This window comes from Larimichthys crocea, chromosome XIX (assembly GCF_000972845.2).
Source record: "Larimichthys crocea isolate SSNF chromosome XIX, L_crocea_2.0, whole genome shotgun sequence".
NCBI lineage: Eukaryota > Metazoa > Chordata > Actinopteri > Sciaenidae > Larimichthys > Larimichthys crocea.
The window spans coordinates 7,240,741-7,529,098 of record NC_040029.1 but is presented as its reverse complement, the minus strand read 5'-3'; the positions used below and the strand labels follow the sequence as shown (position 1 = coordinate 7,529,098).

General features: G+C 43.2%; 1 protein-coding gene and 2 long non-coding RNA genes across 4 annotated transcripts in view; 1 reads left to right on the top strand and 2 right to left on the bottom strand.

The window, feature by feature from the left end:
* The window catches only part of LOC113748305 (uncharacterized), a 160,487-nt gene extending 90,909 nt beyond the window's left edge, over positions 1 to 69,578 (bottom strand). For both annotated transcript variants that reach the window (XR_003464253.1, XR_003464254.1), the window contains exons 1-3: positions 69,468 to 69,578; positions 69,201 to 69,253; positions 68,986 to 69,053 (exon numbers count right to left, since the gene is read on the bottom strand). This is a non-coding gene — a long non-coding RNA (uncharacterized LOC113748305). The remainder of the gene's footprint in view (positions 1 to 68,985; positions 69,054 to 69,200; positions 69,254 to 69,467) is intronic.
* A 17,856-nt stretch (positions 69,579 to 87,434) lies between these two features.
* On the bottom strand, positions 87,435 to 198,618 carry zeb2b (zinc finger E-box binding homeobox 2b). Its single transcript, XM_027291511.1, is given in 13 exon segments — positions 87,435 to 89,094; positions 90,931 to 91,033; positions 93,183 to 95,188; positions 95,804 to 95,912; positions 98,822 to 99,036; positions 100,063 to 100,251; positions 102,701 to 102,769; positions 108,141 to 108,392; positions 169,755 to 169,836; positions 169,839 to 169,893; positions 178,416 to 178,490; positions 187,335 to 187,408; positions 198,496 to 198,618. Coding segments are annotated over 13 exon segments (3,909 nt in total). The 5' UTR covers positions 198,604 to 198,618; the 3' UTR covers positions 87,435 to 88,522.
* Positions 171,158 to 178,409, top strand: LOC113748297 (uncharacterized). Its single transcript, XR_003464242.1, has 3 exons — positions 171,158 to 171,842; positions 175,974 to 176,088; positions 177,815 to 178,409. It is a non-coding gene; the product is annotated as an uncharacterized LOC113748297 (long non-coding RNA).
* Positions 198,619 to 288,358: the final 89,740 nt, after the last annotated feature.

The window sequence follows — 288,358 nt, the reverse complement described above, 5'->3', positions numbered from 1 at the left end:
ACACTAAAAACAAGTAAATTAAGAATATTTTGACCAATCTGTGCCGAAAATTGGCTAAAATAAAAGGGAATATATTAATAATATATCTTTGTTTATACTTGAAATGATGTAGAACTATATGTTAGTTGTAGGTGTTTTCTTAAAGTTTGATAAAATGCATCAGTTGTATTGGATTCCCATGTGACATGAGCTAAATATTTGGTATGACTACAAGCATATAGGATAAACAAAAGATTTATATCTCAATATTTAGTTTCAAATTAACTGGATGAGTTAGTTATAAGATAACGAACAGTATATCGAACAGGAACAGCTTCAAACTTGGGGTTTATTTCACAATAATGACCGTCTAGCTGTACATTATCCCTCATGTCATGTTACGTTACATTACAATTTGTTTCTAAACCTACCCGAGTAGTTTTTGTACCTCAACTTCAAACTGAGACTGTTTAAGCTCTTAAAATGTGAAATGTTCCTCAGCAAGCTTTATTTTGAAAGGCTAACTGGACATAATTGCTGCAAACTTAGTCCATATTTGTCCTACATTTCCCAGAATGCCACACAAGAAACCCCGTTGTATGTATGTGCCACATTCAGCATGCACGGGTGATGTATTTCTGTCATTGCAGTGACATTTATTCGATGTTTGCGTAAACATTTTTCATGCGTCTTGAATTATCCAATGCGCCAAACCCAAACATGCTCTGAATATTAACGGTCTTATTTTGAAAAGGTTGTCTGTTTTTTGTTTTTTGTTTTTTTTGGTTGGGTGTTGTCAGTAATGTGAGGAAGGAGGAGGTGGTGGTGGAGTGGCGTGCAGCAGCGAGAGCGGCAGAGTTTTTGCTCGGTGGAGGAACAGATGGGAGAAACTCGCCAGGGGAGGATGAATTCCGGTCAAAAAGAAGGTGATAGCAGAGCGTGACCGCCAACATGTCCGCCACATACTTCTCCCTCTGTCTCTGTGTCCTCCTCGCTCCCTCATGTCTCTCTCACTGCAGCCTTTCCTATTCCCTAATTTGCCTACCCATCCATTTCACCATCTTCCCGTCTCTTTTAACATTTCCCTTCCTCTTTTTGTGGCGGTTTCAGTCATTAAATCACATACATCCGGGTTCAGAGCCTTCACCCGTTCATATGTGATGGGAGGGAGCGATGGAGGCTGCCAACCCCCCCATGTTAACCACTGAGATCTTGATAAGTAACAGGGGAATGGTAAATATATTTATAAATGTGCCTGTGAGGGATATTTGGCTCAGGGATGCTTTCAATATTTGCACAGGCCTTTTATGAAAGTGTGCAGTTCACCAGTTCCATATGAAACTATCTTTTTTTTTTTGTTCATTTCTGATTAAGCTGGCCAGTTTCCAAACTCCTGAAAGTGAGATTTGCAAGGCTTTTTTTTTTTGGTTTTGTTTTGTTTCCTCATTTTGCTTATGAGCCTTTTTAACGGCTCCTGGCCAAAAAAAAAAGAAAAAAGAAAACACACTGAAATACCCTCCTGAAAGCGGCTGTAACTCTGGGCGTTTAGGAGCCCAGGCAGACCCAAAACGTGACTTCTTCACCCGGCGAGTTTGTGGAAGGGAGATCATTAAGAGTGAAAGACTGGCAAAGCAAACTTTAAAGCGGTCCAACATTTAAATGACGGCAGAAACAAAATTCTGCACGATGAAAGAAAAAAGTTCAACTGACTCTTCCATCTGACTTCTTTCTTTTTTTAAAAAAAATCATTTGAGTCCAAAAAAGTGTTTTCATCGTTTAAAATGAGTGACAGCGGCGTCCAGTGACGTGATTATCAGCATGAAGTGAAACATTTTCCTTAAAGCACATCAGGTAACAAAGTGACAGACCGGATTCTTCTGTCTCGGAGAAGAATGAGTACATTGAACAAATTGTTTCGTGTGTCGAGTGGGCGTGTGCAAAAACACAAAAGCGCGACTCAAGATGTGTTTGAAGGCTTTTCAAGTCCTGTCGACAGGTGTAGCCGTCCCAACAAGTGTGCATCAATCAATCCGTGGTGTTTTTTTTTTTGTTTGTTTAGTGGTTCGGTTTTACCCACTTTCCATAAACGTTTGAAAAGATGTTGTGTACACAGAAGATACTGTATGTGGAGACCTTTTTAATCACTTTTTAATACACTACATATAAAGAACTAAATGGTTACATAGCTCCACGTACAGCTTTGAGACTCAAAACTACCTAACTGCTAAATCGGCATTGAAAAAAGGTCTAAATTTTTATTTGTTTGCTTGATCGATTCTGTACGAAGCACAACACAACATCCCGTATTTCTACTTGTTTTTGAACATTTATAGTCGTACTTTATTGTGATTCCGATCTGCTATTCTGACTCGGTAATTGTTTGAGTCCTTGGTGTTTGTAACATGTCACATCTAAGTCGAAAACCGGCATTGAAAAAATGCCGAAAAATGCATTGTTAAAAAAATTGGGGTGTGTGTTGTTTAGTTTTTTATAAATATCCCGTAATTCTTTGTGTTTTCTATCAGGAGTTGATAAATTATCAGCCAATACAGGACTTTTATATTATTATGTATTATTATTGACCAATATTTGATCATTTATTTTGAATTATTATGGTTTTAAAGTTTATTTAATAACGGAATATTATAAAAATATCTTAACCTCAGGTGTGGATAAATTACAGGTTATGAAGTTATTTTTAAAATACAGAAATGTGAAATGTAGTTGAAGTGTTTTACCTTTAACATGTTATCTTTTGGATTTTTATTTGCGTGTCAATGTCAATGACACCCCCCACACAAACAGTATTAAAACACAATTAACAGATGAGATGAAAATACTGCTACAGTTCACCAACAACAACAACAGCGCTCCCCTTCAGTCTCTGCATGTCATACCCAGTGACATATTATGAAGAGACAGTGAAAGCAGCCTCGCAGTAATGCAACCGTGCTTCACATGTGAATACCCAGCATGCATTAGGTGGCTGTGAGTAGGTGAGCCTCGGGCTAAATTACTGGGCTCTACGCTCAATTGTGTAGGAGGACAGTTTTTACCAGACACCCAAGGGCCCACATAACCTCAGCTAAGGCTATTAATACAAGAGTAAAACCATAAACCCTGTCCTGCAGGGACACATACATAAACACCCATATTGGATATGAGTGTGCACTACAGACAATAACACACTTAAATATATGAGAACACACATATTTTTAAATCTGTCTGTGTATTATAATTCACATACACTCATTTTATTTCTTCTTGGATATGTGTGATTTTATTTTAGGCGTAATCTTGTTTAATTCACCTCCGATTTGTTGCATATTTTTATGATTTAATTGTATATTTTATAAATATTTCCCTTCCATTAGGGAAGAACTTGACCCAAAATTACTTGAAAGAGAATTCTTGATCAGATCGCACATATATTATTAATACTTATGATTAATTGGAGGACATTATTTTGGCATTATTATCATTGGAGTTGTTTCAGTCAGGAGCTGACGCGTGCCGTCGAGTTTAAGATATTAAAAATGTTTTATGAGGCAGATAAGATTTAAAACTGTCAGATTTAAAGATTTTGAAAACTATAAGACAAAAATTAGGCACTTGTGCATCTATGCACAAAGAAAATATTTAATAAAAGTTGTTTTTAACCTAATAAAACATGAAAACAAGGCAAAAGTTTGATTTAAATCTGGAACTTTGATATCAAAATTATGAATATGACCTGATACACACTTATTTGACAGTCCTGAGGTTTGACAAAATCCATATACCTGCATGCACTCACACCTAGTGTGTTTAAATCTACGTGTACATTCACAAATGTGTGCCATCTTGCTCCACACACACGTTATTATACACACCCATACTCCCACCACCCTCCTCGCTCCCCTGAGCTTTAAACAGGCAAACTGAACACACGGACTCAGAGCCAAGAAAACAGATGCTGCTACGCACCAACACATGCAGAGCTGGATATCGGCTCTTTAGCATCGCGTTCGTCACATGTGCTCTTTCTGCGTCACGTGCCACACAAACACACACTCCAAGTATCTAAAAAAAAAAACTCTGTATGCACACATTTTTTATAAGCAAACATGGTACACACACACACACACACAAAATATGTGCTTGTTGTGGAGGAGAAACTAATCTGATTGGTTGAGATCAAGTGGGTGGAGCCAAAGATGGATTTAAGAGGGAGGTCTGCAAAAAAAGGGTGAAGTTTGGGTGGAGCAAAGGTAGAACTAAAAAAGTAAATCCGATCCCCAAAAAACTGAATTCTCTGTAAGCTGGAAAGCTGAACTTTGAGCAGTACCTGTAAATAAAAAAAGGCCAAATTCAAAGCCTGTGTTCAGTTTGTCCATTGTGGGCTACTGTAGAAACATTCCTCTTTTCAGGTGATTATAAACTAATGAAAACATAGTTATGAATATTATATTCCATTACTGACATACTGGACCTTTAACTGGACCTTTAACGATGCAAGACAAGTACTTTTCACTAAGAGACCAAAGCTATACGCGACCATTTCAGTTTTAAACCCGACCCAGAAGTGGGGCCTCCGCTCGGCTCCGCCAAGGGAATAAGCGGCTGTTCTATTTTTGACGGACACCGCGAGCAACCCGGTGGAATTCGAAGTCGCGCGGAGGATGGACCAAAACAGCATCACAGCGCCCACGACGTGACAGAGACATGTCGGTGGAGTTCTGGGGTTAGACAATCCCTCTCGGACCAAAGAAGCATTTCCATAATGGTGAATGGAACGTGCTCTTTCTACTGGAGCTTTTACACTACATGTCTCACTCACCCGTTCACACACTGCTCATCAGTTTCAGGAGCAATTTGGAGGTTCGATCCAAGAAGAGCAAACTTTTCACGTGTGATGCATCTGGGGAAAATATCTTCATGTTACCGGCCGTGAGAAAACTTTTGCGTGTGTGCGCTCAAACGAATGATTCGGCCATGAGTTGAGCAGACAAAGAGAAGCGCATCACCTGCAGGCACGACTCGAAAGATGAAGACGTCGATGTTTGACTGACAGGTGATGTGTCTCTCTCTCTCTCTTTGCTCAGACTCTTTGTTTCTCCGGCCTTATGTCACCAGCAGCGGATTTATTTTTTATTGCTTGGACGGGGGGAAGGGAGGAGGTACATAGACCCACGAGAAAAAACACAGCCGCAAGCTAAAAGGAAAATAAGACACATTTTTGAAATTAGTGGTGTGTGTGTGTGTGTGTGTGTGTGTGTGTGTGTGTGTGTGTTGAAGCAATGCCACTAATGATACTGCTGACTCTCCGTCTCTTTACTCGCCATCTCTCCACACACACACACAAATTTTACATATTTATACGCACACATGTTGGCAATCTGAACAACTAATGATAAGACTGTCGATCTCTCCCTCTCTTTTCAACTTTCTCCGTCACACACACACACACACATGTAGACACACACACACACACACACAATGCTTGAGGCTTTTTGGCGCAGCACCGTCACTCTGCCATACTGAGGAGGCAGGTGTTAATTACCGAGTGAAGCGGGAGCTAAAAAGGTGGACGGCTCGGAGAAAAAAAAAAGAAAAAACAAGAAATTGGACACCCTCCCCTCTCCTTGCACACACACACACACACACACACACACACACACACACCATCACCACCTCACACTACAACAACACACCTTTGTTCCCCAATTAGAGGCCCCACAACTCGCGACTTCTCATTTGTCGCCGCGGTGACGGCAGCTTAATCAACGCGACGTAGGAGTCTCAAAGTGCACCGCGGAGGAAACTTTCATCAACTCTGTTCACACTGAACCCAGAGCTGATTCTTCCCCCGTCATCAATCGCTTATATACAGTTTAAGTGCCCTTAATCGAGGCATATGCAACTACAGGGAGGGGGGTTTGAATAATTTCTATCACATTACTTAAAAGTGAATATTATTCATTTATTACCTGCCAGAGGCCGAGAGAGACGAGTATGACAAAGAGGACTTTTTTCCCGTGTTCAGTATAAGTTTGATGTTGTTCAATAAAACCATTCTGGAGAAAATATAATCATCTAAAGTTTGAGCTCAGCTCTTTGTTGGAGAGTTTAACAGTGCTGCAAACTTTTTACAGGCCTTTAACATCATAATCCTTATGATTGGATTGTTTGTTCTCTTTTTTTTAAAGGTTTCTTTTACATGCTCTTGTTATTTTTTTTATTTTGTATTGTTGTCTGCTGTTTAATCTCTTTATTTATTTATTTATTTTTCTTCATGGGACTTTGTATAAACCCTTTGGCTTCCCTTCCTCCTCTGCAGGAATCCATTTATTCTTTTTGTCTTTCACTGTGATGATTTATTCTTTCAAACAAATTAACAACTGACTCTTCATGAGGAGTCGTGCACTTTTTTTTTTTTTTTGCTCCATGCTCCAATCACAGTTGAGCAAACCTCAATCACCTTTCTACTTTCCTGTATGCTACATGCTAGCGCATCTATTGTTCAAAGATATATAATTTTCCGGACTATAAGCCGCTACTGTTTTCCCACGCTTTGAACCATGCGGCTTATTTATAGATTTTTACGGGCCAACGGGGGGCACTCTCTAGCAGTAAATGCAAAAGTGAGGCAGACATGTGGGGAAAGATTATGCGCCGAAGAAGACACTAGTTTTGATTTTGAACTGTCATTTTGCGCATCATGAACACACCCTCATGGAAAAAACACGAAGAAATGCATATGATGCAGCTTTTAAGTTATGGAAAAAACACGAAGAAATGCATATGATGCAGCTTTTAAGTTAAAGGCAATAGATCTGGCCATCAAAGATGGAAATAGAGCTACCGCACGTGATCTTAGCATCCCGGGTTGATGCCGGACTGCTGATATTCAGGCACAGTTTGAAAAAAACGTAGAAAATCTCCCGTGTACCGTCTTTCTGTGTAAATTCCTCATGTCACAACATGCGGCTTATATTCAAGTGCGGCCTATAGTCTGGAAAATAATTTACATCAATGTCAATTGAAAAGACAACCAAATTTTGAGGCTGCTTAAAAGACTGAGCTAGTTAGCTCATGTTTTGTTGTTATTTGGTCTTTTCAACATAAACAAGCAATCGCGTAACAAATAAATACAAACTGTAATTGAACTGTGATTGGAGCACAGAGCAAAAAAAAGGGGGGCTGGGGCCGGCTACAAACAAGAACAACAATCTGTTTACAGCGCAGCCGAACAGACTGGTAACTGGTGAGATGCTTTATCACGTCACATTGTTTAAATAAAGCAGAGAGTCAACACGTCGTCCAACACTGAGCCGATGATCGAATGTCTCCTGCATAGCATCACGAATCCTGGCAGGAAAGGCAGCAACAATGAAAACAGCAATGACAGAAGACAAATACGTTCAAATGGCTGAGGAACTGCGGGCGGTTCCAAGAAGAAGAACTTCATGTTCTTGTGGGAACAGTGAAGGAACCTCCAACATGTGGGTGGGCTTGGAGGAAAACTCTCTTTTATCTTATAATAAGAAACCCCAAAATATGGTTGGGAGCCAACGGAGCTCGGCTTTGAAAGGAATGTCCTCGTCTGGGAGCCGTGCAAGATCAGAGACTGGTCATCGCCGTGTTGTTCAAGAAGAAGGAGCAGGAATCCCAGCAGCATCGTGTCATCTGCTCAGATGAGGGTGGGTTGGGGGGGGGTGTAGACAATGTCGACCGGAAATTCAATGTGGCATCACATATGGGACACGTAAGCTGTGTTCTGTTTGTGAATTTCAAAGTAAGAGCCTTGCTGCATATGAAGGTATGCAAAGCTGGCGACATGTGTAGCCATCATAAGGTCGGTGTCTATCTGTGTTTCATTTTCAGGGGAGGAGGGAGGGAGGTGGGGGTGGCAAGGAGAAGGACGGGGGCGCCACAGGTTTGAGGCAGATGGGCTCTGTGTCAGCCATGACAGGCGGCCAGGCTTCCTCGACTTCCTCTGCACATTCTTGGATCCCAGCTCACACACACACATAAACACACATGAACACACACACCCCTCCCAACACATCTCTCTGATCAGGTAAATCTGGGCACCCTGTGGAAAGTTCTGGGGGATGAATTTCGCCCGAGGCTGTGAGTTTTGTGACTCGGCCCCATCTGTCACAGATCTTCACCGGCCTCAGCTGCCAGGAGCGACTGCACCTCCTCCTCCACCACCACCACCTCCTGCTCCTCCTCTTCTTCCTCTCTCAAAGAGAGAGAGAGATAGAGCAGGGAGACAAAAAAAACAAAGTGTTGTCGCAGAGGGGGTGCGTTGCGTAAAGATTACAGTCTGTTATTTGTCGAGCGGTATTTACCTGCGCTGCTCTGCTGCACAGACGACAATCAAGGTGAGGATCAAAAAATATCAGCACATGATGAAAGACACATTGATTCATACAGTAACAGCTCAGCTTCTAGGAGCTTTTTGAGGTTGAGTATGAGGAGTCAAAGTGCCTGGAGCGCCACATAAAAACACCTCGAGGAGAATAAAAGAAAGAAAATCAATGAGTGTCTGATTCTTCCTGTCTGAGAATAAAAGAAAGAAAATCAATGAGTGTCTGATTCTTCCTGTCTAACGAGGAAACATGTATTTATATCTACTGTTGTCTGTGTAAAGTAAGAACGAATATGTGTTTTGAGTTTGTCAGACAGAGGAAGAAAGTGTTATTAACCACCCAGCCAAATTTGAATGATTAAAAATATCAACAAGTTTATGAAATTAGGTGTCAAAATCAGGTAAAAAAACTATGAGTGAGATGAATTCATCTCTATCTCTCTGCACAAGGTGGCCTCAGCGTGTCATCGAGCCACCCTTTAAGGACCGCCCACAAAAATCCTGAGACTGAAAAACTGTTTTAAACTCAACATTTCAAATCACAAAGACTTCTTACATGTTTTCAGCAACTATTGTCCAACATGTTTAATGTATTTTGAAAAGAAAGCTCAGAATTGCCTTCACGCGGACTTTAAATATAGTTGGGGAAAATGTCTATGCCAGCTCGACTTCCCATGGAAAGTTTCTGGAAATTTACCGGAGATGTTCCACCCCTTTGCAACCCTATAATCCAGATTATTTATATTTTATCGACTTAGAAGTGAAAAGTAAAAAGTTTTCTGCAATACAAAAACAATGACTTGTCTTCTAAATGAAGGAGCAGGTATATAGCACAGAACATGCTGAAATATGTATATAAATGTGTGACCTGCTAATTCATATAAAGAAACGACCATGTTTAGCTTCAACTTCAGGAAACTACCGCTGGATTGAAATGCTAAGACAACGAGCTGAAAGGTGAAGTCCAAGACTGTCAGCGTTTGTACATGTTTCATCGTGAATCGAGGTTTGGGCTCTGCTCTGTGAAAACATACTTTAAAAAAACCCCAAAACACCCCAGATGTCGCCAAACCGACACAAGAAATTGACAGTCTTGGCGTTTGAAACCCGAGGAAGAACATGAAGTCATAACGTGAGCGAGCGCTGCCGCACACGCAAACGCTAAACGCTGCAACAAAAACATGACAACATCAAGATAAAGGATTGCATTGTGAGCTCATCCAGTTGCACACGTTTGTATCATGACAAAGCCCTCCAGCAGCACGGCGAGGGTTAACAGCGGCCCAGAGGAAATGCCTAATTCATCCTCTTTGGTTTGGTTCCTCTCTGAGCTATTTCCTGTTGGACGAGTCCTACAAAGCGCTGCCAGATCAACGAGCATGAATCATCTCGATATAGACGCCGTGTTTTTTTCTTCTTCTTCTTCTTCCTACAGTTACACTTAGCTGTTCAGCTGATTCTTACAGCCAGAACAAAAAAAAAAGAGATCAAACGTGCACAGACGAGGAAGGAGGTGAAATTCCACAAACGTCAGGATTACGAGGGGCCGGCGGTGAGGAGGTCAAAGGTCAGAGTCACTGTGGTTATAAAACACATGCACGGGGCATTTCTAGTATGTTATAAATGATAGAGTGTGACGGAGAATGAGCTATTGGAGAGAAGATTGGGTGCAGGGAGAGGAAGAATGGGCAAAATGAGTGTCTGCAATCTAAAAAGTTGAGATTCAACTTTTAAAATTTTAAAAAAATATCAAAAATCTAGTTTGCAAATGCATTATTTTGAAAATCTAAGCTGCACGTATCAATATTTTTACAGTAGCAATGGGTCAACGGGTTGCCAAACAGGCATGTAGCAGCTAAAGAGCCATGTATCTCCTAAACTGAGTTGAAAAGGAGAGGTAATATTGGACTTGGAAACATCAGCCAGCAAAACAAATAAGAAACAACAACAAAAAAATCTACTTTAAATAAGTAAAATATGAAAAAGTATTTCAAAATAAAACGAGGGCCAGGGAGGAACTGAAAAGAAGTTGTAAACTTTTAATTTGAAAGTTTGGAGGTGAGAGTGCAGGTAGCTTATCTGGACTTTTATTTTGGCGCTTTACTTGTTCTGCTATTCCACATTTAGTTGTCAAGCTGTCACTTCAGCTTCCATTCAGCATCTTAATGTTTGCTGGATTTGCGTTGCTTCCTTTTCTCCAAATTTCTGCTGCTGAGTAAAAATAAATAAATAAACAAAAATCTTGCATCTCTGTGTTAACTTTTCAGGAACGAGGAAAACGCTGACGAGCGCCACATTTTGCTTTACTTAAACTGGATTTGAGTTTTCCCGTGAGCCAGACAGTTGTGGACATTTCTCATCTCTTGTGTTGTCTTCACACGTTACGTTAGGAATGACCAGAATTGTGAGGTTTTCAAAAAGGATGGCAAAAAAACAACGGTGGATCTCGTTTATCTTTTTTTTTTTTTTTTTTTTTGGAAGAAAACTCTGCAAACGTTCCTTGGAGTGGATGGGATGAGGAGATAACGAAACAGACGGGAGGTTTTACAAGCGACCGAAATCTGCTTACAGGAGCCAAGCAAAAGCAGAAACTACAGCAGAGGCCAGAAGAGAAGAAGAAAACATGGGCCTCTTTCAAATCATAAAAAAAAAATCAAACAATTAAAAAAATAATTGGAGAAAGGCGGAGGAGTAGAAAAGCTTTTTTTTTCCCTCCTTTCTTTTCTAACAAACTAACTAATGAAGAAAGTCTGAGGTTGCTGAGGACAAATCGCACTAAGAATAATAATAAAAAAAGTGCACCTTATGAAACATATGGACACTTGGCACATTTTTTGGCACCCGCTTAATAGTTCCACTCCCAAAGTCAGATTCTGTGGTTTTGAGGCGCTGCCGCTGCATATGGAAGTGTTAAAGTTTTTGTCACCTTTAATTGACATCACATTGCGTCGATTGAACTCTGAAAAGTCGTGGTAAACACTTTCCCCCCGCCGGTACGGCTCGACCCGAGAGGGGAAAAGCCCGCCTGTCGCTGCTGCTGCTGCTGCTGCGTTCTGGTTCTTGGGCCTGACACTTTTGCAGACAGAGAGAGTTTCAGGAAGGTTTTTTTTTTTTGTCTTCTTTATTCTTTGTCTTCCTCCTCTGTGAAGAAAGTAGCTCGCGGTGATGCAGGGGAGTTTATGTGAAAAGAAAGGAGAAGCTAAGTGCACTGAAACGGCATACAACATCAAAATTAGGACTGTGTGCTGTGTGAAATGGAATAAGTTATCAAAAATCGCTCAAATTAGGTAGGTTGACTCTCCCTTCTGGGCTAGATCTTTGTAAAAAAACGACGCTGGGAAACAGAAGATGTGGGATGTAAAACTCTGGTTAGCAGCCGGCTCTCCCTTGGACATTGGTTTTTAAAACGGAGGGTGTGGGAGGAGTGACGAGACACATGATTGATTAATGACTTACTGTTCCACTTAAAGGCCACAGCTACTTTTTGCTCGGCTCCAAGTCGCGTTCATTTAACTTTAATTTATGAGGGAACGCTAAGGTAAGGCTGGATCGGCGCTCGTCAGCTCACTCAGGAGACAAGGTTGGTGTCAGGAGAGCCTTGGTTGTGAAAATATAGTGTGTGTGTGTGTGTGTGTGTGTGTGTGTGTGTGTGTGTGTGTGTGTGCCTGAGTCATAAATAATGCACTCCATCTAAAAAGGGAAGGCTCTCCAATTAATGCACAGACAAATGGAAAAAAAAAGACAACTTTGCACAAGGCAAAATTCTCTTTTTTGTCCCTTCTCACCCCCTGTTGTGCAAAAGTACTTTGCATCACCTCATGAAAGTCCAAGAAAAAGCAGAAATCTGTTCAGTTTGGAGCTAAATTCTGCTCAGTTATGTGTTTTAAATCCAGTTTAATTCGAAAAAGTTTGGCATTGCTACTTTTGATACCTATAAGAAGTCTTATTCTTTTGAATATAAACATGTTTCTGTTCCTCGTTTCGATCACGTTCGGCTTTTACACGTTACCATGTGTTGTTTTACATTTCATGATGGCACTCTCTCTCTCTGCACCCTGACATGCTTGAAAAAAAATGAGATTTTCCAAATGTCAGAAGAACTATTTGGTTAATTAAAGGTTAAAGACATAAAAAAGAAAGTAGTTTTTTTGGGTTTCTATTCTCATATCCAAAAAAAGGGGAAATATCATTACGTTTTTTTTTTTGCTTGTGTTCATACGATTATAAAATGTGTTTACTATCTTTTTGTACAAAACCACATGTGTAGCCGTTGCGTAAGGTGTTTAAAATTAGATTCTGGGCATCAAGAGGACAAAAAAACATTTTTAAGAAGACAAAATGAGCCACATTTCCTGGTTTAGGACGCTGGATTTGATTAATTTGATCCAGAAACAGAAAGGACGTGAGGTGAAGTGCAGAGTTCACTTTGAGCGAGGCTGTTATTAGGACTTGTTCCTAACAACCTGACAGTTATTTAGGTATGCATGACTTACTTTTCCCCTTCATAAAATTCACATATTCACTTATTTGCATGTAGTACCTGAACATATGTTATTAAACTTCCTCCTCGGCGCTAAAAGCCCGCAGCTCTGCTCAGGTGTGTATATCGCACTCAGCTGCAGGGAACAAAATACAAATGCATATTTTATGGAACAAAAACCTCAAAGCCAAACCTAGATATTAGTCACTTTAGTAATTAAAAATGTATATTGCTCTGTGCCATCTCACATTGTGCATTATTAAAGACAGAATTTTCTCTTTTTTCCCCCCTCCTCTTCTTCTCAAACTTACATCGGCTCAAAAGGATTTTTAATGCAAAACACTCCCTCGGAGTGGCTGTGTGCACTTCACTCGACTCCTCTGGGTGAATTAGCAGACTTGTAGCAGATGAGGAAAACACGGTGAATTTGTATTGGCAGGAGCTGCAGCACAGGTGTACTGTAATCGCGTGTTTGTTGGAGGGGAGAAGCTGCACGTCGTGAAGTGACATACCTGCGCTGCGACGTTATAAAGATCATTACAGCTTTATCGTGAAAGCGTAAAAATCATTAAAATGGAGCAGAGTCTGCTTCGAGTTAAGCGGCATCGACTTCGTCTGTCGATTTTTGACAAACAGGTTCATGAAAACGTCTTGACAACTAACAATTTTTTAAATAAAATGAAGTAGAAGCGACTGTCTTACATTAAAAGGGACACTGTTTTCATTTACATGAAAGTCGGCCATCTGTGCTGAGAAATCTGTGTAGAAAGTGACACAGCAAATTATCTGTCATGACGATGCAGAAAGAGATGACAGTTCAAATTATACACTATGACCATGTCTAAAATCTTTAACGACTCATCTCTTTTACTTTGACAATGTCGTACCAAAAATGACAATCTTTATCTTCGGGTCCGTTAAATCACGTCAGTAATAGCAGTTAGACATGAAGGAGTGAGATATTTCAAAAAATATGTCGCACAAATGTGGAGTCTGTGAAAGTAGGTCTACGGAAGCTCTGAGAGGCAAGATAGAAAAATGAGATGGTGATTCATCCCATTTATTTTATTTTCTTTATCTGATCTGATCTTGTGTTTATGACTTAAGAACGGGTGAAAAAATGTTGCCAGGATCATTTTTTAAAAATTCTTTTCATCGTGAATTTTTTTTTATCAGGACAATTCTTTAAAAAATAGTTTCTTTTTTTTCCATGAATTAAAACAGGTGTTTTTTTTTCCTTGTAGGATAATTTTTTGTTTATATATGTTAATTTTGCTCCGGTCTATAGTTTTAAATGTTAGTGAGGAGGCTGTTTTTAATTTAGCTAAAGTTTCATACATTAATAATGTAAATAAATAAAAAACACATTTAACATTTAGAAAACTTGTCCTGACAAAGAAATTATAATATTAATAATTTATCTGCTTCCACAGATTAAAAATAACCAATTTTTTTATGTCATAAACAAGAAAACAATCTAGCTCGGAGAAAAAAAAAATTAATCTAACTTGCCTTTCACGGCTTCCGTATAGGTTTTAACAAAAAGTAACAACACCAAAAAAGTTAAAAAACACAGAAAAATTAATTATTATTCCCAACTTTCCATTTTCCATTTTTTTGAGGCAGTCATGAGCTTCCATATGAAACTTACAGATCAGTGAAAAATTCTGTATTTTCTTTTTCCATTTCCCTAAATAATTCACACATGTAGAGTTAACATCACAAATAGCCGTTAAATCAATCTGTGCGTCCAAATTCAAACAATAACTGAGTCAGAAGCAGAAGAAAACTCGCCAAAACTGTGCTCGTGCTAACATTTGAAGCAGTCAGCTGTAATATATTACCACACATTTAACACTACAATTAAACGCCGCCATAGAAAATCTAATTATTTCATAACCGCGGCATGCATTGGGTCCTACATATCTTTACTGAGGGTATTCAAATTAAAGTATAGAATTACAAGCTGCTAATTCCTTCAAAAGACGACCAATTATGAATCAAAGTGAGTTGAGCGGCACAGATGCTGACGGTGATTTCGCTCACTTAACAAAGACGGGGGGGTGACAGCACTCACATGCACGCACACACACTTACACAACAATACAATTACACACATGCTTAGGCAAAAACACCTACAGAACTGAATGATATACATGTACTCCAAGTGAATGCACGTGCATGGAAACACACACACACACACAGCAGCAGAGCTTTCATAGCGCCACATATTAGTCACGAGGCGTCTTCCACATAAAGTTTACACTGCCTAATCTATTACCCTCTAAATGGGATTTTAATTGAATTGGCGTCAAAACGACAAACAATGACGCCTCTGTTGCAATTAATAAAATCACAGTGCAGAATCTATGAGGCTTGATATGAACCTCCATTCAAATCAAGTTCATTAATGTAAATGCAAGCCATTCAAAGAGGCTCCCAATTTTTCAATCACACCCACCCCGACACACTCCCCTCCACCCTCCACCACCACCACCTCCTCCTGCTTGATAGTTTTGATTTTTTTGAAAAGGAGGCCCGACAACAGAGAAAGAGAGCAGGGTGGTGTTGGTGGTGGAGAAAAGAGGGCGATCAGATGTGTTGGTTTTGTTCCGATAAAGATGAAAAGAGGATGATGGCACCTTTTTTTCCCATCGGCAGTATGGAAACAGTTAAGTCAATGCGAGATACTTGAAGATGGCGGAGGCGCAAAAGGCGGCAGAAACATATAAAAACAGGAAATTAAGCGAACTTCTTAGGAAATACTTTTTATTAATCTTGACATTTGCTTAGTGTTTAGAAATGCTTACTCTTTCTACAAAGTGTTTTTTGTTTTCTGTTTTAATCGAGAGCCCTCCTGCTACCAGTGGCTGGGTAAATACAATGAGGTGATTAAAAGGGGGGAATGCTTTAAGCGTGGCGCTAATTAAATGGGTATGCTAATGCTGTCATACTTAGCAGATGGAAGAAGAATTACTTAAATGTAATGCACATGTTATGGTATTTTCGACATGACATGGGAACCCCTCGTGGGATCGCTCGCTGCCGCCGCGTCGTGTTTCACAACCCCTCAAAACAGCGCACACACCTTCGGTGACACTACCCAGCCTGCAAACTTGTGAGTGTGTGACTGGAGCTGCCCATATGCAACGCAGTGACACCCACACACATGCGCTGTACAGATTTACATCAGATGTGTCATTACAGAAAGCTCTCTGTTATTTTGGCGAAGGGGGAAGCCACACCGCACTGTAGGAAAAGGGAAAAGAGAGACATTTGTCCCGCCGTCCTTTCGGGGCATATTTCATCACAGATTGGAGTTTTAGTTGTGCAAACATCTCTGAAACCAGAGCCGCCGACGAGATAGGACTGAGCCGATTGGCTGAACGGAAACTCGCGTGGGTGGGGCCCAAAAAAAATTATTTGCAAGATCAAATCACACAACTCTTCTTCAGTTACAGCTTTAGATAGTTTATGCTTTGAGTTTAGATGTTTTATTCAGCAAACATGACTGGGAAAAAGCGACATGCTCCACTTTTGACCTTCCTTGAAAGCAAACAATCGTTATGTCATGTACTCAATCCTGATTAGGAGATTTCTACAGCATGATTAAGTCTCTAAGTAAATAAAATACCTGTATGTGGTGTTACCAAGAGGTAACCTCTGGATAAAGTGTATCGGGACCTTTAACTACTTTTGAAATATGGCAGGGCCAATGATGGATCTTCAGCAGGATGTATGCTCTTTCCTGATTGGCCATATTCAGTTTAATTATGTGTGCCCGTCTACAGAATAAGAATATTTTGTTCAGCGATATTGTAGAGGACAGATAACGGCTCGATCGCACCGGGCACAGCGAAGCTCTGGCTACACACCGCATTATTACAAAGGGTTAAGTGTTCTACACCTCTACTGTTTGATATTATTTGTAGAGACTGTCCGGTCATCTACATGGAAAAAGAAGCAACGTTTCTAAAATTATAACCTCAGTAAAGGGTTCTGGCTGCAGATCAGACATCGTTTTATTAAAAGCAGGTGTCAGTGTTGCAGTCCCTGTCTAATACCACACACACACAAACACACAAAGTCAAATGTGTTGGAGAACAAGGCCACAGGGTGGAGAAAAAAAAAAGTTTCAAATCTCCCAAATGGGCGTGGAGAGCCGAGGCCCATCAGTTCACTTTCAGTCCAAATTCAAAACGCCTTCATTATCTCCGTTTTCTGCCCAGAGACCAGTCCAGACAGTCCACAACCATCACTGCTCATCTACTATATCTGCATGTTTCCCTAATTATGGTCCGTGTTTATTCCCTGGAAGACCAACTTCCAACAGAGATGGCAGGTTGTGTAATCAAAAGTCGTCCTCTCGGGGCTCCCAAAATGTAACCGCCTGTAAATAAAAATTGAATATTTTGGAACTTCATCTGGGGAGACACCATTAGCCTCAAAGTGCTCTGACACATTTGTTTATTCCTGGAGCTTCTGGAGCGTCAGATGTGAAACCACGGAGATCTGCAAAAAAGGTATGATCCTTTTTAAAAGTAAAAAGAAGAAAAGGAAAAAATAACTCACATCTGCTGTCGTTAGGACACGTGGGGTAAAGAAAGACAGTCTGCCGTGTTAGCTTCAAAGAGGAGCGAGGAAAAGGAAACAGTACAAGAGCCTGGAACGGCACCTCTGCCATCACATTTCACACAGGAAATACACAGATGTAGCGTTTTTACTGCTGAACTATAGAAAGCTCGCACATTCCTTTGGGATAGATACACATGTAAGCCTTTTCTCTCTACATATAACCTGTGATTTTCCACTGAACAATCAGGCTCGTGCTCCTAGGAAGCACAAAATTAAGGTGACCTGTTTTTCTGAAGATTTGGGCAATGAAGAAATCACGTTGATACTAAGTGAATTCAGCATTCAAGAGCTTCACGAACAACCTTTTACCATCATTGCAAACTGTTTCTAGCTTTGCCTCTTCGCTATGAGATGGAATGAAAATGGAAATGGCAAAAAAGTGCCATGTCAGTCTACAGTAGAGGTCTTCAAAGGTCCGAAATGTTTGACAACTTCTAAGATAGACCTGTTGGTAACGGGCCAAATATATTTAGACCCAATCCAGTGTAAATGTACACTTTGTCTCGACTTGAAAAACAACTTTTTGCAACCTTGGTCAGAGCTGATATTGTCCTGATAAGTCACAAAGACCCGAGTGCTGAGGTAACAGAACTGGACCCCAGTACAATTAACCTTCCTCCAAGTTTTATAAAAGTAAGTGCCGGCTGTTGCTGAACAACATCTGCGTGTTTATTAGTGTGCAAAGAACCACCCAAGACGTTGACACATAATCAACGCAGCTATTTTTTGCTCTATTCTAATAGTTATTATTCTTCCCACAAATAACTGGTCAAATACAGACAATATGAGCGATTCGCTCGCAACAACACTTTGCCATCAAACAGAACATCAGACTGATGAGATCAAACAGTGGATGACAATCTGAGGGTGGATCTTTTCTTTAAACTGTCAAACTCTGGGTGTGCACTTGTGTCACGGCGTTCTCTCCCACACGATGCGAAATAAAAGGAAACAACATGAATCAGAGACGGGCAGCCTCTAGCGCTGTGTTGTTTTTTTTTGTGGGTTATTATTCTTACATTGCAAGTACAACCTGGAACAGAGGCTTAACACGGTCAGATCAGCAGTCTGCCCGTGTCGGGGATCAAACGGGCGCACAAGGTGAGGGAACTCCAATCAGTCTGGATTTCCCCTGAAGAATAGCCCGAGGCAAAAAAAAAAAAAAGAGAGAGGCAGAGAGAGAAAGGAAAAAACCCTCACAAATCGAGGGGGCGACATAAGACTGCAAGGCACATTAAAAAAATGTCACGTTTTTCAACCATTTGGTAGGGGAAGTTAACCAAATATGAGTGCGGCGTAATGTTCCTTTAAGCTGTCATTTAAACTCATACCTATCATCACTCGTGGCCTTAGCGTGCACGGGGGTACTGATGATCCAACGAGGAGCGCACAGTTGATTAACTGCGCCCCATCCAAGCGTTGCTTTCTCTATTTCTGTCAGGCCTAATGGCATTAGATCAGTAATTATAAGATTATTCACAGTTCACGCGGGCCTCACTGTTAACTTTTGAGATATGAGACCATTATCTTCTTCTAATCTCTTTTTCTCTGAATTACAGCGCAGATTCATATCGCCGTTTTGACGGGCTCGTATGTCGAGGCCGTCCTCAAACTGGCACTCTATGTGTCTTTGTTCAGGTTCCTTTCACAGGCGACTTCTCTTTTCTGAAGCGGCGTTGAAAAGACAAGGTGCTTGAGGGAGTTTCTACCTACGGACACACCGGCTGTGTTTGATCACACTGTTAACTGTGTGCATGAAGTTATGGCGACACGACTTACCTCTGATGTACTGCTAAGGTTCAGATTTGTTCGTGATACTGTACATACTGTAACTTCGGATCAGTGAGATCTTGAAGGCTCAAGGGAATCGTGAAAACCAGCAGGAGTGATACTCCCCCCTCCTTTCACTAGTGTTGCCTAGAGGCCTTTAAGCAAAGCACAGAACTTTTGCTTGCTCTGTGGCACCAGTTAAAGCTCCCTAATGAGGATTTTCTGTCCTAACACGTGGCTCAGATCTCAATTCCCGTGAAACGGAAAGCAGAGTGCTATTTTCTGTAAAAACAGGCAGCTAAGGAGGGTACTGATTGCCGTTGTGTGTCTTACAACTCCACCACTATATAGCCAACAGCTATGAGCTGATTTCAGCGTCCACCTTCCAGTGAATGCGTCCAGAACCAGGACCAACACAAGGGAATACAGCACCGAGGTGGTTTTCTTACCCGGTTTGGTTCCTGGCATCCCAGAGTTGAGCCAGTTGGGATAACCGCATGGCTGACCGAGCTAATGGCAGTTGGTGGTCCGCTACCTAGCAACCTTTTCCATCAGGAAAGTCTGTAAATGACGGTCTCAGAGGCTGTGTTCGATCCTGGTCCAGTCCGTCCATTGAGCCTAGTTCTGTCGGCATTATAACCCAGAAAGCATGTGATTGGACGCCAAATTAGTATAAGACCCTGAGCCATTAACAACTTTTTAGCTAGGAGATGACAAACCATAAAACACTTGAAAACGCCTACAAACTTATTTTTTTTGTCAGAGTTGGGGCAGATACTAGGTTACAAAAGGTTACAAATAGCGCAATACTTCCAAATGTCTGCCCTAGGGGCTGCAATTATTCCAAATGGACACAGACATTTGGGCGTCTGCATACACAAATTTGCTTTCAGCACATACTGTATTGAGGGGTCATAAATTTTGGGTTTTATGCCAAGGGTCCATGTGAGCTTGAGGGTGTGGGCCTTACGTCATACATAGCCGCACCGCCCAGCGGTTGTTGACTATTTTGCTGATGATAATGATCTGATAAGACGATTTTCTGCAGTTGAAAGAAGTATAGACGCAAGCCGCCTGGAAACCAATACTGAACATTAAGTAACGTCTGAGTGTGAACTACAAATCTACTTTAGTTAGCAATATTTCAGTTTTTTGTTGTTCTTGCGACTAGACAAAGATCTTACTGGGACTGAAGTGTCTTTTTAAATAAATGTATGGTTTGGCCTTTTTTCTTTCGTGCAAACACTTTTCAACCACACAGTTGAAACCCAAGGTCAATATGGAGGACAAAGAGGCAGCTGAAATGAGGTCTTTGCAGATGTTTGGAGAAACGGTTCATTTGAACCAAATGCCATAACAGAAAGTACAAAAAGGGAGTTGATGACAAACCATTGGCAAAAAACAAAGGTTTTAAAAATAGCCTTTCATCCACCTCCAGCTCCGTTCGTACCAATCAGAAGTCACGCTCATGCATTAGAGGTCAATTCCTTTAAGCCAAGCCTCCACTGCTGAGCCCCCTGCCTCTCATCCATCGACTCATCAGAGGAGAGGCAGACTTCTCAGCCTCCCCTGTAATTAAACACCGAAGAGGAGCCGTCACAGCAGGGAAGCGGCGGCTTGTTGCTCCCTGGGGTGAAGCAGAGCCACCACCAAAGATGAGGAGGAGGAGATGAAGGAGGAAGCTTCGGCTGAAGGTAGCCTGAAGGTTAAAGGAAATGCATAAGGCTTGTAGACTGAGGTTGTCAATTCAGGTCCTCCATATTATCCGGCCTCTACCTTCACAAACAAGAGATGTCCAAGAATCACTGAGGAAGGTTCTCTGTTTTCTGTTTTGAAAAAGATGCTATGAGCATGAGAGATTATAGTTTTTTTCCAGTCCAAAGAGGAAACCCAAAGACATTTACAGCTCACAGAACGTCAATGGACTTCCTGGTTAATATATATTTTGCATATATCCTTTGAATAACCAATCTTTCTGACAACAAGCGTTGATTCTGTTTTTGGCTACTACCAAGAGTTTTAATGTATAAGCTTCCTGGCTTTTGCTGGCAAAAGTGTGGCTTGACATGTCGTTTTACAGATTGTTGTTTTTCAAACTACTTGTACTTTTCTACCATCAGACTCCATGGACAGTCGGATTTGTGAGAGGGGTGGTGATACACTGTATTTAGTGAGATGGTTAGGGCAGGTTCACCGAATCTGATGCATCAATAACGACGAGCCAAAACCAAGCACCACCCAACTCACAATACGTCACCCACCACAGGCCTTCTCTCTGGCCATGTCGCACCAATAGACAGCCCAGTTTGAAATAACCCTTTAATCTGCAGTTTAGTTTATTGGGAGGGGAAAGGTAGCGCTGACAGATCTTAAGAAAGATTCTTGATCTCAGAGGTTTGTTTGGAAAGGGTCCTACATGTTTCATATTCTTTTTTGGTACATATTGTCTTGAATCAAAGTTGTTGTGCAAATAAATGAATTTGATGTGTAATCAAGTTCTTGGCAGAAACCTAAACCTTGCATTTGTCTGTTGTATGGATCAGATTCATGCCTCCGCCCAGTAATCCCTCCAGAGTGGCCTCATCATTGGACATCGAGCAATAAAAAGGGATCAGCAACCATAAGAAGATATGAGTATTAAAATAAATATGTCCAGAACGTTCTCTGCGGACCGAGTGAACACGTCTCATCTGTATACTGATAGAGCAATTAAGCAAATTACATTAACAAAGGGCTGGAGGGCCGTTTCGCTAATGGTGTATCTCACAACCTCTGGGCAGACACGAGACTGATTCACATGTAATTTATGGCGCCACGTCACGGCCTGTAGTGTAACAGGATCAGCGCGTTGTTTAACAGCGTTATGAGGAGATAGATAGATACACAGATAAATAGACAGATCGACAGAATTCCTCGGGGAGATTCGACGGCGCCGGCAGCATATTAAAGCACAACATAATGAAAGCAGGAAGTAAACACCTCTTTGGCCTTGTAAGGCTACTCTACCTTGAAGTAAAGTGTTTACAACCCAAATGGCAGCAGCTGACTCTCTGTGAGGTTAAATGCCCTCGGAGACAAATCAGCAAAGAGGCTCTTGCGAGGGAGCGAAGGAGGTAAAAGACGAGTGAAGGTAAATCTTTAACAGCTCAATCAGCTCCGAACACATGCGGGATGACAGCGCTGGTTTGTCTAAGGGGCTCGGCTTAATTAGCCTGTGCTTTATTGTTAATGAACTTCATGCAGTTGTTTGCTTGTATAATCAAGGCGAAGAAGCAGAACTGCTAGCTAAGGTGCCAAAAATAAGCTGACAAAAGCACCAGGGCCCTCCTCGATTACCCCTCCTCCCACCGCCCCGCTCACCCCCCGCCCCGCCTTGCCCGCTCTCAAATGGAAAAGCCAACTGCCTGCTTCATAAAACTCGCTTAGCAAGACACTGAGACAAAATGGACTGTAAAGTTCGTTAGATGGAAATATTAAAAAAGAATTAAGCTAATGGAGATAAAATTAAAAGAAATGAGGCAACAAACACTCCGCACCAAAAATGGCATCGCCATGACAGCTAGGATTTCTAATGACGGACTGCATTTGGGAAGGGAAAAAAAATTAAATGGCATCCCGCGCTTAAATTTCTTTGAGGAGTAATGATCCGAGAACGATGCTCACTCCTGGCAATCGTGGGGAGGAGGTGGCGGGGGGAGAAAAGGGATCTGAAAATAACAAAGGAGCATGTCCTGCAGTGAGGTTTAGGTAGCACGTGTATTACTACGTCGTGATAAAAGACACGTCTCTCCTCTGTGATTTAGTCTGATAGAAAACACCGGTCACATCGGCTGAAAGCTGTCACCTCACCTGCAGAGCAAGCGTTTATGAATCAGCGGCCGACGGAGAAGATATAAAAACATGGAGGGTGAAGACACATCCTATTAGAAGTGGTTCTCTACATGGGGTCTAAGGTCCCCCACAAGGCCTTGAGAGGCTCTCCTAGGGTTCCCGAACAACATGAGGAAGAGTTTAGTCACTCTAGAAATTATCCCAGCTGGAGACTGTATAAAAACAGCTATTATTGTTTTACACTCCATTATAATCTTTATTATAAATGTCACCATCTTTTCTACCATTATCAGCCTGTGTATTATACATAAAAGTAAAAGCAAAGGTTTGACTCTTAAAGTTCTGCTACATTGAAAGATATTACGAAGTATTATATTTGGTCTGCAATGTGAGGTTGTACAGTATGTGGGTGAATGTAGGTCATCAAGTTTGACTTCAGATCTAGGAGGGAACGAGCTAAAATCGAAAGGGAAGTGCCAAAAACTGCAGTTCCTCAAACGTCCACTTGAGGCTGGCTCCAGACGTGAGTCAGTCTCCATGAGTCCCCATGGTAAAATGTCACAACTTCACAGCAGAAATAAACATGTTTACAGCCTGGTACAAAAAACAGTTTCTGCATATGTAATATGTATAATTATGATTGATTGACAGGTGGGCGCCGTCAGCTCCACCCACACCCACCTTCGCACATTTTTGGATTAGCAGGGGGGACGGTGGAGCCAAGATGGGGACGGCAAGAGCCCCCACTGAGCTTGACACAACAGGCTCTTCAGAAACCTGTGGATGACGTCCAAGCGGCAACCTGCGGTGCTGGGAAATGAAGCCAATGAGGAAGTGCTAAAAACTGTAATTCCACGAGCGTTGTCATTGGTGACGTCATCGATAAAAGTCCATATTTTATACCATCTATGATTTCAACTTACAGTATTTGGGAACTTTCTGTAGAGCTCTACAAGATGCTCATATTACAGGCAAAGGTTGTATTTGAGGCTGGAATATGCATATTAGGTTCAAATACTGCCAAAGCAAATCTGTCCTGATATTAAAATCACATCCACGCACCACTGATAATGATGTATTTGTCTTTGGATCAAGTTCAAGATGGAGAAAATGATTGCAGACCAGTACAGACGAGCTATGATTTCAGTTTAATGTGAGATAATGTGAGACCAGTTCAGGTATTTAGACGAACCAGGACTTCCATACTAATAACTGAACATCTCTGAACACAGACACGAAAAATGTCCTGTAGATTTAAGTTAAAATTACCTCGCAATGTAATAAGTCACATCTCCAAATTAAGCTCCACTTTATTATACATTATTAGCAGAGCATGAATAATGCTGCTTTGTGAAAGCAGACGAAATATGTGGGTGCAAAAGTTGCACACACACACAGTCACTTACACAGAGCCTCTAGCATTCAGGGGACAGTCACGGAAACGGAGAAGAGAAGAACACAAGAAAACGAGGGATTTCTCTGCTTTCTTCCCTCCACAACTTCTTCCAACTTTCTGCAAGTTGCCTCGACTGTCTCCTCTCATGAATTTGCATACGAGGAAACAGAGGAGCTTCCCAGGGAGGCCGTCCTTCTGCCGTCACAGTGCTACTTTCCCAGTCTCTATTAAAACAGGCCAAATTTATTACCAAAGTTTCTGAAACAGGATTTCTGCAGTACAGCAGAGGATTAGGCCACTCCTGCTTTAGGATCAAATTGCAATAATTAGGTAGAACATGAAGCCAAAATACGTGAAACACGTTGGAACTTGACACGCACACAGACGTACAGCACACACACACACACACACACACAAATCAAGAAAAATATTCCATTTCAGGCAGATTCTCGGAATGAGCGAAATCCCGGATACTGCGAGGCCTTTTCAGCGTTGCCAGTTAATCTCCTCAAGGAGAAATGCAAGATGACAATGGCAAAGCACCTCCAATAATTGGTTCCAACAGGCTTACCGTATTAAAACCTGAAATGAGTTCTTCCCCTTTTAAGTATGATCCATTATTTCAATCCGGGGGAGAAAATTCTGTCTTTGAGAATATTAATAACTCCCAACCACGCACTAACATGAAAAAACAGCCCCCACCTCCCCTCCTAAAAGCTGTGTACCTGGCATCGCGGCAAAGGTCCCACCAAGGACGGGCACTTGAAAGCCTCGGTCCTCCCTCTTTCCCCTTTTTTTTTCTCGTCTCAGGCTTCAGAGCCATCTTGAAGAAGACCTTGAGGCCCCCTTTGTCGTCTTCCCTTGAAACAAAACAAATAGAATTCAGGTCTTTTGATTGGCTTTAGCGAGCAGATCTCGCCACGTCTGCCTCCCCCATCATGTGAGCCAGAAGTTGTGACTTCAGAGGCGAGCCCCGACGCTCCTATCTCTGCATTGAAATGAGACCGGCAGGTCTTGAGAGGATGTCTGATAACTTTCTTCCCACATCCAACCTTGTTACAAAATACAGAGAGTGTTAAAAACTTAATGCCGTTGTCGCTTTTACTTTGCGGCGGCAGGAGTGGCGGTCGGCTTATTATATCGTCCTAGAAAATACACCTTTTCAGCAGGATTGTTGTCATTCCCCAACAGACTTGAAGAATATTTGAATATTTTTGATTACGTCTTGCATAGAACATACTGCAATCCCCTTTACTGTCCCGAGGGAAATTTGAGCTTGCAAGACCAGGACAGAAGCAGCAGATGACACGTTTCTCGCAGTTTTCTTTTGTGCATTCATTTATGACTGTCCTTTTTCTTTGCACCTCCGCAGGAGCAAACAAGAAGTTACCCCTGTGTTTAGATCCAAAAACAGAGACGATATGAATAAAAGCTGATGAAAAGACGAAGAGAAAACATTAATAAAAACATCAAGCGCCGGGCATTTGTTGTTTGACTGCTGTGTACATCTTTACACAAGCTTGCATCATTATGGTTTGTTTAGTCTGCAGATCAAGCCAAAAATTGTTCAGATCACCAGGCGTCTGAAAAGCTTTTAAGCACTTTATTCGGATAAGCCCTCTTTGATATAAGATCCATGCATGAGCGAAGGAAAACCGCCGAGATAAACACAACAACTGACATCTGCTAACCAACTTTTTTTTTTCTCCTTTTTGAGGCAATGTTGCCAACAGAAATTGTCTGGTTTGTTTGTGCTGGGGGACCGGGAGCACCGGTACCGACGACGGTGCACACCGTTCATTTTACTTCTCTGACATGAAAGATTAGCGTGTTTTACCATTTGATCTGATCTCATGTATTGTAGAGCATCTATAGGGGGTAGTATGACTGGAATGACTAATTATTGGCTGCAGAGCAAAGCTGAATTTGGCAGCAGCTAAAGAAGAATGTGGACTATAAAGCTGCTAATGATGGTACTTGATATGTGCTGATATATTGTTGGTACACGTGTCAATAACAAGGCTTTAACGGAGCCAGAACATTTTATGTGATATCGGATCGATTTTATAACATTAAAGTGAGTAACTGACCGTCTATTAATACTATTAGACATTTATGTCGTCAACAAAATGGCAACAAATATTTCAGGTCATGCTCTAAAGAATATTAATATGTTTCATTAGTGTATAATCACCTAAAAATAAGAATATTGTGTTTTTCTTTCAACAGTAGCTCAGAATGGACAAATTAAAGGCTGGCTCCATATAGGGTCGTTGTGATGTCACTAAGTCCTACACACTGGACCTTTAACTAACAAAACTTTCTCTTTAGCTACTTTTTTTTTGCTATTCGAGTAGTTTAGTGTTGATTAAATTATTGCAAACTACTAAATATACCACTTTATGTTTATATTAATGGCTTTATTTGGAAAAGTCACAATCATGGGGTTATCAATAACTTTTTCTTTTAAAAAATGTCTCACACAGTGGACATCCTGGTGGTCTAAGATGTATATTGTGGAATCACACCCACGTTTTCTGTCACTACAGTCACAAAGGGAACCATTCGGTGCATTAACTTTTGACTTTACTGTAGGAAATAATTCAGCTACAAGGCATTTCTTTTCCCCTTTCTTTTTGGTGCTACTCTGTGGCGGCAAATGAATAATTGAATGTCGTTTATGGGTTTCACAGTCCAGGATGTTGTATGTGTTGAAGTCATTGTCACTGAATTAATTTTCAGTTGTTCTTTTTCTGCATATACGATACGACACTTTGGAAAAATACGTATGTGCTAATAAGTGTGCAACACATGACATCGATCCATCTCTAAATATTACACGCAAGGAATACTAAAGTATGTAAATTGTATGTAATAAGCATGCTTTAATGAGGTTGTACTGACCAATCGTCTCACATTTGGCAGCAGGGGAGGTGCTGGGGCTTCTAAAAATAGTAATGTCAGCCAATCAGTACAGTGATCTGCTGGAGAGGCCCTTTAAAGATCATGTAAACACAAATAAACCAGGTGTATTTGTAAACTGCCATTTTAAAACACAATGGTATCTCCCACCAGCTCCTCCACAGCTTGCTTACTTTATAGCAGCAGCTTGCTGGTTAACACACCGCTAAATGTAAACAGGTAATTTCATCTGTGCTCATATAGAAAAAAGCAGCAGGATCTCTCTTCCTGCTCCAGCGAGTTGCAGGTTTGCACTCAGATTTTATCCAACTGTTAAAAACTGGCAGCCGGCGATCCGCTTATCATTACACCAGGCGGGCGAAAATGAAACACTCCGAACACAAGTGCATATTAACACCCAGAGAGCAATTAAACACAATGTGGTTGCGTGCGCTATTCCCTGCCTTGCACCAGGTAGGGGTCGTAACAGACAGAGCTCGGTGGCTGCACACTCCAGAGGGTAATCGGCCATGTTATCTGCAAAAAAAACCAGGGACTCCAATATGCACAGGTGCTGTCCTCAGCTGTGCTATATTGGTTAATTGAGCAAATCTCTTATTTCTTACCCTCCTATAGCTGCAATTATCCCCTGGCACAAAAGCACAGTCGGCTGCTTATGGCCTACGCGGGAGATATGACATCCGAGGTGAGTGCAGCTCAGGTTGAGTGATTTTTTGTGTGTTAACAGCAGCAACACCTGCCAGTTCAGTGGATTATTACAGCTGCGCCACGACAAGGCACCAGTTTTAAAAGTGGTTTCATTTCAGGGAACAAATCCTCAAAGGTGAAGTGTACGTAGCCTCACCTGATATGATATGAGTTTCTAAGGTGAGCCTTTGGTGGAATATTTGGACGAAATGGAGCAAGAAAGTGTCTTTAAGTGCTTCAAAATGTCCAAGAAGTTCACGGTGATGACCTCAAATGTCCACAACCTCAAAAATATTCAGCTTACTGTCATAAAAGATGAAAGAAACCGGAAAACATTCACATTTGGGAAGCTAAAAGTCAAAAGATTGACTTTGTATCCCAAAAAATTACTCAAAATGATGGCTTGATGATTGAAATAGTTGGCAACTATCTTCCTAGATGGCGTCCCAGTTGGTTCATAATGTCAAATCCCATTTGTACTGGATCTAGAGGCTGAAGAATAATTTCTTAATGTGTATGTATGTATGTATAGGCTTGGCCAAAAGACCGTCACTAGTAGTTCCGACTGGCCAGAAATCACCCTACAGGCAACTGTTGGTTCTTGGGGTTTTGATCCCATTAGGTCTTAGATACAGATGGTGAGAGATGCTTGCATATAGGGCCTGGCAGCTCCCTAGAATGGTTTGATGAAAATTATGTAAATCATCTGCTACGGCTTCACAGTCACCAGATCTCAACTAAACACCTGCGGGGATTTTGGACCAAGATAAGGGAATATCTTTTGGAAGAATGGTTTCATCCCTCCAAGTAGAGTTTTCACAGACTTGGAGAAAAGGAGGACACTGAAGGGACCGTGAGGTCAGTAAGACGAGACGAGATCTAACGTCACAGACGAGAGAGTAAGATCTTCAGGAAGCTTGGAAGTCTCAAAAACTGAAACATTTCTTACAAAAAACAGATCAGAAGAACAATGGGTTCTTTCGAGAACCACCATGTTGCGCTGGTCCACACATCACAAAAGAAAACTCAAAGTATTTTAGAAAGCAGAAAATAGCCCCACAATGCGAGCACCAAAGCAGTTTGGCATTCTGGGAAATGTAGGAAGTTAAGTGAGGTTGATGCACACACGAAGAAAAAGTCAACGATCATGAGAATCTGATCGTAAGAGTAATTTTGTGATTTACTCAGATATGATACACGTCTATCCAAAGAATATTTTATTCATTCTTCCACTTTGAGCTGCTGTACTGCACCAGCATGTAAAACTCTATAAAACCTGATTTCCATCAGCAGATCTCTGCTTTTTGCCACCAAGACGACAAACCCACTTGGCGTCTAAAGTGCCACTGATTGCGGAGAGCGAATTCTCCACCACCTTCCCTTTTAACGACGCGCTCTCCAAACTGCGCCGCCGTGCCTCCTCTCCTTCCTGGCAGCACGGCGGTGGTGGCGGCAGCGGCCGGGCTGTCATATCATATCAGGACGTCGCAGGAGCAAGATAATATGTCAGATTAAATATGTATGGGTGAATTAGGGCTATCTCAAGTATTATATCATTTAAATTCAAATCGCTCCATCGCTCGGCACCGTCTCATTATGACGCTTGAGAAATTAGCAGATAAAAACACTGTCATACGGGTCTGATATTAAGGCTAATTTACCCCCCCTTGAATTTTTCTTTTTTCCCCCCGCACTCTTAACACTTTATTGTAAGAAATAAAAGAAGAGCTACCTATCAAAGCCTGTGGATATTAATACTTCTGTTCCACATTGAGACGTCCACCTTTTGAACGATCACGACACCTGCTTCTCCCCAAATTAAACTTCAAAAGTGAAAAACCCTTTACAGAATATTACTGAAGACCTTTGTGTCGCACGCTGAAAGAGTCCTACGCCGCACATCTCTTGGCTTTTGTTGATTGAACGGCTGCACACTTACCGAATCAAGATAAAGGAAGAAAGATATGGAAACCTCTTCAAACCCACAGATTCTTTGGCAGCAGGTTCATCTCACACGACAAGAAAGGTACAAGAGGTTTAGACTGTTCTTCTCCATGAATTAGATCTAAAAGTACATTTAAAGCACATAATGCCTGCGTAAAATGCAGTGGACAGGTGAAGTGCAAGTCTATGTGCTTGAATCTTTGCTTGCCTGTGCAAAACAGAAATTAACACCCATTAATAAACAATTAGTCTTGCTCATTCATCACGCGTTTTGTGCAGAAAAGGCAAAGAAAGACATGAAACAGGCTAATGTGGGTGAAATGGTGGATGGTTGATTGGCGTCACACGCTGTAAACTCTGCAGACAACGCTGGAAGGTAGCGAACCGAACCGCAACACCCTCCCCCCCGACCCAAAGCCTGATGCTTTATCAGGACCGGGTCGGGCACATGCCACTTTGTTGTTGAGCTTTGGAGCTAGGTTTAGTAGATTCTCATGAAATTCCTCTCTCGGTTTGTGGCAATCATCTGCATTCATGTGTCATGTGGTGCGAGCAGATATGCAATGCCCGGTGGGAAGAGGGAAACAAACAGTGTAGCCAATGTGCTGCTTTAGCCTGGCGAATCAACACTCATTAGTTGATTAAATAAAGCAAAAATATTGCTTTGGGTTTCGGTTGCACGGATATGAACATGTAATTTATGGTTTCATAGATTAGAGTCATCTTTTTGCTCATTTTCAAAAGAAACGCGGCGAATATAATGCAAGTACAATGCAGAGCAATTGAATAAAACCTTAAAAATATTGTCTCGCTGCCTTCTTACGGTTCAAAAATGTCATAAACTTTTGTCTTACAGACATTTGCAACATAACAAATGTGAGTTAACTCCACCGTCTTATTTCTCCTCGACCTTTTTGAATCGTTTCGGCAGCTTAAACACGGAAAAAACGACGCCACGAACGGAAACCGCTGCATTTTCCCGGTAGGTCACGTGACATTACAGGAGTCTTTTACCGTCTTTTTAACATGGAGAACGTTCGTTTGAACACACACCCCTCCCCTCTTAAACCAGCAGCTCTCCTTACTGAAGGTCAAACAGCCTGTGTAACAGCTTAATAATGAAGTCCGCAAACAAATTACAGGCAAACAGCCGCGGTTCAGCTGGGTACAGCTCCGGCTCCTTAAGGTGAGGTATTAGCAAAGCTTATTTATTTTCATTTCCGTGGCTTTTATTTGCTCCTTTCCCCTGTGGTAAAGCAAAGGCTGATTTCTGCCATGATTCCCTCCTTAATTTTAATACCCTTTTTACTCATCATACAGACATTAGACACCCCCAACCCCTCCCACCCTTCATCTCTCTGAAATAATGTAACTTGGGCTCACACAGGAACACAGGGCGACCACAGGGAGGACTGTAAACTAGCTTTCTTTCTCTTTTTTTCTCCTCCTTGCAATTAATTGGTGTACAGCCATGTGCATATATGATAACAGAGGATTTTTTTCCTGAAACCCCCCCCTCCCTTTCCGCGTACACACACACACACAGACACACACACCTCCCCAACAAGGAAAAAGGGAGGTTAATTAATGTAAGGGGCTGCGTGTTCACCGAGATGCAGAGTTTACTACGCCGCTGCCACCGCCAACCCCTCCTCTTCCTCCTCCTCCTGCTCCTCTCCATCACCCCCCCTTCCCCTTCCCGATACTCCCCTCCACCCCACATCCCCTGCCGCCTTAAGAGCCTTGATTCTTCGCTAATGACCTAGTTCTTTTAATGAGCGGTATTAACCCCTGGCTACAGTCGCCCAGGTCTTAATTGTCAAGCCAGGCTGAAACACAGGGAGACGAGTCCCTCGCCCATCAGCAGGTAGAGGCGGCGCGGGCGGCGCACTACATTAGCACGCTTCATCACGGGGGCCCCAGGAATAAATAATGAAAAAATAAATAAAATTTAAAAAAAGGTTGCCCAGGCAACTGGCTGCCACCATCATCAACTATATAACCCCCCTTCTCTCTCTCTCTCTCTCACCAGCATCCCTCTTTTTCACCCCTTGTGATGATGACGATGATGATCACCTACCCCTCCAGCCTCACCCCCTTTCACCCATCTCTCATTTTGGACTCCTGTCTCCCGCTGTGACCACAATGGGGAGGAGAAACGTGTATGTGTGTGTGTGTGTGCGCTAAAAGAACAAAAATATATATAAAAATATAATCAGAGAGTGTATCTGCTTAAGAAACCTGCAAACTCATTAAGACACATTCGGAAAAATTGAGAAAAAAAAAATAAAAGCAGACCGGGTCCTTTCATTTACAGAAAATGTGATTAAAAATTCTCCTTTATGTTGCACCCAAGAGGTGTGTTTTAAAATTCAAACACTATTTACTATTAAGCACAATATAAAATAAATCCAATAACGAGATATAGAAATATAGACACCTAATTAGCACGAGGACGCTGCGGCAGCTCATGAAACGCTAATGCCTTTAATGAAGAAAAGTCCAAAATAGCACAAGATCCGTTCAAGATGCAGAATCATGTCAGCGGCAACGACGCAGCTGCAGCGAGGAGGCTTCGGTTTTGTCCCAACATAAGCAGAAAACCTAAAACAAACGTAACAGAAACACTTTTTTAAAGGGCCACAGAAAAGTGAAGTTCTCCTGTGTCTTCAACATGAAAAATGTGTTGTGTTTGGGACATTTTTTGGTCCTAAATGCGCTGAAATTAAGTGTTTACATGAATTTAAAGGTCCGGTATGTAAAATTTTGTGGCATCTAGCGGTAAAGACCCCTCACCTCACCCCCCACTCATCTATCTAAAGCTTGCGTTTGGTTTGTCCATTCTGGGCTACTGTAGAAGCAGGCTCCGTTAAAGAGGACCTGCCCCCTCTGTAGATATAAAAGTCTCATCTTAAGGTAGCAAAAACACAACAATTCTTATTTTCAGGTGATTATACACAAATAAAAACATACTCATGACTAGTATATTCCCTATTTAGCCAGCAAATGCCCCTAAATCTTACACACTGGACCTTTAAAGTCCTAAATATTGTTGTTTTTACGCAAAATTTGGTGGAAAGTGAAGTTCTTAAACAAAAATGATTGATTCTTTTGTGTCTTTAACATAAAAAGAATTTGTTTTGGGGACATTTTTTGCTCCTAAATGTACTGAAATTAATTGTTTATATGTACTTAAAGGTCCAGTCTGTAAGATTTTGTGGCATCTAGCGGTCAACACCCCTCACCTCACCCCCCACTCATGACAGGCCCTATCTAGAGCTTGTGTTTTGGTTTGTTCATTCTGGGCTACTGTAGAAACATTCTTACACACTGGACCTTTAAAGTCCTAAATGTTGTTGTTTTGTAGTTGTAGTTTGTGCTCGATGTTCATCTCTCAGTCAATCTTCGGACTTCCTGTTAAAGTCCTTTCTCCGGGTGGCGCTCTCTTCCTCTTTCATCTTCTATTTCCCCCAAATTAACTCGAAATATGATCACTTCCTGCGCAGCAGAGAAGAAGAAGAGGAAGAAGAAAAACTTGGGCGCTCCGGTCCAACAGGGAGGAGGTCCGACAGATTAACCGCCCCCACGTTGACCAAATATGGGCGTGTGCCGCACCCTTGTACTCATCGCGTTAGGAAATGAGTCCATTTCCCATTCGGATGCTGCTGCTCTGCCTTTACAGCTGGGAGTATTAGCAGCAATAAACCTTACTGTCAATCTACAGAAGGGCGGCAGCCACGGTGTGTGTGCGTGTGTGTGTGTGTGTGTGTGTGTGTGTGTGTGTGTGTGTGTTCGCGCATAGACACCATGTACCGTCAGTTAATCTGTGCGTGCATTTCAGACAGTGCGTACAAGCGAGTCATTGTTTAACTGAGTGTGTGTTAGCTTGTCGTCGGGCTAAAAAAGTATGTGTGTGCGCATGTGAGGACGAGCCTGCAGACTCGACCAGTGTTCGGGCTGTTGAAGTGACAGCGTCGGTCAGATCAGGGGAGGGGAGACCTTGACCCGAGCTGTCCAACCAGCAACGAGCCCTGCAGCACTGGGACCAGTATGACAAGGGCAGTGGGAAGGGCAGCTGAGCACACACAGACACAAGACACGCATTCATTCCTGTATACTTGCAGACAGGCACGCTGTTGTACGCACTGGGGTTAGAGACAGAAATGCCTCAAAATACAAAGTGTCAGCCCTCCACGAAGAGGAATAAATCCCCGATAACAGGCGAAAACAACCCGAAAACACCAGGAATTATGGGTAGAAGGAGAGGCCTAACTCTCTGAGATACAATACGGCCGTGTACGTGAAGCAGATTCAGAGATGGCGATCTGGATATTTAGCGTCTGAAAACACCTCACAAATCCAGACCTGGAAGGCCTGCCTCGTTCGAGGTGATGTTCCTGTTTGTTCCTCATGAGTGCGTTCTGCTTCCCTGGGCTGGGGGGGACAGGTCTGACACACCCCTGTAGCCACAGGACTTACAGGATGCATCATCCTTGTGGGTGCTGGTGGTCGCATTCTGCCCTGGTTGGCCTCTTCTGGTTTTTTCTCCATGTGGGTTTGAGTTTATGTGTAAAAAGATGGAGGCAAACTTCCCAAATTGTTACAAACTCCCCCAAAAAAGATGTGGTGAGTTTCATCAGCAGCTAATTACGAGTCAGACCCGCCCCCTCATAAGTAAGACTAATATAATAAAGACTAAATTAGGACAGTGTAGTAGGACAGTGATTCATTCAGACAATCAGTTTTTTAAAGCGCCCAACAGCAACCTAGTCTCAGCTGACCAGGTCAGTCAACTGACCTCAATCCAACCAATCGTTGAAGATGTCGACACTTTAGGAGTACAAAGAAGTTATACACATCTATTGGTGTAATACAGAAAAGTTATTTTGCTGTCAAACACTGTCCAAAATTAATTTAATGTTCTTATTTTTTACACTGAATTCTTTTTTTCTATGATGATTACTCATTTAAGCTTCATCCTCCCAAACATGTCACTAGCAGAGATCATCATTCAAGATATATGGATCCAAACTTCTGGAACATCTGGGAAGTCGCTGTTGGAGACTGTTGGGAAAAGGGCAGGAACTCGATAGGTGGTTGGTTAAACCATCTGTCTCTAAACATCTATCATGAGTGAATTTTAACCAACCACAGCAATGAACCAGGTAACGCAATCAAGCTCTTACCGAAGACAGTCGGAAGAAGAGTCGAAATATCTTTCCAACAAGCAAGGCCTTCCGCTCTTTGCCCTTCTTTCAACAAAGATATATCTAAAGCTTGCAGCCACCATTGTTGTTTTCAAGCATTTCTCACAAGCTCGTGACGTAGCAGTTCGTCATAGGACACTGATTCATCTGTAACTACAGTGGTTTGGACGCAAGCGCATAGTTTGAAGCCTGGCAGGTTGGATTCTTGCGTCATCTCCTGATCTTCGGAGTCAGAACCATGACAAAAACGCGCCACAAATGTTTTTTTTTGAAGCCTCAAAATCGACAGTAGAGTTCAAAACCCAGTGAGCGCCACCGAAAAATGGTGAGCGTTCTCTTTTATTTTGTCCGCCTCCTCTATATTCTACATGGACCGAGCGCAACCAGCTGCTGCTTTAGGGTGCAATTTAATTAGCAAGAAAAGCTTTCCTGTTAAAGAACATTATATTTTGCTCTCTTGCGTCATGCTCTGTACCTAAATTCTCAGACTCTAAAGCACCTTAAGAAGCCTCCACTGCTTTCTGTGTCATATCGTACATAATAGTTCAAGGGAGGTATAAAAAATAAAAAAAGGCCTTTTCCGGTGGCACAGTATTCTTTCAGGGCTCTGCTCTCCAGAAGCAATGACACTGTGCTTTTGTGAGGTTTGTCTTCTAAAAGCAATAAACGAGAATATCCTGCCTGAATAGGGAGTCTAAGAACCTTCACGGTAAATTTAAGGAGGGGAGATCCGCGGATGCCTCAGGAGCCACCAAATGCCTTTCCTTAAGCCCTTGGCATTCAGGGAGAAGGAGGGAGCGAGGGGTGAGGCGAGGAGGAGGAGGAGGTGGGGGGGAGAAGAAGAAGAAGAAGACACTATTTCCTTTCAACCACCCCACACCACCTCCCCTCTCCTTCCTTCCTTCCTCCCTACCCACTGCCTTTTCATTTTTGTTTGAAGTAACGCAAGATGAAACCGTGCGAGTGCTGTCATTACCGCCATCATCACCGCTACTACTATCATCATCATCATCATCATCATCACCGCCGCCATCAACATCATCATCGAGACCTCTCCAAGTCTCGCTGTAATATTGCCCGTCACCCCCCCTTCGTTGTCAGCGCAGGTTAGAATCTGTAATCCATGACTGCCTCAGAATTAGAATGTCCCCGGTGAGTTTTATTTTTCGGCTCGTTTCTCTTCTTACACCCCCTCCACCTTCTTCTTCTCCTTCTTCTTCTTGTGTTTTTTTTTTCCTCCCTGTTTTTGTTGTTGTTGCCCTGAAGGCTTTACCGATGCTCTACGGCCCCGGCGTTTATTCCTCCTAATCTCAGTCTCATCTCCAGGCTAGCTGTGACAGATGGTTATAGGCACACAATAGTATTAAGAGTTTGATTTTTTTTTTCTCCTTTTCCTCACCCCTCTGCCTCCGCTTACTCCCCCCGTACTGCTTTTTTTCCCCCCTCTTCTGTACAACAAATAGCGATCAGACACCCAGGCCTGACTCCTGTGTAGGTAAACTCTACTTTAAACGTCTCTCTGTGCGCAGTCTGTCTCCCCCCCTGTCAAATAACCCCCCTCTTCCTCACCTCCTCCTCTTCCTGCTGCTGCTGTCGGCACTCCAAGGTAAGCTGCATTAACCTCACTGACTGTTATTAAAAAGATGTATTTCCCCAGGTTTTCCCTGCGCCTCCTCTCTTTCTCTCTCTTCTTCTTCTCTGATGTATTCACTAGACACACACACACAAACACACACACACTTTCGCTCGCACACACACACACATCGAACAAACAAATACCGGGGCGGCATCATAAATTCTCAACGCCAGCCACAGTCGGTCTAATTTCAATCCCACCATCACTCCTGTCAGATGAGAGCCGCCGGATGATACATAGGGGTAAATAAGGCGGGTAAAATTAGCCCCTCCTGTCGTTCCCTACCTTTTACCCCCCCGAGGCATCCTGGGAAATTGACTGCACGCTAGATTTTGAAAATTAGCCCCTTAATGTTAGCCAGACAAACGGGGTTGGGCACGCCTGGGTAATGCCTTGCCGGAGTCACCCACAGCGGATTAATTACCAATTTTTCACCTCATTTTGCATTTATATCATCCGGCGTCCATAAAGAAGAAGGTGAAATGATTGAATGGTAAAATATGCAGGTAATGCATGCACCTTTAACCCCTTTTAGCCTTCAGTGGTTTACCAATTCAGCTTCACCTGCATGGAAACCTAAAAACAACCCCATAAAGCTCACATTTCCACGATAAATCACTAATATTAACTTAAGCATCGGCCGTGAATTTGAAATGTATTAGTTTATTGTCGGAAAACTGCAGATTCATTCATGTACGGCAGTTAAGTCAAATTTCTCATTCAGTTTATTTCGTGTGATCATTTTCAGATTGCAGCATCGAGCCACGCTGTAGTTGTAAACAGAGTTCCTGAAAGTGGGTTTGGTGGAGGTAAGGAGCTGATTCAGCTCGTAAGTAAAGGAAAGTTCATTCTTTAACCACATCATTACAGCTGAATGGCCTCCAGGTTTCAGTTTGGGTGCTGTTCAGGGTTCAGTGCTGGCCGAGGCAGAGCTTTGTTTAGGCTCTGAGCAGAGACGAATGACTGGAACAGTCAGAAGTTTCAAAAACAGGCGAGACGCAGACACACTGGAGTCATCAATCTATTCAGCATAACCAACGCTAAGGAGGTTGTTCTAAATATGGGCTATGCTCATTTCAAGTTAACAGGATTTTTTTTTTTATGCTGGTGGCCAATAGAGGCGGCTGTTTGAACTCCTGTATCCAAAAATCATGTAAGGTGATGACAGTAAACTGCACACAGAGGGAAACATCTTGAGTTGGCACAGTCCAATATTCTCTGGACTCACCTCAACAGTTTGGATGTCACGCCTAAAGGACTATAACTGATAGATTTTAATGTTATAGCCCAGTGAATGCTAACCGCATATACTCACCAATACTACTGATCGTTTTCCAGAGCTTACAATTAATGAGACTCATTTTCCACCTTCCAGGAACACGTTGTTTAGAACATTTCAGTACCTCTGTTCAAACAGAAGCAAAGGGAACAAGTAGCGCGATCTTGTGTCGGGGTTACAAAACCTCTTTGGAAGGACGTCAGGACGTATGGTTTGGTAACCAAAGTCGAAGTTTGGATGATGGACAACCGTTGAAAACAGCAACTGAAAGTATTTTCACAACACGCTGATTGGAAAACCATGATCTCGTGGCGCGAACAAGCTCGGCAAACGATCAGAGACTGAGGTATTCTTTGAAGGGAAAGGTTAAAAATTGTAAAACCACAGCTGCTTTCAACACAAGCCATGACACCACAATATAATCGGGTTTAACGCAGTCTCATTTAGTGGGGGCGGGACGCTCAATGTTCACCATATTCTACGGAAAAGCGCACTTTGCGTTATCATGCGAAGGCCCGATCTCCTCTGTGACTGACTCACCCACCCAGTGGAAGCAAAGAGAGTGGTTAGGAGGATGGGGAGGGTGCAGAGGTCGCAGAGTCGGATGTGGGCCTGCCGGGACCCGCCAAGGATTAACACAAGCGCTGTGCTCAGGACATATGGCATTTGTCATCTCCCACTGGGAAAGAGACTCTCCCTTGGCTCTGCCGCCGCCGCCGCCCCCCCTTTCCCCATCACATCTCTCTCTATCCGACTTTCCCTCCCTGTCTCTCTCCTCCTGTCGGGATTTAAAGGCTTGAAGTACTTTAGTTGTTTACTGTGCATTAAATGCCCCCCTCGTTCACCCCTCCACCCGCCCTAAACTTCACAGCGTTAAGAGAAAAATGGCTCAGCGGAGGAGAGGCTGCTGACGCTGTGAAGCCCTCTCAGACGAGGGTTGGAGTCATCATAGTAAGGTGGTCGCTTTTAATTCCATGTGAGGAAGTCAACAGGGCAGGCGTGGCAGAGAAAGTGATACCTGCCCTCAGAAAGCAGCATTTATTGTACAGTTTTGTTTGGATTATTATACTGTTTGGTGCAAAAACATTCATACTGTGGTTTATTATTCTATGTTTTGTCATTTTTTTGTGTTTTGTAGATTCATAAGTGCTTCTTCATGCTTGGATTTTGGTCAATTTGTAGAGCAATTAGCCACAAACTGAGTTCGTCTTTCTTTAATTGTAATTTGGAATCCATCCTGTGGCCTTTGATAGGACTTCTCATGCTTTGCATGCTTTCAACTGGAGGGGAGCTGAGCCTGAAGGCAAGGCTCTCGATTTCCCAGTCCACCTACGTTCCAACCCTCACCTATGGACATGAGCTTTGGGTAATGACCGAAAGAATAAGATCGTGGATACAAGCGGCCGAATTGAGTTTCCTGGGCTCAGCCTTACAAAGCTCGGACATCTGAAAGGGAGCTCGGAGTAGAGCCACTGCTCCTTCACGTCAAAAGGAGCCAGCAGAGGTGCTTTGGGCACCTTCCTTTGGAGGTTTTCTGGGCACCTCCAACTGGGAGGAGGAGACCCCAGGGCAGACTCAGAAGCCACTGGCCTTGCAGGGGAAAACACCCTACTAAACTTGCTGCCACTGCGACCCGACCTTTAATGAATAGGGTAGGTAAATCTGCCAGGATGTGTATCTGCATTGCAGTTTGCTACAACAGCTACAGGGATTTGCAGGGGGCTACTCTCTGTGTTCACCATCAATAGAACTAAAATGGACAAGATTGCCTTTGACAGGATTTGCTGTTAAATCGAAAGATTTTTGGATGATTCATGATTTTTGCTGCGATTAACATCATTCAAGTCCACGTTTTCCAACTCGTAATGATACACATGGTCAAAAGTAAAATGGTTTTATGACAAGTAGTAATAGTGGACAAAAATATGAGAACAAGGCTGACCAGAATTTTCCTTCAACAAACCAACAAAACCAAACGCAGTATTCCTTTTTCAACAGGAAAGACTCACTAAGCACTTCTAATCTGTAAATTACAGCAGCAAAACTGACATATTTAAATTCAAATGCATGAGTGACTGCTTCTTAAATAAGCAGTTTATTGTACTTCTTCTCCTCTCATTTCTTTTTCCATCTATTTCACCCTAGAGTCACTGAAATGTTTGTCACATTAAGGTTCTGTGACCTCTGACCTCCTATTTATTACTTCCTTACAAGCTGACAAAATAGGAATTGGAGCTTATTTCTATCGCCGCTATGGACATACACATCTGCTAAATGCTTGAAAAGTTGCACGCTTTTTGTGAGCTGGACAGTTTAAAAATTGAACTACAGTTCTCCCACATAAGGCAGCTAATTAGCTGAGTGACGTTTATGTTGCACAACCTCGTGTCCCTTCCCGGAGCATAAATATTATCACTCAGCTTCATGCTCGCAGGCAGGTATGCTCTTGTCATCCTCCATCTTCATAAACAGGCATGTTATTATAGCATGATGGAGTGCTGTGCTTTTCTCCCAGTACCTTTATTTATGGGACACCGTAATATGCCGGAAATCAAAGCTTGTAATTCGACGGTTGATGTTTATTGTGCGCCTCCCGTGTCTAGAGACATTTGATAAACAGCGTGTTGCAACAGCAGAAAAAAGGTGTTGGAGGATCTTGTGGGAGCTTGCCAAAATAATACCCCATTCAGCGCAGCTACCGTGTGAAAATGCCTCCCCGCACTGACTCATATTTCACCGCCAGAACGAGCAGTTTGCCGTATGGGCCCGGTGATGAATTACACCAAAGCACATTCCTTATGGGAAATCTGGATGGTGCAGGAGAGAAGGGGGAGCAAGCTCCAGCGACAAATTGCCTTCACTGCCAGTTAGTCCGTGTTCCTTTCTTCTCTCTGTGTTGTTGTTGTTGTTGGAGGAAGAGGGTTGGGGGTTTTATTTTGTTAGGTGGAGGTTATTTCGTCTTCTGCGAGACATTTGGAAATCCCCCCAGGTAGTGGAGTCTCTGGATCGGAGGCCGCCAGAACAGGAATTTCCGAGCGCCATGGGAGTGAAAGCAAGCAACGCAACAAAAAAATCTCTCAGATGATGATTTGCCCCATCAGCTCCGTCGATACCTGTTAGCAGCAGTGAACAAGCAGCAGTGGGCTGGAGGCCAGACAAGCTGCCCAGTCGGTTGGTTGGACGGTTGCCAGTTTGAATCCCTGGGATGTTTCTAACAGGAAGCAGTGCTCACCCACTCTAGTCCCGCAGGCTGGAGCGCCAGGGCCGAGGGCCACGAGGATAACCCGCAATCTGGAGGATGAACTCCGCCTCTGAGCTGGGCTCAAGAGGAGATAATACAAGAGGGGAAAGAAGGGTTCAATCCACTCCACAGCCTGCTGAATTGTCCTTGTGCAAGGCACTAATCCTCCATCAGCTCAGAACCCTGACCTTTGACCTCCATGTTCGACGGGAAAAAAATGAAGACAACCTTCATTTGTGTGTCAGAAATCATGTTAGCAGCCTAAAGCTTGACAACGATATGGCAGTAAATCATTTAAAGACAAAAATAGGATAAGGGTTAGGGAAGAATGAAAACTGGAAGCGTCTGAAAATCTTCTTAAAGGTCTAGTGTGTAAGATTTTGAGTCTATTTCTATGCAGGAACGGAATATAATAATAGTTTTTTTTTTTTGCATGCTTGTAAGAAGAAGAAGGTGGGAGAGTACTCATTTGGTTGCAATCTGCAACTTCACCGCTAGATGCCACTAAATCCCACACACTGGACCTTTAATTGAATGAACAATCTGTTTGGATGGATCTGTCTTTAGTGGCAAGTGCAAGGCCCCTTAGCTCCTAATGAAATAAAAATCTTAATGTAACAGTATACAATGATATTCTACTATGATATCCGACTTTGTGGTGTTTCAATGTTCAGAATCCTGCACTAGATTGTTGCTTTCTTTACATTTCTCACATTTGGCAAAGAGCCTGGTGTCCTTTCTCGTGTTTAAACTTAAAAACTGATCAGAAATAAGTCAAAGGAAGGCAGCTTTTGAAAACAGGTGGGAATGGATGCCCATATGCCTCGAGTCAATTCTCACTGCAAGTGATTTTTTAAAATGATTCTGCTGATTTTTTAAATTCCATACAGTTTTCAGCCTTGTTTTGTCTTTCTTTCAGATGAGCAACATTCTCCTATTTGGTTGTTTACCACACACACACACATAGAGACACACACAGACAACAGCAAGCTTACAGGCCCTGCTTCAATGTGGAGGGATTACCAGGCAACAGCGCTTCTTCCTTCAATCTCAATTTACCTCTGAATAAATCCCAAATTTATGAGCATGTTAGCAGGCGTAATCCAGCCTTGATTTGCTCGTTTCAGGCGCGAGGGAAGAACAGTGACAGAGAGAGAGATTACCAACTGGGTAGTTGTTGTCACCAGCACCGGAGTAGGTGGCCAACAAAAGCCACCGAAACATAAAAACATGCAACGGCGCCTGTGACGGCATCTCGAACGAGGCTCGTGTAGAAGGCGAAATAGGTGGTCTCCGCTCTTGTTGGTTTGTCTGATTTATTGATATCCCTCACTGGGGAGCTTTGTCTTTCGTCAGACTGTCAGGGCGCACAGTGGCGACGAAAGGAGGGGGGGGGCGCGTTGGGAGACAGAGAGAAAAAAAGAGTGGTTATTTCTGCTGATAGGGCATATTTTCTGTCAACAGTCTCTGGCAGATGAGTGTATGTGATAATACCGCTGCCAAGGAAAGTCTCTCAGCTCTTCAGCCTCCGGAAGAATATTTCTGTCTCAGCTCAGGGCCGTGGCTCCTCTCTCCCCTCCTTCCAGCTTTTATAATTCAGTAAACTGAAGTAATTACCACAGAGGCATGCTCAATAATTACAAAACACTCTGTCACGGTCATGTAGGTAATGGCATATCTTGCTCTGCTGGCAGCGATAACACAGGTGAGACGAATCGTAGAAAACAGATCTGATAGCATTGTTATGGTAAAGAAATGGCATTATGATCAAGGCTAGCCCCGCTGCTGGGGAGGAATTTTGACTCGTGTGTTCTTGCATGTGCTTTCTCTTCTCCACGCAGGTATGAAAAGAAGCCGAGTGACCGCATTGATGTGCCGTCCATTCCTGAAGACACACAGACCTCCGGCTTTCGTGTTTATCCTGCAGATGTCTCATCTCTCCTTCGGCAAATCAGCGCGAAATTTGCTTAATTATCAACTCAAATCGACAAAATATTAGGTGTTGTTTACTGTAATCCCATTTTGCTTAGTTTAATTTCCTCGACTCTTCTCCTGGTGGCGTGTTTACTCAGGATTGGACATGGTGGCGTCCTGTAGATCCCGGCTATCCAGTGCAGCTTGCGCGAGACGGCGGCGAGAGCGTGCCACGTAATTAGCAAAATGCGGCCCTAATGCTCGTCTCCTTGAGAGTTTGACCCTATTTGTTTGTGCCGAGGTAATTTCATTACTCCCGTGCGATTCCCAGGAGCTGCCGCGAGTTAACGCTAAATGCTCACCAGAGAGGGGATAAGTATTTGGCAAGGCATCAGCAAAGAGAAGAGAGGGAGCGGCGAAGCTCAATAACACTTCTTTTATGTTGACAAATTCCATTAGTGCGCAAAGGCTGGTGTTTGTACTCTATTTTATTTATGATAATGCTCAGGCATTGGAGGGAAGCGGTATTCATCACCCGTGCCACCTATGTGGCCTGACAATGTGCGACAGACGTCTGTGATTTGTACAGAACACTCAGCATCACTCTCACACTACGGGGCTGTGGGAAGGCGAAGGTGGCATCCTGTATCAGCGTTTCACCCTTCTTCTTCAGCTCTGAAGTGATGCACTCTGACATTTATACCTTTCACAGGCATAAACGTGCAAAATGATGAAGTTCTGACGCCAAATTGGAGTTGATTTTTTTTTGTATTATTTACAACAAAAGTCGTGTTGGGGTATTAGTTCTGGAAAGAAGGGGAGTTGGATTTATTTGACACCACGAGTGAAAATGCATGATTTCATCAGCCTTTGCTGCAAAGTTCAATGTCTTTCTTCAGTTATGCTGACACACCTGAACACCTATCAACCTAAAGTGTGTGTGACAGCACTCCGAGAAACCCGGTGTATCTTCTTGTGGGTAAAGGTGCGATCATCTGCATTCCCCAACGAGACTCCAGAGGTAACAATGTCGTCTTACTCCCTGCTGCTGAACATTTTAGTTAATTCTTTGTGCTCAACAAATGTTCTTTAAACCCTCATGCGTCAGTTTAATTTACTACCCTCAGAAGTCATTAAGGACAACTTTTTAAAAACTGCTACAAGAACTTTACAAATTAAGCATAAATCTCCTAAACAACTTCAGCCCTGCTAAAAACTACCAAACATTCAATCATTTTGATGTCACTATTGTTATTTATGAAAAAGTTATTTTCCCTTTTTCCCTGGCATTTAAAGGGTTAAAATCCCCCAAATGATTGAATGTTTGGTAGTTTTAAGGACGGCTGAAGTTGTTTAAGAGATTTATGCAGAAAAAAGCAGTAGAAATATTAATTTGTTAAGTTTTTATAGCAGTTTTGTTTTTGTTTAGTAGTTTTTGTTTTTTGGTCCTTAATGACTTAAGAGGGCTTTCACAGTTTTCTATTGATCTATTAAACAAATTCAAATTTGAGAGCGACTTTGTTACAAAAAAACAAACTGTGCCACATGCACAGCAGCCCTAAATGATGGCTGAATAAAGAGAAAAAATATGCCCAAATGGACAAAAATGTTCAAAGCGACGCATGAGGGTTAAAAACAAAACAAAAAAAGCACCGTGCAACATGTGTGGTTTTATGACACGAAGCACAAAATCACCTGGCAATCAATGGCTGCTTATCCTTTGTGACAAATAAATATGTCAGCATCCACAGAGAGTGTTGGCACGCTCATTAGGGTCCTATAAACCAGCTCCAGGACCTGTGGGATCTGGTGGCCTCCACACTGTCTGCTGGCAACATGTAAAGTTTCTGTTTCAATAAAATATCATGATCGCCCTGCCTGCATGTGTTTCTGCATGCATGTGGCTTTATTTGACTGTGACTGTAAGCGTGTTTGCAGATGCCTGTGTGCACGTATTTGTGTGTAATTATGTAAGTGTCCCATGCATGTGTATGTGTATGTGTGTGTGTGTGTGTGTTTTGGATGTTTCAGGGGGGTACGTGCACAAACAAAACACTGAGGTTGGAAACATTCTGATGTCAACAGCGAAGCAAGAAATAGGAAACACATTTAAATCTCTGGCGCTGAGGACGGTGTTCAGGAGCCAGGCGAAATCACCGCGCGAGCCCGGCATCGCGTGTGACAGGGTGCATCGTGGGATAGCTCTTTATCCTCTGCGCGCAAGACAGCAATCGGGAGAGGTACATCCCATCCCATCTGAGGACAGGGAGTCGGCGCAGGTTGTACCTATTAAGGCAGCTTAGTAACTCAAGAAGCGGCAATTTAAGAGCGAGAGAAGGGAAGGGAGGAGGGAGGATTGGGGAAGAAAGCAAAACTAATGCCATAACTCTGAGGGCTCCCAAAAGACAGCTTTGAGGATTGGACTGGATGACAGAAAGGCTCGTCATCACAGAGGTGGGTATGAGCGCTGGTAATGAGAGGACTTGCTCCATGCCAGGCATTATTACGGACAGATTGCACCCAGGGAAGAAGAGGCCTCCTTTTGTCTGCTGAAAGCTACATGGGCTCAGAGTTCCTCCATCCCGAAACATGCAGGGCAGGGAGCGAAATGTGATATTTGGAAATACGGAGCTCCGGTTTTCTATAAATTTCAAAGCATTGTTGATTCTTGTGGGGGGAAAAAAATAGGGATTTTCTGTTGCCTTAAGACAGAGAAGGGGCATAATAGATGACAGGGGAAAATGTACCAACCTACTGCACTTTTTTCCTCCCTCAGTTTTCAATCTCTTGTGGTTGGCAGCAAGGATAGAACCAAGGAAACAGTATCCTATCACTTAAATGGTTAAGTATTTTATGAGTAAAATGCTTCCAAATGTCTCTCAAAAACCTTCCAGACCACACCAAAGACAAAATGAGGTAATATTACGTTTCTGAAAAGTCCCCAGTATGATACCCCAACTCTGCTGTAATTGCATCAGAAAAATGGTGCGCGAGTCTCTCTCTGTTACATGTCAAGCCATTTGACTTGGCAAAAGCTGCGCTCATTAAGAGTGTGGGAGAGAAAACTTCTCAAATTTTTCCCAGCTGAAGGCTTGTATGCAACACAACATGCAGAATGTACAGTATCGCCAAAATCATCTGTGTGCCCCCCCCCCTCCCCTTCGGCACAAGGCTGGCTCCGGAGTTTCAACACTTTAGCTTCAGGTTTTAGCCTCTGTGCTAATACTCACGCAAAGTAAAGTGAAGTGACAGGCCGCGTTCGTGTCATGTGAGGGTTGCAATTACAGTAAGTAGCTGTCAACATGGAAATCAATGTCAAAATAAAAGCACAGCTAGGTTTCCAAAAGCTCTCAAATATCAGACTTGGAAGTAAATAAGGCAAACAAAGATATATTACAATGTCAAAATTCATTAGAAACTAAATAAATTATAACCACATGAATACTATTTTGACAAAGCGCTTTTTTTTGACCACCACATGACCCATTCTAGCTACTAAACAACTATCTATTGTCCAACCAACCCTCGTTTTTTCAAACAATCGCGAATTTAAGTTGAAACGGCGAAACATGGACGCTTAGATAGCTTCGTAAACGCGACCTTGCATCCCGCATAACAACATGAATATATCTCGGAACTCACCAGCTATCGTCCGATGTCGATGTAGCCTCTTGGGGTAAAAGCCAACGTTTCCGGTTCTGGTTTAGCCAGCAGATATCAAATATCCGGGCCGAGAAGCATGAACCAAAATGCTTTCCATACCAACAAATGACGTATTTATATACAGGCTCCATACTAACGCTTTAGCATGTGCATGTATAAAGCAATACCACCAAAGATTGTTGCATACTGGTGGTGGCAGCTATAGATGGATTCAGTGTTTTTAAAATAATCCTGCAGCATACAAAAGTCTACTCAATCCACAGCCACAGCTACTCTTTACAATAAGCCTGAAGTATTGCCCAACCCTTCCCACAACTATTGTGGGAAGGGTTGGGTAATACTTCAGGCTTATTGTTTGTACTTTGAATGGCGCAGTTTTTATAAAATTCTGCAGTCCAAATCAATTAATTGTAATCAAATATTAAACAAGTCGTAAATGCAGACATCTATCACGGTTAGTTTACATGTGGTTTAATGTATTGGGATATACACCCATGTCTCCCTGTTAATATCATGATATTCTGAAGATGAATGCTCGCAGGTTTCACACCTTTAATACATTACACTGAGTGACAGTAAGCTGCATGAAACCGCCGAGGCATCGTCAAAAATCCTGGGCAGAAAAAAAAATATAAAGCTATCATCTTCACTTTCCGACAAAGACAGCCCCCTTGGGGGATTTCATGGGCCCGTTCCAGCTGCGGGCCCCTGGAACAATCATCACCTTTTACCATACGTGCGGTGATTATTGCAACTTGTGTAACTGACACTAAAAAGATGTACTGGGACCACATTTCAGCTGCAGTGTGAACACTAATTCACGAGTCACTTAGAGGGGCCTCTTCGCCGACTACTGCCACTGCTAAAAACACACTATCTTACGATATATGAATCTTTAAATATCCTCAATGATCCCGGGGCCCCGCCCCCACCACTCTCGGTCTCCATGGCAGCGTAATCTACTGCAGATTTAAAAAATGGCGATCATGAAACAGGCTTTCCCTGTAAGTAATCCCCTCCTCTCTGAAAGGAGAAGCTGGGAGAGAGATATTGGGGAGGGGAGGGAGTCTGCAGCAAAGAGCCTTTTTTTTTGCGTCTAGTTATGTCAGGCTGTATTTTAAACAGTGCTAATCATATACCTTTGTGGACACTTAATTAAAATTACAAAACCAATTTTAATCGGTGGTCCAATTAATATGTAAATATATGCAAATGTAGTAAAACAAGGTGGTGATTAAGTTAAGGACACTCTATTTCATGTCTTCCTTAAGTGTGAAAACAAACCGTCTTTTTTTTCCCCTGCCGCCACCCCCACCTCTTACCCCCTCCCCAAAGCATCCAAGACTGATGGATTGTGATGTTTACCGGCCACATGCTGAGTTAGGAAAATACCCTCCGTGGTATCATTTTTTTTAAAAAAAGGGGAGTACAGGAGAGACAATGTTCTTCAGAGCTTGTACTCCTAATCCGCATTTTTAATAATTTACTCACCGAACACATCCAGAAACTCACATGCATCAGTGTTCGTTCACCTAAGGACAGCTCAAAGTTACGTACTGTACAGGATCTTGCACCATAGGGCACGTCTGGAATTCAAGGCGAAGTTTTTCCAGGCTCGAGGTGAGAGTTGACAATTCTAAAGCGCGCTTTCAATTCCTAATTAGGCCTCGGAGATACGGTGGTCTTTCAAAGTCGTGTCTGGAGGGTGGTGGAGGGTGAGCAGGTAATAATGAATCTGAATCTGAGTGGATATTAAATAACTTTGGGCAGAGAGAGAGAGAGAAAGAGACGGAGAGGAGAAAATTAATTTACCCCGTGAGCGAGGCCTGCAGTGCCGGCCAGATCGAGGTGAGCACAGGTCATTAAATTTTGTTGCTTCTGGATTTATGCACTCGGATAGTTTTATAAATACAGTAAAATAATCCTAAATGTATCCTAATCAAATGTTATGCGTTATTAAAACTACAGAGACCATGCTTCTTCATGTGTTCTGCACATGCTCATACATGAAGAGACCTGCCAGCCAATCAGAAACAAGTATTTTCTGTCGGCTGCTTGTAATTTAGCACTGCAGAATGAAGGTGTAGACAGGTACAAGCTGGAGAATAAGTGTCAGAAAAATAATTTAAAAAACTGATGATGTTTGTGGACGTGTTGCCAGACTGTGACTGAATGTCGGCGCTGTGTTCTGGCCGATGTAAGGCCGTCAGATGTGGTTAGATATCAGTTTTTTTGTCAGATTTTTAGGCTGTGGACTCTCAGATCCAACCTAACCTACAGGCTAGTTTTGGGCTAGAACTCAAGCAGACCTGATTTTGATTCTGGTGTTTTTATTAATGAGTCCGGCAACAAGGCACACCAGACTTGCATGTCAATTTCAGCACGGATGGCATCTCTTTCAATACTATTTCCTATTGTAGAAAAACAAAATAAAGGCTTTTAAACAACAAAAGATGGTGCCAGAAGGCAAAAACAGGATAAAAAAATATATACTTGCTGCCTTTAGGTATTTTGGTGGATTCTTCACACCAGTAATGTTGGATTAAAAGGTTTGCCGTCTTGTATTTAAACTCTGTAGCTGTTAATATTACAATTTAGCTCAAGCTGGGACACTACAGCTCCGTTTGGCACACTAAAACTATTGTTTCTGTAAAGGTTTTGCTCCAGTTAGCGTGTTTGACAGTTCAAATAAAAAAGGTCCCTCTTCCTGTAATCTAAATCAAACTTTCCCACAGTAACGTACATCATCTGAAACCCAGTCAGACAACGAAAGGGTCAATTAAAAACACCGCTCCTGCCATGACCAATGATACAGCGGTGGGTATTAGTGTAACATCGCACATTGATTCCATTAGTGAGATGAGCTGTACCGCTATCCAGATTGTGTATGACGTGTGTGTGTGTGTGTGCATGCGGGGGAATTGTGCATGCATGCTTGGCTTCTTACACTCATGCGTGTAAACACAGCTACAATTTTAAGTACATGATTGTGTTGCCTCCGTGTGTGTGTGTGACGGTTAGGTTGCACTTGTTCACTCATGCTCGCCGGCTTGTTTTCTTCCATCCAACACAAATACAATTTTATGTACGAGTCTGTCTATTCGCTCTCCAGGATTCAAGGGATTTTCACGTACGAGTATGTACAGTGAAAAAGTCTCTGAAGGCTCTGTGGTGGTGGTCCTTTATTATCCTCTTTGTATGGGCTGTGCAGGGAGGGGAGCGTGGTACCCATAGTACTCAGCCTGACCATACAACCCTCTGCAGGGCCGAACTGTCCCTGTGAGGAGCTGCTGTCATACCTGTACACTCTGTGTGTGTCCATGCATGCATGCACACACACAACTTCAATTTTACGAGCGAGTTAACACGTGCGCGGGTTCGGTGCACGTGAACGGCGGCTTACGCGGGCGTGTGTGTTCAGCACACAAGGTGGGCGAGATGTTGGAAACAGCTTGTGTCATCAAGTGTTAGCAACCTGTAATCCCATCTGAGCCGCGAGGATGTGCAGCCTCCGCCCCCCCGCGCCTCAATCGCAACACTCCGGCTCCCCGGGGCTCTGAGAGCAACCTGCGCCCTGCTGATACCTCCGCTACACGAGGTTTCCAGGTGACTTACACACATAAACACCGGGGGGGGTGAGGGCCTCAGCTGTTAGCGAGGTGAAGCTAGTCCCTGTGCGGAGGGAGATGATACTGACAGTCACAGAGCAGGAGCAGGTAGCTGCACCGGTGGTGATTTTTTCTGCCTCATAAGGCTGAGAGGAGGCAGCTGCCTGAGCTAGAAAAGTCTGTTGCATGATCTACACAATTAAATCCAAGTTTCAAAGAAGAGAAACCACAATGTAAGAACTCACTCAAGCTTTATTTGGACTGGTACGACCAGTAGCCTATGGTGGCACACGTTTGGCGCTTTGATTGACAGGTAGGTGCCGTTACAGACCCACCTCAGGTCCGACGCCGCGGATCTTTACCGATCTTTTGATTAGCTCGGAGGCAGAAGAAGCAGCACTTCGAAAAACCTGTGGGTGACGTCAATGTTTCAAACACCATGTGTCTTCAACGGACCGACTAAACAGTGGCTCCTTTCACTGTCATTCCTCCTTCAGACTAGGAAGGTATGGGCGAGGTGAGGAGATTGCAATGCCGCAATTGTACCACTAGATGCAACTAAATCCTACACACTGGTCCTTTAATTGTAAAGAACTTCCGCCTGAACAAACTTTCCAGAAAGAAGTACCAGGGTCATGACCTCCGTGTCATTAATGAGGACAAACGAGCAATAACGGACAACATGAATACACAAAAGTGAGTTATTCTTATTCTTTTATTCTTTGGATTGGGAATCCATCAGATTAAGCAATCCAAAGCAAATAGATTTTTTTTTTTGTCCTGCAGTAAAATGAACTGAAATCATTTCATTTCAGTGCCAAGAAGGTCTAATCAGGAAATCTTTGTGGAAATGGTTTACAGTGATATAAAACGTATTTTGTATGTGGGCTGAAACATACAGTAAATGTCGGTATGGGCCAGACGTTTAATAGAAGCATTGTTAAATGTGATTGTGTTTGAGAGGGACAATTGAATGTTTGCTTTCTCTCCAGGCAGTATTCTGACAAAATCCAAGATATGCATCACAGCTGGACTTGGTCCTGATTGGCTCCAGTCACTAAAAAAAAAAATGACTGAAATCCGTCCAATCGGGCCAGTTTGCAGCAGCTGAACTGGAAAGCCTCCACTCAGCAAGGTTACCTCATTTAAATTAGAGCTGCTGCTGATGGACAATCTGGGTTTAGTTGTGTGAGGACTTGATTTAGTTAGAATATTGGAATTTAACCTTGTGTCCTGTGAAAAGCATTGCTGGTATGTGCATGGACTGTATGTGATTCAGCATTGGTACTACTTTATGTGAAAACCCAATCTTTGACATGACTTTTGGCATAGTTCAGTGCAAAAACAAATGAACTACCCAACAAAGAAAGCACAAAAGATGAATAAAGATTTATGCAGGATCTCTTTCATTTCTTTCTTCTTTTTTTTTTGGCAGATGCCACCTAGAAATCTGTAATGAGATAATATACTTTGAGAGAGAGGGGGGAAAAAAAAGCTATTGAAAAATCTGAGGTGATGTTTCATTCAACACTGACATCAAATGCACGACTCAGAGACAAATTATCACCTGCAAAGAGCCGTGGTGAGAAGAAATGCCGCGGTACGAATCACAAACAGCAGAATTGTTGCTTTTTTCGAGTGACAAGTGTTGAAAGGTATTTTTCTGCCTTTGGAAATTAAATGTAAAAAAATGACAACACTTTTGAAAATCAGACAGCAGTGAAGTTGTTTTTTTTCTTTTTTTCTTTTTTCTTACCAGGAGGGAAAGCACCTGATGAAAACCAGATTTATCATAACTGACAGCGTGTGTTACAAATCTTTAATTTGAGGTGTCGCAGGTTTGATCCCCACAGGAAAATGCTGAAGCGCTAGCTGCTTTTTTTTAATACCTTTGTAATAAATCCTAATTTTTCCTGAAATTCATAAAACAAGCCTTTGTTTAGATGTGCTGAGATGTATTTATGACATGTTATCATGGGCTTTGAATGGATTTTATGTGCCTCGGGGTAATGAAACTGTGTCTGTACGTAAACATGGCCATGATTTGTATCATCTGACAATTAAATTACAGGGGGATGCTTGCCACGCAGAGTAAATACCTTAAACATTTCCGTACCGGAGAAAAGAAACTGCATGAAGGTGATACTAATGGTAGGCTGGCAAGTCCGCAGAGATATCCACTCAATAGGCAATTTAAAAATGGAAGGAGGAGGTTTGACTAAGCAATAAAAGTGTTGGACTGCCAGCGAGAGCAGAAACACAGAGCAGAGTGAGGTGGTGGTGGTGGGGGGTACCAATTATCTTATTTATAAATCAACAGCAATCCCACTGATGACTTGATCTTAAATTTGATCAAGCTGCAGGTTTTGAAGTCTCCTCAAAAAAAAGAAAAGAAAGAAAATCATTGATCTAATTCCCTTTATTGGTAATAATCACGAGGGTCCCTTTGGCCTGCACTAATCAGAATCCCATTGATCCGGTCTCAGCTGACTGGCTTCAGTAGTCACAGTGTTAAAGGAGAAGGATGGCGTTGTATAGCCCCAAGCTTAATTGTTCGTTATGAAGAAAGAAAGAAACTCTTTTTTAATTTTTTTTAGAAGCTTTAATGTTTACTGGGATCAAGGTATCACCAAAGTTCACGAAGATGGTGAAGGTCTGCCCCAAAATCAGAATTCAAGATGTACTATGTTTACTGTGTCATCAAACTCAGGTTGAATTCACGTACTGTGACATTTTCATCATCGTATCACACAAGGACATGAGACTGTTATAAGATGTTGGCCGGCCTCCATGATTCAAATAGCGCTTTAATAACGAAATTATTTCACGCAATCATATTAAGGTTTTTTTAGTTGGCAACTGGAAAAACGATGTCATGTCTGCATTTCAATGAATCGTGGGTAATTAAATCAGTAAAGCTTGGTGAAGTCTGGTCTCTGAATGTCAAAAAAAAGGTCCGCTTGAGACCCTTTTGTGGCCTGTATGAACTGTGGGTATGACAGAATACCCGTGACTGCGCCCACAAATTACACAAGTCTGCAGGAACAGTTATGTCTGGAGATTTCGAGACAGTCTGATTCATCTTCCGGGCACCATGAATGGTTGAAAGAAATTTAATGGCAATCCATCGAGTAGTTGTTGAGCTATTTCACAAAAAAACCTGAAATGTTAACCTCATGATAGTCAAAAAGGATAGCCAAATTCATAAGAATTCATCTTCTGGGTACCATGAAAGGTTGTAACATTACTGTGGCAATCCATCCAATAGTTGTTCAGTTATGTGATTTAGTTTATGGAGTATTAAGTTTATGGTAGCCTTAAAGTATCACCAAAATCATAAGGATTCAGCTTTAAGTTTCATGGCAATCCATCCAATAGTTGTTGAGTCATTTCACCAAAAAAAAACAGCAATTTTAATCTCATGGTGGCCCTAAAAGATGGCTGAAGTCATAAGGATTTATCCTCATGGCACCATGAATATCCACTGCAGAGCTTTCTTTCTTTAATGCTTTGTTTTTATCCATTATACAGCTCAAATCAGTTGGGAGCCAAGCAACTCACTCATTCCTTCTCCAAAGTGTGATGATAAATTGATATAGGTCAATAAACCTATCAACCAGTACAGATGTGGTACAATAAAATTGCTGCCACTTTAAGTACTGCATGTTATCTCCATATAATCACGCTCTATATGATCATGCATTACCGCTGATATAACCAACCCCACCCGAGTTGATAAATGAGGTTACCAGGTTAGTGAGGGCATTATTATGCATCGTCTTGTCACTATGACACATCATCAGCACCATCACCATCCTCATTAGCGTATCACATTTACAGGTGATGCCGCTGCAAGACGACGCCTCGACTGATACGAGCCGGAATGGAAGCATCCAAGACAAACAAAAGATCATTAAAGCGCATTAAAATCCACATTACAGCTTTTACTGCCTCCTCAGGAGGAAATGCGCTGGGTGAGTCATCCGCGGGCCAGATAACTTGCCACACTGTGGCCTAATGGCAGCTCATGTGGACGCCTGCCCACTGATTGCAATTTGGCAGCAACGCGATCAGAAGCTCACAGAGGTATGTGAGGTTACTGTATGTGGGCAAACACGCATAGGCTCGACAAAACTGAGCGTTTAAGCCAAACGAGGGTGAAGCGTACATCCTGAAATGACCCTGGCTTGCCAATAAAGACGTGAAAACGCAGTCATACTTGTAGATATAACCTCCTCTCATTCTGGATGTCCTCTGGAGATCAACATGCTTTTCATGCAAAGAAAGGTTGCAACATGTGGGGGAAGAGCTCTTTCTTGGCTTGGACAAAGTTAACATTAAAATGAGGATGTTCTCAAAAGTTTTTTAAGTGAGTCAGGAAAAAAATTCTACCTTTTGAACTAGTTTTTGTGACTGTTTTCTTTAACCATTTTAACCATTTTACATAACATTTCCTGACACAGGACTTCATGTAATACATTCTTTGACTGTGAAGTGGTAAAATGTGACTAAATGTTCAATTGTTTTATTAATCATAATGGGTGAAAGAGCCCAACGACTACACCCTATGGGAGCAAGAACTAGACCATCTCACAATGCAGAGGTAGAGCCGTCAGGACCAACACCAAGATGTATTAAAATGTGTGTATTTCTTCTTCAAAATGACATAACAAGAACGTTCCATGGATACAAAACAACGCCTAAGACATGCAGAATATTTCCATCTGAGGTAATGGTGCAGCTTTACTAACCATGGAATCTTTGGTTTGAACTTTTCACTCAATATAAGCATCATATAGCTGTGATTAAAGGTTGACTTGCACTGTGGGTTTCAACTACCTTTAAATCCACTTGAACAGAAATTAAAGGTGAAACCCGGGGGTTAAAATTTCACATCGACTTCCAATCATAAATACTGTAACCCCAGACAGTTTCGAAGACTCGCTGCGGCTTTTCTCACCGCATCCATATTATCCGGCTGTACTTAAATGTATTATCTCTGAGCTGAGCTTCATGTGTCCTAACCCCCCTCGGTGTTTCGCCGAGGGTGACTCCTGCAGCAACAATCACAGGATCAGAGAGAGAGGATCCACAGCAGCACAGCTCGGTTGCTCCCCCATGATAAATGAGTTTGTATTGTCTGTCAGGCCGGCTTCCTGCCAGCCCAGGTCACTGGTTATTAAATTACCACTTGCCAATGTCCTAAATACTGATTGATGGATGAGCATGGCAAATGAAGGACTCCTATGACTTTTGTTTCCCCCTCCCAGGTTTTTCAGTAAGAAGGGAAACATATACCAGATTGCTATTGACATGTATTGAATGCTGGCTGGTGGCCTTCTTCATGAATAGTTCTTGGTGGTTTTGTTACGGTTTCCTTTATGTTTCTTCCCCCGAGTGTTTCTTACAGTAAGAAGCCTATGTTCGAACCATTTCTGCAGATGTACGTCAAATGGTTCCTCAAAAGCCTTTTCTTTGTCTCTCAGCCCAGAGGGTCCCTTTTTACCTCCCACAAGAACCGGTACCTGTCAGTACCTTTTCAAAGAATTTAGGCGCCTTTTGTCACTTGAGAAACTCAATTGTTCCTTTAAAAGTACAAGCAACAGGATAGAAATATAAAAAACATGCTAAACAGTACAACAGTTGTACTCTAGTATCTTACAGCAGCTTTCCAAAATCTTAAATTTGGTGAAGGTTGGGGAAAAGTCAACACTTTTGCAGCTGGAGTGGAACGAAAAATGTTCAGGTGTTTTATAGTCACAGCATCTATGTATCTAATTTTGACAAAATCGGAGGAAAACAGATGCAGATACAGTAATAATTCACCTTTTCTGACAGCTAAAATTGGCACCTTTGTCACTTTAAAGCAAAGGTTGCACTGCACTGCTTGAGAAGTACTCGTTTTACAAAGTGCCTCTATATCGCGCAAAGAATTTAATTGTTCTTTCAGAGAAATGTGCAACAAGGGACCAATTCTACCGTGCAAGAGTAGCACTCCAGTATCTTCCTGCCACAGAGGCTAGCATCAGGAAACAGCTTTATAAAACTTCGACCACCAAATTTGACTGTTCAGGTCTCGTAATTATGTTGACTGCTATGTGTGTCTATCTTTGTAGAGTCATGCGAGGCTTGATGTCGGGCTGGTGTGTAGTCATGTGGGCTGTGTGTGAGTGTATGTGTGTCTCAGGGGTGTGCTCAGGGTTAGGGGCATTGATGAGTCTGTGGCTGACATTTGAGTGTGATTGAGGGGGAGTGCGGATACTAAATCACTGCATTGTTCTGCTGTCGGTGCGTCCTGTCGTTACTGCACTTTACAGACCAACATGATGCTTCTAATGGGATAATAAGCAATTAAACAAGAGCACAGAAGCTGGGCGCCTTAATAAAAAACCCAAAGCCTGAGGTGCTCAAACCAAAGACTGAAGAAAGTTGTAGGAAAAAGTGCAAAAGTAGCTGTTGAAAATGATTAACAGTGTCTTTTTCCAGCAGTCACAAAGAAGATTTTTTTAAGGCTGCAAAGCCTTCATCAGCCTTATGAAGAAGACGAACACTGGCTGTGTTTTCTCACTCACTGTTAACTATGCCACATTTCTGTCTAATGATAAGGTAAATGAAAGGATATTTCAAAGAGAACTGGCCGTCCCTGAGTAGTTTTTTTTCAAAGACTGGACAAACTGGAGCAGTTTGGAAAAAGACCGCAGGCGTGCCGAATGATTGTCAGCCATGCAAATAATCACTTACTTACACTCAGTGAGTTTGCTTCGGATAAGGCAAATTACCATTTGAAAATGAGCTCAAAAACACTCTGGGCGAAAAGCTTGCATCATGATTCTCGGTTATATTACTGTGGATACGTAACTACGCGTATACACACACACACAAATGCTGACAAACACGCACAAGCGCGGCGCTCTGTGCAGCCTCTGAACTGGCTGCAGGGATATCATATGAATGCTCTGATCTGATGGAGGGTTTGACTTATTGCTGCATCCAGTTGAAATTGGTTTTCAGACAGTCAGATGATGCTTCGGCTTTATTTTCCGGGTTGCTGATGTTGTGATTGTTTGAAGGCATTTCTGCAACATTATATACATGTAGAAAATGTGGATGTTGACAAGGCAAACTGGATAGAGTGACGGTGACATGCTGGAAAGTCAGCAGACTCAAACCTACGCTATTGTGTTACACAATTGCCCATTTCCCACTACAGGAACTAGATGAAACCTAACATAGCTGTCAGGCATGCTGAGGTGATAATAAATACATGATCAAGGTACTTTTAGGCCATGCTGATCATGACTGGTCAAGGAGAAGTGTCACAAACACGTCACAACAAAGATTATTAGAACATGTCGCCTGCTATTTAGTCAACAAACGTTGCAAAGTGCGATTAGACGTTGATGGAAAAGGAGCAGGGATGAGCAGATAGTATATCACAGCTTGGGATGGCCAGGTCCATCGGTGTTGGCTGATATTCGGTAAAAATACGCGGTCTAGATCAATAAACACTGATCATGAAACCGATCAGTGCGGCACATTGTATTTACGTCGGGTACGGAGTTAATCTGCAGTTGCTCCAGTTCAAGACCAAACATTTCTATGGATGTCATTTTTTTTATCAATGTCTAAATAATAATTTTAATGACTACAGATTCAGTGCAGCTACTAACACAGAGCATCACATGTGTAAATTGATGCCTGTAGCACACGTCGAACCAACAAGTATAGTAGCCAGAATCTATGGTGTAAATGTAATAAATCAGCTGATTTGCCGAAGAGTTAAATAGAAAACAATACATTTTTACGTATGTGTTGCATTGTACAAATATTTTTTACCTTCTTTTGACTGACTAAAACATTCAGGAAGCCTTTTCAGTCACCTGACAAGCGAGATTGAGGTGAGAAATTAGATTAACAGTCAATAAATCTGCATGTTAATTACTTTGAAATGTCTCCTTTGTCATGGCTGGAAGCTTCCTGGACTCTCAGACAGGTGTTGCAGTCAGTGTATCCTTTAGACTGACAGTGTATCAGGATGAATAGCCAGGTTATAAAAAGCCCTTTAAGCTCATCTTATCCTTTTAGTTGCTGAGTCTATGGTTGAATTCGGAGCTACTGTCAACGATATGAAGTTCCCAGCCGGGATTGGGAGGTAAGCAAAGTTTTAGCTACAGTGCTGAACTAATGCCAGTTTGATTAAATGCTCTGGATACAAACAGCAGGGGTTTCTGATCCCTTCGCCATTATAGTTTTCAGAGCTTACAGAGCTTCCCTCATTGTGCTGCTCTCTTTCTGACCTTCTTCAGCTGAGGCCAATCTATCATATCATCGGAAAATGACCGCAGTGTGTTGCTCTAATCTAATACAAAAATACAGCGGGCGTGAATGCGTCATCAGAACGGGTGTCATTTTGGTTGAAAGTCTAAAGCTGGGCTTTATTTCCAGCAGATGCATGGCAGAGAATGAACATTTGTTTACATCCCCGGATACATTAAGTGTTTATTTGATAGCAAACACAATCCAAATTGTCACTTAGCGATGCAAGCTCCAAGTCCAATAAGCTACGGGTCTTTAAAAGTCACAAAGTGCTGCCATGTTTAACAGGGTTAAATACACAAACAAAGATGGATTGAATGTGTAATTTGGAGCATTCAAATTTGGTGGAAGAGGAAAAAAAAACAACAATATTTCTCGGGGAGCACGCCTTGCTGCATATTAATTCTTATCGTGGTGATGAATAATCATGCTTCTTATGAGGAAGAGTCAGTAGAATACAGCAGCACTTTGAGCTGTCATAATTAACAGACTCACTCAACAATGGGCACATTCTCAAAGAGACTTCTTATTAACACAGACATAATGGGTAAAGTGCATATTAAAATGGGTATTTAGAGTGGAAGGGATCAAAACTACCAATGAAAACCCAGTTTTATGGTCGACGTGTTTCATTGTTTCAGCGTCAAATGAATGCCAGCCGACAGCCGAGGCCTGGGCCATACTGTACGGCTGCCCCGAGGTGTCAAAAAGCTTCGGCGTGACACTGCCATTACCCATGGGGCTCGTGCACACCTCATTAGCGACAGAGTATCCTTTGGCCACCCATGGGCGAGATTCAGTCCCTTGGTGGCTTAACAAGATCACATTTAAATCCGCGGCGAGATGGGGAATCGCTTCCTGATGAACATTCATCAGCGGGACGCAATTATTTCCAGGCTGCTTCCATTTCTGATCTAGTTTTGTGAGGAGTTCATAAAGATCGTGTTGATATCCCGGTGAAAATATGCACACAAAAAAAAGGTGTAAGGGTCAGTTCAACCGAATTACAAATATGCATTTTCTCACCCACCTTTAGTGGCACTAAGGCAGGCAATTAAGTTGGGGGTTTCATTCGCCCAGGTTTAGCGATACCGGTCTCTGCATTCAATTGAGGTGGATGAAATTTCATTTTTGGTTCATGCAGCATTGAAAATGAGCAATTACAAAATTCAATAGAAGTGTGTCTTTCCAGAAATAGTGGACGGAACACAACTCAATCCCAAAACTTTGGGCAAATCAAACCAAAACTATCTGCATCTGTTTCAAAAAAATATGTTTTCTTCTACGTTTGGTGAAGTAAAAGAGTTGTTGAGAGTTTGTTGGACAGGTCTAGGAAAGTGAATGAATAATCCTTTGTCTTCCCCCAAAGGTGCCCTTGAGCCGAACATCAACATTATCTCTTTTTCTCTGGGAAACATCATGTTGACTCAACCAAAAGACAATCACAACTAACTCAGATAACTAACACAGGCAACTGGGCTTCGTCAGCAAAATAAAGAAAGAACAAAGAACTTCCATCTTCTAAATGTTCCCGTACATCATGAGACGGATGGTTAGGGTCCGTAATTCAACGATGAGCCCTGAATTCCAACTGAATAGCCTGTTCCACAGTGTGCCTGTCAAGGGTGATTACAAGCTTAGCAAGAAAAATGAGATACCGGTTGACCTATTTCTGAACACTTTGTTTCACGCCGTCCCCCCACAATCTCCCCTTCCTCCATTCCGATCCTTTCTTCCAACCAACTTTGCCAGTTCCTTTCATTTTTTTTATTCCAGCCTCTCTGCCCACCGGTTCCCTCAGAGTAGAGGTCAGGTCAGAGGCCACCTGGCTCAACCACGTTGCCGAGCGTGAGCAACCTGGCAACAAAGGCCTCTGCTGTTGGGAGATCTGTCGCTCGGTGCCAAACTTTCACCTTCACCCCCCTCGCCTCTAGCCCCTCTGTGAAGAAAACCCCTGCAGGGATGCTTCAATGGGGGGTTGTGAGCGCTCAGCCCTCTGAGGCAGCAAAGTTTGGATGCTGTCACGAGGAGAGTCACACTGGGAACTCATCAGCGAGAAAAAGGTGGGAAATAAAAGGAGGTGACGCACCTCAGCCTCGGCTCGCGGACAAAGCGCGCTCAGAGACGCCGCAGCAACCTTCATGGTCGCCATTTCTCGCCATCGGACGATGAGCGGCCTCATTTGGCTGTCAGGATATATTTTCTAAATGTGTCGAAATGCAGCTTGAGGAGCCTTTTTATTGGTTCCAACTAATAAAAAAAATGCTTAATTGAAACAATACGCTATGAAATTGATGAAAGAGTATGAGTTTCTCAGTGCCACTGATGTCCTGAAAATCCTGCGTGTTGAGTTTTGCAGATAAGAGTTAAAGAAACTGGCAGCGGGCCCTTCTTCTCATATCCTCAGCAAAGCAACATGGGAGACCAGGGGTTTGGTCTTAAGAAGAAGTAAGTAGAGTTTGTTATTTCACCGCCTTTGACTAAGGTCATACCAAATTAACAGACGACTGACTGAATAAAAATAGCATACCATTAATTCTTTTTTTCTCCTCTCTGCTCATAAATCTTAAAGGTTGACCTGATTTTTAATGTTAAACTATGTGGAGAAATTAAAAAGGCGGAGGAAGGGGGGAAAAACATTCAAATAAGCAGCACGGACTAATTTCAACCATGTCGCCAGCTCAGGTTTCATGTGGGATCTGCGGGGACTAAAAATACTTTTGGTCTTTTGTGGGGAAACAATTTTTTTAAAAAGCCGCACGAAAACAATGCTCGGTCGCGGCGTGAGAACGAGAGCATTTTCAATTATGCTGGCAGAGATTTTGAAACTTTATGGTCAAGCGACGCTGAGAATTATAATCAATTTTCAGGTGATAAAAAAAACAAACAGTACGGTGGGCGGGGAGGGGGGGCGGGTTGGGTGAGCCATTTAATTGCCACCACATTCGTTAACAAGCTTAGCTCTTGTCTCAGCACTGTGCACCACACTCAGCATTCAAATAGATCCTAATTATTTCTAGTGAAGGTCTTAAGATTGTCAACTCTTGTGTTGGCCGATGATAAAACATGGCTCTTTCAAACTTAATCATTACAAGTACGTTCAACGAGCATAAATGGCTCAGAGGTTAGAGCTGCATTAACTCGCGTGTCCATTTTGGTTGGATGGCCTGGCACACACAAAAAAAGCAGATTACATCCTCAAATCAAACCCTAACTGATGATCGCGCTCCTAAACAGTCAATTATGGAATGTTTACTGTGGTGTTTTGTGGCGTTATTTGTTTCTGTTCGCTTGATAACATGCTAGGCCGACTTTGGATTGACAAGGATTTATGGGAAAGCAGCGAACGGAGTAAAAGCCAATCACGTAAACACCAATTACAAGCCCGCTGAGGAGAATTAAAGCGGCTGAATCAAGATTTTTTTTTCCTGTTCTTTTTTCTAAAAACAGACGAAAAGAAGGCGAGATACCGGATGTTTAATGAGGAGAAGGGATGATGGGCAGTGCTCGCATCATAATATGCAAATCAGCTCTGAAATAGTGTCTGATGCACTTCTGTACAGCAGTGGCTGTGAATGAAGACCACTGCTGCTAAATTATTATGATAATTAAGGAGTTTTTGGAGGCAGAACTTGTGTCAGTATAGGAAAAATAAAGTAACACCCGAACCTTCTACCCCAATTTTTACTATCCGTGGATCTCCGCAGTGATCCTCGCATCCCGACAAAGAGTATTTTGTTTTATTTAGGCTGATAGGATGCAGGAGGATAACTGGAAATCACTCAAAATGTCATGGTGACATTGATGCAGACAGTTTATCAGAACATGCTGATCACATTTCAGGGACAACAAGACCTCAGAGCTGCTAGATTAACTCTGCACTGTTTTTATTAGATTGACAAAATGCATTACAAACTCTCCTGGCTGCCTGTCAAGACTCAAAAATCTCAAGTACACCTGGCTCCTTTATAGACCAGCTCCATCTATTACGTCTATTTATCCAAAAGACATAATTGAAATGTCGTCTATTGGCAGTGATTTCAAACATTTTCGCCTTGTGACACAATGACACTCCTCAGACTGTTTCATGTGAATAAAGAAGAGCTCAAACTCTCTGGCGTGCATGCAGACATTTTTTTAGATATAGACAAATAAAAACTACACAATAATACAAATCTGCATAGCAGAACTTTTCGTTCTTCTTTCCTTTCACATTAATCATCTTGTGGTCCTTTTGAAGAGACACACGATTGAGAGCCAGTGGCTTAGGTCAATCCATCATTGGGTCTTTGTTTCAGGTTTTTTCTTGCCTTATTTTTGCCGCAGTTCATATCCCTCTTAGCTTTCTTAATTTAAACTATTCCAACTATGACCATCCGGATTTCGTTGAGGTTATTTTGTATTCATGGACGCCAGGAAGACTAGCAAGAATCCTATCAAACCAGTGTTTCTCAAACTTTTTACACCTCGTACCACCTCAGAAAATATCCAGATCTCCAAGTAGCACCATTATGAGAGATAAAAATTTAATTACAGTCGACCCCGACTGTTCCCGAACCAGAGCTACTTGTGTGCACTTGTGTGTGTAAATTACATCCTATGATTTCATAGTTTTAGCATTTTCATTCACAATTTTGTAGTATTTTGTTTCTAAATTCAAAAATATACCACTCCAACCAACAATATATTGTACATGTGTATGAATCACGACGAGGCCTCGCAGTAAGGACAACTTGAAAGTCATTAAATGTACATATAAAGCGCTTCTTGGTGGTAAAGGGCCTAAAACGTGTCAAACAATCACAAACAGTCAATCCTTTAACTGCCTCCTTCACGTGTAATCAAGGTGTAATTTGCTCTGCAGCTGTGAAACAACTCCTTTCATTCAGTCCCCACATTGCGGTGATTGTAGAACAATGGAACAAGTTGAGAGCAGAAACGAGAAACTCTGGTGAATGCTATTAATAAAAGACACATCTCGTCACTCTCAATATGGCAGGCGAACCTAGCAGGCTTTGAAGTCCTCTCCTCTCGCTTAACTTAACCCAGTCTCCACTCATCTCTCGCTCAAACTCTCCCTTTAATGTGGCGAGCCGGCCAGCCTCCATGTACCGTCCCAACAATCACGTCACTGGACGTCTTCAGAACTGGGATTATTTGCATTTCCTGGTCTGTTTGAGCTTCAATCACACAAAAGGGCCCAGGACCGCTGAACAAAAAGAGCAGGGAAAAAAAAAAAAAAAAAAAAAAATCACCCCTAAAGTAATGTGGTGCCACAGAACTCAAACCAGATGAATCTTCTCTATTTTTACCTTTTCCTTTGCCAAGGAAACATCAGGCACATCCTGTATGCTTCAGTGAAGACGGGCCGGCTAAAGCTTTCTAAAGAGGAGAGGGAACAAAGATGTTTCACCCCCGCCCCCCCCGCACACATCTCTCCTTCCAATGTTTGCTTGATTCTGTTGTGTATGATCTTAGAGATGTGGATATTGAAAATGATATGACACAAACACGCACTAGCATATGTATACACATCTGTGGCGAGTGCAGGACGCCCCGGACTCCTTTCTTGTGGCGTGAAAGCTATGCGGCATAGGTGAAAAGACGAAAAGGCGGAAACCTGAGCGCTTTGCACAGATGCAACGCGACGGCGGGCGACGGAGCACTCCGAGGCGGCAAAAACACATACACGCTGTAAATTTGTTGCTAAACACCAGATTCCAGATGCTGCTTTGGTCTTGGAGAGAGAGATAATCTCACTGGACTTGTTCAACATTAGTGGCAGGCTAGCAACAACAGTAAACATACAAAAACACAAGACTGGGTGAGTCCATAACATCGTTTCACACATATTTTTAAAAAGTTTAGCTAAAATGACTGTAGAGAAAACAGCTGTCAAGAGAATTGTTTTGCCAATTGAGTCATTTACTGAACTGGTTGTCATTTAACAAGCAGAAACATAATTATGATGTCACTTTGGGGACATTTCTGACTGACAAATTCATTTATTTATTCATAATAAATGTAAATAATTGCTGCGCCACAAGTGGTCCAAAAACTCCACTAGATATCTTTCAGCTGCAGCACCGAGAACAGGACTTGCTCTTTGCCTTTGCCCCTTGTGCTTTAAGCCAATGAGACTATTGCTGCCACTGTAAAATATTTGTGTAACTAAAACTCCAATTTGCTAATGGCCACATAAAACAGCATTTCATTCTGAATGGACTTTTGTGTGCGCTCCCTTCCTGCACGCTGAAAAAAAATAAAAAAATAATGAAAATCACTTCAGCTATTTGCTGAGCGAGTCTGCTTGATTCGAACAACATGGCACCTGTGACTATTCAACAAGGGCACTTTCAAATTGCCTGTCATCAGTAAAAGCTGCAATTTCTGCCGTGAAAAAGAGAGAGAGAAAAAAAAAAGGGAATAAAGACGAACAGCCGGTGAAAACAGATATGAGCCTCCATCGTTGTAATCAGGTGGAAATTGCGAGGCCCGCGCTCACATTCCTGCTTCTGCTGGGAGTGCTGATATATACGGCGGGGCATCCTCAGAGTATATTATGTTCCAAATAATTATTGATTTTCATCTTTGCCTTATCATATTTAGATTAAGCCGATAGCATGGACAAACCTCCGTCCACAGAAACACTGATTTAAAAATTTGCCTTTTCATATTTTCAAGTCAGGATATCAGTGGACACTTCTCCCTGCACACACTCATTTCTGTAATTGCTTTTTCATATTTTGGTTAATGGCGGCGGGTGTTTCTGTCCAGCAAACACACACACACACACATATGCGGGGAGAGAAACACACACGGGGGGAAACACACACACACAGTTACTCAGATCCATAAATGTGCAAACGAGAAGCAGAGATTAATGTGTTGTGTTTAAACCTAACCTTTTCTGTAAGTCAAGCGTTCTGCGGGGTTATTTCTAATTTAAAACTGGAGCTATACCAGCCCCTTAACATCCTCATCCTTATTAAAGACATTTCAGGACACGCTGTAGCCAGGAGGAACGGTTCAAATATATATGATTCAGTGTCATTTGCAGAGGAAATCTGGGTTTTAGAGGAAGTTAATTCTGCCTTTTGCGACTGCAGCGATGACAGATGTAATGTGTGGTCCAAGGTTTTTCTTTAACAGTACAGTGAGGGCTGCTGTTGAGCCTGCAAAGTGCCACTGATTACTGTGTAACTGCACTTAATTCAGATTATTCCTTTGACTTACTTTGCTTTAATCCTAACAAAACTAAACCGCTGCAGGTTACCTTCATCATCAGCTTCATCGAACAAACGCCATTGTCCTGCCAATAGGGGCGTTTAGATGAGAAACCGCTGGAAGGCAAAGAGCGATTTTTTCATTTAATTTTGAAGGACTTGTTGACTCTCGCGCTGGCATATTTTGTTTACCCCGCAGCGAAACCGCCGTGCAGATTTATGTCCCATGTTCCTCACAAACAAATGGCACAAAATCCACCCGTGACCAACAAAAAAAAAAGTCAGAATTTAAACGTCTTGTGTGGAACGTCGCGGCTGCAAACAAACAAACAAAAAAAAAAGGTGTTTAACGTGCGGATTCAGGTGTTGGGAGACGTGTTGAAAACCAAAACAATCGGCTGAAAAACACTAAACTGCTTCACACAAGATGAGGAGCTGCTTCTCTGGATGTTCTTCCATCTCTGGTATGCGACCTTTCCTGCGACTTACCTGACAGTCCAAGAAACAGCACTGACACACACCCATCTGGCAACCGGCGTGGTTTAAAACAAATGCTATGAATTATTTGCAGCTCCTATTTGTCCCCGCTTTGGTATACATACCGAGTGTGTTTATTTGGAATCAAAGGGTGTGGCAAAAGCCGGGTAATGAAACCCAGCTGCGGGCCGCAAAGACACTGGATGGCTTCCCTCACAACACAGGCCGGAGAGAGAGGGGCCGACTCGGAGCGTAACACAACAAGAAAATCGAAAAAATACAAACAAAACGAGTGATTTGCACACAAAAGAAAACTGAATCAGGCACAGCCCGTCCACTGGAGAGAGGTTCTTGTAAACAAGTGGCCGTGCTAAAACAATACAGCTGGATTTCCTCTCGGTAAGCGACGATAATCATCGCTCACTGTTTACCACAGTGTAGAGGGGTTCCAGCCCCAAAAGCCTCTGGTCGCTCGCCCCCCCCGCTCCACCCCTCCACCCCTCAATAACACAAATGAAGCTGGATCTCGGTGATGGTGCGCTCCTGCACCGAGATTTGGCACCGTGCCTCTCGCTACTGTCCAAACAGATGAGGAAAAAATGTGATTCCTCTCTGTGCAAAGTCAGAAAGTTTAGCTTTTGTGTGTTTTCTGTCAGAAAAAAAACTGAGCTTAAACCATGATTTTGGCATAACTTACCTCCTAACTACGACATTTTTTTATTTATTTTTTTTAATGTATTCTAAACGTCCTTAATATCCGAGAGCCTGGAACACTTTTTTCCCCGGCAACATTTCCTAACCATTCCAAAACTAATCATTTCTCTTTATGGAAAAAGAGCTTATCATATGCAAAGTGCTCGACATCAATGTCTTCATATTCTCGTTTGAGAAATTCATTGCGCTGTGAATTCCCTCGGGAACGCTGCAGCCAAGTTTCTGCCTCGCAAAAGTTTTTTTTTTTTCTTCCTCTTCTTTTTTTTTTTATTCTCTCACTTTAATTCAACTTGGCACGTTATTTCTCAGAAATACCGTCGGGGCTCGGGGGAGAAACGTAGACGTGGTCTCACTTGTTAGTGCGGGTTTTAGTGCTGAATAAGGATCAGACAATGGCTGAGGGGAGAGGGGCTTGCAGTCTTGCGAGGTATTGACACAGGAGATATTGCCTGAACAAAGTGGAGCCGTGAGAAAAGGGAGGGAGCGAGCGTGAAGGAAGAAGAAGAAGAAAAAAAGAAAGATTATCTTAATTATCATTCAGGAGCTGCTTAGTGCAGCACCTGTGCATGAATAATGTCATTTATAGGCACATTGAGATGTGCATAATTCCCCCTTAAATCATACACATTAGCGGAATAACAAGGGATGAACAAGTCGGCCTCTCGCAGGCTCAACTAGGAGCGAGGGGGTTCATTGTCAGCTCCTCACCTCCCCAATAAGAATGTATTTCTCTATTCAAAGACTCCACTCCTCTCTCATTTAACACTTGCTATTCGGTCCAGAAGAGCTGTGAGGTTACATATCCTGCTTCATATTACCACGCCGGGTTTCATTTGCGCACCGCGTGACTTCAAAATAGAGGATATTTTACTGCTTAGCGGCGGAGAGGTTGTGTGATCGCGCTTGTTTTGAAGTAAAAAGCAGTAAGGGAGCGCTCGCTAATACACGTGAATCGATGTAAATGTCCTCTGGGTCGGCGCCCGTGTACAAACGGAGCTCGGATTTTGAAACAAAGCTGGATATTAAAAGATGTTCAGTTGAATCGGGGCCTCCGTAACAGACTCGAGAAGAGCTGCTTCCTCTCATTTAGAGAAAAGGTGTATCAGGATCTGAAGTCGTAGAAGAAGTCTCTGTCACAACTCCACAACGCCGTTTCAGCCAACACAACTTCAAAAGCGTTCTGCCCATCAGACTTTACTAACTTGCTCATATTTGGTCATTTTTCCTGGTTCATGTGCTTCTAAATATGTAAATAAGTTACGTAGTTTCACTGTTTTTACGACTGGGGTGTTTTATTTTGAAAACCGTCCAGATTCTCTATGCCGTTTCTGTGTCTGACTTCCGGCCAGCTCGAGCCGGGCCGACCATACCGCCAAAATACATCATCGTTTTAGATTTTGTAGGAATAATCTGAATCCACAAAGAAACTAGTAACTAAAACTGTGAACAGTGCAGTAAAAAGTTCAGTGTTTCCCTTGAATCGTTGCCAAGTAGAAGTATTACTACAGAAAACTACCTCAAAATTGTAGTTCAGTACTTGAGTAAATGCACTTTGCACCACTGATTAGTCAGTACCAATGTACTAGTACTATTGCAGAAGTAGTAGCAGTGGTATATTAACAGTATTAGATATGTTATTAAACGAAACAAGCACATTCAAACATTTTAGAGCGAGCTTTGTTGGTCAGTGCTTCATCTTACCTCACGCGGCACTTCATATTGCTTCGGTCTTGTGTCAGCTTGAAGTACACGAGGACCACTGCTCTCTTCTGGAAAATAATAAGAAATAAAAATAAATCACAGTTACGCGTCTAGACTGAATAATTCAACAACAAACCGCCTTAGGACTCTATTTTAGTATTTTTTTAACATGTAAAATGAAGTTTCAACATTGGACAGGAACATAATTCACATACCAGGATGAAATTGGTTTAAATCAGTGGCTTCATGAGGGTTTCTATTAGCACACCTTGACAGGAGAGAAGGAAATAACACAGCACAATTAGCATTTTCAATTAGCACTGCTGTATTTGACTAAAAAAAACGTTTCCGCGATTAATTAGTCGACACAACAACACTGGACAGAGCCTGAGTAGTCTTTACATTAAAGTTTATGAGGCCGTTTTGTGTTTTTTCCGCAGGTTTTAACACTTTTATCGACAGGAGCGCTAGTAAAGACTCACCTCTCCTCAGCACGCACCTGGGCTAATCAGCACAGGCAGTGACATCACACTCGGAGTCAAAGTTCACATCAAGAAAATAAAATACACAAAATAAAAGCTCACTAAAAACGTGACTATACTGAGAAATACATATAAGGACATTAAAAAATTCAATATATAAAATATATGATACATAATGTGGTCCTGGAAGCTAGCTGTTGCCCCGGCAACCGCTAAGGTATTAGCCACTTGCATAGCTTCTTTCTATTTTATCTGTATTGTGCCATTTACAAGGCAATTAGCTCTCAGGTTTACACATTAACTTATTCAATAAACGTGTTTATTGAAGAAAATAAGCTTTCCAAGCTTTTACACTTCATTTAGGATCACTTAAAATGGTCTCAAATGTGGTTCTGGAAGCTAGCTGTTTCCCCGCTAACCGCTAACATATTAGCCACTCGCATTGCTATTTTATCTGTTTTGTGCTATTTACAAGGCAGTTAGCTCTAAGGTTTGCACATTAACTCATTAAATAAATGTCTTTATTAAACTTTTACACTTCATCTGAGGTAATTTCAAAGGTTTCAAATAATGAAAACTGGAGTGGGGAATTCGTACGACAACAGTGAAATAAAAGGGTTGTGCATGACATTAATTCTCTGAGGTCATGTTCCTGCACCACTTGTGTACACTAGAAAAGAGCTTCTGATACTTCATGGTAACTATGTTCAATGTGTCCCTGAAGAATACATTCACGCCCAGCGTGTGTCAAACAGTCGTTGAAAATAACCGCTCGGGCCTCAATTTGAGTACAAGCTGGGTGGAGTTTGCCAAAACAGTCCACACTCCAGAGCCGGAAAGTATTTGTCATCCAAATCAGATTTTGTGTTGCCACGGGAGACGTGGGTCCACACAGAGAGGATGCATACAGTACGAAACGAGAGTAGTAACAAGGCTGTCATCACGGAGAAATGTCAAATATTCCGCCCCGCTGCCGACTCCTCAGTGCAGCTCGCCACTGGTGAGGCCCGGCCCACGCAGTCAAAAGTTCACAACAACAATAGAGGGCATTGTGGGTTTTCTCTAATCAGAAGGGCCTTCCAGTTAGAGCCGAGCACTTCTGAATTCTAACTATGCCAACAGAGATATGGAGTAGGATTAAACTCGGAGTGTGTGGACCTCCTCTATGCTGGGGTCAAACTGCAATTTTAAAACACTTTGAGCGCTCGCTTTTAGCTTGGGTGGAGGGCCGGGTGGGCAGGCTTCGTCATTTTGGAAAAATGTCAGTCGATCACAGAAAGCGATTTGATTGGATCTCGGGGTGAACTCGATGGGAAGAACAAGCACATATTTCTTCTTTATTGAAGATGAACAACTATCTCCTCGAGCCAAAACCCACAGAAAGTTGCATAAAAGGTGCGTTACGCATCATTTTGACACCGATAAATCATCAGATTCATTTTCCGACATGAGTGCAAACAGATAAAACCGCTGTGGAAGGAAAGGGAAGTGGAAAAAGGGAGGAGTTTTTTTGTTTTTTAAATGTCAAACGGTGATGCAACTTTTCCAGCAACATCTCAGTCTGCAAAAATAGAATCATAATCATGAATTTTTTAAAAACTGAGTCAGAAGTGATTGCATTTTGAAAGTTTTCAAAGTTGAAGTCACGGGACAATTTGGTAAGTGTCTTTCCTGACTTTTTTAAAAAACATCATCACATGTTTACCACTTTTGAAAATATACATGCTTTATACAAACACAGATTCATAATACATTCAGTAACATTGTATATTCTCATATCCTTGAACAATAAGTCAAGAATAGCACACATGCGATTAATATGTTGTATAGTCAATAAAATTTGTATTTGGGAGGATTTGTAAGGATAATATTAACAAATGTGTTTTTTACACTTTTATTTACCCTTTTAATCTGATTTTGAATATTTTATCATCAGTCTTAGTTGATAAAAAATAGAAACATTGTAATTTCCACAATTTTATAGATTAATAAACTGAGATTTAACCTTTGTTGCTAGTCCCAAACATAAAAAGGTAAAGGATTAGCTGACTGAAAATGTATTCAAAGTTTCTTTTTTCACTATTTATAAAATATATTAAAGGCCATTTTTCAAGTAAAATTAGCAAACTGATGTGATAATCTTTGTGTTTTGGAGCATTTGCTGATCAAATCAAGTTATTTGGTGCATGATCTGTAGCTTTAGAAAAAAGCCTAGACTACATTTTATAGACCAAACTCTAAATCAAAAGAACGTCCAACCAGTGAATCAATAAAGAAAGGTCCTAAAAAAAGATTAAAAAACAGAAGTAAAGAAGATTTTCTATTAGCTAGAGGACCTCCTGTTGTGCGTCTGATGTTGACCTTTGACCTTTATAACTCAGGCTGGAATCTAAAAATACAAACTTTCAAAATATAATCCTGTTATCTGAGAGTTGTTTTTAAAAAAAAGACAACAAAGTCAAAGAAAAGGTCCATCACTGTGTCAGGCGTCCATTCTCTACCTAACAGACTGCATACCTGCTGACATACAACCTCATCACTCCGCGGATGTCTTCCCCCCCCCTGAAAAACTCAAACGCAGGAGCAACATAATGATTCATATTCAAATCATTATTCTTAACACCCCAGAGTATTCTGGTAATATTTGATAATTGCAGTGGAGTGACCTTAGGACAAATGCCATTATGAGTTTAAAAGATGACGACTAATCTAAAAGAAGTAATTCCCTCTGAATATTCGGAAGGCTTCGTCGATGCTTCATATCATGTTTGAACTCAAGTTTTATTTATCCACCGCTATCTGATATCTTTAAGATACTGCAATACAAATAAATTATTCATGTCAATTAGCTTTTCATCTTCCAAGATACGAACTTGTGTGATCCCTTTAACAACTATTTATTTCATACTAAAACAGAGCTCTCCCTGGAAGCCCACTGCTATCGCCCGAGGACATGTCTTTTAAATAAAAGCATCAGAGCTTTGCATACCTACAATTTGCATATTAAAGGCACTGAGAGACAGATGATAGAAGAATTGGGTGAAGCAATCTAATCATCGCTCAAGTCTGACTGGAATCCCAAAGTATTTTGGGTTTGGCCTTCAGAGACGCAACGGCGATGGATACGTTCACAAATTAGCAGAAATCTTTTCAAGTTGTTGTTGTTGGGTTTTGTCGGAGGTTGGTTGGTTCTTCCTGGGAGCCGGTCTTTGTGTTTGACGGCATTTCTGACAGCTCAATTTCTATCATAGTTTTGGTCATCATTTCTTGGCTGAACTTTGGGAACATTCTTCTAAAAGAAATCAAGGTTGTAAATAGATAGTTAGATTAGTTAGATCATGATTTTTGGAGGTAAAAGCTACACCAACATGAGGAGGAAATGGACCAGAACACATTGACTTTCAGACTTCCACAGCAGACGTTTTGACTTGTTGTAACCAGAAGATAGTAGATGAAGATGAAGAAGAATATATAAGCCCGAAATACAACCACACACACACACAAAGGGCTCATAGACATGCAAATGTGGAGGGATGGGGAACTACCTGGGAGCAGTTGGGGGTTCAGTAACTTGCTCAAGGGAGTGAACTTGTACTTCTCCAGATACCAGTCCATGCTTCATGCTGTGGTCCATGCTGGACCAAGCCAAGTCCCTACAGACTGAGCTACTGCCACCCCCAAAGATGATAAAGATTCTGTTAAGTTGCTCAAAAAAAGGTCAAACGAGTGAAAAATACATAAAACTTGACAACTGTGTGGACAAATTGCATTCACGGATAGGTGCAAGTTGTAAAAGACTGCAAGGCAGGTTGACTGACGTGCTAATCTAAGGAGTAAATTAGATCATGTCATTATGTGACAGACTGATGAGCTCCAACTGTAAAAATCCGACTGACGAAGGTGAAATTTCACCCGATTTATGTTCTAACGAGCCGACATATAAACATATAAAGTATTTATTCTCAGCATGTGTTTATATTAGACATTACACCGAAGTGTTTTCACCGTTTCCTCAGGTTATGCATATTTTGAAGGATTTAACAGGATCTGACTCCAACCCTGCAACAAACACAAAGTGGAGCTACGAGTGTGTACGTGTGTCCTCTCAGCCCGCATCATGCTGATCACCTCTGATATGCTGCTGCCCCGTGGCTACAAATGCCCTGTTTAGGCAGAGGCAAGAAGACACCAGCTAATATCATGGTCAGAGACTCCCAGCCCTGTAGTTCTGCACTGAATCCAGCACGCAATTTGTCCGGATTCAGGATAAATTGATCCTGAACTGACACAGATGAGTTTAAAATTTTGTTATGTTGCTTTTCATGAATGTAAAGGTAGGTGAGGTGGTGTTAGACGGAGGCTGGTGCTGCAAAATAAAATAAACACATGTTCGAATAAAGGAACTCAAATCTACTGATTATATGAAAAGGAATAAAAAAACAAACAGCAAGACAGGAAGGAAGGAAACAGGAAAGGAAGGAAGAAATAAAAAGGAAGGGAAAAAAGAGAAAGGGTGAAAGAAATAATATTAAAGAAGGAAGGAAGAAAGAATGAGCAAACCTTAATTAAAGAATCTTAAAAGAAAGAAAGAGGAAGGAAGGTACAAATAAATAAACAAATGAATTAATAAGAAAAATAACTTTAAAGGAAGAAATAAAGTATATTGAAGAAAAAGAATATAAGAAAGAAAGAAAGAACGAAATAAAAAAGAAATGAATGAAGAATCTCACAGAGAAAGAAAGAAAGAAAGAAAGAAAGAAAGAAAGAAAGAAAGAAAGAAAGAAAGAAAGAAAGAAAGAAAGAAAGAAAGAAAGAAAGAAAGAAAGAAAGAAAGAAAAAGGAAGGAAGAAATGAATGAAGAATATTAGAGAAAGAAAGAACCTTGAAGGGAAGAAAGAAGTGATCTTAAAGAAAGGCAGAAAGGAAAGAAGGAAAGGAAAAATGAAATAATCTTAAATAAAGAAATTCTAAAGGACGTCATGAACTTTAAAAGAGAAAGAAATCTTTAAATAAAGTGGATAAACAACAATAAAGAAACTTTAAACCAACATGTGTGTAATATGCTGATAAAGATAAAATAAATAAATCAGATCAGGTGATCAAATCATCTCATCTGAGAAAGAAACTAGTGGAACTCTGAAGAATGTGAGCGGAGCTGCAGCTCAGAGTGGACGTGGAGTGAAGTAAACTTCTCAGCCAGCGTCACTCTGACTCCCTCTGATTTGTTTGCCCCGTGGCTACCAGCGTCCTGTATCGGCCGAGACAGAAAGGACGAGAACTGCCCCGAGTCCATCCACCCCACCGCTAACGGGTCACGTCACACGCCGGTGTCACTCTCATGTCCGCTCACTTCGGACCTGACCCACTTCACCCAGTCCGACCACCATCACCACCACCATCATCATCATCATCTCTCTCTGTGCCTGCCTCAGCCAATAGGCCCTGACACCGTGCAATCTGAGCCACGCGGCTATTTAAAGCCTTCATACCCGATCAGAGGCAGCGGCCCTTTGCACCGACATCGTCACCGACAGCAGATTGATGCTCAGCGAGATCACGCAAATGAGGGCGGCGGGGTGTTTGTAAGGAGCAGATCAGCAAACTTCTCTGACAAACTTCTCGTACGAGGATGCGTTCTAGGCAAGACGGTCAGCAGCGGGCGTCGGCTGTGATTACATGTCAGTTTTTGTGTGACGTTTGATTGACGATCACAGAAAGAAAGAAGGTAAACTAAAGGAGAGGAATCCATCTTCCATCCCACCGTCATGTCTCGTGCGACACCTTGGCCAGACATCCTGGCTGTCTCAAGCAGGGTCCGACTTCCTCAGCACACATGGCAGTGAGGGGGGCCTGTGCAGCTTCGCACCCATTGCCATCGCCACCGCCGCCGCCCTCCGCAGATCCATTTAGAGCCTGTTTCCTGGAAGGTTCCACCTCGCTTCGCCCAGGGGACAAATGTGAATCGTTACAGTCAGACCGGCTTTGTTACAAACACTACAGTCTCACTGCTAGCACGCCGGCTGGGCCCTGCTGATAGCTAGTGCCACTGCCAAGGTGGGCCCAAACACACACACACTAACACACACATACACTTACACAGAGTGCCACAAGCTCCTCCAAGCTGCCCGAGAGCAACACGAGGACTGAATGGAGATGTGCAGGAGGAAGCCAAGTACATGTCGGCCCTAACAAGAACACGGCTTTTAAAAATCTGACGTGATGACATGCTTAAATGTAATATTTGAATAAAAAAAATCGGACATGATGGTCGTATTTCACAAAAAGCACGCAGGTACAGAAGCAGCTCTGGCACATGAATTCACTTCGGTGCCAAATTTCAATTATAAGCTCAGGTCTAATAAGCTTTACAGGCATGGATATAAAAGAACAAATACAGCTAAAGCAACTCAATACAAGGTAATTAAACTTTTAGAAAGAACATAACAATGTAATTGGTCCACGGAGATGAGATGTGGACCAGGAGACGGAGATAAAACACAGTTAAAGTGGTGCAAAATGAAACTACAGCACGAATTGATCTCACCAAGCACTTAAATATCACAAATGTTGAATGTTTGATTCATGCACCTTCATGTGTTGAATCACAAAAACAGCTGCTACCGGATTCTTCCTTGAGCTTTTTGTGCCACCACAACTTTCTGCGAGTTGTCCCACTTGTTGTTTACCAATTACCTTCAAGGCCTCCTAGCAGCGAGGACTTCTCTCTGCATTCTTTACGTTTATTATTTTATGTACTTGTTACTTGGCGGATACAGCGTCTCTTCTACCCCGAGCCAAACTTCACTTTTAGTTGAAAAAGGGACAGAGAGGAAAAAATGTTTTCGAGCTCGGCGTTTGAAAGGCTTCAGAAGGTGATTTGGATCTCGGGTGTTGGAGATCGGCGGTAATCATAAGCGGGTTTTTAGCAAGAAGAAGAAGAAGAAGAAAAAAAAAACAGAAAACACCCACACAAGTTCACATGGCTCTCCCCTTCCCCCTGCCTTCCTGTGCAAATTTGGACATGATTACAAGTGAGAAAAGCCGAGGGGGGTCTGGCTTCACAGCGGAGATGGAAGACACCGCGAGTGTGTGTGTTTTTTGTGCATGCATAGTTTTGCATGCGGGTGTGTGTGAGAGAGAAAAAGAACCCCCTTACAACACACACGTACACACATACATGCAATTCAACCACACAGAACATACAGTCCTAGTAACATGAAATTCCAAGTAGATTTAATATGCACAGTTGCACAAATGGCATGACTCGGAAAGCTTCCATCCCTCCCTTTCTGAGGTGAAAAACCTCCTGTAAGTACTTTCACAATGGCATTTTGCTGGTTTAACATACCAGTTATGATTGAATAATACTTTCTCGTGAGTCTTTGATCTCAAAAAAGCAAGGCAAACCTAAATTTTGTACAGATTAAGGGTTGTTCAAAGCCGCAGAATGACGGCAGTTTCTTTCTTTTTTTTTCCATCCCCCTTTTCCCCTCCAACTTTTAAGTCGCCTGAGAGGAGAATCATTACACTTCAAAAGTACTGGCCCTCGCTGTAAGAGCCAATCATTAAATAAAAACTCAGGGAAGAAATACACCTAATTACGGGCAGACAAATGCACATAATTCTCCTGTTTTTTTCCCCCCTTCTATTCCTGTAGAGCTCAGAAATGCTTAAAAAAAAAAAAAAAAGCATGCCGTCAACCGTTTGGAGGATTAAAACGCGCAACAGCTCGAGCACTTTTCACTTCACGTGTCGAGGTTTCACCGGCTCGAAGAGGAGAGAGGGGAAGAAGAAAAAAAAAAGTGACGAAAACTAATTCCACGAAGGACAGGAGTTGTAGTCGAGCGCGTGGAGGCGTTTGGAAAAGTGGCACAAGTCGAGTCTTTGCGACACAGACGGTGAGAGAATGTGGTACGGTCGACTCATCTCCTCATGAATTTATGAATTTACTACTGGCGTGTCATTATGGGTGCATGCTGTCACGGAAAGCTCCCAAGAGAGTAGGAAGGGAGACGGGTCCATGGGCACGAGGTAGTCCCCAGATCTGATATTTTACATTTTTGTGTTTTTCTGGCCTTTCTGTTTTGGCTCCACGCTCACCAGTGTCATATTTGGCCACAGCCAATAACCATTTATCAGGGAAAAACTTCAACCAATCACACGAACGAACCTTGTAACGTAGTCAAACTCGGAAGTTGGAAGAAGAGCGACAACAACACAACTCATTGAGAAAACCCTTTGGTGTCATTCTCTGCTTTTCTTTCAGTGAAGAAATACACGCCAGTTGTGACATAACATCTACACTAACCTACTTAGCATTAAATCACATCTATAGTTCGAGGTGTAGGTGCCAGAAGTTCATTGGATGCTAATTAGTCCCAACCACTGTGGTTCAGACACATGTTTTAAACCTGCCGAGATGGATTCTTGTGTCATCTTGCGATCATTAGTTTTCAGTTAGAAGCTCTGAAAAGCCATCTGTGTGCTACTCAGATAGATGGCAACTTGTTGTAGCTGGTATTAAACTACTAAACAGACAAATATTTCCCTCAATGGTTGGTGGAGACCAAAATAGAGCTAAACAGAGAGTGAATACTCAACCTACATCCATCAACCGGCCATAAACATGAATTCAGATGAATGATAATGTTGCTCCAAAACCTCTGGGTGTTTAAATATGTAGCTAGTTGCAAACAGGTTTGAGTTTAAAGGTGATAACATGTCAATGTTGTATTCACAGCTTAAAAGTTTAAAGTTAAACCTTTAGTTTAAAGATTATTTTTGTAGTGGGTTGGGTGTTAAGGTAAAACTAGACCTACTAAGTTGCCTAAATAAATACCTGCTGGACATGAAATGACAAAATGAAAACAATAATTTGACTATTTTGCCTTGTAGAATTCAAATATTACACTTTCTGTGTGCCTTTAAACTGAATTTTATTTCACTTATCTTTTTTTTTTTAATTCATAGAGATGTTACAATACTCTCTACCTTTGCTTTAATGCATCTTTAAAAGAAAAAATACAAACCTGGGGCTCTACTTTCCCATCTGTTGGCTCGCCTCAGGTCCGCAGAGATACCCTGGATTAGGCTAAATTGCTTCTTCATTGAAACACCTGTGTGACTTTCAATTAAATTATGGTCAAACAAAACCACCACCACCAAAAAAAAAAACAAAAAAACATCTCAATATGACATTACTGATTTCATCCACGGACCATTAACCGCTGAACTCCTAAAAGTTCCCTTAACCCATCACTCCTGTCCCACATGTTCATTTTCTTAAGATATTAGGCAATTTAATTACAGTTAAGAGCATTAAGGAGCAATTTTAAGTATAATTTGCAGTTCATGAACTGTTTTTGAAAATTACTCTTAATATAATTAACTTCTGTCATTAGGCCTAATCCCTGCAGGCTACAGAGGCATTGCTTCCTTTAAGAAATTACATACATGTAACGCTACATTCATTCCTTTTCAACAGGAAGGTTGGACTGCAAAGGTTCGCCTCCTCAATGGAGTAATTATCTATTTCCAGTGAGGGAGTACAAAACAGTGCTAAGTCCATTAACGGCTGGGAGTCTCTCTAGCATGAATAATCATAAACCAACCAAAAAAAAGTAATTGGCCTGTTCAGAAGACAAAAATACGCAGAGAGAAAGGACACATTTGAAGTTCATTTACTTGAGAATTTAGAGGAAAAATGCCAAAAAAAGGAGGGCAAAGGGCAAGAAATCATGGATTTTTTATGACCACATTAACCCTGCATTGAATTGCACTGTCTGTTCGTTCTCTGGTGAAGTATACCGCTTAATTAGAGCAGATATTTCCTTGTCGAAAATAGTGGGGGCCAACGTCTAATTAAATCAAGAGGACAGTGGCGTATTAGGGATGGGAACGCCCAGGCAGCCATCCACCATCGGCCATGATGCCTTCATAAAAAATGCATGCCGCTCCCCGAGAAGAAAGCTCTAATTTACAAAAAAGAGGAGGAAGACGTTGAAAATTCATACAGGGCTGAGGGTCTCGGCGGGGTGAACCTCGCACCTTGACGGGTAAGTGATGGTTTGCTTAACGTCTCCTCTGATGAGGTTAAGGACGTGTCACTTTGTCTTTGGCCGAGCTTTAATCAGGCTCCAGCCGGCCCTCTGGCACGAGCCGAGGCTTCGCCGGCGTGTAACTGACCGGTGATTTAGAATGATATGATTACACCTACGCCGGCATGCTGCGCTGCGGTGTGAATTAGCCCCCTCCTCCCCTCTAGAAAATGTGTAATGAGCGATGTTCCCTGCACCCAGCTGGGGCCCCGTGGACTCAACCATGAGCCGGCATCCTAATCAGCCGTCAGCCAAAAAGGCCGCAGTTGCCGGCGCATTAGAATCTGTGTTTGTGCATATCAAAAGACTTCCACAAACACATTGGCAAAACACATAATCACTTACCCCTCAGAGGGAGAGAAGGGGGAGGCTGGATGAACGACGGACAGACTGACAGAAATCATTTCCTTTGAGTGTCGAAGGAAATCACTCTCGTCACGTGACGAGCTTGCAACTATCGGTGCTGTTTAATTGAAGGGCTCAGTGCTCGTCTGCCAGGAGAAGTCAGACCTAAATGATCAAAATAATATCGAAAAGTTTCAGGCCGTGTCGTTTCTTTACCTCTTGGCTGAGAAAACAAGTTTACAGCAAGTTTGGGTATTTCAAAAGCAGTCATTAATCAGCGCAGAGCTGCACTGTGTTCAGTCTTTGTTCCTGGAAATAGGAGCAGAGATAGTTTTCACCTGATATTAGCAAAGTGCAACAAGAAGAACGCTTCCCCATAGATTCACCACATTCCTTATGTTTGCTTCTATAGATTGCAGCATTTCATACACTGCAAAACAAAATGTTGCAGTCTTCATGCTATTAGAGAGATGTGGCTACTGCTCCCAGAACGAACAGGTGAAACAATAAAAAACAGGTAGAGCCTCAAGTGGTGTTTTATGGGCTGCAGACACAGTTTCAAACAGTGTTTTCTGAGCTATGGTTCATCTTTGGCAGGGTCCGCCATCCTCCACAGTAGCCCAGCACAGAGAAACTAAACACTCTAAATTTGGCCTTTTGTGTTATTAACTTATTTCTCAGCAGCACCAGGAAGGAGAGGAGGAGGTGAGAAGGTCCTTTAATGTTTTAAAGTTGCCGTTTTTACTTTGGTGCAGTATGGGTTTTGTAGTTTTAGTGGTTGTTTTCATCAAACCTCCTTTCAGAAGCAGTTTGCATATAGGTTTTTGTCACCTACCTGTATTTTTTGGTGTGGGACGGCTGGGAGAAATAAAGACGATCACAGCAGAGGAGGAATCTGTGAAACACTGAGAGAAGTACAAAGATTAAACTTCATAACATGCAGCAAGTTTCTAAAGAAATCTGATTGTTCAGCTGTGTACGAGGCAGTTTTTGATAACAGAGCTTCACATTCAGTTTTACTCTTTCACAAAAATCATTTCCTGGCCTTCGACGGTTGTATTATACCCTACAAAAACAGAAGGGGTTCTTCTAAATGAGCTTCTTTCTTTCATGAGACGTGTATTATGATACTGTGATGAAAATAACAGGATGACCACAGAGGCCACAATATAAACACTCAAACTCGCCTCCTGGACAATGCTAACCTCTTCTTGTCAGTGATTTGGTGCTCTTTAAACTCACAGCGGTCGACTTTTTCCACTTGCTTCCACAACAAGGATGTCGACGGATGTGATTCCCAGTGACCATGTTGGCAAACTGGGCTGGAATACATTTTGAAAAAAAAAAAAAAAAACTTTATTGAGATGATCAATTGGGAGAAAGTGTCAGCCAGCAGGGGGCTCCAAGTATGTGAGTGGCTTCAAAACAATAAAAGTATCTCTTGAACTTGCTAAATTTATATTAAAATTGAATTAACGCCTATCTCTGCTTTGTCACTTTTATGTTTTTTACTTTTTAAAACCAACATTTACTTCCTCCAGAGTATCTCTTTCTCCATTTATGTCCAGATCTCAGCAGGAGTCCGGTTTACCATCGCCATACCATGACTGCGCTGTGCCAAACGTGGTGTTTCGGTGGGAGCGAGAGCATAAAAACCATAAATGCAAATTAATAAAAATCCACGCGGGGGTCTTTGCAGAGCTGTCCAACATCACCACGGTGCACCAAACCCCCTCTGATGGTGAGAGCATTGTTGTCTTTGTGACGCTCCGCAGCTGCTGTATTCACTGGAAGAGGCGGCGATGGCACTCTGTCCCCAAAGACTCACACTGTCACCTCCAGGTTCACACGCCAGCCTGCAGAAAATATATGTCGAACAGGTCAGAAGCACAGACATGTATGTTTAAAAAGTTTCTGAATGCAGAGAGCGCCGTTGTCTAGGTATTCTGAGAAATGTAGGACTAATAGACTGAGAGGAAACATCAGACAAAGTCATAAAATGAGTATTTTAGGATGAAATGCTGCTTTAAAACTCATTTTTTCCGCCTCCATTTTGATAATTAGCCTTCTTTGTGTGATCCCTGCCTGGCTTTTACCTTTCCTACCTCCGCTTAATTGCTTTTTCGTTTCTGCTTTGTGGAGCATTTTGGATCTGTTTCGGAAAAAAATGGCACATAAATAAAGACTGAGCCTTTTTCTTTCAAGACACAGATATTCTCGTGTCCCTGGAATATTTATGCATAATAACGCCGGGCAACGCAATAAGTGCCAGGCAGGGAAAAAAAACAAAAAACAAGATGTCCAAAAGTAATGCAGTAACATCGACACATTAGGCGAGTTTCTTTCATCGTCATCTTCTTCTTCTTCTTCTTCTTCCTCTCCTTTTTTTCCCCTCCTCTGTAGCACCGCTGGCACCGGGCTGCACCACCTGCTCCGGGGCTCTTTTCGCTCCGGCCAGAATGAACAGCTGGCTTCTCTTCTGACGCTCTGATTGGCTAATCCCTGCTGGTCACTTGCGCTTTTCCTCCCTGCATGTCATTGAACTTTCTCTCGCCGAATGCCAGGTCCGAGGAGTGCTCTCCCTCTCCCCCTCTCTCGTCTTTGCCCAGGCCCGTCCTTCATGTGCCCTGCGAATGGTCCGGGTGGCATATGGGGATATGTAAATAATTTAATGAGGTCAAAAGTGTGAGAGTCTCCTCTATTTTCCCCTCATTCAAACACTCCTTCGGATAATAAAAAAATGTTTACGCTAGCAATATATGGCACCAACATTGACCTTTACTGCCCCGTGTCGTCCACCTGTGATACGAGTAATACGGAATAGTTCAGCATCGACTGTAACCAGGAGCGACGTGAGGAAGTCAAGCTGGAGGCAGGTTGGTATTAGCGTAGCTTAGCATAATGACTGGAAACAAGGGGAAACAGCTAGCCTGCCTCGATACACAGCGCCTTGCAACACAGCAAAAGCTGAAGTATCTCACATGAAGAGGTTGGCCAGGACGGACTACAGCTCCCAGAAAGTTTCCATCGCAGTGCGGTTGCCAGGTTTGGTACCCCAGAGAGCGTTTCAGACAACCAGAAAGCGAACTGCTTTATATCAAATCGATTGACTTGGAGTTTTGTTTGTCATTTTTAGTTTCAAAAGACAAAATACATCCACAGTTGTGTAACAAATGGCTGAAATCTGTCTTAAAATGCCACATGAATTGGTGAAAACGACTCTCTGGGGTTCTATCAGTGTCTCTGTCAACTGCTTCAACCATCTTCACCCGTTCACGTGGCATTTTAATACATACTTCATCCAGATGTTGGGTATACAAACAAAATGGGGACCCAGATGTAAAAACATTACTGCGTACTGCTTCTCAAGAAGGGTACCTTTAATTCGCCTTGGGTGTTCATGGAAGTTTTTGACCTGAACTCACAAATATCCAAAGAAATAGTATAAAATGTTTGAAGGAGTCCTCGTGCACGCTCAGAAAGACGAAAGGCAGAAGCTTGTCGGACAAAAACCTCCAACACAAAGTCACAAATAACATTTGGCAACTAATAAAACTCAACACGCCGTTGTAGTGGGGAGAACTGAGTTGTCATCACATGACCTGACGGTCTCATATGTTTCCATGACAACTGAGCAAACCCCATCTGTTCAGAAAGACGATGTCAACGACAAACAAAGTGAGCCTAATGACGACGAGGACTCTGGACAGCTCTGGGATCAGCACACTGGACAGCGGTTATGGCTTACACAGAGCGTCTATCATCTTACATTTTGGATTTTGTTTTGAGCTGCAAGAGTTGATTTGTAAGCGAGACGGACAGAAAAAAACCCAGCGCGCCTGTAGGCGTTACCTGCCCCGCCGTGTTTAACCGACTTGTTTTGGTTGTAAATATTCTTCAATCGACAGCAGAGGTAAAACCACTGAATCACTCGCTTCTTTTTATTCATTCCAGGGACTGATCTGTTCTCCAGTGCGGCTCCGACTGACTTCAACATGGAAAAAATACACTCGAAATCCTCAGTTGCAACCAAACCTCAGACCCAATTTCATTCACTGGCCTCCGACGTGTTCTGTCATGCTCTATCGCTCTTATTTTGTGCATTAAAGCGTGATCTTTTTTTCCCTTACATCTTCATTTTGCTGCTGATGTTCCATGCTCTGCATCCCTTTTTCCATAGTGTAAGCCTCCTGTTCCTTAAAGCACATCTACATGCTGCTTTTTGTGTTGTTGTTCTTTAATGAAGCTGAGCTCGGAGAGAGTGACAAATGGCCTTTTTTGCCTCTAGAAAGATGAGAAGCGCAGGTGAAGGAGTGAGACTGAAGGAGAAGATGAAGGCAGGGGAGTGTTTTCAATGCAAACGAGTCGATTTTACTACTAACTGTATCTGTGGAGGCAGCAGAGTAGCCTGAGGCAAAATGTACACTTAGCTTTGGTCTATACAAGGCCCAGCAGTGAATCATTAGAGCTCAGCTGTCCAAAATACACCACCAATCTGGCCCAGGCATATGGCTGCATGACACTCGTATGAATTACTACTACACGCTCGTGTTGTTGTTTTTCCTCCCTTTTAAATGTTCTATGAGCCGGGCAACACTCCCAACACCGCTTTACATCAGAGCAGATCAAAATCACGGCACTGGCGCCTGAGAGCGGGAACGAAACAGGTCTGCGGTTTGAGCGTTTTCACATGGGAACGAGGTACGATGAGGTTTAAAGGTGTTCAAAGCGAATATTCTAACCTTAAAATGGGATTTTAAGACATGAAATCAGACAAATCTATTGTGTTTAAACGACAAAATGAGGAGTAGAAAGTTCACAAACCGGCGCTAGAATCTGTTTTTTTCACAAAGTTGTCTGCATGTTAAAATCCAAATTATTAAGTACACAAAAAATCAATTCAGGGCGCCATCACGCGGCCTGATTGCAATTAAAAGCCGTCCTCCTTTGAGCCCCGGCTAATAGTCTGAGACAGTATTGATCAACAAATGTAAGACTAGATTGGATCAACATCAGTATCGGCCAATACTCCAAGAGTGACAACTGGAATTCATACAGGCAACAGCAGAGAGGCGAAATGAGTCTACAGTCCATCCTCTGAGGTAAATAACATTTTATCTGAGTTAGTTTTCACATTTATTAAGCTTTTTCTTCTTTTCATACACCTTTTTTCTCCCAGTTTTTCCCTCTACATGATCTAATAAATGTTATTTTTCCCCTCTGTTTCCTACTTCAGCAATTCCCCCTCGGCCTCTATCTGCTCTAGGTTGCAGGAATATTTCATCACACCCATCTCGACCTTTGACCTTCCTGTGAAGTCAGAGAATTTAGCTTTTATGCAAGTCTAATAGATGTAAAATGTAAAAGAAGGACGGTAGAAATTCCTCTCTTCGTGATAGCGACTTCCTCCAGAGGATTCCCCTCCTCGCTCGCCTCGGCACGCGCGCTCATTTTTCGCATGTGTAATTGTTGAGACGGTTCTCAGCACATTATCAAATTCATCAGCTAATCATTTAAGACCCAGTCTTTTATCCGCGAGATGCTCGGCGAATGATCCGATGGCACGCCGATCGATAGGAAAATCGGAATATGCAAAGCGTGTTCTGATGTTTGGCATCGCTCAACCTTTAAGCGCTTTCATCTCGGCCTTTTGATGTTACTTTTAATCTGCATAACGCAGCGCTAGTGGCTGATGGAGTCGAGCGTCTCCTTCAGTGGTGAGGACTCCGCCGCTGGAGTCCACCTGTCAGAGGCCGAGTAAAGTTTCAAAATGAGATTTGGAAAAGGAGAAGTGTTCACGGCTGGAGGAATGAAAAGGTTTCAAAGTACGGATACTCTTAGGAGTTCATTGTTCATTAATCTGTTTGGTGTCTGATTCTTCTTTTAGTCTGTAAAATGCCGAATGATGCATTCAAATGTCTTGTTTTGTCTGAGAAAACCCCAAAATAATCAGTTCAGAGTGATATAAAACAAAGAAAGAGCAGCAATCCTCATATTTGAGAAGCTGGAGTTTGTTAAAATTTGGTATGTCTGTGCCCTAAATGATGAAATCGATTATTAAAATTGTTGACAATTCATCTATCAGTCGGAAACACCAACTCTCACTTTGATGCACATATATGAACTCACGGTGCCTCAACAGAAAACCATACGGTATAGTTCAGGTCAAAAAAAGTTATGACATATTTTAGTGCTGAAACCCTTCGGACATCTCTCCTCATTTTTTATTATATTTCCAGTAAGTATGTATTTTTTCTTATTGTCAACAAATCCCATAAAAATACTCAGACATAACTCTTTAAAAATGGGTCACAAAGATATATCTTCAATTTTAAAAACAGGCAGGAGGAGATGGTGCATTTGTTTGGGGACTATTTTCAGCGGTGGATTAACACACATTTGGAGCTGTAGTTTGTAGAGATTGACTCCAGGGTTCCCACACATTGTTAAACATCAAATTTAAGGAGTTTTCAAGGACTTTCCATGCTCAATTCCCTCAAATTTAAGGTAATAGTTTGACAAACGTTAATGATCTTCAAACTTCCCACGACTATTTTGTCTAGTTTCAAAACCTTTAAAGGACTTGACTCCCCTCAAATTCACAAACATTCAAGGATTTCAAGGACCCATGGGAACCAAATGTTGACAAATATACTTATTAATTGTGTCACAGGTTGAAAAGTGTCGGAGAAATCCAGGTGAAATGGCGTGAAATGTGTGTTTGGTTTTACTCTATCATCTAAATGAGACATAATAAGCAGCAGGGCCGGGGTCAACTCACTTTGATCCGCTTGAAAATGTGAATTGAAACTGTATGTCATTAACATAATAATGAGCGGCAGGCAGAGACTTTGCATCTATGAGGAAAGAGAGATTTCCAGGTTTTCTCGCTTTGCAGAGAATTTAAAGTGACTCGAGCCGGCCGCTGCCAAGCAAAGCTCACAGTTTGTTCTCTGTGAATAAACATGAAGCGCTGAGGGTTTGGTACTCTGTAATTTGGCTACTTTTATTCGAGCAGGGTCATTTTCAAGAGAAATTACAAATTAAGAATTCAATAATACTTTTACAAAGACATTTCAGGAAAGATTCTTCTTCAGTCATGATATCATACATAGTATTTAACAGTCCCTCTTCATTTTTTTTAGCTTAAAAAAAGAAACAAAGATGAAGAAAGTGGAATTTTTTCAGTCGAAAATACAGTGTTTTCACAATTGTATAAAAGTTCCCAAATTTGGAATTTTCCAGTAACTGGAAAATAAAAGGAAATAAAATAAAATAAGATTAAACTTCGCATTTCACAATGTTTCAAAACACAATAAATGCTCTCTTTACGTAAAATTTGCCCCTATGATCGACACCATGTTCCTTTTTACTAAAATATATCTATATATTGAAGAACTATAGTACTGTACACAACAGTATGAAATAAATAAAATTAGGAAATATAAAATGGGCCACATAAATAATGTTTTTTTGTTTTTTTTTTCAACCTACAAATAAAATGAATGCAATTTGTTGTTTCCAAAAAAAAAAAAAAAAAATGGTTTGGTGTAATACTGACAAAAGTTGAAAGAAAAAAGAAACTGAGAAAACATTGCACAACATAATGTAAACTAAGGAACTGTTGCCTATAAGTCTTAATACTGACACGGATGCTTCAAAGAACAACGGTGAACCATTTCATAATACTGAAGCTGGTGAAAAAAATTAACCTTCCTTTTACACAATACAAGGGTGGCACTTGCAGAAAACACACAGGTTAAAAGGTTTGCATATAAGGCTTCTTTTTTCTTATCAAAAAACACCTTACAAAGGCTTCGTCCTTCATTTTTTTTCCCCCCATACCATCTCTTCATAAACTGTATTTTCCCTTAAAATGAAGGTCTCTTTAAAACTTCATCCTCTTAAAAAATCCTCTAAGTTCCTTCATACAGTCTTTTTTTTTGTTTTTTTTGTTCTTTTTGTTTAAATTCCTTCATTTGAAGTTGATTCAAGAGGCCTAAAATAGTGTGGCTGGAGATGTTTGTGGCCGGGCGACATGGCAAAACTAAAGACGACACCGTAGGTAGGTAGGTGATAACAAAGGTAATATCGAAGGACTGTAGTGCAGACACTACTGCTCTTTTTCCAACACTGTATAAATATATACATAGGCAATACTTTTTATTATTTTTGTTCATGATTATAGTAGCGGAGTGCAATTTGTACAAGTCACTAGTTGTGCTATAAATACTATGGAACACAGGGGGTTTATTTGAGGAGGTTAGCACCACACATATTTTTAGGCCTTAGTACTGTACATTTTTTGAAATGTATTCATTTATTCATTGTTCGGTTTGCATAATGCAGCTTATTTCACAAACCCATGCCTCCCTTCCCTCAACGCCTCCTCCAGATTGATTTTTGAGTCCGTGTCTTGTTCGGCAGACATCTTTCCCCCCCGAGGAGTCTGTCAAAGAAAGCTTCCCGGAAGCTTCAGGCACGTGCACGTACAGCTTAAAACACGGTGTTTTAAACCGAGCAGGTAAGAATACTGAACCAAAAGAGAGAAACTTAAAACTCTTTAAGATGGGAAGCTTTTCAAACGCCGTCGCCGCCGTCGCTCGTCGCCGATTACATGCCGTCCTCCATCGTGTCCTCGTGATCCGATTTGGTTTCCGTTTTGCCGTCCAGCGAGCTATCGTCCATCGAGTGCTCTCCGTTCTCCTCCTCGTCCCTCAACGTGTCTGGGTCCGTGTCCATGCTCTTGCTTTCCTCTTCCTCCTCCTCAAACTCGTCTTCCCTCCGTCCGATCTTCGCATACGTTCCGTCCACTTCCTTCCGTCCCTCTCTGATCCCTCCGTTCACGGCGTCGTGCCTCAGGATGGCCTCGCGCTCCGCCAGCTCCGGGTAACCCTGAGGAGTCATGCCCTGCAAGTACGCCCGGCTCATCAGCAGCTCCGTGGGCTCCAGGTGGCCCTTCTCACGGGCCTCCCTTTCGGCCGCCTCTCGCTCCTCGGCCTCCCGCTTGCAGTAGGAGTAGCGGTGGTTCATGTGCTGCGAGTAGGAGCCCGAGTGGGAGAACCTCTTTCCACACTTGTCGCACTGGTAAGGCTTCTCCCCCGAGTGCAGTCTGGAGTGCTCGATGAGATGGTGTTTGTGTTTGAAGGCTTTCTTGCAGATCTGGCACTGGTGTGGTCTCTTGCCTGCGGAGACACAAAACACAGAACAGGGGACGTGAGTCGCCTGCCTCGCTTGTCCTGCTGCTATAACAAATCACACAAGTCAGAAGAAAGCAAAACGTTGAGGAAAAACTCTGATGAATTGGATGGCATGGAGTAAAATGACATCACGGAGCATTAAATCCAACTTTGACATACGACTTAGGGCTATTTGTTTATTCAAATTGCGAGCACGATGAGAAAGTGCGCTCGCATTCGTAGACCTACTTTATGGAAATTCCCTCCCGTGGTTAAAGCATGGAGAAACTCAACCACAACTACTTATTTTAGGCCTGCGTGCCACACTGATGAATGCAACATAAATAAACTACTGTGAAGCAAACAAACAGAGAAGGCGCGACAAAGGAGTAAACAAATCCAAGATGGGCTGGTGGGGGTAAGGGGAGGCTCCGAGGGGTTACTCTGCTTATCTCCGAACACAATTCAAGTTCATGGTAACGCCTGGCCCTACATTAGGTTTTTTGGGCTGGGGCTCCTCCGTCTACCAAATGTGACGGGACGCTTCGGATGCCAAGGCAGAAATGAGAAACCCAAGCTGGCCACAAGGGCAGGGTGAGATAGTTTTATGACACGGGGCCATAAACTGTCTGGCTAAATAAATGTCCTCCGGCTTGTAATGTGGCCACACGGCTGCTGTTACACTTAGAGTTTATTCCAGAACACTTACTGCTCACCGACCTAAACTTCTTTACTCCGGATTACCTCTAAGACCCAAAGTTACCTTCATCCTTTTAAAAGCTAATAACTTTCCAAACATCTAATTTTGGCTTGAAACGCTCTTTTTTTTTTTTTTTTTTGGGTTTCCTCATTGACTGCTGCTCAGCACGTGTGGAAATATGGCTGCCTGCCTCACACAAATCACATGACTCCCCTCTGACACTCCAGGCTTTTTCGAACTGCACTCCTGCCCAACATCTGGCCCGGTTCGGCTGCACTTTATTGCACTTCTGAGCCTCGTAATAACGCTAAAAACAACACGCGGCGACACGGACATGAAAGCGTCGCGTCCTGAGCGTTCTGAGCGATAACGCACTAAGAGTTCAGCGCGCTGTTCTGACGGTGCGCACCCTCCCTCCCTTTTATGTCCGACCAGATAACATGAAGGCTGCATAAAGCACCGGGCGCTCTGCTACAGATAGCGGATAAAATAAATGATGCAACCTAGTGAAAGAGGATCTCTGTATAATAACTATAATGAAAGACTTGTTATCAGCGCTCTGAAGCTTCTGAGCACTACTCCGCTGATGTGATCTATCGCCAATAATGGGGCTGATAAAGGCATTAGGGGCCCTTTTGCTGGCTTTATATATCTAGGTGAATTGATGTGTGTCTTTTAAGATAGCAAAATGGTTAATATGGCAGGATATGATTGGAAAATAAAGAGCACAGTAACTTGAAAAAGATAGCTGAAGTCTCCCTTTGCTTGCCTACCTGCATTAATTACACACATTGTTTTAAAATCTCCAATGAGAACACACAAAGCTTTAAACACGTCACACAAAGTCAAACTTTTCTTATTCGTTGGCATCTCGTCCCTGTCAATGAAGAAGCAAGTTAGGTGTTGGTTTACATATACAACTTAAGGGTTAAACAGAGAAGGAAAGAAAGAGAAAAAGGGGTAACATAAAATATATATATTCATACTGATAGGATTTGGAAACACAAACATTTAAAACATAAAAAAGCATGGGGTTTAAAATAAGGGTCTAGAACAGTATATACCTGTGTGTTCATATTTGTGTCTTAGAAGGGAACTGCTCTTCTGGAATGTTTTGTCGCACAAGTCACACGCGTACATACCACTTTCGGTCTTCTTTATCTTCTTCCGTGACAGACAGGAGTCGGGGTCTGTCATGTCGTCCAGCCCTGACATGTAATCTGGTGTACCGTCGAGCAGGTCCCCCTTAAAACACAAAAGAAAAAGAAACAAAACAAAACAAAAAAAAGAGAGAGAGGAGACACAGAATAAATAATTTGGGGTGTGATGAAAGGTTGCAGTATTTATTTATTTATTGTTAGTCAGTCGGCTTGGTCGTTTTGTTTGGAGAGGAAATAAGGTGCAAAAACACGGCATCTAAAAATTGTCCATTTGGTTTAATTTTAGCTTCTACATCCTGACGTAGAAGCTAATATTTGTTGTTGTAATTTCTTTAAAGTAAAGTTGTTCGTTTATTTTGTGCAAAAACTCTGCAGCTATGTCAACATTTATTCAAAAGGTGTGTCGGAGTCGTAGCTTCTACATCACTGTCATTCTCAGTGTCATCTCTTCTGTCTAGAAAGCTGCATTACCTCTTTATATAAGTAAAGGAATTAAATATAACAGGAATAAAAGTCATACTGGTGTCTTTTTATTGAAATAAAAGCTACTTATTGTTGGAAGAAACGCCTTTCTGTGTGATATCCCAAACAATCACGCTATGCTACACGTTCTCATGCATTTTTAATTACCGGCACATACCAGCGTTGATGTCTTCTAACATTTTCATCTCTGGAGTAATATCGCCCATCTATAACTGACACGCTCCCCATTATGAAACTCAGCTTTAATGGTGTATTCGGTGTGGTCTAATTTTGTACAGGAGTGTTAAGTCTGCACATTCCTTAAAAAATTCTCTTTTATGATGAAGATTAGTCTTAAACATGAATTGATGAGAACAATATTACAACATTAGAGGAGGCGCAGTGAACCATTCGTGAAATTGCAAACTCACATAATGATTAAAATCAGAAGGTGCACCTTTAATGGCCAATATTGAGCCACCAAAGCTTCCTTTAATGAATATGTGCGTGACAATGTGAGGACAGCTCTGCACTGTGTTTTAAGAAGGGACCACTATCACTCTGCAATCAATTTGAACTAAACGCCTGTAGCTGTATTTTTAAAATCTAATTTAATAACTTAGAATAGGAAACATTATTAATACTTTTTTTCATCAAAATGGTTCCCTCTATGTTAAACAGCCTTCAGCATTCAGTGGTAATGAACATGGAGACTGTGCATTATTAATCCACATGTAGAGCTCATTTTGGCTGTGGCTCTCTTTAAAATGCAGCAAAGTTGCGATGGGAAATTTCAGAGAAGTGCACAGCTCCGGGGCTCACCTTTGTCATTTTTACAAAGGCCTTTCACCCATATTTAATAACAAAATATCTGAGTTCAGGCCAGTGCTGGAAGAGGACTGGAGTCAGGAGCGTTAATGTATTCCACTCACAGCGGAGGGAAAAATTTACAGTGGAGAGTGGTAACAATTAGGGCGTCACTGCGATGAGATTTTAGGGCCAATATCGTTCCTGTTATTTATTTGAACCTGATGCTATTTGATGTTTTTTTAATGCTTAAATTGGACCTTTTTGAGGGTAAAAATTAAAGCATTCAAAAGCTGCAGATACTCACAGTTAAGAGTTTAAAGTGTGAAGATCCCTGAAGCAGATTTTAAACCATTATTGGACAATTATAAAAATATACAAAATAAACTCCAGGGTTAAAGGGAGGCAGAGGCGGGTTTTATTCAAGGTTTCACAGTCTGGCAGCTTTAATGATTAGTTTCATCCTTGATTAATAAATAGATTTATTTTTGTGGTCAATAAAATGTCAGAAAACTGCTTCTCGAGTCAAATGTTGCATTTTCTTTTTTTTTACGACCAACAGGCCAAAATCCAGAGATATTTTATTGACAATGGTGTAAATCAGAAAAGCGGCAAATCCTCAAATTTTAGAAGCTGGAACTCGTAAAAAAATCCAATTAAAGCCTCAGTTATAGATTTATAGGCTATTAGTTTAATTATCAGTACCAATGTAAACATCCAGACCTCTAAAACGCACTTCCTTCCATGTCACCACTAACTATGCCTCGCTTTTTTCCATCCCGGGGTCATGTCACAGCTGTGTACCGCCGCCGCCGCCTTTACCAGTTCAGTCTACCTCAGGTGAGCGCTTGTCTCTCCTGAGTCTGAAGTCGTTTTTTTTTAATTAGTACAGAAATGAGTTCAGATCATTTTAGAGAATCGGAGTGAGCCTTGGGCTTTTACAAAACCACAGGTGGCTTATTTACCTGGAAACCTGGTTTCCGCTGGTACTTTCTCCTCTGCTGCATCTCTGCAAAGGTAGCTGCCCCTGCTGCGTAAGTGTAGGCCATGTGTGGTAGGAAGCCCATTTGATCCATGCCTGGATAGGGCCTAAGACCTGGTATGCTGGCCTGCATCGGGGGCATGAATGTGGCAGGTGGGAAAGCGCTCTGAGGTGGAAGTGATGTGTACAGGGGTTTGGCAGCAAACGGGTTAATGCCGAAGATGGGGCTAGTGCTTTTTTCAAGGTTCCCGTTGTTGGTAGAGCCTGAGAACTCTTTCTTGAGATAGGCCAAGTTCAAAGGCTCTTCGAAGTGCTCTCGAGGAGAGGGGACGCTGTTATGGTCGATGGTAATGCTGTTGACTTTAGGTCTGCTTTTGACAGTCAGTGCATGCTTGGGTTCCTTCATTAGTCTCGGCAGAGAGAGGTCCAGCGGCTCAGCCTGCAGGTCTTCTGAAGTCAAGCTGTTTGGAGTGTAGGAGCTGCTGTGAGAGTTTTTGGAAGATGTGGAGGACAGATTTAGCGGGGAGGGGGTGTTGCTGCGGGAGTGGTCCAACTTTTCACCTGTGGGCTTGGCGCTGCCGCTGAACTGGTGGTTTTTCAGATGTCTGAGCGAGTTGTCACAGTTGTTAACGTTGTTATGGAGCTCTGCTATGGAGGGGGACGTGATGCGGTCAGTAGGTTTGAGTAGAGACACAGGTGACCTAGCTGCCATAGAGTCTTTTGGTGGAGTGTGGTGGTTATTTGTTCCGAGAACCATATCCGAGTTGTTCCTGTGCTCTAGTGGTGGGGTTCTAGTAGTGCCGTACTGGTACATCTTCCGCTGCTCGAACCACTCCTTGACAAATTCCTGAGGAAGGCCGACCGCTATGGAAATCTTGAGCAGCTCCTCCGAGTTGGGCTCCATGTTCATGGCGAAATACGCCTTCAGCACAGACATGTGGTCCCTGTAAGGGTTAAGGGGCCCAGTGAGTCCCTTCTCAGACAACATGGAGGAGGATAAGTGGGTGTTCTTCTCCATGAATATCCCTGGTTTGTTGGGCATCAGATTCTCACTGGGCTGCAGCACGGCTTTGATCTCCTCGTTCATTTTACACAGGTAGCGTTCATGCTGATGCAAAGGTATTGGCCCGGTGAAGGTTTCTTTGCAATATTGGCAAGCGTAAGGTGTAAACATGGTATTTTCCTGCACCTTCTCATCCACACCTCCTTCAAGCATGTGGTTGGATTTCTCTCGTTTGATATTGCTAATCTGTCTCTTTGAGTCTGTAGTCAAGCTCTGGAGGCAGGCTTTGGCTTCGTTCACTTTTTCTAACGTGTAGTCGATGATGCTTTTGGTGGCGCCGTTGTGATTGACAAGTGGAAGACCGATCTGACCTCCCGCCGCCAACACCTGTTTCTGTTCTTCAACCTGGGACCCCAGCTCCTTCATGTAGGCCTTAAGCTTGGAGAGCTCCTCCGGCTTGCAGTCCATTTTCTGCCTGCACACAGTGTTGTCCACGATCTGGAGAACCTTCTGCACCTCGCTCAGGTTGTTCCCCAGTTGCCCTGGGTAGCACAGGAGCTGCGACTCAAGCCCGGCCATCCCAAGGTGCTGCAAGGGGCTCTGGGCCGAGTTGTGGTGGACGCCCAGTGGGCTGTTCCCTCCCATGCCTCCGTTCATGAACGGTCCGGGAGCACCAAATCCGTGAGACGCCATCATCAGCTTGTAGTCATTGAAGTCGAGCGGCTCCGTCTTGATGTTCAAGTGGTTGTTGTGTTCGGGGAGGCCGAGCGGCTTGCCGTTCTCCAGCTTCTGCCGCAGCTGGGTGATGGCAGTGTTGGTGGGCGAGGAGGAGGCGGAGGTTGGGGAGGAGCCCGTCTTCATGTTGCTGCGCATCCTGCCGTTGACAGCGATCAGACCAATGCACTTTTTGCTGCTTATGTGGGAACTGTAGGAACCCGAGTGGGAGAAGCGCTTCTTGCAGTTGGGGCACTCGTACGGTTTTTCACCTGAAACAAAAAACATACATCATAAGATGATTTACACGAGAACGACAGGCTGATATGAATAATTATCATCAAATTAGGAGCCTGTTGTTTTACTGTATATTTGGAGGGCGCGCTGCACATTAATCAACATTGACATTTTCAATAAAAATGTAGGGTGGGTAAGCTTTATCTAATTAGCTCATAGAGCTACACCAGTGCAGCAGGTAAAGGAAGTAAAAAATAACATATAAGGAAGTAAAAATTGCCCCAAACAGTAAATGAATGTTTGGTTGAGTAAAACAAAACCATAAATCAAGTGTATTCCTAAAAGAAATGTATATGAGCTCACTTCATAACTGAAGTTGTCTATTAACAGATGAAAATGAGCCTTTTGTGCTTAATTTGATATATTTTCTGTTGTTAAATAAACTAATAAATGAAATTTTCTGACACATTTCTAATCAAATATTGGACTTGGCGAGTGGACCGATTCTTAACACAGCAGAGCTCAGTGTCCATCAACAGCAGGTGAGGTCCAAAATAAACCGAGAGAAGAATTTCTGCAGATTAACGGCGTTCTTAAATCACGGCTATGAATATTCAAAGAGCAGGGGCAGCATTCCTCCGGCAACTCACCGCTATGAATCCGGAGGTGTTCCTTCAGATGGTGCTTGTATTTGAAGGCCTTGCCACACTCGGTGCATTTGAACTTGCGGTTGCCGGCCGCTTGGTTGAGCAGTTGGTGCTGTGAGGCAGGGAGAAGGAAAAAAAAAAATTATAAATAAAAAATGCATCGTGGGGGTGAGAGTTCAGTAAATAATCACAATTGGTCGGCATGACAACAAGCAACAAGCCAAACTGCTCTTGTTGCCAACGAAGCATCTTGGCTTTCTACTCCCACCTCCGTTGAACGACTACAGGCAGCGGCAGCGATAACAGAGAGAATCACATACCTTTTAATTTCCTGGCTCGTCAGCCAAAGGAGGCATGCCTTTAGAATTTGGCAGCCCAGAAAATAGAATAAATGAAAAGAGTCTTTTTTAGAGCGTTTCTCCTTCATTAGAGCCGCCGATCTGATCTACTTTTCATTAATTTAGGCCTAATCAGTGTGAAAGGTATTCAGAGTCATCTGTGAGCTCGTTCACCCCACATACCTGTATTCACGCCATTTGAATCACACTTTGTACTCTGTCAGAGCAATTTCAAATGTCTTACAGTAATTGGGTCCTTTTTCCTTTTTTAAAAACCTCTTTAATAATCTCAGGATACAGAACAGAGCGTATAGGCGCAGCCTTGATTCGCTGTTCAAAAGGTAAACATCAGTCGCAATCCATCAAAATTTGCAATTCAAACAAGGCCTGTTGTCTAAAAAAAAAAAAAAAAAATCAAAATATAATACCCAGCGACAACAACAACACTGGCTGTGTGAACCTGGCTCATCACTCATGAAACAATTAATTCAAAGTGGGAGTTTAGGACGTTAAACGGTTAGTAAATATATATATATATATAAAAAAGGACACATTTTGTGTGAGCACGCTAGGGGGAAACAAAAAAAACAAAAAAACACAGCGACTCCCTCCTCCTCCCAGTTCAGCCTTGACAAATGCTGGGGTGTGTGCTGACTCTACCCACATTCCTGGGGAGACAGATGGTGGCGCGCAGGACACTGGGAGGACTGGGAGGAATTGTTCAAACAGCCCCAACCTTCAAAGATCAAGCAGGGAGAGTCGGGGGGCCCCGCCAAGCGCCGGAGAGGGACCCCACCGCTCGTATGTTGCTGAGTTGCATAAACAAACAGCAACAGCTGCTTCGGTGCCTCCGCCTCCCCCCCCTCTACCACCATCCCCTTACTTCCCCCTTGAGGACCCCCGCCCGGTAAAGTTTAGTCTCGCCACCACTGCTAATAAGGCACAATCGCTGTGCGCTCTTAATTGTGAATGGCACCGGCAAAATGCTCCGTCTCTCCTTCATGGCTCGTTGTCGGCGCGAACGCCACCACTGCTGGTTGTGGGCGGGGACCCAACTGGATGTTTGCATATGTATAACCTCTAATTAGTCATATTTTGGCTAATTGGTTAAGAGGAGGAGGAGTATTAAGGCTTGTAAACATACGAGACAGAGCAGCGGAGCACATGTTTACCTATCAGGACATTATTCTTTATGTTAATCTGATTGCTCCTGAGTCGGCTGTTAATTGCCACATGTACATTTTTACACGAGGACATGTTCAGTTTGATTTCTTAGAGCGACAGAAAGTCTGACTGCAACCGCAAAAACATCAAACGAGTGAGACATCACCTCCATCTCATCTCGGGGATTACCACTTAAACAATTCAGCTAATTTACAAATCACGATAACCGGCTTTGTGGAGGGACCTGAAGTGCCTGAATAGGAGTCTTTGGCCGTTGACTCAGACTCTGGAGGGGAGCAGCAACAGCATTGTAATATGAGGATTGGGACAGCGGCTCACTCGGCCGGCCCATCTGCTCACGTTTACACCCAGCTGGTAGATCAGGTGAAAGTGCTGGCTGCTGACATCTGATCAAATCAGCCACAGTCTGAGCCTGTCATTCTCGCTTCAGAGAGCACAACACAACACCCACGACCTGAGACTGAACACCGCAAAGCATCAGGGTACATGATATCATCTGTTATTGAAGGTGTTTTTTGTTTTTTTTTTGTAACTCCTGCACGTTAGAAGGGACCTGAATCATCTTTTCTGCTTTTTCGATCACTTTCTGACTGTTTTGAATTCTTTATTTTCACATTTCTGAACCTAAATAGCAGAAAGTTGCTAAAAAGAGCAATCAGTGTGTACATTTTTGAGGTCTTGAGGCCGTTTTTTAAAAACAAATTCCTCATTCATAATCATCCTTCGAAGCACAAATACAGACTTTCAAATTTACTGCTCCAATCTTTCGTTCGCTGAGAAGTTGTAATTATCTCCCAATGTGCAAAAACTCTGAAAGCGTGCAATTTTTTCTCTCTCTCTCTCTCTCCTCATCCGCAATCTATCTCACCCCACATCTTCAACTTGAAGCTGACAAGCGAGTTAAACGCCCGTGACTGCTGGATGTGTTTTCACCTCGCAGGACTTTAAGGTGATTCATGCTAACTGCCAGCAAATTCACATTATATTTCAGGACGTATAGCATATAAATCGCTTGAGAAAATTCAAGTATACACAGATGTTTATGCAGTGCATGAAATTAGAAGCGGTGTGTGCGAGCGGGGCGGTAGGGGAGGGAGGAGGAGGAGGAGGAGGGTGGGGCTTTGATGGAGTGCTACGACTGCAGGCTGCACCAGAAGAACATTAAAGGCCAGGAGTGAAGTGAAGTTAAGGAGCTGATAAAAATTTCCAAATTGGAAATTCACACAATCATTCGATCGTGAACACGAGACTGGAAAATCATATCAGGGAGGGCCATCAAAAAACCATTTAGGGCCTCAATTAAAGTTATTACCATTAAAGGATCTGCATCTTCAAAATGCCATGAAAAATTAATAATGATTGCCAATCAGAAAAAATGATCTCTCTTCTCCGAGGGATCAGAGCACATTAGAAATGAGATAGGGGACAGAGAGGGAGGAAAAACAGATAGAGAAGGGAAGGAAGCGAGAGCAAGAAGAAAAATTAAAATCCCTCTAACCTGATCCCTCGCAGGCTTGTGTGTGGCCATATGCCGGTCAAGCTGAGTGCGGTAAGCAAACGTGTAGTTGCACAGGGGGCAGGCGAAGTTCTCCTCGTTCTTCTCATGGCGGTACTTGATGTGCTCCTTCAGCGATGTCAAACGCTTGTAGCCCCGGTCGCAGTAGGGGCAGGTCAACAGTTGGGCGAAGGCATCTGGCGTTCCAGGTGGCAGGTCTGCACGGGAGACAGCGGGGTGGAGGAGGAGGGGGAGGGGAGGAGGAAGGGGAAGGGAAAGCGGGCCAAAAGGTCAGCGAATCAATGGCAGCTAACGGGCGGGCTGCCCAGGAGTGGTATGGGAGTTATCTCTGCAATCTGCTCCACATGAGAGCCACAGTGTCAGGCTGGCATCCGCTGCACTACGACCTCCTCCCGACTCCTCACACACACACACACACACTTGTACTGTTTTACACTCCTTGACACTGTAACAGACACAGGACACTGTATGTACAGGAACACGTATATATAAAATCATAACCTGGCAAACTCGCTGACCCGCACGCACACATTTAATTCCCTCATACCTCCTTAATTGCTATAAACAGCCCTCACTTTTTAATGCCATCATGTCTGCAGCATGAATCATGAGCTCATTGCAATTCAACCCCCCCCCCCTCCCCTGTTTTTCCCCCTCCGGGGAGCTTCAGAGGTGCACTATCTGATTTCAAGCCCCTGCCCAGCTGTTGCTTAAGACTGTAGGTAAACACCAAGGCATCCGGTGAATCTGTGGGACCAACAGCTGCCCGGTCGTGTCAGCGAGAAGAGCTGCTGCTCTGTCCAGACTCCCTTCCTTTCTCTTTTTTTAACCTCTGCTGGTACGAGGGAGGTTAGCTGAGCAAGCATGCTTCCCTGCTGCAGCAGTCGTGCCACAAGGTTTGACGGAAATGAGAGCTCGAGTAATGTTCTGAGCGCTTTAAAGCAAAACTGTGCAACTCATCAGAGAGGAAATAACACAATTTTACTGTTGGAAATTAGAAGTTTAATTAATAAGTCATAAAATTTGACACTTTTGAAGTCTGGAGTGATTTAGCTAGTGGCTTATGAATCAGTTTGCTGAATTTTCTACTTATTTTGGTGTCACTTTAATCTTAGGTTCAGTTTTTAGCCTAAACCTTTGGTCTCAGCAGCAAGTTTAGCATGTTTAGTGCCTTGTTCTTGGGCATCTCAACACCTCCCCATCATCTTTGAGAGGATCCATACCATTCTCCTCTGGACCGGTGGCCTCTGGCGTGCCCAAGCGGGACAGCTCCTCTGGCGCTTCTGGGTAGATGATGGCGGTGTCGCCCCGCTGGAGGTACTCGGCGATGCTCACCACGTGACTGTCGCCGTCGTCCAGCTTCCGCTTGGCAAAGAAGTCCTCAAACTCTGAAGTGCAATCGACGCTCTTGACTGAAGGAGAGGAAGAGAGAGGGAGAGGAAGAGGCATGGTGAAGGAGGAGACCAACAGAGAAAGAGGGGGAGGAATAAATTGGATTCATTTCTTCCCCTGAGAAATGTCTTACAGGAGGATATTGGGAACATCTTGGTGGAAATGCGATGAGGACAGCCACCCTAAAACATTACAGCCGTGCTTTGGGGAGAATACATCTAAATTACTGGGTTTGCTTGTCACGCCATGCCGGCTAAAATAAGAATTGTAACTTAATCCGGCCAAAAGTCAGCGATAAACGCGCTACCATGAGCTGCTGTGGAGCAACGTGTAAGAAAGACTTCACTGAGTGAATTTGCTCATGACATAAAATCTGATTTTCAGTTTAGGACTGTGAAATTAAAAAAAAAGGGAGACACACTCGTACACGTACACATGCATACATACACAAGCCCGGCTTAATCAGCAACAGAGCCACGTTTCTTTGTATCGACTTTCACATATAAGGTCAATCAAGAGACTGTGGCTTTTGTTGATTCTGTGTTGAACAGATTACCGGGGCCAAACCACAAACCAGCTCGCACACACACACACACACACACACACACACACACACACAAAGAAAGAAATAAAAAAGAAGAGAGAGGAAAAAAAATAAAAAAGAAAGAGAGACATGCTTTGCCATAGCTGAGCAGAATGTATCTTAAGCCAGCCAAAGTGCTGAGGCCACACAATGCGTTTTCTCAAATTATTTCCCAGTCCCTTCTCTTCAGGGAAACTCTTAAGCTGCAGCGTGGAGATAGCTGCCTCCAAAAACAAACCGGAGCTAAAAGAAATCAGCAGCCTTCATTAGTCAAGGGGATGGCCGACTTTCAAAACACACGTACACACACTCATACACATTCACACACGCCGTTTACAACCTGAAGAAATTCTAGTTTGGCTACGTCGAACCGAAAAGGCGAGTGACGTCTCATCAGACTTCATCCACCCTGTTAATTAGGCTTTTAGCCTGTGAGCCAAGGTGAGGGTTTAAAGAGCGATTTGTCCGGCCGTGATGACTTTGCGGTCCAATTTGCGAAAGGTCAAGGTAGTAGATGTTCAGTTGTCAAAAATGGCACCGAAATGTCATCGGTGCCAATGGATCACTTTTGATAAGCGTGATGGAATAATATACAGCGTTCTCATTAGATGCTTCTTTGAAGGAGCTAATTGTGAGTGTTGTGATAATGGGGTGTTTTAAGGACTGACCAGGGTGCGGCTTGGTGCAGTCACTGTCTGGACCTGAACCTAAAACCCTTCAGGGTGTTTTACTTTCAGCCTACCAAGCTTCTCCATCACTCAGCGGATTAAAATAAGAACTTATTCATGTTTCATCGCTCTGGATGAAAAATATAAATATAAAATGTTTCTTCGGGGAGAAATGAGCAAGTTTCCTTCGAGTGAAGGAGGAAATCACCTGGATCAAAGTGTGCTTTGGCACCGGGACGTGATCAAACTGCTCATGGCTTTAAACGAAATCACATGTGATCTAGTGGCGGTGGAGCTTCCACAGTGGTGCCACAGTATTGTTTCCAAAAACTCCTTTAAGCAGTCAAAATGGAAAACATTTGCTGTGCTCGGGTTTTCAGAACAGAACAGAGAGAGAAAAGAAGAAGTGAAGAAGAAAACACCACGAGCAGCAGAAAGTAAGCGTAATTAAAGCTGAAGGGAGGGTTTTGAGGCAGGGCTGCGTGGCGTTCTGTGGGGTGCGTTTGGTTTACCATAACAGCATCGAGGGCCAATTGTCCGGGTGGCCAGGATGATATCATGGAAGGGAGGGGTGTGTGGCTGCAAATCAGTTTGGGCGGCTTAATGAAATATGGCAGGTAGGGTTCGGTTCCACCAGGAGTCGGCAACGGGACACAAACACACACTAAGACTCGGCTAACCAGGCAGGCTGGAAATGGCCAACGTGTAATCAAAGGTTCTAAAAATTAGAAACACTTTAAACATACAGGGATTTGTCTGAGTCAACAGGACGAGATCTCCCCTTTAATTAAAGCTCACAGTTTGCGGATGTAATTGTTTTGTTGTTGTTATTTTGGAGAGGTGGTTGCCAACTTGAGGCCGCAAGATAAATCTAATCAGGGGATGATTAATAGGACGAGAACACAGCGAGACTGTATTTGTGCTGCATGAACTCTGGTGAAACCCACCTGCAAAAGGACCCTAACATTATATTATATATATAAATTTAAAGACCATCCATTGTGTAACAGCAGCAATCCCTGAAGGAAAAATCATTCTTGGATCGGTTGTGGCCTTAAGCAACCTGTGGTGAGAGGTTGCCAGGAGACGTTTCTTCATTGTAAGGAGGTCATGAGTCAAAACTATTGGGACAGACTGTTTTATAGCATGCTGCAATGTAGGTAACAGGGACAAACAGTCACAGCACAGTGTAAGGAAAAACATCTTTAGTCAACTCACCTGTACCGTTTCCAACTGCCTGCAGAGTGGCGTCAGGCCCCAAGGTGTCGAAATCATCTTTTATTTCATCTGCACAGAAACAGAAAAGAAGGAGAAGAAGAAGAAGAAGGAGAAGGAGAAAAGAGACGGAGGGTGAGTACCTCAATGCACCATCCAAACCAACAAATGCTAACAATGAGGCCTTTAAGAAGAAGAAGGTATGGAGAAAGCAATAAAGGCACCGCTGTGCATCGCAGCGCGGCGCGGGCTTTGTTCGGCATGCTTAATGAATGCTATCATCCGGGCCAGACAGTGACTTATTTACCTTTAACATGACAACAAGCGGCGGGGGAGGCGAAGAAAGCTTCAATCGCCAAACAGAGCGATTAAATACAACACGGAGCACATCCACCTGAGCAATCATAGAGCTCCAGCCAACACGCAGGCTGAGCTTATTACTCCCTGGCTGTGACGCTGCTGCAATCCTCTGCATGCAGGATCACGCTTGTTTTATCACATGTCATTTGGTGGATGCTTTTATCCCAAGCTGCTTGGAGTATTTCTTTTTTTTTTTTTTTTTGGCTGTTGTTTTTGATTTGCCAACAACCTCTAGCAGAGAGTTAGTGCCTGCCGACTATCTAAAAAAAAAAAATACAGCCCTTAACCACAAATAAAGAGTTTTTAGTTTGCACAAACATTTCTCATGGGCAGGAATAACCTCATTGGTTGAGGTAAACCTCAGGTGGGTGGAGACAAAGAATTAATGTGTTCTTGGTAAAGTATGGACAACATTTAAACCGGGAGGCAGCTATTCTTTCAAAGCGTGACACTTGAGGGAAAATCTTTTAAAATCAACAAATCAATACTTGGAGTTTTACGTCAACCAATCAGGGTGAAACCCTGAACGATTTGAATAACTAACCCCGTCCAGGAGTTCAAGCAGAGCAGGTTCTTACTGCCCATCAGGATAATGGCACAGACGGGCAGATATTGTCCTGGCACAGGTGAGGCGACTGTAAATAACCGGTGGATTGACAGGCTCGTAAACAAACCCCCTTCTGACAAATTAATCCCCCCACGGTCGACGGGAGGACACTGACTGGACAATCAGCTTAAGGAGTCCCCGGTCCCTCCTTCCTGCCTCGTCGGTAAAAATTAAATCAAGGTGCTTCCGAGAACACACAGGGGCTTTGTGTTTTTTTTTTTGCCGAACAAAAAAACTGCATTGTGTGTCTTACACGCATCTGTTCTTGCTCTGCTGCTCCTGCAAGGACGTTTACAAGTGTTGCATTGTGAAGATTTCTTTTTCTTTTTTTTGTCCACACAGCAGGATCTGATGTATCTGACTCTCCCTTGGCTATTAAACCAGGATGAGCGCCTACATTAGAGAAACCTGGCGGAGATATTACAGGAAAGGTGGTGGGTGTATTGTCGGTAATAATGTGAATCCTGGTTGCATTACACTACACAAAAAGCTAGGAGCAATTTTTATTTTTAGTTGAAAACAATGGGCTTAATAGTTGTGGAATGCTTTGTAAAGGCAGGGTTTTCTTGAAATTAAAGATTTGGCTTCTGCGGTGAAATGATAAATACGCCTGTCAATGGCTTCAGAGAATAATGACAGACTCACTCTGGATGGGTATGTCCTAGTTTAACTTTCCCCTTGCTAGGATTTTTTCTTCCCTCTTCTTTTTTTTTTTCCTGTACATTTGATTGCATGTCTGCCAAACAGCATCGAAACCACAGTCGCTGTATGAGAAAATAAATGGGTTTTAAACAACATAAATTAAGCTATGACAAGACAAAACAGATAAAAAAAAAACAAAAAAAAACCTTCCACCACAGATTAAAATATACCCACAAGGATCAGATATCAGCGCGTATGAAAGCCTCCCCCCCTTTCGCTCTGAACACGGTCAAAACTCCCTCACATTTCTGTGTCCTCGTAGGCACTGTGTTTGCTTTGGGTAATCAAATTTGGCCGCATACTTTTGGTCTGACGCAAGGGGGATGACCGATGGGATTTACTGGCCCTCCGCTCTCCCCTATTTACCTTGGAAAAGTTTTGTTATCTGTGGTCTGAAGGGAGGGACGGCTGCTTCCAGTAGGAGGTAGGCTAATACCACAAACACCTCACTGCTACGGCCTCTGGCACACATACGTGCATAAAACCATGCCAGTCCTGAGCTACATTCAAATGGGACAAAGTGTCATTGTGGTTACCCGGGGCGCCTGCTTGTTATATAGTAAGAAAACATCGCCGCTGCTCCCTTTGCACACACATTTAATAAGACATGACCAATTTCATTGCTTTATCTGCTCTGAGGATCTGAAGGTTTCACCTCGTACAAACAAGGAAGGGAGAGAAAAAAAAAGATCTGATTTCTTTTAGTCATTTGTGCCACAAATATGTGCCTATTTTTGGTAGTAGAAAACATTTTTTTGTGTGCATGGAACTGTCCACTAACTCCTGGAAAAGTGTGTTTTGTCAGTAGTAAATCAGAGAAGACCTGAGGCGGTAAGGTACACACCTCCTTGAAGAGCGATGTCGGGGTTTGAGAGCCGACTCTGGACTCAGGAGGAGTCCAGAATACCTTGGCCTGACCATAATTCCACCTATTTTCATAGCAGCTCAGATGCTGTTTATTTTGAAAACATTCCTATTTTTATGGCCGGTCACCGCAGTCGCTTTAAAGTTCTGCCTTTGTGCACTTCGCCTCATTTATCCTGAACCCGTCGACAATAGCTTCAGAGCCCCAGACACAAAACAAGATGGGATTAAAGCAGGTTTTTAAAAGCTGATGCTACCTCTGATATTTTTGGACTCACGTTGTCAATAGCAGATATTTTGTGTCAACGTTCCATCTTTTCATAACGTGGGCGTTCTCCAGCCAAAGAATACAGTGTTTTCCACTGAATTTTATTCTTGGCAGGGTGGGAAAGCATCTGAAACACTGCACTTACTGAAAAACACGGGAAACTCCTGGACGCACGAGGTGTTTAAACGACAAATTAATAACTCCAAAACTTGATAAATGTGCAAAGAAAACAAGAACCACTGTTTTTATCAAAAACAGAAGGCCCTGCGTTTGGGCGAAAAAAAAAATGTCACAAAACAGCGTTTCAGACAATGTGTCTCGAGGCTGGAGCGAAGAAGAAGAAAGAAAGAAAGAAAAAATCCCAGCAGAGAAAAAGTGAGATTTTCTACAGCGTGTTAAGTCAGAAATCCTCCTGACACCCCGGAGAAGAGTTTTAAAAGGGCAAAGGGAGAACGCAGGTGATTTATTTGAAAATGTCTGTCAGTGATAATGATGTCATGCTTTCCAGCACATCGCGTCCAGCCTCACTGTGGGATGAAGGAATGTCAAGGACAACGCCAGACACAAGACTCTGATTGTGCCCTGGAATCAGAAGAGGCTCGGCGATAAACTTTTTTTTTTTTTCGCTTTCTTTCTTTACATGCGTCTCAGAGAATCATCTCGGCTGTGTTTTCTCTGCGGCTGAAGATCATTCTCAAGCATCGCGACACGTGAAATGAGTCCTCTGAGTCCTGTTTTCTTCTCCCCCCACCAAACATCTCGAGACCTTACAACCGCTTACATCCACTCGCACATCGGAGACCTGTGTAAAAACTCTGATAGGGGAGTGACGACCGAATCAGTCCGAGTAGGAAAAGGGTGGTGGTGGTGGAGGTGGAGGGGGGCGGTGTTAACTTATCTCAGGCCTAAGTTATGTGCTGAGGTATCACTGTAGACACTTAGGCACCGAGGAAGAGAAAAAAAAAAAAAACAGGCTGGGAAACACAGCACCCGCAAGATTGGGAAAGAGACTCCCAAACGCTCTAATGAACTTGACTTGCTCTCTGAAATATGTCAGACACTTTATCACACAAGAAGCATATTATCTGGGAATTGCAACATAGTTGAATTACAGACATTATGGCACCGCAGGTCTTTATCAAATAAACAATTACCGTATGCAACGACAGCTTGTTTATCCTTTATCTTGATTTATTTACCAAAGTGTCTTTTCTTTCTCCCCCCCCTCCTCGCTCCCCTTAAGGAGCCAATATGAACTGTTATTTAGGAGACACGAATGTTGATACCCACTTTTTTTTCCACCCCTAATAAATGTGCAATTTTCCCCCATATTAAAATTTAAGACTGCTGAATGTTCCTCCGTTTTTCGGCACCGTGCACAGCTAGTTCATTAGCAGAAATGAATAGCGAAGCCCAGCTCATTTAAATTGGCTGTCTTACATGACTTCTCGCCATACTCTGTTCCTGTCACATGCTTCCAAGAATCATTGACTCTTATTATACATGTAAATGGCTATCATAAAAATAAAAATTTCATTTAAGATTGTTAATGACTTTTTGCAGCAGTCTGGCTTCCTTTAATGATTATACCCTGCCCCCTAATTAAAAGTATTTATCTTTCAAGCATCCGTGACTGGGGGCCCCCGCAATCGGAGTTGCTCAACAAAAGACGATAAGTCAGTCAAGTTTGGGAAGGCATCACCTGCCTGGGATTAAGCGGCATGCTGGGGAGGAGGTGTTACACGGCATCAGTCACTGTTGGAGGTTGTTGAAATAGCATAAACACAGATACTGTCTGAGTAAAAGTAACCTTGCATGCTTTGTATCATACCAAACCACATTCCCACCTCCCTGTGATTTTTGTTTCATTTTCTACATCTCGCAGGCTTTCTTTCTCTCTTTATACATTGCTGTAAATATTTTTCTGTTGTTTGGCTCAGAGCGGGACTTTTCTCTAAGCGTGAACCAAATGCTCTCCGTCGCTCACAAAGAAACTGTTTATCATGTCTGTCTGCTGAGGGAGCATCGCTGGGGCTTCACCGTCAGACCTGGCTCAAGCAGTGTTTGCCAGACGCTTCGTGGGATTTGTTTAAGTCTACTCGGGCACCAGATGGGTGGGGTTTATGGCATAAGACAATACTACAAGTGGCAGGATGTGCACACATTCACTAGAAAGTATCTGAAAGTCAGCTTAGTGGTAGGTTTTTTGATTGACAGCTCACCTGAACCCCACACATCTGGTGAAGCAGATCGAACAAAGGCTGTTTTTTTATGTATTTCCTGAGAAATAAGGTTATTTAAGATGCGTAAGATCATTATTTTTTCTTCTCATCATGATACCTTACTCTTTAATTTTGTGCTTTTTGCCCAAAAGTGCGGGTCACGTTTCTCAGATATCAACATTCTGGAACAAATCTGGACGACAGATTGCAGATTTGGTTTCACAAACATTTCACAGAGGCAAAAATATTCGGACTGGTTAAGAACCTCGTTGGGCAGAGCCACAACTCTCAAAAACTAACACTGAAACCCAAATTTAGAAAGCCAGCTTATAGCCAACTTATAGTTTGGAAATCTGTTCTTCTTTATCGCTTCCCACTGAGGTTCACCTCAACCAGTGGATTAAGCCCTGAGACACTCACCAGTACCGTCGACCGAAGCACTCAGCATGTCGTTGTCGGGCCAGATGTGCTCCACGCCGCTGTCCCGCATCTCGTCGTCCTCCTCCTCCTTGGTCAGCAGGCTGTGGCTCTCGGCCCGTGGCGAGGCCTCGGGGTTGGTGAGGCTGGCTGGGCTGCCCGTGCCGTTGATCAGGGGGTCTTCCTCGGACACTGGCAGCTTGTCCTCCTCCTCGGTCTCTGAGCCCGTCTCCACCACATTCTCGTAGTTCAGAGCTGTGACAGAGAGAGAGGGAGAGACAAAGCCTGGTCAGTACTGACAGAGATAAATAATGTGGTGTACATGTTATATATGACTGAGGGATGGGGTGGAGTTGGTTTAACAGCTGTTTTAGCGTAGCAATAATCCTTATGATCAACTATTGATTACAACAGGCAGCTTGAAATGTTATTGATGAAGGAATGTAGGCGTAGAGTGTCAGCTAAGTGATCAGACTCTGAACAGAAACGACGGCGGGATCAGAAAAGGGATTCCAACTTGTTTTGGAAATTGAGGTTTATTCCCAGATTAAAAAGGTCATCCCACATCACTGCTCGGTCCAAGGCGTAGGCAGGTTTTTTTTCTTCTTCTTTTTTTTTTTTTTTTTTTGGGTTACACCCCAATTACAGCATCCGCGACTGGAATCTGTGACTGAACCGCAGCGGTGGGCAGACAGCTGTCGAGGAGATGCGAGCCAAAATAGCCACTAATTTTCAGTCCTGCTCACATGCCTCGGATGCCAACGAGCTGCACCTTTCAGGACGGCTCTGCGCCGGAGCATACCCGTCACGTTTGAGATGCTCCGCATAGCACATACAATGTTACAAATGTTGTTGCTGTGCATACAAAAGGCTTAACCTATAGTAATTTAGATTATTCATCACCCTCGGATATCCTCACATTTGCATTGCCAGTGAACCGTGAACATAAATATAAATGTTTTCAAACATGAAAATATAGAGACACGGCAGAGCCTTGAGGATACACATTCAGGGAGGTACGCTGACGTACATACCATGCACACACACACCCTAACACACACACACACACACACAAAACTCCAGAGCAGCATCAGCAGGGCCCGCCCGGTTCCACAACACTCAAGTCCCAGACATATGCCTGCTTTTCCTAAAATAGACGGCCTGTAAATAAGGGCTGTGAACTCAATCAAAGGTGGCTCACGTGCAAATTAGTCACCACCATCGGCAGGTTCTCAGCGCGCGCTCGCCGCAGAGTAAATCACGGCAGAAAAGGACATCAGAAGACTTACTGGAGGAGTGCAGATGGAGCGCGAGGCGAGCCAGAAGCATGGCATCACATGGGGACACACCTCATTGGCAGCTTGTACAAGAATGTTCTGCGGTAAGAGCCAATCATGGGAGGGCCCCGAGTTTGAGCCGCCATAGTGAAGAGGTGGAGGCTTTTTTTTTTTTAATGTGATCTAGTTGAATTTATGCGTCTGTGTAATAAAAAAAGCTGCGACGAGCTCATAAGTCTTTGGTGAAAAGCAACAGATTTATATCTAATCGCTCTGGGATGGCATGCCATGTTACATTTGTACATAAATAGTGTAAAATATGCAAAACGCCTCACAATGTGACCCTGTAAGGAATCAACAAGCTTAATTACGGCGTTTTATGTGCCATATTTTGCCTACTGAGGCATGAAAAGTGGCCCAGAACTTTCCCAGAATCAAGAGCGCCCGCCAGATGAAGTTCATGCATGACATTTCTGACGACATTATACATATCAAAAGATAAGCCTCCCCACATCTCCTCCTAACACGTCTCCGTACGATTGACTGGTCTGCACTTGCCTTCAGCGAACAACTGCACAACAGGTGCAAATTAAAATGAAAACAGGGCTTTCAAACGTGGGAGGGGAAGGCAGGAGGAGGACGGGGGGGAGGGGGTGGCAGGCGGGCAGGCAGGCAGGCACAAGGGGGGGAAGAGGAGGAGGAGGCGGAGGAGGTGGAGGAGGAGGGTGGGAGTGCGGTGACCTGCCTCGAATACCAATCGACGGAAGAAACAAAACCTTTTCAAGAGGTGTGATCACAAGGGTTTAGGCAAGTTCAGACTCAGTAATGCTCCTTGGAGATGACAAAAAAGGCAACCGAGGCTGGAGACCCACGAGTGGAGAGAGAGACGTTAGGAATTCCTGGGTGGTCCAGATCTACCTTAGTACAATTGATTTTGTGCCTTTTGAAAAGCTATATATTTATTCTGAACGACCGAGCCGTCACCTGTTCAAATGAACGCCCAGGCGATCGCTTGAAAGCGCTTCGTCAAACTTAGCAAACTCTCAACTTCGACGTTCCTTCCAAACAACAGAATGATTTTAGAGTTCACCTCTCCGTGCCCCTTCACCCCTGAGGTTTTGAACCTTTCTCAGCAATGTCCCATCAGCTCTGTGTCCCCCAACTTCCAGAGGAGGAGGAGGGGGCAGCCGCACGGGGCTGGTAGAACAAAAGGCCAAGAGGCTTGGGAAGCTATCAACCCGTCGCTGTGAACCTGATCTCTGGATGCAGATTCAATGACGGCGGAGCAGGGGCCGGCTGAATGAAATTATCTAAGGCTGGACAGGTTTTAAAGGGCCCATTCTTCCCCAATAAAAGGAGCGAGGGAGCTTCTTTTTGTTTAGCAACACATCCACCGCAGCAACGCACACCGTCCTGACTCCCACATTGGGAATGCGCCATTGTGGACCTTCTGCGCCACAAACTTTTCAGGCCGTGATTGAGAATTTAGGTCCTCAAAAGTAAATCCTGGTGAAGCAAAGTGAGGCTTTCGTTTTTTTATTTTTGTCACCCACTTTGAGCCATTTTTTCTGTCTCCTGCTGTTTTTTTCTCGTCTCCCGTGACGTCTTGTACTCAACTTTCTGAACAAATTCAAGCGCGGGGGCGTTGAACTGTCTCTGACAGTAGACGCAATCTTCTCCGAACGTCAGCTGTCTCCTCCGCATTGAACGTATACCTCCAAGAAGGCAAAATGACAGTGGGGTGCTCATCAAGTCAAACGCGTAGTATTAACGTCAAGAAAGCCGCCATTGTTTAGGTGCCACCGCTGACAAGAGCCTCTCCCTCTCCGAGCACGAAGCATCTATTGGTATTGTGTCACGCAACAAAGTAATTCTAACCTACTAATATTTTGCAGGCAGTTATTTCGCCTCCCCACCCCCCCTCCGAACCTCACTCTTAATCAGCCTTTTGTGTTGCTGAGGAGAGAGAAAGACAAAGAAAAGATAATGTTTACTTCTCAAATGCCTCTTCTCTTCTCCCCTTTTCTTACCTTAAGTGTCATCCTCAACAAAGGCAATTACAAACTCTTGCTACCTGTTTGATATTGCTTTCTTTTTTTATTTCTCCCACCATTTAAGGTAAATAAAAGGAGCCTCTTTGACTTGAGTTTTTCAGATAATTAAAATGACAACATGTAACAGCGCAATTCTTGTTTAATACCGGGTTTTAAACTATCTGACATAACCCTTTCACAGGCCTGGCATTATTCTGTCACTCAGGAGGAAAAAGTACGGAGACGAGAGGAATGCTGTATATTGATTAGGATGGCTAGAAGCATCAGCAGTGACAGTCTGAGAGAGAACCAGAGAGCAAGTCTTATTAAAATCTCATCATTTCTTTGATGAAGATAAATAAAGAAGAAGGATAAGAAAAAAAAACAATGGCGCAGGCAATACTTCAGCTGTGACAGTTGTATTCTGCAGATACTGAAGCCAGTGGAATTAATTTAGTGCCGGGAAACAAACTCCAAATCTAAAATGATTATATTTACAAAGCGTCAGGTTTGACAGTGAACAAATGGCTCCAGTGATCAAAAACGCCTTTAATGTCAGAGTCATAATCGACTCCTGCGAAAAAAAAAAACCCCCAGAGATAACTCACTCCGTGCAGGCTTTGGACAACAGTTGTCCGACCACATGCCGCATTCAAAGACGCCCAATGTCACTCGGAGGAATATAGGGGGCCACCGACTTGTGACTTTGATGCTGACCCTGTGATTGTCCCCCCCAAAAAAAACTAAAAAACTTTTGTATGTATGGTATGCAGGCGTGGAAATTCTTTCAAGGTGAGAGAGGCACAAAATAAAATGTCAGAAAATGAGCTTCTCTTTACAATTGTTTCCCGGGTGACGGCCAAACTTGTGAAATATTAAACGTCTGGGTAAACGTGCAGTGTTTTAACCTCTTTAAATTGCAGTATTCTGGTCATATGTGTTGTAAAATTCGCAAGGTTGTAGATTTTTGGCTCCATTACTGAGATATTCAGTAATGCTAGAGGGGGAGGTAAAGGAACAATTGATTTGAATACATTTGAGAGAAACATTTCTCTGATTTGCAACATATTTTACCCACTCCAGCTGCGAAAGCCGAGTTCAGAGGTGCTACACCTGCGCTCTGCCGGTGAAAACCATTTCACAATGCTAACAAGTATAATCACATTTATTTAACGATCCCAAAGTAGTCGTCCAGTGCCCAGAGGAGGCTGCACTAAAAGCCCTTCCTGCTCCAGTCTCAGAGCCAGAGAGAAAGAGAGCTCCTTCTGTTCAGCAGGCCAACGGTGGAGGTGATGGCTGCGGGGTGAATGACTAACACCCACATTCGCGCTCTCACGCTAACCCCGGCTGACTTTTTAGTCGAGTGTCGAGGCTTAGCTCCAGGTGACACGCTCGGCCTCCTACGCCGATAATGAGCCAGGACATTTTCCCTATTGGACGATAACTGCTCACGCTCGCTCCCTGTCTCATGAATGTGAGCCAAGCGGATCACCTGGATGGCTGCGAGGGAGACGGGGAAGCAGGAGTGCTCTGTGAGCCGGTGTGTGTGTGTGTGGGAGGGCATTAAGGTGGAAGCGAGGTCGCTGCCTCGTGGCTACGGCCGGCGGTAGCGGATTCTCGTGATGACCTTTTGTCTGCCATTGTTCCTGTCTGCAACAGTTTAAGCACTTCCCCGGGTAAGTCTTGCTCCTGTCTGATGGAAACCTCACACCACAGTTTGTCCGCACAGTTTCCTCATTTTGACTTTTCTTTTCTTTTGCATGAGTTGGATTGCTTTTTATTTTTCCCCTTTTTGCTTTTTGTAACTTGATATTTTCTTGGATTTGCCTCCAATATAAGGCGCCGGAATTAAAAGAAAACTGACAGATGTTCATCCAAAACACTGCCATCAAGAAGTGCTACCATTTATAACATGCTTGTTAGTAATTGGAGGCATTCACTGAGAGCAATAGGCTTTTTTCCTGAGCCTGACAGCTGAAAACACTAAATTAAACCAGATTTTGAGACTTGCTGTTACCCTCAAGTTAACTGTTTGACCAAACTGATGAATTTTATGGATTATATGTCTTCTATGTTCACAATAATGTACCCTCAGGCCGTGATTTTCCTTCAAACAGGGTACATTAGTGCCGTTCAGAAGCAGACTCAAACCCAAGTCACGGCAGACAAAGGGATAGCAGACATGTTTGGATATTTTGTGCTATCTTGTCTCAGTATAATGGTGCGATCGAGCACAAGGGGCAAATCAGGGCCAAGTCGGTGAAAGGACGGTGGCAGAGGGCAAACAAAAGCTCTGAAAAGAGACAGAGAGAGAGTGAGGGGTGAGGGCCAGGGAGGGGAGGCGGGGGGCGACTTGGGAGAGACGATGAATGGTGAAAACTCAGTGAAGTGTAAACGCAACCTGGGAGTGTATGCGTGTCTGTCTGGGCAGTGTGTGTGTGTGTGTGCATGTGGATCGAGAGGGGGAGGGGTGTCGCTGACAAGTGAAGAGAGTGTGTGTGTGTGTGTGTGTGTGTGTTTGACTGATATGAGTTGTTGAGGACGACACAGTTTTACAACTTAAGAGACGTTTCTGACCCTTTTTAAAGAAGCTTTAAGGAGCATCGACAAGCTGAGAAGTCGGATAATTAACTCTCTAAGTTTAGTAATCAAAACCAACAAGTACACAGTACAAACTGGACTGTTCAAACTAAGTAAGGGAGGAAAAAGCTGTCAAACTGATGACGGAAGTCGTCCAAACATGCAAATTTTGTTGCTAAATGCAGAGAAACTGCTGAAAATCTCCTAAAATAATCTAAGTAATCAACCTTTTTCTCAGAATTTCAACCAAATTATAAAAACTTTAAAAAACAGAATTTAAATCTCCATCTGCAAATTTATTTTTCTTGTTTTACTGCAACAAAATAGATGAATAAAAATCTATATTTGTCTAAATCTAGCGTGAACGTGGAAGTAAAAGTTTCCATCCATAGTTACAACTGTAAATATTAACATGAGAAGTCATACGATCATTTTCTGGAAATTTTCTGAAAAAAACAACAACAGGTCGAGAAACATTTTGCGACAGTTTGGACTTCTGTGGAAACTTCCACCACGTCGCCGCGCATCCGTCAAGTCGCTGCTGGGTTTTTGTCCTGCGAGGAGGAAGGAGACCCCTCGCAGCAGCTCTGACTCTAATTCAATTAAAGTCCCATTTATTTGCCGAGGAGGCCCGAGCAACAGGCTGGGGAGGGAGAGGGAGGCAGAGAAAGCTTCAAGGTTTGCTCAACAGCTCAGAGGTCCCACCTTTGCCGGGTCCTGCATGGATTCACCATCTGTGCCCACCCCCCCTCACCCTCCTCCTCCTCCCCCAGTTCACACATGTTCCTGCCTCCAACAAATGTTCGAAGTAAACCCCCTCTCCCTCCCTTCCTCCTCCTCCTCCTCCTCCTCCTCGTCACACAAGCCAAAGAAGAAGAATAAAAAAGACACACAAAAGCTTCCCCTGGCTGCCCTCAGGACTCCCAGGCCAGGGGAGTGGGAGGGAGAATTCAGAGAAGAAGAACAGAGGAGGGAAATGTTGGTGGGGAAGAGGGGGAGGAACTGTGTGCGGAGAGAGAATATATATTTTTTATCCCAGCTCAGGTGAGCTTCGCCTCCTGATGTTACCCTGACACACGTCAAGCAACGGGAAGAGGGGGGAAAAAAACGGTTAAAATTAGAAAATTTAATTTATTTGATAATTTCCCAGAATAATTAGAGTTAATATGGGTTAATTAATATGCAAATCTCTCAGCAGATGTTCGGCAGCAAGGCTGCGCGCGGCTGAGGAAAAACAGCCCCCTTCTACTTTCTCCTGCCTGGTTTTGGCTGTCAGTTATTGGGCCGTAATTACTGTAACTAACCAAATACACACACACACACACACACACACAGAGAAGAAAAAAAAAAAAAGCTGGGTGAACTGCTTCCAGTTTTGGAGTCGTCGCAGGCAAAGCGGTGCTTCTCACATACATAAGAGAGACCATCGCTAATTTCCCCTCCACTATAAAGGCTCTTTTTATGCTCCGAGCTGAATGAATGCAGCAAATAGTTTAAACTATCTGAAATTTGCGCGGCTTTGTGTAAAATGTGAATTGTAAAAGGAGAAGACGCAGCGGTGGCAGCACCTGCGCGCTAATATCCACGCAGCTAATAACGCAGATGTGTTGGAAATCTGAGGTGCCGTGATAAAAAAAGAAAAAAAAAAAAGGGGGACGGACACGTGTTTACGTGTTTGCAGCTGAATACCAATGCCAGAGAAGTGCATGTACTAACACAGGAGGGACTGAGTCTGAATATTGGAAGTAAAAAAGGAAAAAATCCTAAATAAGATGCTTTTATTGAGATTTTAAAAAAATAAACATGTTGGAATTAAATCAGATTTTTGTTGCTGTTGAACTTTTCGGTCACTTTTTTTTTTAGAGTCTGAGCTTTCACTCATAAATTCCCAAACACAGACTCCCCTCTCATAATTTATAAGTGATCAGTCCTTTTTTTTGGAGCAAAACAGATGAAATGTTCACGTCTGAAACCTTAAGCTGGCTCCTGAATGTGAGAATTTACAGCTTTTTATCGCTTTGACATCGCTGCAAGATGGATTTTTTGTTTTTAAAGAAGCTCTGGGAGGCTACAATCACAATTTTCTGACACATTACAGTCATCAATTAATCATAAAATAACAAAGAGATTCATCGATAGGGAAAATAATCCCGGGTTGCGGCAATAAAATGATGAATTTCTCTCTTCTGGTTTGTATTCTTGTGGGAGGAGGGAAGGGTTACCTTTAATAGAAAGATTTAATTCATGAATTCTTCCCTGGGGAGGGAGAAAAATATAAGAGCCTATCTCAAGGTGCTTGCCAGGGTTCTCCTGTGGTCAGCTCTCTCCAATAATAATGTGTTTCCGATAGCGGTGTGTGTGAGTGTGTGTGTGTGAGTGTGTGTGTGTGTGTGTGTGTGTGTGTGTGCGTGCCAAAAGCTGAGACTGTTATCTAAATCGTTCCTCCTTTCTCTACGGCACAGAGTCTCCCTCTTTCTCTCTCTTCGTTTCCACTCCTCCTCCTCCTGCCCAGTCTCAAAGGGACACGGTGGCTCAATGCCACGAGTCCACGCCCCGGCCTACACACACACACACACACACACACACACACACACACACACACACACACACACACACACCTACATGTAGAACGCAGCAGCAACATGCATTCAGAAGAAACAGCCGTTCAAACACACATGACGAAACGGCATGCGGAACATTTTTATAAATAGACACACACATGTAAAGAGCACACACACACACTCACACACACACACACACACACACACACCCAGGTGGTGGAAACTGCTGACACGGCCTGGTATCAGGTTAGACTTTGAGGTGGAGCGAGGAGGGGGGGGGCAAATTGATAGTCACAGCCTTTTGTTATCAGGTCTGACTGTTTAATACTGGAACCTGGCTTTGAGTGTGTGTGTGTGTGTGTGTTTGTGTGTGTGTGTTTGTGTTGTGAAGGCCCCATGAGAGCCGGTGTGGCCTTGCAGTACTTTGTGTGCAGCGCCACCGTGATAACACATCTGCTTTGGGTTCATCTGTTTATGAATCACTCTTATCTGCCCTGGAAGTGCTACGCCGCTCCTGTGTGTGTGTGTGTGTGTGTAAGTGCGAGTGTGTGTAGGAGTGTGCATCTGTGTTCCTGTGTACCTCAGTGTGTGTGTGTGTGTGTGTTTCTCTGTTGGCTTGTGTCATTGTGAGTATTTACAAGAGAGGAAAACAGGCGGACGAGGAGGGAGGGAAGAGATCGACTTTGATTGAGGATGAAGAGGGAAACAGATCGCAGTGCAGACCTTTTGTTTTTTTACAGTACAGTCAAAATCTAATATTTAAAATATGTTATAAAATATGTTTTTTTATGTAACCAAACATCTCAAATAAAAGTTTTGGATTGTGCGAAGCTACGACAGACTGACTGTTGTAAAAAGTTGTTCGTCTTCGCTCGGCAAACTAAAAGTTTTTAAACACTTTTCGAACCATATCCTGCCAGTGCGACAGTGACACACCCTGAGAGTGAAAACCCTCCAGGACAGCTCTGTCTGACGGCTCAGGTGTTCTGTCGCCTTCCTCCTGCACCTACGAGGAAAACTCTTTCCCCTTTTTTTCGCAGCACAGAGAAGCAAAAAATCCAGCAATTCTTCATCCCTGACGGCCCCCACGTGCCTCGTTTTAATAAAAAAGAATCTATAAAAATAAATTACTTGCACTAAGTATATGCAAATTCAAATGTAAGCAATCATTGCAAAATTAATTTTGCCAGAACTGATTAAAAGCTTTAATAAATCTATATACAGTATTGCGCCAATCTGATATTGTAAATTTATTACGCTCCCTGTAAGATTAATTAGAAAGCTACGGTAACATATTGCACTGCCAGGCCAGATTACTGTACTTTTTTGTTAATAACAGTTAAGCAGAACCTGAGCTGTAATTACCGGCTAACAGAGGCTTTTGATGCTGATTTCCTACACCGGGAGGAGAGAGAGTGAGACCCAGCTGCGAGAAAGAAACAAAGATACATCTATTTTGGAGAAGAAGGAGGAAAAAAAAAAAGAATTAATCACTGCTTCAAGTTCATCTTTCATCCCGCTTGGAAGATTTCATTTCTGGAAGTGAGGACATGAATTAAGAAATCTCCACTTCTTCCTCTTGCAGCTGCTGTAGACACACACCACAGAGGTCACAGGACTCTTTCACCTTTTCGTCTCAGACGCCAAAAAACTGCCGAGCGCGCCCGCCAGATAGCGGCGGAAAAAAAAAAAGACAACCGGTTTGATCTGGCCAAGGTTGTTTTGCATTCCTGTCCGCAGCGACGGGGCCATGGCCGCGTTTATCTCGGCAAAACAGCACCTGAGAGCTAAAACAAGCGCTCCTCACCGGCCTCAAGAGCAAGACGGGAGAGTTTTGTGCGAGTCTGTGAATATTCCGAATGTAATGTCAGGTTGTCACGACCGCTTGTGTGTTTGTCTCTAACGTAAGAGTAGTAAAAGTCTTGACGATGACGAGGAAAAACAGGGGAGAGTGAGACCTCTCGCTGTCATAAAACTCTGCCAGTCACCAGCTGTTTAAAGGTCGATCAGTGTGTGTCAATGTGTGTGTGTTCAGGGGGAATAGAAGAGGGACGGAGGGGGTGGGAAGTCAAGCAGGGACCTCAGATGGACTAAAGAGATCAGACAGGATGAACCGGGGGTGTGGGGGGTCCAGGTGAGGGGCCACAGGAGGGTGAGGAGACAGGGGAGGAGGGATGAGGAGGGCTGAGTCCTCTCTTTCCTCTCTGGTCCGAGCCAATCTGGGGGCCCGGGGCTTCATTCACATGGTAATGAGAGTGTAAAATCACATCTGTTACCCCCACCAACACACACACACACCACACACACACACACACACACACACACACACACACACACACACACACAGAACAGATCTTTGTCACCTGAATAGCATCCCCACCAGGTATCAAACAAGCACCAGGAAATGGGGGAGTGTGTGTGTGAGTGTGTGAGTGTGTGCCTTGTCCCCAGCAGGCAACCGGCAAACTGGGCTCTCCAATCAGTAAATGACACACACACACACACACACACACACTGGAGAGGTGGCCTGGGCCCTCGCAGAGAGGGAGAGCCCTCTGGAGAAAGGAGACTCTCTCTGACACTGTTACCAAGTTCCCAATTAGCTACAAGCCAGCCAGAGGGGGAGGAAGTGGCGGGTGTAGGGAGGAGGAAGGAGGGGTGGAGTCTGGACAGACAGGGGGCATAGATTATTGCCACGGCAAAGACCCCGAGTGTCCAAAACATCTTCTGGAAGCCATTTTTCCCACATTGGACATGATTTGGCTACAGATTTCTTTTGGGTTGTAAAGAGTGAGGGAGGCACTGGTCGGTCAGCTCACACTGATATTTATTATAGTGGGTGTATATAGTAAATAATGGTGATATAATGTTCATCAGTGCTGCGAGCTGTGACGAGAACGTGTATTTCACGGATGGGAATCGATTCCAGTTCACATTCGTGGCCTCACTGTGATCGCCGACTCGGCGCTGAAAGATTTCGCACACCTTCCTATTTACCACAACATCTGCGTGTGTGTCTTAGACAGCGCCAGCGGCAAGGTACGCCAGGTGTAAGACAGCAGCGAGATGACACAACTTAACCTCTCTCTCGATCTCGGTAAACGGCACAAACAGGCAGCGCTGCAGTCGGGAGGCCCCAGAGCCCATGACTTATACATGACGTGGGTGGGAGTAAACAGGAGCAGACTGAGGCATTTTGTTTCCTCTTTTCTCTCTTGCCAGCTGCATTTCTTTTTCTTTTTTTTTTCATGTTGTACCTGTCTTTCTTATCTAGCTGCAGGAGGGCGAAAACTACACTTTTAATTACATGGTGGGAGTTGAGGGTGGAAGCAGGAGGGGGGGGGTGTGGATACCTAGGGCTCTTTCACATTCAGCGCTACACCTTAATAAGAAAGCTAAGACCTGAACTGGAAAGTTCAGCCATGTTTGCAGGTGTAACACTTCATTTAATCCATTCACTGGATCGCTTTAAATATTATATTTCACGTTTTAGACGCATAACTGATGTGAACAATGTGTAAGCGGATGTTAATTACCTTAATATATATATAAGAATAGTAATAATAAGGGCGGCTAGGTGTGAAAGATAATGAGGACGTATCTGAATGTTTAATAATAGACGATCAGAGAAATTACATGGAATAAAAAGAGAATAAACACCTCAGTCTACCAGTCACACTTGACCTTTTTGATTTATTATTTGGACATAATGTACTTTGTAGTAATTTGTCACAGCCGCATTGCAATACAGCTCGTCAAGCTATAAGATAATTAGCCCGAATGCACGCAGAGGAAAGTAAAAAGAAAAGGTGACTTGTCGATGAAATTCAGCGTAGATGGCGTACTCTCAGTCATACGTGTGTGTGTGAGTGTGTGTGTGTGTGTGTATGCGGCTTACATAATTGAGTGGCTCCATTGGCATGACGTGAATGGCTGCAACACAGGCGCACACACACACACACACACACACACATTCAAACACTCCATATACTGTAAGTAAAAAGGAAATTTTGATCTAAGGCTTCTTTCCCCCCACCTACCCCTTGGGCTCTGCCTCCCCGTGTTTCTGTCAATCCTCTCCTTTTTTTTGATCAGTGGCTTGAAAGAGTCGAGCATGTGTGAGTGCTCAGGTACCTGGGGTATGCCGAGGTGCTAATTAGCTCGGCAGGATAATTGATGTGTAGATTACACCGTTGAACAAATGCTCCGACTTGTTTGTTCTTCGCACTTCTCAGCCTCGGCGCGGGGAGGAGAGAGAAACCGCAGCACCTCCCACCCCCCCCTTTTTACCTCAGCCCTAATGAACAATTTACCTGGCTTGTAAAGGAGGTGGTTAAGCCTGCCAAGGCAGAGGGAAAACAAAGAGTGGGTTGCGCTGGAGTTCATTTCCCACAGGTGGAACTACTGTCTCCTGTGCTTCAAGACCTGCCTCTATTCCCTGGTGTTAGCAAGGCTGGCTGTGGAAGAAGAGTATGTGTGTATACGCTTTGCCAAAGCCTGAAGGAGAGGATGGCGAGCATACATAATTCCAAAAGGGAAACAATTTAAAAAATGAAAGAGCATGCCATTAAGAGCGCCGGTAGGCTCCCATTGTTCTGCCCCCCTCCTATAATGCTATTTCCTCCATCTTTTGTCTTTGGGACGCTATTATTAGCCGAGCGCACACGCGAATAACCTCCCCCTCCCGCCCGCGTCCGTTCAATAGGGTTTGAATTTGCTCATTAACGGCTAAGAATCCGCAAACACATTCGCCGGAGCTTTTGCTACTGCTAATAAACTAATCATGCCCTCTCGTCTAATTGGGAAATAGAATGAGGGGAGGAATGAGAGCTTCGCCCGAGGATTTTAGGAGCCGGGTTTCTATCGCGCTGGCAGAGAAGTGGAAGTGGAGCCCATTAGCAGGACAGATGTAGAGGCAAAAGGTGAACGGCTGAGATGTCGGCGCCTTGCCACACTGCTGGACCGCCCGTAATCTGTCAGCCACACTAGTTTACAAGTTAAACACATTATTGTGCTTATTGAGTCTCATTTCTAGGATGCATAGCGCCGGCTGCTTTTTTTCTCTCCCTGGTGGAGCGCTTACAAACCTGCCAGGGCACTGTCACTGCGTGCAAGCTATTACCATTTTTCTTAGCAGTCCTGATTAGTCAGGCAGGCAGGGCAGAGAGAGAGAGAGAGATAGGGGAACTAAGCCAAGACATAAAGTCTTACACTCATTGTTTCTTGATACTTCCTTCATATCCCTCAGAAAGCTCGTCTCAGCGGCTCCAAAAGCCCCCAAATGGCTTCACAGGTCTCCGATTTTCACAGCTCCCGGAAGTCATATCATTGCTATTTTCCCGTGCAAGGGGCAAATGATTTGCAGAGTGTAAATGAAAGGAAATGTGTTGTGCAAGATGTCCAATAATGCGGTTAACTCTGTGTTTACCAAAAAAAAAAAAAGAACTACAGCCCACCAGGACATACTTCAGCCATGAAAAATGCACTCAATACAACCTCCCTCAAGAAGATCATTTTATTCTCTTGTTATTGTGTTAGTGGCCTTAGGCACCTTGAGTTTGCTATGTCGGTATGATAAGGGAGAAAAAAGATGAGTTCTCTCTTTTAGATCAACCCTGAACTCCCTGGGACAGATTACCGTGTCATCGAAAACCCGGGGCGGCATGTTTGGACTACACCAGATTGGGAGTCTTGCTGACTAACTGGCAGTTTCCGTCGCCAACCTGATAACTCTCCTCCAACATCCCTCACCCCAGCCCAGCCAGCAAGCCAGCCAGCCAGCCAGCCAGCGAGGCAGGCAGGCACTTTTTTTTTTGTTTTTCCTCCCTGCCTTTTTCCTGTCGCCATCTCGGTATTTAATCTAACACCGGCAGGCGGCAAGAAGGGTTTACTTTTCCCCCCTCAAAGACAGCTTTGCAAGGCGGAGAAGGCAAAAGTGGGAGGAAGAGAGCCGAGCACTCAGGCGGGGAGGGACAGGGGAGTCTAGGCAAGGCACAGGAAACCTGGGCCAAGCGTCACTTTTAACAAAAGCCTTTCATCTTTCTCTCCGCTTTCCCTCAAGACAGTGCGCTTCCAGCAGTGGGATCCTTTTAAGTACATACCTGATAAGGAAACTTTTTTTCTTCCCTTTCGAGAGTGCATAAAGGAAAAGTATCCCCCTCCCACACACATATACACACATCCCAGTGCAGTTAAAACCCTCTCATCGCTTTGAACGGCAGATACTGTCCCTTTTATCCCCGGCAAGCTGGTTTCCTATGGCTATTAGCTCATTCAAAACAGGTAATTACGGCGGGCAAACAGAGACGCCGAGGATCAGAGTGAGCCGCTCAGGCCCACTCCACCTTTGCAATCAAACCAGGCGACGTCTTAGCTCGCCAGTTAACGGGGCAGAGGTAGTCGAGGATCCATTTGCGGATAACTGCGCCTAATCCATTTTAGTCTGGAGTCGCTGCGGCAGGGCTGTGTGTGCACCCGGGGGAGGACCCATGGGGATGTATGTGATGGAGAGGTCATAAATCACGGGGAAGAAGTTGAAAAAGTCGGGCTCCCACGGACGGAGAGAGAGAGAGGTAGCAGACGGGGGTGAAACGCCCCTCAGAGCAAAACAACCAAGGCTATCATCACCTTAGTTAAAACATCAGCAACCTCAGGCCAGCAAGGGCGGGACTGCCAAACAATGGCCTCTTCCCTGCGGTAGGAGAAGAGAAGGATTCATGCAGAACCTCTGGTGGGTGGTTGTTATTGCGGGACAATTCCCTCAAGTGTAGTTAACATAGCTTGAGCCAGTTGGTGGACATTTTTATCCAATGTGCTTTGGCTGCATACATTTTTAGCATGGGTGATCCCACTGGGAGTTGGACTACTAAGGCTGGCAGACCTGCTCATGAAGAACTGACTCTTTAAACCTGGAAAAAGTTTGCACTAAGACCACCTAAGCCTCGGAGTTTGTAACCATGTGTCACATCAGAGACGACGAGGACAATCTTGACTCAATCTCAGGAGCAGAGTCGGCCCTTTTCACCTATCTTCTCATCTGCACAGGAAGTAAATGGCGCCCCAGGGGAGCACTCACTCTTTCCTTCCTCGTAACCTTTTTTTTCGCCGCTGTTTGTTGTTTCAGGTAATGAAAACAGAGCGGCTGACAGAGACGTTCGTGTTGTTTTTGTGACCCGGACGACATGCCAGAGCCTCCCGCAACGCTTGTTCAAGCCAGAGGTGAAGTTTGACAAGATCCTTAAACATTCCCCCACGTCTTCTCCCTCCCTCCACTCAAATTTCGAAGCAAGCTGTTGCGTAAGAAACTCTCAGTATCTATGGTAATGGGCAGCTAATTGATCCCATGGGGTTTCACTGGCATGGGGAGAACTTATTTACTCTTGCGACAGAGGGATATTTCAGCTCAGACATTTTCTTTCCTCCTCTCAAGTCTTCCTTTAATGTGACCATAACGCTCAAATTCTCTTATCTGTACAGGGCACGGCGAGGCGCAAAGGGGGCCAGTGTCTACACATTTTCCCATTTGAGAAGCATGTGTTCATGGGGTGACAACCAGCCGCCCGTTCCACTGCAGAGAGGAACCAATCAGGCTTTAACACCTTGACTCTTCTCGCCGAATGTGGCCGCCGCCGCTGAGCTGCTTCAGCCGCCTCGATGTCAGTACTACAAATTGGCTTCCAACAGGAATCCAAGGTGCCAAAGAGCCATTAGACGGACAAAGGCTTGAAGTCTACCCAGGGATTAATGTGTCAAAATCCTTGTGTGATACACAGGAATCAACCCTCTTCATTAGGGCTTGCTGAGGAACGAGACAGATCTCCTCTCTGCCAACATCAGCCCAGCACAGTGTGCACTCTGCTCCTTCCTTGTAAAAATAAATTGCACCCTTTTACAGCAGGTTCCAATGTACCTGATCCTTTCATTAAGTGTGAAGTGCTACTGCAGGCTCTCCATAAACATGTGGATCACTAGCATTTCTATAGTCTTTAATAGAAAAGGGCCAAAACCAGCTGATTTTTACTCCAGCTGAACACAATACTTGATCCAAATGCAGTTTCCCAGGCTCCTGACATATTGTTCCTGCAAAATCACAGCTTATTCAGCTGATGTATTAGTGGATGCATCATCATGATGAAAAGCACCCACAAAACACCTGCACCACTGGGTGACAACAGGCCCAATTGTCAGCGAAGCCCATCTCCAATTAAACAAAGTCGTAATCTGCCCCTGACAGAGCGGATTAGGCATTGTCCTGGTGGAGGCCTCATAGGGGGGATGGAGGAGGAGGAGGAAGGAGGTGGTTAACCATGGCTGGCGTCTTTATTTCTGGTGAATATGGGCGCGTATCCTCCCACGGAGTTACCTGACTCAGTGCAGTCAGTCGGCCGGGTGGCTGAGTGGCCGGTCGGTCGGCTGACTCGTCGTCGGCTTGCGGGAATCAAATCCCGTCCCAGATAACAGCTAATCATTTGTCACCCCGAGAAGCAATTCCCTCCAATCACCCGGGAAGAGAGCGCCACTTTATTCCGCGGCGCTGTCAGGATGGCAAGAAATTACTTTCGGCTATGCTTTTCTCCCTCAACTCCCCACCCCCAAATCTCTCCTGAGCCCCGTTTGGAACGATAGAACAACAGCTGACAAGATTGGAAATGACTTGTCTTTCCAACCCCAAACACAGACATACACATGCAGCTACACATTCCTATTACGATGCAGTACCTGTGAGGATGTTCCTTAAAAAGATTTATTTCCTCAGCTCTAGCCAAAAACCAACCATAATGTCAGGTTTAGCTCCAAACCTGTGAAGAATCTTTGTTTTTTCAAACCTTGTGAGAACATGTGGTCCAGAAATACACGAACACAAAATCACACAGGAGCTTTGGGAAACTCTGGGAAAACACATGCTGGCAGATGCATGCATGCAGGCCTGTATAAAACACACACACACAGAAAAATGCTGTAGCCTGTCCATGCAGCTGTTTCCTTTTGGGATTCCTTGAGTAGTTACACTGTGACACTCTCTCTGCTTTCTCGGTTAGACAATCATTTGGATGGAGCGGCGTCCAACAGCCGGGCCCCAATGTAATGCTGAAAAGTTACAACTTCTGCGGGGGCTTCAACATGTTCACAAACTAAAAAAAAGAAATCCTTGATGATGAGAACAATTTATAAATGTGACATTCAAGACGTTTCGTCCAACAACTGATTTCATCATACACATCTACACCTTTCTTTCTTTTGTCTCAGCAAGCAGTCTGAACTTCAGTTTTCCCTGGACAGACGTTGACAGTCACTTTCAGTTTCCGAGTGACCTCTAGCTTTGTTCTGTGTTTTGTAATGTGTCTGGTTCTTGAGCAAGACGAGCCGTTTCATCAGCGAAAATGTTGATCTGCAGATTTGAAGTGTTAGCAAACTCTTCTGGGCAGACAGACTGCCAGTTTCGCTTGAACTCTGTGTTGGCTTTCGATAAACTGGGGTTAGGTTAGGCCACATCAAATCGGAATATTCACATGAAACACGTGTAAAGGGCGGGTGCAAAGCCAACTCCACACAAATATTGTCTTAAAAGTCATAGAAGACATTTATATTAAACGTCTTTTCAAGCCAAAAGATGCGGCATGACTGAGTGACGGCGAAGCAAAGCAGTAGCAGTTCTCAAGCTTCCTCGTTCTGAGTTAGTGAACTGACTGGCTCTGGGACAGCTGCCCACACTGCATTGGCCATACTTAATTACATTATGCACGGAGTGGGGATATTCATAACATACATGAATAGCGAATTAAGAGGAAAGAGAGACAACATTGCCAGTGTGGAAAAGGACCTCTGACATTGAACGAATTCGGTAATGTATTTTTAAAAAAGGCACCGTCCTATTAGATTAGCAATGCTAAATTAACGACGATTTCCAAAGAGGAGCAGAAGTCCAACCTGAGAGCAGATCAGTGCGACGGTGACATCTGGGAGACACCAGCTTGTTGATGGCATAATGCTAAGTCTGTGTGTTGAAGATAAGAGTGCCATACAGTAGGCCCTAGGCCCAATGCTGTGTGTGCGTGCACGGATGTGTCTTATGTGTCAGAGAGTTGGGGGGAGGATGTGTGTTTGTACACAGATATATGCGAGTGTATGTGTGTGTGTGTGTGTGTTAGCGTGCAAGACAAATGAGAAAGGTGCCTGACGGTGTGAGGCGACTTATCTCTCATTATGGGGAACAGTGGATGAATAAGGCGGTCGATAGAGGAGAGAAACAATTAGAGAAAAGCATCCAGGACTGAGTATAGATTGTTGAAGTGCAGCTTTAGGTGTGTGTGTGCATGCGTAGATATGGAGCGAGGTGGGAAATCGGCCATGAAACCACGTTACAGCTTATATCAAAGAGAAGAGCTGCGAATGATCGCCTAAGCTTTGACTTTGAAGAAGAAAGGTGTAAGATTGATCATCTCGAGGCTGCAAACTTTTTTTTATTTTAAGGTAGTATTTTGAAAATGATCTATCAATAAATGGATGTAGCAATCATGGAAGGAGAAGAAGGAGAAGAAGGGGTGGGAAGTAAAAATGTCGGAGGAATTCAAGAGCATGCATTACGGCACAAATACCAAGGGAGACGTCTGATTTTTCTCAGGTTTAACTGAATAATGTATGCATACTTTCACTTGGGCATGATGGAGCAATTTTGGCCTTTACAACCTGCGAGAGCAGGGGTGGGCTTCACTTCCTGCATGTCTGAATAATTCAAACCACCAGGTGTGGAGTCTCAAAATACTTGCTATCTTTTTTTTCACCCCCCGGAAAGTCAAAGAGCCGGGTTCAAAATGGCTTCATGAAAGATTAAAATAGGTGTTAAGAAAGGAGAGCCAAAAGGCAAGGAGGGATGCTGTGTGTTGCATAAACAGAGCGTGGGCTGTCCGAAATGATGCATGCATTGTAATAAATTTAAATTTGAAGGTAGTTTTGATATCAAGAGATCAAAAGGTCACAAAAACTCACTCCTCCGTAATAAATACACATAACCTGACCTTTCCTCCTCGGCTTGCATGTGTTCACCTACATGTGAGCATTCAGGTTCAGTCTGCCGCTGCACTCTCTGCGAGTCACTCTGGATAAGAGCGTCAGCTAAATGGCTAAAATGTAAATGTGAAATGACAGGCCCTGGAGATCTCCCTGCCCTCGGTGCGTGTGTGCGTTTTTCCATGGAGTTCAGGTTTGCCCTTGATAGAAGAAAAAAGGGAAAATATATTTGTGCCGAAGAGGAGAAAAATGAATAGAGGGATTTGCCGTCACAAAAGTGTGTCTGACAGGTTGAAGGGCTGGAACCAGGAGTGAACAGACACCTTGGTGGGTTACATATACATGAAAGGGGAATGTATGATGCTGGGAACATGTGAAACAAACCTGCACTTATTTTGTTCTGTAATAATTTAAAAAGTTAGCACCTCAGAAAATGAGCAATTACTTAAAAAATGAAGGTAGTAAGTAAGACTTTAACTGCGTGGATGCTCTGTATTTCAGAGATATAACATGTATTTATTGTGTCCCACCTTCTTGCTGACACGTAAATTTCCCTCTGGGATAAATAGAGCCTGTATCTAGCAGAGGCCCTGATGTTTTAACACACAAGCACACACTGAGCTATCTGAGAAAAACCCAGGTACTAGTCCCTGCAGAACCTTCAAATTACTTTAAATCGATGCAGTAAAATAAAGCAAAATGCATAATAATGTGTTATCTCTCCGGTGGGAATGCAGAAAACGGAGAGAGCAGGATAAAGAGGCAAAGGTTTCCCAGGCCAGGCAACGCTGTCGGTTTCTCGTCTTTCTCTCAAACTCCAAACACCCCACGCTGCTTGCTCCTCTTGCTGCCCTCGGTGGCCAAACAAAGAGGAGGATGTTTGTCAGAGAAGTAACGAAAATCAATAAAAGCGAGACCCCACCACCAACCACCTGGCCAAAGGCTCGCGGTTCTCATGCAGCTCCTTTTGCTCCTAGGATTTTTTTTTCTTCCTACGCCGGCTCGAGAAGAGCAGAGCGGGGAGGAGGAGGCCGGTGGGGTGGAGGGGAGCACACGGGAGGCCTCAGGAGCAGCTGGGCTCCTCCCACAGTGTTGCCCGTGGGCTGGCTGTGTTGCTCAGGTGTTGGGGCAAAGAGGGCAAAGAGGCCTACAGAGCAGTTGGCCACTATTACCACCACCGCTGCTCCCTACAGTTACTTTTATTTACATCTTTTAGTATTTAAAGTGCCGACTGTGGAGTCGAATTGCTTCTTTTTTTAAAAACTTTTAAACTGTTTCCATCTTTGGTGGTAAGCCGTCATTGCCGAGGTATTTTCAGAAGATGTCTTGGCAGCCTGATCGTGTGGGTGGCACTGTGTGAACTTTATTCTGCAAATGAAAGGTGGGTGAGGCGAATGAGAGTTTAGGAGGGTTTACTCAAATATCAAAACCCAGTACCTAGCTTTCTACTTGAGCTTTGATATTACAAACTTTTTGTGGACCCTGAGGAAAACGGCTGCTTGTAGTGATATTAGTCAAATGCACAAACACAAACTGACCTGATCGCACTTTCTGAAACTTTCACCAACTAAAACAAGGCAGACTCATAACTTCTATCTTGTAGTTTCTCTGCTTATCAGTTTTTTTTGTTTGTTTCTGCTGGAGTGGACTCGTATTTATACTAGTTTTTTGGATAATTTACTTATTTGCAGAAGGAGATTTCATTCTTTGTTTTTATTTTTATTGCACTTTTCTACTTCTAGCTCTTGTTTTCCTCACAGAGTATTCCTGTATCGCACATGGCTCCTCCAGGAAAACAGGAATTTTCGTTAAAAATCCCGTCCAACTTGTCAGTGTATCCCTCTCTGACATCATTTATGAGTTTCTCTGGCTAAGAACTTCAGCTGAATGACTAAAATGAAAATATGACTCAACGTCCCCCCCTTCCACCTCCCCCCTTTCACTCTGACACACTGTTCTGGCAACATATGGCAAAACAACATAAAACCCCTAATGCACTCCAACTGTGGCTCGCCTTAAAATGCTGCTGCACCCTGTAAAGAGAGCACTTGTTTCCTCCCACACAATATGAGGGCGACTTAATCTCAATTACACCCAGAGGTGAACACCGTTTCACTTCCCCACCTGAGTGATTGGCGAACAACAGCGAGCTGAACCCTTAAGAGCAGTGCTATTCTGCGCTCCTCGACACCACTTAACCGGGGAGAGGAAAGAGTATTGCGGTTGAGGTCAGCAGAAACTGTGGCTGAAGCCACGCGGTTCATTCCTGCCTTGCAATCTGTATTAGAGCGTCTTAAGGGAAAGGCTTTAGTGACCGGGGAGTATTTTCCCTTCCCTTTTTTTTCCCCCCACAGGTTTTGGCTCTGGATAAGCTATGCCAGCAATGAGAGAATCCCTCGGATACTGGCGTCTTACAGCAGAAACCCGCCTACGCCGAGACCTCATCACGACTGGCTGGTATAGGGGTCACAGCTACTGCCCTCGACCTAACCGCGGCAGCATTTGGGGTTAGTTGTAACGGTGTAGGTGGAGGTTACGCTGGAGACCTCTGCGTGATACTTTCCTGGCTCTTTTCTGAGCAGGGAGGAAGGCCGAGGAGATTGGTATATTTGGGTGTTTAGTGGTGTGGGTTTGGCCATTTCCCTACCTCAGGATGGCGACTGTAGTGCATCGACGTGTCCTATTTTTTGAAGATACAAGCAGACATTTAAAGGAAAAAAATAAAGTCCTGTAGAGTTTCAAACTGGCAGCGAGTTAAAGCTCTGCTTCCCGACCCTCTAATTTGACAATTTTTAGCTTTTCGCAGACGTAGATGTGCACGTTTGTCAGGCGCGCACGCAGTCAGAATTTTAAAAGACAGGTGCTTTGAAAAAGTTTGCTTGCGTGACTAGCATGTTGGTGTAATCACCATTTGTACTCATTAAACCCTCTGCACCTCACACCAGCAACCACTGAAGAGAGAGAGAGGAAAAAGTCAAGCACGATGCCTAATTGCAGCCCCCCCCTCCCTAAGCTCTTACCTGCCTCCCTCTTCACACAGGGAAGGAAGGAGGTGGTGGTGGTGGTGGAGGCTTGAGGACAAGGACAGACGTGTGTTTTTTTGTATTTTTAAATAAACATGACCCTTGTGGTTTCTCCCAAGGCGAGGCATATATAAAAAAAAAAAAGGAGAAGTCTGAGTGAGAAAGAAAGGGAAGGGCTCTCAACAACAACGATACCTTCGCCTGAACAAAAACAGACAAGAGGAGTTATCACAGAGGAGGGTGGAGGGTGGAGGGGGGTGGCGGTGGCTCTCGGTGAGGCAGAAGTGCCATTCACTTAGAGCTGCACTCTGCGCGCCGACTAAAAATAGCAGGAAGTTAACCTCGTGACGCTCAGCAGATGAGAAATTAAGAAAATAAAAGCCATACACTCGACTATATCCAATCATATTTCGCTGCACGTGTTTTAGTTGCTCGAGCTAAATGCTTGGACCTCACACGCGGCTAAGAGCACAGTGTGCCTGTAGATAGAGTGTATCAGACAAAATAACTATCAGAGTTCAACAGGTAAAAGTTCAGGCTGCACCGAAACAAAACTTTCTGTCTCTCTGCTGATTAGTTAAACGTCCTAATCTGGTTTTCAGGGACATTTGTTGCATCTTCTGACACAGGACACTGAAACAAAGACCAGACGTGTGCTCTGGATGAAAGCAGCAGTTCATTACGTTGAATGTAAAACAGTAACGTGGAGAGGCAGAGGAGACTGGAGGAGGGGGGGAGGAGGTCCACTGAAATCTTCCAATAAGGGATTATGACACAGATCATAAATATACTCAACCTTATAAATATTTGAGCTTGGCTACTCCCCTTGCTTAATGTGCTGTACAGGCCCTAATTAAGCCTGTATCTGATAGATGCCACTGCATAATGATGTGTGGGTGTCTGGGGGTGGGGATAGGAGGCAGGAGGAGCAGGAGCGGCGGCGGCGGCGGCGGAGGCGGCGGTGGCTGGGGACAGAAGTATCATCCGAACCGCTCGCTTTGTAATAATGATAGCAATGTTAATGATGGCACTGCTACTTCAATTAAAACTACTTAGCTACTACAGCTGCCGCCGCTGCAATGACCCCGACTGAGCCGGTGAGAGTGGAGACGAAAGCTAAGCGCTCCGTCTCCCCTGCTCCTCTGTGAAAATCCTCCTTTTATCAGGTCATTGTTGTCTATTACCGAGTCGTAGAAGTCTCATTTTATTAAAACGTGTGAGAGAATCAACACTTTTCATGATTTTAATCTGCTAATTTTCTAAAAATGAGCCAAAGAAGACATTAAATGACACCAATTACCTGATCTGAATTGAAAAGGGAAAGAAAATTGGACTTTTAGGGCTTGGTATGGGGAAACGTGGTTCATAAGACGAGTGAGACACTCTTCCTGTTTGCGGTATGAATCACTCCTGAGTCAGGTGTCATCGATCATGCTTCTTGTGCATGTTTGACTTCTCTTTTGCAACTTTAGGGTGAGGGTTCAGCCGCTTTCTGTGGCATCAGTATGTTGTAAAATAGGGAAAAAAACAATAATTTTCATAATTCTAGTCGTCTATTTTCAAAATAAAGTGATTGTGAGGAAATAAATGAGTTACAGTATCTTTTAAAAAAAAGTCTGTTTTGGCTCTTTATACTGTTACAAGTGGAGAGGAGTCTGTTCGGATTGTATTGCTCTCCTGAGTATGAAGATCCTCCTGAGCGTGCTTTATTCTGTCTTCCTTCAAGAGTCCGAGTCAACACAAGAATACAGGCTGAAATTAAACCCAGACACAGGCAGAATATACTGGATTAGATGGACATTGTTTGCAGTGCTCTCTCTCTCTGCATCTCTGTTTCACACACACACACACACTATCAGGATGAGATAGACCAGGAATTGATTTACACGTCTCAGTTTCACTCCCCTCCTCCTTCCCCTCGATTACAGCGAACTACCTTTTCCTGCCGTGAACGCCTCTCCTCCGCTGCACCTATTGGTAAATTTCCTGCTAAATTTTGCAACAGTGAACGCGGCTCTTGTTTTTCTGCTGATGAGGTCCGTTTCGGCCACGCAGGACTTGCTTTGCCAAGCACTATTTGAGCTGTGATTCACTCAGTAACATGCTATCCAGGTCCCTGTTTCAAACCGGGTGACACAAAGAGGAAATTTCTCACTTTTGACCTAATGTTCCACCAGAAAGTTATTCTAATACAAGGGTGATAAAAGGTAATGAGACAATATATGTTACCGTTTTTAAACTTTTATTGTACGTGGTGAAAGCTCCTAACAATCCAAATAAAGGGAGGAAACCTGCTATGGTTCCAGCATACGGGATCTTGAGACAATTTACATGAAGAAAATAGATGCAGAAAGGTTAAATCTTTACGATGCCGTGGGGAGAAATCTATTCTGGACCTGACTGATTCTTCTGGGCTTCCCTTAATTTAGAGACTTGACTTGTAACCTTGTTAAAGCCCTCGACTTGACTTCTCACCTCGAGTTCAAAATGTTAAAACCATTGTCCGGTGAACTTCTGCCGCTGTAGCGCCACATTTAACCGTCGAGGGAGGCGCGCAGAGCGAGCCAGGACCTCAAAACTTCATGACTCAATTATTCCGCCATTTGATTCATGTGCTAACCAGATGATCAATGCAGATTAATTATGTAATAGTCGTTTTGGCGGCGCGCCATGGGCAGCAGAGGGAGAAAAAAGAAAAGAAAAGAAGCTATAGACTGTTGGCTTGAAGACCAGGGTAAAAGCCACGAGGGCCGTGGACTTGCTCAGGTACTTGGGACTTATTCAATTACTACGCCGCAGAGCTGCACTGGAAGCATAATTTCTGGGTTTTAGCCTCCTCCATTTACACACACACACACACACACACACACACACACACACACACACACACACACTCCCCCACTCCGCTGACCTGGCCTGCTTCTGACAAGCTCTTATTACTGAGCAAACATGCCTGCCAAGTAGCCATGAAGCAGAGCCTAATGAGCACATTATTGTATTTACCTTAGATAAGGTGAGCTGCACGAGGCGATAAGAGCCAGATAACGCCGTGTTTGAACAGTGGATGTATACATCCAGTGGGTCCTTTGGTATTTGTCAGTTGTATCAAAACACGGCGGCCGGTTGAACGAGGAATCTGAGCTCAGCCGCAAATCAGAGAAACTGTGACAGAAATCTGGACGAAACGAAGCATCGCAGAAAGGTTTCGAAACGCCTCGTCTCTAATTGCCAAATGATATTTCCAGTAAGGGCAATGCAGCACGCAGGATGGGGGGGAAGGGTGGCGATTAGGCACTTTGGCAGGAAGTGACCTGATGATCTGATGCTGGGGGTAAAAGGTCATCAATGAGTCCTTTTACTTCGGCCGGCCTGCTGCATCCTTCCCTGGAGATCTCACATTTAAAGCGCCTCTCAAATTTATCACCTATTGACCACAGTTCATGGCAAGGTCATAAATCCATGCTGTAGCCCCCGCAGATGGCCACCTCAAAGCTCTGTCAGCTCGATAATACGAACAGGATACGGGCAGAGAAGAAGAACAAAGCCCCGAACTCGTTCTCGTGTGAAAAGGTATCCGCCGCTGTCAATCCTGTGCATTCGCAGCTTCCTGATTTGGAGCTTTTTGTCCCCCGGTGGCACCTATAGTGTGCCAGATGTGTGTGCCCCCCCCTCCTCTCCAAACTCCCATCCTCCTGCATGTGACCTGAGACAAGCCCAGGGCAGAATTCTGGGTAATTTCTCTGCTCACATCCTACACCGTCGATCGCGGCGCCTTTTTGAGGTGAGAGAAAGTGACAGCGCCGACTCTCCAGGGCAGAGCTTCCCAGTCGAGTGGATCAGCGGACTGAAAATCGCTTATGAATAGTCATTAGGCCTTCATTACAAAGCCCCTCACTACCCACTTCTTCCTGTGCAACCAAATGCCTCTTGTCATCTTCACAAGGTGTATCATTTAATTGCCAATTGATTTTTCTCCCCCCTGTATATGACAACATGTCACATAGCAAAATGCAGCCTCGGCCAGCCTTAGGCGGCCACATATTCTTGGCATCCTGAACCGCCTCTGAATATTCTTCAAAAAAGAGACAGGATGCTTCAACCCAAAGAGAGCTTAAGCGCCTCACACAATAATTAAACTCAATACATGAGAAGACAGAAAGCAGAGGAGAAGAAGAAGAAGAAAAAACATCTTTGTGTGACGACTGGCAATTGTTTCTTTGTGACCCATTTTCTGTTTCAGAGGCCACAAAGCTCTCAGTGTATGCTCCTTTTAATACGCGGGGCGACTCGTCGTGGTGGCAGTTTCTTTAAAATCTGTGTGTTCTCCAGCGAACGTGCCTGTTTGTGCACACACTCACTGTCAGTGCCATTAGTAGAAGTGACACACCTATTTTGCCTCAAAGTAAATGTAGGACAATCGCCCCCTGATCGTGGAAAAAAAAGTGAATCTCATAAAAAAAAGTGTGCTGGCAACATTACAGTGACAGCTCGACAGACGTCCACTCAAATCTCTTTGTATCCTCTCTCTGTCGACATTCGGCATTTTCTGTCAGCTTGCCTCTCAACCCCTCAGGTTGGAGCCTGGAAACCACGCAGCATTTGGTGTCAGAAAAAGGGATGCAAATGGCAAAGCAGTGTCACTCTCCCCTCATCGCTCATCAGACGCTGTTGCATTCCCTAACAGCTGCCTGTTGTGTGTGTGTGTGTGTTTATTTTTTATTTTTTTTGTACTGACGGATCGTGCCGTGTGTTCCCGGCCTGTTGTAATGACATCCAAATCGGCAGGGTTATCTGTCAGGTGCACTTCGCCTTGGGTTTGACTCCCGGGAGGAGCTTGCATTGTGTCAGCCGGGGCAAGAAAAAAAAAAAAAAAAAAGCATTACACGTCGCCTGTATTTACAGAGCAATTTCATCCCGCCTGCAATGCGTGGAGGATTGAGCTCGGAGCCTTGTCTAGCCTTCAAATGTGGCAAATCAGCACAGTCGCCCCCTTTGACACGAAATGCGGCACGATTATCGAGTTGGTGCAGCCTTAATAAGCTGAATAATGAGGGAATTTCAGAAATGCCCAAGCGCCATTATACCCCAACAATAAGAGCTAGGAGTGAGTAAACCAGTGCGGGGCAGAAGGTAGGCGTCGGGGATATAATGAGGCTACTGTGTAAGTAATGTAGTCTCTATTGTATACCCATGTAAATGCCCATTTCTTCACATGCACAGCAACGACGGCATTAAGCCAGTCAGAGATTTCTGGAAGAATGGCACACACAGTGGTGCTCTTTTTTCTACTTCACCCCTCTCTCTGCCTCGTTTCTTTCTTTTCTCTCCCTCCCTCTCTCGTCTCGGTGACAGGCAGTGACAGTAGCTGGCAGCCGCCTGGCTTCTTGAAGGCAAACATTACAGCGAAAGATGAGCTGCAGGTGTGCCAGACTTGTAAACACGCGCTAATTACACATTTTCCCGCGGATGACAATGAGGTCACTGAAATAATTGCTGTTTTTTTTTTTTTTTTTTTTCTGACTCCACACTGTACTCTGAGTGAGAACGACGGGCGTATGGATGCTGCTGTGTGTCTCTGAACGTGCAGTTTGTCCAAAATAGTGCTTTTTTATTTTAGTTTTGTCAACTCAAGGAGTGGCTGAACACTTCAGTCACAAATTGAAACCTAACAGACTTTATTTTAAGTTGATTTCTACCAGAAACAACAAATAACTTGATGGCATGACAGTGAAAAACGAGCGCACGAGCTAAAAGTCGATTTTTAATAAATAAAAACGATGACGGAAGGCACGCCTTGCTTGCGTTGACGAGACGTGAAGAGAACAAAGAGACTTATTGACTAAAAGTTGAACAAAATGCCATGAAATCACATTAAAACTATGAAAGAAAATGACTGAAATGTGACTATAATAAGGATTTCTGTCTACAGACTAAGACTAAATCTAACATATCTCCCAAAACGAACAGTGCCAGACAGATTGCGTCACAACAAAAATCTTTCCCTATTTTGTAACCCTGAACACAAAGCCAGATCTCTATTTTACATCTGTTAATGTATGAACGGGGTAAGGGGGCAAACAATTTCCGCATGATCATGATTGCCATTAATTATATTGGCGGTTCATTCAATACTGTTTGTCCTCACTTTTTGAAATATGAGTCGCCCGGACAGTAAATTATGTCAGGTACCTCGCAAATCATGCCCCGGGCCGGCTGAGTTGCTTCAGCTGGAAGATGGCGGGGGAGGTCCGTTTCAGGAAAACAATCTCTCTCCTGCATTGTCAGACGGGGGGGTTACCCGGCAATAGGCACATACATCAAAAGAACTGCCAAACAATTGTCTGTTTTTTATTAATAAGCTCTGAATATTGCTGCTGGACAAGGCCAGGAGAAGTGCCTGGCTTGCACTTTTTTCTGCAACACAATACAGGTGCAGAATTTAACAGCCCTGCGCTCGGTGGGGTGTATTTTCCTGTAGCATAAAGAGGCTTGTAAAACGTCCTAATGTGTCAGGCGTGCTGAGGCTCCGATGTGTTGAGACAGACGTAAATGGAACATGCTTTTAGAAAATGGGCTGATTTCTTTGCTTGTTTTACAGATTATTTAAAAAAAATAGGTTTCAAGAGAGACATGACTTAATCAAATTGGCTTAAAACCAACGGATCCAATGTGCAGGTTATACACAACAAAACTTCAGTTCATTATGAGCAGACTTGTTAAGATGAAGATATAGTTAAATATATACTAAGATCAGGATCTAGCTGTCGTTTTACAGAATTCCCAACCATCTCATGAGCCTGTATACTTGGATATAAAATGATATCTGGTCCATTTCACGTTGAAATATCCATCTGCGGCCTCAATGCAAACATATCAGTTTCCTTAAACCCACAAATCACCAGGGCAACTTTCACAGGATGCAAACATTGCAGAGTGGAATCGTGAGTTTCTATCTAAGGGCCCCCGACCCGCTGCACTTTGTTTAAGTATCTCTTTCCATTTGTTGGGGGAGGCTAATCCTTTGCCGTACTTTTTACAAGCTGTTAATATTGATTGCCACCACGGATGAGAGAGGGGCGGCTCAATCTCAATAACAGCATTCCATTATATGGCAGACGACAGCCGTGCCGAGTGTGCATCTTCCATGCAGCCACGCATTTAGGGTATTATCAAATTGATAGTGACTCAAATTGATTTGGATAATGAAGGTCGCTGCACCTTGAAATATAATGGCCACTTATTGTAATTACCATCACAATTATCAAGGTCACCGCATCAAAAACAAAAGGGGCTGACATTGTGACCGCAGCAATGGAGCCTAATGAGCCTTTATTATTTAGCCTGATCACAGCGTGGTGATACTGTTAAATATTCTGTGATACATGGACAAAAGGTCAAGTGTTATGTGAGCTAAGAGTGTTTGGTGTCTGAAGAGTACATATTTTGCTTTTCCTGAACTGATTTGATGTTTATGGAAGAAAAAAAAAGACGCACTCTGGATGATTTTGACTTCGACTGCCCTTCATCCACTCCTCTTTTCTCCCTGCCTGCCTCTGATGCCCGTCAACATGTCAGAAAAAAACAGGGATGACATCCCCAACACGAGAAAACTGTCACGCTCAACACCTCGGCTGGAGGACTCGCGGGCATTGAACAAAAAACAAAACAAAAGTGAAACAAACACATCCATCCTTCAGCTCTGATGCAAACCAACCTGCTTGATAGCAATAATGTGTTTATATACCATTCAAAGGAAACAGCAGGGATGTCTGTCTACTATCTCTGAGAATCAAACAATGTTGGAGTGCGTTTCCTTTCACACAGTTGAGCCTGCAATAAACCCTTGGCCTTTGTTTCGACTACACTGAGCAGAAGGATGACCTCAGCTTTGAAACAATAAAGGGCCTGTAATGGTCTCTCCAGAGGCCTGCTGCCTCAACTTTGTTTCTCTTGAATGTGTGAGAAGAGGGGAAGAAGGCAGAAAAAAAGCTCAGGTTATAAACTTTTCCTGCTCTTTAACCGACTGTGCAAATTGATGGCAATAAGGCTGCCACATAGGAAGGAAAACCGAAGATTTATGAGATAAATTATGGTGGTAAAGTGCTTATCTCGTTTCGGACGTGGAAGAGATTTGAGATTTTAACTTCAGACAATCACAGAAAAAACATCTGAATGAGGGAAACTCCACCCATCTGGCGGCTACCGGAGCATAAAACAAACACAAGTTTAGCAGGTGACACGAGTGAAAAAAATGCTGGATAAAAGAGATTACAGCGGTGGACAAATCAAATCAAAGTGTGTGTGTGTTAATAGTAATAGTAATAGTGGTGGTGGAGGGTAGTAAAGGGGCGGAGGCATGGCAAACTGCTAAGAGGATCAAATATCGGAGCACAACAAAAGCTGTGTCACAGGGGCGTTCAGTCACAAGTCTCCCTTCGACAACCCCTCCTCCGCCACCCACCTCTTCCCCCGCCACCCCGTACCTCTAACCTCCTGTTACCACGACAGCGCTCTGCCACAAAGACAGCCCCTGATATGACAAAGAACAAAACGGCAGACAGATGTAGGTATTGTCATGCAGAGTGTTCCCTCCCTCTGTCTCCCTCTCTCCTCCTCCTCCTCCTCCTCCTTCTTCTTCACCCAGAGAGGAGAGAAAAAAACAACCTGCCCCTGTGCCTCTGCCTCCGACACCTCTCACTGCCCCGGAGTCGCCGCCATCGCTGAAAACTCGGAGGCGGCCCGTGACGGTCAGCGAGCAGGTCGTCTCTCTGTGGTGACGTCTTTGCGGCTTGACAGCGGCAAGTGATTGAGACACACTGAAGCTCAGTTTCACAAAAGTTTGGTGTATTTTTGGATAGAGCCAACAAAAAACAAAACAAAAACAAAAACAAAGTGTGTCTTGTCAGGGTGAAAAAGACATTAAGAGTCTCGACTGAAAGTTAGCAGCTCCTTAAGGCCGGTGGAGGCCAGCTGATGCATTGATCCAGTTTCAACATCAAACGGGTTTTATTTTTAGCTTGTTGGTAAACTGGGTGAGACTGCATGCTCTCATTTCATTCTCAAATCACTGTCACGGTTTGCTATTTTAAATGACTGTGAAGTCATGGGTATAGTATTTACCAAAGGGTACAGTTGAAGTTAGCAGTGGACTCGGATCGGTCCAAATCTTGGTGATCATCTTTGAAAGACAACTTCGCTACACCCAAAAAGGTCAGTGAGAAGAAAATGGACTCGCCAGCACCCTTCTCTTCAGGTGTCGGGTCACCGTGCGGGATTGACCCATGTCCGAGGTGGGCTCTTGATGAAGCCGGGACATATTATTACAGCTGGGAGACCCGGGGAGATGCTGGCGTGGGGACGAGTCTGATTGATTCAGACCAGATGGGCGTCCCAACACGTTGCTGCGCCGCGACCGAAATAGCTGCACGCCGTCTCGCTGCATTCCTCAGGAACACATTGTGCACTTCATGGCAAGAGACGGAAGATATACGAGTTCCCTATGAGGGGAACCTTGAATCCAGCGTTTGATATGCACGTTGTTGGCTTATCAGAGTTGGACGAGAAGTCAGACGCTTAGATCAACAGATAGCGGAGGAGGTTTCATTCCACACCCTTCAGAGGTCATTTATCACCTACCCACAGCCGTGTCAAGCTGTATGAGCGCACAAACAGCACTACAATAAACACTTGTTTGCTCCTTTGTCACTCAAAACAACACATTAACAGCGGCGGAAAACTTCTGTCAAGCCTTCAAAAAAGTGTTTTATTATGAACTGTCATCGAGCGATTTCCATACTTTTAAAAGGCGAATTAACACCGATGATTGTGCTGACCGCTATGTACATGAAACCCAGCAGCTCCGCTGAGCGTGTGCACCAAAATAACAGATTACTTAACACAGTGGGAGCTGAGATGGCCGGAGAGGTACCTTAAATTAGCCGGGGATTTAATCTAATTGGTGAAAGTCATCTGCTCCAACCTTCACCGTGCTAAATCCCCCTGCTCTGCAGTCTAGACTGAATTCTTGACGGTCCTGCGCTAATGTCCCGGGCCGGCGGCGGCGCAGGCAGCAGTGGCGGCGGGACAAATGCAGAGCGGCAGGCCAATCTGACATGAGGCCCGTCTCGCGGGCTTTAATGCGGGGTGGCAGCGCAGGCCTCTTTTTAAGGGAATCAATTAAGGTTTAAAAAGGTGATTCCTGGATGCAGTGTCTGGCTTTATTCCTGGGAGGGAAGAGGGGAGGATGGAGGTGGTGGGAGGGAGGAAGGGAGGGAGGGGGAGATCCCATGGGGGTTAAATAGAAACCACACACACACACACACACATAATCACACACCTCAATGGCACCATTGTCGTAAGCAAACCACATAACTGCAGATTTGGCAGTGCCGTCTTGCCTGATTTGAAAGTTTACATGGTTGTTTTAGTGTCGATTGACTCTTGGACCCTTGAAACCTGTTGAAAGTATAATTTCTCTCCCTCCTCCTCCCATTTTCCTCCTCCATCTCCTCTTTCTGCTCTTTTTTCCCCCCTCCTCCTGCCTCCTTCGACATTGTTTCCTCGCCGTGTCGAAGCCTTCTCTCTGGACTAGCTTTGGAGATATTTGTGCGTTGAGCCAAACATATGAGAAGAACTTGAAAATGACGACTGCTCTCCGGCGTTATCCTGAACTCCTGACACCGTTGCTCTGAACAGAAAGTGGCTCTAGGAGACGACGCAGCCTCGTTTTTTGAAGATAATTCAGACCCGAAATTCAAAACATCTGAGTTGATTTGGCTCGGCCTTTCCTGGTGCTAAAACCACTATTTTCCACTCAGTTCTTCCACTCCTGATTCCTGATGAACTCCGCTTCACCCTGTCACCCTCCATTTAAAACCACTAGCCGCTTTCCAAATTGCCCTCTGGTCCCTCTCCGACTGCTTTGCGTTCATTAAAACTCGCATCTGATATCACTCTATCACTCGCCACCAAAACTTCCAAACCTGTGGGATAGGGTGGGAAGGGTTTAAGCCTTGTTCTGCACCGTTTAGCAGCAAGCTTGTTGGATTTCACTCGGTTACACCATGTATCAAAGGGAAAGAGTCTTTACCAACACAAAGGTGCTTCTACACCTTAGCATCGACTTTAATCTCTGCCCCGAGGCGCCAGACAAACTATTCTTTCCTTGCATAAGATGTTGAAATCAGCTTACGACATGATCTTTTAAGAAAGCTCGCTCTTGTGTGCAGGTTTCAGACAAGGTGTGTGCACCGTGAGCTGTGGAGCAACACGGGGAAACGGCATTGTGATGTATGAAAGACAAACATCCTCCTGATCACAAGCCGTCAGCGCTCGCATGCACATAAACAAATCCAGGAGAGTGATGCTTAATGCATAACTCTTATTTATGTCATTCAATTTAGCCCCGGCCGCTTGGCAATTCATTTTCATGATCAATTACAAAACCTTAAGGCATCTGTAATGCATTTGGTTGACAGGGCGCGTTCACAGACGCTCGCTCAAACACAGCGCTGTAAAACATTCAGCCCCTGTGCCTTTGAGAATACGTTGAACTGGCTAATTTTAACCTCCTTTTCAGCGCCTATTTGTTTGTATTTATCCCCCGGGAGTCAACAGTTACCTACACCTTTGATGCTAATAGCAGGCTTTGTGTTGTGTTGAACTGAGGTGTGTCTGCAGCTGACTGCGCCGATGTTAAACAAGACGAGAAACAGGCTTGCAAAAGAGGTAATTTGTGTGGTGGAGAGAGCTGGAGATGCAAAGGATGCAGGGAAAGGAAAAGGTTTGCTCTGATGTAATGATCAGACTGTGGACGGTGTTTGGGGAGTGAGCTGTGATTCTGACTCTTATCCTGAGAAAGCCGGCACGACAGATGGATTAAAATAACCCTACAAATGAATGAACCCGATAATCAATGACTAAATTATAGCTGGGATATAAAAAGTGAGCGTGTTTCTCTGTTGGTGTCACATTTAATGGCTTTTCCAAATCCCAACCTTTCACCTCTTGACCTCACTTTGACCCTTTTTTGTTTGATTTGACACTCGAGCTGATAAATTAGTCCCACAGCGATATCTTATTAAATTTATCAAATATCATACATCAGCTCAACCTCTCATCTGATTAAGTTCCTTGGATGCAGCTGCACTGAAAACTGTCTTGTAGTTTCTTTTATTAACCGATTTATTATTCAAATCTGCCTCTCTGATTTAGAGGAGCTTCTTGGTTCCGATCGCTGTTTTTAAAGACGAATCAGGAGGAAACATTCGCAGTTCGCAGCCAGGAGCTGAGTTAACCGAAGCTTAAGTTCTTAGTATGAAAGGGCAAGTTCAATAGCAGATGTAGAAAATAAACAAAACATTTGGAAACCACACGTTTGTCCTCCATTATGCCGCCATTTCTCTATTCTCACCAAGTTTCCTCCTTCAAACAGGTTCGATTTTATGAATCACTGCTCACTCCTCAAGGGAAACGCATTGTGCATTCCTCGAGCCGTGGCCTCGGCCGTCTCCGCTCATATACAGGGAAAAATTCATTTCAATATTTATCTCCATGAATATTTTTCTTCTTTTTATTTTGTGGGGTGAAAAAAAAACAAACAGAAAACACGTTTTGGGGGGATGTGCATCCCCGGCTGCAGCGTGGAGGTGGGAAGCTTGGAGGAGATCATCAGAAAGGGAAATTGTGCACAGCGGGAAGAAAAATCATTGTGTTACCCCAGGTGAAAAATATTGTTGCTTTGCTTAAAAGTGCATGCAAGGCGAGCTACATTATTAGAATGTTTAAATATTAATTCTTCTGCTGGGTAGTAAAGATGATGGAGTCGCGGAGTCAACTACTTTGTTTTTCCTCCCCCCGCTCGTAGGCCACAGCTGCATTATTTCTCCTACATAACCTCGCTTTGTTCCCTGCTCCTGCAGGAAAACACACTTTCCTCCCGTGCACAGAGGGTCACTCTTTAGATTCTGATTACAGTTTAAACATGTTAATTTTTGATGTTTAAACAAAATGTTGTATTTACAGGAAGGATCCGCAGGGTATAATGTGTCATCTGGCCAGCTTTGATCCGAGAATCAATACTCTCTGTCTTTGTCTTGACTGAAGGTGAGGTCAGATTTCAAGCGCTCTGAGCAGCTGACAGTTAAAGGTATAACAACACGCACTTGATGTAGAAGCGTCCTTACTGAGATGCTTTTTGTCAAGGTGACTGTCATGAAGAGGTTTCACTCCAAAAACACTATGAATAAATTTCAGAAAGTAATTATCACCTGATGCTCGTTTCTACATTCTTACTTCTTGAGATAACATTCTGTAAAATGTTAATATGTCTTATGTAAATGCCTCGAGATTGCTGATAACTTCCATGCAGCAATTTGCAATAAAAGGAATCTCATTCTGAAATGAAGCTCCTCGCACGTGGAGGAGTGCTTGCAGGGTGTTACAGAGGAGAAAGGATGAGCGGGAGTGTTTGCCCAACAAAGCCAGGTGTGGTTTAGGAGGCTCTTCACCGGCACTCAGGTAAAGTGGGAGGAAAATCTAAGTTCCCTTGTTATGTCAAAAAGAGGCTTCAAAGCCGCGGGCTTAAAGGTAGGTATTAGGCTGCTCAGATCCGAAACACTTTGGGATCCTTCAGACTGAAATGGATAAAGATACAAAAGAGCCGAGGGCAGGGAGAGGAGGGAGGGGCGGAGAAAAGGGTGGAGAGGAAAGAGAAAGGGATAGAGAGGGAGGCTGCATTCACACCGCAGCTGATGTGCTGTGGAGCTGATTGTTTGGCAGGTGTCTTCCAGTGTGAAGGTGCAATAACTTGCAGGTTTTTGGCTCTGGTGGAGAGATGTGGTGGGAAAGAAACAGATCCCAGCCTGTAGGTGACAGCTGACCAACCGTTTGAGAGTGAATGTGGCATAATCTAAGCAAGTTTTGTTGCATGTTCCTTAAAAAAAAGTGAAGAAAAGTCATCCTGCAAACTTCGTTTCCTTTACGATTATATTCCTGTGACCAAATGTCTGTAGCAAAGAAGGTTTCAAGACTCATTTGCAAGCAGAGATGACTGGCTAAGATGGACCATGAGGTGAGTGACACAAGGGAAAGCAGAGGGAGGGACTCGGAGACAAAGGAGATGACAGATAGAGACTTGAAGGCCCCCGGTGCATAAAAGTGAAAGTGCTGTCACTCCAGCCCTGCCCCCACCCGCCCAGAACACCCCGCCCCACCTGAGAGCGATTGGGATGCATGTTCTAGTCACTCATGCAGGAGAAGCAATACACAAGTTGGGTGTACAGCCACTTTAAAAGCTCATCAGGCGCATACTCTGCTTGTAGGAAATACCTTATTCATGACGGAGCCTGCCGAGGCATAGGTAATTACTTGAATCAAGGTGGCCTCGGAAATGTTTAAATCTACAAGGACTGGGAGAATGCATGAATAATGCAAAATAATTTGCATCTAAATTTTTTAAGTGTGCTTTATTCGAAAAAACTAAAACGCGGGCTTCGATTAAACTTTGATGAGTGAAAGCTGAGCGCTGTGCACGTGCGTGCGCGAGCTGGCAGCGCTGAAATCCTCCTCATTTGTAGAAATTATTTAGAAAGGCGATAAAGGGGACAGAGGAGGCGAGAGGAGAGGCGAGGAGAGCCAGAGGTAGTTCCAATAAATAATAATTAAGAGAGAGAGGTATTACAGCGGCCGTGGTGTCTGGAGGCCGGCGTGAACAGCATCCACTGCGGCGCCCTCAAACAGGTTGCAACCGCGCTCTTGCATTTACGCCGCCGCTGAGCATCTTGTTTGGAGAGTTTTTTTTTCTCCCCCCCCTCGTACATGCGTTTTTACAGCTCCACTCGTATTCAGCTCTTTGCATATTTATGAGAACGTGTTGTTCACAAAGCAATATTTCCCCCTTCGTTATAGCTCAGGAATTCATCGGGGCTCAGGCTACATGGCCAGGTCTGAACATGTGTGTGTGTGCATTATGTGAAATGATGGGTTTGTGCGATGATCGCTGCGTGTGAGGCGGTGATACAGGTGCTGTTTACATAATGTGACATGCATGAGGAGCTGGAGTTGAAGTGCTTACCTGCTTTGGAGTGAAGAGGAACAGGTGGAGGTGGGTCGGCACCGAGAAGAGAAAGAGAAAAGGGGAAATACATTAATAAATCAATAAAAACAGATTGATTTGAACTTTTCCAACAAATATTTGTCTTGATTTGATCTTGGTGGTTCCTTTTACCCATAATTTAGATTAAAACATGATTTCTGTGAGTAAATTCTGCTTCAAAGAGCGGCTGAATAAACCAAAATGAACTTTCAGTGGACAGTTTGGATTAGTTTGAGGCTAAAAATGTGAGGATATGTCTGCACAAGTCTGTCACTTCAGATGAAAATAACCTAAATGAATGACTCAAACCGAGACACACACACACACACCTCCCTTTGTTAAACAAACCATATATCACTGCTTTTCTCTATCTGCTTGGCCCGGACTGGGAGGGCTGGGGAGGTGATAGAGGAGTGGGGGATGAGGAGGAGAAGGAGGAGGAGGAGGAGGTGGTGCACGCTGGGCATTTTTAAACGGAGGCTGGAAACAAAGGCCCCTCCTGAGGCCGGCCCCCTGCCCGGAGGATCACCTAGTCCCAGGCTACGCTGCTCCACTTTTCCCACGCTAACCTCCGGCCTCATTTGCATCCCCTGCTGCCCCTCGCAGCGATTATTTTCAGGTGAGCTGCTCTGTATAGAGGGCCTGGCTTAAGCATGTGTGTGAACGTCCATGTATGTGTCGACGTGCATGTGTGTTTTTATGTGATTTTATGTCCCGAGGTCCATCAATGTGCATGTGTCTCGGTGTGTATGCGCGCGTCCACCCCCTGATCCTGCTCTTAATTACGACTGACTGGCACCAGACACAATTGCCCCCTTGATTCGTCAGTTTGCCCCCCTCCCTGCCAAAACCCCCCACCCGCCTCACTCGCTACCCTCCCCTAGCAGCCCGCGGTGACCCGAATCATCTCCCAGCAGCTGGAGGAGGAAAACATCGTCCACACACGGCACAGAGAGAGAGAGATAGCAGAGACAGAGTCGTGCTGTCTTTCTCGTCCAATAACACTGCTTACACTGTCACTACTATTATACAGGCTTTCTATAGGTTACAACAGTACTCTGTGTACTACTGTGTCGTTGGCACAGCAGGAGTAAAGCGGCCCTGTTCCCCCGTTAACACTGCCGTCACACATGGTAACCAGTCAACTGTTACTATCAACACTATAGGCTACAACACAGGAAATATACTGCACCAAACGTTAGTACAAGACGTACTACAAATACTAAATCTATGCTATAATATATGTTGTGCTGTACAATATTATCCTTTACTAACCTCTGCTATATAAGCTGTACATTATAATATACTTTATATAGCACGCTGTGCTATACTATTTTGCTGCTACTACCAATTCCCATAGTCGAAATAATGTTGGACTCGACAGAGGAGGATCATTAGATGTGCCTGAAAGCTCCATGAAAGCGAGTAAGTGGGCATCTTTTGTCAAACTGGGCTAGATTACAGTCACAGAATGAACTCTAAATCAATGCACGAGGCATATTATCCTGCAGGTAACCATGACAACAATGCTTTATGCTTCACGTGAAGCTGTCCTAACCGCGGGGTCGCCGCTTCCAGTCGAACTTTCTCCGGTCACGTGGTCAAAGTGATAACACGGCGTCAGTGCACGGTGCTGCAACACAACGCGGGGAGCCGAGCGTCTTCTGAAGGACAGATACCGTCACCCTCTGCACTGAATTTATGTAAAAATGTTCACATCTTCAGCATTGTTCTCCCAAATAGACCTGAACCCTGTCACCCCGGCTGTGTCAGCGCCTTGTTCTTCCCACTGAGCAACACATACAGTAAACCCACTGATCTCTGCCACAGCAGTTCTTTATAGAGATAGCAAACAGACAAAAACAATGTTTGTCCTGCTACAGTCGGGAGCTGCACACATAACTAACACCTTATTATTTCATATCATGAGCGCCGGACTAACTCTTTCAGCTGTGGCAAGGGGAAAACATAGCTACAAGACAGTGAACAGGGATTTACACACACACACACACACACTGAGAAACAAACACACACATCCCTAATATAATTGTCAGAGTCTGTCCCTCCCCGTCTCAGAGTGAAGCCCCAGCGTTCACAGAGAAGGGTAATTATCGTGTATCCGAAAGGGAGGATGCAACCATCTCTGGCTCTGATTAGAGGGGACAGGAGAGGAGTGTCGCCTCCCTTCTGCAAGCCAGCGTTTACAGGGAGACGCACCTTTCACTGTCCAAACAATGTCTGTCAGCCGCTATCAATAGCTGCCGTGGGAGGAAACAGTAGCCAAGGTGCCTGGACCGCGATACAGACTGAGAAATGGATATAAATTGGGTGAAAAGTGCATTACAAGGCCCCACAAATCCCTGTGTGGAGGTGGAGCGTAGCAGCCGTCGCCCCAGAACATGTCTTACAACGTCCCCTTGCACTTACACCGGGTTTCTATCATGTATGAGCGCGTCAGACTCTATAAAGAGCGATTATGTCGTACCTGGCAGCTCTGGTGATTATAATCTTTGGATGGATGTAACAGGAAAATAATCATCTTCCTCTCACATGAGGAAGGAGAGAACACATTCTGTCAAAACTAGTCTTGTCAGGGGGTTTTTAGTTGGCCTGTGTGTCACGCTACCTTCCTCCTGCTGCTTCACTCCCTTCACCTCATTTCTCCTCCCCAGAGGTTACCATCTGCATCCTCCTTCCTCCTCCTCCTCCTCCTCCTCCTCAGCACATTTCAGCCTCGGTTCTGTTTTCATCTAGCCCATTTTTTGACATTTCTTGACTGACTTTCTAATCGGTTTTTGATGAAATACTCTCTCCCAACTTTTTTTTTTCTCCTCTCTTCCAGACTCACATTAGAAAATATCAGTGAAGGTAAAGACACATACTGCGCTCGTCCGCCACGTAAAAAAAGGAAAAAAAAGGAAGAAACTGCAAACTTAATGTGCCGACTTGCCTTTGAAGTTCAAGGGAAGGAAGTTAGCTGCCACTTGAGATATCATAGCTAATTGTCCATTGCGAAAGGCATGTATGATCATACAGCAGAGTGAAAGCGGATAATGACAAAACAGGGAGAGTGGAAGAGTGAAGGAACATACGCAGAGGCCTCATTTAGTAAATAAATGAGCTAAAAACCAGAAGAAAGTCAAAGAAAGAAATCGGTCTTCCCTGCTCCCCTAACACACACCCGGAGTTCAGTTAACGCATCGTGGAAGATGATCGTCTCGACTCAATTTCTGAAAATTTCCACTGCTGCTGCTGCAAAACCCCCCTCCACCCACCCGAGAGAGAAAGAGAGAGAGAGAGAGAGAAAAGAAAGAAAAAAAAACTTATCAGCGGTTACTCCTCCTTCATTTTATTTCATTTATGAATTACAAGGAAAGATGCCATTATATATTATTAATTCTCTGCTGTTGCTTTGGCTCTGGCTGCTGCAGCGGTGAGCTGCGGATGTCGGCGGCGGTGTAATTACGTTCTAGCCGGGCAGCCATCCGTTTCCTTTCAAAAATTTACAGGATTCTTAATCACGTTGCTCATTTGGGTGCACGGTGGCGGGGATGGCGAAACACAAACAGGGGCACGTCTGTTTGCACGGGAACACCTGCTTAGCATTGATAGCAGATGTCAGTCAGTGAACTGAACACACACACACACAAAAAAAAAAAAGTGCAGGGAGGGGAGGGGGTGGAATTAAAAATGCAAGCATCACCAACTTCTTATTATTTACTTACTCCAAAAATGAACTACTGGAATGGGAGAAGGAAAATCCTGGCAAACGCCGTGGAAGCTGGGCCTTGTAATTGTGCTGCTGCCTCCCTCCCTAACTCCTCTGCCTCCTCCTCCTCCTCCTCCTCTCCTCTCCTGTCCATCTCTTTCTCTCTTTTTTAACCTTTTCCCCTTCTTTTTCCCCCGCACTCTCCTCTGGACGTACCACAAGCCGGAGTCTTATATTTCTATCCGTTTGCATCAGTCTTTGCTGCATTATTCATTTGCATTATAGCGCTGGATGGTAATTAAATCTTGCCTGGGATGCCGTTGTATTTAAATGAAACGTGAATATTTTAGCGAGGGAAATGCAGAATGCTTAATCTGCCCCCCCACCCTCTCTTTCTCCCTGTTTTTTTTGCCTTTTAAAAGCTCGACTGTTGGCCCTGAGCTTTGAAACAGTTTATTGTGCTCGCCGCTCGTTCTTAAACGGCTTCTTCTTAAGAATAATAGTGTTGAGTCAACAGCTGCATTGACAAACATATTTCAGCTGATGCATTTGCCTGGACAGGGATATTTGATACCTCTGAGACACACACACACACACACAGTTTCCTCCTCCTCCATGCACATGTATGGATGCAAACACACACTGAGCAAAATCTTGCTGACAAAATGGCCACTGAGGACCTTTGCCTCACAAACACACACAGAGACAGAGACAGAGAGAGAGCTTAATAATGTACACATCGTAGTAAAAGCTCGTAAGAGAGGGAGGAAGGAGGGGAGAAAATGAATTAGGGAGGAAGAGACAGAAAGATAAGAGGGAATACAAGACTGAGGGAGGAGGGCGGGAGACCTTTGTCAAAAATACAGTCGCAGATAGTGAGAGGAAAAAAGAAAGGAGAGAAGGAAGGACGAGTACACAAACAAATATTCAGATATAAGATGTCGTTTCTGAGCTTTATGTCACCAGATTGGACGGATCTTGAAAACGCTGACCTCATGTTTTAGTGTGGATGTGGAAAACCGAGCATCTGGACAACAATGACGTAACCCTGGGTTAGGAGCTGTGCAGTAGTAAAGTTAAGTAGTAAAGACCTCTAACCCGGCTCTGTGTCGACTCATTTCAAATGCAGGTTTTTATAATGAACATGCACTCGCGGTGTCTTTTTCCTTTTTTTAAAAAAAAAAAAAGAAAATTCAAATTCAGCTGGCTCGGTGTGTGGATGTAATCGAAGACGGCGATGGAGAGTGAAAGAAAACAGAGAGGGAGGGAGAGACAAACATTTGGAAATAGTGAGAGAAAAAGGAAAAAAAAACAGAGAGAGAGAGAGGAAGAAATAAAGGACAGTGATGAAGAGACCCCGAGTGTGAGATGACAGAATAGAGAGAGAGAGGTTGAGAGGCAGAGGGATGAGCTGTGCCTTTAATGCCCATCTGGCCCGGAGATGTAATAAAATTGACATATTGATTCCTTTGAATTTACGAATGCCTGTTTCATAAACTCCATTTCCAAAGCCGAGGCCTCTTTAGAGCCCTGTCATTTTTCCCCCAAATGGATCAATTATGTGCCCACGTAATCCTGTTACCTGAGAAACCCACGCATACTTCTCCCATTTGCGGCGCTTCACCGGGCGCACAGACTCGCATTATGTGCACATAAACAAACTGGAGTTTTTTTGTTTGTGTGTGTGAGTGTGTGTGTGTGTGTTCCTTCTCCCCCCTCCTCCCTCTCCGCCTAATATTTGCGATTGTTTTCTCCCCCCCCGGTGTCGTTGCACGAGTCTCTCCCGGAGGGGTTTTTTAGGGAGGTCTTTCCTGCTTCTCTCTGGCTTGTTTTTGAACTTGTAGGAATCTCTTTGACTCCGATAAACTGCAATTCTGCCACCGCTACATCAACACAAACATCACGGGTCAAAGCCTGATAAGCATCCAGCAGGAACAGGACAATATGTTGGACTATCTTTACCTCTTAAATCACAAAAAAAAGAGAGACGATAACAAGCTACGGGATCAATTTCTCTGATAAACACACACTCATCTCCGAGCTATGCCTTAAGTAATAAACAAAGCAGACTTTGCAGTACAACACACAAGAGGTTTGCTTCATCTGCCACAAGATAAATACTGTTCTGTAGAGCAAGAGCAAGACGCTAAGTCACTTCACACAGATGACACAGCAGTCCAAAAAAACACCAGAAACTCAAAACAAAGTTCAAATAAGTGGAAATGAACAAATAAGGCTAGAAACATTGATTATTAACTGGACTCAGATTAGCTGCAGTAAATGAGGTATATCCAACACCACAGGTGGAAAATGTATTTTTAAACAAAAACACTGAGCAAAAAATGAGTTTGAGTAAAGGTTTGGGGTAAACAATCTTCATCTTCTCTCGTGATTTCTGTCTATAAATGAATCATTATGAAATTCCACCACGACATTATAATCCAGGAAAAATTAAACTCGTTCAAGGAACTGCATGGAAATCAAACCCCTTGAAACGAGCAGATTTTTATTTGAAGAAGTCAGAAATATTCTTCCTTTTCTGTCTTACATGTTGAGTCAAATCTTCTGCATCTACTGGGATTTCCCCAGAAACGCACTCGTGATTTCGGGCAGTCTATAAAAATGGCCTAGGATCACCAGTCGGTTTCAGGAAATAACCAGAAACAGAACTAGAATTTGTCTCGGTGTCACTGGTGCAGAAACGTGTCGACAACTTAAAGAGTTTCTGACCGGTGCTGGCAGCACAGCGACGGCTCACATTCATAACCTGGGCGAAAAACAGAGGAGTCAGTATGGCTACTGCCTGAGCGGTAATAGCATACAAGTGGTCACGGGTCAAACTGGTGCGAGTGTAAATGTTGGAGCAATGCAGCGGGCTGTCAGGTGGAACGGAAATGTATGAAGAGCGACAGCAACACCGGCGCACTGGAGCTCTCGCTGAGCCACTCGATATCTATTTTACTATCTCACATTGTTGTAAAACCAAGTGAGAGACAGAGAGGGGAGGGAGGGGAAGGAGGTGGAAGAGGGAAGAAAAAAAAAATCAGTCCTCGATCTTATTTTCCACACTCCGGCGAGCTACAAGCGGCTCAGTTACACTACACTTGCACCGAACAATCAGTCTGGCAAAGGTTCACAAAACGACGAAATACCTTGTCACTTACTGCCTGACCTGTTCAGCGGAGTGACTCGAGAGGAGGCGGAAAAAGAAAAGAGGGAAGGAAGAAAAGGATGTAGAGGAGAAGGGGGGGGGGAAATCATAAAATAAAATAATCATGAGGGAGCTCTACTGTGGCTGACGTGCATGAAGGAGTTTAGACGAATTCCTTTATGTTCTCATTCTTGTTTGTTGCCGAGTGATACATTTGCAAGACATTATCCAGTTTTTCCTTTTTTATTTCCCCTGAAGTAGCTCTAAAAGTTGGAACATTCACATATTCTGTATCATCTTGTTTGAACTCTTCAAAGAGCTATATGATGTTTACACTTACGAATCCAAGACTTCACTGTACAAGTCTTGTGCATCATGTTTCCCCCAAATCCGCCCTGACACATTTGATATCTTTGGACACTTTGGGATCTCCGCTACAATTTAAAATAAAGTTTTGTGGGTTTGAAGAATGTTTGGCTGAGCAGCACGAGTTCGTAATGGCTGACCCATTGGCCGGTCATTGGAGTTTATGAGGTTACAGTTTTTTGAGCGAAGTCTAGTACAGTTAGCGTCAGCCAGATTTCTTTGAGTTTGCTCGTTCTTTAACCAAATCTACGATGCGATATCCACCCCGACCCTCTGCGTGTAAGCTCGTGGCTGACGTTGAAAAAGAAAACCAAAACACCTCGAGTTTTGTGACGAGAGAGCTCCGACGAAAGCAACATCGCAACAAGCAGCTTGGATGTCAAAAGCAAAGGGGGGGGCGGCGGCAGGGGTGTAAAGTACATGATTTGTCACATAGCAGCCGGGGAAAGTTGGGGGAGCTTTGAGGCTGAGTGAGAGCGATTGTTAAAAAGTGAAGAGGAGTAAGAGGAGGGGGAGGCTGGGCTTAAGGGGCTGACAGGCAGCTGAGTTCTGCTCACTGGACTTAAATCTAAAAGAAAAAGGCCCCAGTTATGATGAAAGGTCGACAGAGTATGTCTCAGCAAATTGGCTTTCCCTTTTTTTTTTTTTTTTTGTGTGAACCTCGTGCTGGCTGATGCTTCAGCTCCACCGCCGTGGAAGTCTAATGACCTACGGACTGCCAGCTCAACCCGCTCTCCCACCTGTCCAGCACCCCCATGGTTTAAGAACATCAATTTATGTAAAAAACTTTAACAGTCGGTGTCTCCGCTAGAGTCTTCTCTAAAATCAAGCGCGATGACACATCAGGTCAACCATCAAAGGAACTTTTTGGCTCAATTTACTTTCTTTCACCAAAGAACCACTGACAGAAGCATGCAAACAAGATAAACAAGATATATTAGATAGATGGGTCACTGGGGGAATTCAAAGGGAGTTGCGACCCAGTTGCGGCCAAGTTCAGAACATGATGGAACAGTTTGGCTCCATCGTGTTCCAGGTCTGACATTTCTCCAAGGCCAACTATAATGATGGACAATGACAGGTAATTACTAGGGGGAGCGTACATGAGAGCTGGAGATCAGCAGTATCTGTGAAGTTTCTGGAAACTCTGAGCGGGACAGAGGACGGCGGCCAACATCCTGAGCGGCGGGTTTCTGCTCCGATCGGAGTCCAATAGGAAAAAACCACGCCACCGCAATTTTGATGTTGTGTTTTCCCTAACTTGAATTGAAAAGTTTACAACTGCCGCTCGTGTGCCCAGCGAGCTGCTTGACCCTGCAACCAAAATGACGAGTCTGTCTGTTTTATTTTTCTTCTTATGATTCTTTTCTTTGTCACAAATTTGTGGCTTTTTTCCAACAACAGCAGACGATGCATCAGACGGCGGCACAAGCCGAACATGTTTTTACACCTGGATAAACCTCCGCTTCCTAATGTCTCACATGCATTTCCTTACTCGCCGTCTTGGCGCTCGCAAGCGCTCTTCCTGACTGTCTTTATCTCTGCGAATGGAAAGGTGTGTGTGCGTAAATGTGTGTGTGACGCCTTTATATATCATTATTTAGTCCCGGGTGTTTGTTCTAGCTGCTGTGGGGGCACAGATGAACTCTGAAAGCGACGCTAACGAAGACAGAATACCAAATAGCTTCAATATTTTCCAAACAGCTTCACCTGCACGCTGGGAAAGCAGGGATGCGGGGGTAGAGTAGGGGGGGGAGTCGGTGTTGCAATCTCTCGTGTTGCACAGACTCCTCGGCGCTCCCCCTTTATAAATTACCTCATCAGTGAGTGAAATTAACACTGATTCTTGCAGGCAATTTCTCAATTTCGAATGCTAATTAGCTTTTTCTCTTTACTTTTAAATTCTGTAGCACCTGTTTAGGGGGAAGACATCTTAGGCAGTGCAGGCGCATTTAATCACAATTTTAATTAACCATCCCCGTAGATGTGAAAGAGAAGCAATTATAATGCAGATGAATGATGATTTTTCCACATTAAATTGTTTTGTTTCTTCGTTATGTTGATTGCATAAATACTGGCGCCGTTCAATTTTTATCTACTGTAATTTTGTAATTGTTTTGCAAAAAAAAAAAAAGAACGAGGAGGAGAACCAGCAGCAGAAAGGGTTTGGAAAGACTGAGTTTGTCTGTTGACAAATTGTTTCATTCAGTTAACCCGTTAATCGCTCGAGCAGCACGGAGAGGATTTGTCACCAAGTGTCTTATTTGCTTTCTTTCCCCCAAAACGACTGTCGCCAACCTCCTCGCTTGTCAATCATCCGGAGGTTTTAGGGCTTGTTGTTGTTGGCGGAGGGGGGATTACACTCTTCTCTTTTGACCTTAACAAACTATTTAACCAAATGAAAGTCATCCGCTCTCGCTCCTCAGCCTCCCCTTTAACTACTGAGCATATAGTCGCAAATGAAAGCACAGATGGGTGCTACTGGAATGGACTCATAATCTTTATGTGCTCGTGAAAATATCATTGGGTTCGATGACGGCGCTTTCGACTGTGTTTATTGCCCCTTGTTCTCTGAAACTTCGCTTTTATGTTAATGTCAGAGTGACTGTTGCAGTAAAAACAAAAACACACCGCCATGCTGCGCCGCGTTTCTTTAAAACGCCGCCGCCTTCTTCGGCTGTTAACGGGAGATGGGTTTCCGCTTCTCTGCAAAAAGCTTACGTTAGCTTTGAGTCGCAACTTTTACTCAGAGCGAAAACTCCCGTTAATTTGGAGATGGAGCCTGGTTAAATTCAGACGTCCTGGGTAAAAAGTTGAAGCCGATCTTCAGCAGAATGATATTCAAATCAAAGTTACTTTTTTAAAGGAGTTATTCTTAAATTTTTGCGCGAAATGTTGAAATTAAATTTCCAAAAGCTTCAGGATGATTGAGCAGTTTTGGACGCACCCTTTTGGAAACAGTCAAAAAGTTAGTGTTGTTGCCTCTGTAGAAGACCTTTGGGGGATCACTGCCATGGGCCTGCTATAGGGCTGCAAAAACTCCCAGAATCCTCTTGTGTTCTGTCCTCCGCCCTCGGCCACCCCCAGCAACACTCGTTCTCTAATCCCACTGAGCGCTGCTTTCAGTTTGCCCAAAGACCATGCAGGGGAACTCCAACGGACCAGACACACACACACACACACACACTGCCCCTCTCTCTATGTAATACACACACACACATTTGCTTCATATCTCTCTCCGAGTCACAGTGACAGACACTTACTGAGGGGGCTTTGCGGTCTAAAATTGGTCTGGTCATCTTTAACATGAGTGTGGGGGGATGTAAGTCTTTGCAGTTTGGAATCCGGGCGACCGTGATCCAGATTAGTTGCTTGATTTGAAAAGAAAAAGTTAAAAGTGGCATCGCTGGAGAAAATGAGATAAAACGAACAAAGATAACACACATGAACTGTGTACTACATGGATTACAAGTATGTTTGACAGTTTAAAGCCTCTGTGGACATTTCATTTCAAAGATACTGAACTCCAAAGTTTACTTTTGTTCCCTCAAAACAGATAAAAGGTGCAGCTCCGTGACTTTTGTTTTTTTATGGATCTATCTTAAATCATCCTGAGGTGCGTCGAAAAGGAAGAAGCTCCCCTTTGAATATTAGTGGCGATTGGCTGGAGGTAAACAGAGCATTAAATCCTGCAAAACTGTGGCAAGGCCAATATGGGCGCTGGGACAATGGCTTGGCCCGGCATCTCTGAGCCTTTGTTCTCGGCTTAACAAAACTCTGCCGTCACACCGTTTTACCTCAATGCTGAACTGTCGAAACGGCCATCAGCCCATCAGAGCACATGCAAAGCTCAGGACAGGCGGGGAGGAGAGGAGAGGAAAGGAGAGGGGAGGAGAGGGAGGGGAAATATGAGGGTGGGAGAGGAGGAGGGGAGGAAGAAAGATTAAGACAGAAGGAGGGGAAAGGAAGAGGGTGGCAGAGAAAGTGCCGAGAAGTAAAAAAGATAAAAGAGAGAGAAAAGGTGCGAAAGAGAGAGAGAGGTGAAGAAAAAGAGACATGAGCGTTAATGGGTCAAAAACACTTCAAATATGCACTTGTGGACAGAAAGAAGTGAATAAAAAAACGCAATAATACTCACACTCTCCCACTTAATAAGAATATATGGCAGCTGCGAGGGAGGGTGGGGAGGGTTTGGGGTGGTGGGGACGCAGCGTTGCGAGCTTTGTGACGTGGCGGCGACAGAACTGGAGCAAGCGAGACTCACTAAAAGTTTCATCACAAAGTCCTTATCTGCTTCCCCTCCGAGGGCCGCGGTGAGGTTCAGGAGGAAAGAAAAAAAGGAAGAAGCGGCACATCTGCGTCTGCTGCGACCTGTCTGTCTGCCAATTAGCATGTGTGTGAAGTGTGTGTGTACATCTGTGTGTGATATATATATATATAGAGAGAGATGTGTGTGCGTCTGAGTGTGTGTGTGTGTCCAAATATGCAAATCTGGACGTTCGTGTAAAGGCATGTGTTTGTGTGTGCCATTGTGTGTGTGTGTGTGCAGATGTGCCTGGTGAACATGTGTGACTGTTTGCAAGCGTCAGCCATTTTCAAATCGATGATACGCCCCATCCACCGTCCAGTGCCCTCTTTAAAAAAAAAAAAATTAAAAGGCTTGCAAAAATTTGGCCCAAACTCTGAAATACTTTTTTTTCCCCAGCTGGTAATTAATATTCATGGCGGTTTGATATTAAAACACACTTTGGCTGCTTGAAATCTTAAGAATGCCTCTTCCAGAAAGGTTAAACGTTGTTCTGGTGAGCAGAAACTTGCACGTCACGGCTCCTCGCTAATGCTGCATGGATGTTTTTTCAAAGTCACATGGGGGGACGCTCTGCTCGTGTCAGCCACATCGTGACTGTGATGATGAAAATGTGGGAATTTAGCCACTAAAATGAAAACATGGACAACGCTGGCAGGCAATACAAATCTTAACTTATCAGTCACGTTCTCTCTACCTGGACCCCGAAAAGAAAGCAAACAGTATCTTGTCCAGTTCAATTAGGGTTGATTTTAAACTGACTTATTAGCACTTAACCCCAGAACTTGACCTTACAATCACCACCTTGGATGTAGCTCAGGTTTTTTTTGTGCTGCGACTCGCCTGCTTTCCAGTCGCTCCCTCCCTCCTTCTCTCCTCCGCTGTCAGGTTCTGGCCTGCCAATTTCCACTTGAAGCTTGACTAGGCCTGATTTGATGCAAACTACCTCGGGGTGAGGGTGTTGGGGGGGGGGGAACTGATGAACAGTTATGTCAAGTCGATTTTGCCCCGTTGGGAAAAGGTAACCTCTCCATCGGGGAGGATAGGTGGGGGAGGAGGAGATAAAAGGTAACACAACAAAAAAAGACAAAAAAAAAAAAGGTTAGCGGAGTGGAGGGCACTGGAGGAGGAAGGCGGGGTCTAGGGGGGAGGTGGCGAATCACGCGAGGGTGCACCCACCCTCTGCCGCTTCACCTCGCCTCCCTCTGCTTACCGCCCCGCGCAAAACGCTAACTGTCAGTGCGAGTACTAATTGCAGATGTGCCAGTCTGCCATCATAATAAAATCAGAGGCAGGGCGGACATTAAGCATGGCTGGCTCATTTGTGAGACTGCTGAAAAGGTAGCATAAATGAATATTTCATTACCTTAATTACTAAGGAATACTCCTTTCCGCCAGTCGTGGAATGAGTGTTGCTGTAACTAATTATGAAAAGTAATAACATTAGGGGTACTGTGATTGCCAGTTTATAAGGCGGCGTCTGCTTGCTGTTGAGGTATAAACCATGTTGGGAAACATACGGCAAGAAGCGGAAGGAAGGAAGGAAGCGAGGGCTCGGTCTTGATCAAACCCACACATCTGCAAAAAAAATAAATAAATAAAAAAAGTGGGGTGTGCAGGGATGAATGGAGCTCTGATTATTTACCCAGGGATGCTTGTGCGTGTTTGAAATTGCCGAGTGGAGGTTTTAACAGGTATGAAGGGGCTCAAAGGTTGTGAGACTCGCTCGCCGTGTGAATGACGCGGGGAGCTCTTTAATGTGCCGTTTTCGGTGAATGCAAACACAGAGTGTGAAAGGACACATAGCTACCTGAGCCGCAATCTGACGAATCCTTTAGCACGCAGCCCTGAAGTACCTGCGTTTCCCAAAAAAAAGCCGGAGTACAGCAAAGCGCCACGAGCTGCACATTCGTCATCCCTCAGTCTTTGATGTCAGACACCCAAAGCTCGATACCTTTGTCCGTTATTCACCTCCGCAGCCCGTGGGCACATCTCATGCCCGGCCTGTAATGTATGACCACTGATAAGGTCGTAAGGGGGGGGGGTGTGAGAAAAAAGGCAGAGTACAAGGTCTGCTTTGATGGACATGCTAATTCCAATACCCCTAAGTAGTAAGAATAACAAAGTGGTGGGGAATTTATCTCAGGAATGCTGGAGCAAGACGGCCGGGCGATAAGGAAGTAGCTTCCCTTGGGTGGGGGAGAAGTAATTAGAGTGGGTTAGATGACTGGCTGGTGGGATGGATGGAAGTAGAGGTGGGGGGAAATGGAGTGGAGGGCCACATGAAAAGCAAAGTTTCAAGGCAGGAAAGTCCGAGATTGACTGCATGACTGTTGTGATGAGCTGAATTTGTCAGAATCAACTTCTGACTAACGGCTTGATTCGTGCGACAGAACACACACACACACACAAAAAGGCAGAGTCACATCCTTGACTTTAAACCCAATCGCCACAGAAGTTTGTAAGGCCACAACCAAAATCACTAAGAATATACTAAACATTTAAACCTCAGTGATGTCGAAAACAACCTCAGGCCCACGAGTCACAAAGCCTTGACCTAAACTACAGACCGGCCTGGGTCACAAGGCCTAATCTGAGCTCGAGTCTCCATATCTAATCCAGTCTCCCACAAGGTTTCTAGGTCAGGAAATACCCATCCATCCCTCTGCAGCCAGGCTTCCAGCAATCCAGCTTCAAGAGCAGCCCAAACCAAACATGGCCAGAACTCAGTCGTCAATCAGTCGACTTCAGGCCAAAAAAAATGAGGCGTCAAAAGCAAACGACAGCCACAACCGCCGAAACCTCAGCTTCATCACTTCATCATGACTTTAAAAAAATAGATAATGATAATAATCACACAGAATCTATCCTTGAAATTCTGCTTCAGTGCAGCGTCCAAACCAAAACCAAATACTGGATTCTAGCTTTGTTACCCAAACCAAAACTACGACCACAACCCCGAAGAGCTCAGCCCTGTCAAACTCCAACCTCCAGCCCTCTCACTGTTAAATTTACTGCCGTGTATTCAAACATGCTTCCCCCTAAATCGTTGACCTCCTGCTTGACCACCTTGCTCCAAAATCCAGACCCCAAACTGCAGCCTCAAACCACAGAAAACTCGTCTCCGCTGCAGCCTCAGCCCGTGTTTGTCCTGCGTGTCAGAAAGGCTGAGGACAGGCCTGTCGGTGTGATTATCCCCCCGCTACCTGAGGAGGTGTTTGTTTGACATTCGCGTTTGACAGCGACGGGACACGAGGCGTTCAGGAGAGGGGGCTCCCTCTCCAGTCAGAACTCATTAACACGTGAATTCACCTCTCAGAGTTTTTAACAGGGTCGACTTTGCTACACATGTCCACTGACTGCATCACAGATGACATTTAAAAGGGGAAGATGTGCTCCCACCCCCCCACCTCCATGTTTCAGCTCTCCTTGACTCACTCTTGCCAAAGGTTAAATGTATGTTGGAATAACAAGGAGTGTAATTTCTGACCATTTCCTCTTTTCCCTGCAACCTCCGGTTAGGAAGGTGCTTGATCAACGGCGAGATGAAAGCGTGGAAGCGAGCGAAATTTGTGCAACCGCAAAATGACCTAATTTCGTCCCTAATCTCGCTCGGCAATCGGCTACAATTAAATTGAGATAACACATCTGAATTTACTTCCACGCGAGACGGAGAGAGGAAACCGGAGCACGAACGAAACCAGACAAGTCCTCGTTAAAAAAAAAAAAAAAAAAGGTAGCAAGAGAGCTTAGGTGGCAGAGAGAAGCGGGACACCTCCTGAATAATGGACCAAAGTGAGAGAGCGAGCCCTGATCAAATAGCATGTTCTATTATCCTGAATTAAAGGTGGGACGCTCGGCTGCGAAATGTGTTGAGTCGTATGTGGAAAAGGCCCAGATTTCCAGATGTCACCATGCCTTAATCTGGTGATCTGTTATTGATTGTTCCACGCGGCCGTGACCTTGCCAGAAGAGCTCTTCCACCCGACAATCAAACATACATCAAAGAGTGTGTGTGTGTGTGTGTGTGTTTCCCTAAATGTCTGTGCGTGTGTGCATGTGTGTGTGTGTGTGTGTGTGTGTGTGTGCACATGTGGCAGCAAGCGGCGCTTGCAGATCGGCGGTGCCGACATCAGAGCAGAAAACTGGAGGCTGCTTTCAACACTTGTTTGCACAAAGGTGTCATCTCTGAAGCAGCTGCCGCCAAAAAAAAAAGGAGGAAAAAGAAAAAAAAAAAAAACGGGATAAAAAAAATCATTTTAATGGGCGATTGAGGTGATTACTTGTTCCCCCTCATTTTCCTCCGAAACGTCACAAAGCTGTGCCCTGTTTTACGGTTGACAGCAGTGATAAGTCACACACACACACACACACACAGCGCAGGAGTGCATTCACACACGAGCTCGAACCAGCTGTGATGTGTTTCTTCTTCTGATTTAATCTATACGTGTTCCTTTGTTGCTCTATTGAGACACAATCCTGTTTATTAAAAGCAGTTTAAAAAAAACAGACTGCAGATGATACATCGCCCCCCCGTTGTACTGAATTTTTGGAACATGACAAATAACATGTGATTACACAGAAAAGGACATTTTACACTGATTCTTCCAAAAGGAAATCAGAAAATCAGGAAAATATCCTTCCTGGATGTGTAAATCTGAAAATCTGCTGGGATTAAAACTACATTTCATTTGGAGGAACAGTTGCCGTCCAAACTCCTCTTGTGCATCCAGACGAGGATGCACACGCACACATATAGCATTGTTTGGAGAAGGAAGGTGTTTTTAAAGTTGTTTTTCGCCCCCCTGCCATTTGATTATGAAATCCGAATGTTAGTTTACACCTGCTCAGCAACCTGTCGTCTGTGGCGCCCAGACTCCCTCGCAAAATGAGAAAAGTCGACGCGTGGAAAATGTCGAAAATCACAGGCGAGACGCGGCGCAACAACTGAATAAGTGCAAACAGCAGGACGAGACGGAACGGATGGGCCAAATAAAGACTTTGCATTTTCACTTGAGAAAGACTCAAATGAGGCATGATATTTCAAAATGCATTTCCCTCCTACGCAATGCATAAAACATGCCGGCTTAGGGTAAAGAGTGTACACACGTAAATGAAAAGTCCAAATGCATGCAATTATTTGCCGGACCACTGAAGTTTCAATTTCTGTGTTTGCTTTTTGTCAAAATCGCAGGGAGAGAAAACAGAGAGAGAAAAAAAACAAGAGGGTGAGAGTGAAAAAAGAGAAAACAAGCAAAAAGGCATGAAATCAAGTCAGGGAAGCAGGAGAAAGACATCTGACTGCACTGCAACTTTACTTAGACTGGCGTGTCGCAGAGCAGGCGTACATCACAGCGAAGGGGAGGGGGGGTGATGCGACCTGTCAAATCCTGAGAGAAAGAGACGGGATGGAGGGAGGCGGGTCAGGACTTGACAGGCAGAACGCCGCCGCCAGAAACACCTTTAAGTCTGTCACCTTTGCTCCATCACTCTCCATCTCTGCCTCTTTCACACAAGTTGGCGGCGTCCGAGCGACCTGAGCGTCACCGAGACTCGCGCCCCGGCTGAATTAGCATAATTTAACTCACAACTTTAATATCTCGAGTGGATACAGCAGAGCACTCGCGGTGGGTTTCGAGTGGCTAAAGGGTGAGCAAAAAAATAAAAAAATAAAAAGATTTTTCTGAGGCAATTCCTTCTGGAGGAGGAAGAAGCAGAAGTTCAGCAACAGTTCAAGCTGCCGTGCAGTAAAAATTGACTTTTGCACATGTCTTTTTTTTTTTTGATGCATAAACAAAATGCTAAAGATTCAAGCCAAAAGCATGCAGGGAATGCCACGTCGCTGCCTGTGTCACCACATTGTTTTGGACGATACATCATTATTGCCGTTTAAACATAAAGGGAAGTCACAGGGGCAGAGTTGGCTCACTATTGGCTGATTCATGCCTCGGTGTTAGTCAGGCAACGGATCCCAGCCACCGCTCTCGCTTTCATCGTTCTTGGCAGTGGCAGTTGCTGTGTGTGTGTGTGTGTTTGTGTGTGAGTGTGTGTGTGTGTGCATCACCCCAAATACACTGTAACTTCTGCAGCTTTGCTTTTCCAAACCAATGTGTCCCATCAGAAAAAATAAAAAGGAAAAATTCTGAACGACCAAAACAACAACCGAAGCCGAGCACAAGCAGCGCAGCTTAGAAAGGGAAGAAGAGAAGGAGGGATGTGCAAACAGCAAAGAGTTGTCATACAAAGAGTTAACCCCCTCCTCCCAACACCACCTCCACCTCCACCCGATTTCTCCAAAGCACGGGTTAATATCATGGCTGCCTGGTAAGGCATTATCCAGAACCTCTCGGAACAAAAGGCCCCTTTTGCAAACAGACTCCTACTTTCCCCCAGTGTCCAAAGGTGTTTGCTGAAGTAAATCTGCCTAAATCCTGCGCAGCTTGGCCAGGAGGAGGAGGGAGGGAAGGTGTACCGATAATCCTTCTTCTTAACCAAAAAGAAAAAAAAAAAAAAAGTTCTGGGTGAGGAAAAGAAAGAGAAGAAAGAAAACTGGAATCCATATCACATGATGCCATTTAAAGAGCCGTGGTACCCCCCCCCACCCCCTTTCTTCTTTCTTCGTCTTCCCCTCCCTTCCATCTCCCCATCTTTGCTTAAGATTTGCATACATCGAGCCTGGGAATGGCACGATAAAGATATCGTGCTAATCATTTTGAGAGAGGTACTGTGTGTGTTTACATGTTTTCTGATTTTAAAATGAAACACATCAACATCGACTAAAAACGTGTTCGCAAATTTATTTATTTATTTATTTTTTTGAAGTTTTGTTGCCACGGGAGGAAAAATAAAAAGACACCTTCTCCCGACTCTCATCGCCTTGTTTAAGCACAATCCAATCAGACGCAGCATGGATTTTTTTTCCTTCTTCTTCTTCTTCTTAAGTGTGAGTTGCCACGAATAGTGTGGGCATGCCATCTCGTAACACTATCTGTCTGTCAGGAGGGGCCTGGGTCCCTGCTAGAGTAGGGAGGCTATAAAAGGCTTGTAACCAGGGGACGACCAACAAACAACCACAAACACCCTAGTTATTTCTCTCCACCACCCACCCACCCTTTTCTGCCTCTCTCCCTATTTTCTCCCTTCCTCTTCTTGTTTCTTTTTTCTCGTCTTGCTCTCTCTTTTTTTTTTTCCCTCTCTCTTTCTCGCCCCCCTTTTCATCTCAGGCCCTTTTCTGATGCTGAATGCAAATGTGTAGCCCTGCTGCTGGCGGCGAAAGGGGCTGAATTGTGATTAAGAGGGAGAAGAAGAAGAAGAGGAGCTCCTTTCTTTGTTCTCCCCCCGGGGGATGTTTACCAGGAGAGACACGGCGGATCAGATATGAAAGGCATTCAGGTCAGCATTGATGTGAGCGAAAGTGAAATCGTACCTAAGGCATTCCAAAGACCCGTGGTGTCAGGGGTCTGGGCTCGCGGTGCCTCTGCAAGTGTGTGTTCTCTGGCCGCCAGGCGAAAAATATCTTCACACAAGCAGGGCGGTCGACGGAGGAAGAATGAAAAAAAAAAAAAAAAAAAAAAAAGGAAAAATAATAAAAAAAAAAAAAAAAAAAAAGAAAAAATAATAATAAAAAAAAAAAAAAAAAAAAAGAAAAAAAAAAAAAAAAAAAAAAAAAAAAAAAAAAAGAGAAAATGTGTCAAAAATGTTTTTTGGCTATTTTTTTGGGAAGAGGAGGAGGGATGGATGAAAGTTTTCTGTCCAGTGTCCAGGATGGAGATGATCATTAGTTTTTTTTTTTTTTTTTTCCATTGGTGTGTGTGTGTGTGTGTGTGTGTTGGGGAGGGAGAGGAGAGGGGTGTACAGCCACAAGCCATGCTATTTGCTTTTATCTGCCTTATCAAAGCGTGAAAAAAACTGTGCATGTGTGCTGCTGTTGTGTGTTTGTGTGTGTGTGTGTGTGTGTGTGTGTGTGGGGCTGCTGTTGCAGAGCTACATTCCTGATTTAATTCCTTGTGGAAAGCACATATTAGAGGATTTGTTGAATAACATATCAGCTTGAAAGCCGAAGATATCACACTGCGACGACTGTATCTGTGCCTCGCTGTGACACGCACGCACAATAAAATAAAATAAAAATCATGTGAATAACAATAACTGTAAATACTCGGGGCTTTTTGACAAACTGATCACGGGGAGGAAAAATATCCCCGTTCAAAAACGACACTGTCACCCAAAGGAGACGTCCTCCTGCTCCTATATACCAACGCTTCAAATCACAGTGATCTCGTAAGGGAAGTCCATTCATTTTTATGTGCCTGGCTATATACACTTGACTCACACACTTTGAGCAGATGGATATATTTAGCTCGTGACGACTGCAGCCGAGGGAAAGGGAGGAAAGAAAAAAAAAAAATGGAGTGATGCAAAACGCTACCGTACGCGCCGGAAAATAATAAGGCCTCACGCAGCACGCCAAAGTGCAATGTGTAGTTGTGACAGGACAAATATGCCTCCTTATTAGCTCGCATTGACGGAAACCTGCTCGCCGTTTTACATGGAGTAATTGGAACGTGTCTATTTTGATTCAACCACAAGGCCCGACGTTATAAAAATACTCCAGTGAGATTCATCCCCGGCTATCTGCGGGTCTGAGCATACACCCCCCCCCCTTACATCCCATCCACCCTCCAACCTCCTCCTGCTGCACACCGACTCCTGCCGGCCCCTGTGATATCTCTCAGTAATTATTTCACTTGCTTAAACAAAATAATCCCTCATTTGCCTCGACATGAATGCACTGCAAAACACTTTCCCCCTGCATCTTCCTGCAGGAGAAAAAAAAAAGCCATCAGGAGTGTAAGGTGTCTTTGCTTTGGCTGCTCCACACAATTGCCAACCCGTATGGGAATGGCAGCAGTGAATGGCGTGGTGGACAACCCCCCGCCACTATTGACGGTATAAACATGTAAATGAAACACATTACCACTGACAATCAATTGTCCGCGAGCGCCCTGCGAAACCTGCCCTCCTCCTCCTCCTCCCTTCTTTCTTTACCCCCCCACCACCCTCTCCCCTCCTTTGCTCAGTGACGATGGCAAAAAGCTGCCCCTACCTTGAGGAGGGGAAAATGTGGGGAGGAGGAGGAGGAGGAGGAGGTGGAAAGAAGAGGGGGCGAGAGAAGAAGGCAAAAAAAGAAGATGAAGAAAGGGAGCACCTTGTCTTACCCCTCACTACTCCCCCTTCCTCCCTGTTTTCTACCGCGGGAGCTGCGAACAGAACTTTAAAAAGGCAGAGGAATAATAGAGATGGACAAATTGTTTAGACTGGCAGAAATCTGGCATTGTCTGGGTCTGAAAGCAAGGCTGCCTCCCCCCCTCCCACACAGATGCACACACATACACTCTTCTCCCTATTTTTCCTCCACCTTAAGCGAGAATCTGTGATAGCCTTAATAACCACATTCAGACTAGTATATCAAACTCCAGCAGCCAGAGAGAGAGAGAGAGAGGAGAAGAGAGGAGAGGGGGAAGATTGGCCTTGTCTTTCTGCAGCTTCAGATTATGTAATCAGTGTATTTCTGAGGGTATGTCCCGACACCCAAATGTCATCTGTGCTATGAAGGAATAATCAAAAACGCTTCAAAACCGTGTGTGCAGAAAGCCCTCAAAGAGAAATAACGCAACATCTGTATTTCCTCTTTCATCTCCAAGAGTCTGCGTAACATCCAAATCAGAAACAACATGACAACACAGCCGAGAAGATTTGTCTTCTACAAAGGGAAAAAAAGAAGAGAGAGGTTTCTGATGCTCGCGCTGGTTGGGTAATAAGAAAATAAGGACAGGTGTGCGAGCGCTTTTCTGTTGGGCGCTCACAGCTGGATGTGACAAGCAACACCTGGCGAGGGCCAAAACTCTCAAACACTTCACGCTGCCGAGATCAAGTTTCACACCGGGAGAGGAGAGGGGTTTTTATAGCCGTTTAACAGTGGGGGAGAGGATGAGAGGGGGGGAAAATAGTCATTTCTCAGGTTTTGTTAAATATTTCAGAGTGTATCAGCTGTAAGACAGAGGCTTCACAGCGGCGTGCGGGAGGTTTGGGTGAGGAGGGGATAAGTCATGAACTGTGGTTAAATACCACATGACAGGCTGGGCAGTGAGTGAGTAAAGCTACTGTAACACCTCCAACCCTGAAGGCCAACAGTCATCTGGACGAGAATGTCATTGGTTAGACAACTTAGTGAGCAAACGCCTCATTAATACTAATTGGCAAGAATGCTGAGATGCCCTCCTTCCATTTTGAAAATAAATAATCCGAACAATTCCGGTTATTCTCGATGCGAGGGTGCACTGAATGAAAAATTAGATCAGATCAAAATATGACGACGCCAAAGCCTCAATTGCTTAATTAGAGCGTGAAAACTAAACCGGATTTAAAACATTTTTAAACAAAAATAATTACAGGTGGCACGCAAATTATAATTTACATCAAAACATGCCCGCTTACACACCACCACCTCCAAAAGCCATTCAGCAAAAATTAGCTGTAATTGTCCATATTTCGCATTTGTGTATATTCATGTGATTTGTTAGTTAAGGGACGAAAGAGGGAGTCTGGGTGCATCCGCCCTCCATCTGGTAAAAAAATTAGAGCGTGTGTGTGTGTGTGTGTGCTGCATTTTTTGGTGCATTCGAGGCTTTTTGTGTTGTTTTTTTTTTTTTGTTGGAGGAGTCCGTCCTAGCCGGCCGTCACACGCTTTTTTTTTCCCTCTCGCCCTGCCCTGCCATCCCCTTCCACAGAGCCAGGCAGGAGGAGGACAGAGGAGACAGGCAGAGAGGAGAGAGTGTGGCCAAGCCTCAATAAGCCTCTGCATTCCCAGGGGGGAGGACAAGGGGGTGAGGAGGGGGAGGGAAGGAGTGGGTGAGAGGGAAAGGAGGGAGGGTGGGTGTAGGGGTTCGTCAGACAGAGGTAGTTGTTATGGAGAAAAATGAAAAAAAAAAAAGAAGAAGAGGGGACTCACGTTTCACATTTCAAACCGATATGAAATGTTTTAAACGTACACTCTCCTGGACGAGAGATAAAAATATTCTTTACACACTCCTGCCAAAGCTCGCCGTCTCTCGTCAGGTTTAAGGGTGTGAAAATTATATTTGCTTTGCTAATATTTTTTTTATTTTTATTTTTTTATTAAATGCTGCATTTTGGTACAAAAGCCAACACTGCTTTTCTCCCTCTCACTCCCCCCTTTAACAAAACAGGTGGCCACAGCTAAACAGGCTGCCATGTCTCCAAATGTGTGTTATTATTCTATTTTTCTTTTACAGCAAATGCATACATATATATATTATATATATATATATAGGAAATCTCCAGCTTCACTGTTATGCTCCTGTGCTATTTAATGTGGAACAAAATGCTTGTCTGCTATTGATTGTGTGAAATCAATAAATGAAATCTGATCTAGATAAATAACCTGTGGGGGCAGAGATTTAAAAACTGTTGTGGAGAAAGCAAATAAAAGACTCATCTGAGCAGCTGAATCACAGCCTTGATATTTTACACACACACACACACACACACTCACACACACACATATACACAGCTTCAAGCTCGCCAGTGTGTTTGGAGCCTATATGGAATAATCAGGAATAACGGGGCCAGGAAATGTCACTGCAGATTTGCCTCTTGTGGGAAACTGTGCAGTCAAATGGAGAAAGAAAACCAACAAATCTCCACCTCCAGCACTCCAGTCCAGACCCAATTAATGTCCAACATTTATCGGACATGTCATCCTATTTATATATGATGCATCCACTACAATAAACGTGCTGATGGAGGTAAACAAAAAACGCACAGGTTTAAAAACTACAGCAACAACCAACATGTCATCCTGTGAAATATTTGTCCCAGAAAAACAGCCACAATGAGGAGGAGGAGGGGGGGACACTTGAAAATGTGCTTTATGGAGGTGATGTAAAGGCCTATATAAAGACTAAAACATCACGGCTAACGCATGCCAGCGCGTGGCTTAAAGCAAATCACAACTCAAGTCACAAGATTGGACTTTCACACCGAGCAGCATGAGTCTGCCCCAGCCAGCCGAGGGTCTGAGTGACCGTTACACAGTCCCCCCATGGCGGATTTTTTGTCCCGGGGAGAAACGAGCCGGCACCGCTACACGCTCCAACTTTCCTACATCCACAAGTTTCCAACTAACCTCTCTGCAACCTTCACCCCCCTCCACCTCAAAATAATCCCGCTGAAAACACACATTTTAAAACCTAGATTTTTCAAAGATTCCAAAGGCTCAAGTGGGGCTGCAACACGGGCGCGTTTACGCACAGTTTCTCTCCCCGGATAGCGGTCCCTTTATCCCTGCGTAAAAGGGGAAGGCAGAAATGCGCACCAGCCGCGGACCCTCACACACCCCCGAACCGCAGTGGAAAGATTCAAACCAGGCTTATGTCCAAAGGTATGCCCCCCCGACTGCTTGGTTTGTCTCCCCCGTGATTTTCTTACCGTTTTTCCGTCTCGGGTTGGCTTGTTTTCGCCTCTTACACCTCGGGCCATCCGCCATGATCTCTTGCTTCATTGATAAGTGTGTGTGGGATCAGATGGCAGCTCGCATGGACTCGATTCCTTGATTTCAGCTTGATATCTGACGGGAAACACACACACACAGAGAGAGAGAGAGCACCAACAATGTGGGTATTAGCGTGGAGATCCACTTTGCGCCGGACGCGCGACAAGAAACTGCAAATGTAACTTGGATGGAGGGACAGATTGTAAAAAAAGAAAAAAACAAAAAAAAGGAAAGAGCCGTGGGTGAAAGTATGAGACGGAGATCCGTGTCCATCTAATTTAGATTCAGATGATCGGCTCAGCTCAAAGCAAACAGCAGCAGGAGGAAGAGAATTGTAATTTCTCTGATTAAGAAAACCACATTTCATTTCGCCAAAGAGAAGTGCAGCGAAAAAATCATACTCACTGTTAATTCATTCAGAAAAAGTTTCACAATCCGGCTTCTATTTTCTCACTCTGAAGAAAAAAATAATCATTTGCTCATTTGAATTTAAACTGGCTGCATTTTTACATTTTTTTTTTTTTTGCGCGTTCAGTCCGGCTTTGGCACACGCGGCGAAACAGGTTAATAAATCAAATTTCTGTCAGATTTTTTCGGCTGATCCAGAGTTTGGTCGCTACAGACGGCAAAAAGCGAGACTGAGCCTCAGCTCTGGGCTGGAGTCCTCACTGTGTGGTCTGATTAAAAGTCGTATAAGTTCAATAAACACTTGGGAAAATTACACTTCCACGTTTAATAAACTAAATCCAGACATTCTTGCGAGCAGCAAACAAATAACAGGCGCGGAATAATTGTCAAAATGCGCCAAATGACTCCGGACTGCAAGAAAAAAAAATCTTTAAGGCACAAATCGCGCATAAACAAAAGCGATAAGATTCAAATCGCCTGTGTGGGATGTTCGGTTCGACACCTAATTTATCAGCGCAAATAGCGTTATTAGGCATTAGTGAATATTGACAAGAGGTTTTGTTTGTTGTGGACACACAAACAGACACTAATATAATACAAGCTGGAGAGACTCAGAGGGGAAGCGGGATGGATATCGCCCTTTTTTCTCCTCCCATGGATAGCGGTGTCGTGCAGCGCCAAACGCCCCGCAAAAAAAGCCTTTTTCTCCCCTCGGCTTTTCGGGAACCTCGAGGTGGGAAGCAAAAGGAGAAAAAAAAACGGGGAGAGAAACCAAACAAACGCACCTATTTTCCACCTGTGCAGGTAAAAGAGTAAAGTTGAGCTCCAACTCTCCAACTGACGCGGGCGCGTTGAAGTTTATTGTCCAAAGCTTTTTTTCTCCGGAAAAAAAAAATAACGCAAGAAATAAAGACTAGTGGAGGCACATACCTGTTTTTAGGGGGTGTAAAGAGGTGTCTTGTGGATAGTAGTTGCGAGGAAGGATGATACCGGAGCGCGTCGGTGAGCGGATCCTTTTCCACCGGTGATAATAAAGCCTTAGAAATAAAGCCTTAGAAATAGTTGGAAGGAGGGAGGGACCGCTATTCCTGCTAGGGCAGGTTTACAACTGATGTCTTACACCCACTCCAGGAAACAAACCTGGGTAGGGACTGACGTGTTACGCCTCTTCTAATGACATTTTTTTTCTTTCCACCTCCTTTTCTTTGCCGTGTAACACAGAGGAGAAGCCCCCTGAAACGCACGCCACCTATCTTCACGGGAGGGGATAATTGAGGAGAGCCAAACGTGAGCATCTTCTGGGTTGAACGTGAAGTTTTTTTTTTCCTCCCTCTCTCTCTCTCTCACACACTCTCTCTCTCTCTCCCCCCTTCTCTCTCTCCTTTCTTTCCCCTCACTCTCCTCTCTCTTTCTCCATCTCTTCTCTTTTTGAGTGAAACCAACTATGTCGGGCTTCGACGCGGAGCAAAGAAGAGGCGACAGTGTGTGTGTGTTTTTTCTCTCCCCTTTTTCCTTCGTGTGAATGTGTGTGTGCGTGTGTGTGTGTGTATGTGTGTGTGTTTTAGTGTAGGAAAGGGGGGAGAAACTTGGAGCGCGTCCACGCCGGCCGCAATCATGTAAGGATTTTTTTTTCTTTATTTCTATTTCCACTCTGTTTAATTTGCAGAAATGGCACGGTTGATACGGAGGGATGCAGGAGTTGGGGTGGGGAGGCAATTCCACATATTCTTCATTATTGTAATTGGCTGCGACTGCAAAAGGTTTGGGGATGTTCGGCTTTTATCTACGCTGCAAAAAATGTCCTTAGTTAGTGTAAAACATTTTTTTTTATGCTCAAAAATATCTGTTAGTTTCACTTGTTTCCGTTAGAAATGAGCGTTTTCTTGTTTGTGCGTAATTTACGCATTCACGTGGTTTGATTTCTCATGATTTCACTTGATTTAAGAATTTATTGTAAAAAAAAAACAAACAAGTGGAAGCTGCAGCTGAATTTATCTTTATTAAAAAAAAAAAAGAAAATTAGCTCCTAAATCTAAAAAAAATATCACTTTAAATGGACTTCTTGTTTTTTTTATTTTTGCAGCGTAACACCTGAGATGTACCTGCAGCATCCACGCGTGCTGCAGGTACATCCACGCGTGTGTTTGTACAACAAGAGAGCATGCAAACTCCACATGCACTTCCGCTCTGGTGGAACAAACACATTTCTATTCATTGGCACGTTTCTAACTGCAACCCCCGAACGAAATCCAAAATAAAATGCACAAACATATAATCCAGCAGCGACAGGAAGGAGTGCAGCCTCTGTAGGAATATTCTAACGACACTAAAGGAGCTGAGGAAATAGCACAAAGTGCAATAAAGTGTGTGTAAAGTCACTGCAGACACACTGCGAGCCCCTGCAGGAATATTAGAGGAATATTCCGGGATTATTGGAGTGATTTTTTCGTTCTGGACGCCACTTAACAGGATGAATCTCGCATTTATTAAAGAAGTCAAACATCTCAGCCATGTCAGACAGAGAGAGAGAGAGAGAGAGAGAGAGAGAGAGAGAGAGAGAGGAAGCTCCACCTTTGCAGCGCCGTGATTGGTTATGTAAATAAAGTATTATTTTGTGTCCTGTCCTCCTGCAGTTCGCCACTGTATGGCTAATTAAATCATCAATCAAGGGGCTGAACTGGTTTATGCCCCCTCCTCCTCCTCCTCCTCCTCCTCACCCCCACTCCTCCTTCCACCCCCCCATCCTAAAAATAATAATAATAATCAGACGTAGCAAAAAGAAATCACAGACCAACAGAGTCTCATATTTTGGTAGGAATTTTGGATCTAAACTTCATTTTTTTTTAAAGGAATACGACTTAATAATATCCTAATTATATCATTTTAATGTAATATAATAATTCTGTTATTATAATCATCATATAAACATCTTCAACTTTTGTTTCCCTCAAACTTGTGGACCAGTGGACTCCAAAAGTGCCAAATCGAGTTTCCTTTTTCCCCATTTTTTAAATTTTTTTTTGGTAAGTTTACCTTCTTCTCTTTAGTATTTTAATCTCTTCCATCACTCGTCATTTCTTTTCTTCCTCTTCTTCTTATCGATCCACAAAGAGGATGATGATGATGATGATGATGAGGAGGAGGAGGGCAGAAGCGGGGTGATCCGGGCTCTGCCTCCCGTTTTTCTCGGGTCGAAAGTGGATCCAGTCCTGGGTGAATTATTGTCATGCGTAATTTACTGCCACGGTGCTTGCATGTAAACGAAGCAGTCCAGCACCCTCACTCACTCTCTCTCTCTCCACAAACACACACACTCTCTCTCTCTCTCTGTCTCTCTCTCTCTCTCACACACACACACACACACACTTGAACCGTAGCTCCAGTTCTGTGTCCCATTCATCCAAGCGAGCCTGGAGTGGCACCTTTTTTCTTTTTTCTTTTTTTTACGCACACAGGCTCTCCTACGTGGGGCCGCATAGTCACCGTGAAACCGGATTACAGTCGGTGTGTGACCTATAGGGGGACCTTGTGCTTAATGAATATATTGATATAAATGAGGGGAGGAGGAGGAGGAGAAGGGGGAGCAAACACAACATATGTATGAATTTATTTGATTTTATGTTTGTTCATTTCAGATTTAAAGTGTGGCTGTAAATTAATTCTGAGGGGAAAAATTGATTGTTTGTGATGTTTTGGGAAAATTGTAATTCATGAGGTGAAGTGTCTCCAACAACCTGACAGATTTTGTAATTATTTAAAAATCATTTCTAATGAATTGTGTTGATTTTGAACTGTGTGGCTCAGATGTTGATCGCTCCTCTGTTTGTAATTTGTATATATATTTTTTTTCTCTAAATAAATAATGTGAAGCTTTTGCAGCACGTTATCCGCCGTGGCTTATTTTCTCAAGTTGAAATGTTGCCCCAGAAAAATCAATAAGTGGAAATTCACTTGGGTTTAATGGTTTTTAATGTCCAACACCTAAATTGGAGCTCTGCAGTTCTGCAGCTGTCTGCCTCAGGCATGACTGTTGATTACCAAGATTATAATCCTAATTTTCTCTCCCTCTCTGCCCCACTGTGTGTGTGTTTGGTTATGTGTGTGTGTGTAAGACAGAAAAGAGGCCCACTTCTAGTTTTTTTGGACAGCGTAAACACAAACACAGCGGTGCAGCGGGGTTGTAGGAATGTTTCGTAGCATTTAGAGAATGTCAGTGTAATTACGACTTCTGTTTTTATGTACTGCAGAGTAGTGGAGTTACAGGACGGGCGAATACACTCGCTGCCACATTGCGTGGGGTTTGTCAGCTGCTGTGATGTGAGTGAACGTCTCACCAGGCTTCAAAGTTTGTCAGCGTTTCTACCGCGAGATCACAAGCAAGTAAGGAGGTCAGAGGTCATTGCAGCGTGACGAGATCCTGCTCTGAAGGCGTCATTTAGGCTTTTTGCAGCTTGACGTCCAATTTGAACATTTACAGGTGAATTCATTCAAACATTTTTCATCTTTTCTTCCATTTTTAAGAGTAAAATCCATAAAAACAGAGCTCAGAGAACACGTTAAAGGGCTCAAATGGAAACCTGGAAGGTTTCATTACAGAGTGAAATCAGATCCCTCACTTAAATCAGGTCAGCAGGCAACATCACTGACCGTCTCATATCTGCTATTTAATAAATAGAACATGAGTGATACGTTTCTATATAATACATCCTGTGATTATGGATATGAAATGTGTTTTATCGTCAGGTTTTTGCAGCAGTAAAATAAGACGAGTGAGAGAGAGAGAGAGAGAGATGCCACAGCAGAACACGCCTCGGGATGGAAACACAGTTGCATGTATATGTTGTGCATTCAACAACTCAGCCGCCAGGCGTCCCTGATTATTGGCCTAATTTAGATCTGTGAGAGTCACATGACGCCGTGATGCACCCAGTGATGAATCTATGCCCAGTGAAGAAAAAAAAAAACACCCAGCAGCTCGACCAAACCTGTTACAAGATGAAGATGATTCGTGCAGAACGCCGTGTGAGATTCAAGACTTTTTAATGACTTTTAAGGCCTTGAATGGAAGAACTATAAGACTCAGGTAAAAGCAGATCTGGCAACCCGGATACCTTTTCCTGGTTTGTGCTGTAGAATACCCTTCCTCAAGGATTTTCAAGGATGACACGGCCGAGGTTTGGCTTTTTCAAGGGTGGCGTCTCATTATTGAACAAAAGAAACAGACTTACAACATTTCAGAGCTTCAAACGTTTGAATCCAGGCGGGTGCGAGTGGTCTAAGCTCCTGTCAGCGTTGCACGTAACAAGCAGCGAGGAGGTCAGAGGTCAGAGTAACACAGAGCCGAACTGATGCGGCTGAGAGTCATCTGATACTAACACTGATGTCTTCGGCTCCAAGCTGAGATATTAAGCTGACAGTTAACATTTAATTGTTGGCACAAATAAATGGGACAAAAACGAAACAATGATTCAGCTTTTTCCTAAAGAGTTTGATTTTTAACAGGATGAAAAATTAATTTTTGAGTAATTAAAGATGGATTTAATTCAATAAAAGACATAATTATATAGCCTATATAATCAGACCACAATATTATATAAGTATACAGTCAGTGTACATATGCTGTAAATATACTGATTTAAGATTTACGTCCTCACTGATCTGGTTTGAAGAACACACATGGGCGGCTGCATGCACGGCCTCATCCGACAACATTTTACTTCTTTTTTTTTCCCTGCTGTGAAATTCAGATTGTGAGAGCACGCAGCGGTCCACAGTACCATGTCCTCAGTGTGTTGGGCGGTGATGCTTTTCTCAGCAGTTGCATCATGCATGCTTCTGACATACCATGACTTCAGACATGAAGTAAGAGGGGATTTTTTTTTTTTTATATTCCGAGGGTAAAAATGTGTCATGGTGATGATTCAGATTTGCCGACAGCACGGATCATGGAGTGTAAATACCAATAATATGTCTGTTTTCTATTGATTTGTCCAGTAGATGTTATGTTTTATAAATGTGTTTGTACAATCAGCCCTCAGCCTCTGAAGGAGTTGGTGTAAATACAATTATAACCACTGACCAGAAAAGTGGTTCTGAAAAAAAGAAGGAGGGACAGTTTGAAAATTCACTTCTACAATTCAAAACAGCTGTCAAGTGACTGCAGCTCGGCCTCTCGAGTGTTAAACCCTCAGCGTACAGTTTGTGCTTCAGCCCTGAAAGCGAGTTTCGCCTCGCTTTAATTAAAGTAACGGTTGTTGTTGGCGTTCAGAGGTTTTGAATGCATGACAGAGAAAAGCCGTGGTACGCTAGATCACATCTCCTTCTCTGCGCTTGTTTGTGGCTCTTCCAGCGCTGCGAACATCAAACTCAACATTTCTCGACGGGGTTTGGCTCTGTGATAGCCACCGCGAGAGCCTCGACGTCCACAACAACTCCAGAGATTGACGGACAATTAAAGAGCGAGAGGCGAAGGCTGGAGCGTGTGATCTGCGAGAGCTCCTCAAACATGCAAAATGAATTTAGTTTACATTTGCCATGAGCAAAAGAGAGAGAAAGAGAGAGAGCGAGGGAAAAAAGAAACTCTTCTCTGAGCATTTCTGATCTCCCTCGGTTGAACAAGGAAGCTAGCAGAGAGAACAAGACTGCTGCATAGCAGATTGCTGCAGAAACAAATGCTTACACCAAAAAACTATTGATTTTTTTATGTTGTTCTTGTTAGCTAAGAACTGTGCAGAGGCTTCTACAAATGACCACTTATTCGACTGAGACACTTAGAAGAACAGAGACAAACATATCATGTTAGGCGTCTCTCTTTTTTTTCTTCCTTCTCTTCCTGTTGAAAGAGGTCAGGCTCTGCGCAGCTTCCAAAAAACAACAAGTTGGGAAAGACAAGCGAAGAAAAACTTTTTAGCAACATCACACACACACTGGTACCTTTTATTCTTTTGATTTTCTGCCAACGAGGTTTATATTTTTGGACATCTTTTAACAAATCTAATATTTAAAATGTAGAAACAGGTTTAAAGTTGCTAATTAAAACAACAAACATACTAATACTGCACAGTGAACTCCACTCCACGAGGACAGGATGCAGCTGGAAGCTTAAAAAACAGTACGTGGACCTTGATTTAAGGTTTTTTTTGAGTCAGAGTTAACTTTCACTTACTCTAAATATAAGTGAATGTCTGACATGTGCTGTGATGTATTACATTTGAACAGATGTAATTAAGTATTCACAGTTATCATCACACTGGCTGCATGTTCAAAGACTTAAATTATTACGAGAAAAGGATTGGAGGAGTTAACAAGACACTCTCCCTCCCTCCTGCTCCCTTCCTCTCTCCCTCTTCCTCTCTCCCTCTCTTTCTCTCTCACCCATATTGATTGCTGGCATGAAAGTGAAGCTCCTTATGGTTCAGTATTAAAGTTCAGAGTCATTGTAGATGGAGATGTTACCTAACGTATTCTGGTGTGAGGTGTTCATTCTACTTTTATTTTGACATGATTGATAGAAATGCAGACATTTCTAGAGGACGGGTTTGCATGTTTGAAATGTTTATGCTTTCTTTCTTTTGCCTTTATTTGACAGCTGACAGTGAAGAGACGGCGGTGGGGAGAGGGATGGAACAAAGGTCCCCAGCCGGAGTCACGCACAGGATGTTGCGGGGCATGATGTGCATTTTAAATCAGCAGGCACCGAGGACAGCGATTGATTTATCAGCCGCTTAAACAGAAGTTTAAACAGAAAGCTTTAAAATTCAACTACTTATTAGCAGAAACGGTCCGAGCAGACATAAAGGGAGACTCTGCATATGTGTAATGTGATCTGTACAGTCTGACTGTCTAGTGTCTGATCCGGTTGCAGTCTCTGTAGCGCCACCAAAACAAATCCCGCACATTTACTGTACTTGACAAATAAAATGGTTTTGATTGGGATTCTGATAGATCCCACAAGAAAACTTTTTACTCTGAGAAGAAGGAGAAGAAGAAGAAAAAAAAAGACGACTTATCGCTCGCTGAAATGAATAATTGACGGCGCCTCCGTTGAATAATTAATCAAACATTTGAATAATTGTTGTAGCTCTAATCTCGACAGACATTTGCATATCGGCGTGCTCTTAATATCTGCCACTGTATATGAGTTTACATCCTCTCAGGACACAAAGATGGAATTAAAAGATCTGACTCACATCTGCAGGAACCTTGTCCGGCTCGCAGAGATTTTCAGCCGGATCTCCCCGTGCACGAGCTGGTCTGAGTCACTGCTGAGAGAGGAAGAGAGTTTAGAAACTTACTGTATTTTCTGTGAGGGTGGAAAAACAAGATGTGATAGTGCAGATGTATGCAGATACATGAACAAACAGCTTCCTTTTAAACTAAGTAAGACTGATGATTTGATTTGGTTTCAGTGCCAAATGTCATTTCCAGGACTTGCAACTCCCAAGAGATCCTTCACAGAAAACAAAGGTAGAATTATAAAAGCAATATCCTTTTTATAATCATGATTAATTAGCATGGGTAAATAAATTCATATGATTGAATGAAAAGCTGAGGTGCTTCATTAAACTTGGTGGTCCCATGACTTCTGATCCATCTTGTTCATCATATCCAACCAGTTCTCAATTAATTGGTGGCACTTTAAACTATGAAGCTGTACGTACACAGCGACAAAGCCCACATATGGAGGAGACCACTGTCTTTACGTTACGTACTTTATGTTACTATTACTTTAATTTAGTCGTTTTGGTGCCTCAGTCTAACCAAACTGACTGTTTAACGTCAGAAAATGTGAAAAATGTGTCTCTGGAAGCTTTATTTTGAAAGTCTAACCAGATGTTGCATATTAAAACCGAGGCTACAGGCTACAGTGTCTTCGTTTGAAGCATCAGGCTGCTGACCAAGCTGCCGTTTTTGATGTGTTGTTGTATGACCACAAACTGTCACCCTGTGAGGGTGAGAAGATATTTAAGAAATACAGTTTTACAGTTGATCAGCTAGGATAACATTTTAGGGGGTGGGGTTGCAACATCGTCGCTCCAACAGAGCAGCAGCACCAGCAGTCTGCCAGGTTGTAAACAAGACAACAGGGGGATACGAATGCTGCTCCCAGTCCAGGAAACGCACGTTGGGAGATGGTCATACCGTGACGATTTGTGACCTATCGCCCGTGTTGTGTTAGCTTTACATTAATGAAACACTCGGTTAAGTTTAGGGAAAGATTGTGGTTGTGGTTAAATATTGAACAAGTCAGCACTGGCAAGATGCATTGACTTTTTTCAACATTTAACCACAACCACAATCTTTCCCTAAACCTAACCAAGCGCTTTGAGTTGCCTCAGCAAAGCCGCAAAAATATGAATCATGTTTTAGTTGCCGGGGGCAGATATTATAGGATTATTGTTTATAGAATGAGCAATTTTACCAGGGACTATTATGAGGACATTTGTTATATATAACCAAAAATTACGGAGGCAAACAGAAGCAAAAACACATCATATCATACAAATAATGCAAAAAAACAAACTTCCAGGAGTTACAAGACTTCGCCTACAGTTATCACTCACTGCACTGCCTCCAAACATGGCCAAAAGAAGCGCGTGTTTGTGTGTCTGACCAAAAGATCACTTACTATAAACTAGACGGCAGCAAACCGATGTCTTTTTTCACCTACTGTGGCAGAACTTTGCAGAGAAGTCAGCTTTGAACCCTTGGCCCCTTCGATAAGACTCCAGAGTTTGCAGTTTGCTTGTTTGCCGTTTCAAATGTTTGCATTATTTTTCAGCACTGCCTCAGACAAACATATCTGTTTCATCCTACGCTAAAGTTTATGGCCCTGCAGGACTTGGAGAAAGTCAGTTCACGGTCTGCTGGATGCACTGTATACCTCCACTGCTCATTTTAGACACACCATCCTTTCCTGCATTGTCATCCGTGGCGTTTGTTATCTTGACACTGAAAAGGATTTTGGGGGGAATGTTGATATAGGCTGGTGTAGGAAGCAATTTGCTGTTGTGTTCACCACTTCCTGCCATCTTTCTATCCTCACAGAGTGAAGCTATCACTCTCACCTCTCGCTTTTGAGCATTTTTTCTTTGTAGGCGCCTAAAAACACAGACGAGGGGAGTGTATGTGTGTTGGGAGGGGAGTCGATGATTCGTCTTTTGATCCTGGCGTGCTTGTTGTCAAAAGCTGCCGGGATTGAAGAGACTGTTGGCCACAATTGACTGTGACAATTAGGGCACGATCACGGTCCCCGAGTGGAGCACTTAAAGGCTAATTTACATGTCACTTTGCCGAATTAAAAAGAGGAAAAAAAAACATAGCGAGAGAAAAGATATTCTGCTTTTTGCTCACCCTCCCTCCCACCTTCTCGCTTTCTGTCTATGTGCTCTTTCTTTTTTTCCTCTTTTTTTTTTATTCCTCCATGCCTTGTAAACTGTAATTTGTACACTGCTAAGGGGAACCTGGCAGAAGAGAGGCGACCGGCATTTCCATTTGAAAAGAGGCAATCACCAGGCCACTGCTGAGCCTATTGTCCGGTGGCGGTGGTGGGGGGAGGTGGCGGCAATTTATAGGCAGTGAAGTTAACCTTCTGGCAAGGTACATTACACGCAAGGTTTACACCTGTACATTTGTAGATCTTTGCGTGTTTGCTGATACGCTGCCGCGGTTTTCTTCTTTTATGAAAGCCTGGATGTCTGTCAGTCAGGCCGAGCGGGGCTGTTATGGAGCCCCCGTCCTCCCTCCTGCTGTGAGGGGGGTTACCATGCCTGAATTTAACTGCCCTCACATGTGCCTGACTTCATCTGGGACGTCCCGATTTGTGTCAAACATGATTCATATTTCCAGCCTCAGATTTTAGTGGTAAAATGACTCTTACTTTGGCCTAAATCAGCCTGGTTCAGTTCAACATTTATGTGCTCTTTTGTTTTTTTTATTGTCTTTTAAAAGCAATTTCTTTTAATCTTCAAGTATTTATTTGCTTGTTTTCTCTTTTTGTCCTTATTGTCTTTTAAATGCAACTCAATGTCTTCTTAAGTGTCTTATTTTTAATGAATTCCTGTTTTTAATGCATTTCCATGCCCCTGTAAAGCACTTTGAATTGCCTCGTGTCTGAATGGTGCTACATAAATAAACTTTTCGAGTCCGCTTTGCCTCTGAATTCCTGCCAACATTTCACATTTTGCCCACTGATGCGAAAAACAACAAGGACAGAGCCAATCAGAGGTTTGTAGGTGGGGTTAGGGTGGTGACAAATATGGATCAGGTCCTGTTAGAAGTTCTCACTTGAGTCCACGATGTTCACCTGCCTTTTTCCTAACAAACATCATTTTTTGCTTTCTGTGTCCACTGTAGCTTCTGCACATGCGGCCAGGGGTATTCAACTGGCTGTAATCTGAATCCTCACCCTTCGATCCCACTAAATCCCACCAGCTGAACCTTTGGTGTGATTTGTAGTGTTTTTTTATTTTTAGACGAGATGGTCTGAGAAATAATTTCACCGCGATGTGGGAAAGTTTAAATCTCTCTGCTTTTCCACACACAGATAGTGACTAATCTAAGTCTGGTGAGAAAGCGTCGCCCACCCTTTTGCTGATTGTCATGCCGCATGAATTCATCACTTTCAGACTGACTTTTGTCCTGCGTGAAAAAGTGCAGACAAACATTCATTTGAGTGCTTAAGAGTCTGGCGATGCAGCAAGGCGCCAAAAGCAGAGGCAGAGAGGGAGAAAAAAATATGGTGAAAACATTAAACCTTTGCCAGATCAACTGGAAAACAAGGGTGCTGTATTGGATTTATTCTCCCAAAACTACCCACCAAATATTGGTTACTAAATAAATTTCAAGTGAGAATTAGCTCACAGACTCAGCTCTCCAAAACTAAACTCCCACAGTGGAAACTCAGCTCACAAGATTTAGTCTGGGTTTTGGCCTCCACCGAGCTATTAGAAACGTAGTGACGTCACTGAGGATTTATGGGTGCTGAAGTCCTCAATTTTCAGCATTTAAAGTTGGCGACCGCTACTTTAAAAACGTTGGCACGAAATATCGTTAATCAATTCAGTTTTAATCAGTTGAAAATCTCGTCTCGGCACAGACAGACACCCCTTCCCTCGGTTCTTCCTCATGGCTGAAGTTTCTTTTCTCCTGCTCTGACAGGCTGTTTGTGACAGGTGCAGAGTGTGTGCGTGCATGCGAGTGTGTGTGTGTGTGTGTTTGGGTGTGTGAAAGGACCCCCGCCTCCTCCTCCTCCTCCTCCTCCTCCCCTCCTTCACCCATCACACACACACACACACTCCTGCTGTCCTTTCAAAGAGAACATAGAGGGGACAGAGTGTGTACAGAAACAGCAGGTTGATGGGATAATGCCCATCATCTGTTGCACCGTGTCATTTCTGTGCTGCCATAACCTGCTTTTGTAACGGTCCTGTACACACACAAACACACACGTGGATGCATAAACACACACACCTTTTGACAGCGCTCCTTTTGTCCTGTGATTTTATTTTTTGTGTGCAAATGAGAATAACTAGAATACACTAGAATTAAAGCAGAAGAGATGCAAGGTGGGAAATGTATTCATCAGAAAACTTCAAAGTCTGATATGTATACTACATGCGTGCATGCATAGGTGTGTCACCAAGCAAGACAGGGATTGTTTTCCGGCACAGCCTGCTCACAATAATCATTGGAATAAATTCCCTCCTCTGTTGTGAATGACCTAATCCAGATTTGATGGTCATTATACCAGGCCTGTTTCATTATGCTGTAAACATACAGCGGAGATAATCTTAATCTCTGTAATACCACTGTAAACGAGAACAGCGCTGCCGTTGCGCTGAACCCACCTCCAGTTGTTGTTTTTTCGTTTTACAGTCCAAAAATTTGAAGCATTTACAGCCAATGTTGCTTTTTTCCTCCTAAATCCCTGAAAACATACTTCTCCTGGATGCGTGAGTTACCGATATGAGTATCAAACTGAATGTAGGTTACTAATCCCAACGATTGAGCCCTTAATTAATTGCACAGTTTTGTAATAAGGCTGGGGAGGATTAGTGTGTGGACAGGTGGGCAGATTTAAACCTCACTGGGCCGGACACATGTTGAGACTGAAAGGAAGCCATCATCCCGAACAAAGAGGGATTTTTTATTCCATGGAAATACTCCAAATGTCTATGTATGTGCTACAAAAATGCTTCGACTGCATGTACGCTTGGGACCACACAATACGCGTCTGTGCAGGGATATTTATGCTGTTTCCACACATGCAATGTTCTCCATAGAACCAAAGTCACATTGTTTTCTAATGGGCATATTGAAGATGTTATTCATACACTGGACTTTTACAGTGCGAAAGTTCTCACTTGACATGCAGTTTAACCACAGTTGAAGCTGTAGGAGCAGCTAAGAACAAAACACTCCCACCGTTGCTGAACTTGGCTGATTCCAAAATGGTCCGTGGGAGTCGTAGTATTTCGCGCTAATGGTTCAACTGGGAGAGTTTCATGCCCATCCATGACTTGGAAGTGCTCTCAGCGACAGTCTCCTCGCAGAGGATCAACACGAGTCTTACATTGTGCACTGTGGAAATCACCTCTCTGAACTAAAACTCTTTGGTTTAGTCGTAGTCGTAGTAGTATTACATTTACTGACCCGCCTACACACTTCCTTATACTGTACATGGAGAGATATGCACATGCTGCTGCCCATCACCCCACATCACACAAACACACAACCCCTGCAGAGACCAACCTACACACCTCCACTTATAGTATCTGAACAGGAAGAAATGCCAAAATATTTACTGCTATATTGTAAAAAAAAAAAGCATATAACAAATATCAGTAGACTTCTGTCTTGAAGAAGTCATTTTCATTTGGCTTGGATCGACACCACTCTCATGTCCGAGCGTTAAGTACAGAGCTGGAGCCATAAAGGTTTTCATTATGATACCAGTAAAGATGTGTTTGACATTGTCTAGATATCTCTGCATGATAATATTTAGTCTTTGGCATGTCAAAAATGTTATTTCTTTTCATTATGTTGCTAATTTTATTTCTTCTAAAGTTTTAAACTCTTACCTATTGCACCTTTAAAGCTTATTTTTAGGTTAAACGACACTAAGAAGACATCTAACTCCAACAAAACACTTGAATGTGATTTTACTTTCATGCCAGTCAGCACTTTCCAAGAAGTGGTGTTAATTTCGTTAAATAGTGGATGTCTTGTGTTGGAATGAAACTCTTCATTTATCTCCAAATGTCAATTAAATTCAAATATAATCAAATATATCTCAATGAATAAAACATTGTGGGTAGCACGTTGGGTGAGCGTTCACTGCTGAGTGTGTGCAGTGTTTTGGGTCTCTCTCCCTTCCTCTCTCATTATAAGCTGCCTTAAGCATTACAGCATCTCCCTCTCTCTCTCTCTCTCGCTCTCTCCTTCCCCACACACACTCATGTTTGCCAATCTCTGTGCTAGTTGTTAGTGGCCCCAAACAGTTTCACAGTACATTTAGGGTTTGATCTTGTGCTGGTGATATGATGGAGCAGCATGACCGAGCTGCCTGCTCCACACTGTATAAGACCACTTCTGTTTGTAGCCTGGAAACACACCTCTGTGCCGGCTGCAGAGGTTAATAAAGAACAGCTGTTCCATATCAGATTTATGTCTTGTTTTCCTTTAACTTTTATTCTCAGCACCACGTGATGGAGGGGCAACGTTAGACCTTAGTCATTCATTTGGAGGATTGGCCGCATTGTCGGTCTTCTAGACTGCAAGACATATCTACCCTGCCATGCATTGTACCTGGATTATTATTATTTAACACTTAAAAGCTACACAGTGCCGTTGCCCTACAGGCAGAACAGAGGTAAAAGGTTAAGGCACACACAAAAAATAAATAAGGATCTTTCCATGAATAAAGAAACCTCAGCTGACGATTTGTGTGGTTTTCTAAAAAGTCCCAGTAGAAATGAGTTATGGCTTGAGAAATGAATCTGAGCTCTGGGTGTTGAAAGTAAATGTTTTCGTCCATCGTCACCCGTCCCTCCCACCACCTTATTTAACTGCCAAACTACTTCCTGCTCCTTGTCACGACTCCTCTATCTAACGAGGACACATAGATGGTTTTATTTTATGACATCATGCTCAATGAAAGATGTCATGAGATGTGGTTTGGATGCGCTTCTTTAGAAAATATTGAGACATTTCTATAAAACATCCCTACAGCCAAAAGCTAAACACAAAGCCTCCTGCAAACCAGACAGCAGGGGTTTTTAGTGTGGAGCTCCAATCAAATTTTGTTGCCTATTTTTGGGGGGCACAGGGGGAAAGAAGAGGGAAGAGCGTTTGAGGTTTGGTTGGGTTGTTGGGGTCCATCTTTACAGAATTGTCTATCAATAGGTGCAGCCAGTGTCAGTAGTCCTTCTCATCAAACCGGGGCCTGACAAAGAGGCAGCGGCACATGGGAAAGGGGCAGCAAGGTGAAACTAATGCCATGGATGTTTGATTCATCAGGGCCTCATTGTTGGCGGCCACGGCTGATTGTGAAGGTTCAGTCAAGCAAAAGGGGTGCGGAGTAATCAGTCGGATTTATGGTGCCGAGGGCCTCGGAGAGAGGCAGAAAAAAAAAAGCAAAGAAAAAAAAAAGCCAGATAGAAGCTGTTTGCAGTGCAGCAGGAACAGGTCTGAAATACAGATTTAAGATTTACACTGAAATAAAAGAAATTATAAAAAGGCAACACAAAATCTGCACATGCAAATGTAAACACTGCATGTGCACAAGCATACATACATTACTGTGGATTACAGGCACGTGCACACCCAGCGTGGTGACCTGCACTAACGGTATGAAACCTGTCACGTATAATGTATTCAACCAGGCGTGTTACGGGTCACAACCGGCCCACAAAAGGGTCCAGTTCGGCCCACTGGTTCACTTTGCAAAGTGTGCTTTTAGATTATGGGATGCCAAAATAAGAGCGCACATCCAAGCACACTTGTTTTGCTCAGTAGTGTTGTACTTTCCTCAACCACCCATTAAAACAGTTCCCTCAGAGATAAAATGAAAACACCTCCATCACTCTTTTATTCTCCCTCTTTGTTCTTTCCCTCTCGTCTCCATCCTCTTTAATCTCACCATCCCTTTCCTTCTCCTTCACCCTCCTCCATCTCCCCTTCCTTCGTGAACCACCTTCCTGTTTTTCTCTCTCCCTCCTTGTCCTTTCATCCCTCCATCCACCTTTCTGATTGGTCGTCACGGAGAGAAGACAGATGTAGGGCGAACAGCGGCTAAGCCGTTGTACTCTTAAGCCTAATGTGGAAGTTTTATATGCAAAGAGGTGAAGCAGGGAGGAGGGGAGGGAGGAGGATGGAGTTTGAACTGATTAGGATAATTCCTGCTTTTAATACAGCTGTCCCTCCAGCTTAAGGTAAACCAAATGTTGCCATCGGAGATTAGTGTACCTTGCCTGGTTATTAGCGACCCCCCCTCCTTCCTGCTCACCCCCTCACACACATACACACACGTCAGAAATGCCTCTAAAGCCGCTCTCGCTGGCATTAATTTGAGAAAGAGAGAGGCGGGAAGGAGAAGAGGAGGTGGGGGGGGAAGAAAAGTGTTGCAACTTGATCTCCTCCTGCACCTGTTGGGAAATAGTGTGTGTTGTGTGGAAGATTGTGTGTGTTCTTGGGTTTTTGCCCACAGGAATTTTAAGGACGATCTTTGTAAGTGATGACATTTTGGCACATTCTCACTTCAGGGTACGACTTCGGGGTTGAGTGTTATCAATTAAGGCCTTCACGAGCACAGTGCTTCAAATTCATTTAAATATTTTTTAAAATAACAGTTGGTTTTAATGAGTTATAGTGCTGAAATCAGTGGATCTGCTTTTATTTTATTTATAAATTGAAATGTCAACACATTTCCACTTGTGTTATTTTGTGTTTTAAATAGATTTTAAATAGAAATAAACCAAATTCTTAAATTACAACACAATTATGTCAAACGGACAAATAGAAACTTTAGAAATGAAGCACTAAAATTAAATGAAATATAATATAACACGCATGTGGACACTCCTGTGAATGTATGTTTTTGTGTGTACCTGTGCATCTGTTCTGGCCCATCAGTCGACGGGCTCTCAGCCGATCCTGCCAGTTGGTTTAATACCTTCACACCCTGAGGAGAACAAAACACACACACACAGTCTCTCTCACACTTGGCATCTCATGTCAAATATTATGTCACCCACTCCGAGCCAGGACCGTTAACGCAAACATTAGTAACTGAATACAGCAGACTTGGCTCAGGAGGAGCATTCGAAATCCTTTTCTATACTTAAGCTGCTCGACTGACTTCAGCTGTAGAGAATTAAACAGATTCAGTCGTGGGCTACAGTAGAGCGGGAGCACACATTGTCCCAGCATTGATGTGGGGCACTTTACCCTAAAGCTGGACGTGAACACTGCATGATATGGCTGAAAAATAAATGGAGAAAGTGATCCATGTGCAACCAACTTTAGGAAGTCTCTTACTCACAGTTAGAAATAAATATAAATATGTCCATCGTTCAACATTTTTCTCTATCACCTCTTTGTTGTTCAAGAAGCATTCACATTTTTTGGGCTTCAGATGGAAGTATTTATAGTTATTGCTGTCAAAAAACACTTCACCGAGCTAAAAACATTCAACATGGTCACCAAAAAGACGGGGCTTCGCTTCCACCGAGAAAAAGTTTTGTTACAGATATTTAAACTTGAATACAGATACAATTCGTACAAACAAAAGAGTTTGGTTTGATGAAAACACATCAAGCAGTTCACTGAACCAAAGACCTCCAACACGGTTGCCAAAACAGCGTAACACAACCTGAAGGTCTGCAGCTTTCATCTCATTTCAGGTCATTTTTCCTCCTCGACAAACATGTCAGAGTTGCTCCTCAGACACACAGAAACACAAAAATGAAAAATCGGATTTGAAAAAGTGTTTCGCTTAGTTTGGATTCATCCCTGAAGCCGCCAAGAAAAAGTGGTTCATTTAAGATGACTGAGAACTTTAATAGAAAGCCACAATGTTTTACTTTCACTTCAGCCATCGTATGCGAGCAGGGCGGGTTTGACTTCTCTGCTGTATTTGGAATAAAACCCCATCATTTACAGGAGTTGATGTAGAACTCAGATGCTTTTAAAAAAACGCTCTCCTATCATCGCACTAGGTGGGCACGAGTAACCCTCTTTAAGCACTGGTGAGTAAGTATCCTAAATACTATGTGACCTAGTTCTCACACGTGGACTGTAGCTGTCACAGAATCAACCCAAATTTCTAAAGCAAGCTACTTTTGACCAAAAAAAAAAAAAGAGGAGGAGAAATCCTTCGCCTGGAGCGTTTGAAGTGAACATGTGAAGATTTCCTCCCAAACGAGATATCCACTGACAACTGAAGCAACATCAAAAAGTGCTAAATTAAAACATATGATGGCAATTTTCCATGGAAAGTAGGTGTGTCTCAAAATATATATTGTATGCTTTCAGATTTAGAGATATTACCTGATATATTTGGCTGCAGCACAGGCTGGATCTTAATGCAGTGACCTCTGGGTAACTGGTCTTCAACCTCAGCAGTCTTGGATCGTTTGGGGTAAAAAAGAACTATCCAGTACAACCACCTCAAAGAGAGTAGCGTGTGTTGTAGAGTTTTACCAAAGTTCGAAGCTTTGTGCAACAAAACAGACCTGAAACACGATATTCTGCTTGGACTCATTGGGTTTGACTTAGGCCAATTTGATGTGTAAAGCTTTGGACTCTTGTTTGGTCTGGTTATTTTCAAATGTAATTAATTAAGAAATTTCTCGCTTTCTCTGCCTCACCGTGCCAATTGTGCGTCATGTGCTGCGAGTAGATGCAGTGGAGAGGTCAAATGAGTCCTAAAGACGTGGACGCGGGGCTGGGTTTGGGTCTCAGCTGCAGAACTTTAGAGTGGTGTGGCGCCATAAAATGACACTAATTCACTTGATGTTCATTTTATGGTTCCTGTGTGATGTTGAGCTCTGAAAAGAACAGTGTGATTCATGCTCAGTGGATGCAGTGACACAAGAAAACAGCAAAGTTGTGAGAAAACGTGAAAAAGACTACCAGTATCAAGAAGAATTCAACTATCCGTGACTTGATTGTTGCCTCTCACTGTTGCCAGTCACATTGAGGAAGTCTTCTCTGGATAAATAAAGGTAATATTTGATGCTTCACTGACACGTTGAATCAGAAAGAAGGGAACACTCAGGCAGAGGTGATAGCACTGTTCGTTTCTGCCTCCGTGACATGTGAGAAGACGGTTCATTGGCTAATGCTCAACAATAACACACCACTACGCACACACTTATACACTACATGAAGGTCATAGGGCAGAAGAAGAGAGAAATCATTACAGACACTGACCCACACAAACGGATGATTACCACCACGACGGCGCCGCGTGGATCGATGCGGAACGATTCGCTCCATTATCAGGGTTGGGTAGTTAGACAACGTACTAAGTAACAAGATTACAGCAGTCGGTATCGCGGCTGCCATGTGGGGAAATATCACAATGAGAGAGGAAACAGAAACATTAATAAACTGAATACAAAAGTTGAATGTTGATGAGTCAGGAGTCTGCGACAGTTTAGCCATGAGGGATGCTAACACATAAAATAACACATGGTTTGTATATTTTTGACTTCTTTTAGGCCAAGAACTCATACTTCCCTGCCAGCGTTTTTAGTGGAGAGAGATTTGAAACATGCTTGTGAAGATAAAATTGAGATGAAATATAGCTGAATGAATAAAATACCATAAATCCAAATAATTAAAACATTTGAGAGACTTTGTTTGGTGTCCAGTTTGGAGGTTTTTAAAAGGGGGCTCATGGCCACACAGCTGAGTGTGTGAGGAGCTTACTGTAATGTTTTTATTTCTCACAGGAATAATAGCCAAAACAATAAATATGAGACTAAACTTGTAATAAAGCAGACGGCCACCGGTGTCATTAATAACAAAGATTTTCCACACAGAATAACTTCAACAACAGAAACAAACAGCTCCCTGAAATCTGGGATGCACTTTCCCATATCTGTTCCTCTTTGTTTCACCGTGTGTTGTTTACATCCTAATAAGTAAATCTGACTTGACTTGAACACAGTTCCAGTCGGGCTGAGAGGCAGCAAAGGCGCGATGGCTACAGGCGGGTCAGCGGGTTAATCACACTTGACTCAGAGCTCATTGCGATTGTCTGAAACACTTTAGACATCGAGTGCAGACCTTTCAGCGGAAATCCCATTAACCTGGCGAAAAGACCATTTAAACACGGTGACTGGAGAACCGATTAGGTTCAATTTGAGATTCCCGTTAAGCAGTACATGGCACTCAGCCAGCGCGAGCGCTGAAATACAGTGAGAATTCAGTGTGTGTGAACTTAACCCGGGCCTGATAGGTAACTCATCATGAAGACTATGAACACACTGAGCAGCAAATCATAAGGTTAACATGATTTTCCTAGAAGTGCATTAAAATGAGGAGAATCCTGTCTGAGATAAAGCATTTTTAGTGTTTACATAAAAGAACACTGTATTTCATCAGAAGTAGAATCAAGCATTTATAAATTAATCAACATATGGGAAGAAGCTTTCACGGCAAAATACAGTCGGCTTTTTATGATTTTGAGCTGGAACTCTTCAAACGTAAAGATGGACAAGTCGGAGTCATAGGAAGAAGAAGCAAACAAATCTCGTGCTGCGTAATAATTCACACCGTCCCCTCTTGCTGAACGATGTGTGCTTACGAGTTCAAAACATCATCTAAAGCTCAAAGTTTGCACCACTGCACTGCTGCTCATTGCATTAAGGTTGCAGAGACGAAGGTAAGCGAGGGAGACCTCATGCGTTTCCTTACACTACAATGATCACATGTCACATAGCATCGATTTGACGCAGAGAAATGCACAAGGGCAAACAAAGGTAGGCTTGTATGTTAATACACCGGAGCCTTTTTCACCCTTGCTGTACAAAACAAGCTGCAGTATGACTCACAAGCTTGGTGGATGACACACAGTCCTGAATCATTCTCAGAGCTGGAGGATAAGGCTGAATTTAAGCGATAAGGGGAGTGATTGGGGTTTTAGAAAAGCAAAGGTTTCTCAGAAGTGGAAATAATCTCACCATTTCTTTTAAAACTTTTTAAATCTTCCCTTATTTTGCATTGACTCAAACAGTGTAAGGCCTAAGGTGCATTAGGCTGTATTAATATGGAGGAGGAGAAGAAAAAAACAAAAAAAAAAGGAGGTAACACGCAGACTGAAACATCAAAAACACAAAAGATTCCTCCACGGTCATGTACGGCTCCGTGTTCTGCTCCAGAAAGAAGCGGAGAAAACACAAAGTGCAGGAAAACTTTTTGATATCATCATCTTCACAAGTCAGTGGATGTTCAGAGTGCGCAGGGTCCCTGGTTCATTTCGATGCATTCATGCTGAATGTCTAATTTAGATACTTGCTTCATCAAAAGGCTGCAGGGTTATGAGGGTTATGAAAGATGAAGTGGTCAGAGAGTCGGTGTTTGAAATGTGCAGTGATCACTTGTGTTTCAGACAGTCACTCTAAATGCTTTGAAATATATGTGTGCTATAAGTGTGTGTTACAAACAGTAAAACAGGAAACTCAATGTGCTTTGCCTGCTCATAATCTTCCTTTTTCTGGTGGTACGCTGCACTGGAAATAGCACGTCTGGACTCGGAGGTGGCAACACAAAGGCAAATGTATCTGTCAATGTTTCACACTTCTCTTTGCAAAGAGGCAAATCCAGTTGTCTCAACATTTCTGTTGACAGACTAATGCAGACCGCAGGCCTTAAAGGAAATATGGGACACTAAGATTCTCCAGAAAAATCCAAGCTGATCAACATTTTTTGGTTGAAGAAAAACTTGCTTGGATAATTTGTATATTCAAACAAAGATCTTGAAAGGCCCGCAGCACATAGATATACAACTCTCAGCCTAATAATTATCCTCACACTAATTAAAAACAATCCCTCAAGAACAATAGCTTCTTGGAAGGCGTTGACACCAGACTTTTGTGGTTAGGTTCAGGCAACAAAAGCACTTAGTTTAAGTTTAGAAAAGCTTCGTAGTTTTGAAGAAATGTTGATAAAGTAAACACGTCGTGTCTCTCGCTTCAAGTCACTCTGTAGTTTTATATTTTAAACCATTAAACTACCAATATAAGAAAAAGTTTAAACAGATGTGAGCAGATGTTGTATCGCAACTCTGATATTTTGGCAGAGAATACATGAAATGTGTTGTCGGTGAATATTTTACTGATCTGTTCAGTATCAACATTTCATTCCAGTTATGTTAATTAACAGCATTTCCTCATAATTTGCTTTGAAAATTAAATTCAAATTATTTCTAGGAGACTGTTGCCAGGAAACACTCCTTGTGAACTTCTAATAATCCATAAAAGATGTGGTCTTTGGGCGGGTTTACAAAGTTCACATCAAGGTAACTGGTTCAGTACGTTCAGGTACCGCAGCTGAAAAGACTCCATCGCTCCAATGAAAAACATGACAAAGGTGTTAATCGTTTCAGAAAACATGCCTCTACCTGAAAGCATCCAATTAAATTAACATTGAAAGCGCCCCGTGTGATTCCCTTTCTACATAATCAAACAGAGGTGGGGGGAGGAGGGGAGGTCGGCGTGGATGTGAGGCTCTGACAGCCTCGACAGTTGGGATGGGCGACTGCCAAGCTGCTGCTAAATATACACAGGGGTCAGTCTCTGGCAGTTCCTCAGCTTTGTCAGAGCAGCGCTTCAGGTTTTCTGATAAAAAGGGGTTTCTGCTCGCTGAAGTCAAGTGACAGTTGTGACAGGGGAGAGGTCGCGGGTTGGGGACCTCTGTGTATGTGTGCGAGGACCTGACCTGTCGGAGGTTGATAGGCAATAGGCGATGGAGGGGGTGGGAGTTGTCATAGAGGTCCCCAGATATCCAGCCAAAAGGACTGAGGTTGTCCTGCTCTTTCCTGCCAGGGATTTGTGTGGGTTTTGTGTGTATGTGTGTACACTACAAAAAATATCCACGTTTATCTGAGTCATTTATCTGCGATTATATATTTTAGAAAATGCAAAAGACAGTGCAGCTTTTTAATCATTAAGATTTGGTGCTTTTCTGACATTTATAGTATTGTAAAATATATCTGCATTTTGCTCTGATTAAAAAAAAAATATCTTGGACTCTTGGATTTAAAAAAACTTGATAGATGTATCAATGATGAATGAAATAATTAGAGCCCTATTTCCAATGCAAATGTTTTTCAAGCGATCTTGCTAATACATTTTAAATCATAGTTATAGTTTAACATGAAAGACATATTTGGGTTGTTTGGCGTGATGTCAACACATCTGAGCAGACAGAGAGAGCGCCACCTACAGAAACAGATAGAAGATGATGACGCCGTATGATCTGACTCACAAGTGATTTGTTGAAATCATTTTAACAAACAACAATCTTTGAAATTATATTTCATCACAGTCATTTTTTGCAGTGTGCATCTGTGTGTATGCATTTCCCCCGTGTGTGCGCCCGTGTGTGTGAGTGTGTCAGCGGAGCATTGATGAACTCAGCACAATGTTGAATGGGACTGTTTTGGCAGCTCAGACAGCGGGGCCGAAACCTGCGGGTCAGAGATAAACGCCCCTCGCAGCTCTGAGCCGGCGAGAGGACGTCCCATCAGAGACGGCGAGACAGCACAGGAAAACAGCTCACTGAGGGGGCAGCGATGGACGAGGGGGGCTAGACACACGTGGAAGGTGCCTCAACCAAGTATCTGTATTTGTGAACGATCCTAACTGTATCCCAAACTGCCCCAAAGCAACAAACCAAGTGTGTTCCAGACGAGCACCTGCATTGATAAATAAATGTGAACATCACTTAAAATCAAATTTACTATTGCAACTTTCAAGAAGTACACACTGAAGACGCAGTGACATAACTGCAGTGGTGAGCCAGAGTGCAGCACAAAAAGCAAGATTTGAGTCATTGTTTTGATGACTTGCAACTTGTCTTGAAATGACATGAGACTGGACTTGGACTCACTCATTGGACTCGTGTTTGACTTGAGACACGATGACTCAAACGTCTGTCTTATTTTATGTTTGCAGTTCAAATATTAAAAATGTCAGAATGATTTGACCTGGGACCTGCTTGCCATAACTAAGGACTTGACTTTACTTGGGATTTGCTTGAGACGTGGACCAGCTGCAGGGAGGTTGTGAAAAAAAATTGGAACCATGAAAATTGATATACAGATTTCAAATAACTTCTGATTCTAGATGTTTCAAGGAAATTTTAGTCAGTAAGACAAGATCGCACAAGAGATTCAGCATGGGTAAAAGTACGAAGAAAAGTACGAAGCAGTGAGAAAATGAAAACAATTATACACATGCAGTGAAAAGCATAGGTCCACTTACTAATGGCTTTACAGATGTAAAAGATTACGAATTGTTGGAGGGAAAGAGCCAATTAAAGTGGTGTTTACTTTTAAAGGTAATCACTTTGATCTGTTTCTTCAAAGTCGACGTCGCTCCATGACTCACCAAAAGGTTGAGAAACGCTGGTCCACAGCACGGCGAACATAAATGAACTTGAACCTGTGATGCAGTCAGCAGGAAGCGGCCTAATCACCGTGAGGAAACGATAAGGTTGGTGCTTAATGTTTGCAGCAGGAAGCCCGGCGGAGGTGACCACTCCGCTTAAACACGCAAACCTGCCAAGATCCAATCTACTCTTGTTTTTCCTCGCGAGTGGCCTTCTCAAGATGAGAAAAAAAGGCCTTGGAGAGAATCACTGACTGGAAGCTTGGAGCTGCATTTAGGAAGGAAGTGAACACGGTGCGATGGGCAGACAAAGGTTATTACTCCAGTGTAAAACTCTGTATGATCGGAGGATCAGAGTGACTGAGCTCAGCAAATCCTCACAGAGAACCCTGAAGTGAAGCAAAGAATTGACATGTCTCTGCTGCTTTCTTTTCTCTCATGGCGTCCTTGACCAGGACAGCTGTAAGGTTGCTGTTCCAGAGCTCGGCGTGACCTCAAAGTGAGTCATATGAAGGGAAATTCTGCTTTGGCGATCAGTCAAGTGTTGGATTGTTACTAAATGTCTAAATTTTGCAATGAAAGCAAAATTTGATCACTTCTTTGTTGATGATACTGCAGTTTTAAATAAAGGCTACAGAGAAAGAACTAACCTCCTGCTCACCTTCTGTTTGACAGACAGAGATGTTGTGCATGAAATGAAATAGAAACCTGAAAAGTTCAAAACCTGCTCCTCCAACAAGTGTGTTTGTCCTCCGCATGATCCCCTGATCACAGTGACTCATAGATGTACTGCACTGTTACACAGTGTGAACACAGACTGAGACACTGCAGTGCACCGTCTGACAGATCGCTGATAGCGAAAAGCAAGAAAAGAGGAAAGAGCGCTTGTGCAAAAACAATCATTTTCTCCGGGCAGAGAGGCAGCAGATCTCGAGTTGGTGTTTCAGCCACCGAAACTGAAATAATCTCGTGCTTGAAGGTTATCTTGAGCTTGAAGGTGCTCACTGACAGCTGCTTCCCTGTTGCACAAACAATCAAGCCAATGAGAGCATTGCAGGAGGGATCTTCCTGTGCCAGAGCCAGTAATAACAGTGGCAAGTGAGGGTGAGATGGCAGAGTTGCAGAGTTTGGACTTACAATGGCTCTTAATTCTGCATATTTCTTCCAACACTAAATATTGAAGTATATATCACTTAAAAACTATTGCAATTTAGTTTGATTATCAGCTTAACAGAGCGCTGAATTCCAGGAAAAAGAAATGTTTCTCAGGAGCACCTTTCGAGCTGTGGATCACAGGACTGAAAAACTGCATACCTGCACAGCAAATCTCCTCTGTAAATAACAGCCAGAAAAAACCCGAAACCCAGTGTGCAGCAAATAAAGAACCACAAACATGTTTGGGGGAATTATCTGACTTGCCACGGAGGCTGCATTACACCTTTCATCTCCACGTTAGAGAGAGTGGATTTGGCTTTCCATCACGAGGACAACACAAACTAACTCGGCGAGAATGGAGCGAGGGTTTGATCTTCCCCGCAGAGAGAGGCCGCATCCGAGCAGTTAGCAAAATGAATTGAATCAGCGGGATTAACGGCACCTGTAAAGACCTGTCAGGTAGATTTACAGGCCCCGCTGATAAGCCGGCGGCGAGGGATAAATGGTGTCCCGTCGGCTGCCAGCCAGTCAAAGGAAACCGTCCACCCCTCCCACCTCCTCTCTCCTGGTCTCTCTTTCGTTTTCCCCCCAGAGCGGCAGACACCTCCACCTTTGATAAGGTAATAACATCAGTCTTGACTCGGGCTGCAGAGGTGAAAGCTGACTGCAGGATGGTGGAGACACGCTTTCAGGGTGATGAATGCAGTCAGAAACAGGGGGACTGTGTCTGTTGATGTCTGTTTAGTTATCAAAGGTGAACACACCCTGACTGTCAGGTGGAAACCCTGTATCATGGAAATGTCAGGTTCTCAGAAGTCTACAAAAAAAACTAGTTTTCAGCATACGATTCGGTGTTTTTGGTTTTATCAAGCTGTATTTTACCAGATTTATGAGACTAAAAAAAATATGTGAACCCACTGGGGAGCATCTAGTCAATGTTATTTTGCTGAAGTATTGAGGACAAAGGGTTGCAGGGCTGTAATATAATGATTTATATTTTAAATGAAAAGTTTAGTTAATTTCTAAAAATATAAAAGTCATAATTTCTTGACATTGTGTCCTTTGCAAGTGCCCTGGCTGCAAAGTTTCCCATAATATCCCATCTTACTCATGCATCTATTAATTTGCCCGTACTGCATGTTCAGTCTTCAGATTGTTTCCCTGCATGTGTGTGTCAGGTCCCACCCATGGAGAAAAGCATAAAAATCAAGTGCACGATGACCTTAAACCACTGTTACCAAAAAGACAAATTGATATCCAGCAGGTAGAGAGAGGCCAGACAAGAAAAGTAATGATTAGTGGTGTTAAGAAAACAAAGTCGGCCTTGGATAACTTTGGGCAGAATTGTCCAAAACTTGAATATAACAACAACGAAACCTAAAATGATAAAGTTGTAATGCTCAGGACAAACCGACCTCACCACCATAAAACCATAAAAAACACAATGCTCAGTGTTTCTGAAGTGCAGGACATTTAGAAGTGACTTTAACTTTTCATTCAGCTCTGTCAAAAGACAACTCCCGCTGTAACAGTCACTCTGAGGTCATGTGAATCAGTGACAGGCTGCAGAGAAAACTCTGCACTGTGCAGCTCAGGGGTGTTTCTCCTCCCAGTTCTCTATCCCCTCTTCACTGTGTGAGAACTGACATGGAAAGTCCACAAACCATATAGGAATCAGAGGTTAGAAAGTGGTGAAATGCACACTTTAGGAGTGACAGAGAGCTGAGTATGTAAACCTAAAACCTGCTTTCTTAGCCAGGCTTTGGCTTAGAATATGTTATAATTTCAATCTCCCTTTTACTATATTTATATTTTGTTTATCTATCACATTTTTCTTGTAGCTCGTGGTTTTTCACGTGGTTCTCCTTCTTTGGTGCAAGCTCTAACCTGTAGGAAATCCAAATAAAGTTTCAGACAGAGAAAGTAAAAATATTACCGTATAGTGCAATATTTTAGCAGCATGGGTGCAGATTTATAATAAAGCGAGGTTGATGAAATATCCAATGAAAGAAAGAAAGAGATGAAATATGATCAAACTAGAAAAATTAAAGAGTGAGAATCATCCTGAACAAACTGTGACTCTCCTGAATCCCTGATCGTCTGAATCTTGGGTTCAGAGCCGCCTGTTTGTGAATTCATTTCACATGTGCAGGAGTATATCCTCCCAGAGCTAACATCAAACCGTCACCTCCTCTCACAGCTGGACCTGCTCGTGTGTGGCCGACCTCGGCGCTTTCGCCTCACAGAGAGCATTTCTCCACAACTCGAGAGACACGACTCGGTGAAAACTTATTAAGGTTGTTTTACGCACCGAGAGTAGAAACTCACCTCTGAGTCGACTTTAATTGAAAACATCAGCTCACTACATTTACAAGAAGACTGTAAAAAGCCCTCCTGGCTGCGACTTAACAGAGCGCAGGAGGATAGCATATCCTGCTTGTTTGTTTAAGTATGTGAGGGCAGTTTATGACGGTCAGTTACTGAGTCCACTTACTCCATCTGATTTATGTCCGCGGTGCGCTGAAGCTTCCTGCAGGAGGGATTGAGATGCGACAAGCCGCATCCATCCAGGGCGACCCGGGAAGGAGTCCAGTGTCGGCATGTAGGCCACGTCCCTAGTGAACATGTTCTCATGGTGAGGTAATCCATGATGTCACCGCTGTGAGCTGCAGGTGGAGAACGGACAGGGGACCAAAAAGAGCATGAGTTTCTTTTTTTCTTTCTTTTTTTTTTCGCACGTGTTTGGTCTCAAACCAAAGCACATAGAGCTGGCTCACAAAAGCAACTGTTTAAAAAAAAAACTATTTTTATTGCTGTCAGGTTTGCCATATGACTGAATGTTTACACGGTTGTTGGGCGTCTTTTCCGGTTGGACGGATCCCAGCTCATCGCTGCCGGCCAAAATGTGATGTTTTGTTTTTCCCTGGGAGATTAAAATGAAGGTGATGCCTCATAAGTTTCTGATTTATTTCCACTGTATTGACGGAGACAGGCAATTTCATTTATTGAAACTTCTAGCGTTAGAATAAGACACTATCAAAGGTTTAATACTAACATAACGTGACAGTATCCTCGTGCACAAACCCAGCTCCATAAAAACATGTTTGGCCCTGACCCTCAACCTGATCCAACACCTTTGGAATTAAGTGGAATGCCGACCGCGAGCCAGACATTTTTAAGTTTTCCACTAAAGTCGACTTCACCGTGTCCTGTGGAATCATTTGCATCATCGCGTTTTCATGACAGCATGCTGTACGTCATGTGAATTCACCAGCCGCACTAACAATCCGGTGGCTTGGATTTCAAGAAACGCCGCATGACGTGTACCTGCGGAACGTTTTGAAAGAGCAAAGCAGCGTTCGACATCCCGAACCCTCGAAGGACCATCTCGTGGATACACGGATAATTCCGCCAGAGCATCGCTGGCTCGCCTGCACTCTTCTCAGAGCCACACAGTTTAATGTTTACCCATATTCCCCACTGGTCTGGAATACTATATATCTGTAAGAGGTAATGTTTTTCAAAGCCATGACCAAATGTGTTTGGATTGGCTGCGGAAAGCTCCTTTAGATTTAACACAGGCTATACAGGCTGATAGCTTGTCCAAAAAAATATATTCCATGAGCAAAACGGTTCCCAATAAAGAAATAAATTTAATGAATATTTACATAAGGCTGGATACATGTCAAACTTAAGGGAATTCACAGAGTCGGGACACAGATCACTCACTAAACTCTGTGTAGAGGCACTGTATTATGTTATGGAGCCACATCTGAGCGAAAAAGATTTAAATCCTTTATTCAAGCAGGTACTCCCATCGAGCATTATTACCAGAGGGGGCTGGCAGCCAAAAAATATAAACAAACCAAAAGAAAAAAAAAATGATTAAAAGAGAATTTTACTGCTTCAATGCACAAATTGAGCAAAATATCAGAGAGGCTGATCAATACCAATGAATGATTGATTACCTGACCACACATTTCTGGAGTGAGCTGCGTCTCGAGATGTCTGAGCCATGAAAATGACTTATTTTAGAAACGTTTTCACTCCTGTGATCTCCTCAGTTTCTGCTCTGATTAGCTAACAAACTCCTCCGACACGGAAATCAAATGCATCAACAATTCCAGCCCGCGAGTGACGTAACTCGCTTCAAACGTGTACGAAAAACAAACTTCAGGTACTTACTCGTGTAAGGAGAAGCCGGACGCTGCCTTTTTTGAGTTATTAAAAGTCACAAAGTTACATAAACGGGTCTAAACTCTGGGTTGGAAACAGGAGCAGCAGCACAGGTGTGGCCTTTTAGACAATCACTCAACAGGTGTGTCTAATTGAGTAATTAGGGCAGGCCAAGGCACTTCTCTTAAAGGCACAGGCCAACAATAATGTCACCTTATATTCATTGGTGTTAATATATTATCATGAAAAAGCTTTTGTATGAATAACTTCCAGTTTCCCTTGAATGAGGCACTATGACCTTGAAGCCAGCTGCATAGAAACCTTTCTAAGTAAAAGCTCTATAGTTTTTTCTTGGACAAAACAAAATAAATCAACATTTTTGCTTGCCCAGGAGGGGGAAAAAAAGAAAAAGAGGCTTCATCTCAGCGATCTATCGCTGAGAGCTGGAGTGTCTGTGCCCGCGGCTGACGAGACGGGGGGAAGCTTTGAAATGCAGATGGCGGGGGCCTATCGACTGTCACCTGTATGAAGCACTTTAACTCCTGTCGCTGAAATGAGCCTTTTCAAGAAGCTGCATTGTGATGTGTATCGGCCGACAAGGCAGATTGGTGATGATTGCTCTATTGTGGCTGTCAGCGAGTGAGAACAAGGTATTCATCTTTTGTCAGAGCGACGTCTCCTCTCTCATCTCACCAATGAGACCCCCTCCATCCCTCCCTGCCTCCCTCACCACCACCACCACCATCAACACCACCCCATCCTCTTAACCTCTTGTCTTGATTTGGAATTACTGTTCAAAGGCATGGTTTACTGGTGCAGCCTGCTACCATTACTGCCAATGAGGAGGATGAGTAGGAGGAGGTGCAGCAGCAGCACATAGCTATGAAGCATCTTTTTGAGCAATCACGGTTCTATATTACATGTTTGTCTGCGCATTCTGTGTCGTATGATGACTTATTTTTGTATAGCAAACACTTTTCTTTATGGCATTCTGATTTTACAACCAGCTATGATATACTGAGAACCACTTGGGGGCCGAACATCCTCCATGCCGGGAGCCAATATGTGCCAGAACTTTAGAGAGAGACAGAGAGAGGCAGAGAAAATAGTCAGAAGCAGAAGGGAGGGGAAGAATAGGATGTATTAAAACCTTGGAAAAAATTAGGGTTAGAGTTGTCCCTCTCTGGGAAGACTGTCCAAAGTTCCTGTGGTTAGGGTTAGGCAAGGGCTTGGGATGGTTAGGGTAAGTAAGTAAGATACTGAGGGTGCTCAAGTAGGTTGATTTAGTCAGAGGTTCATGAAGGTAAGGGTTCGGCAAGGTGTCAGGATGGTTAGGGTTTAGGATAGTTCCTCCAGGGGAGGATGACCTGTCTGAAGTAAGGCAGTGCAGGTCCGAGATAAAGGTTTAAGTGGTTAGGTTTAGGCAAGGGGTTAAGGTTAGGATAGTTCACTGGGGTAGGAGTCGTTAGAATGGAATCAAACGTGGAAAATTCCCATGATTAGGGCTAAGGTTGGAAATAAAAGCTGGACCCTATGGATCATGGGTAGTGTAGGATCCCAAAGGCTGGGGTTAGGTTTAGGCAAGGTGAGAATAGTTCATTCTGGGGTTAGGGGTAGGTCAGGAGACAAAGAGTAGGTCATAGGTCATCTTGTGTTTGTATTTTACTTTCCTTTTACCCTGTTAAGGTGTATTTCATTATTGTTTTTTTTTTATTGGCAGTCAATAATTTTCATTTGCAACTATTTTCTAACAAAGGTCAAGAAAAAAAGAGGTCAAATGTTGATTTTATATTTTTCAAATCTCATTCAACCTCTGTCTTATCAAGCCTGGGCGAATAAGAATAAAACCCTATCTATATATTGGGGAAAAAAAACATGTTACTAACCTTTTAAGGCAGAGTTTTTCATCATTTTGCTATCTTACCGATGTTTTTTTAATTTATATTACTGTGAAACTACTCTGAAACCAAGACAAAGAAAATAAAAATATCTGAGCAAAGTTGGTGTTTCCACTTGAAAGCACTGACACCTAATTTTGTGGACTCACTAAATTAGATGTATGCTGTTTGCCAATATTGCGACTTCACATAGAGGTGTGACTTTGACAAAGTGTAACACTCCCAACAGCCTTTATATCACCCTGCGCTGAATAAATGCACACACTTATAGTTTCTATAGTACCTCATTTATTTCCTGACACTAATGCTGCATACTGTGTCCGTGTTGTGCGTCTCTGCTTTATTTTCCCCCTTTTCTCCCATAATTCAAAGTGAAATACTTCCAGCCATTTGACACAATTAGGCACTCTCTTCCCACCGCATCGCATCCCACTGGATGGCCCTCATTATCACGAGCCCTTGCCTTTTAGATAACTTATAATGAGGCCGAAAATGTTTCACATTTTGCTTTTTCTGTTACACCGTCAGTTCAAAGAGACCTACTTCAACCTAATTAGGAGTTCCAACCGCTGCAGTCAAATGCTTTTCTTGTCTCTTATGGGGTTAACAGCGGTGAGATGTAGATTTCCACAAGACAGGGTCTAAAGCCATTATGTACAATCTGTGACAGATATCACTGATGTCCAAGTCCTACGGTAATGGTCTGCAGTACTTGAAACTGTGCGGTGTGATGACGAAGATGTTGTTAGTCAGATAATGTGAGGCTTTTGACTTTTTATCCCCCCAGATCAACTTACATCTACATCTGCAGATCTGGGACTCAAACTGAAATTTACAGTGAACCTGTTCTCTTCCTTTGGTATGTTGTTGGATGAACAGCTGAGCCCCAAATGTTCCTAAATAGTCCACCAAGGACCAAAAGATACACTCTGTGTCCGTTTAATTGTCTTCCCATTTGTATCAAGCACCTGGTCAGAAATTTTGGATGTGCAAACGCTCCCTCTTGGAGTCTCTTGGATCCCGAGAAGAAAATGGGAAGCATGTGGTAATTCCCACTTTGAAAACTGTGAAAATGGACCTGGCTGGATGAGAGGATGTTTTTTTTTCTTCTCCCAGATATCTGCATTATTAAATTTACAGTTTACCCAGCGCTCTTGCAAAGTGAATTAGTTAAAACCACATTAGTAAATTAACCCTATTTATCTATATAATTACACGCAAGCAACAGTAGGTACTCAAAAGGTCACAGAACAAGACTCTTCTTCTTTGTGTTCATACCAGCTAAGCATCCAACTATTTGGGTCTGATTATATTTGAATACTTTGCAGCTCTATTTAAGGTGTTCATGCTGAATGCAAAGTGAATTTCAGAGTCAGTGTGACTGCCAAAAAAATAGGCAAATAGGTTTAGGTCTTTGTGGTGTGAATTAAACCAAAGATACAAACTGAAAATGTTTCAACTCGCTTAACTCGAAGCTTCACGATTGCACTTCATAAAAGTAAGACAAGAAGTAAAAAGAAGGATGAAAATAAGAGAAACTGGTTCTGGTTTTTTAATCAATGTGAAGGTGCATGGATATCATTTGGATTATTATACTTGTAGATGTCGAGGATTTTGAGTGTTAACTAGTTCAGATCAGTTCTCCTGTTACAGTCAAGATCATAAATATGTTTGTGTGTGTTTTACAGGGCAAACACCCCCTACTAGACTTTGTTAACTTGCTCAGGTCTTTTTCCTTGGTGTTCATGGCATCTAGCGATTGCAACCCCCTTGCCTGACACTCTTTTTTTACTAGTATGAAACATGAAAAGCCAGAGCCAGCGTTTAGTTTGTCCATTCTGTTCTACTGCAGAAACACAGTGATTCAACATGGCGGACTCTATGGAATATGACTCGCGACGTCTGCAGTTAGAAAAAGTTCATACCGGGGTAACACAAACATAACGAATCATATTTTCAGGTGATTATACACCAATGAAAACACAGTAATGCATATTATGTTCCGTTTCTGACGTTTATAATCTTACACGCTGGACCTTTAACACAAACAGCCAACATTCAGTCGTTCAAAAAAAAATGAGCTCGGGCTCTCACATGTTCGAGTTGTCTTGGGTGATGTAATCTGGTTAGGACGAAATTCCCGTCACCTGGAGAAATGAACCAAACTGGGAGCTAAGAGATAAAGCTCCACAGCACACGCCTGGTGTCAAGTCGCTCTCAAACAGACCATGAAAACTCTATTCTAACACTTTTTCTCCGGCTCACAGGACCCTGCAGGTTCAGCCGGCTGTCCACTCAGATAATTACAGCGACGGACTTGAGCCCTTCGACCTCTCTTGACCCTCAACAATTCAGCTTTCCACTTGAGTAAGTTGTAGGTGTGTTTACTGGGCGCCAGCTTGTCCCTGTTAATAATATGAGCGCTGAACCTTGGACCTCACCTGACTATAGTATCTGGGACAATAGCCAGCTCGAGTATGTCAGAGTGTGTGTGTGTGTGTGTGTTTCCTTTCCCATAATCTTGTTCCCCTAGCCGAGCCACAGAGCCTATAAAGCTGTCAGTGAACATGTAGGACACGTCACCTTTGCCGAGGTTTCTCACACACACGCGGGGCCGCAGCTTTATCACACACATGCTGCAAAGGTATGCACATGAGAGCGCGCAGGAAAAACAAAAAGGCCGTCACTTAACACCCAGAAAAATACACACACACACACAGAGCAGAGCCACCGCTACACATTTAGACGCGTCAGATTCACACACTGCAGAAAGGTCCAGATAAACACACAGTATTAACCTCTGCAGATTACTGTGGTTCCCTGTAATACGTTAAATTGGAAGCTTGACAGTTTAAAGAGTCGTTCGGTGTATTAAGAACCACGAGTGTTTACACACTGCAGCTATCTGACGTTATGTCACGAAGTAAACACCCAGACAGATGAATCCATGACGAACCTTTTTTTTTTCTTCTTCTTCTTCCTCCCTGCAAATATACTGCAGCTGGAAACAAAATCTTTTTTTTTTTTTACTTTTATTGAAAGAACAGACATGGTGTTTGAATCTTATTATTAGAGACACTGCAGTTAAATCTTTAAAATTAAAGTATATGTATTAAAGTTGATTGGCATCTCCTGTATGTTTCTTCATCTGTTGATCACCAATACTTTTCCTCTCTAGGGACTGGTTGATGCTTTAGGAACCCCGAACCAGGACTGATCTCGAGGACTGAAAAGACTCATAGCTCTAGACTTCTCAAAAAATGGTCCTGGATAGGGTCCAAACTTTTTCCAAATTCTTGCCCTAACACGTTAATTCAGCCATGACAATGTCTAGTTAGTCTTTTTATGCAGTATTTAAATAGTTTTTTTTTTTTTTTTTGGTCTTTACTGTACCGCAGCCATCGAGACTAAGAGGCTAAAAATATAAAGTATTCTCCGTGTGCTGCTTTGTGCACAATGACGCATGTAAATCCTTGTGCGGCTGTGTGTATGTGATACGACCACATGCATGTGTGTGTGTATATGTGTGTGTGTTTTGTTCAGACTTGGTGTGTATGTGGGGGGCCAGCCAGCTCCTGGTCTGACAGGAGGATTATGGGAAACAGATGACTTACGCTTCTAATTTGCGGCCTTAAATTGCAAACAGAGTTTCAGGAGTCCAGGAGAGTTATAAATGCTGGAAGAAAGGTGTTTGTAGTGTGTGTGTACTGAGGGTGGGTGGGTTATGCCACACACACACACACACACACACACGACTATGAGGTTCCCCTGAACACAGAACAACAGGTTATACATTTACATTTCATTTTTACAGTTCAGGCGTTCATACAAAGTTGTTCGCGCACGGCGATGCGGCCAGCAGGAGGATGAATATTAACACCTCGACCGTCAACGTGAGAGGAAACTGTGAAAGAGTGCAAAGGTCAAAGCAGTAAACGTCTAAATTGGTGTGACAGGATTTAATTTTAGTTTACTCTTTTATACGAGGAGGACAGAGCCTGACTTTACTGCTCTCTTCTGACACATTAGTCGTTTTCCTCATTAATCCAACTTGAAATTAAGAGATTAATCTTATTTTATGTTTTTTATATTAAATTCTACTTAAACCAACCAAAATTAACTGTACTAGAGATTAAAGTTTTGGAGCAACAACCCTTGAATTAGAATTAAAGTGGTTTAAAGTACAAAAATCAGTCTTAGGTGTCCTTAAGGCGATCATTGTAGCAGCCTGAGAGGCTAAATGAAGCTAACTAGTTTTAAAATTGAACCCAGAGTCAAGAAAAATAACTTTCTGAAGATTAAATCTATGTATAATATGTAGTCAGTTGTCCACATCCCACAGGAAGGACAGAAATCCCACCGTGACAAAGCTCTGTCCCTGCAACACATTTGCCGTGAAGGTAAACAGCTGAGCCAGCAGCACATAAACCAGCACCTGTTGGTGATTAACCTTTCCAAGCCAAGGTAGGGAGAGGAGCACGCGGCTCCTGTGGCGAGGAGGAATGCGGCGCCGGGACATCGGAGACAGAACAGAGATTTCTGACCAGCGAGAGCTCGGAGAGAGGAAATACCCGGCAAGACAGCTGGGGAGGTTTCACCTGGCACCTGTTGAGCAAGCAGAGGACTTGGCAAAGAGGAGCTCCTGCTGCCGGTCAGAGCTGCGAGTGCGGCTGTCACTCATTGTCAGTACGGGTGAATCTGGTGTGAATCATCATCATCATATGGGCCTCCAGAGATTTCTCTCGGTTTCCTTATTAAGAGTTTTACTGCAACTGCTAAACATGGAAGCAGCACAATGAATCCAACTGCTGTATGAAAATATGTGAATAATCCAGCATGGATTTGGATTATGACTTACCGTGACTTACTTCATTAGAAGGCTACAAAAGTCAAAGGCAGTAGAAAAGATCCCAACTTGTATAATCCTCATGTGAGATGGATTATTTTTTTTTCAAAGAAAAATACCCCATTTGAAAAAGGTGACTGAATTATTGCCAAAAACTCCAGTTTATTACAAACTGGGACTTATTTCCGTCGATCTCTAACTATGGTAAGCACAGTAGGGTCAAACTGGGTGATAATTTATTTATTTGTTCATTTTCTTCTTTCAAACAAGCAGACATCCTCGGCGTTACTGTCTGTCAGAGGCTCGGTTTTAAAGCTAGAGCGAAGTCATCATGAGAAACTAGAAGATCTAACACATCCATTGGTGTCATGGCCATTTTCAAGGTGGTTCCTTGACCTCTTACCTCAATATATCTGAATGAAAATGGGGTTCATGGATACCCACAAGTCACCTCTTTGCAGACATGCCCACTTTATGCTAATCCCAACTTTCACTCATCTGCACTTCAGATCTTCACGTTCCCAGCTTTCGGATGACGTACACCACGTCTATGTGCTTTATACTGTTGACCCACTATCATGTGACCAAATATGTTTATTATAAAGAGGGGTGGAGTGAAAGAGGTTAAGAAAGATGGAAATGTGGCAAGATACATTCTTTACGATTACTGGTGTTTGGAAATCAACTCATTTCGAAACTGAGCAGGCGTCTCCTCGAGGATTAAGTGAGGGGGAAATGTGTGTGTGTGTGTTTACAGCGAGGAGTTATGCGCGTGTCGTGGATGGGGGCGGTCAGGTCATCGTCACTGTCTGGACAGATTTGACACACGTTTGCATCTCGTATTCGGCATGCCATCACGCTGACATCACATGCGACAATAGATCTTTTTTTTTTTCCAGCCCTTGCAGTATTTCCACACTGCGCTCCTCCACTGGAATGATGTTTTATGTATGGCTTGGGACAAAGAGGGCTGGTTGACACTCTCAAAACAGCCAGGTAGAACCACAACTTAAAGCAGGATTTACAATCATGGTCAGAACTGTGGTTAGCCATGCAAAGAATGGATGGATTTATGGTTGGATGAAGGCGGTGGAGTTCTAATAAAAGGTCTAACGGAAAGACACTGACACCTGTAACTTTAAGTTTGGGTTTAAAAGTTCTGCCTCGCTTTCATGTTTTGTTCATAATGGCACCACGATGGCTGCAGAAAGTCTTAGAGAACTATGATGTGGTTTGTTAGAAGCCGAAAAAGTAATCCAAACCGACTACAGGAAACAACTCCGAGGATTATGGGTAAAAAAAAGGGGAGACAGAAGCAACTCCGCCTGCTCGGAAAACCAAGCAGAACAAAGTCAGCCATTTCTTTATGTGGATTTAATTTGCGCTCCACCTCTGCTGCCAGAATCTCGAACCTACATGACTTTTATTTACAACTCGTGGTCGGCTTGTTATTGGGCAGTGTGAAACGCAACTCAAATTAAATTTTCCACTCTGGTTTGGACCAAAGAAAACAAACAGTAGGTGTGATTGTAGCTTTACTTAAGATAAGAGCAAAAAAATGGCAGTGGGATAATCAAAGTTTTTCATGGGCCATTTCCTTAATCATGTTACTGTTGTATTGCCTGTGTGCATCTAAATGTGGCCGGTTTGGATTGAGTTGTAAACATGGGAAAATTCTTTTGTCGGGATTAAAGCTGACCTAAAACTTCTTGATCTTAATCAAAACCAGTTTGGTGTGAAACAGGAGAGTTAGATTCTAATGAAAAAAGGGTAAAAATAAGCGGTGTTATCGTGAACGGTATACAGTCACAGGGCTGTAAAACTGTGAACACACACACACACACACACACACACATATAACGGAGCAAATGCAATTTCTTAGAGTGGTATGGTGCAGCTCTCCTTACAGTGTTTGCAGCAATTCCTTGAAAAACATCCAAACACTGTGAAAGATACAAGGCCTTTTCCTTTTCTTTTTTCTTCCCATGCTGCATTCAGTATATCATAGCGCACAACAACAAAAAAAAAAGCCATTAATGTCCGGGTAAATAAAAGACCACGTCCAAGTTTTTGTGTCTTATTTATGCTGAGCTACTCACTGAAAACAGAGGCGATATATTTCACGCGGCCACGTACAATATAAAACAGAACAAAGGTCACCGTCATCTGTCTTTGGAATGCAACACATTAAGGTGAAAGATCTTTTCATTCAAACATGAATGGATTACTCAAGCTGCAAAAGGTCCCGACCGTAAATAGATCCGGATGTGGCCGACAAAAAACACAGGGGGAGCTCGCTCGGAGAGGTAAGACAGTGGCAGCTGTCGCAGCAGACAGCCCCTTCCTCACACAGGTACAGTTGTTCAGCATAATATGATCAGACTTAATTGATTCCTCCCAGTTGTACTGGTGTTTTCCCAATGCTTAGAAAAGGACAATGATCGCATAGAATATGACAGAGCGACTGACATTCCAGAAGGCGAGGCTAAAAAGCATAATTTTTAGGCCACAATGGGAAATACCCGAGGGTTTTCCTCCAGTTTTAACCATTTATCCAGGACACTTTCATTTATACGTACACAGAGCACCTCGGTAAAAGCGCCATATTACCCCCTCCAGTCACAAGCCGACTCTTTAACCTTTAGTCTCCAGTCAGCGCAGAGATCACATCACCTCGTCATAATTCTTCCTGTACCATTTATGCTCTGATTCCCAAGTTTATTTCTCGGCAAAGTGAAAACATGGCTCCTTTGTTGAGCCATACCATGAAAGAATAGGGGAGCCGGTCACACTCGAAAATCAAGACGCCGAAATTCATTTGCACGTCTTAATGAAATCGGCGATGCTGGGAGCTTAATGTACTCGTGGTGACTACTTTTGGGTCATGGGTCGCAGCTCATATGATAGCTTGGTTTTCATCTCGGTCTCTTTGTTGCCTCAAAGGTCAGCACTGTCAGGATGGTTTGTAATTGGTTAATGGTAGGTTTTTTTGGGTGTCAAAGGTGAATACTAGACTATACTATACTATACTAGAGCCGTGCAGACTACACCTTGTGCTATAAATTAAAAACTAAACATGTGCCTCTATCTTTTAGTCTTTTATTGTTCTAAGTGTAGCACTTGAAGCAATTCAGCATATTTGATTAAGCTTGATGCACCACATGTTTAAATGCACTTATTGCAAGTCGCTCAGGATAAAAGCATCAGCTAAATGAATGTAATGTAATATGCAAAAGTACGGCACAAATGTACTCCTGCCTGCACGGGTCACATTCCTATTCCACTCAAATTAATAGGTTAATAGGTTTTTATCCGAGCCGCGACCGTGACGTCGCGCCGCGCAAGGTAAAAACGTTTTTTACAAGATGGCAAAGTGAGGCAGGTTGCATGACCTGCTCTACATGTGAGGCCCGGGATCGCTCTTATCTAACACTGTTTCTACTTCAGTGTCACAACAAAAAACGACAGCGGGCCCGACACTGTACTTGAAACTGGGAGAAGAGGACCAGGGAGGGGAGGGGGAAGAGGGTGGCCGCTGAGGCCTGTGTTTCTGGCTCGGCATGGCAGTCCATTTAGCTGCCCATGCAAAGTGTTTACAATAAGTCTGACTGTGGGTTCATTGTCTCGTAAATGAGGACAGCGAATCACCTGGCGAGGGGGAAAAAAAGGTCCCAAAGTGGGAAGGCTTTTGTTTGGCGGATGGTGAACCTTTCCACCGTCGCCTTCCCAGGGAAGAGAGGTATTTTTTTCTTCTTCTTTTTTGTTGTTAAACCCGCAGTCATTAGTCGGCTACAGTGGGGGGAGACGAGAAGAAAAAAAAAAAGAAAAAAAAAAACGTGAGGCCCTTTGCGGGACCTGAACCTTTTCAAATGTGAGCACGCCTTTTGTTTTTGCAACCCTGTCAAGAACGGTCACCTAATTAGACCTGATATCTCTGGCCAAAGAGAACCCGTTTGTTAATGGCTCTTTACGGAATTTTCTTAATGAGTTTAGATGGCCATTGTGTGGCAGGGAGCTCCTCTAAGACAAGAGCGTTTTCCAGCAAACACACACACACACTCACGGACACACACACACATAACAAAAAAGAAGTGAAACGAGGACGAAGATTGAGCAACGGGGAGAAGCGAGCTGACATGACTGTGGGCTGAACAGGCATAGGTGTAGCGAGAGCTGCGAGCGTTACGGATGGAATCAAGGCAGGGTCATTAAGGCGGAACAAAAGCGAGCCAGCGCGTACCCAGGGGCCTGGTTCCTATCTGGGCTGAGCATTGTGTCGGGGCCCTGACGGCGTTTGGACGTTTTTCAGACGCGAGCCGCACACAACACCTTGATCACATCTAGTCGCTGACGCCGTTTTCTTCAGCAAACTCCAGCGGCTTCTTTTGGAAGGGGGGGCGATGGGGGCTGCCTCTCTCTTTTTTTATTTTCTTACCCTCTCTCCTCTAACACCCAACCTCACCCCTTCATCCTCCTTTTTTTCCCTTTTGTTCATGTCTCAAGGCTGCAGCCTCTCTTTCTTCTCCGCTCTATGGAGAGGGAACAAGCTTGTTAGCTGGCATGGATATTTTGACTGGAGATATACTTTGGCCACTTGCCTATGGAAACAGTGTCAAAGCACAACCTGGCTTAATTGTCACATCGGCAGTCCTGGGAGAGGTCTTTGGTGAGGTCCAGGCCTAATAAATATCAAAAGCTCCTCTCATCTCTCTCTGCTCTTTCTCTATTCACCCCCCTCACACACACACCCCTTCTTTTTTTTGCCAGTGAGGGAAAACTTGTAAATTAATCTTAGTGTCAAAACAAGACTTTCTCTTCTCGCCTCAGAATCTCTAGTTATTTTTCTGTTTTTGTCCCAGAAGTTTTCATCAAAGGGTAGCGCTGTCTGAGACCTAGCGTAAGACCATCCGTGCAATTTATAGATTTGATGTTTGTAGAGGCTTGCAGTTCCTCAGTTGATTTAATGAGAGTCTAAAGCTTCAGCAAAATACACAGCAGCAGAAAGAGAAGGGGAAGGGGAGAAAAAAAAACACATCAACAACAAACAGAAGCTGTTCAGGAGTCGAACATTTACTGCAGTTGGTTAAGTGGAAGAGGGATGGCATCCGGGGAACTCCAATTTGATGTAACTCGAGGTTTTCCAAATGGGTCACTACACTGTTGCGTAGGGAAACGGTGGCATAAAGTATTGATTTCTTGATTATGCACAAGCAGTGTAAGATTTCAGCCAACGCCGTGCACATTCAAAGAATGTTTCTGCGATTATATTTAGCTAAATATCTGATGTAACTTCTCCCGTTTGCTTTGATGTTGAGACGTCGGATTTTTGAGCCTTCATAATTCATCACGAAGACGTGATTTGAGTTTGAGAATGCCGCACAAATGCTTGCAAAACGTATGGATGTGTAGTCGCTAAGCTGTGTGAGCGGGACAACAGTGTGTTTTAAATCTCCGGTCGCCTCTTGAAGTTTGAGTTTCTGGTCTTCGTCTGTTAAGCCATGCTGGGCACTGCTGCTCGTGCTAACTAGTCCGTTCTTCTGAAGAAACGAGAAGCAGACACACAAAGTACGTGACTCCTCGTGGCAGAAAAGGAGCCACGCGACAGATGAAGTTAACTGGAATATTCTGTCAGTTGTTTCATGGCACAGAAATATTTGGTTTATGAAATTTGAAAAACCATCTGAGATTCTGGTGCCGGAATCAGAGCCAAGCCTCAGAGCCACATGAAATCAAACACAGCTAGGATCAGATCGTGCTTTTATTTGGACTGTAGGACTAACAACCTTTTATTGGGGGGAGTCTCCCTGAAAGAGAACTTTAACTCACCCAGTACTCGAGTTACTGGAGCGTGTCTTTCACACCTGTAGTCCGGTTCACTCGGACCACCCCAAGGGAAAACAATGCCTTTCATTTCTTGCTCCTGAACCAAGAGGTGTCACCATAAAGTTTCATTCATCGGACAGTTTTGGTGGTTGTCATCCTGCATCATCAATCAAATTCTGGCTTTATCTTCCCGGGTGTCATAAAGAGCTCACCAATAAAGCATTACTACTCAGGAGCATTGTGATGTTATGTTATTTTTTATGTCTGATAAATTTGGGTGAGAATGAGAAGCACTTGCCCCTCGCCATTACAACCACCAAGATGCCCTTGAACAAGGCCTCTGACCCCTGAGCGCTCTGGCGAAGCTGCTCCGAGGGCCAACAGATCAGACTGCGATCATGCCGGGGCAGTTCACAAAGCTGGGCTGCAAAAGCCAGCGCTGCTCTCTGAACAAATAAAGGTTAAATAAAATGTTTTAATGCAGTGTGCAAAATTGTACCAGAACCAGACAGATGGAAGATAAAACGTCGGCCCAGTGTTCAGCCTTCGGATAGGACGTACATTCAGGCAATATGACTGTGTAATGGTCAGCTATAAAACGCCTTTCCATCATTGTCACTTCATGTTATGTGTCTGGGATACATAGGGGGCTTTATTTCTAATGATTTATACCCCACCGCTCTGTATCTGTACTAAATCATATCACTATCAGTCCGCCTTAAAAAGCTGCTAACCCTAAAAGATGAAGAAATAATGTCCTGGGAAAAAAATACCAAATCTTTGGTATGACAATAAAACAATTCTTACGATGTTTGCTCTCAAATGAAGCTCTCAGCACTTTGAAAGTATTCATCCTTCCATCATGTGCTTCAAGTATGTTAGTGTGTCTCTGCCCTGCTGCCTCCAAGACAAATTCTTCTGCATTTATGCTACATGGTGCATTAAGTGAGTTTGGGGTCTGATTATAAAGGATCAATTCACCCATTTCTTTTTTTGTAAAAACACCGCTTCAGGGTTCGAAGTGTCTCATTCAGCCACGACTGATGCACTCAGACAGTCACAGTCACCGCCGCCTTGTAAAAAAAAAAACGGGGGTAGTTTAGGCTTTTATCTTTTCCCGTCCATTTTAATAAGCACACTTTGTGACAGCTTAGGTTTCCCCGGCATCTTAGGTGATACACAACTGAGGCGGGGACCTCCAATTAAAGAGGGAGGGAAGAAATGAAGAGTGACACGGACGGAGGAAGGTGATGAGAGATAAAACGTGCACGGGGAAGAAAAACACGGCTGGTAAAAGAGGGAAAAAAAAAGGTTTAGATCTGCATGGCCTCTTTTTTTTTATAACCCCACTCTTGTCTGTGCCCTTGCCTTTGTTAACTCGGTTAGGCCTGTTACATTAGCCGCTGGGATGCTTTATGTACTTGTACCAATTCAATTATTTGTTTCTGCGACTCAGCCGCGGCAGGAAGCGAGGAGAGAGGCACTCACATAAATTCTAGCTGTTAATTTCCAAGTAATGCAGTGGCCGCGATCATTTAAGACAAGACAATTGATACCACTGTCAGGAAAGAGACATCTCTGAAGGATGTTTTTTTTGTTGTTGTTTTTCTCCTCTTGGCTTGGAAGAACATCACTGTGACAATTGGTTCGGATGAACGTCCCGGAAGCCCTTTGATTAATGTAATACAATAAGAGAAATGGGAGGCTAAAATGCCCGCGCACGTCTCGTTCCTGAATATTTAACTCAACAAATGAAATTCTCTCTGTCTGTCTCCTCCTGCCCCTCTGTCGAGGACCTCTCAATCGTTTTATTTGTCATCAATCAATAGACATGACAGTGACAAACACTCACGAGGTCCCCGTCTTCTTCTTCTTCTTCTTTTTTTTTTTTTGTTGGTTTTATTGCTTTATGGCTCCTCATTGTCAGGCTTGCCGACACATGTATTTCCATGTCATCTTTTGGAGGTGTCAAAAAGATGACAGAGGGGAACGCAGGGCGGAGGAGGGGGTCATGAGCAGGAAGCGGTGCCAGTTCATTCATGTCAGTCTGCGACGGAGACGGCGATCATAAATTAATACGTTAACATACACGCGGAGCCGCGGGTCACTCAGCTCTGCGGCATAAAATTTATATTAAGTATACCTACTCACTTCTCGGGTGGGGAGCTTTTTAAAATTTACTGCCCCACAGAGCTGAATCAATTCATTATTTACCCAGTGCAATAAATGGACAGGGATTTGTCTTGCAGGTGACGGCTTTTGGAGGTCTTAGAGGCTTATGTTGCACTTTTATCTACTAAAGGTGGGACCCGAAGGCGCCTTAAGGTGGTATTATAGTGTTAAAAGACACAAAAGTGGGTTTAGTTTCTCCTTAAATGTAATCCTGCATGGCCGCATTAACCTATTGCATGGTCCATGGGCTCCTTAGATCCTCTGTTCGTACTTCTCCCTGTGCAATGTCTACAGTTTTTATATGCTGGAATACAAATTTGATTAGACACTATAACGTAGGACCTGCGATGCTACTTTAAAGGTGCGTTTCAATGAAATGAACACAAAACAATTGAGACATCGAGCTTTTGGGGCTTGTAGGCTTCAGGGGACTTGGGACACACCAGTCTTATCTGTCAGTTTGGAAAAAGCGTCTCAATCAGTACTTAGACCATACAAGGGAATTAAAACTCAACGGAAACCCTAAATGACTTTATATTTATACCACTAAATCAACATCAATGGCTGAATTATGACTGAGTATCTCAAGGAAAACAATGTTCAGTTGTTTTGATATTCACAGATAGACTTATTGGACGCTACATAAAATAATAATAAAGAAATTGCTGTTGTTGAATCACCAAATTTGGTGATTATAATGATCTACACTAACTAAAGGGCTATGCGAAGGGTTAAGATTCTCATACTTACACACTCAATAAACATTTTAAAACCCCCTCACTGGATTATTTGACCATTTTAGAGATTTGTTTGATTGTTTTTTGGTGAAGCACAGCGAGCGTGTCGTTGACCTGAGCTGGACAAGCCACTTTCACTTTCCGGAGTGTTCAGATTAAATTATTTACCACTGTTGCTCGTCACTAAAAAAGAAAGTCGAGGTGCCTGAGGGCGACGAGAATAAACACCCCGGCATCAAAGCATATTTCTTGGGTTTCAGTCGATCTTGTGACGATGACATAAAGCATATTTGGATGTAAAAGTTCCATATCAAACGTTCACATTCATTCAATGTAGTATCTACAGGCTATGTACAGTGTGGAAGCATAAATCACAACACATGCTCTAAAAGGGCTGCTCTTGTGTTCAGTTCGCTTAAATCAAGTGTTTGTTTTTAACACTACAAATGACAGGTTTTTATATAATAGGCTGTAAGGAAATGAGGACATCAGGTCCATGATGGCATTTCATCTCTTCAAGGTAGAAAATTCAAAATATATTAACTTGCCAGCTTATTAGATACATCTCACTTTTATGGAGCTCTTCTTCACGTGATACATGTCCAACCAGCTTCAGCCCTTTATTCTAGGCGTGCCTCCGTGCACTGTGTACTTGTGTTGTCATCACTTCTGCGAAAAAACAAAGTTAGAGCTTTTGACACCTGACTGCTCTTCAAACAACTTTTGTAAATGATTTCATATTACCTGTTAGCGAACCGGGACAAAGTCAAGAATCAGTTACCTTTGGCGACGCGAGGCCAGGTGGAACTCACCTGTTTCATCCAACGAGAACGTATAAAGGTTGGAAGAGATGTCCCTTTAATGCTCAACAAAGTTAATGATTGACGTGCGTTTTCAAGAAATGCCTCAGGTGTATCCGTTAAATCGGACAGGTTCAGGGTGCAACCTGTCCATTAGTCAGAGCACATCCACAGGTTAGCCATTTTAAGAAGAGGGGCAGACAATATCACCTTTTCACCAATAAAAACACTATTCTATGGGGCCCAGCGGGTGCCAAGAGTATTTATTGATTTCTTTATATGTATTTCATTAGTGTGAGGTTCCTGTCAGTGAGGGAGGTGTTTTTGTATTGAAGAGTACATTCATCTATTTTGAACGTCTGAATAAAAATGAATGCGACGTCGGATATTCAAGACACATTCTTCAACTCTGAAGAAGGAATCTTACGGTTTTCTTTCTGTGTTTGGATTTTGGATGGCGGTACATGGATGCACTTTGCCTGTGAACCCAACATATGCCAACATAGCTCAATGATATGTAGAGTTAATTTGTGTGCAGTTAAAAATAAAAACACTAGATTCATCCTGCTGTTCCTGTATTATGTGTATCGCTAATGTATACGTATATTTGTTGTGCTCGGGGATTAAACTAATTCTATTTCTCTTCAAAACAAAACAAGAATTCACATTTTTTGCTCACCATCAATTAAATGAAAAAAGACATCCTGATACACTCCTTCACCATCCCTGACACCTTTGCTTAATCCACTTACAATATTTGAGCTGCTCCGCAAACAAATTGATATCATCAATTGTGATGTTGGCAAATACCACAGCCAATCTGCTCATGAATGTTTATCTCCTCTAACACTCACCCACCTGCTAAGAGGTGCCACGCTTTAATGAAATTGTTTGGACTACCGGCGCCCGTTGCTAAGGAACTGTGGTGTCTCCTGGTTTTTTTTGCCTGCAGATTTCTGTCATCAAATAATGATTAGAGATGAGCACACCTCAAGGTGCTCAAGCCAGTGAAGGGTGTATTCAGAGCTAGATTGGCAAACAGCTCCAGGGCGAGAAGAGACACTGAAAAATGAGCCTTTGTATGAGAAGCCTTTGCTGGCATCCACTCCAGTTGTGGCCCTTTCAAGAGAAACACCGATGGCTTCACGAGTTAATGCGATTCGCGACGCGTCGATGTTTGCGTTTTGAAGGTAGGATGACCAGGATTTCGGCGAGCTGTGGAATTACACGCCTGAGTATTCTGCTCGTCTGTACCTCTGGCAAGGTGTCTGTGTAAACCTGTTTCCACAACAACAACAACACCTCTTCAGCGATTACGGATTGTCATAGTTAACTTTCGATGCTGCTCCTTTCATCCCCTTTTTGATGTCTGATTTCTTCCCCTTTCGTATTTTCTTCAAAATAACACACGAGCGCACAGACGCTCTCAGACATAGGTGACATGAAAAGAGTTGAACATCAGGTGTTTCATGAATATGTTTACACGTGGCAGCCTTTCATGGAGAAATTATTCCACACTTGCAGCAGAAAAGGTTTTCTGCGAAAGACGATGTTTGACTTGATTCGTGCTACTTCACGCTAAAACGCAGACACTTACTTTGTGTTTCAGGAGTCTGTGTGTGCTCAGAGCTTCTGTCTTTAACCTTTATTCATGTCGAGATTCTCAACTATAGGGACAGACTTCACTATGGGAGCTGCCCTGTTTAACCACAACCAAGAACATCTGAGCATTTAAAGCTGCATCAAGCTGGATTTTTATATGAAAATGCACCTCCAAGAGACAAAGAGTGCCCAGATTAAACAGCAGAATTAATATATGCACTCAATCCAGAGAGAGATGGACTTTTGTACCTTCGACATTCATGTTCATTGAATAAAAGATCCCACTGGTTTCCCCTTTTAATAAAATATCTACATCCTATATAGGCTATTCTTTATTTAATTTGTCTATTTCTATATGTTATTCTTATTTCTAAATGGTGCCTGAGAAAGATTGATCTGATTGGCCTTGTTAGTGTGTATAATTTACTGAAGTCAGGATTTCTGGGTACTGAAGTCTCCAAATTTCAAACAAGCCCATCTTGTTCCAGCTTCTTTTGTGTGATGTTCCAAAGCATCAAGATCCACTTTGCCAAATGTACCACCCCCCTCTCTGGAGATCTCGACTGGCAGTAAGTCAAAAACATGTTCGTCTACCCTCGGTAGTGCCACCGCCCCCTCCTGCACTGTCTTTACCCCCACTTGGTGACTGTAGGTGAGCATCTGGACAATGGCATACGGTTACTAGAGTGTCTCCACAGGCCCTCTGCATGGTATTCAATCAGGTTGAGGCAGGAGGGCCTCTAGATTGTATAGATCCAGAGGGCTGATCCATAGGGGTGCTCAGCCTGTGCAACTTCACTCCCTTAAAACTGCCTCCTTTTAAGGTGGTGCTATTGGCCCATTCACCACATGTTTAGATCAATTGTATCCCTGTTAATGGAAAATAATTGAAGTTTTCCCGAACCTGCTGCTGCTGCACGGCTGCATACAAAGAGACGACCTGTGAAGGATGTTTTTAATTCAAAACCCGGCGCTAACAGGGGGGAGAGCGGAGACCTAAATTGACATCTCTGTTCTCTGACGAGTAAAGACGTTTTTGTTTTGGTTTTTTTTCCCCTCCTTCTGCAGTAAAGCTAGGAGGCATCCTCGTGATAATTACTAATGCTGCGGAACAGAGAGAGAGAAAGAAAGCCTTCCAGAGAGGCCTTCTATAGAAAGGAGGGGAAAAAATGTGGCAGTGAAATGCAGACACATCAAGAGTCACGCCGAAATGGTTCCCCTTCCACGCATTAATGGCCATATCAATTGAATAGCATCTAAAGTGCTTTGAAAGGAGGTCTATGTAAGATCCACACACACACACACACAGCACGTACATACAGTCAGCACATCTTGTGATCTCTAATGTAAACTTGGTGAGTGTGGAGCGGAGGGGGCGGCGGGGTAAAGATGTTAACTGTGAAAAATAAATGTCATCATTGGCCTCTCCTTCAAGATGGTTTCCTCAGATAAAAATTCTATGGTCGAACTCGGCAACTCGAATCAATCGGCGCAATTAGGGCCCGCGGGCCATTACACTGTACACACATCTTCCCATTCGTTACAATGAATGCTCTCTGCTCTCATTGTGCACGGCGAGGCGTTTGTGAGGAGACTCAATAGAGAGAGTGGAAGTGGAGTCTTAAGAGACTCTCTTTGTGATCAGGGTAAATATAGCTCAAGGTGAATGAGCATGTTAAGTAAAGCGGAGGTTCTCAACCTAGGGGACGGGATCTGACGCAGGTCAGGACAAAGACTGTATGTGAATACTGCGAGCTCCCTCTATGTGACCTATTATGTACATACATCCTGTTTACATGTGGGTCAGGCACTGTGACATAATCTGCATAGTTCAGGCTGAATTACAGGTTAGCAACAGAACATTTATGTCGTTTGAATTTAGTTGTGCTGCAGTCAAGAAAAACTATATTTGATTTTATAAAATACTTGAAACAAAGTGATCGTACAGATATTACATAAACCATACCTTACGCTTCACACTGGAGCAACCGTAACTCTACCACCGAATATGCAGTGTACGGTGAATAAAGTCTGCCAAACTTCTCATTAGTTTGACTATTAGAGCATCATATTCCATAAATGTATATAAAAGATTCATAAGATATCGTTTCCATTTGGCGGAAGATGCGCAGTCATCAATGACACAAATCTTAGGTTTGACTATTTAACCCAGTGTAAACAACTTTAAAACTACTTGAAGGGGTGTTCTAGTTATTTTTACACCTCCTTAAAGTTGAAGGACTCCGAAGTGACAGATGGTCCAAACAGAAGTGGCAGAGGCTGAAACGTCTTGACTTTTAATCCCTTTGAAAATGCTGAATCGTACATATTTCGGGAAGCGAAATCTTTCACTTGACCCCTCCTGACACCTAAATGTCCGCTTGTTTCAAACCCCACCCATGTAGCTTGTGATGCAGACTTTTTCTGTGGGTACATTTCGAAGATTTTACACTCAGTGTGATGAGCAAAAGTGTAAAATTAGTGGAGTTCCCCTTCAAGGAGGGTACAAAGGAGGGTTTAATCGTGGAGCACAAACTTTGATTTTCAAAAGCAAAACATAAATATATCTGTGTGTGTTGACTACCTGTATCTTCTCTGCAGAGGTTGTGCCATGTAAATTTCCTCCAAGCCGAAACTCTCACTCAGTGGAGTGCAATCAAAACCCTGCAACATGCCAGGGCTTCAATCTTTAAAAGGGCCCCTCTGAGCTGCTTCATAACAGGCTTGCTTGGCACACTCTGGTCTTCTCCAGACTTGAGACGCCCTCACCTAAATCAGCGGATGGCCTGTCCCCGATTAGAGTTAACTGCGAGCTTTGTGAGCGAGCCAGGCCGGCCGTGGATCTGCACCAGCGTCTTCTATTTTAATTTTACTTAATTTTTATTCAATCACGAAGGTCAATTATAGGAGCAGAAATTCTGATGAGCAGCAATGGTCTGGCAGCTCATCTGAACCGGCGGGTTGATGTAAGCGGCACCATGTTGAGATTGCCTGGTGTTACCTCATCCACTGCGCGCCATGCCTACGTTCAGATCAGAACTAGGTATGGAAGAAGGAGAGCACGGAGGATGCTTGTGGGGACCTCTGGGAATGATGAAACAGACCTCTCACGTAGTGAAGGCGCAAGCTCGTCTGTCGAGTGTAAACCAGGCAGTCAATAGTTTCTGCTCTTTCTGGCCCTTAGACTGGTACGAGCACCGATACGATACTGCTTGTGCGGCGGTGTTGCTCTTTTAGGCTGAATCATCAAGTAGTCCTTACATTTATCCTGATTTAATTTAACTGTATTAAAGCCAAAAAAGATCCAGTTGTTCACAAGTTTCTTACTTTGTATGGCCTAAAGTATGTGTACCCTTGGTCTGGGGTGGGTTTTCATTGTTTGGACTGGGGCCTCTCTTAGGTGCAATGAAGGAAAAACGTAATGCTTCGGTGTACAATGATACTTTAGAAAATGGCGTTCTTCCAATTTTCTTTTGGCAAAAGTTTGTCTTTAGCTATTTCCTGTTTCAACATGACAATGCCCCCATGTACAAAGCCAGCTCCATACATAAAAGGTTTCCCCAGTTTGATGCGGAAGAACCAGCCCATTCTCACGTCCAAGTCTTCAGATACCGCCACTTGGACATTGGCCCTACGCTTCAAAATATGGCACTGGAGCGCCATCTAGTATGATGTGCTATCAGAGAGCAAGAAAGTACACATGTGGAGGAGGTGAGGTGGTTGAAAGGGTCAAACAAACATGGGACTTTCACCCAGGACACAACTGTTCATGTGAAAACAAAGTGTTGACCAAAAAGGAGCTTATATAAGTCAACGTACATGAGTCATGTTAGGTACGTAATTGAACTAACAATCTTTTGTCTTCAAGTTTTGCAGCTAAAGCTCAGCAAAGTCCAACCGTTTACACTGTTAACCAAGCAAGCTGTATTTTGAAGGTCTAACCAGAAGTTCTGGTATTATTTGGTGAGTCTGGAGTGAGAACATGTTAGTGAAGACAAACTGTGGCCCACCTTTTGTAACTGAATGAAACAATGAGAGGCGGTAGGTCAGAAGTGCGCTTTAACTGAGCTACAGCCTAATATAAGACTGATAATACAGGGCTAATAGCGGCTTGTTAGTGGTGGATAACATATGGAGCAGGTCTATTTATAGGAGAATCAGCGTCACCTCTCTTAGGTATGCATTGTCGAGTGACGATTGTGTGCCTTGCATCCCCTTTGGGAAAATGTGAGGTTATATTATTCATCTGTGACAATTATGTAATTTGTGTAATTATACCAGCATGTGAGTGGTGAAATCCCAGCAAGCATCTGACAAGGTGGAAATGCATCAGGAAGTGACAAACTGGCATTGAAATTTCACATTTTGATGCGGCGGCGATGCAGAAGAAAGATTTAGTCTACAAAATGATCCAGCTCGGTCTTCAGATTAATGTGTAGATCTGATGGATGTTTCTGTAGCACTGTCCTCCAAAGACTTGCCTCTGTATACTGTATGTGAGATGTGTGTGTGGTACAGGTGAGGCCTTGCCGATGGGTTGGTGAGAGGTCACGAAGCCTGGCTCTGTCAAAAGGCTAATAATTAATGATCAAATGTTAGCGGCGGTGGCGGCGCTGCCGGGCTCCACTGATGCCATTAATTCAGCTCAGTGGAGCTCGGGCCTTTTGCTCGAGACCTGCTGCAGCTGTCACCGTGCTCGCTTAATTATCCCCTCCCCCCCCGTCTCACCCACCCACCCCCTCTCACCCCTCCAGCCTGCGGCCACTGTGAGGCTGCTGCCTCCACCACCACCCCCCCATGTCCGTCCTTTCCTGGGGTCTACTATGATGCTCAGGGCAAAAAACAAAGAGGTTAAAGTGGGTGAGCGAGTTCGGTCTCTGCCTCTGCGTTCAGCATTACTCACTGTGGTGAGATATGATACACTAAGCTCATGGTTATTAGCCATATAAGTTAAAAGAAGGGGTCAGCACTGATGTCACACACTTAAAAAAGTGATAGCATGTGGTTACCGCCAACTGGTGACTGCGTGTTAACCCACATACCAGAGGTAACAAAGGGACTGCTGAGCACTCAGATTATCAAGAAGCTTGTGTCTAGTTAGCCCTGAACTGAAGTGACACTATCTGTTGAATCATTAATTATGCTATTAAGATAGATCTATAATGATCTATAATGCAATATTCATGTTGAGCTGCGGCTAAATGAAGGTACACAATAACCGATTGTTCTCGTAGCTTCACACATGAACAGTAAGTGAATTTTTATACGATTAGGAGCAGAGCAGGCTTCTCTGTGATTGAAATATCTGATGAAAATGCATTCAGATTTATATATAAAGTGCAGAAATGTGCAACTAAAAGTGACCCGATGCCACACAGCACGAAGAAAACAGAAACACGGCTCACAGTCGTAAATGCAAATTTTGTCAAATTGGACCATTTTCCACTCTGACTTGTAATCTGAAATTTGAATTGCGTCTGCGGCACGTAGAGGTCAAATCAATTCAAAATCAATGAGCTGCCCTCCAAACAAATACTGAAACAACATGTGTAATCCTTCCCCGACAATGACACTCGTCTGCAAAGAGACCTTTTAGACATTTGGACTCGTCAAACACTGGTGTCACTAATGACATTAATAATGGATGCATTCAATTAAGTAAATTAATGCTTGACAAGTCAAATATATTATTATTTTGTGACTCATCCATAGTGTCCTAGGCATTTACACATTCAAAGTATAATTTGGCTTGATACCTCAGGGGCTTTTTTTTTCTATTATGGCTTTGGAGATAGAGGGAAATTACAGAAATAATGACGCCAGTGAGTGTATTATGTGTAATTATTTAAACAGTATCTTCTTTGTGTTGTTGTATTTTGTCAGACTGGACATTGCAGCTCAACTCTAATCGTTCCGTATCTTGTATTTGTGCAAAACTATTACCAAAGCTCTGTTTTATGATCTTCCCTGCGAGTCCATGTCTATTATTTTCACTTCTAAAATTGCTCCAGAGAAGCTTGTCAGCGGCTGCCGCTAGAAGATTGTGACTTGTATAGAGTGTATAGAGTTGATTCACGGTGTATCTTTATATTTACTGTAAATCTGATGTAGAGAACGGCTGAAAAAGACCATGCACACATAGGAAATCACCCTTGATCAAATAGCAGTAAAAAAGATGTATGTTGTTTAAAACTAAAGGAGACTGTGGGTCTGTAAAATCAGCTTACCTGCCCCTTGGATAGCACACACTTCCATGTAATATTTACCAGTGTCAGATATCTCAACCTGTCTACTCTGAAAGGGAAGTTAAGTTCACCTGCTTGTCTCAGCACAGGAGACATTCGCAGAGCACGCTCTCACGCTAACCAATAACCTTTAATATTTCATCCGGCCCGGGTGATATGTTTAGAGACCTCTCTGCACTTCCAAGTTGTTCTGAAACCGTCGAGAGGCAGACGGAGAGAGAGAGAGGAGGAGGAGGTGGTATATATCCACTCTCACTTTGCTGTAGGATTATTTCCGTACCTGTTCAAACATGCTCCGGTGAATTATTTATCCCGCTGAGCCCCTGTACTGTGCACTCGCAGCACAAGTATAAAACATCTCATCCAATGCTTTTACCTCTCCGCGGTGAAAATGTACCTTAGGACGCAGGGCGGACAAAAAGGGGACACATCAGAGCAGAGATTTCTGCCTCGGGGAAAGGGGAAAACAAGGTTTGCCCGCAGCCAAACAAATGCAACGCTCGCTGGTTAACCTGTGTTCTGAGTCGAGGGCTGTGATTGTCTCTGAATTATAGATGGATGCTCAAAAAAAGATCACTAGAAGGTCGACGTGTTGCGCTTTGACAAGCAAAGTAGCCGCGTACCTTCATGTGTGATAGAGTGGAGAGTTCCAGGTGAGGTTTGAAGATGAAGGTTTTTGTAGCTGCCTTTAAATCAATTCTGGTCAGCGGTTTGTGAAACTTTTATAGTTCTTTTTACAGATTAAGGGGAGATTTAAGGGTCGATTAAGGGAAATTAGCATCAGATTCCCAATATTTTTGACTCGGAATGACTTTGTCAGAGGCTGTCCTAGATGTTTTTTGGAGTTTATGCAAAGACTTAATGGACGTAACTTGTCTTAGTCTGTCGAGATGACAAAACTAATGAATGCCAGGGACTGTGGGTACTTTACCGGCTAACAGGAAGAAAGGTGGACCAAAGGTACACTCACTTGTGCCTTCTGTCCAATTAAACCGTGCCGCATTTAGTTAGTAGTCAGGTAGTGTAAGATTATACAAAACCGGGCAGCTTTACAGGTCATAGTTTAATATAATGAGGCTATAGCTCACACTGAAACAAAGTTTGACTGCACCTTTACAGTATGTCTCCTGTCGTAAGAATAAATGTAAGCGCCTGAGCTGTGGCTGACCAGAAGTACAAGTGAAACTGGATGTCAGAGGGCGTGTCAGCATGCTTGGGGACAGAGGATGCTGCATTTTATGCATATTAGTGTGTAAAATGATGAGCTACAGGCTGGTATCTTTTAGTGGACCATTGGAAGCACTCTAATTACAAAATGAGAAGTGATTCTTTAATGACTATGGTGTAGGCCTCTTCAATTTAGTATAATCACACAAGAGAGTGTCTCAAGATGAAAGATTATCAAAGGAGCTGCGCGCGATAGCTCAAAAAAAATTTAGATTATCAAATAGCCCCGATCTTCACTTATCAAGAACACTGCATGATAATTAAATCATGTTTTTCGGTTTTATCCTTTCAAATGAAAATTACTATGGTAGTGATAGTTAACCCAAATGAAATATTTTCCCTCCTGTGACTACTGGAGGAGTTATGAGCTTAGATTTAGGTATTGGAATATTTCTTTACAACGTCGGTGTCGACGGTCAGTGTCCTTTTTTGCACTTTACACTTAAACCCAGGGTATCTGCGAGTTTTTCAAAAAGCTCAACTTAATTCCTTTAATACGCGGATTTGGGCGAACAATTTAAAGGCTGAAATAAAGAAAGCAAAGAGGCAAGGGCAGCCTGTTTCTAATTAAAGTTACAGAAGTGCAAATGAAAAGAAAACTCAAATAAGAACACAGAAGAATGAATTGTAAAAGAATAATAACGTATTGAAGCAGAAACACTCCTAACCTATTCCCTTTATTGCATTTTAGGACCTAATGGAAGCAAATCAAGATGAAAACTACTCCGACATTTCAGAAATATACACATTTGTTCCTCTTAGTGTATGTATATCTTCAAAATAGAACAATTCCTGCACTACAGACACTAATATTTGCCATTTATCACTGTAAATGGCAGCAGGTTTCTTCTTAAAGAGATGATGACATGAACAGAGTTGTACTATAAGATGCGGTTGATCTGTAATTCCCTGTGAAAGCTGCAGTCCTTAATATTGGTTGCCAAAGGACGGAGAAAGACTCAATCGACTTAGAAAAGGAATAACATTAAAGTATGATGAGCTTTGCTTTGTAATGACAGTAAAAAGTCCCCAGAATTATGCACGAATGCTGATAGAGATCAATCCTATCTAAGCTCTTGCACCAAGGCACGTAAGATGGCAGAAAATGTCCTCCTCCTCAACTGCACAAAAGCAATAAAGGAGGTTTCTTCTTCCCCTCTCTCCCTCCATGCACCGGGGGCGGCTTTCTGCATCAGAAGAATTCCTGGCAAATTAATGCACTACCTCTTGGGCTAATTAAATTAGAGGGGATCAAAACTACAGAGCGGCTTTTGTGGTGGACACAATGTTGTGCTTCATGCGCTCTTTGCTCTGGGGGGAATTTCTGCCATTTAGCCTCCTCTCTGCCTGCAGCTCCGTGCTGGACTCGCTCTAACACAGTCAAGTTTCTCTAATTTGCTTGAATGAGAAAGAATTATTAACTGATAATAAGAAACCAAGTGAGAGAGTGAGAGAGCGTCGAAGGGGCTGCAGGCAGGGATGAGTGGGAAAGGGGTGAACTCCGCGGCACCTGGAGCTCATGCGATTTTTTTTTTTTCATATTATTAATTCCTCCCTAAAACGAGGCATTCAGGAGTAAAATTGCTGTGCAAATGACAAGAACGATTATGGTTGTAATTCCTCTTCTTTGGGAAATGTGTGCGGCTTTGTTGCAGCTCTAACTGGATCAGGCTGCTAACAAGCTACCGCTAACCACGTAGCATTAAGCATGACCTCTGCAATGCATGATGGTTCATTCGGAGGTTATTCTGCTTTACAGGGGACGCCGACACAGACGAGATTATTGTGCAGCAGAAATGCCAACTACAACATTGTTGAGCGGATAAAAAGAGTATGGAGGATGCAATTAGCCACAATTATTGTTAACTAACTAATATCATAACCCAATGGGCCGCTGATCAAAAGGATAAATTGATTTATTTCAGGCTATACAGAGTCCTGTTGGATTTTTACTACCTGGCAACCTAAAAGTAGACTTTAATAACAGTCCATTAATAATGTATAAACCATAAGGAAATGGGTAAGTAAGTTATAGAATATAAACTCTCCATTAAATATGCATTATTATTAAGCAAAACCCATTATTTTAATGTACCACCTTCTAAATCAATGGTTTTGTATTATTTTCTACGTTGTAGATGAACACTGGAGATACTGAAGAAACTATGAAACAACACATTGTGTTGTAAGCAAAGCAAAAATATGTTTTGTGTTTTAAATCCGCTTTGCTTCGATGACAGCTTTGCACATTCTTGGCCTTCTCTCAGCCGTATTCATGAGGTAGTCACCTGGAATTGGTTTTCGTAGGTTTTGCCCTTGAGACAATAAAGATGTTCAGAAGTCGTGTTGGCATACAGTAAAAAGCCATATTGTACCACTCTAGCCACACAAGGAATGAACATTAGATCAGTGGAAATCTGTACTTTGGGTTTGGATTGATGAGTGCACATTTTCGGTTCCAGCTGTCTTTGTGAGCGTCTGCATGTGTGGTTCCCAGCACAGAGGAAAAGTGGTGATGGCGTGGGGGTGCTTTGCTGGGTCACACTCTTGACAATTTATTCAAAATTCAAGGCAGCGTGGCTACCACAGCATTCTGCAGCAACACGCCGTCCTATTTGGTTTGTGCTTAGTGGACAACGACCCAGACACACCTCCAGGCTATGTAACGGTTGTTTGACCAAGAAGGAGAGTGATGGAGTGCTGCATCACATGACCTGGCCTCTACAATCACCTGACCTAAATCCAATTGAGACGGTTTGGCAGAGTGAAGGAAAATCTGCCCTTAAGTGCTCAGCATATATAGTAACTCTTATTGTTTGAAAAGCATTCCAGGTGACTACCTCATGACTGAGAGTGATGGTTGAGAGAATGAAAACGGGAGCAAATAAAGGAAACACGTGAGTTAAGTATCTTAAAACTTTTGAATTTAGACTCATAAAAGCAACAGAACATGAAAAATGAAACCAGTAAAGGCCAGTATGAAACTATTCAATAGCTGAGTTAAAAAATGTGCTTTTCTTTTTAATCAACTTTATGCATAAACTTGTGTCCACACTACTGCGGTCGGCAGCCTTTTTTCCCCCCCTCATGCAATACGCTCCTTGAGATAGTCACACATTATGACCAATTTACAGCAGAATTAATCAATTGAAAGAAGTCGCCCGTACGTAGCTGTGAGGCACAATGTCTGAGAGGGAGGGGAAGAAAAAAAAAAACCCTGATTTGGATCAGCAACAGAAGTCTTGAGTGTGTTTTGCATGCCTTCAGGAAATCTCTCAGAAGTCGAAGGAAGTAAGCCCCCCTCCATCCTCCTCCACCTCCCCGTCGCTCACCCACCCCTCCCAACACATCTCCGTCCGTGTTGGCAGCGCCGTGCCAACAGATTAAGAATTAATTCAGCCGTCAAAGCCTGCTTACCTTGACTTTAAGGTGGGGTTCCCCCTCCTTTGCAGCTGATTTAAAAAATACATCTGCATTCTGTGTTCGGTGAATACAAAGTGACTGCTGCAATCCTTTGCAACTCGTAGGAAAGGTTAATCATTCAGGTTGATACAACCACCGCTCATTCCCATCAAAGGAGGAGATTAATACAATGACACAACCTGAAGTCACCGTGCGCATGCCTCTCCATGTTTATTACATGAATACATCTGCATCGTTTCATTTATCTTGGATGAAAACATGTTTACGAGGCTTCTCCCACTGTAAATACAGAGAACAACCCCACAGGAGAAAGGTTATTTCTATTTTATTGCAGAAAATGCACCTTAGCACTAATATAATTTCCATTTTGCTCAACAAATACTACATTATATTATACGCCGTGTTTTCCATTTACAAGGAGGTTAAGATGCTTCGTCTCACTGCTCTCTTTACACCTGGTTTACTTTGTCACACACTCATACACGCATTCAGAACGCACACACACACACACACACACAGACAAAAGCATGCCTCTCCTCTCCGGAGCAACAGACAATAATGCTGCAGTGTTTCAGAGACTTGCTGAAGGATCCTTCAGCTGGAGGGCGCTTATGGCCATCACACTCATGACCTTCCGGCTAGGATGGTCTCCTTAATCACTGGGCCGCTGGATGATGGCGAGAAGGGACATAGTCACATTAGCATGTGCTAATGCGAGTGACTGTGTGAGTGAGTGAGTGAATGCACCACTGCATTGCAAGACACCCTCTTTCTTTTTATATTCAGTGTCCAACTTTTGATTATCTACAGCAAACACAATATGAGAGATATTGAAAAAATGTCCGAACCAAAAGTCCTTTTAGAAGCATGCAAATTTGATTTGGTCTGTATCCGTAAACCTGAAGTTGCTCAAGACCGCCCGTCAGTTTCTTCTGTACGCTGTATTCTGAATATGTGATAGCAAATCAAAGGCAAGATCACTGAAGTTTGACTGCCACAAGTCTCCGTAGCAGCTTCAATTATTCTTGGCATTGACTTCATTCCTTAAAAAAAAAAAGAGTTTGGTGTTTTGCTGATAGTGGTGTCGAGCAATGGTCCAAAATGGCACATATATGGGTTTTCAAATGAGTTAAATGACTGTGGCGACCATAACTTATGATTCACATCGTTTTCATGCTCATCAAACCATTGAGGAACCCCTTGTGCCCAGTCTTAAGACAAAGAAGGATTGTGCTTTTAGTGTTTTAGCTGCCAGACCGTTGAACAAACTTCCCCTCAGTATCAAATCTGTGCCACATGACTTACTTACTGCTTTCATTTGTCTCTTCTTACCACAAGACATTCTTATAAATATATGTACTTTCTAGTGTTTCTGATGGAGATGGAGCTACCTTGGTATTTCACAAGTCGTGGTATTCTCTGAAATGCTGAAGAGTCTCTGACCAAGTCGCTTACACATTAACCCCAACACAGCGGTGTTCGACTTTTTGCCTCATGACCCCTTCAAATGATGCATTGTCTACTTGCGACCCCTCATGACACGGTTCATATGTCAAACAGTTCTCAGCAATTCCACCAAAGGACGACTTTCTGATTACTATCTCACAACTTTAAAAAATTCATCTTGTGACCCCCCAGCCGTGACCCCAGATTAGGAACCATTGACCAGCGATAAACTCAGTACAGCCCCTAATTGCACTATATTTAAAGTCTGTGTGAAGGCAATTCTGAGCTTTCTTTCAAAATACTTTAAATATGTTGGAAAATAGTTGCTGAAAACTGAAAAATGTGGAGTTTTCAGTCCAGGATTTTGTGGGCGGTCCTTACAGGGTGGCTCGATGACACGCTGAGGCCACCCTGAGGATACTCCTGCACCCCCTAGCAGAGGGACAGAGATGAATTCATCTCACTCAGATTGTTTCAAAGTTAGTCATGTCATTTTCTGAACTCACATGTTTCAGTTGCTTCAAATCGGCTGCTTGACTGCTCCCGTGAGTGTCAGCGCGTCCACAATCCTGGAGCTGAGAATTCAATTTTACCTGATTTTGACACCTGATTTCATAAACTTGTCGATATTTTTAATCATTCAAATTTGACTGGGTGGTTAATAACACTTAAAACTCAGAACACATTCATTCTTAATTTACAATGACTTTAATATAAAAGTCATTCATGCGGTTGTTTCAAAGACGTGTGAGGAAACAGTGACAAATTGTTGCTCGATATACTGCAGTTTGCAAATGTGACTATTTGCTAAATACATCATAAAAATGAACTAAAGTCAAGATATAAAAGTTAGGCAGACAGTATTTTATGTATAATGATTTACACCGTAGAGGTTTCTGGCATCATACTATCTCTAAGTGGGTCTTAATTAAAAGTATTAATTATTTCATCCAAAAAATGTAAGACCATTACAAGCAAAGGGAGCCGAGGACAAGGTGTCACCAGTTAATTTCAGTAAAAGCTGAAGACCCATGAAGCTTCGCTGGACATTCAGAGTTAAGTAATTAAAAAATAAAGCATTTTAAGTATCATCATATTATAAGAGCGAGCATCAACATGGCAAACTGGGGTTTTACAAGCAAGCAGCTGTCTAAATTGCAACTTGCTCTCTAATCCAGAGAGAATTAGGGCCCTTCCTGTGTACAAGGCCCTCTCCCGGTCAGGGCCCCTGTCCTGTTTAGATTTGTGAGCTTGATAAACCGCGACGGCCAACAGGTCTGTTATGAGTGGGAAACAGCAAAGCAAGGGAGGAGGAGGGGGGGGGCGCATTTTCTCATAGCCAAAGTCAACCAGGGGATAATACCTCAATCCTAATGGGGCTCAGCGCGGGCATTATCTGGCCTCAAATGTTTTTTTCCCCCACTTCCTCTTTGTCCGTGTGGATGTTGAGTTTATCCAGACCAACTTTCCTCGCCACCGAACCAACCTGTTTGGTTTGGTTTCAGGTAGATGTTCGCCCCAGCGACTGAGGGAGCGTGAACACAATCAGGATATCAGACAAAGCGCTCGGTAAAGTCCCCCTCTTCCTCTCCTGTCATATCCGCACTGAGAGATAAGCCCTGGTTTTTGCCTTTTCCCATGATAGCACCGCGGGGACAAGGCGGCAGCAGCCACGGCGGCCTTGGTCTAGTGATTACCGCCTCAATACGAGCTGACATTGTCGAGAGAGCGAGAGAGAGAGCTGTTTGGTGGCTGAGATTAAGTAATGATTCTTGTTGAGAAGAATTAAGGGTGGGGGGGAGCGTCGTGAACGGTGGCACCGTGGCACACACACCTCAAGAGCCAGATTGCCATTTGAAGTGATTGCAAGGTCATTATACAGCGGAGAAGCTAATGATGCACATTTCAACTTGTCTATCACCGAAAAGAGAAATCATACTTGTGGCTTTCCTGAGCAACATGTTCACTCTTCCTACTAATGCCGCCATCCGTGAGGAAAGAAAAAGAAGCGCCGTCTCTTCTTAATGTAATCATTTTCACATCAAGAAAAAAAAAAAAAAAACGTGCCAAAATATTTTCTCGCGAAAGCCGCTCTTATTTGTCAAATTCTCCGCAGACTAATCTCGCAATATTGCACGATGAATATTCTTATATAAAATGGGGGGTGACGGAGGGTGATGGCGTGGCGGCAATGGCGGTGTCGGCTGGCGCACGCTGGGGGTTTTTAATAAGGACAGTTTATCTTGTGTCGATGAAAAAAATAAAATTAAGACAGTTGTCAGGCTCTCTCCGTCTTGCCCTTCTCCTCGCAGGTGATGGAGCACGCGCGGAGACGGCGGCGCGGGCCGGTTTTAGGTGAACAGATGGTGATGAGGCCTGTTGCTAGGGCTGAAAGGGCCTGAAGAATTTGGTTCCTAATTCCACATTATTTGCCTCGCTGCCACAGGTTTTCCCCTCGCTTTCCATGGGCAGGGAAACACAAAGGAAGGGATAGCGGCGGGAAGAGGAGGGGGGACCTGGGCTGGGTCAACAGTGAGGGATTGTGGGGTAGAACGGGCTCAGCTGGAGGAGAGCACCTGGGTCATTGCAAAAAACAAACAAATGAAAACTTATGATGGCTGCGTCAAATCACACAGAGCTCAAAATAAGTTTTCCAAAGTCCTGAAGAAACTGTAAAAAATAAGAAGTCACGTGTCCCTGCTTTGCATCCGTTTCTCAGGGGTTGCTGTTCTCTCTGAATCACGTCTGGCCGCCTAAAATATAAACCCCCAAATCAAACGTGACAGTGACGCAGGAGTTCAGCCATTTTTATCGGCCGCCAAAAGAATTTATGCTCGCTCTTATCGTACAAACGCGGCACAAGATTTTCTCCAAAGCGGTCCACTTCAGAGGATGCTGGAAAAGCTTCTCCCCGCTAGGTAAACAATCGGGCCTGAGAACAGACTCTTTCTCTGCTCCGTCTCCAACAATCACACCAACCCCGACCGCAGAGGACTTTTCCCCCTCTTCGCCTCCTCTCCTACCTTCTCTCGCTTATTCCTTCCCCTCCACGACGCAGACCCCCACCCAAAAAAGAAAAAGGAAAATCGCCAGCTTTCAGCACACACTACGACCCTATCTCTCTGTATACAGGACCCTGTCGGCCCGTTTCCTCTGTCAAACACCCCCAGCCTCCCCTCCTTTTTTTTCTTTTTGTTTGCTTTACTGTAATCATTTCGCTGGCCCAGAAACGTGTGGGTGTGCTGGCAGCCGTACAAAAACGAGAGGCAGAGAGAAAGAGAAGTTACATGGGAACTGAGTTAAGGTTGAATATTTATTAGAAGAAGCCATCTGGCGTCGCAATGTCTGTACAAAGAGGGCTTGCTCTCTTCTTGTAATAGTCCTCCTCCTTCTCCTTCCCTGACTTTATCTCTCTCTCATTCTCTCTCCCATTTTCTTCATTTCCCCCTGTGTCCCAGAGAAAATATTCAGCTCCAACCACATGCTCGCAGAGCCTTTCACATAATCACAGCATTATACCATTTCAAAGAGTTGCTAATCAAAGGAAAGAGCACAGAGATATTTTACCCTAAATGGTTTACTTTGCTGCTCACGGGGGGGTTTCAGCGATTGTGACATGCAGTCATCACACACCTCATGTTTGTTGTAGCCACTTCACAGAACAAACTGGAAGTTTCCTTCTTTTCTTTTCTTTTTTTTCTCCTCTCTCGCTCACATATATGATTATGTTTTGTAATCAGGGCCAACAACAAACCACAAGGCTCCGTGACAGACATCCTGAGCTGGAAATAAAACATTTAAATAAGTCTCCACCTGAGACAAATCAGAGATTTTTTTGGCAGATTGCGAGCAGCCAAAGACGAAACGTACGGAAAGCTAAACATTGATCCGATTTTAAAAGTTGTTGTCTGTTGTAACAAACGCGCACATCTGTATTCCCTCATGTTTGAGAACATGTGTCTTTTAAAACCAGAATGTATGCATGTGTTTTTTTTTTACAGTACGTGCATGATTGATCGCACATGTGTGTGCACGCCTAAAAACGCATGCAAACACGCAGCATCTTCTCTGTGTACAAACTGAACTTCCTGGTCGGAGATGCAAGGAGGTCCGGAGGGAACATGGGGATGAAGTGGCCGCAGTTCACACAACAAATCCCCTCGGGAATGTTAGGAGTTCCCGCAAGAATGAAACCTCCTCTCAGGGAATTCTCCGTGGAAATACATCAGCATGCACGCTCATTCCTCCGAGAAAGCATATGTGCTGCTGCTACTCGCAAAAGTACGATTCAGAAATCTAAAACAGACTGTGAGACAGCAGAAGCACCGCTTCAAAACACTGAAACTGTATCAAAATCCAACTCCTGCCGGATCTAGAACACGCTAACTTTGGAAACTCGTCCAATCTCTCAATTTTAGCTTTTGCATCAGCTGTCACAAAGATATGCAGAGTTATTTTGGGCTCAGAAATCCTTTCTAAAACGAGACAAAGTTGGCAAATAAACAGAAAAGGTCTGTTCAGACATCTAGAAGAAAGAGATACGTGATGACCAACATCAGCCCTCGGATAACTGAATTCAAAGCGACTTTTCTGTGTTCAAATATAGCCAAATATGAAATAAAATCGACTTTTTTGGAGGGAGAACTACGTGACAAATGTGTGACATATTCAGAAAGATGACTTTTTGTCGTCCCACTTCAGAGCGATTTCTAATTAAGTCTCGATTTAATTTCTGCTTTGTCTTGGGTAAATATTTAGAACTGTTATGACAACAACTATTAAAGACGCGGCGCCGTGATTCATTTGATGCCGAATTAAATATTACCGAGCCTTTCAACTGAAGGGGCTGTATGCAAATGACACGTCTTGAACGCATTCCTTGTGGTGTTTGAAGAATGTATTTATCTGAATTCGAAGGTCAATAAATCGGGTATCCAATCAACACTAGTGCGCCTTCAAAGCATCAATAAAGTTTGATTGATAGATCCCGCAGCAGTTTCCCCCAAATTGTTGCCATGACAGTTCAATACAGTGTTGAGAAAGAGTTTGTTGCACCACCACAGACAAATGATCCCTAATTTAAGTTGACGATTAATTCTCCACTTGGAAAACACTGACGTTTCTTATTGCCAAATTTGGTCTCGAGTGTGACTCGACGCTCTGGTTTTTGTCTCGACTCGGCCTCGACTTGACTACATTTGGTCTTACAGACAGAAGTTGACGTCCGTGCGTGAACAGCCGCCCACTGTGAATGATAAAGACACGAGCTGAAAACACAAGATGATTTTCTTTCACCAAAAAAAAAACAAAAAAAACAAAAAATTATGCGAAATATGATACCCACCAGTAGAACCGTGTGTTTATATTCTGTTTATGTCTTCTCATTGGCAGCAGATGAACCAAATCCCACAGCAGAGTCTGCCTTTACAAGCAGTATATCTTCTAAAGCCTGAAAAAAAAAGCCTAACCCAGAGTAAACTGTATTAACTTTAGAATTTATTGTATTAATTGAAAGGATTTTTCCACATTATGAGCAGCTATTACTGAGAGCAATATAGTTGCATTAGAACGGAAGAAATGAGTCGGGGATGTTTATGGAACGTCTTCCAGTTTTGCAGGTACACAACATGCATCCCAATTATGGCAGAATAAAGCAGAATTAAATTTCCATCTCCATTCAGGAATATGAATGTGCAATTTTATGAGTGGGGGAAAAAAAGGTGCCAAAGAGGTAAGTACCTTGCCAGCACCGTGAAAAATGGCACCAATTAAAGCTTAACTCGCTTGTTTTCTCATAACATACATGTTTTCATAACTCTGAAATCAAATAATTGCTCCTCTTTATATCAAGCACAATAAAACTGAAAATATAGCGGCTGGAGGATGCTCCTGAATATTTTAGGGGAATTTCTGAGGTACTAGAAAAGAAAAAGAAAAAGAGGCAAAGTCTCATATCCGAGGTTCCTTCAAGAAAGAAATCCAAGAAGGAAGAAGTGCCTCGTTTATCTTTTCAGGCTTGGAAAATGCACATGATTTCATTTTTGTGATTATATGCCAAGAGTGGCACACTGGTCCCTCACAGATTAGTATGAAAACAGTGTGTTTATTTCTGCAAGTAAATAAAAAAAAAAACAAGTGTTTGTTTTGCCTGAAGCTGTGGAACTTCTTACTGCCGCCTCTCCGTCCGGCAGGTTTCCACCAGGCTGCAGACTGTGTCCAATCAGCCGCGTTTCTTAAGCAACACCAAGTCAATTAAATTTAATTTATAGGTTATTGTAATTATCGTTGCACTGAAGTACAATTGGTGGTTTATTACTTCAGTAGCTGTTTATATTACTCCTTCAACCCCCCCACCTCCAACACCAACACAAACACACACACACACACACAAACAAACAAACAAACACACACACACACACACTAGACTGATGTTAATCAATTTGGAGAACTGCCCGGATTGTTTAAACTGTCATCACCACCCATCACTCCACCGCACTCTCACAGGAATTTGAATATCTCCAGGGGGAGGCGTTCTTCCAACACACACACACACACACACACACACACACACACACACACATTCACACACACACACACACACACACACACACACACACACACATTCATCACACGAGCACACAGACACTCTGGGGATGATCACATCGCACAAGACTGAAAGTAACGCCCTCCACCTAGAACTGGTCTTCCTAAACAAATCGATCATTATTTCACTGGCGTGAGGTACAGCGTGCTTTGTAATGTTTACATCCTCGTTGCTACGGTTTTTAGCAGGTTGAACTAAAAAAAAACAAACTGATTTTCGGGGATTAATCTGCCAAAAGTGTCACTTAAAACCACAGCGAGAAATGTACATTCTTCATCTGGATCTCTTTAGATGAGACTCAAAAACAGTGTTCTTCTATAGAGAATATTTTTAACCTGATTCCTCAAGGTGTTTCGAACACATTTTTACATGTACGTGTACATAGAGCGCCTCAGGAAAGTTGTTTAGGCCAAAGTGCTGTATGGAATAAACACAGATCTGTGTGGGAGACTCTGACTTTTATGCAAGAAGTGAAACTAATAAGTTATTGCGCAGAGAGGTAGTAATTCATCCGTCTCACTGTCCGCATATTTAGCTGCAGCTGTAATGCGATCCAGGACTTGTAAACCCTGCATGCATTGTGTTTTTTTTATTTTTTTTTATCCTTTACATTTAGATCTTCAGACGCGCTCGTCAGCCACCTGTAAAACACTTCAGTCGGCGCTAACCTGTGCGAAAGGCGTGATGCAAGTCAACCTGATTGACTGATGTTCCCTGTCAGTCGAAGGTAATTGCAGCAACTTATATGAAATTCTCACTTTTTTTTTTTTCTGGCATTAACAAGGTGCAGTCACACCTAAACCGCACTGATTTAAAGTGAGATCAATCTGCACCATGTGTAATTGTAGCTTGAGTTTTTTCCCCCTCGGTTTCTGTTTAACTACCCGCATGTCAACAGATTCATTAGAGAAGACATCACTTTATGGAATCACATAAATGGCTTAATTGTGCCATTTTATTACTTGGAACTTGGAAAATTGCTCCCCGTATCGCAGCGGTGTCAGTCTAAAAAAAATCTAGGTTGAGTTCTTGTGTCTGTGGCTTTTTTTTTTTCTTTTGTTCAAAGGCCCGGAGGTTAAGTAACTCTAGCCTTCTATGTCTTCTTCGACTAAATTGAACGCAGAGCTCAGAGGAGTGTGGATTAATTGCAAATAAAGAGGTTATTCTCCAAAGAAATAGGCCACTATTCCCTCTCCATGTGCTCAAAGAGGAATGGGAAAAATAAAAGATGTCTGCAGAGGTCGACGTGGTGCAGGTCACAGGTGCTGCGCAAGCAGGTGCGTACAGTAGCGCAACCAAAAAAAGAAATGATGTTGCAGAAGCTTAAAATGTCAAAGAAATAAGTGTTTGCTTTGAGAAATCTCCAGACTTAAGTGACCAAACCTCCGCAACACCACAGCCAACGTCGCGTTATCAAAGAAATCACCTCCTATTCTGTCAACTAAAGCAGATAAATCCTGAGGTTTGACAAAGGAGGCATCCCTCTAATGCGAGACAGGCATCAGTGTCTTGTTTATTTGAGGTGAAACCGCGAGCGAGGACGAAATAATTGGGCAGTGCGCCGAAGCTTCGGCGGTCACGCGACGCATGTCGCATTGTCCAGTGAATTTCTGAGATGACTGCGAATGTCTGCGGTGACACATCATCGCCGCGGCGGCACGAACGCTCGACAAAGAAGCTGTTAAGGAGGAAATGGGTCAAGATCAAAGTTGCTCGTCTCCTAAGTTGTGAAAAGGGGGATCAAAGAGACGTCAGGGTGGAAAGGGAAGCAAAATTGTTTCATTTTAGATTTACATTCACAGGCGTTCAAGCTGACACCCTCTGTCCGGATACCCTGAAAGCAACACGAGGATAAGCTTCTGGATGGTCTCCATTACAAGTGAATGTTACATTAAGAGTAAGTGGAAGTGGCAGGAGGAGAAATAAAGAAATAATAATAAAAAAGAAGGGAGTTAGAAGGGATTTTGTTTCACTGCGTGAATTACAGGCAGATTAGAAGCCAATTGGAACAAAGAAACTTCCTTAAAACGTAATCTCCAAGCAAACATCAGAGAATTTCATTATATTCAACATCACATCGTTTCCCTTCCCTCTCACTCAGAGCTGTTCGAACGGGGGCCTGTGATGCATTAAATTATCTAATAAAAACACCTCAACAAAAACTTTTTTTTTCTCTTCTTCACATGTTTGATGTCTCAGAGAAAATAATAGCAATTAGAGAAGGGAGATATGGGAAACAGGAAGCGTTTCGGCGTCGTAAACCATGAGATTGTGTCTGATTGTGTCTGTGATGTGAGACGGGCAGTGGGAAGGTCAACACAGTTTTTTTTTCAGCCAGTCTGGGTTACAGTTTACGGTTCGACCCCTTCATGCAACTGAAAGGGAAAATGTGAGCTAATAATGAAATGTGCACAATAAAGACGCAATCTGTCATTAAAGCTTGCTTATCACCAAAGCTTTTTTGTCTGCCTGACGCCGACGCTTCAGCCAAAGCCGCGGGAAAAAAAAAAAAAAGCTTTAATGACAAGATTTCGCCTCCCCAAATAAGAAACAAATAAAATAAAAAAAAAAAGCAAAAGACAAAAAAAACTTTTTGAACCCCACAATGGGAGTGGGTGTGAGCCGTGTCACTTCTATCTCAGCTTTTGATGATCTTTGGCGCCGCGCTATTCTTTTCTTCTCCTTCCTTTCAAGTTGTTTGGTCTGCTTTTCCCCAGCAATTCTACAGAAGTGTGCTGCAGTTAACACAAATCCTGCCCCGGCTGTAAATTATTCATTTCATCCGTGGCAGGGCCCTGTCCTCACAACTCTGAAATGTACGTCATTTGATCACTGGCGTGGGCCCTCGTTCAGTTCTGGCCCTGCCAGAGCGGAGATCCACCCTCCCTAATTACCAACGTAATTGTTCAGGCATCTCCTTACCGCTGGAAAGGCTCTCACGCTGAAACTCTGCAGCCAGAAATGAGTGCCATGTGGGGAGAGACTGTACCCGACCACAGCAGAGAATTTGAGGTGGCGCCTTGACGCCTGGAGCCCGCCGCTGTGCCCCCAGGCTGCCAGAACGACCACGATTCAAGTGTTAGATTTTGTTAGATTTAAGAGTGCTCTGCTTCTAAGCCTCTCCTCCTCCTCTCCTCTCTGATCCTGGCACTGATTTATATCTAGGAAATGTTGATGACAACTTTCTGATGTATAACAGGATGAATAAATGCTGTGGGAACCAAATATTGTTTTGGTCTTCTTTTGTGGAGCTGCATATGGGAAGGTTGTTTTTGTGCCTCAGCGGGGACATCGCTCTCTTTTCTTCTCTGTTCGCTTTGCCAATATTGGCTTTTTAATCAAAATCAAATATTCGCCAGCGAACGATGTTCGGCGCTGATATGTTGGAGGTGATTAAGCGATGTTACACGACTAACGTCATCAGTGTCAGTCCGTAAAATCTGCAGTGAATCCTGCCTCACCCTGATTTAAAGAGTTCCTGAACCATAAAAGAAGTTCATTAGTCTCATAATGGTCTAGATGGAGATTTTAGAGGATTTTCCAGCTTGGAAAATGTTGCATTTTGGGAAGAAATTTGTGTATTTGGATTTATTTTTTCAGCACTGGTACACAAACATGATCCCTGCCAGTGAATCCATAAATCCCTTGCATGTTTAAATTAGGTTAATTAAGAAATGTTGCATGGTAGTCGTAGTAATATCTGATCTTATTCCTCTCTGCTCTAAGAGCTACAGTGACCGGCTGTGTCAGGAAACTACTAAGCCTTTTAAATCTAAAAAAATAAAACAACACATACGTGAGCTGTTTTCTGTCTGCAGCAGGAGCCGATTGCTTCAGGGCTCAGGCCCAGGCAGGTTCCACCGAGAACTCACTAAAAACTCAAATGTGGAAATAAAAGCAGTAATTAATTTAATGAAAAAAAGAGCTACAGCGGGCCACCGGACAGAAAGCTAAGCACCTGAAATAAACCATGCATGTTGACGCTGCAGCCCAGATGGACATAACAAGCCGAATGATGGCACGGGATCAAGTAAGGTTGCGGTAACCTCGCTTTAGAGGAGGACGTGGATGTCACCGGTTTCCTGAGAACACTGAGGGAGGCTGAGCTAATTCAGCTGGAACATCCAAAACTGATCTGGGAACACAGATGGAAGACAGTTCATCAAACGCTGAAGGGAGATGTGCAAGGAACAAAGGTGGTTTGAGAGTTTCTCTTTCTTAGGCATCTAGATACAGACTTCCAGCAACCATTCCTCGCCGCTCAGATCTCATTTTTTGCAGTCGCTGTACGTCGGCCACGGTTAATTGCAGCTGCCGTCATTCAGAGACGCTGCTTTGTATCGTATCCAACCCCAAAAAACTGTGAGTCAAAATGTCCATTCTTTCACCTAAGCTTATCTGCAACATAAGCCAACATCCCCCAGCCCGTCTTGATGCCATGATTTGGAGAAGAAGAATTTTCATTTTCACTTAGGAAAAGATTTGTCTTAGGGCAAATGTGGTGCGGTGCCAAAACGAAGATGAGGGAGGAATCATGAGTTAGGAGGCGCATATCTCTGGGCCGAGATCAGGAGCACACTAAATATAGGCCACATCCAGCTGAATTTATTGCAATATAATGAGAAAAGGATGTTCCTCTAAAGTGGATGTGAGGCGTTCATTTATTACGAGGAAGTTTAGCGTCCTCTCACTTTTCTCATGTGAAAGTTGGAGAAACTGCCCTAACAGAGCGCTAAAAGAGGCCCCTTCTCTCATCCTGAAAGGACCCTTAGGTATTCGACGTTTCAAATTTCATCCAGCAGAGGAAGATGGTACTCGGTGATACGGAGAAATTTCAGAATGCACCTTTTCTCCAGACACACCGTCGCCTGTTTTCCCAGACGCCTGCTCTAATAAGAAAGAAACATTGTGACGCGCATGTGGGGGTTAAAAGGAAAATCCAATCGTAGGACACATAAAGGCCCGAGTGACACATCTGACAGGAGGCATCCAATGTTATCTATCCACTCCCTATCCCCTCCTCTCCTGCTGGTGTCATTAAGCGACAAGATTTCCCAAACATGTCCGGAATTATTTCACACCGCATCTTTTGCGAGCGCGCTCCCCTTCCCCGTCCCTCGAGACTCCCCTCTCCTCTCCACGGTTATGTGGCGTGCAACATTAACCATTAACATGTCACTTTGCGGACGAGGCTCTGTCTCTGAGAAGGGGAGTGAATAACCTTTAAGGACCAGGCGATGACTTCGATAATGAAATCCACTTTCTTAGCGGGCCTGTCAAGGCTGTCAACAGATTTTACAATCTGTTGCTCAAAGGAAGGAAGGCGAAAAAGGATTGAGGAGAAAAAAAAAAGTGTCCTTCAGACCCGGGAGGTGTAAGGTGGATCCTGCACCTCGACACTGGTTTAATTCAATTTGGACATATTCAGGCAGAAAGTGAAATTATTAGCAGGTTGGTACGTCGACGCGGAAGGCGGCGGCGGCGGCGTCGTTTTGGCGCAAATTGGGAACGAGAAGTGTCACAACAGACTCAGCTGATGGAAATGATGTGACACTCGGGTTTGCTGTCGACGGGTTGGGAGTCAAAAGATCCACAGATTGACGAGGGGGGAAAAAAATGATGGTGTGTTGGATAAAAACATAAATAAGTGAAGTTATAGCTTGTGTTGCTGTATGCAGTGATACTGCATCCTGCATTTTTAGTTTCAAAGTGCACCACATGGCAAAATATCTAATGTAGTGTTCAAATTAACATTTATAATACTCAGCAGGTTTTAGATCTACGTATTTGCAGACTAGATGGCACTACACGTGACTTCTTTTTCGTCACATCGCGAGGAGACTTCTGTGTGGTCTACGTTCACATTGAACTACAACTCTCCTGAAAAATTGGCCGCAAGCAACCACGATCATTTTCCTTTCTGCACCGTTCATAAACCCCCCCGCCATCCTCCTGCGCGCGCGCCCGACACGTCGACCCACAGAGCGTCGCTCAAAGCGATAGTAAAAAAAAAAAAAAAAAAAAGTAGCGTCCTCGCTCACTTGAAGGCCTGCTCTTCAGAGGAGCACATTCAGGAGAGGAGTGTGCCAGGGAAATATTTGCTTTGAATCATCAGAGGACATGATTTCATTTAAAGAGCTCTTTGATGGAGGGTGGGGTGGGTGGGGGGGCGCACTCCTTCCTCAGCCTGTGATGTGGCTCAGCTGAGAGCGAAATCATTCAGAGCACTGAAGGAGTGATACCGGTGTTTTTGGTGTGAGTGTGACATAAAGACAGATAGAGCAGGGATGCTACCTCTTGTTTTATACTTCTATACTTCACTGACAGGAGCCGGACTGACCAATCAGCTTGCTTTAGATTGTTGGTGTCGAGCAGGCTCCTCTACAAGCTCCTGGTTCCTCTTGACATCCATCACTCTGTGTGTTTGCATTGTATTTAACTGCACCTTGAATCGATCAAAACGCAAATCAATCAAGGTGCCTCCGGAATCTGCATGTGAAATCAATCAGAAAGGCAGTCCATTGATATAAATTCAACCTTCTCCGTGCGTCGTATGACTCAGATGATTGATAGCCACCTTCGCCTTGGTGTATTCGTGTTAAACGAGTAAGAGGGCTGTGAAATAAACCGGATTTGATCCTGTATTCAGACTCAGAAAATCAGATCAAACGCCAGCCCTAACTGTGTGCTCTGTACTTGCATTTACAGGCTTGTGTACCTGTCTGTTTCTTTTTTTTTTTGTGTGTGTGTGTGTTTCATGCTCTCCACACGCTTTCATGTGAGGCTTGTGTTTGTCTCCTGTGCCTTTCGATGGATCCGTCGCGCACCTCGCCTGTTAGCAGAGTCGACAGCCCACTGATCTCCCATCAAAACCGAGCAGCGCTGCAGGTACGGCGTGTAAAGGCTTTGCTTTGAGACTACCTGTCATCACACATCAGGAGATTATGGCGCTTTGCTCTCTCTCTCTCTCTCTCTCTCTCTCTGCGCTGAACGCACAGCAGCTACTACACCATCTGTAAAACGTTACATCAATGAGGTACATATCTCAACACGGAGCCCGAGATAATCTTTGGCATTTCAAACACAGAGGCACGATCACGTCATCGTGCAGCAGGCCTCTCTCGCTGAGTCGGCCACCGTGTACTCGAGCGCGCTCACATAATGCCAGATGCCGGTGCCATATGGGAAGCTAAATTTATCATCTGTTTTTTAAGAGTAGCAGCATCTCCATTTTCAATTTCAGACCACGCTGTCACACCATCAATTCGGGCCTCTGACACATGAGAAGATAAAGGTGGTGATTATGTTTATCGAATCTCAAATTAAAAGAGGACTGACATACTGCGATTGCAAGTGATTTGTGACATGTGTTACTTTTAAAACTTTGCCATCAAAACTACATAAAGTCGTGATTCTTTGTGTTTTACTTATTTACAGCATCCATCTTTCCTCTCATCCCTGCAGAGTATTTCTCATATCCATGACTGAAGGCAAAACAAGAAGTATGAAGCCATTATTGTAACCAGCGTGTTAATATATTTAGACCCGGAATAGAATAAAACGTAAATGATCATTTCTACAATAATCCTCAGTGACCCGTGAGGGCAGCGCGTCTTCCCCCCTCCACACCCCTCCCGGGCAAGTCTTAATGCGCTCTGGTGTCTCTTTGCTCGGTGCACCGAGGTGACGTCTGCAACTACATAAATCTGATTTAGAGGGGTTTGCACACTGAATAAGCAAACACATGAGCACGGCATCGCCTCGCATCAGGACGGAGGAGGAAGATGAAGGAGGAGGAGGAGGAGGAGGAGGAAGGTGGTTCCTACCAGAAACAATCAAGGAAAGTGGTCGCGAGGAAAAAAAAACAAAAAAAATATGGCGTTCTTTTAGATGTGTAGAAGACACTAAGAAACTGTGGGAATTTGTAGATTAGACACAGAGGCTGCATTACATACAGTCATACTGGCTCAGGAGACATTTTTTTGGTTGAAAAACAAACATTTCTTGGACGTTTCGGTTACAGAAAACCGCTTCACTGAATAACTGAAAGGCCTTGAATCAAATATTAGTTTTCACTTTTCCAAATTTTTTGTTCAAATCACCAGTTTTGGCGCTCACTGTGGCAGGAAGAAGAACTGCTTTTCACCTCAGAAGAGAGAGGAACAAAAAAAAAACTTGAAATAAACAAATATTTGTTGTAATGGGATGATCTTTATCAGGAGACATGGGACCTAATGTAATCAGGAAGATTTGCCTCGTAAATTTCAGACATTACTTTAACTCTGCAACTCTTTGCAACAAAATGTCCAAAGTGTTCTTGTTTTGTCTGACCGACAGACAACAGAAAAACCCCTAAAAGATCCGGAGCAGGTGTGATCAAACCCCCTCAGATTCATAGAGGCAGACAAACAATAATAAAGCGAGCAGCTGAACTCGGCGACGAGGGCAAAATGACGCCGCTTGTGTCGTGTTGCTCTCTAGATTGAAACAGCACTTCTAACTTCATCACAGCCTGGAATGTCGGTGGTTAGGAGCAGTTATGTGACCGCAAGAAGATCCAGATCACTTCTCCGCCGACGTTCAGAGACTAAATGATGACGCTGATGAATGCCTACAACCTCTCTGCTGCTTTTTCTTGTTTGCAGGCGGTATTGATGTTATTGCTCGAACGCAGCTGTATCCCGTTTACGCTGTCCTCCTGCGCGGGGCTCTGCTCTTTTAATCATCTTGTCCACTTGCTGCATGTGTTGGGCTTTGTTGTGAATATCTGGTTGCCATGTATGTGTTTTAGCAGGATTTCGGCCTTATGGGATGACGCAGACTTGAACTAAATTAAACACGACTGGGTGCCAGGAACAGGAACGAGTTAGGCAACAGGGAGAACATGTAAAAAGGCCAGACGGCTTTTTTATTTGGAGATGGTGACTGGGTCGGACAATTGGTGCTAAGTTGGAGAAGTGAGCAAATGTGAAATGAGATTATTTTGCATAATGGCAGCGGTGGTGGAAGCGGCTGAAAGTTGCACGGACAGGCTTGTGACTGGAAGGTCAGCGGTTTGAAATGAAATGCCTCCTGAGAAAAATGACAAAGCTCTCCTTTATCACAAACTTTACTGTCACTGTGCCCTCGGGCAAGGCACTCTGCAGGGATGGCGCTGCACAGTGGCGCAGAGATTGTAAAGAACAGGTCACTGGTAGAAAATATATATATGTGTATAAACATAGTGGGAATATGAGGCTGGGTGTTGCTCGAAAAAAGTGTGAAAATAGGAATGAATCACTGTCTGCACCTTGTCAATAAAGAACACACCAGGAGTAACATCTCACCATGCACTAACATTAAGACAGAGAACATGACAATGAAGATGCATGGGCTCCTGATGCTTTAAGGTGATGTTCACACCAAACGGCATATGTAAATCGAGAAAGAAGAAAACTATTCCGGGGCAGATTGAAAACTAAAATTGGCCACAAATCATGGAAATGTGGGAACAGAAAGGACTTTAATGCTTAAAGTGCTTTAAAATGTTCATATCTGCACTTGGATGTTTCTCAATCTTTTGTTAATTTAATGCAGATCTAACGTACTGATGATTTAAGACTCTAAAGGTGTCCATAAACAACTACTGTTCATCTGAAGCCAGCCTCCATTATAATTATGTATCATCTTTTTGTTCCATTTAGAAAGATGAACTGTCACCAAGTCAAACTTCAACATGTTTTTGTGTCTAACTGACTAATGGGAACAACAATTCATGAAATTGGTCCACTATCGATCGCTGAGTAATTCTTTGGGGGCAAACGCGCGTCGTCAATGTCGGTCCAATTTAAAGTGCTTGTTTCTGACAGGCTCGGATTGTTACAGAAGTGTCTTATAACTTCATGGAAAAGAGCCAACAGAGAGTTTTTCAAGAGCGAGAATAAGATTTTTTTATTTAACCAGAAAGCAGATATGTCAATGGGTTCGAAGCCACCAGACTCCATTGACAAAAACAGACTATTTTAACTCACAGAACCCGAGCTGCTGGTCCGCCGCTGCCTAGATTGGTTGCTTTGTGTGTTTTAAGACGTTAGTCCTCGTCTCTAAAACGGCAAAGTCGCACAATACACACAGACAAACTAACGTTTGCTGTTGTTACAAATTAAAAACTGCGTTTTTACGCGTCACTGACATACGAGAGAAATGAAAATAGATAATTAAAAAACTCTCCAGCTTTAAATGATGCTTTTCTGAGCTTTGAGGCTTTGGTGAACCTACATTTTGTCAGCTGGGCATGTCCATGAGGGTACAAGCGCAAGCCAAAATTTATGGCCGAGCAACAAATGCCAATTCGAAAACATCCGCTTGTGCAGACACCCAGAGGGGCATCAACACAAACATGTGCAATGAGGTCCATTTTGGGGAAATATAAGAGCATCTTTATATAAAATGTGAGCTACGTTTACGTTACAAGCTGCTTTGAATACAGATGTCACAATTTAAGAGTAATTTGCTCTGGCGTTATTTCAGTTACAGTGCACTTCATGTGTTTGATATGACATTTATGTGACACTTTGACAGCTTTAAAAGGTGTTTCATCACAACATGCAACAATCAGGCTAATATGCCGTAAACCCGAGCACCTATCCTGACAATTGTGCCGTGTTTTAGTGTTTAAACGCCGGGCCAAAGTGTAGCAGCGGAGAGCAGACAGGCTTGTTGCTGTACTTGATTCAGTGTTGGTTCGGTTTAACACTGGCTCTATTTTTAGCCTGACATCTGAAGTATCCATGGAGTCTAAATGTGGGAAAAGCCTGTCCTCCTTCCTCCCTGGGTGTCTGATGTTTCCCAGCAAGCCCTGCTGCAGCCCTCTGTGTGTGTGTGTGTGTGTGTGTGAGAGAGGGTAAATCAGTGTGTGTCTGTAAATGAGAAAGTCTACATGTGTGTGTGGAGAGAGTCTGGGTGTGTCAGAGTGTGTGCACACATGTGCCCGTTTGACTGTGTGGGAGAGTTTTTACGTGTGGGTGTGAGAATATGTGTGTGCATCAGAGTAGAGGTGTGTGTGTGTGTGTGTGTTTAAGCAGTGCATGGAGACCAGAGGACTGTGGGAGGACTTCCTCTGTGGATCCTCTCTGTTTTCTTTTCAAAGAATGACATTCCTAAGCTGTTTCACTTTTCAGGCAGGAAGTGGAAACCGGCCAAAAATGATTAAAACCAGGAACGGCAACATAACAGCTCGAGCACCGCCACAGAGTTTGGAGTGTTGACACAAAGTCAAACAGTCATGATATATTGTTTAATAAATCTGAATAACTGGTGGAATAGCACGTTTAGGTCTGGGAAAGTCGATCGCAGCTTTGGAGAAAGTCGAGATATTCTTGCATTTGTCGCGAACGGCTTGTTTCTACATGTTGGAACTCTACCCTCTGTCGGTCAAAGAAATCCTATTTTTGTTTCAGGTGACTGAAAAATCACCCACGTGTCCCTGGTGGACTATTTGGTCCAGCTGTAAGCTGATACTGTTTTATCACACAGCTTGTAGTTTCATTTTTTTTAAAAAAGGGGGCCTCTGATTATATCTGATGTATGCAGGGTTAGTTTTGGAAATGTTTCAGGTGGATAAAACATGTACAGTATGATTAGACCAGAGTCTTGTCACCAACCTTTATTACAGGTAAGTCCTGTGTTATATTTTTGTGTAATTCTGACTCCCAGACTGCCGGAATGATCAGAATATCGACTTATATTACAAACTCTCTCGCCAAACACAACGTTGACGTTGGACGGCTTTGCACAACCTCACTTCAGTGCATGTTCGCTGCCAGTTTTAGCATGATATACGATTTACATTGCAGCTACAGTATGGTTAACATGGATGGATTCCCAGACGGGCCCGCCAGGCACAAGTCCAAAAGGGTCAGGGCCCCTCGAAGCTAGAACCCCCCTTAGGCTGTTATTACTCGAGGCTCGACATTTTCTTACATGCTAATGTATCAGAACTGATGCACCGGGGATACGATTTCCTTAAGAGTGAGGAAAAAAAAGATCAAAATCAATGCAGCAAACCCAGAGATATCATCTTTTATCATTACTGTTGCCACATTACCCACAATGTAACTCAGTCACTGACGGTTCGAGTCTCAGGTGTGTTGTGTTAGCGGCGGTCGGGTACGAGCGTCCGGCCTGAAGCGGAGATAAGAGCGGATGACAGAGGTCTGGGCGCTCCACACCGCAATGTCGATTTCATTTTCAAACTCCTCGGTGCAAACCGAAGTCGACTCGAGTGACATCACTTGAGGCAGCCCTCCGGAGTTCCCCTTTAAAGACGCACTGTTTGAACTAGACTTCGAGACCTACCGCCTTCAACCCGTATTTGCCCTCTTGACATATGAATGTGCAAACAGTATGTGTGGGAGTCTCTGTGCAGCAGATGTGTGTTTAAATTAATAAATACATACATTTATTAGTGTCATTTGGCACATCAAACATGTTTTTTCCATTTATGCATTAGCTGCTCTGACCACATGCATGAAAGGATTCATAAAAGCTTTAATTCCTGCATTGGCAACATTGAAATAATTACAAAAATAAACAGTAGGTCAAAGCAAATTTACAGAGGTCAGATATTCAAATAAGATTGAGCACGTTGAAGTGCAAGAGAAAGAAACAAGAGGCAAAGCTCAAAGTCATAATCGTATTCATCAAGTCGCTCTACCTCGCTCCCGGCTCACCCACGTTGGTGTCAGTTTTTACGAGGCTACGCCGGATCAACAGTAAAGAGATATATAGGGGTTTATTTTTAGACAAAACACAGTTAGCCACCCCTCTCTCTCTCTCTCTGCAAAGTATTTTTCCTTAAAAAATGCATGATCAGTGGTGGGGATTCAAAATGTGGCTCTCATGCATTGTTAACAAGGCTCTATAACCCTTCTCATGACTCCAGGTCGGGATAAGTGCAACCTATCCTTGTTTTCAAAACTTACACTGAAACACTGCCTCAGATTTGTGAATTATTGACCAGCACACAGATGTTGCCTGATGATGACTGCACCGCATGTGTTTTCTTTTTTTACTGCACATGACAAACACCATGACTAAGGACTGCTATTTGGTTTGTTTCTGCTGTTTGTCTTGTTTTTACAGAGTTTGTCGCTCTGTTGTTCGTCAAGAAATCTGACATGATGTGACCTGATCATACTGGATCTTTTTTATTTGTTTGGTTTCTGACCAAAACACACTGTTTGAATTGGAAATCGTTTCATGTTTGTCATCACCGGGGATTTCTTTATTTTTTTCCTCTCACTGAAGCTTTATTAATTGAAGGTCTACCTCAGTCTCGGGGTATAACACTGAGAAGATGAAAAAACAAGAAGATAGAAATCCTATATCATGTAAAAACCGTGGCAGTGAACATGTACTGAAGTGAGGTTCTGTAAGGCCATCCAATGTCAACATTGTGTTTGGCAAAAGGGTTGGTAATATAAGTTAATATGCTGATAATTCTGGCAGTGTGGGAGTAAAAATGAGACGAAATATAACACAAAACTAAGAACTTGTGGGACTATATTTCCTGCTATGAAGGAAAAATTGGAAAGATCCAGGTCCAAGCTAGAAATCACCATATACATCAGCTGCAATGAAAGATATTTTAAATCTATCTACAAGTTGTGATTTTTCCAAGGTAGGTTTTGAGAAAGATACCGGAATTCGGGAAGTGCAGGAATAAAGAATAACTTCAAGAGATTTGGTGTGCAGTCAAATTTGAACATCCACACCTTCTCAGAGAAAGTCCTGGAAGGTCACTGTGTCTGCTGAGCTTCAAAAACAGCTCTTAACTGTCAGCAGCTCGGGCTTTGCAGCATGAAATCACCATTAGATTTTGATGCATTATACCAGACTTTGGTCCATTCAAAAGAGAGAGAGAGAGAGAAAAAAAGTACTCATTAAAGTACAGAAATGACAAATTTTAGTTTAGGACGCAGTATGTTACAGGTCCTCAGATCGTGGGAGTTTCGAACAGTCTCCGTTTTGAAACTCCTCCAGTGATTCCAGTTGAGTAGAAGCCTGATTTTCTGTAAGCTTAGGTGATTTATTTGACTCCCCCTCTTCAGCTCTGTCTCCTCCTCCTTCTCCTTTTTTTCTCACAACAGGGTGGGTGGGGGGGTTGGGGACGGTCGAATGAGGTGGTTATGATGAACCGTCACTCAGACACTGACAGCAGCTTTCTCAGCCACTCGTGCTCCGAGGAGTCCAATTGATAACGCGGCTCTGTCAATGTCACGGCGTCACAGGGCCCCCGTTTAAATGCACTCCCGGCGCTGTCGGATAAATCACATCAAACATCACTAACAGATACCCCCCTTTTCCTCCTTTGTCGGTAATTGCGGTATTCCTGTCCTCCCGTAGATGTTCAATCCCTCGATCCCTCAACCAATTGGCTCTGACAAGGGGGAAAGCAGTTCCTGTCAAAACTGTTAAAGGGGAGGATGATATTTAAGAGGTGTACAGGATAACAGATATCTATCAACTTTCTCCAAGCCTACATCATTTCTAAAGGATTGCTTGATCAAGATGTCTTCCTGTACTACTTCCCTGGCTGAAAGTAAAGTTATTACTCGGCCACGATGACTCCATGCTTCTTCGGTGAGAGGGAATGTGACAGGTAGAGAGCAGGGATGTGCAAGGCAGATACGCCCGAGGAACATGAATAAGTCAGGGGGAGGGGGTATTAAATATTCATTCTACCGATATCGCTCTTTGTCACATCCTCTTTAACAACAATGAGTACGGGCAGAGGAGGAGGAGGAGGAGGAGGAGGTGGGTCCTTAAACTGGCGCTGGCTAGACATGTCATGCAGCATCAAGTCACGACGGGATGTTTAACCTGAGGCGAGGAGGACTCGCAGCTAACTCGCACCGTTTGTTTTAACCTGCGTGCCGTGGCAGATGGGTGGGACTGCGTCTGCGGCTTTTCACTTCAACTAAACATGACAGCAGCTGATTTTACTGATTAGCTCACCTTCTACCAGAGGAAGAGCCAGTCAGGGAAATTAGAAATCTTTAGGTTGAGATGCAAATCAAAAGTCTATCAGGCTCTGATAGCAAATGACTGCTTATAAGGAAGTATGAAGGTACAGTTTAGGGCCTTTTTAATCTTGTATGTGTTAGTTTCTAATTATGAACCACTCATAACGTGATGGATTTTATCTTGACTGAACCTTGAAACGGTTCTTGCACCTTTGCTTTAACATTAAGGTCGACTAAACTGCAAAGTTTCAAACTTTGTGCTTTAGTATTATCTTTCCAAGCGCTACATTGATTTGTGTTGTTTATCTGAAGCATAAATCACCTCTAAAACTCATCATTAATTGCCATAAAAGAAGTTTTTTTTTGACGGAAACGGATCAACGTTTGGCTGCTGATTGAATAACTTTAACAACATTACCCCAACAGATGTCTCAACACACGACGTAGCGATTCCATGGCAACCTCACGCTCAGATCATTTCTGGTCTATATCCTGTTTGCTGTTGATGCTGGCGGATACGTTGACCTGTCATGTTGCTTCGAAATTATCCTTAAAAGTCACATCAAATTTGAAGACACTTTTATTTAGAAGTGAATCGCGGCGGTGTGGTAGTAAGATGATACTTGCAAACAAGATATTGCCATGTTTCTCACTTCAGGTCTTTGATGTCTTGAGCAGGAAGGTGCGTCGTCCTGGAACGTTGCCCAGACTGTTGCCTGATTCACTGCTGGCCCAAAGAGTCACATCCTACTGAAAAGCAGGTGGCTCTTATACCGGGTAAACGTACTGAACACTTCACAGAACTCATCGCATTGATTCCAAATAGTCACATTGCTGATAAGATAAACTCTGTTGCACATGGTGGCCTATTTTTCAACCAAATGTCCCCATGGTTCTGCAGCGATCCCTGTAAATGAAAAGAGATTACACCCTATAGGGGTTTTGTCTGACACACACACTGTATCTGGCTCTTGTGCTGCTAAACTGCAGATTTCTCAAGCTGCAGAGCTCCAGCTAGATGCAAACAATATTAATGTCGTCATCTGAGTCTGTTTTCTGATACCAATGAGTAATCTCCGCCACGGCAAACAACTGAGATGAAGACAAGAGCGGCAGTGCCAAATGGGCACCTCGGAGGTGCTGATTCATGGCTACGCATTTCTGTAGCTGTGACAAATACGAATGCACATTTCTCAAGTTCAACAAATAGCTTACGGCTACATTAACGAGCCGCATTCGGTCATGAAATATGTCAGAGCGAAGGAGAAGTAGGTAGGATAAATCCGGAAAGCAGCGTGCAAAAAGCTTCTCCTTGTTCGGCGACCCTTGCCAGAGCCAACACCAGAGCCAAACTTCATAATATCACAGTGTAAATCAAAAAGTCAACATGAGAAAGACGGGAGGAAAATCATAACGCACCGTGCACCGTAAATCCTAAAATCAAAACTCAGCATCCTTTGGTTTCTAAATGCACTGCTGTCATAAAAGCATTTCCATCGACAAATGAGTCTGCGGGAAAGGTCAATAGTTAATTGAATAATCTATCACCTTGGGATGGACGGAGTGTACCACACTATGCAATCAATGACAGGCGCATTAAAAGGTCAGCCACAGACTTCCATGATAAGTCACCTGGTTAATGTTTTCTTTGGTTATACACAGCTCGAGGGTCGGTGGAGAGCAGCTAACAGGCCACTTTGGCCGCGAGCCAGGCTCATTCAACAAACACTGGTCAAATACCAGGTACCAAAGAGTAACGAGGAGTTCTGATCCTAGATTAGATGTGAGCAGGGTGACACCTATTCTTGGAAATAGGTTCTCTGTAGTGTTGGTGTTATTAGTTGAGCAATAGTTATTTATCAAGCATAAATGCAAAAAAAAAATCTCTGGTTTTAACTTCTCAAACTATTTGGTTCTTTTCTTCTTTGGAAATTGATGATCTTTGAGTTTTAGACAAAATAGTACCATGGAAACTCACAAACTTCACAATTTCCCGGCATTTTATGAATGATTCATCTTCACAAAACACTAAAAATAGTTCAAAGAGAAGAGGAAGTATGTGCAACACATAGGTGCTTGCATTGTTTCTGGAAATCTGTCAAAAAAAATAATAATTCCTTCGTTAGCAAATAATAAGTCATAATTTATAACAAAAAAACATGTAACCATTTGCTTGTTTTCATACTACTGCAAAAACACTGAACTAATTATCTAATTGAGGGTATCTTGGAGGTTGATTGCTGTGAAAATTAGGAAATATTAAATCATTTCGTCTCACCTTAAAGCATAGTACAAACTGTGATGCCTTTGGGATGACGGTATCAGGTTACATCAGTGGCAAACCTCGCATAAAACCTCCTCAATTTTTCATATGAGACGGAAGAATTAAAATCTTTTAGCAAAATGAGTCTGGGTTTCCACCGCTGCCGAGCATTACAGAAGTAACAGGAATACTCATTTAGAGCAACAGCGGTGCATTTGCAGCAATATCATTGTGTCACTGTGTCACCACCGTATCAATTATAAATGAAGAGCATTTCCTTATAATGGCAATTTATTCCCAGGAAGGTATGGCGGTCCTCTTTGAAACAAAGGAAGGATTGCAATGCTAACAGATGCTTCAAAGAAAGAAAAGGGAAAAAAAAACAATAATTATGTAAATCTGAGACGGAATAATTATGGACGTATTCATTATTTATAGGTTTGGTTTTGCTTTGTGCTATCATAAACTAACTCTGAGCTGAATATGCGATTGTAGCTTTCTCCTTTAATTGTGTGTACACAGAATTATGTCATTTATTTCAACCACTGCTAACGCAATTTCATTATGACCATGGGGTAGAAGGATGGTGATTGCCAATTTGGTTCTGTGAGGAACTTCATATTTTGTTTAACTTTCATATGCATGCATTTGTTTTTTTTCTCCGCACACATCTAAATGTTTGCTTTGCCGGGAATATTACATTATAAAATCCATATAAATGAGTAAAATTACTGCTTGAACTGATGTAATGATGGCCCCTACCGAGGAGAATCTTATTGATGTAATCAGCGAATGGCACAAAGCAGCCATTTTTTCAGTGTAATTGGACGTGGTGATACAGTTGCTCATTTGTCCGGTGATGAGTCTTTGTTTAAAGTAATTGTAACCGGAAAAAAAAAGTGCGATTCCCAAACACATCCAACAGGTTTGTTACTGGCCTGAGCCTTTGTTTTTTTAATGATGTATTTTATATTTTTTAGCATGTGTTTAAGTTGTGTTTTGAATCGGAGCCCATTATTTCACACTGGTCGAACACGTCGGTCCACATCGACCTTCTGCAAACCGTCTCAGCATTGTTCTTTACTGTCATATTTGAAAAAGCTATTATTTATTTTCCTGAATCAAGTTGTTTATCTGTGTGTCAGCAAATGAACTCATTTGAATCTATTAAATGTTGCCGCACAGGCTGCATAAATGTATATATAATATATAATCCCTAGAATGGGTGATTCAAATCGGTATATACACATACCTGAAAAATACAGTATGTATTTTCGACGGGTGCGTATCAAATGACAGTAATAACTTTCCTTTGTTGGTGTAATAAGGAGAGCACTAATTTTAGGTCAGAGGAGGAAGATGATGAGTGAGAGGTGACCAAACCTCGTCCATAACAGTGGACGTTATTCTTCCTAAATGTACTGTGCGGTGGAATAACCTCTGTGCACGTTCTGGTTCCTTCATGTTGACTTCCCTGTGAGATGGCTGATTTGAATCACCTGCCCTGCAGACCATACTGTTTCTCTCGTGCAGACAGTGTGGTTTTATGCCGAAAAGTGCTTAAATACACATCAGTGCGAGTGTGCAGCTTCTCCGTGTCTTCATATGTTCTCTTTTCTCCCTGCATCTTGCTCCTCCACTCATTTATAGAAGTAGCAGTAACTGAAATTACCTTTACAATCTGGTGTTTGTATTTAAAAGTGTTAAAAAAGTCTTATCATTGTACCTAGGGGCCCAAACTTTAACCATTCATCCTATAAATAGTAGTATCTTGTCAAAAGTTATCCTTTTTTTTTCATGTTCAAGAAAAAGCTCTTTATATTATCCCCATGAAGTGCAAATAATATCCCCAAAACACAGAAGTACCCCTGCTGAATTCTCAAAGAAGACATGGGCACTTGTCACGGAAGATCAGTTTTGTCGTTTTCCGTCTCTCTAGTGTTTTGAAGACGGACCTCTTCACATTGATCCTCTGTGGCGTTTGTTTGTCATCCCATGAACCATCACTGTCAAACCCAGAGCCGCTCTATTCCCGATGCACCGCTCATCCCAAAGAGGGTTTAGACATACAATTAGCCACGGTTATAGCGGCATCAGTGATGCAGCGGTTAGTGGCTTAAAGAGTCCAAATCAACATCCCGCTTATTTCCGAACGTCGTCGATCACATACAAGCGTCCCCTCCGTTTGAAAAAGGACAGCGCAAAGTTTGGGCCCAAACTGCCAAACAACTATTATTTTCAGTCCTCTGATGCGATGTGACTTTCTTTAATAATTCATCTGCTACATCATGTCACGCTTGTCACTGAAGTGCTCCCTCTGATCCCAGCGCTCCAATAATGACAGACGGATAAATAAGCTTCATGCAATCTCATTTTATACCTTCTACTTTGCACCCACAGCAAGCATCTGATACTCTACGTGTGCTTTTCAGCCATTCATACGCCTCAGAGGCATAAAAAAAAAGAGAGATTTAACAGGAGGGGGAAAAAAATGAATGAGGAAACACTAATGTCGACTATTCCATTTATATTGTCCGTGCTAAGTGTGAGCTCAGTCACTTTGAGGAGTGCCGCTCTCGAAGGCTCTTTGCTGAAAATGTCCATAACTCAATAGAAACTTGGCCGCGTCTCAGGCTGCTTCCTCTCTCCCGCCATCCTTCACGCAAATACTTTATGTGCCATCAACCTCCCTGAGATGGAGAGCAAAGCAAAAGTAATGTCTGTTTCCTGTCCAGGAGATTCCCTTCAGCAGCCGAGACTTCTCTCCTCCAGCCGATCCGTGTACTGATAAAAGTTCTGCTGCTGATTGGCTCGGCTTGCTCTCTCTGGACGTTGATTTTGTAACTTTGCCAGACTGCGTTATTGGCAGAACATTGAATTTGAACCATTTGCACTTGCGTTTATTTCCATGACAAATTGAATGATGGATAGCGTGGTAGATCTTAATAGCTCTTTATCAATTAAGCATGTCACTGAACGCAGCTGCAACGGGCCTTTTCAGAAATAATGCCTTCTTTCAAAACAACTAACTGTTCTGATTGGCTCTGATTGGCTTGATACTGAAATATCAAAAGTCAGTGCCAGAGCTGGTATGTTTAGATCTGCTTATCTTAAACATGCTGAAAGTATTTGGTAACATTGTTGTACATTTCAAAGTACTGTAGTAACACTGCCTCGACAGCTATAGTGTTACACATTAAACATTGAAATGTGTTGCAAATGTAGACTTTCCCATGAACTTATTATTTACACTCATATAAACATAAATATGCTGTGTTTTTTTTTTATTGGACAGTAGAGACATATAAGAAATAATAAGGGAGAGAAGGGAATGACGTACAGCAAATGTTGCAACTACATGATCAATGACTTCAAGTCCCGAGGGCACCGTTCTTATAGATTACACAACACACAGTATAGAGAGTGGTTAAAGTTTCGGATCCTAGCAGGGTTACATTACAACATTAAAATGGGCCCGTTTGGGTTATTTAAAGTAGGGTTGCATGAGGTATTTATTCATAGTTAGTGTGGTGGTCAGCACCACCCAGTTTGGGGAAGTGTACGGTATATTTAGAACATCGCAGCTCTTTCTGATGGAGAAATAAAGCGGTCGCCTCCAGATTTCATTGACCTAAAATGTAATTTTCACCTCACAGAACACAGGAGTTGGCTCCTTACTTAGTCCTCATCTGAACTAATCGATAAACACGAGCAAACTAACCAATCGAGGCAATGGTAGACTGGTGATCTGTGTGTTCTGCCTGATAAAATGACATTTTGCTAGTTTCGAAGACGAGCAAGTCAAATCGCGACTTCTGAACATACTCTTAAATCCAGACTGCTGATATTCTGTTCAGTAAAGTCCATTCCCCCAACAGTTATTTCATGTACAATAAAAATTCATCAAAGTAGCTTTGGGCGACATGACTGACTGATTGCTGAGATTAAATGAAACGCCAACAGCTACATTTGCCACATCAAATACTTTGTCCACTCCTACTTGAAAGACAGATCATAACATTACTGTCTTTCATTCGTCAGTATTTCTCTTGCACCTATGACACGCAAGACAAATGGAGTCTCCGCGACTGCTCTTGGCACTGTATAGGTGTTTGGAAGAGAGACCGCGGTCGTATCAGCTGGCCCTGATCACAGCATTACTCAGGTTAACACCACATCTCCACCTCCGCTGTTAGTTTTGCTCCGATCTGGGCTTCCTAATCCATCACATTTCCCATCCGATTGAACATCCTCCTTTTACACAAAAAAAAAAAAGGCAGAAAGAACGGAAGGAAAAACAATCACTAAAAGAGATACAAAGGCTGATTTCATCCATCTTACACCCTGAAGTAAATCTTTTCGAGGGGAAGCGGAGATCTACGCTCCTCTCCCCTCTCTATTTCAGAATTGCCTCGGAGCTCATCCATAACGGCTTTGCGGGCCCCCGGGTGCTCGGAGGGCCGGTCAGAGCAAACAGGGAATTGAATGAGGCGAAGGTAGACAGAGAGGAGACAGGAATGTCTCCTTGGAGGTCACGCCGGCAAAATTGAAAGTCTCAGGTATAGTGGGGCCTGTCGGTTTAATAAAATGGATAGAATTTCCATTTACCCTCGGCACCCACCCCCCCTCCTCCTCCTTAATACATTGTTCTTGTAAGGGAGGGGCGCGAATGAGTCAGGAGCCGAGGAATACACTTTATAGACACAAATAATCGTAAATTGGGAATGTCACCTTTAAGCCAAGGCATTTTTATTATTGTTAGTGGTGCTGCTGAGTGGGTTTGATGCTTTATTCTCTCAGGGATCCTGTGTACCAGCGCCACCGCCCTCCCCGGCGTCTCTTCCCCACCTCCTCGCCATCTTTATCAGGCTCCTGGCGAAGGAGAAAGAGGAGAAGGCGAAAGGAAGAGGGGACTTTAAGCTAACTTGTTCCTCCGCTACAGATACTTCTGGGTGATTGATGGCAGATAGCATGCTTTAAAATAAACCTATCCATTAACAGTGCTCACTGTTCTTTACTCTGGGCATTTACAGCTGTCTGCAGGCCGGCAGAGTACATCCTATCAGGGTGTTGTCGGCAGACCTGGCCTTCGCTGTACAGGTGTAAGCTCTTTATTTACTGCTATTATTTGGATGTTACAAAGGCCCCCTCTCTAGTTTATGGAGGCGACTTTATAGATCCTCCCTTCCGCTGGAATATTAACTGTCTCTCCATGATTCAATATGAGAGCACAAGGGCTCCTGGGAGCTGTAGACCAGAGCAGCGGATACAGGTACTTGTCTAATTGAAGTCTCCTGAGCTTTGAGGGTATAGACCATATAAATTGGACAGATAGCAAATGCACAAAGTATTGACAAATGTCTTAGAGCGCCTTTTCCTCGCCATCCCTCTGACTGCTGGGCAACAATACTAAGCAGCATCATTTCCTATTCGACGGGGATGCGACGCGTCCGAGTCAAGTTCAGGGAAACGGACAAAGCAAAACATTCATATATTTAAATTAGATTTGCAACACTTGACTGACTCTTGCGTGCGCACGGAAGTCAGACAGAGACCTGTTTACTCCCCTTCTGCTTTGCATTATATGTGAGTGCCTGCGCAAATTAACGAAGGAGGCCCTCTGTATTTTCGGCTCCATGTTAATTGCAAGAAATAATATTAAGGATGTGTGACTCTTATGCCTGAGCATATTGCATTATAATAAGTTCAGGAACATTACCAGGGAACACAGCTTATTAAGGAGAAGCAAGGTAGAGGCTGGATAGAGATAGATTTAATTGTAATATACCTAATCCTGAATATATTATAAATTTGCATGCAAACCCCTATACAAGATTTGAATATTAATTGAAATATGCAGATGATGTATAGGGTTGTAATTATTGCTGATTTAGAAGTGTAATTGGATGAAAACTTTTTTTTTTTTTTTTTTTTTTAGTGGACTGTTCTAGCAATGTGCCGTGGTGAGAGATTAATATGCATATTCATGGTTGAATCTGCTGAACTCTTATTACTGACAATTGGTTTAGAGAATACGTTTGTGAGGCTGGGTTTGAAAGGCTGCGGGAAGACAATAGCGGATGGGGAGCATGCAGAGAAACAAATGTTTGGCGAAATGAAAAAAAGAAAAAAAGAAAAATGAATATGAATATGAACAAAGAGCTTTGAGCAGGCTGGAAAAGAGCTACAGTCACAGTTGTTACAGGGCCATACCTGTGTGTTCAGCTCCTTTACTGCACATTTGATTACTTCATTTTATATATATATATATATATATATATATATATATATATATGCTTTCCCACTGTTACAGACAGCCATTGATTTCCATTCATCTCCCTACAGCATGAAAATCAATTAGCAGATATAAGAAGTAAAGCTTTGTGAGTGTTAGGGTCCTTTTGGACACTTCGTTTTACTTTGACAGTTACTCTGTGATAGATTAAAAATACTAACATGTTGGAGAAGTTTGTCTTATTTTGTTCAGCAGTAAAAAAAAAAAAGAAGATGGGAGATAATAAGCTGTGATTGATATGATACATTTAAGTCCATGACTGATCAGCTGTTTCCTCATGGCTCCCATGGCTCTGTAATACGTCCATGATGGCTCCACACAGATCTGACGTAACCTTCTTCACATTAATACACAAATGTCAAATCCACGTCCTGTTTCTAGATTATTTTTCACCGGTCGAGCTTCCACTGCTGTTCTTTCACCACCTACTCCTTTTCCCATGAACCAGTTCCTAATATTTGCACGACAGTAGTTACTTGACGACTAATTACTTGACATTTGGTCAGAATTTAATACATTTGGATGGAAGCACTGCTTATGACTGATTTGAATTTGCATTTACAAGACCTTATATTCAAAATTCAAGCTTGAGAAGTGTAAGAATTGACACTAGATGTTCACTGTAATGTAATGCAACGTCCAGAACAGGAGAAACATATTTAAATATAAGAAAGGGGCACATCGGGGCATAATTTACAGAATCCTCCTCTTTTATGACAACAGGTGGCTCTCTCTCTGAATATTGGATTTACAGTATTTTCTTCTCTGCTACCTTGCTGGAGCTTATAACATCAAATCTGGGGGAGAGGAATAAGTTATCATCTCCTTACAGGCTGACAAACAGATAAAAGATGGCTGCATCAGTTAGGCGCCAGCTGTTGTTGGCCGCTTCCCATCTACTCCCATCAACCTCCATCCTTCACACGGCAGCTCTGAACTACACGCAGTAGGTAATAAGCTTCACGTCCTTCAGGAGGATTGAGTACACGTTGGGTCGCGTGTAGAGCGAACGCACCTTTTCGCCTGGCTTCACCTTCCATAACCGCTTTTTATCTTCTTCGTTCGCCTTTCAGCAAAACTTCATGAGTCATGACAGGCAGGTTTGGCGTTAATGCGACCCACTGGAAAACCACTCCCGCGACCTCGGCTGTCTTGAGCTGCCGAGCAGCCCTCCCAGCCTGCCTCCCCTTGTCAAACAAAAGAGAAACGCTGAAGGACCTCCGCTAACTCTTGTCAGAGCTGTCACGCACTCTGCCGCCGCCTCAGTCTTGACAAGCAGTTGGTTGAAACACCCGCCGAGACCTGTCGCCCTGCCTCCCCCCTCCCTTCCGCTGCCATCATTACCTCCTTATTTTATATGCTGATTTATTTCATCCTCCCTTCCTTACTTCCAAACTCAAGACACAGTCCTTATTACTCTGAAATGCCTGAAAGTACAATTAAAAAGCTGTGACCCAGATTGCGGTGCTGACCGTGATGTTACCCTGGTCATCCCCCGTGGGTACGCCCGAACCATACCCCCACAGCATGATCCCAACCTCACAACCCCGTCCCACATATCCACCCCCGTTTCTGCATGTGGATGATAAGGAAGTGGAAGAAGAGGGAGAAGTCACCACAGCAGAGAGACTTACAGAGTCCCTCATCAAGTTAGAGCTCTGAGGCCTGCTCTCAGCCCCCCGGGGGGTCTTACAGGCTTTTGATATTCAAGCCATCTACACACACACTAATGTACACACATACTGTACACATAGTTACAAACGCCGGGGGACTGAAAGTAAGTAAGAAAGCTCCAGCAGAAGTTAGAATGGAAACAGTTTTAATGGCATGTTTAGTGATATAACTCGGAGGTCACGTGACTTCTGCATCACATGTGCAAACATACACACACACACACACACACAGTGGTGGGGTATGAAAGGAAAAAGGGCTACAATCAAACAGAGCTTTCTGGCTCAAAGTTGCGGCATTCAATTCCTTGAAAGCATCAAAGGCTTCAACCAATATGATGAAGGTCGAAGGTCTGATTTGAAAGCACGGCTGTGCCCCAGTTCCATACTAACTACTAATTCTATGCAGGTTTCGAGCATCAAAGATGTCATCGTGGAGAAGATCTGCTTGATTTTTCTTCTTTTTTTTTTTTGCGTTTGCTTTTGATGGACATTCCCAAGGAAGATCTCGAGAAAATCAAAACACTAAATCTCTCTCTTTTCAAGTTTAATTGCCAGTGGTCGTCCGAGGTTGCGGTTAGATTAAATGTGTCGAACTTTCTGTTTCAACGCGACAATGCCGACGTGCACAACAGCCAGGTTCATAAAGAAATGAACCCTGAGCTCAACCCCATCCAACACCGATGAACGCCGAACATCAACACTGGACCTGAATGGGAGCAAATCCCTGCCGACAGGTTCCACATCCGGTTCTAGCAGCATTGGATTACAAATGTTTGTCAAGTCCACGTGTTCTCATATCTTTGGGTATACATACAGTGATACAACGAGGCAGTATACTGTATATTTCTAGATTGCTGGCATCAGCCTGATAACAAGCTCACTGCCGTCCACGCCCACATGATCCGCCCACAGGAAACGGTTAACGCCCCAAAATGTCCTCAGTAACATTGAAGAAATCAGGGTGTTTGAGCTTAAACAAATCAGACCTGTATTGTCGAATACTTCCAGTCTGGGTTTTTGAGGCTACCCTCGGTGACACGGCGGTGTCAGTGTGTGTGTTTACTGTTGGTTTTTGCATGTATGTTGGTATAAGAGACGTGGGAGCTCGATATTTGTTTAGTCGGTCTGGCGGCCGCGGCGATTTCATGATAAATATTAGCACTCAAATATGTGAGTAGGGCATTTATTGAAAGTGATCACTCCAAACATTGTTTGTTTGTCTGCAAAATTGCAGCGGGCCTCTTTTTCGTCGAGTATGTTATGAGAAATTTCTCCCCCAAAAACAGCTCAAATGTAACCAATTCGATTTCTGTTTGTTTTTTGCCTTTCCGAGACTGTTTGTCAATGTTTAGAAGTGCCTGTGTGTGCATGTTGAGGGGAGGCGGGGTGTCCACATGTGCGTAACAATGATAGCTACACTACACTCGGGGAAAAACAAACACCTCAAGAGAGCCATATATCCACTCGCAGGGAAGTTTTATAAACCAGACTGCAGTACATTTATCCACCCACTCCATTTTTTTTCTGCATGGGATTACAAGGTGGTCAGGCTCTGCCAAGAATCCTCTAGGTGCAGCGCAAAGGGAGTGAGAGCAATGTGTGTGAGAGAAAAAGCCAAAATACGTGACTTTGGAGTCAAGCGGGTGGGGGTGGGAAGGAGTGGGGAGATGGGTCTTAAAGCCGAGAGGCCGGAAATGGAGAGAGAGCCTGAGGAACAGTGGGAGACTGACCTTTTACTAGACAGCTGTTCTCTCTCAGGTGCTTGTTCTCAGCATATCTGCAGCCCCCTTTTTTTTTTAATGCATTAGTCATTATTTGGTCCCACGGGATCAGGAACAGGCCGGATTGAGTGTTTAATGTGGCAGGAAGCAAAAGTACACTCTTACAAACGCTTGTGACCCATTCAGGACGGACAAATTCACTGCATGTTAAATAAAAACAACCCACGAGCTACTTCTTCCACACATGCGCATTCATAGGTGTCACACAAAAACATTACATCCCAAGAGGTACTGACAGCACAACAATTGCCAAGCCTTATGAAATACTTGTTTTTTTGGTCTTAGTTTCTTTTTCTGGACGGTTTTAAGCCTTTATTAACGGGCTGACAGGAATTAAGCAAAGAGGGAGATGAGGAAGGACATGCAACAAACGGGAATGTTACATTTAATGGTACCTTAAACCCCCCCGAGGCCGCGAGGGCGCCCCATTGTTGCTGAATGTTAATTAATTGTTTGTTCGCGGTGACGAAATGTTAGTCGCCAGTGCAGCAGTAAGATGAAGATTAATCTTACAGTATGAAATGAAATCTCACAAACACTTTCTCAGGTGATGCAACAAACCGTGAGCGTTGCAGAAGCCGGTGGAAAACAACACCGGGAATGGGGACACGACGTCGGACTGGCCTTTAAAGCCGGGTGTTTTTCTGTTTTTGTGGCAAGGACGGCTATGTACTTAAAGACATTTGGTTCATTCATGCAATAATATTATTATCATCGTTTAACATACATTATTAATGATGCTCAACCTCCGCAGTCCGTATTTGACAAATTGGACACTGAATTTTGTTTTTCGGAGTCTCGTGTTGCAATTGTTTCTTTGAAATGTGCAATGGAATAGTTTGTGAAACAATGAGGGCTTAATATTTTTTTTAATAAAACAGCTTTACATCATCCAGCTTTAGCCACAGACTGAAAGTCTGTATAACTTTATTGTGCCACAAAAAAATAGATACTGATTACAGGCACAAAATATTGTCATACTTTTACCAAGATTGGTCTCTAACTGTAGTTATGAAATAAAACCTGCATTGAAAGGTGCCACAAATGTGTGTTGTAGAGCTACAGAGACAGATGTATTTCAACTATTCCTCTTTTATGAGTGTACTAAAGGAGTCAGATGGGGTTTGTTCGGTGCAAGGAAAAGGCATTAGGTGATACGGCGCACCTCATCTCCGCCAAGCTCTCCAGGTTACAACAGCACAGGGAGGGCATTTTTTTTTCTCCCCCCTGCGAAAGTCTTCAATCTTGTGAAGCCTGAGGGGCTGAGTAGGTGTTTAATTATTAAAGGTGTTTGAACAAAAGGCTATTCTAAGCCTGCTGGAGCCACCAACTGGACATTCTCCTCAGTGTTTGATGGATGACTACCTTCAGAAATAGTCTGTTTCTCTCGCTGTGTTTGTGTTAAATTACCCCAAAAAGACTCCCAGAGTCCTGTGCCGTCCTTTCTCCTTGTTAAAAAGGATATCCTCGCATTTGTGGCGTTTCACAGACGCAGCGACACGCTGCGATCACTACAATAGGTGAACACAAAGATGAATCAACTTGGAAGTTAATGCTTGTCTGTGCGGCGCTTCGGAAACTTTAGTTTATGATGTAGCTTTCATACCGGCTGAATAAAACTTCAGGAAAGTCGAATCAAAGCAATTGAAATGCTAAACTGGTAGCCATTGTAAAGGCCTCTTCTTTCTGTATTCACACTGCATACGTCCCACATTAACATTAAAGAGAATCATTTCTTAAATGTTACACAGTTGAATCCACTTAGTATTGAACAGTGACAGAAACAGAGCTTTAATCCTTTGAGAAAGAGCTGAAATACGACGATGACGTGAGAAACTTTAGAAAGAATTCTTAGTTTTAACTTTTTTTAGTATTTACTTGAATATCACTGTCTTCTTTTCAGTACAGAAAATTATGATTTTATTCAATTTTCTCCATGAAGAATACTCTTTAGTAGATTAAAATTGACAATATTTGAAAATAAGCCCATTTCCTTATGAAATTTAGTATAATAAAAGTATAAAATGTATAAAATGTAAAAGTATAAAATGTCGGGAGGACAAGCCATGAATTTTCCGAAGAATTCCTGTTGGATTCAAGGCGGAGCGCATCAACAAACGAGTAGTAAAAAAATAAATAAAAAAGTGAGACTTTATTAAAGAGTCATGTAAGCAGAGCAAAGAGACATAAAAGCAAAGCAAGAAACAGAACAGCGTCACATAAAAGGTCGGGCATCAGGAAAGATGAATAAAACATCGCCGCATAAAAGCAAGTCTGTAAAAGTGAGACTCAGAAGTGATTTCAAAGATGAGACTGATTTCGTCGGCCAAACTTCGGCCGTTCAGGTCGTGCTGAAGCTCGGGAACTCTCGTCTTGGTAACATTTTGTTTTTTTAAGGCTTCACTGTGATCAGGTTTGTGGAAGAAATCAATTCTTCAGGATCAAAAACACATTCAGTGTGATTAACCTGGCCTTCTGTTTGCTGGTTTGATTTTTACGTAAGCGTAAGATCTGCAAGAAAATCCAAGTCAGGTGCCTCATCCAAGAACCATGATTAATGAATTTAATCAATAATAAATGTAAAGGTGTGCTTAGGTAAACCCCATCAAACCTGTAACATCAGGAATATGGACCAAGGGTGGACAAAGAAGGCGACTGACCACCTCTGAGGCTTCATGATTACCAACAATAGTTTTAGTAGATCCATTTGAATGTGAATTTCCACCGTTAAAGAACAGTTGAGTATCTGGAAATACCCGCTCCAGGTCAAGTTAGCCAGATAACTCGAGAAAAAACAGGCTTTGTGGGAAAAACCTCAACAGTCACAGTGACCCAAAACAAATGTAGCTATGATGATATCATTTCAGTTCACATCGAGACTTACATTCCTAATCTAACTGCTACTCATTTCAACATTTCATTGCACAACTCTGTGTTTCAAAGCGACAAGCAAAGAACCTTGATACAGGCACGCAAAGTAATTAGTTGCAGGGGGGGAAAAAAAGGAACTTTAGTCAGTTACTAAAGTAAGTGACATATTGCTGGCAGGGAGAGTTGGCTCCTGAATTCAGCTAAACTCTTTGGCTACTTCTTAGGTATATTTTGGATCAGTCATACTTTTTAAATCACAGATTGCGCACAGATTTGTCGTGACACCCATCATATGACACTTTTACCGTATCAGATACAGTGTGCGTTTCATCGAGTGTGTGTTAGAGCACTCTCGCACGCTGAGACGCAGGTTGTATAAGCCTGAAAGAAATCCTACTTGAAGAACAGACACTCCAGGAATCTGGTGTTTTCTGGGCAGTTCCTGATGAAATAAATGAGTTGTTTGAATTACCACTTAATAACAGGGTTGGGGCAGATTGCTGGAGACGATGTTCCCTCGTGGTTGCTGGACTATAGGTTCAGACTGATGTTTCCACAAATTAAAAATCCACCCGAAACCTTGTGAAATCAGACTGCGGTGTGCCAATACCTGCTCAGTCAGGACTCCTGGGTCAGTAAAATTGCAGGTCGGAAAAATGTTAACAGAGCCTTCGACACTTTCTGGTTTTTCAAAAATGAGGGGAGTCCAGGCAGGGAGCAGCGTTTGAGGGTTACGGTTAATTTTCCTCCCTCTGAGAAATACAGTTATTCAAGGAAAAAGAAGTTATCTCACCCACTGTCTGTGTCGCTCAGGGAGCCAAGCATTTTACACAAGCTCTGACACCAAGTGACATATAACTATGGATTTGAAACCTATGTTAGAGATATAAAAAGTTTATTAATGTGAGCCGTGTGTGAATATACAACTTGTGTTAGCCTGATAGACTTCTTTGACTTTTATTTCAACGTTTGCAACATTCCGAAACTTCCATTTTTATGCACTATACGACAGAAAAATGAGGTCATTGTCGGTTTTAGGTTTCATTTTTAGCAGTAAAATACCCTCAAATGTATTTTAATAGTGCATATTGTGACATATTTTAGATCTCATGCTTGTATGATAAAATATAATTCTGGCAGGACATTTTATTCTGCTTCGTTTGTGGTCCAGTTCAGAATGTACTCGGCCGGCTATCCATGTTGCTTATTTGGTTTAACGGGAAGATGCCTTAGAGCTGTTTTGATAAATTGAACCATTACTAAAGGAATATTCTCATTGATTACAATTTGGGTCGTTTTTTTTTTGGGCCAGAATTTATTCATTTCATAACTTTGTTCTCATCAAAGTGTTGCTGGAATCGAGGAACGTGGCGACAAGTTCAAACACAAGGTGTCCAACAATCATGCAGGTTTAGTCAGATCATCTGAGCCACTTTATTTTGCATGAGCACACATGAAATATTGGTAATAAACCGTCACTGCGCAGGAGTGCAAAAGCACGGTGAGTATATTGGGTCAACTCGGTCTATAAACTGTGTGCTTGCTTCTTCTTTTCAGTGTTTAACTCACTCACATAGGAGTGAACAAGCCAAGTTATATGAAACCATAATTCCACTTTAAATATTGTTGATCTAAATCATGGACGAGACAACTGGACTGTGGAAGCCTAAGTGGCTTTTAATTTTCTTAAAACTGTTTTGGTTGGCGAAGTTTGGGGCGATTACCGGATTAGTGTAATGTTCACATTATATAATATGTTTTGAAATTATCTTTACGGCCACAGAACACTTTTGAAAAGTTTATTATTTGAAGATTTTTTTTTTCTACCTTGTGTGCAGCGTGTGGCTGTGTGTGTGTGTGTGTGTGTGTGTGCTTTTGGCTGTGACTGTACCGTGCCGAGCGGGCCACTGTTCCTGTTAATCGACTCTTGAAAGCTTCGGTGGAAAACTTCAGCTCTGACCCAGTGACACCAGCACTCGCACCACAACAGCCAGCCTCAAGAGACAACCTAGCATCAAATTACCTCTCTGCCCGGACCTGTACTTTCTCTGTGTGTGTGTTTCCGAGAGACAGTGTGTGTTTGGAGGTTGGGGTCGCTCTTGCCTTGACCACAGACTGACTGCTCGCCCCGGGCCCCTGGCGTCAGTGTCACAGAGAGGTGAATCAGACTATCTCCACTTGCAAATCTATCCCCCGAGACCCCAGAGCCCTCGCACCATCCTCACCTCCTCTCCCACCTCTCGCAAAACATCCTTTTAGAGGGGGGTCCATCGGCCATTACGTCCCTCCTCACCTCTCTCGCCACTCCAGCGGGGCGCTATCTGAGGGGAGGAGAGGTGTAACCACGCCACTAATCTCTCCGAGTTGCTTTGCCCTGCCCATGTCACTCTCTGCCACTGCTCTCCGAGGACAGCTACCTCCACGGTCAAGGTGACTGAGAGTTTAGTTTTTCCTGCAGCCCAGCATGGACACAGACCTGGACTACCGGGGGTTTATGAATTACAGACCTTGCTTAAGTGGTAATTTAGGCAGGAATTAAGGGATAACGTGTATTCTAAGAGAGGAAATCCTTTGAGTTTCCTTTTATAATAGAGCACCTACCTCACAGTGGGTAATTGGAGCCAGATGTTGCTCCATGCAGCATTAAAAGCACCGGCCTTTCTTTTTTTCCCCCCCCTCTCAGCTGCGTGAAACATCTTGAAATTCTGTCATCATACCGGCTTTTGTGTGCTCGCATATACACTCCTGTGTCTGTGCCACATAATCACATTAGTTAGATTTAATCTAAGAAGAGGAAAATTATGCGCTTTTCCTATCAAATTTAGCTGCATGACGAGCGGGCGTGCAGAATCGGCGAGTACAACCTATCCCAGAGTGCTCTGCATGGATGGCACAGGACTGGAAAAAAGAGACAGAGGGGAGAGCGAGGCGCAGGATGAAAGGGAAACGCTAATAATGTCTCACATGTGTACTGGCAAATTGTCTGCTAACACCGGCGAGCAACACACTCACTAGCTGGGAACGTGGCAGCAGCCTCCTAATAAGCAGCATGCACTATTTATGATCATAAACCAAGGGCAGGGAGGGTGAGCGCTGTCAAAATAAAAAAACATGTCAATCTTAGCTCCCTACTGTTGCCCGAGCTCGTTGCTTGTCTGTTAACGCACTTTTTTTTTTTTCATGTTTGCCTATGATGTACAAAGGCGGGAAAAATCACATCAAACCCGCAGATTTCTTAAACTTCTACATGTCTAAAAAGGGAGGGAGGGGTCGATGGAAATCAAAGGGAATATCAAAGTTCGGAGAAGTACGGGAATACGTCTGTGAGAAAGTAAATATTTTTGTCCTAATGGTTTGTGTGTTTGAGAAAAGCACACGTGATGAAAACCAGAGATATACATGTGAGTGCAGTCGGCGGAAAGCTAGGTGGGGACGTACGGTTAGGTGAAGAAAAAAAACATAGGGGGAAAAAATGAGGCCAAGCTTCGTTTTAATACTTCATAGGGCATTGAAAATTCCCTCTGAATTTCCCTAACTTCTCCCCGCTCTGCGCAATTATGCATGTTTATTCATTTTGATTAACGGCGATGAAAAGTCGTGTCAGCCGCGGCGCCCGATACGCGAACATTCGTGCCACTGAGCGAGTGACAGTCCATCACGAGCACATGAAAAGGGGGCGAACTTTCAACTCTCTCCTGCTTTATACCTACTGAAACAGCAGGTAACTGAAACGGTCTGAATATTTCACGGGTCTCGCAGGACGACATTCAAAGACGACGGGCGGGATATCTATGCGCTGCGAGAAAAGTTGATTTAAGTTGCTGTGACACGAGTAATACGTTGATTAGTTGCCTTGGGCCCTGGATCCTCTCGGCTTCTAACAACTGCTCAACTTCTTTCTTGTCGTCAACTTTCCCTCTGAATCCACCGGCCATCGGAGGAATACAAAAGGGAGATACGGAATAAAGGGAAGATGGAGTGATTGAAGTATCACTGCTGTCAGGTTAAAAGCCTCAGAAATATTGAAATAAGAGTGTAGAAAGAGTGATGTCCTGTTTCCTGTGAAAAACATCTCCACCTTCTCGAGCCGTGTGTTCCTGTGAATATTTCAAACCGTTTCCACGACTTGTTCCAAGAATTGTCCAGATACAAACTGTCTATATCTGAAAACAAGAAAGGATTCAGGAGGTCTTCACCACAAATACCTGAAAAAAAAAGTGAATTCCCATTGGAATCTGAGTCAAATAGGCTGATTTCTTCACTTGTTGGAAGGAAATAAGACTTTAATGACACACTAAAGGAACTGAAGAATGAGATTTCTGCAGCATGAGCTCATCCCCAAAATGTCATGAATTTAAGTGGCCGTATTAAGAACCACGCAAACCTCCTCCACCTTCAGAAGGAGGAAGAAATATGCAAGACGACAGCTCAAGAAACGGCGAACCTCGCAAATAATCGCAATGACGAGCTTTCTCCAAAACAGCAACGGTATGCGGAGAGACAAAATAAAGGTGAGAAAAGGCTCATACGTTCCAGAAAAGAAAAACGTTTCCAGTGATGTAACAGGGCAGCGCTGAGTCTGGAGGGAGGGCGGGAGGAGACCATGGCAGCTTTGGAGTAAAATAATAAAAAATAGAAAAGAAACAGCAATTTCGCTCCAACAGCTGAGCACCTACAGGTCATTATTTCTTCTGCTGGCCTGTAATGTGAAAAGTCCCGAGCTGTGGTTCGGGAAAACTTCCCTGTGTTGAATCAACAGTAAATAATGACTTGGTCAGAAACAGACTTATTCCTCTACCTTGACCTCTAGCAATAAGACTGTCTGTAAACAGAGATGTTTGATCACCGCGGACTCCTTCCATACAGTCAATTATATAAGTGCATTTGGCTGGATGTGTGTGACGGCGTCCACAAAGGAACATATAAAAATGGGTCATTATTGTTGCTGTTTGTTACTCGGTGTTCAGATAAACAGAAAAGTGTCAGCTCAAGGTCTTTGTTGACGCTTTCTCCTCATCGAATCCTGCCAAATACGAATAATTAATACATATATGATTCTTTATATTTGTGTTTTTATATTTGACTGAAAGATTTTTCTGTTTTTAGCGATTGACAGACAGAAAAATGCATAAAGATGCACGCTTCTATGCACACACCAACAAATGCATCGAGTGTCGGTCCTTTTCTGAACTAATTGACACTGGTATACACGTGGAAGAGAATTCATTTTATATTAAAGAACATCAGGATCTATCAGGGTCGATAAATGATGAAGTTTTTTGATGTGCTTTACTATAAAAAATATAAATGAACATTTAATTTGAGTCAGAGCTGTTCTCAGGTGTGCACAAACTACAGGTTTTGAACTTAAAACTTAAACTTCAAATCTAAAAATGGACTCTCTCTCTCTCTGTCATGCATGCCTACCTTTTTCCCATACTCACAAACCCCTCGCCCTCCCCTCTTGTCTTCATCTGTGAAGTGCTGTGACGCCTGGCCGCGGACCAAGTTTCCTTTGGATAATAATGGTCAGAACAGTTAAAGTCTCGACTATCAATAACAGTATCTTGTTTTTAGTCCGTCAACTGTCCCGACGCTTTATACCCAGGTTGCATTTCTGACCTCTTCAAAAGATTTACTTCACTTAACATGGACAGGATGTTCAAACAGAACATGGTGAAGTGAAGGACGTGCACAGGCTCCTTTCACTTCATGTGCTCCTGCTGCTGCTGTGTGTTTTCTCTCAACGTTCTCACCAGGGTAAACACATGTATATTTAATCTACTTGGTGATTATAGTAATTCTAATGTGACATACATGAATTTATTACAGCAGATGACCCCACCTAGAAAAAACATCCCTCAGCGGAGGGAAAAAGGGAGAAAAAACAGGGAAGAAAAATGATAGGAGAGGAATGATAACAACATGTAAACACTCTGACTCTCGAGGCCGGGCTAATGAACGTGCGAGGACAGGAATAGAGAGTGAAAGAGCCAGGGCCGTCTTCCAAAATATCCACTCCCACATAGGTCAGTGGACTTTTGGCTACATCCTGAGCGGCGTAGGGGAGGGAGGGAGCAGTTTAAATGCCTGGGATCTGAGGAAAGAATTCGACAGGGCATGGGAATGGCAGTGTCACGGCAGTCGCCAGAGAACGCTCTTAAAACGCCGCCACGACGGACAGGCCTGCTTAAAAACACTGTCACTCCTGCACAGTCTCAGATTCTTCTGTTTTTATGACTTTGTTTTCTAAGGACAAGAACCCTGTTTTCTCAAGATGTTCTCCAAACAAATGGAGTGTGAATAAAGAGGATTATTTACCGGTGTCAGCTCAGACCCTTTTTAGTGATCCGTCATTCCGAGGGAGACAATTAGGACAAAAACCAGCTGTAATACATTTTCTGGATTGCTGCTTATATATATTTTATCAGGTAGTTGAGATCAAGAGCTCTTTTGCAAAAGAGACTTATGTAAACAGACAAAACACTAAATTATGCAAAAGCCTGCACATGGAACAGTGCAGACTGTAGAAGTCTTGCCTCATCCTGAAACCACTGGATGCCATACATCACAGCGCTCTGTGTTTTGTCACAGGTGACGCCTCACAAACTCACCGCTGATGCTCTTATTGCGCTACCGGAGGAATATAAATGCAACTGTCGCGCGTGCATGTGTACATATGCGTACTTTTTTTATCCCCTTTTTCGAGTTGCTGCAGTTTAAGCAGTAAAGTCCTTCTTGATCTCATCTCGTAACATTACGTGATGCTTAAAATGCTGTTTAAAATAGCTTTAAAGTAAGTGACACACGGGAAGACTTGGCAAAGGAGGAGAACTGGTTGGTGGGAAAATGAAGCTGCCAAGTATAGTGCGGGTTATTATAGGCCTAACAGCTCCATTATTATTTATTTTTTTTTTGCCCTCTGGCCTCGTTGCAGGTAAATCCAGCCACGGATGTGTTCCCGTGAACAGCTGTTTATAGACGCTGAATATGTTGCGGCAGCGTCGTAACACGCAGCTCTCTCCTTGTGACATGTTTAAGGGTCAAAATATAAATGTATCAAACTACTATACTGTATGATGCAAGCAAAATATGCATTCCTGCAATAGGGAATGTTATTGTTAGGCGTCCATGTTTATTTGTCCGGCTAAAAGTGGCATCCTGTGATCTCTTGTCAGTCGTCGAAAATCCAAAGATAGAGTTCTTAGTGATGTAAACGTTCCCAGTTTGATATTTTTCTGATTATTTGATTATCAGAGTCAAATTTTCCTGTCACACGTTTCAGCAGAAGTCAGTAATGTGAGTGATTCACTTCCATTTACAACTTTGAAGGTACACTCGTAACATGGAGGGAAGTGTGTGTGTGTGTGTGTGAAGAGGGGGTGATAATTTATTTATGTTTTGAGACTAAATCTGGGTCACTGGAACCTCGTCGCCGTCCTCCTCCTCCTCCTCCTCCCTGGATCCCTGTTTCCCTGAGAGGGAGGGAGGTGCTGTTAACTAACCACAGATAACAACAACGCTGCTCGCTTGTAATTTATTTCAATTACTGCCAGTCCTAAAGAGGACAGCGCTCTTTTCTCTATCAGTGAGACTGAGGGGGGGGGGGGATACACCCTGACTCCCACTGAGAGGAGTGCTGGTCAGATTACAAACTAAACAACACAAAGACCACGAATATCTGGACAAACTTCCTGATATTAGTGTGATCACAGTCGGGCTTTAGAAAAGCAAATCCGCAGCTGACTGAAGGAGCAATAATCTTTAGGTGTGCGCCTTCTGCTCGTCGGTGTCTACCGCAGCTTGTTTGAACTCGGTATTGTAAACAAATCATAAGCGTAAGAGCCATCACTTCCTGTCCAGAGTCAGTGTTCGCCTTGAACCCTGAAGAATGTTAGCAGGAGTTTCCCACACATGCACAAGACTCTAAAGGTGCAGCTGTCCAAATCCAAAGAGGGCAAGGGAGCTCGTGTGGACCTCTTTCAGTCAGACTTCACTGGATTGCACGCTGTACTTTATGTTGTCAGCGAGTTTGGACTTCTGGATGTTTACAACAATAAAAGGGAAACTTTTAATGGAGCGGATGCAGCCATCAGAGAGAAACAGCAGTTCAGATTAATGAAAGATCATCACTTTCATTTGGATTAATCAAGTCAGTGTAATTCAGGCAAATTGCACATTTTTCCGTCTATTTATTTAGCGTTTGTTCAGCAGGAACAGTCGTTTCTCCTCACAGGTCTCACCTTCCTGTTATCAGCCAGTGTTCTCAGGTATTTTTGCAGCTGCGATTAATAACAGCGCGGCTGTTTTTCCGGAAGAGGAGGACGCTTTAAAGCCCCTCACACAGAAAGTACAAACTCATACAGGATGTTGTCCTACACAGATCGCACGCTGCGACAGTAAAGATACCGTGACTCCGGTTAATAGTCATTCCAACGAGAAATCTCCTGATAAAACTTTTTTTTTTGACCTGCTGGGAGCTGTCACTCAAATTAGGTGCTGGTTAGGGTGAAAAAAAAAAGAAAACCTCAATATCTCGGGAGTTCACAAATAATTTTGCAGTCATTAGTTTGCAATTATAGCACAACTATCTGCCAGCTTTTGCAATTATCACTGTGAATATGCAAATTCAGATTGATTTCATGGCCCGATTTAAGAAAAACAATACGGCAAAGAATCATCATGTGTGTCAAGTTGAAAAGTGAAATAAAAAAATAAAAAAAACTGAGAAAAATAATGCACCCGAAATGAAAAGCAGTCTCGATACGAGCCGCGTTTGAAAAAAAGTTAATCAACAAAGTGTTAATTGAATACAAGTTCCATAATTGTTGTATTACAAGCACAAACAGTACTTTCCTTAAATATTGTTAATGCGTTTTTTTGTTGCACCTATTAGAGATTCTTGTCTCTAAGTTAATTTCATTATGCTAATCAGGCCCTCATCCGTACAGAACCTCCGCTTTGATCCATGTTAGTTGTCGTGATCTTCAAAGACAACGTCACCACTTACTTTAAATGAATTTTACATATTTTTAAAGGAATCTTATGGAAATGAGGAGTGGAAGTGGTGGGGGTGGAGGAGTAATTAATTTTTTATGATGTGTCTCGGTGTTTGCAACGCGGGGAGAGTGAACGATTCGAGCCGGGTTTCATTTCACTGTTTTAGCAGGAGGAAATGTGGAGGCGGGAGGTGTGGAGGGGGAGGAAATGGTTTCAGATGCAGAAAGATTAAAGAAGCTGCGAATTCAAGACTTAATTTGGACTGATAAACTTTAGTGTTTCATATGCTCTTTTGTGCTCCCAGCATGACAAAAAAAAAGAGAGAGAAACTTTTCCTCATCACTTTCTCCTCCTCTTTTCTCATACCCCCACTGCTCCCAGTCTTCCCATCTTTAACTTTCTCTCACGGTGAGCGTTTCCTGTCCGGAGCCGCTCCGACATCGCCGCGAGGAAGCGGCCTTCTTCAAGAGGAGGGGCCGGGGAGACGGACCCCGAGGCGGGAGGGCGAACCACCCGCGAACACGCCTGCATTATTAAAACCGGACAGCGCCGCGAATCAAAGGCCTGGAATCTGGATTAAAAAACTGGCCTTGGGCAGTACGACTGATCAAAAGTAAAAATTTATCGGCTCCTGCCGATTTGTTTGTTTATTGCTCCTGTAACATTTTTGTGTTTGTGTTGTGGAGAGCCAAACGAAGGGATACACAGAACAATCTGCAAAGTTTGGAATCTCACTGAAAGGTCATAACACGACACTAATGCAATATACTGAAAAAACTGTGAAAATTATATTTGAACCTATGTTTTTTGGGACAAATAAACAATAACTGTCGATTTACAACAATTTTAAGCAAAAATACTTCATCATTCATTGATTACAGACTCTAAAATGTGACTGTTTGCTGCTTCCCCTTATTTTATATCAAATATTTTTGAATCTGTTTTATAATTTTTAATTTAATGACTAAAGCGACTAAACAAGCGATATATGATTCTAAATAAAAATATTAATTGAGGAAAATCAGGAGTCCAAACAAATATGTCCAAATACTCTGGATTATTTTGCTTGTTTTCATATTTTCCAGCTGCTCGGGCACAGTCATGAACACTTTCTCTTTCTCCCATCAAAAATTAACAACCTCCTGATTCATTTCCTGAACAATAAACAACAACAATGCTAAAACATTGATTTCCTTTTGCCGTTTGTGTGTCACGGTGTCCTTGTTGGATAATATCGCGTAGGTGAACGCGACAGATTGTGCTTACCTACTAAATCCGGCATTAGAAACATTTTTTAAAAAGCCTCTTACACGCCAAAAATCAAATCTGTCCCGTCCTGTCTGAGTGCTCAGGCATTCTGCCAAATCTACTCAGGTAATGCAGGCTGGAAGCTGACTGCACAAATCTACCACCGGCTGTGCCTGGGATACCGCAGCTATAATTTTCCATCATCTATCATTTGAAAAACATACTGTGGCATGTGAAGTAATTAATTAGGAAGACAAATACAGGCAGAGAGGGAGGTTTTATGTCGATGGGAGTTGTGTTTTGATGGATTGGACGGCAGGTTTCTGGGGTTGAAATGGAGCGTTGGGCTTATACATGTTGATACCGACGTAGGGATAAGCTCTCTCTCTAATTCCTCTGGTCACTGCGGTCAAACTCTCACTATAACTCTCTGTATCTTTTTTTTTCTCAGTCACTCTGTCCTTCTCTGTTTCTGCACCGGTGCACAGCGCTAATGTGTTTTTGTGATGGTTTTTTCCCCCTCCATTTTAAATGATGTACACAATTGTGATTTTGTGGTTTTAAAACGCCGTCATTCTCCCCAAAATCTGAACTTATTTACAAACATGCACGTGTTCTGCGAGGTTTTTAGTTGGGCCTTTTTGTAGGTGGCTAAAATATGGACCACCATTTACTGTAAAAAAATAGTACACAAATATCCAGGACTATCCCTTTAAGGATGAGGCACGCACTGAATCACAGTAGTCCTGTTAACGGCGTGTTACGTAATATCTTCACAGACGAACTGACAAAACTCAGTTTACACAAAAGACTTCTAAATGAACTGTTGAGTGTAATGTCGGCCACATTTGTCCCACGGTGCAATACACAATGAAAAGCCGGTAACGAACAGCTGGAAATAATTAAAACTAATTGTGGATGGTGGTGAGAGCTCATGCAACGTCGCAGTGGAAAGCACAGTTTAAAAAAGTGTATCTCTTCAAAGTTACAGCAGTTTGATGGACAGTCAGTCCACAGCAGTAACTCCAAACTATAGAATGAACACGTGTACGGTGTGTGTGCATATCACTGAGACCGTGCAGGGAGCTACTTTAACATTTCTGACTGGTAGACGGCCAGAAGTGCAACATGCCTCCACATTATAACCCATAACTAATGAATGAGGCGACGGATACTCAATCCTTGCAGACCCATCTTTGCCATGTGAACTTATTATCATGCAAAGAGTCTCGAAATGAATTAAACTGCATTGCAGGAAGTGTAATTTATCCTTTGCACTGGGCAGATTTGTCACTTCTTTTCAAGGAAGCGAGCTCGCGAGCCTCCATATGAATCCGCGCCTTGTGAGGTGGTCTATTTTTTGCAGTGTGCTGCACCTTGCAGACTCCCCAACAGGTGCCTGCTGGACTTGGTGGGTGTTGATCCAACGCCAGCTGGCTGTGTTGATGGATGACCAAACCATCAGCCTCTTTCTTTCTTTCTCTCTCCCTCTCTCTCTTTTTTTTTTTTTAAGCTTGCAACGCGAGCTTGCCGATCTAGGAGGAGAGAGGCGAGGAGAGACTAAGGAGCGGATAGTGATCTGAGAACCGAGAACTGATTGGGTTTCAAAGAGCTTGGCACCGGCCCTGCTGCAGGAGGCAACCTGCCAAGAAAAGGTTCCTGTGTACTTTCAGAACGGTAAATGGGAAGTTTAATCAGTGCTATATTGAAATGGTGATTTCCTCCGCGGACACGCACGTGCACACTCGCACACAGACGCACACTGAACCACAGTCGGGCGCATATTTGCCCATGCACGTATTATATAACTCGACATGCACGTTTATATTCATGCAGGTGCACCGTGTCAATGAGGTCTTTTCACACCCAGGAATACATGCACACACACACATGCAGATAGCCATGTACAGACGGATATGCACATGTTCTGACGCACACTTAACATCAAGTGGGGTTAAAAAGAACTCCAGTCATTCATTTCTGAGAAGTTTGTTCAAAGCCGATAAAAATAGAAATATTAAATAAACAAGAATACCACTTTGTTTGGTTTTCAAAATGTATCATCCTTGTCTAAACAAACGGATTGAACCGCGTGACATGCACTCGAGCGTGAGTCACGCTGTGGGGATGTTTGTCTTATCACAAATATGAATGTGAGCGTGAACGGGGTTTTCTCATTTTTGGTACAAACCTCCCAGTTCGACTGATGTTCCTAGAAGGTCCATTTAAGTCTTGACATTTTGCATGAAAATCACCAAAATTGGAGAGATGAGGACATGAGCGACAAAGCTCGGGTATACAAGAATGCACTGAATGATGGCAGCTGGAGTGATAGAGGTCAGAGGTCCAAAAGCTCTAACGGTGGATGTGATGAACTCTTCTGTATTACTGGAGGTCTTAAGAGAAGCAATAACCAGCCTGTGTCTCTGTCACTGCCTATTTCCCCGTATGTACATTTGTAACAGCAGTGCACTGCTTTATCTCTCAGCAGAGGATTAAGAAGCCTCGGCTTCGTGCTGCACCTGACTGAACCTGCCACTCGCTCCTCAGCTGGAGGATAATGCCTCTCTCCGGCCAGCGCTCTGTCCGACCTCGCCCTCAATTTGCTCGGATTTGAACTCTTGAGTTATGGCTTACTAACGGCGTCTAACAGCTGGTACAAGAAGGGCTTCTGCTGCATATTTAATCGCATGAATTAAAGATGACCAGGAGGCTGCTTCCCTGGGCCCCTTTTTTTTTTTTTCTTCTTCCTCCTCGTCGCAGCGACACAATGAGCGAGCAGGAGTCAAGTGTAGAGGTGATCTGCACTACAAGAGGGTCAAGGCCTTCCACTGCCCCTCACATCCATTTATGTAATCCAGTCTTTTTCAGAGTGGGTGGGAATGCCAGTGTGTACAACTGCTCAGTGGACTTGGATGTCAGAGGTTAGGCAGTTTTACCAGGAAGGTTATTTTATGTTTCGTAGTCTATTGTTAACTGTAGGTATTTGCAAGATCTGAGATAGTGATTTAATTCCCAGTACAAAAATGGATTTAAAAACACAACAAATATTAATGTTAGATTATGAGAAATGAGATAAACTGTTTGAATAGGACTACAAGTCAACAGCCAGGCTGCACTTGTACACTCGTGTTGAGTTAACAGGCTGTGATACATCATCTGGGGACCATGAATGAAGTTGAAAAGTCCTAAAAAGTGAAAAAAAAAATCACACTGTACGCTTAAAACACTTCAAACAGACAAAAGTGATGGAGATAAAATGAAATCACGTGCGCTTTGTGATTAGACTGTCAGCCTCGGGACACTCAGTTGCGTTGTGAATGCAGCCTCACTCAACTGAAATTGGAATTCAAACCACAACACACACACACACACACACACACACACACACGCTCTTCACTTGTGCCAGCAGTGGCGCCATGCTGCATCCGTCGAGCTTCAAAGCCTACAGGGGAGTGCGACCACAGCCAAGCCTGTGAGTCTCAGGTGCGGTGGGTCTTAGCCAGACGGCAGATGTATGGAGAGCTCCCACAGCACTGATCCCCATTAGATCTCCACAATTACCCCACCCCTGAAAAAAAAAACCCTCCCACCCGCACCCCCCACCCGTCCCCCTCAACTGCAAACTCTGCTTCAAATTAGCATCTGGCTCCCCGGGGCAGCAAGGGCCTCCTGTTAGTTCAGACTGGGGTTAATGTCAGGTAAGCAGGTTGACTGCCGATAGCTGCCGTCCTCGGTGATAATTACATTTTGACCGTTTGACCCAAGTCATTTAACACTAGGGGGAGGGGTGTGGGGGGAAACCACCACCGCTTCCTTTCTTTCCTCATACTCGCCCCCTCAACGCCGCGACCACACACACTCTTTATATTCCCAGATCTCCATTATGATGAGAGGAGCCACTTATGTCCTCTTGTTAAGTACACCAATGACAAGCGGAGAGGAGAAATGTGAGGACGGGGCGGAGGAGGGCGAGAGGAAAGAAATCCTCTTTGACGAGACGTCCTCACATCCCCCCTTTAAACTATCGCCGGTTTGTTTTGAATAGTGGCAATTAGAGGAGCCTGAGAATCAACTTTTTATGTACGAGAAGGAGCTGCCATTTTCTCCCATTTCCTAACTAAAGTGATCCAGTCTTATTTCTCCCACTGGGTGTGACTCCACTAATAGACCCTGGTGCATCCGGTGTCAGGTCGAGATCTGAATAATCTCTGTGTAAAGTAATGTCCTCTGTTTACAAGCCATTATCTGTTCAGAGTCCCGCTCTTGTCTCTCTCTTTGTTACTCTCCTCTCTCAGTGGTAGCCTAATTGCGTTATCCAATATGCACTCCCCTCTTTGATCACTTAGCGGCACTTAAGGTGTCTGCTAGGGTTGCTGGAAATTGTAGGAATAAAGCAAAAGCAAAAAAAAAAAAAAAAAGACGACGACGAAAAAAAGGAGGGGAGCTGTCGGCGGTGAGAAAAGGCCTTCTTAATTGCGGGGAGCCTTTGTTTTGTCGTGGAGATAGGTGCCACGGGCGGCTCTGACATGGTTTATGTGAGCGGTTGACAGTGCTATTCTCTCAAGTTAAAAACACGGGAGACAGATGTCGCGGTGAAGCCGAGCCGAGAGGCTCGAGAGCCTTTTCGAGACCATTAAGAGGCAAGGCCAAGGAGGAGGTAATTAATACATGGACGCTGATAAAGTTGACAGGTAAAATGTATACATCCTGACTTCACTGCGAAAGGAAAAGCTCCAATCTCTAAGTCATGTCTCGTACACTTTCATGAAATCTGATTTTTAATCTTAACAAAACAACCGCGAGAGATTTAGGAGAAGATCAACAAGGCATCAAAAGATTTAATTAAAGCAAGTATTCATGGAGAGGAGGCGAAGGTGGAAAGTATTACTTATATATGAGAAGGTTGATGAGGGACAAATCAGATGCTTCGTTAACAGGATATTAACTTTTTAAAGAATTCAACATTTTTTGTTATATTAGTTGAGTTAGCTTAGCTTAGCATAAAGACTGGAAACAGGGGGAAACAGCTAGCCTGCCTCTGTCCAAAAGAAACAGAATCCACCTCTTAAGCGTTTTATTTCTGATTTGTTTAACCTCTGCTGAAACCAACATGATGGGGAGGTTTGACAGAAAATGTCTTGGCCAGGAGCAGTGAATTCCCTGGAGGCTTCAAGTTTAAAACATGCACAAAACTTCACAGCTTTAGAGAAGACAGAGTTAACATACAGGAAACAATACGACGACATAAAAACAAAAGCCATGTAGCCCGCAGCAACGACTACAAATACCTACGACTGACAAAAGACCCTCAGAAACTACAGACTGAAAGAAAACTGCTCAACAGTCCCATGACGTTTTCCCACTCTAGACATGGGTTGAAACAGGTGAGATACAATAAACAAAAACATATGGCACACAGAAATAATACAATTTAAACTGATTTCAGGGTAGTATTTAGTTTAGTTCTTTAGGGTATTCAAGCTTTAACATATTTTTGTTGCAGCTGACAGACAAACAGAAGCACGCCACTGAAGCTTGGACATTCACATTTTTTCTTGTCTTGTATGTACGTGAGGGAAGGGAGTCTTTTTGTTTTGTTGAGTATGAAACATTATACATGCACTGTGAAAGATTCAGAACACGCTTCAGAAGACGAGGGTCAATGTCATGACACGAGTCACCGTCAAACACCACAAACCAAAAACATTGCTCTCAGATTCCACCACTCTCCATTTTAATGACAAACTAAAATATATTATTTTTAACAATAGAAACTGTTGTTTTATTCTCAAGGGATCGGGACAAAAAAAAAACAGCAGATAACAAACCAGTTGAATTTTTATTTGAGAGATTAAGACGATTTGCATGAGCTTCCCTCCTATCGCTGCGGTTTTTACAAACGGCTGCACATCCCCAGGTAATATTAGTCCTGTGTAAACAAGGCTTTAGACTTTAACGTTCTGATCTGCTGACACTCCTCTCCCACCTTGGTCTCGCTCATTTCCATTCCACTTAGTCTATAATTGCATTGTGCATCCACTTTTCTCTCCTTCTCTCTCTCTCTCTCTCTCTGTCTGTTGACAATGTGTTGCAAAATAAATGCTGGCAAACACGCTGTACATACTTGCAGCACTGGCTGTAAAAGAAACCAACAACTGAAAGGTAAATACCACTTTATCTGGCCTGTCACAGCAACAAGCAGCCGAGCACTTTGTTTACCTCGGTGCTGAGTGAAAGTGGCTCAGGCCCTGCTGCTGTTGTGATATGGCCTCTAATTAGCTTCCAGGCAGCCTTTACCTGCCTCTCCCTCAGTGGAAACCGTCATCTCCCCTGTGTTTTTAAATGTCTATATATATTTATAAAAGAAAAAGGAAACCCTTCGCTCCTCTTCTCTTTACTAAAGCCTCCCACTGAAATTCCTCCTGAATGTTTTCTCTTCATTGTTTCGGGCTTTTTCTGCATCGCTGTCTGACAAAGCCCGTTGTGTCAATGCGACGCCGATTACACAGCGGTAATTCAATTTCTACTCATGAAAGCTGTTGAAGTTGCTCATCTGAACTCTTGGTGTCAAATGAGTGATGTGTTTAACTGCGTGTTTATGACATCTTTTAACAAACAGGGAGAAAAATCGAGGCGGTGAGACTGAGGACAAGTTTCTATCATTAATAAAGACAATACATTGATCCTTCTAATTATTTTGATAGCACAAAAAATGTACTATTTCCTTCAGTTTCTTTTTGGAAATTAAACTTTAGATTTGTGATTGTTTTTAAAGTTTTCAGGAGGAACCAATGAGCTCGCAGGAAGTTGCAATTTGCTCAAAGGCAACCAATCAGTGCTAAAAGAGGATTGATATTCTTCCCGTGGGTGGTGGTGGTGGCGCGGGGGGGGAAACAAACCAGCAACCTTCAGGACTGCCTCCAAGAAATCTTTTTCCACTAAACCTCTAATCTGCTTCTCCTCCCCTCCTCTCCTATTCTTTCTCCTCCTCCTCCACCTCCTTTTTCCTGCTGCCGGTGTGGTTAGCCGCCACGCTCCGCTGAGCTGCTCTCGCTCCCCCAGGAGGAAATTTGTGCATGCATACTGTACATGAACTTTGGATAAATAAATAAACACCGAAAGAGCTGCTAGATAATTGAGCACAAGTGAGAAAGAGAGAAACAGAGGGAGAGAAAGAAAGAGAGAGAGGCGGGTAGGCGAAACAATTTCTCGGGGGATAGCGGGAAAAGAGACGGCGAGACAGGTATGATTAAAACCACCGTGATTTATAGGAAGGTGCGCCGCCCGCCGTCACGCTCGCTGCGCGTATTAACGTTTTTGTTTTGCATAGAACTCATCTGGAGACGTGCGACCCCCCCACATCCGCCCACATATGAACACACGCATACATACACTGCTGAAGCAACCTTTGTGCCTTCGTTTTACCTTATTTATGCAAGAACCTGCTGGGATTTTTAGAGGTTAAAGCAGGAGCAGCGCGGGGCGTCGGTTCTTGTCGTTGACCCCTGCGTAGGTGTTTGGCTGCAGTCCTGCCAACAATATTGTTTCCTGAACACTAAAACCTTATTGGCCTCTGCCTGTACTGCAGCAGCTGATAGGGATGTAAAGTGCTATGTGTGTGTGTGTGTGTGTGTGTGTGTGTGTGTGTGCACTGCTCGTCTTCTGGAAGAGTCTATATGACTCCTGTGCCAACAGAGAAATCACCTCCTATATATGTAAGTATTATCTGCTGCACATCACTGAAAGCCACTGTAGTTACTGTTGTTATGCGGATACATGCACATTTTTTTATATAAGAAATCGCTGCTTGTGTAAATCGTCCTTTCATTTCTCTGTTTAAACTCATCCTTGATCTAATCTATGTGTCGTCTCCAGAGACCACCGGTACAGGAGGTTCCTCTTAATGGTCGGAGGTTTTGGTATTTTCTGTGATATTGATGTCTATCTCTGCAAAAAAGCAGCCATGCAAATAATTAAAGTGGAAATACAATGCGTTGTCAACAAGAAATCAATAAGGATGAAAATATCGATCGATATCCAATAGTGTTCATTCGGAAAGACACAGTCAGCTTATTGCGGAGGCAAGACTGACTGAGGAGCCATCATTTCCGATAACAAAGCCTCCATCATGTAAAGGATCAACTACTGAGTGGGATGTTTTGATCACGTTTGATCACTTAATAGCTGTTTCCGGTGGCGCAGTGGGGATGACCTCTCCCACAACGCCACTGGCTATAAATTAGTGAGTGTAAGATGTTGGGGGGTCTTCTTGTCTTGTACATGTATCACTTCCTTTGGGTTAATTGTGACAAGTTAGGATCAACAACAGTAAAGGAGAAAAGTTAAACAGAGTAATGTGTTTGGCTTCAGGGTGGATGACAGCTTGTCAACACAAGCGCCGGGAGTGGAAACGAGGAGCAGGAGGTTCGTCTAACAATGATATTACTGATGCTAAGGGGAGTGATTGCCTGATAAACTGTTCAATAATTAAATGTATTAACGTTTTTTGAATGAATTAAAGAACTGTATTGTGATGATTGGGGCTGTCACAAGATTAGAACTTCACAACGTGATTATGATGGCCAAAACGATATTATCGCGATATCTATAGAAACTGATCAAATTCTGTACGTCAGATTCATCTTTAACAAAATAAAACAATTAGTTTGCACCACAAAGAGAGAAAGAGGTAAAAGAGTTGCTGGTTTATATCAATATTTCAATGAAAAAACATCATGGTTATCACAAATGCCAGTATATCACGATAATGGATGATTTATTGCACAATAATGGAACGCATTTATCTTAAATTTTGTTATTTTTTTAAGGTAACTCTGCACAAATGTTCCATATTTATCTAATTTAATCTGAGATGTATCCTGAGTCGACCATCATTCGATGCAGACTCCCATCAATATCCATAAAACCAGATCCCATCATGTTGGATTGATATGAATGCGCGTTAATGTTTTTGCTTGTACTTCATAGTGAAATGTCACTCCTGGCTGCAGATGGATCAGCCTCTTTGCAAAGTAAACTATGCATATCACTCTCACTCATATATGCACGTCACATGTTCCTAAGAAGTGTGCATGCATTCATATTGTGCGGGAGCTGTAATTGAAAACGCGTTGAGGGCCACTAATGACAAAAACTAAAGTAAAACCAGGAGCCTGCATGTGTTATGACAATATCTCCACGCTGGTTAAATGATGATAAGGCTCAGGTGGCTCATATTAACCTGAGAAAATAGAGGCGGCATATTTCCTCCCGTTAAAGCGTCGGTGCACGGCGGCGCCGGTGGGTGAGAGGGGGGGGTAATTGAATTCAGGGCCGTCATACCTACCTCAGCTATGGGCTTCATTGAGATTAATTACTCGCCTAGACCCCACACATACAGCTCAGAGATAGCAGCCATTTTAGCTTGATGGCGTCCAGGACAGCAACCTCAGCAACCTGAAGAAAGAGCGGGTGGCCAGACAAAAGAGGGAGCCGCACGGGCACTGATGCTATCGCGGGCGTTGTTGTGTTACGATTAATTAATTTCAAGGTGATTATACATCACTGAGCACACTGTGGCGTTTCCCCCCAGAAAGAAATAGGGACATAGGCGGGTTGTGGTGGTGGTGGGGTAGATAAGCAAAACAATGCTTGAGGTGATATTCAAATGTTTCCAGGACAGACTAATAATAAAGGGTAGTAATCTAAATATTCATTTAGGAGCATATGTGTGTTTAATACACCTTGTACTGAGGCATAAAGAACAATAGTATATTGCCCTTAGCTGTGTTTGCAGCTGTGACCTACAAATCCCATATCTGAATGCACTGCCATGTAGACATTAGCTTTACAGTGCATGGGGAGGGGGCATCAGCAGCATTACAGGGGCAATAAGCAGCGATTTTACAACCCCGTGGCACTAAATAACCAGAATAGATAGAAAAAAGGGGACAATAGGTTCTGGATCAAAACAGATGTGTCAACACTTACTTGAACCGGTGATTTATGAGTTCCAGAAATGACTTTTGATGTTATTTTATAGTCAATTATTCCACAACTAACAACAGGATGCAGGACATTTAAACCCTGTCTAATACAAATTACCTTTATATTCAACTAATCTGTTTGGAAAAAACATGCTTTGCATGAAACATGATTGCTACCTGGGTGGTAACATTGCATTAAATTGCATCACACTGTTAATCTACCATAATGAGGTGGTCGAGATGGATGGTAGGAGCGCTAAAGGTACGATCGACTCTCACGACGACAACATGAATTAACCAGATCAGATATGTAAAAAGTTGCGAGTGTCAATATTTCGTTAAATAACTGATGATTTTATTTATATTGCCCAGAACTACCTGACACAAAGTAATGTTACATTAAATATCCAGCGAGAGGATGTAAGGGATATCCTACGAGTTATTTTAAATAATGAATTATGCAGTCTAATTGCTGTGAAAATATGTGTAGCTTAAATAAGCAGGAGACAAGATTATGTAACGCTCCTCTGCTGCTAAAAACAACAGTGCTTGGCCTGCTGGTTTCTAGTTTGAAGTTGAACACCTACATCAATGTGAAGCAGGGGGGAAAAAAACGACATCCGTGATCGGCAAACCTGTCCCCTGGTAGATATAAGGTGCAAATAAAATAAGAGGAGGAAAAAGGGAAAAGACAGAACTGCTCATTGTTCTCAGTTTCTCCCCGGAGGTCCACAAACAGGTCTGAACTCGGTTCAGGTTTTAGCAGCACTGTCGCCCACCCCCCCCTTTTCCACAGCGACGCTCGTGAGTGATAAAACAATACACACCTTTCCGGCATCAGCGCACTCCCACGGGAGCAAGCCGGGGCTTCAATTATCACACACACTTAAACGTTTCCACAAAAACACACACACACCCTCGCACAAGACACTCCTCATAGCTACTGACACGAGAGAAAAATGCTGTAAATCAGATTTTGTTCAGAGCAAACAGTCACATTTTTCAGGACCACATGGATATTTGGAACAAAACCGGATCGGGTGGCACGCATCATCACGCCGTGTGTGTGTGTGTGTGACTTGAATACGAGCGCTCATTCACCGGAGACAGTCGTCATGAATGTTGGCATCTTGAGCCCATGTTAGGATGGAGGAAAACAAGAGACAACAAAGGAAAGAAAGCCAGATAGCTGTCTCTACTGGTTATTTAGGGGGATCCCTCAATTTAGTAAAC